Source organism: Mustela putorius, unplaced genomic scaffold, assembly GCF_011764305.1.
Source record: "Mustela putorius furo isolate JIRA1106 unplaced genomic scaffold, ASM1176430v1.1 tig00000596_pilon_pilon_pilon, whole genome shotgun sequence".
Classification (NCBI taxonomy): Eukaryota; Metazoa; Chordata; class Mammalia; order Carnivora; family Mustelidae; genus Mustela; species Mustela putorius.
This window is the reverse complement of record NW_025421428.1, coordinates 5417202-5703841: the sequence shown is the minus strand read 5'-3', so window position 1 is coordinate 5703841 and position 286640 is coordinate 5417202. Positions and strand designations below refer to the sequence as shown.

The 286640-nt window shown below is 46.5% G+C and overlaps 3 protein-coding genes and 1 long non-coding RNA gene across 14 annotated transcripts in view; 3 read left to right on the top strand and 1 right to left on the bottom strand.

The window, feature by feature from the left end:
- DENND1A (DENN domain containing 1A) overlaps positions 1–36430 on the top strand; it is a 494220-nt gene extending 457790 nt beyond the window's left edge. For 3 of the 10 annotated variants that reach the window (XM_045082368.1, XM_004757349.3, XM_045082367.1), the window contains 4 exons: positions 16419–16507; positions 29402–29530; positions 32064–32322; positions 33333–36430. In XM_045082368.1, coding sequence (XP_044938303.1) covers positions 16419–16507; positions 29402–29530; positions 32064–32322; positions 33333–34535 — 1680 coding nt within the window. In that variant the 3' untranslated portion in view covers positions 34536–36430. The other 7 variants (XM_004757352.3, XM_045082369.1, XM_045082372.1 and 4 more) reach the window with 5 other exon arrangements.
- A 517-nt stretch (positions 36431–36947) lies between these two features.
- Positions 36948–59647, bottom strand: CRB2 (crumbs cell polarity complex component 2). The gene is made up of 13 exons (XM_045082366.1): positions 59470–59647; positions 51891–52214; positions 49860–50055; positions 49586–49725; positions 48964–49149; positions 48646–48759; positions 45138–46013; positions 44538–45046; positions 43796–43961; positions 42221–43007; positions 41259–41375; positions 40442–40559; positions 36948–38839 (listed from the first exon to the last, which is right to left on the bottom strand). Exons 1-13 carry the CDS (start codon positions 59564–59566, stop codon positions 38615–38617), a joined length of 3855 nt encoding a protein of 1284 aa, XP_044938301.1. The 5' UTR covers positions 59567–59647; the 3' UTR covers positions 36948–38614.
- A 36362-nt stretch (positions 59648–96009) lies between these two features.
- Positions 96010–132369, top strand: LOC123392779. The gene is made up of 4 exons (XR_006607428.1): positions 96010–96617; positions 102407–102523; positions 121242–121315; positions 132292–132369. It is a non-coding gene; the product is annotated as an uncharacterized LOC123392779 (long non-coding RNA).
- An 8466-nt stretch (positions 132370–140835) lies between these two features.
- LOC101675217 (spermatid perinuclear RNA binding protein) lies at positions 140836–286250 on the top strand. 2 transcript variants are annotated; one of them, XR_006607427.1, is made up of 19 exons: positions 140836–140998; positions 213129–213297; positions 216930–217150; positions 222196–222361; positions 226661–226805; positions 234181–234272; positions 234810–234905; positions 235984–236095; positions 236758–236855; positions 237063–237174; positions 250135–250227; positions 250644–250843; positions 256053–256211; positions 259922–260056; positions 260256–260396; positions 263248–263371; positions 267648–267692; positions 273593–273726; positions 286009–286250. XR_006607427.1 is itself a non-coding variant. In XM_045082365.1 (18 exons), the coding sequence occupies exons 2-18, from the start codon at positions 213295–213297 to the stop codon at positions 270309–270311; spliced, it is 2019 nt and encodes a 672-aa protein (XP_044938300.1). In that variant the 5' UTR covers positions 140836–140998; positions 213129–213294; the 3' UTR covers positions 270312–271205. The 2 variants fall into 2 exon arrangements, 1 of the variants encoding a protein (XP_044938300.1); XM_045082365.1 differs by lacking the exons at positions 273593–273726; positions 286009–286250 and adding an exon at positions 270235–271205.
- The last annotated feature ends 390 nt before the right edge of the window (positions 286251–286640 follow it).

Sequence of the window (286640 nt, the reverse complement as noted above, 5' to 3'; positions counted from 1 at the left end):
AGCCTCGGGTCCGGGTGGGAAATAGACACAGCACTGCCTTTGAGGGGCCTCTGTGTTCCCGGGGGGGATGGAAGAAAGAAGCCTGAGTCTGTCAAGCCAGAAAGAGAGACATGGCTTCCAGGGAAGGGAGAGACCCGAGGGATGGGCAGGACCTGTCGGGTAGGCGAGCACCAGAAGGGCACACAGGACAAGCACGTGATCGCGAACAGCAGTAGCACGTGAGGGACAGGGCAGGCTCTGTATCGGGGTCTGGCCGGAAGGGGCCGCTTGTGGTGGTGCGTTGTGGGGGCAGAGCCGGCCTTGGCTGGCCTGCCACGGGCAGTGTGTGGGACCATGACCAGCTTTCCACGCTGCCGGGGGATGGGGGGCTGGGGCAGGGAGGGCAGCGTGGAGGCTGGCGCGGCATCAGACTCTAACCAGAGGCTGCTGTGCAGTCCTCTCTCTACCACCGCAAAATTAGGAGAAGATTTTTATTTTCATTTGCCAGTGGCGTTCTGCATGGGGTGGACATCGTTCTGGAGATGATAAATTAGCCTCGGTTTTGCTGAGCTGGTCCTGGCCCTTAAATGCACTGAGCAAACCCGCACTGAGGCAGGACACAGCCTGGGAAAATGCAGGTGGCAGCAAAGGTGGGCCCTTGTGTGTGGTCAGAACAGACGTAGCAGGATAAAAAAAAGCTCAAAGTGGTTTCGGGGACAACTCCCTAAGGAGAGGGGAGCACCCTTGGTCTTGAGGGGCTACGTTTCAGCACCTTTTCCTTCTGCTGTGCGTGTATTGGCTGTGATGGAGGGAGCGTGGGCTTCTTGGGGGTCAGACACAGTTGGGCGAGGAGCCAGGCTCTACCATCCATTAGCTGTGAGGCCTGGACTGGATGAGTCACTGAGGATGTAGCCTCAGTTTCTTCATCTGCCAAATGGGGATTTTACCTTCTCTGCAGGGTTGTCAAGGTCATGAGAGACCTTACGTGTAGCGTTCCCAGCAGAGGACCTGGTCCGTAGTAAGTGCCAAAAAACAGTGCTGGTGTGTGAGGGCCTTTTCTCTCCCAACATCTAGAAGCCCCTCCTCCTGTCCCCCACCTCCTGGGAGTGTCACCCAGGCACCCTAGGCAGCACCTCCAGCTTCTGTCTGGGCAGCGATTGGCACATGTCAGCCCAGCTCGCTGCCCAGCCACCGGCCGCCGCCTCTGGTGCCCGACCTCCGGCCGCCAGTGGGTGCCCCCTATTCAACCCCAGCAGCTGCACCTGACGAACAACAAAAGGCTCCCCTCCCCCTCCCCACTTCTGGCCCTCCTCCCTAGGGTCACCCGGCCCCCTCGCAGCCTTCCTCACAGCTGCCTCGCCGCTTTTGTTCAGCATGTGAACTTCCCCAGCAGCCAAGCTCCTTGCACGGGAAGTAATCAGGGACCTTGACAAGGCTTCAAACCACAAATGCCACTACAAATTAACCAGCACCACTACAAAATACTACTCCTGTCAACATCAGGGAGGAACGCCGTGCTCTTCAGGACCAGGCTGAGGTGTCTTTCAGCTCGGCACTCACTCACTGCAGAGAAAGGGCCTAGGACCAGCCTGCCAGAGTGGCCTCGCCAGGTGACTTGTTGAGGGGACCGAATCCTAAGTACACGCTCTCCAGAGACGATGGCTGACAGACCCCGCGGCAGGGGCTGCAGCGTTTCCCGGACGGCCACCATCGGGCCCCTCGCAGATGGTGCCTCCAGGCAGCATGACACAGGGCATGTGGAGACCTTCCTCTGGAGCCCAACAGCCACAGACTGAAGACCAGCGCCACCAGCTTCCTAACTACGTCGTGCGAAGGTCAGCATGGGGCTTCCGGTTCCCCGTCTAGAGAATGGGGGTCATGATAGAGCCTCTCTCCAGAGTCTCAGGACTGACTGGGATATTCGGAGTGACACTGGCCCATCCAGGGCGCTCCAAGATGAGACACCACCCCCACCCCACTCCAGTCCCTCCTTCTCATAAAGAAGCACCTCCTCGTCACCTGCTACGGGCAAGTTGGAAACTTCTTCCTCAACCACAAAAGAGAAGTCCACCCTGGGCCACATCTTGTAAGAAGCATCCCTCTGAGACCATAGCCCCGAGCTTAGAGCTACCTCTGCAGGTGCTTAGGGCCCGAAGATGGCCAGGATCCCGTCTGGGGGCCCCGGCCCCGGCCCCTCCAGTCACCCTCGCTGAAACTCTGTAGCCAAGGCAGGCATTTGATCCTCCCAAAAGCAGGACGGGCTCTCTGAAGGGTGGACGAGAGGCCCGAAGGTAATGACAGTTGCTGGGGGACAGGTAGGAGCCGTGCCCGAGAGAGCTGGTTGGGCATTTCAAAGGAGACACTCCACACAAATATAGCTTCAATACACTCCTTTTTGGAGGCGTATCAAAAAGAAGCCTCTTTTATTTCCATATCTTGCATAATAGTGGCTTTCCGGTCCCAAGGAGGAGAGCAGCCCTGCTCTCAGCCCAGAGGCCATCTGTAAAGCCACGGAAAGCTTTGTCTTCTTCTCCCAGCCAGTGCTGTTTCATGCGTAGGTCAGAGCACTGATATGGCTACTGGCCAGGAAAATTAACCAGGTGAACTCCTCCTTCGTTAAACAGTGACAGAGCTTAATCGTGAATTTTCTCTTCTCTCTTCTGGCAGCCTATCTGATTGGGCCATACCCCTAGAAATGGGTCATACCCCTAGGACAGAGAAATCCCAGGCATCTGTCCAGCCTCCCCTTTGGGGCCACCAGGGCCGCCTCCTTGTAGACTAGATAGAGTCTGATGGGGTAGAGAGAGCTCAGCATCATTCAGACACAGGACCTGAGACCCCCTTTGGGGCCAGCCTCAGAGGCTAGCTCTCCTGCCTCCAGCCCTTGGAAAGGGGAAGTGCGGGGGGGGGGGTGGGGGGGGGCCCTGGCTGCCTCCCTACCCCAAGCTTTGCATACATAGCCTTCTGCCCCAGGCATCTTTGTTCTTCCACATCCTTCCCCTTGCGACCAGGCTCTCATTGGCGTCTGGCCTGTCTCCCCGCTGACTTTGACATTCCACCTTCTGTGTGGCCTTAGGTAGCACCTGTTCCTCCACCGGCTCCCTCTGCCTGCTTTCCCAGAAGCCAAACGGAGTTGCTGATGGTGACCTTGAAGGCATGATCCCAGGTGTGCCTTCCATGGGGACTGAGTAAATCCATGCTTCACTTTCTAAACAGTCAGCCCCTCCCCCGCCCACAATTAACTCGGGATGAGCTCTTTGACCTTATTCCAAAGGGCCCGTCATCCGTCATCCGCTGCTCTCTGTGACCCAGGGAAAGCCTTTGCCTCCCCGCCATCTATGAAATGGGGTAATGACCCTCATTCCCGTCCAGAGGATTCCCCTGGCTAGCGAGTGAGCTGGTTATGCCCCGGCCCAGGCAGGCAGGAGGTGCTTTGGCTCTGCACTCTGTGCAGGCTGGACCTTCCCCAGCCCCTCTCGCACGCGCTGCACACTCTTGCCCCGGGTCGTTGCCGCCAGTCCAGCATTTTCCACCCCGGAGCCCAGTGCAGGGCATCCACTCACCCATGCTGCCCAGGTAATTAAGTTGCTATTCCAACGCGACTTCCCCTCCTGACCTTTTGGAAACAATGTGTTTTGCTGCATCAACAAATTAACTGCAAATCAGATGCTGTCCTCATACATGTGGGTTTCTTATCCAGTGAGCATGCTCACCTGGTCCGCACGGCTGACTGATGCAAATGTCAAGGGCCGGGCAGAGGCCAAAGAGTTCCTCTCCTCTTTGGGACCTCTGTGTCAATCATACCTCCAGGCTTACCCTCTCACGTTTACATCTTGCCTAGTCAGGTGGCCAGAGGTGGTGAGTTCACAACTTGGAGGCTTGGGCAGGGCCCTGTAGCTTGGGGGAGAATATCTGTCCTTAGAAGCCCACCCAGGCTCCTCCCATCCATCTTCTACAACAAGGACACCGAGGCCTCTGATATGTCCCTCCCTGCCTAAATCCCTCCCAGCTGCTCTCCAGAGAAAAGCCACATCTCTTAGCCTGATAGTCAAGGCCCTATTATGGGACCCACCCCTCCTCCACCAACCCATCCAAGGGCCTGGCCTGCCTTGCCCTCATATCCATCCTTGCTCTAATCATGGTGAGCCACATAGTTCCCCTCTACCATGCAATTGAACTTCCTCCCACGCCCATCCAGTAAGCTCCTCCTCTGGACCCCCAGAGACCTCCGCAACCCTCTCTCCTCCCCGCATTGTAACCCCTTCGATCAGAGAGGGAGCCCTTGGAGGACAGGACCATATCTTGCTGACTGATGTGCAGCGTACGTGCCATTTATTAGTTGAATGTTTGTTAGATGAATCCTCTGCCTCCTTTGGAAGGCCATGGAAAGAGCTGCTCAAATAAAGAAGGAAGGGGAAGATGTGAGTCACTCTCTTACCAGCCTTTTCTCTTAAACAGATCTCTAACTACAGATTCCAACTTCAAATGGGTTAGAAAGCTGTATCAGAAAGGATTCCAGACGGCTTTAGAAATTTGGGTTGACAAGGGTAGTGCAGTGTCCTAAGAATACCTGCTTGTTTTAGTTCCTGCCACTAGCTGTGTGACCTCATACTAGTCCCTTAACCTCTCTGGGCCTCCTGATTCCTGCCACCGTAACAGGGACATGATCCTCCTCTAACTTGCCTCACCAGGGGATGTAAGGCTCAAAGGAAAGAAGAGAAGCAGGAACGCTTTGAAAGGAAAACACATCATATAAATAAGAGAGATTATTATTAAAATCCAGTCACCTTCGACAGTGCATCGCTGATAGCACACTTCCTTGGAAGACCAAGGTCTTCACATCCACAGGACTTTTCTGGGAAGATTTGTGAGCCCAACAGAGACAGAGGATTGGCTGGGGTCATCGTCAGGGGCTGGGCCAGAGCCCCCAGCCAGAACTGCAGCCCTACACCGTCCTCTCGCCAGAACCTGCGACTCGGGTGTTATCCCTGTTTTACAGAAGAGCAAACTGGGACTTAGGTTGAAGTAACTCACCCAAGCGGCAGAGCCGGTAGTGGCCTCAGCTAGGAAATGGCGGAGCCACAACATGAACCCACATCTTTCTAATCCAAAGTATATTTCTGTGGTTTCAGCCCAAATACTCTTTGTATCTAAGAGAGATTTTTTTCCGTGATGTGCTTCAAATGCCACCAGACCATACATTTCTTAAGGATAAGAACTTTATTTTATTTTTTTCTGAATCTACGGGCCCTGACTTTGTTCCATAAACACACGCAGGAGGAATCTTTCCACTACTCGGGAATGAAACTTCTTCTCCAATTGGACAGGACCTTCGGGAAAACAGGTGCATGTGTTGATTATCAAAACCTCCAACCCCACCATCGCCCCCCACCCACCCCAGCCCAGCTCAGAAAGTGTGAGATGAATTGTTGAATGGAACTCTTCTTAGCAAGAGATAGCCAAAGGCCCAGCCTTCTGAACTCAGTTAAGAAACAGCAGTCCGTGTAGCCACACTTTGATCCAGCCAGGGAATTAGGGTTCCCATACAACGTGATTTCTGTGCAAAGGGGCCTGGACTTGGCCCTCTCAGTTCTCGGCTCCTTCCAAAGTGAGGCTCTCCTGGGTTTGCTTCCACCTCCTCCAGCAGTGGGAAGAGCACTGGACCCACAGTTGAGGCCTGGGACCCACTCTTGGCACTCCCCCATTACCAGCTGGGGGCCGTGCGCGGGGCGCTTTACCTCTCTGCGGTCTGTTTCCCCGCCCACAGATGGATGTGCTCCTTGCCACTGGGGCCACCGGAAGAGCTGAACAAGCAGGTCTGGGCCCTGGACTGTGGGGTGAGGGGCAGAGAAGAGTGAAAGTCGGTCTGCACCCTCAGGGAGTAGAAATGTGTGGGGGTACCCCTGGCTCACCTGAAAGACTTTCAGGGTGCGCTGGCCAGATCCGCAGCCTCCCCAGGCCCCACTCACACTGTCATAGCCCCACTTTCAGTTAGTCTCGATTCAGCCTCCAACCCTGGGGCCACGTTCTGGAAAAGGATGTGTCGAGTTGATCCTTCCCTGGCTTCTTACTTCACCTTCTCTTCCCACCCAGATCACCACCGGTCACCCCTGTAAACTCTTCTAATTGTCCCCAGGGTACTCCGCTCTCTCCAGCCTGTGTCCCCAACTGTCATCCCAGCCCAGCAGGCTTGGGAAGCTGTCGCAGTGGTGTGTCCTCTGGTGCCTGACCCAGTTTACCCCAGCGGTGAGGCCCTGACAGATGGACCACATTACCCTTTCACAGTGTCTCTAAATCCCCCCAACTTACCCTGCTCGCTTCTAGGTCGGGTGTGATCAAGAGTCTGCTTTCTTCCCATCATTGATAAAGTCAGTTGCAGAAGAACCTGCACTTCCTGGTGACCCTCAAAGGAAAATAAGTTAATTACAAAATCTGGAGAACTTTTTTTGAGTCTCTACACCTGCCAGGGAAGTTTAAGCCAAAAATCATTTGCTGAGCACCTGTTATGGACCAGTGCTGGGCTGGCCCCCAGGGTACACAAGAGAGCTGAGATGAAGAGGCTTAGAAGGACAGCCTGTGTGCTGTGATGACCCGTGGGCCGGGAAGGGTAGGGAGGGCCTCCTGGGGGAGGTGGTGCATGAGCCAGACACCAGAGGATAAACAAGAGGCACCCAGGGTGAGACAAAAGGAAATCGAAAGGTATTTTAGGCTAAAGGACCAGCATGGAACCTCAAGAACATGGGAGGCAACTCGGGGGAGCTGGACGGTGTGTTGGGTCGGCTGCGGGTGGTAGGACCCCAGGGAGATGCGGGGGAAGCCCCAGAGATGAGACTACAGAAGTCTGTAGGTGGGACCCGGCGTCTGGAGGGCTTAGAACACTTCGGGTGGCATTTTTCAGAGGCTGTTAACGGCTAGTATAGGGAAAGCGAGTCTGGGTTCAAATCGATTGAACAAATAGGACGTAGAAGAAGAAACGTTAATAGGGTTTTGCCTGTTTAAGGTGGGGGTTTTTGGTTGCAAGACTTGGTAGCCTTTGCTGTGCTGACTGGCATTGTGAATCTCCAAAAGGAATAAGGCAATAGACAGCATTTCCCAGACTCATCTGGCCCGGGAACCCCCTTCCTTCCTTCATACAGTGCGTCTCCTAGGATGCACTGGGAGAAGCGGGCCTTCCTCTGGCCTTCCACTGGGGTGATTTAAGCTGGTGAGAGACACTAGTGGGCTTGTATTTTTTTTTTAAGTCCCCTCTGGAGCAAGCACGGAGACGGATGGGGAGGGGAGAGACTGGGCGCCGGGAGCCCGCTAACAGTGATAGTTGCCAACGTCCACTGACAGCCCTGTGGGAAGATCGTGGCCAACATGGTGTCTCTGAATCTTCCTGACAGCCTCCTTGGTGGGTGGGGCCGTGACCTGTGTTTGCACCGATGAGGAACGGGAGGCTCAGATAGTTAAATCACGGGTCTGTAGAAACCCAAAGGGTAGGGGGTCAAGTCCAAGACTGTCTGACCCTGGGGGCCACCCCCGGAGCACTCTGCCACCCCCCGCCCCCCAGCAGGGGTGGAAACAGCTTGTTCAGAGGCAATGAGCCTTGAGGACTGTGGACTGGAGCAGAATGGCCAAAAACAAGTGAAGGTGGGGGATCGCGTGACAGTGGGGGAGGCAGGTATGGACGAGGCAGCGGCCTGTGCACCGTGCAGGTGGCTCCCCTCTCCCTGTCCTTTGACGTCCACCTGCTGAGCAGTGTGAGCTGAGGGGCTCTATCCTCTTTTGCCCCATACTTTCCCTGTAAACATGAAGGAGAAGAAATAGGGCTTAGTGGGTTTCCATGCTCATCGCATGGGGTGGCAGCCCCACCCCCAGGAGGCCCCCAGCTGAAGGCAGATCTGTGAGCCTGGTGTGGCCTGCACTGCCAACTAACAGCCCTCGACCTGGAAGCCGTAGTGTACCTCCCACCAGACATGCTCTGCATGTGCTGTGGGGGACCCCAGGACACTACTGAGTCCCTCTGCCGACTCTGCCACTGGCCCCTTGCTGGGCAACAAGGGTCCAGGATGCTTGAGACATGTCCCCTGCTCTCTGGGAGTTGGGTACCGAGAGTGAGTCCCACGGCCGGTCTGGTGTCTGAAGACTGTCTCCAGCCAAGCGAGGCTCTAAAGCACCACCATCCAAGAGAAACGTGGCAGGAGCCTCAGTGCAAGTCACGTATGGAATTCAGAATGTTCTAGTAGCTACATTAGAAAAGTAATAAGAGGGGCACCTGGTGGCTCAGTCTTTAAGAGTCTGTCTTCGGCTCAGGTCGCAGTCCCAGGGTCCTGGGATTGAGCCCCACATCGCACTCCATGCTCAGTGGGGAGCCTGCTTCTCCTCTCCCTCTGCTGCTCCCCCCCTGCTTGTGCATGTGCACATGCTCTCTCTCGCTCACTCGCTCTCTGTCACTGTCTCTGTCAAATAAATAAATAAATGAAATCTTTAAAGAAAATTTTTAAAAAGTAAAAAGAAACATGAAATTAATATTAAACCCCATGGCCAAATTGTTTTTTAATCCTAAGATAGAAAACCAATGTAAAAAAGTTAGAGATGTTTTACGTACTTGTTTCAGACTAAGTCTCAGAAATCCAGTGTATATTTCATACTTAGAGCATATCTTAATTCAGACTCACCACACATGGCCATTGGCTGCCAAAGTGGGCAATACAGGGCTGGACTTTGTCAGATAAAAACGCACCTTTGTGACCGGCGTGGCCAAATGGGAAGGAACCAACCAGAAGCCCCGAGGGGTTTCCCGAGGGTCCGCAGTCTTGGTCTCAAGCGTGTACTCACTTTCCTTACTCTGCCCGTGCATCTCCCACACCTGCTGGGGCATCTACACGGGGCAGGCGGTTGAAAAGACAGGGCTTGACTTTCAAAATAAAGGGTTAGAGGGTAGAGCCAAGAAGCTATGCTCTCTTGGTTTTCATTCAGATCCTAATTTCAAAAGCCGAGTGTTTTGTACGACTTTATTTCTTCATCAGACATTTATTTTGCAAATGTTTTTTTTCTCCCGAGGATTAAGGATGAGCCCTCAAGGAAATGAACATTTGAGAGGAAGTGCAGGGGTCTGGTGGGAGGGAGACACTGGGTGGTAGATGCCATGTAGCAGGGGGCACCGGGCAGGGGGGACATTGAAGGCGGCATCTGACCTACCCTCTTGGATAATAAATGGACATTTACCAGGCCGATGGGGATGGGGTAGGTCATTCCACACTGAAGAGCGGCAGGAAACAAGGCATGAGAACCTGGGGCCACTTGAGGGTCTGCCCAGGTGAGCAAGGAAGAAGGTTGGGAGGCACGACAGAGCCCAGGTCCCCGAGGACTCGGAATGCCAGCCCAGAGTCTGGTTGCGTTGTCACCCGAGGAGGGAGGGGGGCACCGCAGAGGTCTCGAGGCTGGGGTGCAACAGGGTCGGCTCGCATCTTAGAAGCTTCCCCCGGCCTGTACGGAGAATGGCTGGAGGAGGTCCTGCTGGGAGAGGATTACAGAGATCCAGGCCTCAGAAATGCACATGCCGGACCCGGTGACCAGTTGGCGTGGGGGTGAGAGAGCGGGAGGCATCAAGAACGTTCCTCGGGGGTCTGGCTTGGGGGAACCGGATGCTTCCTCTCGTGTGCCAGGTGTGCACATGCATGGGATCACTTCCATGTGTACTGATGTCTTAAGTTTCGCTTTAATGCAGCCACAAAGACTCCGTCCCACCCGCCCGCCGCCGCCCAAGATACAGCGCTCGAGGCCCGTGAGTAGCCGGTGGTTCTGCCCTCCCGCCTAACACTGCCTGAGCCGTTCTCCCCGCCTGACTAAACCTCGGGAGTTTGAATCCAGCTGCCTTGCAACACCAAACCGGGAATTGGGTTTTTCAGCTTCCCTCTCTGTGTGGCATGAACCCGGACTTGCATTTTCTGGGCTTCTCTCTCCTTTGTCCTGAGCCCGTCTGGCACCGTGCCGGTCGGAGCTGTAGGTAGCCGCGAGCCACTGTGTGGTGTGTTTGCCGTGTGCGCATCATTTGAGCCCGTCTCCCAGGCTGAGTCCTATTCTAGCCAATGAGCTTCAAAGTCGAGCTCCAGCCGCCTCTTCCTCACAAAGGAAGCAGAAGTGTGGCAGCAGGGGTCTCGTTCCCGCCAGAGCCGGGTTTGGAAAGGCATTTGATGTCCCTTTTGCGAGGGCAGAGGCTACGCCCAGAGAATCTCGAGCGTCCTCGGGTGGGGACCAGCCTCACATAGAGCCCCACCTTCCCCAGTGAAGTGCCAAGTCAGGGCGGAAAAGCAGGACGACATGCGACAAGCCCCCCAGCACCTGGGAACAGAGTGGGTGAGGCAGAAAGACCCCTCCGAGGTTTTTCAAGACAAATACTGTGGAAAAATCTGGGGTGCAGGGCCCCGTTTTCCTTGGAAGCTCAGACTTTGGCCCTGGCGAGGCATAACCACCGTAACGGGATCCTTTAAAGTGGGGAAACTTGCCAGGACCATTGGGTGAGGGCTGTTTACCAGAAGAGGTGCTCTGCCTCATTCAAAGCAGCCACTGCTCCTGCAGCCCAGCAAAAGAGGTCAGGTTCCCGGCCAGCTGTGACCAGAGTCCCCATAAACCCATGTGCCAGCTCCCGCCCTCCCCCTGACCAAGGCACATGTCCACAGCAATCCTGTGACATGTGGCAGCCAAGGGGTGCAGGTGGTCCTGCCGGACTGTGTCTGTTTTTAATCCACAGCGCACACGCCCAGCATCGCTTGGGTGGCTGCTCTCTGCGTGGATGCTGGAAAGTTCTGTGGCACTGTTTTCCTTCCCTTCCCTCCCGTGTGTGGGAGTTAGAGGGCCCTCGGGGAGGATGGCGGGGTTTAGATACCTTCACCTACGGCAGTCGTGAGTCTGCAGTTCCAACCACGTGTGACGGATCCCTCCCGAACCCAGCCAAACCACGATGAGCCCAAACCCCATCAGCGAGGCTCCGGAGGGGGCGGCTGGAACGTTCCTGCTCACTGTCATTGGGAGGAAGGCACAAACAGCAAAAAGAAGCTGCTTTGTGGAACAGGAAGCCCCTCCTGGGTACAAGCGCGTGTGATTTAGTGGGAGCTGCGGGATGAGGCACTGGCATGATGGTTTGGAGAGTAGAGGGAGCTGAGCTTGGGGACCCAGGCTCTGGGGCTTGTGGGCAAGGACTGAAGCTCTGAGCCTTGCCACACTCTCCCCTGAACGCGCCTTCTGTCTCTCTGACGTGCCCTCATCCACAGACGCTTTGACAGTGAATGGAGATGACAGCCCTAGAGCCTGATGCCCGGCCCGCAACAGTGGTTCTTACTCTTAATGGGTCTTTAAACCTTACAACGTCTAAGGGAGGACTTGGTTTCTTGGTGACTGTTATTTGCCATCGAGTTTTTATAGTCAGCAAGTCATCCCAGCCGAGCCTCCCAGTAATTCTACGAAGTGGGCATCATCTCCACCCATTGTAGAGATGAGAAAACTGATGCTTAACCCAACCCCCTCGGGTGGAGATAAGGGTCACCAGACTCGAGAACCTGTGGTCTTTCCAGCATACCAAGCTCCCAGGGCCCTCTGTCTGCATTTCCCTGGAGTCTGTCATAGCATAAAATCCTGGGGCAGTAGGGCGCCTGGATGGCTCGGTCAGTTAAGTGTCCGACTCGAGACTTCGGCTCTGGTCATCACCTCAGGGTTGTGCGATTGAGGCCCACATAGAGTTCCGTACTGGGCATGGAGCCCGCTTTCCATTCTCTCTCTCCCTTTCCCTCTGCCCTTCCCCCTTCCCTCACTCCCTCCCTCTCTCTGAAAAAAATAATTTCTCTCTCTCTCTCAAAATAAATAAATAAAAATTTTAAAGGGTAGGGTGGGGCGCCCGATGACTCAATCTGTTAAGCATCTGACTCTTGATTTCAGCTCAGATCATGGTCTCGGGGTTAGGAGATCGAGCCCTGCATCTGGCTCCACACTCTGTGGGGAATTTGCTGGAGATTCTGTCTCTCCCTCTGCCCCTCCCCCACTCACACACGCACGCCCACGTGTGCTCACTCGCTCTCTCTCTCTCTCTCTCAAATAAAATCTTTAAATATGATAAATTTTAAAAAGTTGTCTTCTTAAATAATAAAAATAATGATTAGCAGCACCAGCTGGGTTCCTTATGGAATCTCTAGGGCTGTGTCGGGGTTTGGCAAGGATACGGAGGTGAAGAGAATTAGCATTTATTTACTGGGTACTTTTTCTGTGCTTAGGACTGTGCCAGGCACTTGTATAATGAGGGTCTTATTTGTCCCTCCAACAGCCCAGAGGAGACAGAGACTGTTTCTCCAGCTTGCAACCAAAGCCACAGAGATAAGAGGCCAGGCTGGCCTTGGAGCCCAGGCCCGTGTCTGCTTAAGCCCGCCACCCAGAGAATTGCTCTCCAAATCTCCTGTAGAGACCTAGGACCCAAGGCAGGCAGGGGCTCTCTCGCAAAGCATGATCTGGGGCAGGACAGGTATTGGAGACCACTCCCAGGGACTCTGTGCTGTCTCATCCACGTGGGGACCTGTGCAGAGTCGGGGAGACTCCCACTGGCGACTCCAGGCTTGGGAAGGCACACGTGGCCCTGAGAACAGCCCAAGTAGCATTTGCCTCTGCCACTGCGTTGGTGCTGGAGGCTGCTACCCTGTTGCTCGGTGCTGGGCCGGCCCCAGCTTACAGTGTGCTAATGGGGCAGGGGACCTAGCGGAACCAGTTCTCCTGGACTTGGAAGGCAGAGAGGCCTGCCCTGATTGGAATCACGGGTTGGCAATTCCTGGCTGTATGACTTGGGGCAAGACACTTAATTTCTCTCTGAGTCTTAGTTTCATCATCTGTAAAATGGGTTTAGCTGCAGCTGCCTGGTGAGGGTCATGAAGTCACGTGTGTATAGTGCGTAGCACAGTGCCTGACAGGAAGTGGGCACATATACCCTACTACTGTCACCCAGATACCTTGTGCCAAGCAGAGTCACTGTGGAACTAAACTGGGAGTCTTGGAAGGCTTGGGCTTTCTGGGCGCAGCAGGACCCTGTGCCCCAGAATCTGCTCACTCTGCATCCACTCATGTAGGCCTTTCCAGTGGGCACCACTGTTCACTCAGGGTGATCCTGGGAGACATGGGGTATGGAACCCCTCGAGAGCCTTGAAGAGAATGGCCTGACCAGTGCTCATGTCAGGGCCTTTTGGCCCCCAGCCGGGCTTTATCAAGTACTTAGCCACAAACATCTGGGCAGGAGTGGGGCCATTGGCCCAGGGTGGCAGGAACATGGGGGCTAGGCATTCAGCCTTTCTGGAAGGAGCTTTGTAGCCTGGCACCTGTGGCTGGAGTTCAGATGTTACCAGAGGATTTAGATTTTCTTTTTTAAAAGAAGAAAAAGGAAAGAGCAGAAGAAAGCCTTGCCAGTGTCTGGTGGACTAAGGGGAGTGGATGGGGGCGTGCAGGGGAGAGGCGGGCTGTGGTCGGCCACATGTGAAGCGCTTTATAAGCTCGGTATTTATTATTTCTTGCTCACCATTAAAATCAAATGTACTCGGAGCTTTTGTATTCAATACACATTTAACCCTGCCGACTTAGATTTCTCAGGTTTTAAATCCAGTGGGGAATTGGCTGGTTTCCCAACTTTCCCCACAAGTCCCCCTTGAACAGAGCTCAAAATCCCTGTTTAGCATTTTCTCCCCTGGCGCTGCTGGGATCCCAGCACCGGCGGGGCCTGTCGCCGTTATGTGTGTTGTGTGCGTGCGTGCGGTTTCTTACCCCCTCCCCAGCCACCCACCCCTCCCCAGCACCCCCTAAAAGACGGATGTGATTGCTGAAATATGACGGGCCGGTTGTCGGCACCGTCTTACGATTCGGGCTTCATTAGACCATTTTGTCTGTGTGTGTCGGTGCCTGGTTGTGGCTCTGTGTGTGTGTGTGTGTGTGTGTGTGTGATTCGCGCGCATACCCTCGACTCCCGTGCGTGCCTCTGTGAATGTGTAGTTGTGAGACTGCGTGAATGCTGGCGCCTCGAGGCCTCCGTGCATGTCTCGGGATGGCTGCCTGTGAGTATAATTTTGTGTCAGGCTTTGTCCACACTAGTCAGGTGTGTGTGACTCTGGGTGTGTCTGAGCCGTGCAGGTGACTGTCTCTGGGTCTGTTGTGCCTTCCTGTCTCTCCCCTGCCTCACCGCCTCCCTGCTCCCCTCCCCCACCCCCTTCTCCCTGCTCTGTCTGTTTTATCATCCCTAATGAAGCAGTCTTCTCCATCGATCCTGCTGATTGCCAACCCATTCCTTTTGTTTGTTGGCGCTGAGCCATTCGGCGGCACTCTGACAGCTCAGCTCGTCTAATTAGCTCTGTTGTTCTTTTTCCCCATGTTTCACCACGTTGCAAGTTCAGTTGAAGTTGCCACAAACTTAATCCCCCCATTTCAGCCACAAGTTCACATTCCTCACCCGCCTTTATTGTAGCGAGCAGCGGCCATGTGCAAGGACAGGCTGACAGGCCTTCATAGCTGAGCTTTGCCGGAACCCCCACCCCGGGACCCCCGGGGCAGGCAGAACGGCTCTGTTACCCCACACCGCACATCCGCCCTCGTGGTGAAAAGCCTGGGGGAGCATTCCAACCCGGTGATCCTGCGCAGCAGCCTTGAGAGGGAGAGCAGTCTGGCTGTGGTCAGGGAGGCCGGCTTCGAGCTGGAAGGGCTGGGGGATCTAGCCATCCATTCATTCAGCAGTGGTGACCGAATGTCTGTGCTGTAGCAGGCCCCATTCTGACGACACCGATGAGAACAGCAGCATTCTTGGGCACTTCTTAGATTCCAAGCAGCCTCATCCGTTTGTTCCTAAAAGTCTCGCTGGGTGACCACTGCAACGCGAGGCAGCTCTGAGCAGGAGGGTCAGGCCATCTTAGAGATCTTAGATGGCGTCTTCTAATTCAGAGATGCCCCATCCCCGTCTCCTTTCTGTTATTGATAAGGTCACAGAGAAGCCACCATGTACGCCAGCTCCTTGCTGGCACTTTCCCTGTGACATCTCGTTGGACCTTCGTTCAGAGGAACCCCGCGGAAGGAGACCACAGAGGAACGCATTTGGCGGTTACCGCACCTCTGATTTGCCAAACAAGGCTGAGATCATACTGGCCACTCCACAGGAAAAACTCTGGTTAGATCAGACATGCGGAGACCCGAGAGCTTGGTGAAACTCTGCAAAGACTTGTCTTTCATGCAGCCAACTTCTGTAATCTGTGTTCTCCAGCCATTATGCTGGTTGCCCACAAATTGCTAAGGGGGGCCAGAGGGTTCAGGGGAGAGGGCAGGCACTGAATGGGACATGTATGTGCTCTCCTTCCCTGTCTTGTTGGGGAACCTTAACGATTGTGGCATTTAATCTACCTCGGCCCCTTGTCTGCAGAGAGAAAGCAAACCCCTACACTGGGATGTCCAGGCATTTTTATTGGCAACAAAAGTCACAGACAGACTTTCTTGGTTTAGCTCTCCTAGTCCCTCTCTGGCATTGGAAATGCTCAGAGATGATGGTGCCAAATTTAAAGCCATGTAATGTTGATTGGACCATACGAGGATTTTATCCTTGTAAGGGCACCCTCAGATTCTTAGCCTAACTCTCATCACAGGCGATGGTCGCGGGGGGGAGGTGTCTTTTCCTGTAGGCCCCCATCTTGGCTTTCAGATGCAGCGGATCAGGAAGAAAAAAAAAAAAAAACCCACCCCATCTTGTTGCTGTAGCCCAGCTGTGGATTGATTAGGAAACTGTACTTCACTGTGCAGTACACCCGCCGCCGAGCCTCAAGCTGGGTCCCCATGAATGCAGGAGCTCCATGGGGCATGCAGTGTCCAGGCTGAGTCCTGCTCAGGACTGCCCAGAGATGGCCTGGGGAGCAGAAAAAGGATTTTTATCGGCACTCTGTAATGCTACCATTTGCTTTATTCCCCCCACCCGACTCAGAAGAAAATAAGCATTGTAGGATTCCGTCGTAAAAAAGAATGAAGTGAGCATGTGTACTTTAGAGTTCAAGTCCAAGTGAAACCTTTTTGTTCTACCAGACCAGTTTCAGGGTTCTTGAAGAAGTGGGAACTTTTCATAAATGAGGGCCTCTGTGTTCTGGGTCCTGCATGGACAGCATCTTGTTGAACTCCCACGGCAGCCTTGCAAGCAGTCAGGTGGCGCTGTCCCCTATCTGCAGACGAGGAAACCAAGCTCTTCAGAAAAAGCTTTCCCACTTGAGGGGACCACAGAAGTCTGGGTCGTGTGTCTGCTGCAAATTCAGTGGCAACATTCTCGAAATAAGCAGAGCTTTTGAAGCCTGTACCATGCAAAAATGCCTCAGGGTTTATTTGGGGGCTGGGGGATCTAGATCTGCAGAATGTTCCTGAATGGCTTTTCCAACTCACTCCTTGGGGCCTTTCCCCCGTGCCCGTTCTAGGTACGCCCGCCCCGTCCGCACGTCGTGAAGAGACCGAAAAGCAACATCACAGTGGAAGGCCGGAGGACTTCTATCTCAAGCCCTGAGCAGTGAGTACCCGTTGCTCCCCTCCCCTCTGTCTGCCAGAGCCTGAGCCCAGGGGGCCAGGCCTTCGTGCTGCAGCCGTGGCCTTTGAAAGGCTCCCTGGCCTGAGCGGATGTTTCAACAAAGAGGTCAGTTGGGGAGCTGGGCTTGATCTTCCATGTCAGCTTTTGCTAGCAGTTGTCACGCCTGCAGGAGGCCCCAGAGACCAGGTAGCCAGGCCTCTGGGCTGTGTTTTGAGTGGCGACACCCGAAGTGTACTCAGACAGGCTCAGAAGAAAGTTCCAGGCCTGGGTCAGCAGGGGAGAGCTGGGACCTGATCGAGGGGGCAATCTGTTTAACAAGAGGCCACCACTCTCCCAAGCCTGGGGTGCTGGAGGGCTCTGCAGCTTGGATTCAGACCCAGAACTGTCCTGGTCCACCGCCCCATCCCCAGCAGTACCTTTGCTCACCTGGGCCGCCGCATTTGTTTCATTCGGACTTGGCTTTTCTGCTTCCCCTCTGGTCCGGAGGGGCCCGGGCTGGGTGTTCTGCCAGAAACTAGCACAGGGCCCGGTTCGGAGTCCCGTGCAGGATAGATGCTGGAGGGAGGGGGTGAATGACGAGGCAGGTGCACCAGCGATGCCTGGAGATGGAGCGGCGCACAGCCCCAAGTCCAGAACCCTCTGCCCTTTGTTGCCAAGGCCCACGGCCTGGGGCTCTGCCCAGACAACTCAGCAGCTACACACTGGCTTCTTGGGAGGCTTTGAAAAAGTACACGAAATCGTCTCAGTCCGGGGTTTGTTAGGGGAACCGTACAGTTGCCCCAGGGACCCTGAAGTCCCTCGGGTGAGGAGAGGAATGCTCCTCCTGTCTGCTTTACTTGCAGAAAAGTTGTCAGGGAAAGAAGCTAAGGGAAATGGCAGGCCCCAGCCAGGGAAGGAGCCAGAAGGAAGAAACAACTCTGAAAGGTTACGCTGTGGCCTAACCCAGGCTGCAGTGTACTTCAGCTCTTCTAGGGCTCTCTGGCTTACAGCCTGGCCTTGCCTGAGACCACTGTGTTCTTAGAGAGCCAGCCTACCTGGGCCTGCTTACGGCTGCCCGGACAGCGGTAGGAGACTCTGTGTGTGTGTGTGTGTGTGTGTGTGTGTGTGTGTGTGTACGCACATCTTGAAAGATGCTTGATTATGCAAAATTTGGAAGAGAGGACTCCTGAAGTTGGTTGTAGGCATAACTGATCCCCTGCACAATAGGACGGTGGGAACATGAAGGACTAAGTCCCTGGCCACCACTGGCATGGATTATGATTGCCCCCTTGTGGAGAAAATGCCATATAGCTTCAGAGTGCCTTAGACCCCAAAGATTTCTCCTTAGGGAGGGATGAAATGAGTTACTTTTCTTGAAAACCATGTCTTTAAAACTTGGCTAAATCTTTAAGATGCTGTGCGGGGAGACAGGGTCACCGGCCTGTGGATACAGAAATGCAAACCCAGAGTGTCCTTGCTTTGCCCAAGAGCACACCAGACCAGCAACGCTCCACGTTTCACTGAAAAGCATTTCCCATGCTGTGTCCGGGTTACCGAGTAGAGGTCGGAATTCCTAATTATGTTTATTTATGCCATTGCTCACCCAGCCCCATGACAGGGGATGTGTCTTCAGTACAGGCCAGAGAGCCAGTGTCTGGTTGGTAATCTTGTCCCCCTGGGTGTCAGCACATCTGGGCCCATGTCACTTTCCGTTTCTTTTTGCAGTGTGCCTTGTTTGGATGTCTGTTCAGGAAACGTTTGGGGTTGAAACAAACCAGTGGGAACATGGGAGCGAGTTTAGGGGGTTGGCACACTGGCAGCGATCAGAAACAAATGAGAACTTCTCTGTGGCCAGGGCTCCGCAGCCCCAGCCCTCCAGGTGATCAAGGTGCACGTTTGGGGATATGATTCCGAGAGTTTCTGTTCACAGTTTTTAATGGTATGGGGGGGCTGTTCTCCAATAATACCAGTGACATCTCGGTACAACTGGGGTATTTTCCTGCATCTCTTCCCATGCTGCTTCCCCACCCCCACCCCTCACCCCCACCCCCCGGTGTGCTCCTCCATTTCCAAATACCATGTCACAACAGCACTTGGATGTGTTTTTCTCAACTGTCATCAGCTCCAGCTGGCAAGACCAAGTTCTTGAAACACAGGAAGCATCCAGCGGAAAATATTTTAATAAAACAGACTCCTCATAAAATATTGTTCTGCGGGGGAAAGAAACCAGCTCCACCAATCTGTCAGCATTTTGCTGGGAGACACGAGAAGACAAGCCGGCAGGCAGGAGCCAGATCCTAATGGGCCTTTGTTGCGGGTGGTTCCGTGTGGGGCACATGGACTCCGTGCCTGGCCCTTTAATCTGGCCTGGATTTTCTGGACTCACGGATCTTTGTCTCCACTGGGAATATCAAAGTACACGGCAACTTAGAGGGTTTGGCCCGCAGAGAGAGATACGGGATCTTTGAAGTGGCGGGAAGGGTTCAGTCGTCCCGACTTCTGGCCCCAACTCTCACTTCCAAACAGCACATTAAATAATTAACTTTGTGGACAGCAAGACGGAGCTGATTAACAATAAGACGGTCTCCCTGGCCTCCCGCAGCAGCTCAGCGTCTGGAATTCATCAAGGCCTGGTAGCACCAACTGCCAGCTCTGCGGCCGGGCCCTCCGTTGGATCCAGTTTTTTCCTTCCAGATGATGTCCATCTGTCCATTCACGCATCCATTCACTCAGCAGAGAGCTTCCCAAACCGACCAGGTGTGAGCGAGTTGGGATATTTAAAACAAGGCCTTTAAAGACAATCCCCTCGCTGACTCTTTTGTGACTCGCGTTTTCCCGAAACAAAATTTCTCGTATGTCAGATGCCCTTTCCTCATCAAAGGTGGGTGTTCTCGCCCCTTTAAAGCCATCCATAACAACAGGAAGAACGCTTTCAGGGGAAAACATTCCCTCTGTTTTTCAGCTAATACTTGTTAATTAATATTCAGTGACTATTTCTCCTCAAGAAGTACTAGCTACTTGCATTATTATTCAGGACGGGCTGATGGAAGGCCCTGAGGGTTCCCTAGGGTGAGAGCTTGGGCTAGGAGGGGTCAGGCAGCACGGGCTGTGGGTCAGAGGCCGTCCAACAGCAAGTGCAGTTGAGCACCTCTTGTGTTCTAGGCCCTCTTCGACTGGTGTTTGTTTCTTCTTGCACCGAAGGGGAACTCAGCAAATATATGTGCTCCTTGTTCCCGGGTCACCCGGCTAGAAGGTGGCAGAGCCAGGACTCCAGATGCTGCTTGATTCATTTTCTCAGCTACACTCTGCTGCCCGCGGGGGTCCCTTGTCAGTTTGGCTTTGCCTAGAGAGACGGTTCTGGGTCCTGTGTCCTAAGATGACTTTCCCCACATGCCTCTCTTCTCTGGTTCCTCAAAATCAGGAATTGGAGCTGTTCTGTCCACCAGTGTTCCCTGGTGCTTGAGTGTTTCTACCCGGAGAAGGAAAGACAAGCAACACTGACTGAATGTCCTTGGGACTGTGAAGGGGAGGTGGTGGCTTTCCCATCTAACAGGGAAACTGAGGCTTAGTGGGGGACTTTCTAGTAGAACTAGCGCAGGGTCTGCAGGCTAGAAACTGGTAGCATCAGCTGTCTGCTGACACAGACCTCACCCCTCCCTCTCTACCATCCAGCCTTTTTGTTGAGAACCTAAGTAGGACCATGAGCTACTCCGAGTGATGGGGACAGAGGTGGCTGCAGGGGGCGCGATGTGGTCCCCGTCTCCCTCCCGCGAACGGTCGTTTCAGCCGCAGTGTGCGTGGCTGTCAGGCCCCAGTTTACGTTCCCCTCAGGACTGCCCAGCCGTCAGGAACACGCCCAGCATGCAGAGGAGGCCAAAGGCAGGGAATCGCCTGCTGGTCCCCAGGCGCCCCTCTCTGCCAGGCTGCCTGTCATTTGTTCCCCACAGCAGGGGTCAGGCAGTACCCCTCTCAGAGTCGAGGAGGGTGCACAGGATGTGGTCAGCCTCCACCTTGTTTAACCTCAGCAGCCCAGAAGGGGGCAGCTTGCTGTCTTCTGAGCCTTAATGGCCAAGAGGCTGACAGTCAGGGTAGCTCAGAGACGCACCCGGGGCAGACCAGCTGTACATCCTGGACTCGTGACCGCACACCTCTGTCTCCCCTCTGGCGGGTGGGCCTCACAGCACCTTCACGGGGTTCCTGTCTGCGGGCTGGTTATTTGAAGTTTCGTTGTACTGAGTAGGAGTGGTCCAGAGTCAGGCGCCGAGGGCCCACCAGCCACCTTCCGGCTCACCTGGCTGACCGGATTTGTACAAAATCTGCTCTTTTCAAACAATTTCTGTTTGTCTGTAAAAATAACCCGATAACCTTAGAATCCAGGAGTTTGAGAAAAGAGACAAGTTCATTCTGAACCTCACTCCTTGTTAGCAATTCTGCAGCTTCCCCTCCGGGGTTTGTCCTGTAGATCATTTGCAGAGCCGCAGTCTCCTTGCTGTACTCCAGCCACTGGACTCGCCCCGTGTCCTTGTAACCCCCGCTGCTCACAGCTGTGGCAGGATCCCGCTTGGTGTGCGGGCGTGGTCCGCATCACTAGACCCCTCATACTGGTCTGTAGATTGTTCTAGGGTTTCACGAACACGAAACACCAAAATAAATACCCTTGCTCTTAAAGCTTTTCTCATTTGATACCATCTAGGGCATGGAACGATTAACAGCTACCATTAGCCAAGAACTGCCGGCTAAGCACCTTGTGTACGCCATTTCATCTAATCCTCCCAAGAAATCCGGAGGAGTAGGTATCGTTAGCTCGATTTTATAGGAGTAGCTGCGACCCTGAGAGGTTGTCATGGCCCTGTACCACAAGTTCTAGAGGCAGACTTCTGTTCCATGTTGCTAAAGAACTTGCTAAAAAAATTGTACCACTTTATACTTCCACCAAAACTCTGGACTCTCTGCGAATCTGGGTCTGGGGGACCCAGAGGAACATGCATTAGAAATCCTTCTGAGCAAGGAGAAATCCTACGGGTTGCTCTGGCCGGACAGACAGTCTGTGTACCAAACTGCCGGCCCACGCCGCTTAAGGATGGCAGTCTCGTCATCCAACTTGCACCACGTGACCCCAGCACCCAAAGCCCCAGAAGATTAAAATAAGATCAGAAGAAGCTGCCAGAAGCATTTAGTGAGAGCTCTGCCCAAAGACAAGGTCTCAAGAACTCTGCAGCTGTGTCTCTTTGACCAGTGGGCACACAATGGGCTGCTCCCCGCCATCTCAAGACCTGGGCTTGGCACGGCCTCAGTGGTGCTGGCCATGGCTCACACACGGGTAGACCCCCTCTCTCTCCCCGCCAGGCCCAGAGCTGACCCAGGGGTGTGGTTGGTGAGCCACTAGGCTGGTGGGCTGGTGTGTGGGAGGCAGGGGGGACTCTGGCACCCCAAAGCGGCCAGCCAGAGACCCTGGGCAAGACTCTCCCCTCTTTTTTCCAACACAATGACTGTTCACATCCCAAAGAGCACAGTTTGGGAAACTGCCCACAGGAGCCGCCCTAGCATCCTAAGGTGGCTGGTACACTGGTCTCCCCTCCCACAGCGGCCTAATGCTCACCCTGGTGCCTCCCCATGAGCTGGACCTTCCCCTCCCCATGCCCACAATCCCCCCGCTTCCCCAGATACAGCGCCGACCTTCCACGTTGCAGTATTCCCTTTACGTGACACACAGGCGCGTGTGCACACATGCAGCCCGCCCCACCCCCCGCCTCCTTCGCCTGCCCACCACCTGGGGGCCTGGGAGCTCCTCCAGGACAGGGCCCTTTAGCTTTGACTCTTGGGCTCCTGGACCAGAGCCTAGGCCAGACCTCTGCTCCGGGATGTTTCCTGAATGAATGAACAAGGGAATCACTGAAGGCCCTCTGAAGCATATAGGCCAGCACCCTGGACATGGGGAAGGGGTGTCAGTTAACCATAAACATGAAAAGAGCACCTACTACATGCCAGGTGTGATTCGGTTGTGACTCTAAGGCTACCTGCCCCTCTCCCGCCCAGAGCCATTTAAGAGCCAGAAACTGCCACCCGCCCCAGGAGCCAGTCTCCAAGATGCCAGCTGGGCCCTGGGCCCCAGGGGTGGGGACAGCTGTCTAGGTACTACCCACTGGCAGCCTTCCAGGACCTACTCCCTGAGTGGCCAGGAGTCCAAACACCAGAGCAGAAGGTCTCAGACCCAATTAGCAATGTGAGAGGCCCCTGACCCAACTCGGGCCCCCAATTCCCTCTCCAACAGTGGGTTCTGGGCCCTGGAGACAAAGCCATGCCAGGAGCCAGATGTGGGTCTGAGCCCAGACTGAAAAGCAGGAACTGCCATGGAGTCCCCAGGGATGGGCAGCAGCAGGAAAACACAGGTTTCCTTCATCCGCAGCCACTTTTGCCTGACAGCCGAAGGGAAGGACCTCTCCAAGGAGCAGTGGCAACAGGAGTTAGTGCCCCACCCGCAAGACTTGCTGGTTTCAGCCTCCTCCGAAAGCTTTGCCACCTCACCTGCGCCCCTCCCTCTTCCCGGCATCACGGCGCCACGTCTCATCCCTGTCTCAGGCTGGCACTTCCGCATGTCACCTTGGTTAACCTCCCCACACCCCAAAAGTCTTCACAGTGCAGGTGTTTTGGCCTGTTCAGCCATGAAGGAAGCAAGGCTCTAACACAGGTGGAATGACCTACCTTGGATCCAGAATGTGCACCCACGCCCGCGTCCACCGCTCTCTCACCAGACACCCTGCCCTCCGCCACGGCTCCCACGGTCCCCACGAAAGACTCGGGCTCATGGCAGGCAAAGGCCATCTTCGGGGAGAGAGGGGCAGTTGGTTCTCACAATCTATACAGCTTCCTTTCCAGATAGGAAAAGTGTGGAAGGTGGCCCCATCCCCCCAAGGTGTCCCCATCCCCATCTTCCCGCTACTGAGAAGCCCGAAGAGTGACACAGTAGAGTGAAGCCCTTATCCTGCGTTCGGGCCTCCCCACCCGTGTGTGTGTGTTCACCCAGGGGCCCGGGAAGGACTTCTCAGGGTGTCGGGAGGCAGGAGTGAGGACATGTGAAATTGACACTGGTGATTTTTTCAAAGAAGGAATGAATGAGTGTATGATACAGTGACTACAGTGAGGTTGATAAAGTGGTCAAACAGATGGACTCACACAGATCAGAAAGGCAAAGGGCCTAACAAGCCCGAGAGCGAGAGAGATGGAGCCAAGCCAGTAAGGTCCTCTGCTGCCTCCACAGCCCCCACATCACCCCCTGAACCCTCCTGTCATCTCAGTCCTCATGCAGGTTCAAGACCCTCCACCACCTGGTGTCTGCCCACCCTGCCAGCCCCTTTTCTCGAAACCCCCACCCTAACCTCAAGCCCCTTGTGCCCACACCTCCCAGGGACACCTGCCGCCGCCTCCGTACTCATGACTGAAAGCGCAGCTCCCACATCACCTCCCCAAGGGAGCCTCCTCCGAGACCCCCTGAGCCAAGTATACCCCCACCGCTGCCCTCCGGCAGAGCAAGTCCCCAGGGGTGTGAGAAAAACCTGATCTCACAGCCACCTGTCCCCACAAGGCCAGTTCACCTGACAGGCAGAACTGGTGATCGCGACTCATTACAGCAGTGATTCTGTCTTACTGTTTCACAGTAGAGACTCACATACAGCGGCGTGGAAAGACCCAGTGTCCAGCAGGTTCTCTGTCTGTCTCCTCTTTCTCCTTGGGAATGGTCCTAGCCGTTAGCCCAGGTCACACAGAGGATAACGCCAGCGCCGGTCCAGAGCTTCCCCTCCGTGGGTCTCACACTACGCTCGTTTCCCCCAAAGACCACCCTGACTTGCTTCGGAGTCTTGTTCTATTGTTTTCACCTGTGCACATGCACAAGCATGGTCTGGGGTCCCGGCCCCACACTACAGTGATGGGGAGATGGTGTGACCGGATCCCAAGACGGGTTCTGTCCGGTCATTCTGACATGCTGTGATAGGCCAGGCTGGGGACCACTGACCTTGACCAGGAAGGTTTCTGAAGGCAAGAAAATTATATTCATCTTCGAATGCCTAAGGAAGACCCTTCACAGGATGAAAATGCGCAGAATCTATTTGTTGGCAGGTGAACGTGGTCTGTTGGTAGTAATTGAGTATGTACTGTGGTGCGGGGCATGAGGCAAAGCCCTTTATGAATAATCCCATTCAGCTTTTCGAAAACCCCATAAGGAGGGATGTAGGATCCCCATTTTACAGCTAAGAAATTGAGGTGCAGGGAGGTATAAAATGACTTTTGAGCTCATCTGGCTGGGAAGTGGGGGATGGTGGAAAGCGGGACAGACTGGCATCGCTGGGCAGGCAGGACCTGGCCTCGTCCTGGGGCCTGTCCCCACTCATCAGCCCAACCAGAGCCTCGTCATCGGAGGATGCCAGGGTGGCCGAGACATTTACCAAGGAAAGAACCTTTGTGCTGGAGTGAAAGGATCCTTTAAAAATGATCACCAGCTCCCCTCGTTACCTCCGGAGACCAAGTCCTTGCTGATTTTTTTTTTTCCCCTTCTTTATCTCAAGTACATTTAAATGTCAATTAAATTTGAAATATCTACATTTGTCAGCATTTCATTTTGGGCCAGCGTGACGTGCTGCTGATTTGTCCACGCGATGTGACACATGAAAAAAACTCTCAAGATGCAGATCTTCCTCATTAAAAAATAAGCCCGTGCGATCCCGGCGAGGCGGAGAGCCACAGAGCACGTCCCTGCTTCCTGACGCCGTGTCTCTGACATGGTATTTAAAAAGGAACAGCCGCACCTGTCACCACTGTCACACGCGCCCGCTAACCGGCGACACGTTAAACCAAACATTAGAAAGGGTTCGGGAAGTCATCTGCATGGGAACTCCGAGCCGAGATGAGGTGGGCAGAGGCGGGAGCAGCCGTGGGAGGCGATGGGGTCTGAATGGTGATGGACAGCGGGCCTTTCTTTCTTGCCAAGACTCTGGCAGCCCTCGCCGGGTAGCCAAGTTCACCACGACCTGCCTTTTCACAGACAGCTCTTTGTGTGTAAGAAAATCCAGGCGAGTGGTGGGTGGCAGACTGCAGGGTAGTCGCTGAATTGGGTTAATGAGGGAAGAGGTACACTTTTTTTTTCCCCCTCATATTCTGCCTTAAGCTAATAAAAAATTTAAACCTGGACATTTTCAACAATTCGTCCTTTATCTCTGACAAATATCTGGCTGTATGTTTCCTAGGAGGACATGAGCAGCCGAATTTAAATAAGTTTATTTTGAAATCTCACTTTTTATTAAAAGTAGAAGGGGGAGCGCCCTAGCCTTTCTTTCATTGTTTCAGGTCTGCAGGACTGAAGAGGCAGGACCCCAAAGTGGTTTCGAGTCGGGCAGACCCAGATTCCTGGCTCTGCCGAGAGCCGCTGTGTGACAGTGGGCCAGTGACTACGCCTCTCTGAGCTTTGGCTTTTCTGTCCGCAAAGGGAGGATGTGACCAGGAATTAATGAGAAACTGTACAAACAGCATTTAGCCTAACACTTGTAAGTACAGCCCGTCTCCCCACTGTCATCTGTGTGGCCCGGAGCCTGAAAAAAACACCGATCGGACCAAACCACCCCTGGCAAGGTTCTCTGTCACTCTGGAGAGAGAGATGGTGTGTTAAGGAGACACCCCGGGCCTCTTACTGAAGCCACAACCCAACCCAACCCGCCTGGCCTGGCCAGGAGAGCTGACTGGTGAGGGGAAGTGGTTTGTGAGCTGGAAGCTGAGGTTCCCTCTTCTCCCTCTGGCCCCCCCGGGCCCGCTTCGCCACCACACCAGTGTGGGAGGACACGGGATTGGACAGGACCATGAACTCCAGCAGCCTGGCTGGGTGAAGCCACGGTCCAGCCCAGCACAGAGGCTCTCTGCTCGCATGTGAATCCAGACACTCCTGGCAGCTCGTGTGCGGAGCTGCAATCTCGGCTTCCTGGTCAGAGCCAGAGGAGGGGAGCACACTCGGACGGGTGCGCGTCCCCCTCACGCACGTCTGCCACCAGCCTGGCTGACGGGGACGTACCCCAGCGCTCAGCCAGCACTGGGTCTGCTCGCAACAAGCGCTCCGGAAGTACATCTCAGTTGGGTGTGCAGATGGATGGATGGATGGACGGATGGACAGATGGACTAAATGACAGGCTCGTCCTCCATAAAATCAGTGCAGCGAAGCCTTTCCGCTAGGCTGCTGGGAGGGGTGGAAGTCACCCATGGGAAGCCCCTCGATGTCATCGTAAACCTTTTTCCGAGATTCCCGCCTGCTTCTCTACCCCCAAATGTGGTCCCTTTCTACCGTCTCAGCATCTCAGAGGACAGATGAGGACCCCAGGGGACACTTTTCTGCTGTGACCGCAAGCGGATGGAAGGGACGGGTGCTGTTCTGGGGCTCCGGGAAGATGGGGGTTGGGGTGGAGCCTGCCTTGTCTCCCCAGCGCACTGGCTTCCATTCCTGAGATCAGGAACCTCCATTGCACAAACGTGCCGCACATGGGGGTCAAGAGAAGGACAAGCCAGGCCACCGCCCTTGAGGACCTCGACTCAGAAACGGAACTGCGGGAAGTTCAGGGATACCGATAAAGTGCCCCAACACGCAGCCAAGGGGGATGCGAACTCCATCTGGGGGAGGACTCCAGCTGGGAGTTCCAGGAAGGCTTTCGAGAACACCAAGTGAGCCGGGTCTTCAGACCGAAGAGCAGTCAGTGCCCCAGGCAGAGGCGACGGGATTCTGTGGGGTGTGCAGGGGAGGGCAGGAGGAGGCAGCAGAAGTGGACAGGGCTGGGCAGACAGCACGGTGTCTACCCTGCATGGAGCCTGGGCTTGGCCCTGCCTACCCGCAGCCCTCGCCCCTGCCCACCCAGCACATTCCACAATCTCCCCAGTGTGGAGCCTGAGGCCAGGGTACCTGTCTACCCCTCTAGCCCTCCTCACCTGCCCGGGAAAGCCACCCAGTGCTAGAAGTGGGTGCATCCCCCTAACTTTTAAATGGTTGAGTAAACCATTCTGTAAATGTCTGAACCTCATTGTTCCGAACCCTTAACGGGTTTACTCACCACACAACCAACGCGCTCGGCATCGCTACTGGGGCCATGCATGTGCGGGCGTTAAGCTGGAGAGTGACAAGGTTGGGTCTGTGATGCACAGCAGGGTTCCAGGGGCTGCATGGAGTGGCCCTTTTTGCCACACCATGTTTTAGGTCCCAGGGGATGTGGCAGGAGCCGGGCAGCCTTGATTCTGTGGGTCACATCGTCCTGCCCTCTTTCCTGACACCAGAGGAAAACACACGACCTAAGCCAATGCTCTCTCTGGTCCAGGAAGGGCCGCGTCCCTTACCATCCAGGGAGGTGGCCTGGGCAAGGACAGGAGTTCTGTAACCCACCATCTCCCTGTCCCCGTGCGCAACCCTGGACAAGCGGCTTCCCTTCTCTGAGCCTTGGTCTCCGCTTCAGTATGAGGACAAAGCTCTTAGCCTGCCTGACGTGCAGGGATAACACGAGGAGGAAGAGTCAAGGCGGGCACGGGCCGGGGAGCTCTGCGGCGCTGGGGGCCAGCCCTGGTTCTACTTACAGAAGATGAGCGCATCGCTGGGGACAACTGGCTTGGCACCTGACGGCAGGTCATGGCACAGCCCACTCTCCGGGTCCCTCACCCGCCCTCCAGCGTGGTTCCCATTCACTTTTTTGCCACGAAACCCAGAAGGAACTGCGTCAGAAAGCAGAGAAAGGACCTGCTCTGTCCGGGGGGTGGGGGGAGAGGAGACTGCCCCCAGCTCGGTCACCCCTACACTTCCCGCCCCACCCTCTCCCGAACTTCCCCCTGCCCCCGGGGATCCTTGGAGCATGTGCAGGCTGGAGCCGCCTCGGCTGGGGGGTGGGGGGGCCCAGATGGGACCCGAGCTTGCTGGGTCCGGCTCCCCTCTCGCAAGCCGTCCACTCGTGGGCCCGGGTCGGTGTATAATTCATGACGGCCGCGTGGACTTTCTCGGGGCTGCGCCGTGTTTGTGTTTATGGAGGTAGAGCTCACAGGTGGCTGACAAGGGAGATGTATTTTTTATAACAATGAATATTTAATTTCCACATCACAGATGAAAAGACTCTCTGAAGAGGCGTGCCAGAGAGACTCAGGAGAGCAGCCGCTAATCAGGAGGGGGCCCTCTAGCCCGAGCCCCTCCACGTGGCTCACTTTCTTCTGTAACTTTCTGTTTTTATGTTATCCTGCTTACTGAAGTTGATACGCACATTGTAGAAAGTGCAGAAGACACGGAAAAATTAAAGGAGGCGGGGTGGGGGCATGTCACCCCCGAGCCCCCTAGCTTTTGTCGACAGGTACCTACAGCCCTTTCCGGTCTTTTTTCCCTGCCTTTTCTCATAAGCAGGTGAGAGAGAATGTAGTCTAATCACAGTTCTGCATCGTGGTGTGGAGATTTTTCTCTTTCATAAACATTCTGGGTGATGGGTGGCTCCTTTTTGGCCGAGGATACTGGAATTCACCAGCCTCCTCTTGCTGGAAACGTAGGATGTGCCGTGTTTGAAGATGGTGAGCAAAGCGGCAGTGCCCATCTTTGTGCATTGTTCTTTGCTACATTTGGGGTTATCTCAATGGAAGGGGAGGGGGCGAGGTCATAGGAGAGTGGATCACATGCTTGGCAAACACTCGGCTTCTTTCCTGTCTGGGACCAGCTTCCCCGCCTCGGGACCTGTCAGGCCTCCCGGGCCCTCCCCCCAGCCTTCTCCAGGGAGCCTCTACCTCAGGTTGGCAGAGGGAGCCCAGGGCCAGGCGCTGTGCCCAGAGGCCACCCCCTCCCACCCCGCCACGTGGCGTTCCGAGGGTACCTCCTAACCGCCTCTTCTCTCTTGTCTTCCTCTGCCCCAGCCTGGTAAAGCCCTTGCGACACTATGCGGTCTTCCTGTCCGAAGACTCCTCTGACGATGAATGCCAGCGGCAAGAGGGCCCGAGCTCTGGCTTCACCGAAAGCTTTTTCTTCTCCGCCCCCTTTGAATGGTCTCTCCTTTCTTCTTCCATTTCTCTGAGTTCAACTGGGTGACTCTCCTGGGCCGCGTGGGGGAGGGGGGCCCGTGTCGCTTGCCCTTGTGCGGGGGGAGGGCTGTCTGAAGCTGCTGCCTGCCAGTGCCCCCATGCCAGCCCGCGGGGTGAGGGCCCCCTTGTGTGCCCCTGCCCCGCAGGCTCTGTGGTGAGGAGCCAGGGGGCGGGAGCTGAGTCCCTGGCCCTCCCCCAGGAGAATGCACTTGACTGTTAGCAGAAGTGGTTGTGGATGCCTGAGACCTCTTCTTATCTCAGCACATTTCCAAAAACTCTGGAGATGGAGGGTCAGATTTGAAGCTTAGAAAAAAACAAAAAAAACTTACTAATAGGGAATGTGTGTATTATTGCTGACAAAGACAAGTGTCTTACTGATCTTCCTGACTGTAGGATAATTTTTATTGTTTATAACCTGAGCCTCATCTGAGTAAAAAGAAGGTTCACCCACAATCCAGCCATCCCCCAGTGTTAAGCTTTGGCAGTTTCCCTTCCTTCACTAGTTCTCTACCCACAAGTTTTTCAGGGCTGGGATTGAGCAAAGGGACAGTTCTTGTCCGTCTTTAATGGGAGCCTTTCAGGGAAGAGGGCTGCCCTTTGCTGAACACCCCCGGGGCCTTACAGAAGACGGGATTCATCCCTCCGCCCCCCTCCCAGGTCCCTTCCCTTGGGCCAGACCTCTGGGCTCCTCAGGGCACCTGATAAACCCCCAGCTCTGCTCCTACCTCTGCCCCCCGGGGGTCGGAGGGTTCTGGCCCTTTCTGTCACTTGTGAGCACAGGCGTGTCAGTCCCCTCCTGATCCCCTCACGTAGAAAGCGGTGGCCTAGGTCAGGGCTGCCCAAACTCACATGCCACCTTCTCTGTACGTTGAATCTTTCTTTAAAAATTTTCTGTTAAAATTTTAGTAAGTTAACTTTGTCCTGAGCGGTGATATCTGATATCATTGGCCTAAAGTATCAATGATCATTTCTACTATTAGTTGAAATAAAGGCAGAACCACTGGAGTAAGAAATGCTCATCCATGTATCAGCTCAAAATCACCTTGCAGGTAAAAGTGCTCTGCCTGGGTAGCATCCAAGGACTCCCCACCACAGTGGGGTCTCCAGTGGGTCTCCTGTCTTTTTATTCATCGATGCCTTAATTATTTAAATAGTAATAGTGCTCACTTTCTTAGCAGGACCTATGAAAAGTACAGGCTTTTGCACGTGTGGGATTAAAAAGGCAGTGGCCCATATGTTAACTAAAGTTAAATAAATAAAAATAAATTGCACAGGAGAAGAAAAAAAAAGGTACCATCTTAAGTCAAAATAAAATGGTTTTTTCTGGAAGAATACATTTTTTTCCTGAAGTGTTCGGAGCACTTGGACTTTTCTTTATCCCCTTCATTGTGTTCAGACTTGGTTAAAAGGTCTTTAATTCCTTGGTCAGATGCCTTAGAGTGAGTGGGGATTTTGAAGGCTGTCATACTTGGTGTCCATGGCTACCTTTCGCTGTGTAGCATAGGGTGAGTTACTTAGCCTCTCCGAACTTGAGTGAGATCCTGAAGGCTGATGAATCCTTGTGGAGAGATCTAGTATGTTCCCTGAGCCCTCCCCTCCCTGGATGGTCCCTGCCCTGGTTCCTGCAGGGGGGCCTTTGGGCCAGCAGGTGGCGCCCTTCCCCCACTTTACCAGAGCTTTGGGCAGTTTCTGCAGGAATGCAGAGGGCAGAGGCAACTCAGGGTTGATCCAGGCACCCAGATCCAGGCACCCCTTCTCCATGTAGCCAGTGGTTCCCTAGGGCTCAGGCTTGTGAGAAAGCAAAGTAAAAGAAGCTTTCTGTCACCTATACCTGGGTCAAAGGTACAGAATGCTGTGAACAGCCTCTGTTAGTTGGTTCACATAATTACCACCCCCACATGCAAGGGAAGTACATTCTGGAATGGGGAGAGGCCAAAGTTCAGAGAGGTTAAGAACCTTTTCCAAGGTCCCATAGCAAGAGATGTTAAGATCAGAGCTAGAACCCGTCAGCGCAGGCTGAGGCCCACACGGTTCCCTCTGGGCGTCCTGAGCCACCCTGGGTCCTGAGTCGCCCTGGGGACACTTTCCCCAGCTCAGTTCCCTCTGAGCTACAGGGTGATGGGAGAGCAGAGGCCTGGCTCTGGAATGAGCAGGCCCCCTCTTCCCTTTTCAGTCCTGTCCCGTTCCTCCGACCTTGCCCGGATGGCCTGCAAGCCTACTAGCCAGTTATGTGATGCGTCCTGTGGTTTTCGAGGGAATCAGGTGGCTCCCCTAGTGCAAATGAGTCCCACACTGAGCAGCAGACCCAAATGCGGCCCCAGGTCGGGCAGAGCGCCCCTGCACAGACTCCAGCCCTCACAGGGGCCCCAGGACACTCTCCTGGCCCCATGGCTCCCAAGTGTGCCCCACAAGGCCCACAGGTTCCTGGGGATGGGGGCTGCTTGCTCCCCCCATGGAGGCTCTGGGTGGGAGAACCCACTGCTCTGCCCCTTCCCAGGCCTCAGCCCTACCGGACGCTCAAGGAATCAGACAGTGCGGAAGGTGACGAGGGAGAGAGCCCAGAGCAGCGAGCGCGGGAGCCCACAAGCCCTGCCCCGGCTCCGCCTGACCGGGCTGCCAGCATCGACCTTCTGGAAGACGTCTTCAACAACCTGGACATGGAGGTCCCACTGCAGCCACTGGGCCAGGCCAAGAGCTTGGAGGACCTTCGGACCCCCAAAGACCTGAGGGAGCAACCGGGAACCTTCGACTATCAGGTATGCTGCCCGCAGGGACGGGGACCTGCTAGGGTTGTCGCTGTCCCCACAGGAGGCAGGTACCCCCAGGGGACAGGGAAGGAGACCAAGGGAGAAACAGCAACTTTTCCCGGGTCCTCAGCCGATGCTCAGGGCCATTCTGCCTGCAAACCCTGCCAGGCAGGCCAGCAGCCAGGGATGGCTGTAGAAACGTTACTCCTGATGGAAATCAGCCCCTCGAGTCCGTGTGTGCATCGGGCAGAGGTGTGCTGCCGTGCCAGGCCTCCCTCCCCGGACCCCAGCCCCACCAAGTCTCCTTGGAGAGCCTCGGGGTCAGAATTCCTGGGTTTTGCGTGGGACACTGATCGTCCATCATGACTTGCAATCTGTCACACTCTCTCCCTGGGCCTGTTTGCCCACTTGTGAGTGGAGGCTGCTGGCAGAGTCGCTGGGTCTTTGGAATTCCCGAAGCTACCATAGTGAATGCAGCGATCCACACATGCCCTCCCACAGGGAGTTCGTGGTCTCTGCTGCTGACGCCCAGGTAGCGTCACTTGTGAGGGGCAGAGCCGGGACAGGAGCCCAGTCCTGTTTCTCTGCCTACCAAGGAAGACACCTTTGCCCTGGCCCCGTGCCTCGCTTGTCCTCAAGTTCACAGGTGATTAAAAGTGCTCACATGCTTTGAAAAGTGAAGAAGTCCCAGCCAGTAGATGGTCAATAAATGAAGTCATTTTCCTAAAACTTCTTGGCAACACCGATGTCAAAGGACAGGGGCTTTTTCTGGAATCTCTTTGTGCAATGAGGAAAAAAAAAAAAAAGCCCGGCATGGAGTCTGAAAAGTGAGGAAAACAGTGAGGAAAGCCTGGGCTTGGTATCTGGATAGACCCGGGCTCTCTGCTGGTGACCTGGGCCTGGCTCCCCAGCTGCCCTGAGTCTCGGGGGGGCGGGAAGGTCCCGGGGAAGGGGCCCTGCTGCCTTCCAGTCTGTCCAAGTCAGTCTCTGGTCACTGCCTCCCTCGCTCTCTCCCCCAGAGGCTGGACCTGAGCAGGAGTGACAGGAGCCGTGGGATGCCGATGGCCTTGAAGCTCACCCACCCGTACAACAAGCTCTGGAGCCTGGGCCAGGATGACATGGCCATCCCCAGCAAGCCCCCCGCCGCCTCCCCCGAGAAGCCCTCGGTCCTGCTTGGGAACTCCCTGGCTCTGCCCCGCATGCTGCCGACCCGGGACAGCATCCTGAACCCCAGTGACAAGGAGGAGGCACCTGCCCCCACTCCGGGCAGCATCACCATTCCCCGGCCCCAGGGCAGGAAGACCCCAGAGCTGGGCATCGTGCCTCCACCCCCCACCGCCCGCCCGGCCAAACTTCAGGCTGCCAGCGCTGTGCTCGGGGACTTCTCCTCAGAGCGGCTACAGGCTGAGTGGGAAAGGCGAGCTCCCCGGAGCCCAGCCCCGTTCCCTGGGCTCCTCCCCAGTGCTACCCCACAAGGACCCACCGAACTGCTCCAGCCACTCAGTCTGGCCTCCGGGGCCACGGGCTCGGGCAGTGACGCCCTGCTGGCCCTCCTGGACCCACTAAACACAGCCTGGTCAGGCAGCCCTCTTCCGCCACGCCCTCCAGCCCCGAGTGTAGCCCCCTCATTCACTTCCCAGTTCAGCTTCCCACCAGCGGGGACCCCCACCCCGTTTCCACAGCCATCACTCAATCCCTTTATCTCCTCTGTGCCTGCGGCGCTGCCTGCCGTGCCCCTGGTCTCCACTGCGGCCGGGCCTTTTGGGGCCCCTCCTGCTTCCCTGGGGCCCGCTTTTGCCCCCAGCCTCCTGCTGTCCAATTCTGGCTTCTGTGTCCCACACAGATCTCAGCCCAACCTGTCTGCCCTCTCCATGCCTAACCTCTTCGGCCAGATGCCCATGGGTGCCCCCGCCAGTCCCTTGCAGCCCCTGGGCCCCCCAATGGTCGCCCCGTCAAGGATCCGAACGTTGCCCCTGGCCCGCTCAAGCGCCAGGGCTGCCGAGGCCAAGCAGGGGCTGGCCCTGAGGCCCGGAGACCCCCCACTCCTCCCTCCCAGGCCCCCACAGGGCCTGGAGCCAGCACCGCAGCCCTCCGCTCCTCGGGAGGCCAAAGACCCCTTTGAGGATTTGTTACGGAAGACCAGGCAAGATGTGAGCCCGGCCCCGGCCCCGGCCCCGGGCTCCGTAGAGCAGCTCAGGAAGCAGTGGGAGACCTTCGAGTGAGCTGGTCGCTGGGAGAGGGCGAGCAGGGCCCCTGCGCTGCACTGCGGGCCGCTGTGCTCCCAGGCTAGCTGGCCCTGCTTCCCCTGCTGCTCTGGTTCTGCCCAGGTTCTACTGGTGGGAAGGAATGGGACCCCTCTCTGCCGCCCCTCCTCCCCTGCACACCACCCATCTCCGAGGTCTGGCTGCTAGAGAATGGTGCCAGTTCTGGCCTGGGAATGGGCCCAGCCCCTGGGCACCCCCCAACCCTGCCGCCACCCTTCCCCTGGACCCCAATTAGGTTTTGCACTAAAGCGGTCAGCTGGGCGAATGACTGTCCCGGCCCCACCCGCCTGCCCCCTGGACACCAGGAGCCCGAGGCTCCACAAGGCCTCTCCTCCCCAGCTCTGTTGGCCCACCGGCAGCCCGGCCTGCGCACCCCACCAAGACCAGCACAGGAGGCCACGTGGGAGCCTCGCGTGAGCGTGTCTGCACCAGACTCATGTGGTTTGGGAGTTGGGAGTAAGGAGAATCGGCCTTAGGACGGGGCATTTCCAAACCCTCTCTAGCAATACGCACCCTCGCTCTTTCGTCAGTCTTCACCCCAGCCCTCAACCTTCAGTTCGTTCTGGCTTGGTAGGGATTTGGGGCTGAGGGGTCCTTGGGAACCCTCTTGAAAGCCAAACCCAGCCGGGCAGCCGGCCCTGGCTGGGGACTGGGGGCTGGGAGCACCAGCAACTCGGATTTGTAGGAGGAAAAACAGCAGCAGGTAAATCGAGTGCACTAGGAGGAGGCAGGCCACCGTCCTGGACTCTCCCTCCGGCCGCTGGGGTTTCTCCAGCTCTCCAGTGTTGATCAGATGGAGCTCTGCCTCTCGTGCCTGGGACTGTGGGGGGCGGAGCTGAGAAGCAGGCACCCAGATTCCAACTGGGAAGACAAGCTTCATGCCACAGGCTGATGCAGGAGGCCCAGCCGCCCAGGCTCCCTGAGTCAGGAATGGCCAGGGGGCACTGAGCCCTTCTCTAGGCCCTGGTGGGGCGGACAGACGGCTTCTTGCGCAGAGACAGAAGGGCCAGGAGCCACCCCCTCCCCCGCCCACGTAGCATAGAAATTCCTGAGGCCACCGTCACCAAAGCTCAGTTGAAATGTTTTGTTATTGTTTCTTTTATCTATCTTTTCCTTTTTACTTTATTGATTTGATGAATCTTAAAATTGACTAGTTTCAATAAACCGAGTTAAAATACAGCCCAACTATGTAAGAAAACAACCATCTGAGACATGCAGGAAATTGTGAGCATTTTGACCTGATTTCTCATTTCCTATTTGTGAGTGGTCAGACACACAGTCTCAGAGGTGTCTGACAGGGCAAGGGGGCCCCCAGAGGCCCCTCTAGCCCCGGGGAGCTTTGTCCCCATCTGAGGGACCCTGAGGCCTGGAGGGCGGGCCCTGAGGTACTCGGGCATGGGGATGTGAGGAGCTGCTGGCCCAGCACAGTGCCCCTGCCTGAGTCCGACACAGCCCCCTTGGGCAAGTGGCTCTCAGTCCTGGAGGCCTCTCTGGCTGCTGAGGTGGCGTGGGGAGCCGGGGGATGTCTGGGCACGCGGGCACCCCCAGGCCTCTCAGGTGTTTCAAGACAAGTTCCAGATCTGCCCACCCATCCTGGGCAGACCCCTGAGCCCAGCTGGGGAAGGGAAACCTCCCCATCCCACCCCACCCCTGTAGACAGGGAATGGGACCAGAGGTATGGTGGGGCCCCGGGGAAGCAGAGCCCACCCATGGCCTGTCTCCCCGGCTGTGCTGGGGGCTGGTGGCGAGCCCTCCGTGTCCCAGGAGCATTGTCATCTCTTCACTTGCTGGATTGAATTCGCACCCAAGGATGAATGTTGTGTGTGCGTTCAATAAAATCATCTTGGGGAGAAGGTTGGTATCCCTGCGTCCTGAGGAAGCTCTGGGGAAAGGGGAGGGTTTAGAGCAGTCAGAGAAGGATTTGGCCCCTAGCCCACACCCCAGCTTGTTCCATTTGAGCCTGTGAGCCCAGGCCCTTCCCTGTCCCAAGCAGGGCAGCGGGGTGGGGGTGCGGGGGGAGGCGGGGGCAGGAGCTGGTCACAGGCACGTGCAGGCTTGGCGGGTCCGTGGAGCAGGGCTGCCGGTCACCAACGGCGCTGAGTGCTCCCGGACTCCAGGGAACAAGTTCAAGCAAGAGAACAGCAGGAAATTCAGCCCCACAGATCTCTCATTAGTAAGGGCAGAGCTTTAGAACCCGCACCTCTGTGGGGTGTTTGTGTTGGGAGAGCTGGACCAAGCCCCCCAGAGTCGGGGTTCAACACCCCCAGGTGCCCCTCATCAGCCCATCATCTGGCCATGCTCCCCTCCCCTGGCTGCCCTTGAAAAGGACAGATGCCACAGCCCTTAGGAGCAAAAGAGGACAACTAGGGCTCCCCCAAAAGTGGCACTTTTATTTATTGGGGTTTCACGTGCCTTAGAGGAGTCTGCAAGAATACAGGTTTGCCAAATCCCTGATTTAATAAAATAACCAAGGTGCCAGCCTGTGGCTAAGTTGCTGGTACCAGATCATGATGGAGAGAGTTGGGGGAAAGGCACCACCTCTTACAGGATAAGGACGAAGCAAGCCCCTTACCCCAGCGTTCAGGGCACTTGGTCCCAGCCTCGGCAGAACCCCTCGGTCCCGACCACCCGCGTGCTCCCTTAGCCCCCGCCGCCACATGGCTCTACTTCAGGCTTCACGCCTGGGCCTCTGGAAGCTGGTGAGACCCTGAGGGGAGCTGGGGAAAGTCAACTCGAAGTGGAAAGAGGCCTCCTGGCCTTGGCACAGGGGGCACTGGCCTGGGAAACCGGAAGGATGGGAGGGCATGGGACTTCCTGAAAGTAGGAGGAGGCCAGCCACTTGGGCTGGGGGTGCCCCTCTGGGGTCGGTGCGATGGCATTGCCAGGGAAGGGCCGAGAAGCAAAGCGGATTTCTCCTGTGCGTCTGTGTCTGTGTCTGCAGGACCAGCCCAGACCCAGAGGCAGCGCCAACATTTGCTGAGTTCAGCAAACGACTCAGAGGGCTTCTCCGAGTCCTGAATCCCACCCCGCCACCCCCGATACATACACAGCCATGTAGAGAGGTGTCCGGGCTGGAGGAGCAGGGACAAAAGCTTTGCTCCTTCCTCCTCTGGCCTTCTTGCCGCCCCCAGGAAAGCCTCTTCCCCTGCCTTCTCAGCTCCAGGCTGACAGCCTTTCCTGAAACCTCAAAGGGCGACCCAGAGAGCCTGGCAACAGATAAGGCCTGGAGCTCCTGCCCTGTTTGCCGTCACTGAGCCTCACAGCCGCCCAGTGAGGTAGGCCCAGACTCTTCCCCCCCTTAGCCGGCCCCCCAGCGGCAAGGTGCGACAGCTCGGGGCAGCTGGCCCTCCGCTCCTGCAGGTCTGCCCTGCACACGGCCCGGGTTCCCGCGCATCCTGTCTCTGGGGCCACTCGCTCATGACCTCCCCACCCCCACCCAGTTTCCCAGCTGCCTCCAGAATGGGGTCGGCCTCCGGAGCTGGAGAAGCTCCCAGAGCTGGGGCGCTTTGGTCCTTGGGCTAGCTCTGACCAGGCTGCCTTGAGAGCAGGCCCTACGCCTGCCCCGGGGCTGGAGAGGGTAGCCCCCCCCGCCAGCCCAGCCGCCCCTCCACGGGATCACCTGCACCCACGACCCTGTGACAGGCACACCCAGCAGAGACTCGGATGTGCCCACGAGTCCGTTCCAGTTTCTGAAGGTTAGCAGGCCCCGGGGACGTGCTCACATACACTCCCGAACGCACAGTGGGTGCCCCCATGTGCCCCCCTGCACAGCTGTGGGCTTCCCGAGGCAAGAGCCCGCAGGTCCGGCGGGAAGTCCACGGCCTTGCCAGGCCCCCCGTCTGCTTCCCTGAGTGCTCCCCTCTCCTGTCCACAACGGGGCGGAGGCAGGGGCTGCCGGCGAAGGGGACGCTTGGCCACCAGATGTCCTGGGCCCCGCTGCTGCGGGAGGAGGCCGGCCACCGGCCACGGCCACCTGGGGGCCTCGGGTGGAAATCGCCTGGGAGCTCCTGAGTGCCGGAGCCGGCAGCCAGGCAGGCCTAGATGAGTCTCTCCTCCGGCGGCACCTTGAGGACGCTGTCCATCTCCAGCCGGGCTCCAGCCACCTCCTGCTGGCTGGGGCTGTAGGTGCCCTCGGACTGGCGGCGCTTCCTGGCTGCCAGGATCCCTGAGAGGAGGCCCAGGAGGAGGAGGAGGAGGCAGGCGCAGGCCGCGGGCACGGCCACCTCCAGCAGCGGGAACGGCAGGGGCAGCGGCAGGCCCTTCTGCGAGAGACGCGGTAATGAGGGCTGGGGGCGCGGGTCCGGGCTGGTGGGGGAGGGGGGTCCCAAACTTCCTGATGGTCCAGGGAAGGGTGGGGATACGCCCTCACTCCCACGAGGACAGGAACCTCTGCTCTATTCTGTGGGCCGGTGAATTCCAAGCGCCCGCCACAGGTGGGTGGCACAGGGTAAGTCGCAAAGGAGAGAACAGAGGTTTTCCCCAGACCCAGGACCAGCAAGCCAGGACTGGCAGACCCCTCATCTGCCCCCAGGGCCCAGGCCATGCCCAGGCCACCATCCTTCAGCCTTGAATTACAGCTCCAGGCCCTTCCTTTCCTGGCCACAGCGGGCCCTGCCACCCGGCCTCCCCAACCCGCTTCCCCCTCCCTGCCATAAACCCAGCCAGTCTGAGGCACTGGGGACTTGATCCCGCCCCGTCCCAGAAGGTGGTCTGCTTTCTTAGTGTCTGTGGAGACCTTGTTTCATCCCGGGGGAGACGCCTCAGGCAGTATGTAGGAGACGCTCCCCAGCCAGGTGGCCTGTGGCGGGCGGAAGTGGAGGGGGCCCGCCCAGCTGAGGGCAAGCTCAGAACCCGCCAGGGTCTGCCCAGCAAGGGGACCTGAGACCAGGCTTTAGGGAGCCCCCAAACCTCTTCCCCTCTAGGCACAGAACAAGGATGCCCGCATCAAAGGCCTGGACCTTGGAAGCCCCCAAATCACCAAATTCTTAGATTCCAGGGCCCGAGGGTCTCAGACTCTCTGGCCCTCCCTCTGTCCTATGAAGCCTCTCGGCCACTGGGGCCTGGGTCCCAAGTCCCAGGACCCAGCCCTGAAGGAGGAAAGGCACCCAGGTCTGGAGAGCAGAGTTCCGACCAACCCAGAATGGGCCGTCCCCAGCCTCCGTGCACCCCCACCACCCCCGAGAGCTGTAAAGCCATTTCCTCACTTGGCCCCAAGAGGAGGGGAGGTAAGGGCGCCAGAGGCTGTAAAGTTCAACTTGAAAGGAAACATTCCCCAGAAGCAGAGGGGATTTGCGGGTTTATGACCAGGGCTGCCAGAAGCCTGTGGAGATCAAGGCTCTGCCCCTGCCTACCTCTCTCCCATCAGCACCCACGGTGGGCTCGAGGCCCACTGGGCCTGTGGCACCGGTCCCGCCCCTTGGTGGAAAGCGGAGCCAGGGGGAGGTTCAAACTCAAGCTCCCCTCATCAATTGGGCCCCTCCTCAGCTGAGTCTCTGGCTGCTCTGGCTCAGAATCCAGAGCTCTCTAAGTCTTCCTACTCTGGAATCCTGGCACGCAAACCACTGGAGATTACAGGCCCTTGGAGCCACCAACCGAAACCCCAGAATCCTAAGATCCTGTGAGACCTGAGTCCCGGTCCCAGAGAAGATTTGGCAAAGCCCCACTGTTTCACGGCCAGTACCCAAAGGGACGGTGGGGCCTCCCAGGCCCTCCCGGAGTCTCCTTCCCTCCTACTCCTGCCGCAGGACAGCGCTGGTCCAGGCACAGCAGCACGGGCTCTGTAGATGCTCCCCCCACCCCCCGCCCAGACCATCTCACCGAAGTCCAGGACAGGGCCCTTGCCAAGCTCCCCAGGCATCACTCACCACCACTTCGCAGAACCGGCCCGAGAACCTGGCACTGCAGATGCACTCATACAGCCCACCCGCGGCCCGGCACGTGCCGCCGTTCACGCAGGGGTTGACCTTGCAGGGGACCTGACACCTGGAAGGCAAAGAAGGCGGGGGTCGGAGAGCTGCTCCCTCCTGGGGGGCCTCTTGCTCCCCCATCGGCTTCAGCTTCTCAACCCCCCCTCCAAATACACAGGTGTCTACCCGCTGTCGCCATGCACGGTCCCCGCCTGGCAGGGCCCTGCCAGGTGACTGAGGCCAACTGTGACCTCCAGCACCGCCCCCCCCCTGTGTCCCAGCAATCACAACAGAGAACGGCCTGCTGGGGCAGAAGCGTCGGGGAGCCTGTGTGAGGGCAGCGGCCGAGGGAGGCAGACGCCCTCTCTCTGCAACAGGCCCAGAACCTGCCCAGCTGTGTCTCCCTGGGTGGTGCTGAGATGGGCTCAGGGCTCAGGGATGGGCACTAGGGGCCGAGGCTGAGGTTGAGGCTGAGGCTGAGGGCTGAGGCTGAGGTCAAGGGCAGGTGGATAAGGATGAGGGCTGAGGCTGGTGGATGAGGGCTGAGGGCTGAGGCCCTAAGAATCACCACCAGGCCACCACTTCCCCAGCGACAGCCTAACAAAGAATGGCCTTGGAAACTCTGGGAGGAAAGAGCTCAAGCGACAGAGGTGGGCCGTCCGGCACTGTGGGCACTGTGAGGGTTGAGAAGGTGATCAAGGGTCCACACCCCACTCTGTCTGCCCTGTCTGGAGGGGATCCAGGCTCCCCTCCCCTGCCCAGCTCCCAGGCCCACCTCTGGCCACCAAAGCCCTCCTGGCAGCTGCAGTTGGTCCCCTGGGGCCCACCCTCACAGGGGCCACCGTTGAGGCAGGTGAAGTTCAGGCTGCATTCCTCCGGCAAGACAGGTGACCTGGGCAGAAAGCACAGAGACCGCACTGGGTGGGGGCAGCACCCCGGGGACCTGGCCAGGCCCCCAGCCACCTGGCTGGGCCCCCAGCCACCGAGGCTACTACAGGCCACCTGAGCCTCCATGTCCTGAGCTGTAGCGTCCAGGGCCCGCCTAATAGAGACCCGGATACCCGCCACAGAAGTGGTGTCCGAGGTGGAAAGGATGAGGCACGGGGCTGTCCTCCTGCGGCTCTAGTCCCCTCCCCCAACAAGGTGTACAACCTCCAGACGCAGGCTGGGAACATCTCCCTGGGCTTAGAGTCCCTGGAGAAGCTGAGGAACGTCAGAAATCTCCTTGGAACAAAAGCATGTTCCCAAACATAAAACTTGGGTGTGTGTGTGTGTGTGTGACGCCTCTGCCAGACCACCCACCATAAGCTTGGCTCCAAAGGGAGCAGGAAGTCAAAACGAGACTGAAAAGGGGAAGCATCAAAGTCCAACCGGCTCCCTCTGCCCCTGTCATCCTCATAGGACTAACAGGGGTGAACGCGGACAGGTAGGGAAGCCTCCAGGTTTTTTTTCCCAAACCTAGCTCTGGGTTTCCCCCCAGAGCTAGGTTCCCCCCCCCCCCTGCCCCGCCTAGGACAAGAGCGACATTGATCTCAAATTCAAAGTTATCTGGGTTTTACCTGGCAGCTCTAGGGGGCGGCTGTTCCCATTTCACAGATGAGGGCACAGAGGCTCAGAGAAGCGCCCACAGAACCAGAGCTGCGGATGCAGAGCCCGTGGACTTGGGTGCCCCACACCTGCCCCCGCCCGGGGAACCCACAGGGCCCCTCCGGCCCAGGCCGCCCGGGCCATCCGCACCTGCAGCGCGGGCCCACGAAGCCAGGCGGGCAGCGGCACTCGAAGCGGCCGTCAGGGCGCGAATGGCAGCGGCCACGAGCACAGGGTGCCGAGCGACACGGGTCGGCGCGGGCATCGCAGCGCAGGCCCTCCCAGCCCGGGACGCAGGAGCAGGCGAAGGCGTCAAAGAGGTCGCGGCAGCTGCCGCCGTGCAGGCAGGGCGAAGGGACACACACGCGTGCGCCGTGGCAGCCGAGGCGTGGGACCGGTGTCCCGGGCCAGGCTGAGAAGTGCTCTCGGGAGCCGGGGGCTGCGCCGGGTCGCGGGCGCGCCAGGGGCAGCGGGAGGCCGCCGACAGCCACGCGACCCAGGCAGCCGGTGAAGTTCTCCGCGAGCAGCAAGCGGGCGGCACCGGGGCCGCGCAGGAAGCCCAGGTCACCGGCCAGGCCGCGCAGCGCCGCGGGCACGGTCGCCCCGTCCAGCCAGAGCAGCCAGCGCGACGCGGCGGCCCCCGGGCGCTCCATGGCCAGGCGCACGCGGTGCCAGGCGCCGTCGGCCACGCGCGGCCCGGACTCCGGCAGCACTGCCCCGGGCAGGCCTGGGCCGCTGCGCACGCTGGCCGCCAGCGAGCCGTTGCGGATGGCCAGCCAGACGGCTGCGTGGGCGCCCGCGGTGGCGCGCAGCAGCCCGGCCTCGGAGTCGCGTGTGCGAAAGGCCAGCGACAGGCCACTGAGCGACAGCCGTGACGACGCGTTGTGCCCGCTGAAGGTGGCCGCGGGGCCCTCACGGAAGGTGGCTTCACCCACACCTGCGGGGAGAGGGAGTGTTGGGAAGGCCCACGGGCAATGACACACCTGATCCCCAGGGCCCCCGCTCATCTCGAGGGGGCACACCCACACCCCCATCATCCAATCCCAGGAGCCATCGCCCCCACCACCCTGGCTTCCACGGCTCATAATTCCCTACCAGCTTCTGGCAGCGTAGGGAGAGAGCTACCCTACCCCACCACGCCAGGCCCTCTCTACCCTCCAGGTCACACACCAGGCAATAATTCCTCTATCCCTTCCCTCTTCCGTGGAGTCTCAGCACTGAGGCTCACTATTCACTGCAGTCATCTCTTTTAAATGCAGATTTTTAAAATGCTGATCATGCATTTTAATAAAACGCACTCATCTTTCTAAAATGCTGATCACATCCCTCTCCTGTCTAAAACCAACCCGTGGCTCCCCACTTCCCTTAGGAAAAAGTTCTGAGCTGCCTGGTCTAGCTTTTAAGGCCCCTCCTGGCAATATCTGGACCTCAACACCTGTAACTGTGCTTCGGTTGTTCTTATAAACCCTAGGACTTTTGCATATGCTGTTGCCCCACCTGAAAATGTCCCCCCCTCCATGCCTAGTCAGTCTTTCTTGTCCTTGGAAACCTGGTGAGTGCTGTCTTCCTCCAGAAAACCTGCCCCTCTGGATGCAGTAGCCTAACCACACTGGGGGCTGTTGGCACCCTGGTCTACTGCCTATGAGCCCTCAGGGTAAGGGTGGGCTCTAACCCAGCCTGGGTGTCCAGAACCCCGTATGTAGGCTGCCCAGAGCACACACTCACAGACAAAGCCATCGGGGACCTCCTCACAGGTGGCAGGCGGGAGGCAGGGCTGGCCAGGACACCACAGTTGCTGGGCACATGTTGGCCCCGTGAAGTTGACAGGGCAGGTGCAGTGGAAGTCATTCCAGGTGACGAGACAAATGCCACCATTGAGACAGGGGTCAGGCTGCAGAAAAATCAGGGCAGGGATTGGCTCAGGCGTCGGGCTAGCGTCATCCCACCATAACCATCACTGCACGGGCTCTTCACGGAGCACCTACTACAAACACATGAACTCCTCACAAACACATAGAGAGGAAGTCACTATTGTCCCCGTTTTATAGATAAACTGAGGCTCAGAGAGAAGAAGCCACTTGCCTGGCTCATCCAGGCAGGAAATAGGGGAGCCAGAACTCACACTCGGGCCATTCCAATGCCAAGGTTGGTGTTTTGTCCACGGACCCAAGGACATCCCTGTCGTCCGCGCCCCCTCCCCCACAGTTCCCACAGAAAGGCTCAGGCAGCCCTCCGCCTGGGTCAGGGTATCTGTCTCACACCAAGACTGGGGAGGGGCCAGAGCAGAGGCCAGGAGCAGCTGGGCCAGGAGATCAGTGTGAATCCTGCTCTGTCACTCTCTAGCAGAGGAAACGTGGGCACAGCGCTTCACCTCCTGCCAGTCTCCTCACCAGAAGGACATGCTAACCCCCAGAGATGCAGGGTAGATCCCGAGAAAGGGACCCACTCCTTTTCCTGGGGAACTCACACTGCACGTGTCCTCGGAGACGCAGCCCATGGTGAGGTTCCGGGACTGCCTGCTGCCCAGCTCGCTGGGCTGGCTTGAGTTCCCCAGCAGCAGCGGAAAGAACGGGAGGTGGAGGTCATTGAGTCTCAGGTCCTGGAGGCAGCCTCGGAAGGGCCCACCCCAGGGCTGGGCGTCAGCAGGGAGGAGCCTTCCACCCACGTGCACCTGCTGCCCCAAGCCCTGCAGCTGGTCAGGCCCGAAGCTGAGCGTCACCAGGTGGCGGAGCCCATCGTCCCAGCGCCCAGGAAGCACGAGAGTAGGACTGCCCAGCACCTCGGCCTGGATCTGGCCCTCACTGAGGAATACTGTTAGCCCAGCTACTGAGTCGTTGGCAAGTTGGAGCAGCAGGCCAGCGGGTTCCCGAGTACGGAGGAGAAAGGACATGGTGAGGTTGGGGCCTGGCAGCTGGCGGAGCAGGAAGGAGGCAGAGCTCAGGGTGCCCCCCAAGCCAAAGGTGGCAGCAGGAACCTCTGCAGGGAGAGAGGATGTCGAGTGTGAGGCCTGTAGGCCAGGGGAAGGCCCACTCTCTGCCCCGGGGGCCCCACCTGCCTCGCTCCTCACCATCAGCGCAGGTAGGACCGCTATAGGGCCGGGGGCATTTGCAGAGGAAGCGAGTCCACATGTCCACGCAGACCCCTCCGTGGGCACAGGGTGGAGGCTGGCACTGTTCACGGCGCTCACAGCCCAGGAGGACATTCTCGCCAAGGTCCTCGGGCAACAGGAGGTGTCCGTCCACGTACACGTCCTCGAGGCAGCCTTCAAAGGCTGTGCCGCCCAGCTGGGCAGAGCAGAACCTGGCAGGCGTCGGCGCTTCAGAAGTCCCGGGAGCTGGGGCCACAGGACTAGAGGCCACACAGAGCCGGGCAGGGCAGTCCTCGTGCCAGAGCTGCAGCTCCAGGACCCCCAGGCGCAATGAAACCTCCACTTTGTGCCAGTGACCATCATTTAAAGCCAAGTCCGGCAGCTTCAGCGTTAGCGCAGTGGTGTTGCCGTGGCTCCAGAGGGTGGCCTGAAGTGTGCCCCCTGCCAGTGCCAGCTCCAAGCTATCCTGGGCGTCAGTGCGAGCGGCCAAGGCACCCGCAGGTAGTGTGGTGCGAAACCTCAGTGCCAGACCCCGGGGGCCGCCAGCTGGCACGGATGTCTGCACAGGGCTCCCGGCCACCACAGAGAAGGTGGTATTCTGGCCACAGAAAGGTCCGTGAGTACCAGGTGGGCAGTGGCAGGCGTAACTGTGGACCTCGGCCTTGAAGATGGGGATGCAGGTGGCAGCAGGTGGGCAAGTGTGGCCCTGGCAGCCGGTGAGCTGCACGGAACAGTCATGCCCACCCCAGGCCTCTGGGCACCGGCAGACATAGCCTGCCACAGTGTCGTCACACGTCCCGCCATGGAGGCAGGGCTCCGACAGGCATTCGTCCACATCTTCCTGACATGCCAGGCCTTCAGGAGAGACCAGGTCAAGGCTCAGCACTCAAGGCAAGAACCGAGCACTCAAGGCAAAGCTTACATGCCTTGTGGGACGGGGATCTCAGCACCTAGTGACCGAACCAATTCCCAAAGGATTTCTCATGGTCGCCTAAGTCCCTGGAGGCTGGAATCCAAGATACCCCTTCCTTTCCCATGTCTCGTGGATCCCCATGCCCCGTGGATTCAATCCCCTAAACACTCACTGGTCTCGCCTTTTCTCCCACGCCACCTTTCTGACTCACCAGCTCACAGGGCCACAGTCTAATGTCCTCTACTTTGCCTGCCTTCAACCCCCTCTACCATCCATCTCCACAAGGAGTCAGAGGCCTATCTCCAAAGCATCACCTCGCCAGATTCGCCTGCTTAAGGTCCAATCACCTTGGCACTCAATACTCCTTACGGGCCAGGCTCTCCATGGCCCCAAGTCTCAACCCTGCTTCCTCCAAACCTTGAACTGCCTGTTCCTCTAAGCATTTCCTAGAAAATATTTCCCAGGGGCTTTGCTCATAGTGTTTCTCTGCTTGGAATGCCTTCTCCTCACTTACCCAGTCAAACTCCTACTCATCCTGCAAAGCCCAAATTCAAAGGCCCCTAGGAAGCTTCTTAGATTCCCAGTCCCTAGCTCTTGTGTCACTCCCAACTCCTTGCCTAGACACAGCACCCAAGAACCCTGTACTGAAACTATCTGTTTACTCAGCTGAGATCTACGGGGCCTGAATATGCCCAGCAAAGGGCTTGGTCTGGCTTTTGTAGACAAAGTATCAGAATGGGGGAGGAGGGGATGGATGGATGCACCCAGGCTCCATCCCCCAGTCCCTCTGCCCTGAGACCCCAGGCTGACTATGGAGGGGGTCACCTCACCCTCTCCTCCAAGGGCTCCCACACGAAGTACTTTGGCCCCAGCTTGGGTCAAAAGGCCAAAGCCCAACTCCAGCTCAGCCGGAGCCTCCACAAAACAACCAAGGCCAGCCCTTCCCATCATACCCCACCTAGAGGAGCCCAGGCCCAGAAAGGCCGCCAGGATTTGAACCCTCACCCCCGTCAGCCCCCAACCACCATAGCCTCCTTTTGAGGACAGCCAGCCACACCTCATCCTGCCCAAAGCCCCAGCCCTGCATACCTGCCAGGAGCCACAGGCCACCCAGGAAAGTCCACAGAGCCCGCGGCCCCATCGCATTTCCCCATGGATGGCCAAGAGTGCCGGGCGGGTTGTGGGCCAGGGGAGCTAAGCTCCCCGCCTGACCAGCCACCTCCTTCAGAACTGGCTCAGGAATGCCAGGCACTGGCCTCCCCCAGGCCAGCACGACCCAAAGAGAGAATGGGGCTGGACAGTGGCAAGGAGCCCAGCCCTATGGTTGGGGCTCCCCCTCTCGGGCCCTGACCTCGGCTCTGACCTCCCTGTCATCCATCAGCTGAGCTCAGCTGGGAGAGGAGCTGGGCTCTGGCTGACGCTGGCGAACCGCAGGGAACGACACCCCCTCTCTCAAACCTCCGTGACTTCATCTGTAAGAACTCCACCTCGTGGGGGTGTGATGAGGAGGGAACGAAATGCACAGAAATGCTCATCAGGGGTCGCGCCCGCTGTAGTGGGCCTTCCGGGTGCCTGGAAGTCCTGCTTCCAGGCAGGACTTGGGGAGTCTCAGGCTACGGGGGGCAGTTGATGGGCTTCGTGGGTGGCTGTCCTGGGGCAGGGGACACTGAGCCCAGCATCTTTGGGCTGCTGAGTTGGGAGGGAGGGTGGTGATCAGCACCTCCTTGCCCTGAGCGGGGGAGCCAGTGCCCAGGAAACCTGCCAGGGAGAGGAGGCAGTGTGCCCAAGCAGGAATGCGGGCGGGCGCAGGGGAGGTGTCGCACACATTCCAGAGGGGGCAGGGACACCCGAGGAGGATGTGAGCACCTCTTTGGGTTCACCAGTGTCCTGGAAGGGTATCTGCGTGTCTAAGCATCTGCTGTACCCGAGGCAGGGAGAGGCTTTCTGCAACCCAGCTCCTGCCTGATAGGCCCCAGCTCTGCAGAGGTCAAGTTCACCCTTCTATCTGTGATCCCCTCCTTTACTCTTCTGTCCTGTCCCTGCAGGGGCCCTGGGCCTCTGCCCTGCCCTAGGATGTCAGGTGCTTAAGGTTCTCTTTGCCCGTCACTCCACACATTGGCTCCAGCTGCCAGGACTGTTCCCATGAACCCTGGTCACTGGTTCTTCCTGGGCCCGACTTCGGACCACCAGCCCCCATCCTGGCTCCTCCCTGTGGGTGCTCCGCAGACACTTGGACTTGGTCTAGATAAGTATGGACACCCAACCAACATCACCCAGGGCAGAAGCAGCCAGCATCTCTGACCCTTCTCACTCATGCCTAGACTAACCCCCAGGGCCTCCAGAACTCCCCCCCACCCCCAAAATAGTTCTCAACCCACTTAGCTCCCTCCACTTTCGCCTCCAAAGCCCAGGTCCCTGCTCAGCCCTTCTAGCTGTCCCCAGCACATCCACCTTCTTCCTGCTCTCCTTGTCCCCATCAACCCAGCCTCCATGCATCAGCCAGAGGAAGTTTCTCAGCCCAGGCCCCCCGATCTGCCCTTGCCCTGTCCTGGATGCCCACCCTGCCCCCCGCACCTGTGTAGCCATCTGGACAGTGGCACTGGAAGCCGTTGGGCAGGTCCTGGCAGCGGCCACCATGGAGGCATGGCTGTGAGGCACACTCGTCCACATCCACGCCACATTCCTCCCCTGCAAGAGGGCCAGCTGTGGTTCCCACCTGTGCCCTCAGAACCAGAGAGCTGGAAGAGCCCATTTTAGAACTGTGGAGACCCAGGCCCACGGGCTGCACCTGTGTAACCGAGCCAGGCCTCGAGCGGAGCCCTGGCATTCCTCCCCCCCCCCCATCCACACGCCAGCGGGCCCGCTTTCCCGGTAGGGTGGAAGGGGACTCACCCTCAAAGCCGGGAGGGCAGCGGCACAGGAAGCCGGCAGCGTGGCGGAAGCTGAAGGTGCCGGGGAAGGTGGCCTGGGCGCCTCCGTAGAGCGCCGGGTCTGAGCGCTGCAGGCACTGCCCCCCGTGCTGGCAGGGGCCCGACTCGCACTCATCCTCATCCACCTCGCACTGCGGGCCGCTGTAGCCTGGGGGCACACGCGCGTAAGTAGCAGGTCACACGGGATCTCCGGGGAGCACCCCTCCGCTGCTGCCGGCCAACGCGGGGCCAGGCTGGAGCGACTGCTCAGAATACGCTCACCGATGGGGTGAGGGACGGGGACACTGAGGACAGTGGGAACGACCGCGGCAGGCGGTCAGCGTCCTGTTACTATCACTGCTAGTACTACGGAGCCCTTCGCACGTGCCAAGGCTTCACGGGCATTTCACCTCGACCCTCCTGGCGACAATGCTCGGAGCAGCTGCTGCGATTAGCCCGGTTTTGCAGATCCCCGCAGAAGTGACGCTCAGAGAAGCCGCAGTCACAGACACACCGGGAGGGGGGGAAGAGCCCTGGCACACACCTCCCGGGCGCCCACGCGGCGCCACCGGGGCGCGAGCACACGCACGCGCACGCACACGCACCTGGCCAGCAGAGGCAGCGGAAGCTCCCGAGGCCCTCGAGGCAGGACGCGTTGTTCGCGCAGGGCGCCGACTCGCACTCCAGTACCTCCTGCTCGCAGCGCGCGCCCTCGTAGCCCGTGTCCGCACAGTCGCACCGGAACCTGGAGCAGAGCGGGGCGCAGGCCCGGCTGAGCGCGCCCTGAGCCTCCACCCGCCTCCACCTGCCCGGGCTCTGGCGTGCAACCTCCTCCGCCCCCGCGCCACGGGGCCGCGGCCGCCCGCTCCCGCAGCTCACCCGTTGACCAGGTCGTGGCACTCGCCCCCGTGCGCGCACGGCTGGCTCTGGCACTCGTCCAGGTCCAGCTGGCAGCTGGCGCCCCCATAGCCTGGCGCGCACACGCAGCGGTAGGAGCCCACGCCGTCCAGGCACGAGCCGCCGTGCAGACAGGGCGCCGAGGCACACTCGTCCACCTCCTCCTCGCAGGTCACCCCTGGACAGGGCCGGAGACACAGACAGACAGATGGACACCCGGAGGGAGGTCGAACGAGGCCCAGGCAGGCCGACCTGCAAGCAGCTTCAGACAGCTACAAGGAGCGGAAACCTGAAGATCCGGAGAGAATCCGTTGGTCCATTCGTCCGGAGGAGGTATCTCTTGAGCCGGCAACAGCAATGAGGTAGAAACGGGACGGCCGTCCCTGCCTCCCTGAGCTCACAGCCGTGGAGCTGGGGAGACGGGGAAGAGGTCGATAGGACATAGATGCTAATTTTTCACTGTGATAAGCTCAGCAGTGGGAGCATAGTGGATCCCCTAAAAGCAAGACCCAGGGTTCCGGCCTGGACAGCTGGAGTCAGGGAAGGCTTCCTGGAAGAAGAAACTTTTGAATGATGAATAAGAATTCACTGGATTGGGCCGGGGCTGTGCAGGGATTTGGCTTCCAGGCTGGGGAACGGGCCCAGACTAGCTTGGGGCAGAGGCATGATGTCCTCAGAAAGGGGAACAGGGAGGGTTAGGAGCAGAGGACAGAGCAGAGGAGGTCAGGGAGGGCTGGGGGCTGCGGTGGCCTCGGGGGCCCCAATCTGGGCTTATCCTAAAAGTCGGAAGCCACTGAGTTACACGATTCTATCTACACTGTGGAAGGCTCACTCTGCCGGCTTTGAAGAGAGTGTAGAGAGGGGCTCCGTCGGGGAGGGACAGGCCCCAGTGAGAGCTGCTGCAGTGACCAGCTCCTTCTGGTTTCCCCTGCGCCTTCTTGCTTCTAAAACCCCAAACCCAGGAAAGCCCCTCTGCCTGGGCCAAACTGAGACATCTGGGCGGCCCTCAGGGATCAGGAGACGTGTGGAGACGAGGGGAGATAGAATCTCAGGGTTTGGGGATGTACTGCCTGAGTTCATCGGGGGGCCCACATGTCACAGTGGACCCCAGAAGCCCTGCCCCCAACTACAATAGGGTTGGCCCTGGGGGACCAGGGACCCAGCTGGCTCCAGCTGGAACCTTCCACCCCCTTCCCAGCTCAGTGAGCACCAAACACAGCCCCTCCCTCCCGTGACCCCTCACTCCTCCCGCCCCAGTCCCACTCCCACCCTCTGTGCCAGGGGGAGCCAGGCCCCAGCCGCCTGGAATCCCAGCCTCCCCCGCCCGGCTCTGACCGGAGGGAGGAGGAGCGCAGTGAGTCATGGCAGACTCTGCCCCCGCTCGCAGCCACAGCTCACCCAGAGTGTGCTCCCCAGGGCCCCCTGGGCACGTCTGGTGCATGCACCTGCTGGCCCACACACGTCCATGGATGCACTCCGGGAGCCCAGACACCCGCAGACAGAGACACACACAGGCCCCTCACGTGACCTCCCTCACACACGCAAAGCTAACCCTCCACCCAGACTCTCAGACCGTGAGGAGGATACGTGGGACCCATTTCCAGAGTGCGTCCCAAAGTGCCTCACTATAAGCTCCCTCCCCTGGGAGCCGGCCCCCCCAGGGTGCACCCCTTACTCTGAGACGACCTCAAACCACCTTCTCAGAGCAGAGTTGTCTGAATTCGGGGTTGAACTAGAACTGGGAGTGTCTATGCTGCAGGGTCCCCGCTGCCCTGTGCAGAGCCTCTCGCAGACCTGTGCCTAGCTGCTCCCCACTTCCTGGCTTCCGTACAGTCCGTCCATTCTGTGGGAAGCCCCAGAGCAGAATACCCCAGAGTTTCCAGGATGCCTTGGCGGCTGGGGTTGGGGGGGGGGCTCTCTATGCTAAAGTCAAAGCTCAGTGCGTCATTTTACAGCCTGAGCCACCGACAGGATGGACATCACAGACCTCCGTCCAGGACGTGAGGCCATTACCTGCATAGCCAAGGGGACAGCGGCACTCGTAGCGATCAGCCAGGTTGTGGCAGGTGGCCCCGTGGTGACAGGGCCGGGAGGCACACTCATCGATGTCTAGCTCGCAGCGTGGGCCCTGGAACCCGGGCACGCAGTAGCAGCGGAAGCCGTGGGGGTCTGGACCCTGGGGCACGCACAGAGCGCCGTGGTGGCAGGGCTGGGTGGCACAGCCCTGGGGCTCCGTGGGCCCGCAGGTGTAGCTGCCGTTCTCCATAGCCTGGCACGCGGTCCCTGGAGCACACGGGGCTGAGGCACAGACACTTGGGGCCTCCGAAGGCACCATTCCTGTAAAGAGAGAAAAAGGGCTGGGCGGGGTAGACCAGGACGCTCCACTCCCCACTGTCCGGCCCAGCCCAGACCACAGAGCCAGAAAGCAGGAGGGGTCTGTCTGCTTTCAGGAGGCTAGACAGAGGGCCACAGGCTCTACAAGCTGCATCCCCAACGCCCCTGCACAACTACAGCTGGAACTGAGATGGTTCAGGAGGGTCTCTGTGAAGGGGAAGGGACCAGAAGCTTCCACCGCCACCACCCCAGCTCCCCTCCCCCACCGTGCCCCAGCAGGACTAGAGGACAGACGCTCTCTGACCCTGAGAGCTTTGCGCCCTGCTCATCCCCTCCTCGCAGAGCTCCTTTGGGGCAGGCACTGTCATGCCCATTTTACAAGAGAACAAACTGAGGCTCAAGCGAGAGAGGGAAGACCTTTTTAAGATTTATTTATTTATTTCACAGAAAGAGAGCGTGCGCGAGCACAAGCGGGGGGGGGGGGGGGGGGGGGGGAGAAGCAGGCTTCCCGCCGAGCAGGAGTGGGGCTCCATCCCAAATCCCTGAGATCCTGACCTGAGCCAAGGACAGACGCTTACCTGACTGAGCCACCCTGGGGCCCCGAAAGTAAAGACTCTTGCCTGAGCCTCACAGCAAGTTACTAGGACAGCCTAGGAGCCTATCCCAGGTTTCATCACCCCCAACCGCCCAGAGAAGGGGTTTCCTTCCACCGTCCTGTCCACCTCTCCTGCTGGGGGTCTGGCAACTCCATCCCAGGGTGAAACCGGAGATGGAGGACTTCAAAGGCAGGGACTGGGAACTGGGCACCGCCCCCCCCCCAACCCGGGCCCTCCTCCCAGCCTCCACTCGCTCCCTGCTTGGGGGCCTGGAAACCTCTCCAGGGATCCCCAGCCCTCATTCTATTCCCTGCCTCAGCAACCGGCTGACCAGTCCGCCTGGCCAAGGTCACAGGGTGCAGGACAGCTGGGTCAGGCCACTGCTGCCTCCACCACGCCAGAGGGTCACCTGCTAGTCTGGAAGCCAAGCCCCTAGAAGAGTCAGCCCCGTCCCCTCCTGAGAGCCTGCACGGCTGGTGAAGAACTTAGGCTTTGAAGCAGAACTGCCCTGGGTTCAGATCCCCACTCAGTTACCAGCTCTGAGACCCCAGCAGGTCCTTTTTCCTGCTGAGCCTCTGTCTCCCATCAGAGAGGGGATGAACACAGGGCAGGCCTCGAAGCACGGGGGCGGATTCAGAGCCTCAGGTACTGCTGCTGGCCACTCGCAGGAACTCAGTAAGAGCTGGGGGAGGGGAACCGCCATAAAGCAGGAGGCACCCCCGACCTGGGGCTCTGAGAGGCGCCCCTCCCCTGCCCAGGTTGTCATCCAGACACTAACCAGGCCTAGAACAGCTTCAGGCCCTGCACCTCCCTTCCCCCACCTTGGTGAAGACCCCCCAGATAAGGCTCAGCGGCATCCACATTCCACCAGGCAGGGCCTTCCACTGGCCAACCCCCGCCCTTCCCAGCCCCCAGGGCAGGCTAGGGGACAGGGATGTGGAGACACAGACCTTGGCAGCAGAGAGAGAACCTGGCTGGCACTCCCCAGCGCCCAGAGCACCTGGTACAGCTGGGCATGGGCTCACTCACTCCCTAACCGTGGGCCACCAGCGTGCACCCAGGGCTAAGCATGTGGCAAGGGGACAGAGGGGCTGAAACACCGTCAGGCCAAGATGACCGCGTGGGGCTCTAGTGGTGTCCACAGCCCCTCTCTGACCACTGTTTCCTCCCCAGCTCAGGGCATCCATCCCAGCCCTCTCCCCCAAGCCTGGCCATGTAGGTGAGGGCCGGGGCGTCTGGGCCTCTCTTGGAGCAGCTTCTGGGCAGCTCAGCTTTCTTTTCCCCACCGCAGCCGCGGTGGCTGATCTGTTTAGAGCCATGTCCTTTAGGGCTAGATGGGCATCAGACAGGCCTGGCTTCTGCGGTTTGAACAGTGCCACCTCATGCTGTGAGAAACCACAGAGGGGACAAGAGTGAAGGCCTGGCTGCCAGTGAGGATTCATGAAGGGCTGTGGCCATTTTTTTTTTTTTTTTTTATTTTTTTTAAGATTTTATTTATTTATTTGAGAGAGAGAGACAGTGAGAGAGAGCATGAGCGAGGAGAAGGTCAGAGAGAGAAGCAGACTCCCCATAGAGCTGGGAGCCCGATGCAGGACTCGATCCCAGGACTCCGGGATCATGACCTGAGCCGAAGGCAGTCGTCCAACCAACTGAGCCACCCAGGCATCCCGGGCTGTGGCCATTTTGATCAGGCTCTGGATCACCATGGGAGCAGGTGGCCCAGGACCCTATATGCTAGTGCCCCACGGAGTCAGAGTCTAGTGACAGGCAAGGAAGAAGCTCCTCCAGTGAGAGTCAGGCAGAGAGGAAGGAAGCTGCTTATCCCACGGGGCACGTAATAGCACCAAATGCCTGGATGGGAGACACCCCTCTTTCTTGTATACTCCGTTATCTTCCCGTTCCCCGTAGCAGACGCAGAGAGCTGCTATTCCTGTTCTACAGCTGAGGGAAGGGACCTCAAAGACGAAGGGACTGCCCTGTCCCGCAGCCTGTGAGGGGCTGGAATCCAAACCAGGTCCCACTACTCCAGGCCTTCACCCCAGGGCTTCTGAACCTCCGGCCTGTATTAAGGATACAGATTTATGGGGGTGCCTGGGTGGCACGGTCAGTGAACCTCTTGGTTTCAGCTCAGGTCGTGATCTCAGGGTCGTGAAATCGAGCCCTGCATCATCGGGTTCCGTGCTCAGGGGGAGTCTGCTTAAGATTCCTCCTCCCCTCTGAAATAAATAAATAGATCTTTTAAAGACAGAGAGAGAATGAGAAAGAAAGAATACAGATTTCTGGCCCTGTACTCCAGACCTAGAGATTCAGAGCTATTGGGCCTGGGCCCAGAGAATCGGCATTGCCCCCAAGCTCCTTGGGGAACCCTTTGCACATGGAGGCCTTGGAACCGCTGGCCTCAGTCTGGCGGGAGTGACACCAGAAGGCCAGGCCAGCCATGGGCTGGGAGGTGGAGGTGAGGGCAATGGGGCAGAGGGGGGCGGGCCCTGGGCCAGGCTGGGGGCGTGGCCTGTTGCCAGGGTGACGAGGGGCCTGTGCTTATCTTTACAAATCCCTCCTGACCTCTCAGGCTGCCGGGGACAACCGGGCAGGGGAGGGATTAAGGGACTCACGCCCCTCCCCTTCGACCTGCTGCCCTGTCCCCGGGGAAGGCCCAGATCCCACCACCAAGAAGGGAGGACCATTGTCCTATGATAACAGCACCCGTTTGTTGAGTGCGTACTATGGGCCGGGAGCGGGAGCTTAGGTCTGTGACTGCGCGACTACCGTGGATTCCAACCAGGAAGGGCGGGTGCTGTTAAGAATAGTTCTGTTTTCTAACTCGGAGAGGTTATAAACTTGCCTCAAATCTGCCCTCAAAACACTAAGAAGCAGGTTGTCTCCAGACTCCTGAAAGACCCACATCTCCCAAGGCATGTGAAATCCCCACTTTGCACACTCTACATTGCCACCCGTTGTTGTCATCTCAGGGCATCCCAGATCACAGGAAAAAGTCTCTGAAGGTTGGCACAAGGGTGGAGGTCCCCGGATGGGCCTGGGCAGAGCGGTCAGGTTTCCCTCTTTAAGCAGAACCGGGCTGTGGGCAACCCACTGTGCTTCTGTGGGCTCCTTGCTAAGGGCCTACTAACTCCTACTTTATGTGCACTTGTGGCTTGTGTATCATCACTGAACAGGTATCCAAGAGTTAAATTACTCAGGATTTAATTGCAGCAGGATAAACTGAGCTTTTGTATGGCTCAGGTACAACACATTTAGGTGCACTTATAACAGACCTTGTGATAACTCCTGACGGCTGATGGGAAATGTTTACCGAGGGTGAGTTTTGAGAAGCTTCTTGTCTTAACGTGGCAAGAAAGGATATTTCTAAGAAGTGGCCCGAGATCGGGGCATCTGGGTGGCTCAGTGGGTTAAGGCCTCTGCTTTCAGCTTGGGTCATGGTCTCAGGGTCCTGGGATTGAGCCCTGCATCGGGCTCTCTGCTCGGCAGGGAGCCTGCTTCCTCCTCTCTCTCTGCCTGCCTCTCTGCCTACTTGTGATCTCTGTGTGTCAAATAAATAAATAAAATCTTTAAAAAAAAAAAAAAAGAAGTGGCCCGAGATCTTGTAAGATGTGGGAGCTTCTGAGGGGCAGATACTGCTCATCTAATCCCACTAGGCCCCCAGGACAGGAGTGAACCCCCACTGCCCCACAGCCACCAGGAAAGGGCTAAGTTACCCTAACAAGATGGGACAGTTTGAAATACTCTAACACAAAAATGTTTAACACCCCCCCCCGAGGCTAAAAGGGGGGTTCAATATTGATAATTTTGGTTACGATAGTAGGTGACAATAGCTGCCACGATTCACCACCCACCCTGTGCCCGGCACTGCCCTATCCCAGTGTTTCCAGCTTGGGTCTCAGAGCCCAAGTCCATGGAGACACTTTCTCATGGGGCTCTGCCACCCAAGCCAGTCACTTTTATGAGTGGTCTCTGGGCTAACATGTCCTTGGAAACTGCAAGCCAAACTGAGTTGGAGAACCACTGTGTTTTCCCATCAGATCATGCAGAGTTAGCTGGGCGGCCCCCTGAAGGCGTAGAGGAACAGAGAAGGGACAGTGTCTTAAATAGGCAGGTACGGAGCACAGTAGCTGTGCGACTTGAGGCAAGTCCCTAATCCTCTCCCGGCCTCATTTCTTCCTCTATAAACTGGGGGGGTTAGCGCTCTCCTCACACAGCTGGGGGAGATTCTCAGTCTGTCATGTGGGGCCCCCGGCTGGCACTGTCGGTACAGCATGGGACTCTCGATCTCAGGGTGGGATGTTCAAGCCCTGTGTCGGGTACAGGGGTGACTTAAAATTGATAAAGAGATTTTTTAAAATCTTTAGTAGGGGCGCCTGGGTGGCTCAGTGGGTTAAAGCCGCTGCCTTTGGCTCAGGTCATGATCTCAGTCAGGGTCCTTGGGTTGAGCCCCGCATAGGCTCTCTGCTCAGCAGGGAGCCTGCTTCCTCATCTCTCTCTGCCTGCCTCTCTGCTTACTTGCGATCTCTGTCTGTCAAATAAATAAATAAAATCTTAAAAAAAAAATCCTTAGTTAGAAAAACAACAAAAAGACGAAGTCCCTCACGGCAACCCATTAGCATAATATCTCCCAGGGGTGGCCGTCCGGCCGTGCTCTTTATTCACCGACCAACAATCCTTTACTTGGAGCACTCCCGTCACCCGCTGTCCCTGCCTCTCTGCCTCCATCCCACAGCCCCCCCCGCCCCACCCCCAGCACTGGGGGGAGGAGGGGCCAGACGTGGGGACAGGACTGCTGCCCTTTGTCAGCCAGGCTCCCGGGCTGTGAGAGCCCAGCCCGCCCCCATTGTCCTCCAAGATGCTTGGTCCTCTCCACAGAAACCAGCCAGGCTTTTGTGGCAGAGCGGGCCCAGGATGGAGGGGCTCAGCTCAGGGCCTGGCAAGCCTAGGAGGCAGAGCCAGGGGCCCAGGGCTTCCAGAAAGCTCCTCCCCTCAAGGATGGAAATTACTTTCCCAGGGACAGGGTCCCCAGCCCCTCTCTTCCTGGCAGCCAGGCCTCGGGCGCTGGTATCCAGGAATGCTTGTGCCCATGGTGCCCTCACCCCAGCTTTTGGGGATCCCCAGGGAGTGGGCTCCCTGCAAAGAAATCACAGTGAGAACAGCTGCTCCCGGGCACCCTAGCAGGGTTAGACTGGGGTGAGCCTGTCCCTCCGTGGCCACTTTTTCTGCAGCATCCGTCTCCTTTGTGTTCACGCGAACATGTGTCTGAGTGTGAGTGCACATGTCACTGTCCGTACCCTGGTGTGTGCAGGCACCCATCACACACCTGGAGGGCCGTGTGTATTTGTGTGTGAGTGCACGTGGCCCCTGCTCACGTGGTGAGTTGTGCCCTGTCCGTGCCACACCAGCGTGCAGGTGCATGTGTGTGTGTCTGCAGATGTGCATGTGTACATGGTAGGGCAGGAGGCAGAGAGCAGATCCACACGCCAAGGTTCCGTGCCCCTCCTGTGCAGGGAGCCGGCCCTCGGCTCCTCTCCTGAGCCCGGGATCCGGGATCCGAGTCAGGAGGCCCGCTCCTCAGCCCCCGTCCCTGCCTGCGCCTCAGGGTCCTTCCCTACAAAGTGGGGTCCTCATCCTCCCCAGGGGCCCTTCAGAGAGGAGGAGACGACGGTGTTGTGAGTAGGCCCCATGAATGGGGAGGAGGGCCCTAGGTCGGGGCCTGGGGAGGCTTGACCTCCCACCCTGGGAGTCGAGAGAGGTGCCTCTCCGCCCCCGCCCCCCCCCCCCTGCTGTGAAGTCCAGGCCACCGGCCCTGGGTTGGCTCCCTCTGCCAGCCAGCAGCGGAGGCGGGGTCAGGGGACTTCCCAGGCCTGGCCCCGTAGCTATAGTGACCAAGACAAAGCGTCCCCAAGACCCCCCAGGAAGAAGTCCAGGCTGCGGGCAGCACATGTGAATCCTCTCGGACAAAAGCAAAACCGTTTGGCGAACGGGGTCTGGCTTAGGAAGCCCTTTCAGCCAGGTCTGGGAATGCCGGGGAGGGGGCGGCAGGGGACACACGTGCTCCCCAGTGCCTGGCCACCCCCCCAGGGGCCCCAGAGCACCCTCAGGCCCCAGTGCAGGCAAGGGAACACACACGTGGAGGGGATGCAGGTGGACGTGGACGCTGGGCTCCCCTGGCCCCCTTCCCCCTCCCCACCGTGATCCACGGGGCTGGGGTCTGCTGCCCCCGCCCCGGGTCCCCTTGTGGAGAGCTAAGACACAGCTCAACCCACTTGACAACTTATACCCCACAACTTGTGCTCGGTCGCAGCCCACCACACCCAGAAAGCCTCAGACAAGGACTCTCAGCTCCGCCGGGACAGCTCACAACTTCATGCACCCACAGCCCGGCGCACACTCACAACAGACTCGGGGATGAGACACCCACTACCTGAAACCCCCGGCTCCCAGCCTCAGCCCGGGGCTTCCCAGTCCCAACACTGCTCCCAGGCCGCAGCGCCCCAACCCACGGCCCCTTCACAAAGGCCCCCGACCACCCAGCAACCCCCCAAGGCCCAGGACACACACTCCACACAGGCCCGGGGTATCTGCGCTGGGAGACAGAGACAGACCCAGTCCCAGTCCCCCGCCCCCACCGCCACCCCAAGGCTTGTGCCCCAACTCACCACCCAGGAGGGCGAGGGCCGGAGCCAAGAGCAACAGCCACAGCAGGAGAGGGGCCAGGGGCCTGGAGGCCGGGGTCCCAGGCCTGGCCAGCGCCATGGCAGCGCGCTCAGCTCCCGGCTGTGGGAACAGGCGGCCTGGCTGGCTCCGCACCCCCCTCTCCCTCCAACCAGCACTAATGCCGTGGACAGAGGCCCGGCCCCTCCCTCCCTCCCCTCCCGCCTCCTCCCCCACCCCAGGCCCTCCCGGGCTGCTCCACTGGGAACAGATTCTAGAGGAGGGGTCGGACCCACCCCGTCTCCCCAAGCTCCAGGGCTCCAGAGAGACCTCGGGGCCCTGCAGGTCTGACCCGATCCTTGTGCACCCCCCTTCCCCCCTCCTCCCACCTCTCAGGTCCTGCTGCCTCAGCCTCCTGGCTGGGGAGGCTTTCTGTTCTTTTCCCAGATGATGCCCGCTACTCCCAAGTCCTAGGTTATCCCAGCCCACCGGACACGCCCCCATCTCTCCTCAGCCTCCGGCCCCCCTGCCCAGCCCAGGGCTGAGCAGCCAGCAGCCTCCCAGACCTCCTCTTGGCTCAGAAGCCCCAGCCCTTCCCACCCAGCTTGTTCCCTCCCGCTGCTCCCCACCTGAACAGGTACCCCCCAGCCTGCAGCCAAGGCCCCCTTCCCCTCCCCACACTCCGCCCACCAGCCCCTGGTGGCTCTTCCTTCTCACTCTCCTAATCTCACCCCTCTCCTTGACCTATGCTCACAAACCGCCCCTCCCAGTGGGGCCCTCAGGATAAGGCCCCTGGCTCCCTTCATCCTCACCAGCCAAGGTGAACCTTTTCCATTTCTCCCCTTTGGCCTAAATCTTTGCCTCTGCCATTCATAACTCTGGAAACCTCACTGCAATCCAAGGCACCCCATTCTAGTGAATGGCAGTTCCAACTAAGCGAATTTTCCCACTCCCCTGCTGGGAAGTCCTTCTTGTTGTCTAACCTTATAGTCTCCTGCTGCACTTGATGTTTGCTTGCTGCTGGCTGGAAAAGGGAATGTTGCTTGCAGGGGTGGGGTGGGGTGTTCTTTGGGGGACCTGGACTCAGGAATCCCGTGGTGGGCTCTGGGATGTGCCCTGACCTCTGGAGGGCACAGTCTGGAGAGATAGACCTGAGCCGTGAATGAGGGAGCTCAGGCTGTGCTAGCAGGTCCACGGAGGGAGGGAGTGAGAAGGGCAGTGGGCATCACACACTCATGGGTGGCCCAGAGCCACGCTGGTCCTCCAACCCTAGCAAAGTGCTCAGAAAGGGAGCCAAAGACCTGGGTGGACCCCTGGTCCACATCTCACATCATCCCCACCTGGAGTCTTGTTTCCTCTGGGATGGGAGATGCTCCTTGGTTTCTGGGACTCTCCTCAGAGGGTCCCTGCCTCTCACACACCAGGAGCTCCCACCACCCTCAAGACCCTCCTCCACCTTGTGAGAAGAGCGCAGACCCCGCCGCTAAAGAGATCCCAGTTTGAGCACAGCTCTACCACTGATTGGCCGAGTCATCTCAGCACGTGACTTCCTCCCCAGGCCTCAGTTTCCTCATCTGGAAAATGGAAATAACAGTTCCCATCTGGTAAAGCTTTAATGAGCTGAAGCGGCAGTGAAACTTCTGTTCATTCTGTGTCCCAGAGGTTCCTGAGCGTTCCAAGCAGCCCGGGGAGCTGCGCACAGAACGGAAGGGCTCCCCTCCCCCCTCCCCCCATCCACCCCCGGTCCCCCGCCGGCCGCAGACACAGACATGAGGCTTTTACACTGAACCCTGAGGTCAGCAGGACGCCAGTCCCAACGCCCCCCGCGCCCGCCCCTGTCCTGCAGCTGCTGTGCGCCACCGTGTGGCCAGACCTGGGAGTGCCGTGCGAGGTCGGGACGGCACTGGATGGGCGGAGGCGGACGCCGAGGGATGGATGCGGAAACTCAGCGCGCGCGCGGGAGCGGGGTGGGAGCGAGGCGGCGGCGGCTGGGGAGCCACCGCTTGGCAGGAGGCCGAGGTCAGACGGGGGCAGGCCGTCCTGCCGCCCTCCCTGTTCGTGACCGTGGGCCAGCCCCGCCCGACTGGGTAGGAGTGTTTCCCCACCCAGTCCCCCTTGGGGGGCGGCTGTGAAGGTGGAGGGGGGCCTTGTTTTACCCCCTCAACAATACTGCAAGGTCAGCGCTGTCCCCATTTTACAGATGAGGAAACGGAGGCTCGGGAGGGTGGGATTGGCTGCTGGGGGCCCCAGCTGCTCCGTGCAGGGGCGGGATTCCAGCTCGGACACCAGCCCTTTCCACTTCTCGAGTCTTCGCCTCCAGGCTGAGTAAATGCCCTCGAGGATTCGCTCTGCTCGGGAGCTACTTGCTGACTTCCTCCTGGTCGGGGGCGCCCAGCAAGAGGAGCCGAGGGGGATGTGACAGGAAAGCTTCGTGCTGGGTGGCCCCCCCTTTGGCGTCGCCCCACTTTGTAGGAATCCTGAATCTGCTCGGCCCTCAGGCAGGGTTTTGTGGGTCTCTTTTAGTTTTTCGATCCTCGATTCCCCCATGCGGCAGTTGGGATAACAGTATCCATCGCAGTGCTCCGAGTGGGCTGCCGGCCCCGGGCGCGGTCCGGGGGAAGCGGATGCACCGCGCCCAGCCCAGCCGCTGCTCCCCGCTGAGGGGATCTCCAGGAGGGATGCCTCTGGGCCCTTCCAAGTGACGCCTGCCCTGGATCCCCCCCCCCCACCAGGGGCCTGCAACTCCCTTTTCAGGGGACCCTGTTGGTTATTCTGTCTCCCACTCTCCACACCTAGGGGGGAGGGACCCCTCCTCCCCCCATACGGCCCACTGATTCCCAAGGACTTCCGTCCCCTGGCTTCCCGGAAGTGGCCCGTGGTGGCACCGCAGGAGAGAAGAGAGAGGGAAGAGGGGAAAGCCCGGGGTGTTTCCTCCCTCTCTGCCACCCCTCGCGCCCCACCGCCCTCCACCCCACTGCCCCGCGGCGACGCTGCTGAGGACCGCTCCAAGCACAGGCCCCTTTGTTGCTTCAGCTCTCACCAGCGCAGGAACCCAGTTCCCTTTGTGGCCAAGTGGGACCCCCTTTAGCCCTGACCTCCCTGACCTTTCCGAGTTCTTCCCCACTCTCACCCTCTCCCTTCTTCTTAGAACATTCTCCCCTGGCTTCCCTCCTACTTTCCTGGCTATCCCTTGCTCACTCTTTCCTCCCCAAATGTTGGGGTGCGTGGGGATCTGCTCCCAGCCCCCTGCCCTTCTCACACCTCCCTCCCTGGGTGAGCCCGACGATGCTTGTGAGCTCTCTGCCAGCGATTTTTTTTTTAATATTTTATTTATTTTACAAGTACGCAGAGAGAGAGAGAGAGAGAGGAGGAAGCAGGACTCAATCCCAGGACCCTGAGATCATGACCTGAGCTGAAGGCAGAGGCTTAACCCACTGAGCCACCCAGGCACCATGCCAGCGGTTTTTAACCATGTCAGTTCCCCCCTTGATAGGTATCTCCTATCACCCTTTACTCCGCTGCAATGAAATAGCATAGGTATGCATATAATTCCCCAAGGAGATCCATCCCAACGCCTTAACCAAAATATCACAATGAGCCATCATAGGCTAATGGTGAAGTACACAAAAACTGGTTCAAATCCTGGCTTCTGCACTTTCCAACTGTGTGATCTTGGGTAAGTCCCTTACCCTCTCTGTGCCTCAGTTAGCATTCCAGGAAAAAAAAAAAAAAGGTGGAGGGGGGGAGAGGAGGATTTTTTTTTCCCTCGATGTAGTACTTAGCTGCAAAGGGTTATTATGAGGATTAAGTGAGTAATTATTCATGAAGTATTTAGAACAGTGCCCGGCACATGCTAAGAGCTGAGCAAGTTCTGATTAAATTAATAAGGAAAGTAATTTAAGAGGAGGTGTATTTCAAGTTGTAAATACTTTCATTGACTACGCTAGAAAGACATGATAAAATAACAAGACGCCTGTACCTATACATAGAGTCCCCTGAACGTGACAGACCCAAATGCGGACCGGTGAGGGCTTGTCAGGTTGGCAACTCAGATACCACAAGTAGTCTTAACATCAAGTATGTGATTTTCCGGAATGGTGACAACTCTGGGGAAGGTTCTGAACAAGATAAAGAGCACTGTTCCTTCCATTTACATGGAAACCGTATATCTGGCAATTTCAGTGTATGTCAAAATTCAGAGCATTCATACAAAAATGCTCTGTACTTATGAGCAAGACTTGGGCTCTTGCTCAGACACAAACAGGTATTTTTTTCCTCTACTTAGATACCTGGTAGAACATTCCAAAGTCAAAGGGCATATGGGACATTCTTGGTGGTCCGGTCTGTTCTGCACATTGCAGGGTGTCCAGAATCCCGGTCCCCACCACTCAGTGCCAGCCGTGGCCCCTCGTCATCATGAAAACAGCACTCCCTAAGATTCCCCCCAAAAGCATTCAGGAGGCCCCTGGCTTCTACACCAACTGCCAGAATTTTTCAGATCCCAATTGTGTCTCCTTGGCTTCCAGGCCAAGTTCAAATTCCTGAGCCTGATGCCCAAATTCCTCATAATTCAGCTCCCTGCTTACCTTCCCACAGATGCAGATGCAGATGCAGATCATGGGGTTTCACCCTCTCCCCTCCCCCCTATATCCAGTTGCTCTGTGTTCCCCCCAACTCCCAGCTAAACACACATACACACACCAGGGGGTGGTGGGGGGGTGTTTTTCTGGCAAGTCTTCACTCCCAGGGTCTGCTCCCTGGAAAGCTCATTGCTCCTCCCTCCACCTGGTTGAATCCTGTGCTGATCCTTTAAGACCCGGTCTGGCATCCCCTCCTCAGAGCAGCCTCAGTCCCTTTCCCAAGGCTTGACTGGGGTCTCTCCTGTTCTTCCCCAGCCCTGTGGGCTTCCCTGAATGACCTCAGCACTGACCATCCCCTGTTCCTGTTGCCAGTGTCCATCTTAGGATGTCTGTACTATCCTAAAGCAGAACACATAGCAGGTGAGAGCCATTCAGCCCTTGGCTTTCAGAAGCTCACATCTAGTGGAAAGACAGACACATGGACAATTCCAGGAGACACTTGCTTAGAGCCTTGTGGGAGCCCCGAGGACAGAGAGGCCAGCCGCCAGAGGGCAGTTTCCAAGAGGAGGTGGAACCTTGGGTGTGGATAGTTTTCCAGGTAAAGAAGGGGAGACAAAGGCTTAGCTGGCTGAAGACTCAGTGTGTTTCCAAGGTCACTTGTTCCGCTTTCCCATCAGGGACTGCAGGCAGGTGAGCATGGCCTGCGGTCAGGACGGGGAAGGGCTGCAGTCAGAGGTGAGGCTGGTGCACCCGCAGAAAAGAACTCATGCAGAAGGTGCCAAGGAGGTCGGGCTTTGTCCCCGGGGACACTGGGGAGCCATGGGAGGGATTGAAGCCCGGGAATGATACATTCGGTTTGCGTGTTGTGGAGTGCCCTCTGGGAGGAGCGTGGAAGATGCGCTGTAGGAAGGCAGGAGTAGAAATAATCCAGGGAAAGGTCACAAAGCCTAATTAGGACAGGGATGAGGGTCGAGAGAGGGTGGGCATTTGTGGGGCTGACACAACAGAGGTCGATGTTTTCTGGGGCTGAGAAAGAGGGGGGAGGCCAGTGTGTGTCTCAGGTGAAGCATCCCAGCTTGGTGAATGCCCCAGTGATGAGGGTGGAGACAGAAGCAGTCGGGGTGGCTTGGGGAGGGTGGTCCCCACAAACCCCGCCCTCCCCCACCCACCTGCAGGCCCCTCTGGAGCCACTAGAGGGAGCTCCAGGATAGGCCAGGCTCCCCTCTCCCACCCGTTGTGGGCCTCCTCCCCCTCCCTGGGGGGATAGGACCCACCATGCTGCTCAGATGTGGGCTTTGGGGGTCCTGCTGGGACTGGCCCAAGTGCAGCTGCTCACAGAATTGGGCCACCTCGTTCTCCAGCCACTGGGTTTGCCGGGGGCAGGGGGCATTTCTTGAGCTGAGAGCAGGTAGGGGCAGAGGTTGGGGACCGCCAGCAAGCAGCACAGCCAGTCCTGCCTTACCTGGCACCTCACCCTCTACTCCCACCAGGAGACGGGGAGCAACAGGCTCAAGGTCACATCACGGTCAGAGGCGACGCCAGAGCCAGCCAGAACCGCTTTCCGCAGCTGGGGATGGAAATGAACCAGAGCTCCCAAGTCAGAGCAGCTCTTGAATCAGAACCGGGCAAGCAGCCTGGGCGAGCTCCCCTGGCCCTTCCTACAAAAACCTGGGATGGAGGTGAATTTCCTTGAGCCTCCTACCCGGTGACAGCTCTCCAGACCTGGAGGCAGGGAGGCTGGTAGGTTCAAAGGATGGGGCGGAGGGCAGGTTGGCTGCAGCGCTGACCGCTGCTGGGGGGCTGGGGGCGCCATTAGGGAGTCTGGGGGCCACCTGGGGGGCAGGAGGCTTCAGCAGGCCTCCTCCGTATGAGGCAGTGTGCGGAGAGCTCCACGCCTGGACAGCCTGGTGTTTGCAGAGCGTGGCTCCAGCTGCAGAGAGGGGAGAGGCAGGATTACAATTTTTGGAAAAGTGACTGGCCTCTCTACTTGAGTCCAAATGGCACAGTCTTTTACATTTTCATGAAAACAACAAACGAATAACGAACGGAGACCCAGAAAGAAGAAATCCATTTCCTTTTAAATCTGATGGAAAGAGCGCATCCAAACCCCAGAGAATGCCCGCAGGATCGTATGGTAATCAGCTGTGACAAAAGGTGCGATCCCAGCGGAAGTCAGAGCAAGCTGCCTGCTCAGTTGAACCCGAAGCTGAATCCCTTTCAGCTGCGCTGCTCTGGTTGCCTGAGGTTTAGGTGGGGGACAGGGAGTAAGCCAAGGTCATACAGTGAGGCTGGAACTGGAGCAAAGACTCCCGACTCTTAAGCTTGGGTCTCCTCTTTGTGTACGCGCCTACTTGTCTGCACACACTGCACACACACCTACACACACACACATACACATCCCACCCCACACAGGAAATGCTTCCCAAACTCCGATATGCAACAAGATCCCACAAACTCACAGATTTGCTCACACAGACACATGCGTACTTGCCTGGCTAGAAGTGCAGGGACATCCACTCGGTACCCCCCAGGGCACCCAGATACACAGACAAGAATATTTGCATTCACACACGCAGGTGTTCTTACCCGCAAGTGTCTGATCACGCCAAGTCTAGATACTCACATATATCCAGATACCGACACAGGGCACACACGTGCAGATATCTACAGATACAAATGAGATCCAATCCCATCTCTCAGTACACATCTACACACACACCACTCACACAACAGCGCAGACTCCTGAATTTCACGGACACACTCACACGACCAGCATACTGCACAGTCCCGTGAGGCCCACCGGCCAACACTCGGGGCTAAACAGCTGTGTCCTCTGGCTCCCCATCCCCCCTCTCCCCGCCGTGGTGGCACTGAGGTCAGCGAGGAGTGTCCTGGAGACCCTGACTCTGTGGGGGCCTGGGGATCTGAGACGGGCACAAGCAGGAGCCCAAGGACGCTAGGTTCCTGTGCAACGAGCCCAGGCTGATTCATGCAAGTGCCCAGGCAGCTGGGGGGCCTGGAGCGGTCCCCAGACCCACCCTCGCTCAGCCCCACACTCTCCCCTCCCAATAGGCTTGTGTACGTCGGTGGGCTCCAGTGTATGTCTTCTTCTTGGGGGGCCGACAGGGGCAAAGTCAAGATGGGTGAGTTCCGCTACTTTGTGGCTTTAGGATTCCTTCTTTCATTCATTCCTCTGAAACTTATTTACATTTGCAAATATAATTCATTTGTGAATCAGGCAAAACAAAGACAAACAAAGGGCAAGGAGCTGAGCTGCACCTGGGCTGTGGGACTGAGCTGTTCACATTCTCCTCTGAGCCTCGGTTTCCTTCATCTGAGAAATGGGGACCCCTGGAGCTCCCAGACCCCGTGTTGGGTTTGTTGTTAGAATCAGATTTGATGATGGATGTGGCAGTGCCTTCAGAGGGAAAGGGAAAATTTTTTTTTAATTATTTTATTTATTTATTTGATAGACAGAGATCACAAGTAGGCAGAGAGGCAGGCAGAGAAAGAAGGGAAGCAGGCTCCCTGCCGAGCAGAGAGCCCGATGCCGGGCTTGATCCCAGGACCCTGGGATCATGACCTGAGCCAAAGGCAGAGACTTTAACCCACCAAGCCACCCAGGCACCCTGGAAAGGGAAATTTTGAGTAAAATAAGAGTCAGACCTTTCTTCGGCACCATCTGTGGGCCAGATCCATGGTATGGGAATGTGGACAGGTGTGTGGGCCATGGAGTCAGAAGCCGGGCTGGGTTCTAATCACTGCTTTGTCGAGACTGGCTGTGTGAGCTTGAACAAGTTACTTAACCTCTCTGAGCTTCTACTTTCTCATCTGTAATTATGAGTAGAAGCCCCACTGTATGCACGTGCTGTGGGATAGCACACCGAGAAGCTCAGGGCCCGCTTCAGAGCAGGTGTGCAAGCCAGGTGGTCCCATTATTGTCTCTAAGCTTCCAGGCATTCATTCACCAAACACTTGCTGAGCAGCTACTAGGAACTGCCATGATTCTAAGGGCTCTCCAAATTCTGACTCATTTAATCCTTCTAACAACTCTGCTGTGGTCCCTGTCTTACACTCCAGGGAACTGAGGCACGGAGAGGTCCCATCACTTGTTCGAGGTCATGCAGCAGCTAGAAACCAGAGTTGGAATTGGAAGCCAGGCCTGTCGGCCTCCCTAAACCCATCTAGAAGACGTGCACTTCCCCTCTTAGGGTTCAAAGTCCTCCCCTCTCCCCAGGAGCAGACCCTGTTAAATAAATCATCCAGTAACGGTTTCTAATTCCCAGACTTGGTTGCAAATGAATTATTCACATTGTAGGACCTGCGAACGGCTGGCTGGGCCTCATTACCCGAGAAGGGCTGCCCGCCCGCAAGATGCCACTCCCTCCCCTGGGCATGGGTCCTGGTGGGCCAGCCAGAGGCTGCCGGAGTTGGCGGATGCCGGGGCTGCTCCGGGAACTGGGAGGAGGCACTTTCCTCCTCCCATTCCCAGCCTTTGCTTTCTAATAAGCTCACAGCCTGCCATTGTCAAGAGAACATGAGCTCTGGACTCAGCCAGGCCTGGGTTCCAATCCTGGCTCTGCTCTGAGCAGCTGTGTGACCTCAGGTAGGTCGCTTACCCTCTCTGAGTCTCTTGGGAGGCTGACTGGCCCAGCCTACTTCACACTTTCTCTTCTTCCTCCATTTGTGGGCTGAGGCTTGTGCTGCCCAGCCAGGCCCTGTGCTGGAAGCTGGGGACAAAGATCCTGTCCTGGGGGGGACACTCAGTCTCAGGGTCTTTTATCTTCTACTTCCAGCATCTGGCTAAAACCCATGCCTGAGCCAGAGCCCACGGGCTGGTTGTAGGGGATACTGGGTGTTACAGAGCCCCCCTTCGGGGCCAGGTACCCACCCCAGCGCTGGGAATATTGACCGCTGATGGCTTCTAGGCTATGCCCACTGCCACGGGGCAGCAGGACCCAGTGCCCGACCGGTGCAGAGGGGCAGATGCCCAGCACCCTTTCCTCACCTGGAACAACCCCGAAGCGTCTCACAGCCCCAGGGACCCCTGCAGGGGCCTTATCCACAGCCTCACTGCAGCTTAGGCTCTCCCCCTGCCCACTCCTGCCTCCCTGGCTCCTTCCAGGTATACCATTCGAGGGCATGCCCCAACCAGCCTGTGTGTGGTCCTCCAGCTCGGCACGTTTCTAGGAAGCCCATTTAACATACTTGTCACAGACAAGGCCCAGTCTCATCAGTAAAGGAGACCTGTGCAGGTCCCTAGTACTTAATACTGCTTACAGACTGAGCCTACCCCCAGTCCGAGCTGCCCCAGCCCGAGCCCTGCTCCTCCTCCCTGGCTGAGCCCAGTTATCATATGGGAGGCAGACCTAGAGGCTAATCAGTGGGAGGTAGAAGGGAGTTGGAGTCTGGCTTAGCCGGAGAACAGGACCGAAGCCAACCTCATTGGAGAAGATGAACTGATGACCCAGAGCGGCCAGGAGGTCAAGGTCACAGACTCACTTCACAGGGAGGTCTTTTTCGAAAGCAGCTGAACAGGATCTTCTTTATGGAAAAACTAAGTTTGAACCAAGAATGATAAGATTAGTCATAATAGTTGCCATTTCTCGAGCACGGAGGACGTCCGGGCACCGTGCCGTGGGATCGGCTTCATGCCCTTTCTGTCTCCTCAGAACAACCTCATGGGGTTCTCTTCTCTCCCATTTTACAGATGAGGAAGCCGAGGTTCCCAGGGCTGAAATGACTTGTGCCTCAGCCGTGGCAGAACCAGCATTCGAACCCTGGGCCATTCTGTGCTTCTGCAGGATCTAGACTCAAGCACACTCCAGCGTCCTGAAGAAAGGCACCTAAAGAGCTTCCAGGCCCCGGGGATCACCTGAATTAGCTGTTTGCCAAGGGCCTGTGACAGCCCAGGGCAGGAGGGGAGTCAGGAGAAGAGCGGTGAGTCCGTGAGTACGTCCCTGTGACCCAGTCCCAGTTCCAGGCGGGCCACTCTTCCTGTCAGGGCCCTCCAGTTCGTATATTGGATCCCAACCCCCATCTGTGTGCCCCAAAAGAGGAAACTGTGGCTCAGAGAGAGCATACGGCTTGTTCAGGCTTGCAGAGCGGAGACTCAAGAATTCCTGACACTTGGTCTCCTGTCCTCAGCTCAGCATGTGGAAGAACGGAGGCCACTGCTCACCGATCGAAGATTCAGATGTGGAAACCCAGCCCCCAGTGTGATGGGTATTTGGAAGTGGGCCTTTGGGAGGCGATTAGATCGTAAGAGCGGAGGCCTCGTGAATGGAACGAGTGCCGTTTAGGAAGGAGACCCCAGAGAGATCCTCGGCCCCTTCTGCCCTGTGAAGGCATAGCAAAAAGACCAGTGTCTGTGAAGCAGGAAGGGGCTCTCACCAGACACTGCATCAGCTAGAACATCGATCTCCGACTTACCCGCCTCCAGAACTGTGAGAAATAAATTTCTGCTGTTTATACCCAGTCTGTGGCATTTTGGTACAGCAGCCCGAATGGAAACGAAGGCAGCCCCTTCCCCCATCTGTTCCGCACAGTTGATCGTCCTCCCCTCCGTCCATGCAAACCTCCGTCCATGCAAACCTCCGTCCATGCAAGCCTCCGTCCATGCAAACCTCCGTCCATGCAAACCTCCGTCCATGCAAACCTACGTCCATGCAAGCCTCCGTCCATGCAAGCCTCCGTCCATGCAAACCTCCGTCCATGCAAGCCTCCGTCCATGCAAACCTCCGTCCATGCAAGCCTCCATCCATGCAAACCTCTGTCCATGCACAGATCCATGCCTGCTTCCTTCCACGTGTTCGTCTCCCTGTGCGTCCACGCATGTCTCCATCCACAGCTGTGTGGTAAGCATCTCTGCGCACCGGGTCTGGGCTGGGTGTTAGGGACAGAGCAGGCACAGCCTACGCTTGCCGGAGAGCCACGTGTTAAACAAACAGTCCACAAAGCCCAAGTGCATAACATTGTGCAAAGTGCTGGGAAGAGGCAGCTCGGGAGGCCTTGAGTGGGTGTAACAAGGACCGTCTCTCTCGGGAGTCTTCTCTGGGCCCCAGGGAGCTGGTGGGCAAGACACCCGCTGAGACAGCCCCATGGGCTGGGCCTCGGGGGACAAAAGCTAGGAGAAAACCATGAACAATGCCCTAGTGGAGCCAACTGGCTTGGCGAGGCCACAGCCAGCCCACCGGGCCCTTCCAGCCGATGGGCTGCCTTGGCTGCAGCCGGAGGTAAGTCAGGAGGTAAGTGGGGTGGGAGGGGGGCCTTTGTAACTCTCCCTCCAGATTTGCCTTGTGAGCCATCCCAGCTGGAGCCTACAGCATCCAAGAACTGTATCAGAGCTTTAGGAAACACAAGAGAAGTTATTTCAGGAGAAGGGAACAGCATGAGCATACGTGTGGAGGTGGGGATAGTAGACAGACACAGGAAGGTAGAGCGAGGAGAGAAAGGGGAGGAGAAGCTGAGCCCTGGTCGCCAGGGACTTCACCAGCACGCTGGGGGCTCAGCTCCCCCTATACACCAGGGGCAAGAATTGCTTTTGAAGGCTAACTGGGCCCCCAAAGAGGGCTACGTGGGATCCCCATTTCATTCTCATTTCATTGTCATTTCATTTCAATTTCATTTCATTCAGTAAGAGCCTTACTGCTGACCCATTTTACAGACAGAATAACCAAGGTCAGGAGAGGAGGGATCTGTCCCCTGAGAGGACAGAATTAGCAGGTTAAAGGGTCAGAATGAGTTCTCAACACTCCCCCACTGTGCTCAGCAAACAAGGGGAGGAAATCTGGACGCTTCAGGGGCAGTGCCCAGGCTGCTCTGCCGGTGTCTCGTCGGTCCCGCCCACCAAACTGAGAGTTTATCTCCGTCACCGCATGATACTAGGTACAGAGTTGATGCTCAGAAAATTCCATGAATAAAGAACCATCCGAAGAGCAGACACTCATAAACCGTGGGCTCTGCCACCACCACGCTGTGGCCATACTGTTATCATGCCCATTTCACAGGTGGGGAAACTGAGACCCAGCTAGTGAGTGGGAAGGCCTTGATCCACTGGACAGCAAGTATATAACTCAATCAGCAAACTCACTGATAAGATGAGTAATGACAGTAAACGGATGAGAGCAAAGGAGGGGAAATACAGGGTGTGGGGCTGAAGGAGGGACAGAGGGAGCCAAGGTGAGATGTGGATCTCGGCAGAGTGCAGGAGAGGGGAAAGTCATTACACTTGTCTCACCTCCAACTCTCAGGAAAAGGGCTTTTCCTCCTCCCAGGGCGGCTTGACTTCTAGCCAGGCTGTTGCCTAGCAACAGGGCCCTCACCCTGGCCCCGCCCCCCTTGAGCTGGGCACCTGCAGCCAGCGGGGAACAGGGACCCTGGGCTTTCAGGCTGGAGGGAAGAAGGCCAGGGCCAGAGAGGCGGGCCCGGCTGGGCTCCAGCCCTGAGAAAGGAGCCCCAAGACCTGCCTGGGGGAGGGGCTGCTTGGACCAGCCGTTTCTCCCGAAGGCTGTCTGCAGGGCACGGGGGAGGGGAGGCGCTTGCAGCTGCGCAGAGCAGGGGCCACGGGGCCCTGGGTTGGAGAAGATCTTGGATGAGTCACTTTCCTTCCTCAATCCCTTTCCTCATCAGTAGAAGGGAGCGCATGCCCCCTTGCCAGGGGGTCCTTGTGGGGATAGAGCGGGCCCAGGGGACTCTATTCGCGGAACGTGCAGGCTGCTTCTAGAGGAGAAAGATCTGGGGCAAAGGCCTCTCACAGTCCCCTCTAAGAGGGGACATCATGCCCTGGGTGGGAGCACGAGGCCTAGAGGGCTCCCCAAGGAGGTGGCGATGGGACTTCTCTAAGTGGGGTGGCTGGGGAGGAGGAGAATGGGCAGAGGAAGCCAACGTCCGTTCAACAGCCCAGAGGCCGGAGATCGGTGCCCACGTAGCAACAGCGACACTGCCTCCTGCCCGACCCGTTTACATTCAGTCCCCAGTGCAGCTCCGGCGGTGGGCAGCTGTGCTCCCATCTCGTACGAAGTGAGATGTTGGCTCGGAAAGGTACAGAGACTTGCACACAGTCACACAGCTGGCGGGTGGCAGAGCCACGTCCAGCTCCGTTTCCCCCGCTCAGATTGGGGGAGCAAAGAGCAAATGGTATTTGGCAAAAAAATGTCACGGTGGAGTCTGCAGGGGCCCCTCCCGGCACTGCCGGGGGGTATGGGCTTGGTGCAGAGGGCACTGGGGAGCCACTGATGGTTTCTGAGCTGGGACAGAGATGCCCCAGGCTGGGTCCCCAGGTCCCTAGGTGCTGTCCTGGGGCCATCTGTCTCCGCCTCCCACACCTGCCACCCTCTGCCTCCAGCCACCCCCGCCGCTTCTCAACCACACCGAGAAACCATGTGTGACGGAGGAGAATGTAAAAATATATATATGTAACTGAAAAACAACGTGCTGACAGAACACAGCTATAAATACTCTGACGGGTGCAGAACCATTCCTCGGATCCTGCTTCCTGCCGCCTGAGGAGCGGGGACCCGGGGCCTGGCAGGTGGGATGGGAACTCGGGAGGGAAGGAAAGGGGGCAACCACTTGTGGACCGACTTTGTACCAAAAGCTTTACAAGCAGCATGTCTCTGCGTCTTCCCAAAAACCCTCTCAGAGAATCGCTACTGTCGGTTGTCTCCAGTTCGCAAGTAAGGAAGCTCAGATTCAGGGAGGGAAGTCATCCGGTCAAGGTCACACAGCAAGGAGGCAGCGGACAAGCCCTGCGGAGGGGCCGCCGCCATCCAAAGAACAGCAAGTGCGCTCCGGCTCTGCTTTCCTTCCTCATTGTCTGGGGACACAGAGAGCTTCAGGCTTCCAGACCCTGCTCTGCTTCCATGCCTTTCAGGGCTCCCCAGTGCCCTCCAGATAAAGACCAAACTCAGTGAGGCCCTTAAGACCCCTGTGCTCTCGCCTCTGGCTGCCCCCTGAGCCCACCTCCCACCATGTTCCGATCTCTGAGACACAGAGCCCTTCTGTTGGGACCTCTTCAGGACCAAGTGCTCTTGGCCTCCGTAACTACTGTTCCCTTTGCCAGGCATGCTATTCCCCTCTCCTTACTTCCACCTACACTGGGCCTCAGCTTAAGTGCCACTTCTTCCCAGGCCTCCAGCGCCGCTCAGGCCCCCCTCTGCATTCCCTGCAAACGCTGAGGCTCGGCTGTAACCGCGTGGGTCATTACGGGTGGTGGGCCACCGCTGGCCAGGGCAGCCCCAGGGCCGGCTGCCAGCCGCAGGGCCACCCACTGGGTGCCCCCGAGTGCTTGGCTGCTTGGGGGCGGGCTGGCTGTGCCACCTAACTGCTCCTCTCCTGTGCATGGGTGGGGCCGGGTGATGACCGCACCAGGTAAAGCAGCTTTCAGGCTGTCAGAGACACCCCAGGGTGGTGAGAGACGGAGCTGGAAGTGGTGCTGACTCCAGGGCTCCCCGGGGAGAAGGAAGGCAAAGGAGGAGAAAGAGAAGCAAAGGGGCTCCCAGGGCCCCCGCCAAGGGCACAGGACACCCATGGAGGAGTAAGCTGGCCCCACCTCCAAGACCCTCCCTGGACTGGGACGAGCCTTCCGCCTGGGGTCCGAACCTGTGTGCAATCCTGCGTGCGCCTCCAGCCGGCCTGTGGCACAGAGGTAAGGCTGCAGGCGGTTACCTGGTTCGTCCCCAGACCTTCCGCATAGACCAGTGCCGTTCCCTGCAAGTGAAGTGTGAGCCACCTATGGCATTTTTACTTTTCATTTTCTAGTAGCCACTTTAAAGAAAAAAAAAAAAAAAGCAGCAGCTGAAGTTAATTTTAATGTTTTATTTGGCCCCAATATCATCTCATGTAATCCAGATAAAAAAAAAATCATTGAGATTTTTAAAAACTTTTTATTCTTACTGAGTGTTCAAAAATCCCATGTGTCTGATGTATGTAAAACACATCTTGGTTTGGACTAGACACATTTCAGGTGCTACTGTATTGGGCAGCAGCTTTCCAGACTATACTGTGATGAGAGCCAGGACCACGCTTGTATCCACCATTAGCTCCAGGGTTCAGCCTGTGAGGGAGACTCAGGGCGTGTTTGTTGAATGACTGGCTGAGCGACTAGAGGAAGGGAAGAATGAATGCATGAATGCATGAATGAACAAATGATCTAAGACGTTAGATCAAAAGCTAGATTCCCAGCCCAGGCCATGGGAAGAGCCTAGAAATAAATTCTCATTCCACTTCAGCCTTTAAGTCTTTGCCCAACCAGAACTGAGCCCTCAGTTGGGGCCTCAGTTTCCCCATCTGTACAATAGATTGTGGGGTTGGACTGCATGACGTTTCCAGGCTCTCACTGGAGGTTGCCAAGGGGAGCCTGCCCTCCTGTCTGCGGCTCCCTTCTCTAAGTCAGGCCCCCAGGGAAGTCCCCCATGCCCCAACTGCCCCATTCTCCCCTCTCCTGGGTGTGAGACAGGAGGTCTCCACGGAGACCTCCAGGTGACCTTCTGTGCCGGGCACCAGAGGACTCCTCCACACAACAGCCAGCCATGGCACAGGGAACAAAGCCAAGGTGTATCCCCAGGCTTGGCCCTCCTCCTTGGTCACCTCCGTATCTCACATTTGTTCCAAACTCGGAAGCCAGCGGGGGAGAGCCTGTCCCTTTGATTCTGTAGAGGATGAAAAGGGAGGGCCAAGAGAAATGCCAAGTCCAGTCCAAGGCCACACAGTGAGCAGGGCAGAACCCGGCCTCTGCTTTCCTCACCCAAAAAATGGGTGCAAAACCTGCCTCCCTACCCCTCAAACATCAATGCCTCAAATCCAGGTTCTGCTGCTAACAGCCCTGTGACCTCGGGCACCAGGCCTTACCTCGCTGTGCTGATTTGTAAGTAGAGATGGTAACAATACCAGCGTCATCGGTTGCTGTGCCCGTGAAATGTGTTCACCTACGTAAAGCGCTTCTGCAAGTGATAGATATTATTATTAGCCTTCACTAGGGAGCTATTCTGCCATTCAGATGAAGCAAGGGGTGTGACTGGGGTTTACACACCGAAAAGTCCTCTCTTGAGAGGCAAGCGTTTTTTTTTGTTTTGTTTTGTTTTTTTGGCTGCAAAGGAGGTTGCAAACTGTAAGATGCATTGTGACTTGCAAAGTGTTTTGTAAATGTTGCCGCATTAAGGAGGCTATTGTCGATTATTAGCTTTTTATAACCTGAAAGGCACTTCAAAATCATAAATCACTTCAGAAACCAGAGACCGTAGAGCTCTTTCTAAGGGCTTTCTAGACTGTCGAGGGCTGTGCACGTCTGAAACAAGTGGCCTTTCACAGCCACGGGCAAGAAGCAGGGTGGGAGTGGGCAGAGAAAGGGACGAGAAGCAGAGGATCGAAACTGCAGCCCGTTTCCCCGCTGGTCACGGCACCGTCGCCGCCCATGCCCGCCGGCGCGGAGAAATTCCAGAGTATCTGCAGATTCCTGAGCTTCTGCTCTGAGGCCAGGGAGGCCTGCCGGCAGCGCTGACTCAGCCCAACGGGATGAGTTAAGCAGGAATCAGCCCCATCTTCCTTATCTTTTTAATTTTTTTTTTTTTTCTACCACAAAGGCAATAAACCTGACACCATTTAAAGATTTCCCTGTGGGTTTGGGGAGGTGGTGAGCTCCCGGGCTGCCTGATGACCTTGACTTGGGCCTGCTCTGGAGACCCAGCCCGGAGCTCCTGCTGCCCCTGGGTTGACAGGATGGCAGGGGTTCAAGGGCTGGAGGCAGATAGTGCAAAGGCTCCGGTCTGTGAATTTGCAACTCCGGGGTGGGCGGCGAGGGGGGTTCCAATCCTAACTCTGCCTGGTACTTTTTCACCTATGACCTTGGGCCAGTTCCCTTAGGCTGAGTCAGGAGTCCTTCAGCTCTCACAGATTGATAATGCCCATTTGCTTGTAGGCATTAGGTGGCCTAGTGTGCCTGCAAATTCTGTCCCTTCTGGCTCTCCATAGGCCCGGGAGCCTTCCAGTCGGGGAGAAACGGAAGGTGAGGCAGCTTCTAGAGCTTTGGGGTTATGAGCATGGGATTTCAAGTCCTAAAGACCTGGATTCAGATCCTGGCTCGGTGAGATACAGCTGTGTGTCTTTAGGTGAGTCACATCCCCTCTCTGAGCCGCCCTTTCCTCAGCTGTAAAATGGGCCCAGTAATAGTCATTATCTTGCAAAAAACTGGTGAGGATTTGGAGACGCGTCTATGGCACATGTGGCATAAAATCTGACACTTAAGAAGTCACTGATAGTATCTTCGATCTGCCACGCCCTGACCCATTCTGAGGGCCCCGTTGTGCCTTCTGACGCCATGCAATCCCCCTTCCTGGGCCTCTCCACATTTGCAGCTCCTTGATAAAAAGCCTGCCTTATCATGTGACCCAGAGGACAGCTGGGGTCCTGGGCCATCTCCATCCAGCTCGAGCCGCGCCCCACCCCCACTGGAGTTTCTGCAGAAACGTTTTCTCCAGCCCTGTCTCCTTGTGGCCCCTGGGCTGTGTGATGAGGACCCCAAAGTGGAAACTCCTCTGAGCTCCTTACACAAGCCATGTGTGAGCAAAGCGCCTTGGCTGTAGATGTCACAGACAAAGGAGGGTCTGCTGGAATCTGCTCCAGAATCATCTTCCTGCCCTCAGAGCTCATCCCAGGCTTCCCCCCACCGCTGGCATCTGCCTCTCTCCCTCGCCTAACTTTTAGAAGCAAGACATCGACATTTTTTCTTTGGCCTCGTGCAGCATACCTCATTTTTTTCTGAACAAAGCCAGACTCTTCCCAGGGTTGTGATGAAGGCAAGTTGTCTTCATCTAGTTGCATCCCTGGGTTGATGTGACATTTCAGAGCCAGGACTGTGTCCCTGTTCACTCTTCTATGCCCAGCCCCCAGCCCAGGATCCGGGCCCCAGAAGCGGCTGGGAAGTCCGTGGTGAGTGAAGGTACAGGTGAGTAGACGGGGCGGGGGGGGGGCTACTGGGGCAGGGGGACCGGAGAAGCTGTCTTCTGGTTGTCAGTGACCCTCTGGTCTTGGAGGTCAGTTCCGTGGCAAAGGGACTAATTCAGGAAGAGGCTGAAGCTGATGTGTGTCTGTCTCAGGCTCCAGAAACGACCGAGTACTAACACGTTCTTGGCTCCTTTGAGGGCCACGTGAACTTTAACACTTGGGGGTCCTTCTTAGGGTCTGACACCATCAACGACTGCCTCCCTGGAGAGTTAGCAAGGGCAGGGCAGTGGTTCTCAGGACAGGCTCACCTCAGACTCCCCTGGAAAGTATCGAACCCTAGAACCACACAGGCCTCATACCTCCTCCCTCAAGATCCATTCAAACGTCTGATGTAGCATCTGATTATGATTTGTTGAAAACCCTAGTGGATGCCGATATACACCCCTGAGCCAGAGAAAGGGACTGGTTTTTTTGGTTTTAGGTTTTTGAGTTTTTTTAACTAATGTGTCTGTGCTGCCGGTGGGGTTTCCACATGAGGCCCTCTGAGGCGGTCTATAGGCTGGGAGTCTAGGCATAGGGCCTGGCTGGATAGTAGAAAGGAAGGTGTGTGGGCTTGGAAGGCCCTGGAGACTGGGTTTGAATCCCTGTCTTAAGACGTCCCAGCTCTATGGTCTTGGTTAAGTTGCTTCACCCGTCTGTACGTCGTCTCCTCCCCCGTGGACTGGCGATCAGAATTCCTACCGCATGGGGCTGCTGGGGTCCATCCCCTGGCCTGGGGTCCAGCCTAGAGTCGGTGCTCCCCAAAGTATGGTTCTGTTGCCTTCCTGAGCAAGCTGCACAGTGGGAGGGGAGGTCACTGGCCCGGAAGAAAGTTCTAGTTCTGGCCCATCGTGATGTGCAGTCTTGGCCAAGCCACTCCCATCTCTAAGCCTCCGTGTCCCCATTCAGCTCCAACCTGGGAGACAGTTAAGGGCTGACCTATACGGGGGTGGACGGACCTGTTTCAGCCAATTCTTGTGGACAGGTCACTCAGCCTCCCTGAACCTCAGTTTCCTCCTCTGTAAAAATAGACATCCAGCGGTGTGCACATCTCATCACGACTCTGTTTAGTCATGTCACGTCGCTAGCTTGAAATGGGCCACAGTGGGAGTGGCAACACCAAACAAGTTAGCAAACGTTATAAATCAGATTCTCCCCATCTCCCCTTCCATGTCCCCCCCACCCCCGACAGTCAGTTTATCAACACGCCAGCCACCGGGACTCAAGTAAGAAAACTTTCATCGTGGTTGTTGGGAGATTCAGAGAACTATTGCCTATTAAAATTTAGCACAGCACCTGGGACTTAGCACAGCACCCAGGCACTAATATGCGCTAGTTAAACACACTTAACATTTATCGGCCACCACTTTGTCTCTGACCTGGTGTACAGTGATCACACCTGTCATCTCATATAGCTTTAAGAACCCTGGGAAACTTCTAGAAGAGGAAATTCAGGCTCAGACAGGCTTGCTGACTTCAAATGCAATTAAATTTTGCGGGTGTATTATATGTCAAGTTTATTTTTATATACCTATCTCTGTTCAGGCTTGCAACCCCCTTTTCCTCACTCCAGTTGAGGAATCAAAGGCCCCGAGTGGGCAAGTGACCCGTCCCAGCTCCCACGTTGAGCGCGGGGCCGTGTCGTTGGTGTTGAACCTGCGTGTGCTGGCCTCCACTCCCGCCAGACTCCCTCCCCACCACGTCCAGCCGCATCCTCTCCTGGATCAAGGCAGGCTTTGCTGATCTGATCTCTCTGGCGCTCTCCAGCTCTGACATCCTCAGTATTTAAATCAGCACATGAATATTTCACAAGCATCCCCGGCGAAAATAACCCCCCGCCTGGTTATGTCAGGCCGAGGCCCCAGTCGCTGCCGGGCGCTCGGGCTATTTGCGAGGCCTGCAATTCTGCGAGGCCTCCCGGCAGCAGCCAAGGAATCGATAGCCTTTAAATAAGTAATTAGAAGAGCTGAAGATGTCGGCACAGCCAGGAGTGAGCAGGGGAATATAAACTCATAACTCTCCCAGGCTCACTGCGGAGGGCCGCGTTCTGTTTCTTGGTTAGGAGATGTGGTGGGGCCTGGGGTAGGCTGAGACGTGGGGGAAGTGCAGGGAGGGGAAGATCTACACACCCTACTTGGTGTTTGCTGAGCCTCCTCCATGTGCCAGGCTTTCTCTCATCATTGCCATCCCTAATGTTCTCCTAAAGACATTGAGGCTCAGAGAGGGGCAGTCAGTTGCCCAGGGCTACACAGCCAGGAAGTGGCAGAGGCTGTAGGCCTGTCTGACTTCAGCACGCAGTTTCTCAGCTTGGGCATTAGTGACATCTTGTTGGTCGGGTGCTTCTTTGGTTTGGGGGTGGGGGACTGTTCCGGTCATTGTAGGACATTTTCGCCCTTGTCTCTACCCTCTAGAGGCTGGTAGCATGTCCTCCCCACTCGTGATGACCAAAAGTGCCTCTGGATGTTGCCAGATGTCCCCTGGGCTGGGGGCTGGGACAAAATCACCCGGAGTGGCGGGGCTGTTTACTGAGCCATTCCTTCTCTCTGCTGCTGGTGGCTTTTAGGATAAGGATCAAAATCTCTCTCTGACCTAGAGAGATAGCTCTAGAACCAAAGCTGGCCAGGTGAGAACACACCTGCTGTGTGACCTTGGCCAAGTTCTCAAGCATTTAGAGCAGTGCCTGGCCCCCACAGTCCAAGGAGCCGTGAGACCAAGTCCCAGCCCGCGTCTGCAGCTTCACTGGTACTATTCCTCCCCTAAGAATGGAGAGAAGGACCCTAGGCAGGAGCTGGGAAGAAATCATCCCTGACAGCTTCTGCTGTTTCCACCCGCTTCCCCCTCCCACCAGCCCTGAAGCCGGAGAAGCAGCAGCAAGGACAGCCACATAGTCCCACAGGACCACAAGGTGCTAAGAACAGAAGCTGCCACTTCCTCTCCCCTGCGGTGCTGGCTGTGCGGAGAGAGGAGTGCGGAGGACCCGATTTACAACAGCATCCGATTAAAATACAATCCCTTTTATTATCCAGGAAGCCATAAAAATACATATAAACAAACACGTTTTATCCCTGGAGTTGGTCATCGCATTTTACTGGTTGATGGCGTGTGTTTTCGTCTGCTGACGTCTGTTAGAAACAAGGTTCCAGAAGGCTGTCCTCATTTGGGTACTTGGGAGAAGCCGTTTCCGGGAAGGCACTGCAAGGCACCCTTGCAGAAACAGCCCCCAGCTGGCCACAGAAATCCTCCCCGCCACCCCAAGAAGGTCCCTAGAGATTACCTGGTCTAGCCTTGTCCTAGTGGAGGAATCCGAGGCCCAGGACACATAGTGCTTAGTCCAGGAGCCCTGAGCAGCTTGGTTCAGCAACTGTTTTCTGAGTGTATTAGTGACCCCCAGGTGCTGTGATAGATAGGCCCCCGACCTCAGTGACACAGTGGAATTGTCTTTCTCGCTCACATGGCCGGTGTTCTGGAGATGAGCCCTCTCCACGGTGACTCAGGGACCCAGGCCCTTTCCTCGTGGCTGCACCCTTCCCGAGGGCCTCAGAATCGTCTGCTTTCTGCTGGATGGGCAAAGGATTCAGAGGATGGCAGGTCTTTATGGATTTTTACCGAGGTTTTTCTAGGTCAGGCTGGGGAGTGGCCCATGTTGCTTCTGTGCACGTTCCACGGGCCCGTTCTAGAGTCACATTCCAGACTGAGCTGCACGGGGGGTTGGGAGAGGTAGCCTGGCTGTGGGCTCTGGAGGAAAAAGAGACAGGCTGGTGAGCAGCTAGCTGACAGGGTCTCAGGGTCTGGCTCTGGGCTGGAAGCTGCCTGGGTGGGGATGACTAAGAAGGCTGACCTGCGCTCTCTCGGGGCTCATAGCTAGTGGGGAAGGGGAGCAGCAGGTGCAGCTGGCTGATGGTCCCAGCTTGAAATTCAGAATGAGGACTTGTCTTTTTGAGCCCCCCTCCCATTGACCCCTGGAAGTCCATTTACTTCTCTCCAGAGAGACCACCCTCTCCCCCAGATGCCACGATAAATCCAAGACTCCTGGGGTCCTTGGCAGTTTGGCCCAAAAGGAGTCAGCAATCTTTGCTTCTAAAAGGTTGCAGAGGGGGTCCCTGGGTGGCTCAGTCGATTGAGCACCAGAGTCTTAATCTCAGGATCTTGAGTTTAAGCCCTGTGATGGGCTCCACGCGGGGTGTGGAGCCTATTTTAAAAAAAGAGAGAGAGAAAAGTTTGCAGAGAAGACCCTGGAAGGCCTGGTTCACTTCCTGAAAGGCCCTATTCTCTATAGTATTTCCTTCTCGGGGGAGAAAGAGGGGCCTCCCTCCCCAGGAGTACCTGTCCTTCACACTGCCACCTGCCTAGGCTCTCACCAGAACAGGTCTGGAGACATGACGTGGCTTCTCAGTGTACCCGCCCACGGGCGCGCTCGCGTGGATACACGCGGCCCTCAGAACTGACCATCGCAGACAACTGCCGCTTGGGTCAGCTGATATCTACTGGGGGGATCCCAAGGCGGGAGAGGATCTCCCGCTGCAGAAGCTGATTGGGACAGATAGCCTGTGCCCCCAGCAACTCGGCGTCATGCACAAGGCCCGAAGGGTGGTCCAGGGGACACATCCTCCCAGGACTCTGAATCTTTAGGGTGACCCAGGCAGAGGGCCAGTTGGGTTTGAAAGGCCACTGTAGCAGAATGACATCCAGCGACGTGTGATGCATCGTCTCTGTGGCCCGTGGTGCCAGCAGGAGCCTCAGTGACCGTTGGCAGTTGGCCCCATGGGCCGGGCCTGAACTCTGGGTTCCTGTCAAGCCTGTTTCTTCAGTCCCTGTCAATCGCATGCAGCACTTCACACTTTTCCAGACAACTGCTCTGGCTAAACCAGAGCCAGTCTTCAGTAAGGACAGCCGAGGACCCTCCTTCTGTAGCCCGGGCAGCACCCGGACCTCCACCCCACTCCCTCCAGGATGTCCTTTGCTGCCAGACCCACTCGGGGGCCATCCCAGAACCCCTCCCCACCCCCCACCTCCCCACAGGTCTAACAGCTTCTGCCCTCAAGGGAGATGCCAAGGCGGCTCCCGTCTCTTTTCCTCCAGGAGATTCTGAGCAGATCTCTAATTAACCTGTCTGTTCGTACTCCTTCCACATTCGAAGTCCTCGAGAGGGCTGTGGGCAGAACTAACATAATTGGTTTTCTTTGTGATCCTATGCATTTTATGCGTTTAGAGCCATTATTCTGACAAGAGGTCCACTGTCTTCACTTGGTGCTAAGGGGATCCAGGGCACCAAAAAGGTGAGGGTCCCTCTGGGCTGTGGCCTTGGGACTGCCGGTAACAGGATTCCCTCCTCCATGACACACGAGGCCCCTTTGCCTCACGAGACCCTTACTGGTTGGGGAGAGCAGCCCGTCCTCCCCGCCCCATTCCTTCTGGGAGGAGATCCCCACTTCCTTCTGGGACCACCTCCTCTCACCCCTCTGGATAGAGGTAGGTGGTCCCAGAAGAGGTTGCTCTGTCACCTGTGACCTCACTCGCCCGTGTCAGCTGACTGGTTAGGGAGGGGCAGGCTCCTGACCCAAGCCAGGCCAGATGGGTTCTTCTCTGCAGATGCTTTTCTTTTCTTTTTTTTTAAAGAATTTTATTTATTTGACAGAGAGGGATCACAAGCAGGCAGAGAGGCAGGCAGAGAGAGAGGAGGAAGCAGGCTCCCCGCTAAGCAGAGAGCCAGATGCAGGGCTTGATCCCAGGACTCCGAGATCATGACTTGAGCTGCAGGCAGAGGCTTAACCCGCTGAGCCTCCCAGGCACCCTCAGCAGTTGCTTTTCTTTTTTTTTTTAAAATACTTTTATTTATTTATTTGGCAGACAGAGATCACAAGTAGGCAGAGAGGCAGGCAGAGAAAGAGGAGGAAGCAGGCTTCCTGCTGAGCAGAGAGCCCGATGCGGGACTCGATCCCAGGATCCTGGGATCATGACCTGAGCTGAAGGCAGAGGCTTTAACCCACTGAGCCACCCAGGCGCCCCAGCAGTTGCTTTTCTAAATGGGAATCGGGAGGGGGCTTCCAGGTCCTCTCTCCCCCTGTGGGGACTCGGAGCTAAGAGCAGTCACGTTTCCCACAAAGTAGGGGAAGCCAGTTTGAGTAGGACAGGGAAGCTGAAGGGAGAGAGACTGAGACAGGGGTAGAGAGAGGGAGAGAGGAGGAGAGAGGAAGAAAGAGAAGTGGGGGGGGGGGGCGAGGGACAGGAAGGGCCGAGGGAGGGGGGGAGGGGAGGGAGCTGGCTGCATCCTGGCTCCTGGCCCGAGGTCAAGCTGTGCCCCTGCTGGTTTGCTACTCATTTCGCTTTGGTTCTCCATTACTTCCTTAGGTTCCCCACTTGTGACCTCAGCTCGCTGGACATGGAGTCTGTCACGGTCTGACTTATTCCCACTGAGTCTCCAGCATCTGGCCAGAGCCCAGCACATAGTAGGTGCGCAGCCAACATCCATGAATGAATGAAAGAACGGATTACGATTACGCAGGGAGAGGTCAGGAACTGCCGGGGGCGTGGGAGGTGATATTCAAAGTGGGACTTAAAGGGATAATGTGAGTTTTCTGGGGGAAGAGGCTCAAAAAGACAGGGGGGGACTAGGTTGAAAAAGGCTTAACTATCAGACTAAAAATTAGGATTTTTGCAAGGAGTGGCTGATCTGGGTATAAACCCCAAGTGTTCCAGGATGTCCAGGTTCCATCCATGTAAGGGAGTGTGTGGGAGCTCCTGGGCTCCCGTCGTGTCCCAGCTTCCAGAGACCCTGCTGATAGGAAAAGCCGGTCCTCTCCCCACCCCACCCAACACCTTTCCCCAAACTGCCCCCCCAGGGGTCCCCAGTAGGCCTTCGTGCGGCTCCATCCAGCAGGTCCCAATCCTCCCGGACCTCTGGGCAGCCCTTCCCATTCTGTCTCGGGCTCTTTTCCTCTTCCCTGGGCTCACAGCGATTCCCTAAATATCCGTGACCTCCAGGGCCTGTACTGGCTCCTCCCCTCGCCCTGTCTCCAGCCTGAACTGCCCCTTCCTCTCCCGTGGCTTTGGGGACCACTCTGAGCAGCACGTTCCCAGCAGCTCCAGACCCAGACCCAACAGCTATCCAGAGGCTGGACCTTCTCCTCCAGGCCCTCTGGACTCAAACGCATCCCGAATCAGACTCATGGTCTTCACCTCCCGCCCGCCGTTTGCTCCCCTCCCTCCGAGTGCGCATCCCGCCTTCTGTCCTTGCGGCAGGCTTGGAGGAGGCTTGGAGGAGGGCAGGACGGCGCACACAGGGGTCTGCGTGGCTCCAGTCACGTTCTTGATTTGGTCTCCAGGCTGGGGTGGTGTTTCTCACCTCTGACCCCCAGGCCTCCCGGGGCCAGGCCAGTAAACGTTGACCAGATCGATTTCCACCGTGTTGGGAAGTCAGCGGTCAGTTGCTGACCACACTGTCAATTATTCAGGCTCCCTGGGATTCCACCAAGAGCGAAGGTTTAACTAAAGCGTGGCTCCATCGTCCTCACACCCCCAACTTGCCCTCAGAGGCCTGGGCAGGGAGGGCCACCTCCCCACGCAGCCAAGTGGACATCAGGCCCAGCCCCCCCCCCCCAACCCATACATCCCAGGACCCGGGAGCCTCATTGTCCTCAAGTCTCTCGGACATACCTCTGGGCCGAGGGGGGCTGAGGCCTTGAAGGCAGAAATAGGACCAAGGGCCAGAAGTTACCTGAGGCTCGCAGTGTTGGCGGGTCCCAGCAGGTACAAGCCGGTCCGCTGCAGACCGCCATCGGGAGGGACAAGCTATCATGGGGCGAGACCAGGCTGTCAAGGAGAGATAACGATCATCTTCAGTGTGATCTAAATTTGCAGACTCTTCCTGACGTACCTACGTCATCATGTGGCCTCAAGTCTTTTTTTTGGAACTAGGTGATACATAAACAAAAACCCGTTCATTTGTTAGCTGTTTACTGAACAAGCCAGGCACTTTGCTAAGGTGCTGGTGGATGAGGTAAGAATATCAGTTTGGCCCTGACCTTGAGTAATACTAGTACTAACGTTAATAGTAAGGGGAACTGTGACCAGTCAGGGAAGGTTCCAAACACCCGACCTGCTTCAAGGGACACCCCCCCTCATAACAACCCGGTGAGGCGGCGGCTGAGACTGTCTCAGTTTTATAGGCAACACAAGATTTTATAGGTGAGGCACAGAGAGGTACGAAATGTGCCCAAGGTCACATAGCCCATGTAAATGATGGAGCTGGAATTTGAACCCATGCATCTGATTTCCAGTCCCTGCTCTCAGCCTCTCTGATCCAAGTTGTGTGAGGGGGTTCGGCTGAGGTCAGGTAGGTGGTGATCAGCTAAATAATGATCTAATGACAAGAGCTGTGGAGGAGAGATCAGAACTAATCTATCCAGGTTGGGGGGAGGGGGTAACAAGTCAGAGAAGACTTTCTAGAAGTGTCCTCTAAGCCAAGAACTTCTGGAAGAAGTGTCCAACAGGGGAATGGGTCCAGGGAAGGAGGAGCGTTCAGAGAGGGTAGCACAGCCAGCTGGATGGCCCTGCAGCCCCGGGGCTCTCGGAGGACCCCTCTGAGCCCCGGCAGAGAGGAGCAGGGGGGAGGGCCTGTGACTGACTCTCAGCCTCCCCCTCTCTGGGCCCACTTCCTCTCTGTCTGCCGGCTGTATTTTTAGATCTCTTACTTTCTGATGATTGGTGGGCTGGCAGTATCTGGTCCTTCCTTGGGACGTTTATAGTCTCCTACTGCCGGTGGATCCAGCACAGCCCTCCCCCTCGGAGACCTGAGCTGCAGGGCTGATTGGAAGCCCCCCCAATCCCTGGCTGCTTCGCGGATGCCTCCAGGCGGAGGGACCCACACTCAATCGCCAGCTGACAACAGCCACCTCTGTCCCTTCTGTCTGCTTTCTCTCTCTCTTCTTCCCGGTTCAATCCGTGCCACCCCCCGGTCCCTACCTGTACTGGAGTCTGGGCTGGGCACTGACTTAAACAGCTAACCTGAACGCCTTTAGCAGCGTGTGCTAGAGGCAGGGTGGGTGCACATGATTCCGATCCCAAACTGGGCAGCGTGTGAAAGCGAGGGTGCTGTTAACAATTCTGCTGGGAGCACGGTGTCGACCCAAGCAGGGATACAAGTTCAAGTTCACTCCAGCTCAACAGAAGGATGGACAAGTGAGGAGAGACTTGACATAGGGAGGACAGGTAGAAGGGAGTCTTGCCCGGGGTAATGGTATGCGCAAGGACGTGGCACGTTCGGGGTAAGGGGGGAGTTTATGGTGACAATAACCTGGTACCTGGACCATGGAGAAGGGGCGGAAGGAGAGCCCAGGGTGGACTCCAGGCAGGAAAAGTTGGTACGAGTAGAACAGAGTGGCAAAACCTTGCTGTTCTGCCACCCCTGGGCCCAGAGCAGGCATCACTAATGGATCACAGCACTCTCCTTCTCACGGATCCCACCTGCCAGCCCTCAACACAGGGCTGGGGCCAGTCACTTCCAGTTGTCAAGCTGTGCCCTAGAGGAAACCTACTTGTCACCAGGGCCTCAGCAATGGGACAGTGTGTACTTAGCTGGGGAGGAGGCTGAAGTTCCAACGGAGAGAGACCCAGAATGTGGAACTAAGGAGCTGGAATCTTCTCTGGGTGTTAGGAGCCATCAGATGATGTCGCGGGGTGGGATGTACCGAAGACTGACATTTCAGGAGTTTTAGGAAGGTTGCTGCCGTGGCAGGGAAAGCAGTGAGGGGGTGCTGATGTCCAGGTGAGAGAGGAAGGCATGCCCCCTTCACTGACCTGGGAGCACAGAAGGGAGCCTGATGACCAAGCAGATGCTGTGGGTTAGGAAAAGAAGAGGAAGGCATGGAGGCGGCCTCCCAGGCTTCTGGGTGCCTGACCAGGCAGGTGTGCCAACACGGTGGGAGGTCCTGATGGGAATCTTTGCTCTGGAGGTCAGCAAACAATGCAAGATCACCAAGGAGAGGGCCACCCTGGGCCTCAGTGCCCAACCCCCAACCGCACCCCACCCCCCACCCGGGGTGGGGGTGGAGCAAGCTGGTTTGGCAGGTGTTACCAGAGAACCGCAGAGCCTGGAGCAATTTGCCTTTTGAGGGAAATAAACAATTACCAAGATCTCAGAGATCTCATCCAGCCCCCTTCCCCGCCCCCCCCCGCGCCTCCCCCCCCCCCGCCCCCCAGCCCTGCCTTGACCTGATGGAGGGAAAGAGGGGCCTGCAGGGCTTCCCACCCCATCTCTGAGAAACAGGAGCCCCAGGGAGATGCTTGCAATGTTTGGGGGTGACTGCCACGAGGGGAAACTGACATGTCATTCCCCGATTGGATATCTGCTTAGTCCTGGGCTGCTACCCGCCCCTGGGCCACCAGTGTGGGACATGGTTGTCCAGGGCAGGGGTGTGTGTGTGTGTGTGTGCGTGTGTGTGTGTGTGTGTGTGTGTGTGTAACGCCCAATGGGGTCTGGTTTCTGGGAGGCACAGGAATGGCGCCGACTAGAGTCTGCGGAGGGCCCAAGGGAGTGGACGCTGCAGGCTCGCTGGCCCCTTCTCGGCGTGGGGGGCGCGAGTGGCTGAGGTGCAGGCTGAAGCTTAGCTGGCAGGTGCCGCTTTGTCGGAGAGGGACCACCCGTGCCTGGGGGGAGGCCTGGGAATTCAGTCCCTGGTCAGTGGGATCTTTGGGGGCCTCCACCGTTCATCACTAGGCTTTGAGCTACGTCCACCACAGCTGTGGCTCACAAGGGCACCACTGCCCAGCTACGAGTCCCTAGAGGGGCAACTGCTTCCTCTTCTCCAAACCCAACCCTAGGGGTGAGCCCAGAGAGGGGTGTGTGTGCGTGAGTGTGTGTGTGTGTGTGTGTGTGAGACAGAGACCACTCTGCCCTTCTCAGAACTCCCCAAAGTGCATGCATGCACAGGTGTACACACCCACACATACACACACACACACGCACTTCGAGCCCCAAGAGCTCCCAACTTCTCTTACCTTGCGGAGGAAGAAGAAAGTGTGGGGTCAAATCTGAGTTTTAAATGTTTTAAAATGACCAGGGCTAAAGCAGAACGAGAGACTGCTTCTAGAACCAAAATACCTCCAAGTCAGAAACTGGATCAAAGTACCGCGGAAGGTGGGAAGGTGCGCGTCTGCCAACTGCTAGGAGGGTTCCTCGGGGGCCCAGCTGGTGGCCATTATTAGAAAGATAATTGTACCTGTAACCTAAGGAGCAGAAAGTCCTTAATAAGCTGTTGACAAAGGGAACCCAAAAAGGCAAGCGGCTTTGAAAGGATGAAGAGGATTAGAAAGAAGGACGGACTGAGGTGTTGGTGAATGAACTCAGCAGGGGGACCGGGAAGGTCTCACACCTGCCTCTGTGCCTCTGTGCGCTCCCCGCTCCCCACAGGGTCAGGGGGAGCCGGATCTACGGGAAACACGGTTGGGCTTCTGCCCCCCCCCCCGCCCCCCCCCGCCGCCCCCGTTCTGACTCCGAGCCCTCTCTAGGTTGGCTTCCTCCAAGGCGAGACCCAGATCTCAGGATCCCTTCCCGTTAAGTGGGCCAGGTGGGACGGGTCTGAGGCAGCAGGGGTCATGCCAATGACCTTCCAGGGGGCAGTGAGCAGAAGCCTGTCTCACTGGCCCACCACTTCCACAACGTGGCTGCGAAGGTGGCCGAGGCAGAGCAGGGTGGCGCAGAACGAAGAAGAGGACATGAGTACAAGGCTTGGAGACCTCGGGGTCCTCCTGGCGCCCACCTGCTGGATCAGGAAGCCCATTCAGGAAACCTGACTCCTGAGGTCTAGCTCTCTCCCTGGGGCGGGGATAAGGGAAGAGATGGGGAGAAGGAAGGAGCTCTTGCCTCCCCCCCCCCCCCCGCTCCCCACGCCTAGGGCTGCAGAGAGGGGCTCAGCCTAGCTTCTGGATCTGAGGGGCCTGTGGCTTATCCAAGGCAGAAAGATACGAGGTCAGGGGCTCTCTCAAGAGAGAACTAGGGCAGAAGACAGGAATCTGGGAGTCAACAGGACAGAGGGAATGCCACAAACCTTGGTGTCAAAATGAGAGCAGGAGAAGGGAGATTGGGGGAAGCCAACTTTTTGGGAGAAAGAGTGGCAGGAACTCGCAAGAGAGCTTGCGGCTGCCAGATCCTGGCCACCCTCTGGGCCAGAACCCCTCCCGCCGGCCGCTGCCAAGATGCATCTCTCCTGCTCTGGGAAACCTAAGGGCCTGCGTCTGCCCAGGTGGGCAGCGGGACAAGTTCACGTCCCCGCTTCCTGCCCTTCCCCCGCCCCTCCAGCCTGGGCTCCTGCTCTGGGCGGCTGCTGAGCCAGCTCCCCCTGGGCCAGCCCGGGCTGCCCTCCCCCTCGGGCCCTGCGTTCCAGACTTTCTCCTCATCAGTTTACCAGCCTGGTCTCATTCCCTCTCCGGAGCCTCTCGCCAAGTTCTGCCTGGCTCCCTGCCCCTGTCTTCTCCTCTCCTTAGAGCAGGAGCCAGTTGGGGCCCGTCTGCAGATGCAGCCGCGTGCCAGGCCCAGGGACCCCTCCCGCCTCAGGCAGCAGAGCTCATGCTCTCCCCATGACGAGCTTTTCTGTGTCTGTCCTCACACCCAGTTCTGACAAGGGGGTTTATGCTCCGCGTCTGAGACCGAGTCCCGAGGACTGGCCGGTCACGTATGCCTATCCCTGGCCCACACAAACCGGCCTCGGCGTCTTCAAACCCCAGCCCCGCCTGCAGCCACAGGGATGCCGCGGGAGCTGGTCCTCTGTGGCTCTGGGGTCTCTCTAAGCCTCCATCGTTGGCCGTCTGTACACAACCCATTTGTCAGCTGGGGGCCTCCAGTCCCGGAGAGTTTCAAAAATACCAGTTCAAAGCCATATTCCACAGCCTGTGGAAATGCAAAAATATCTTTAATATCCTTTGGAGAGTTCTGGAATGGTTCGCTTTTTCACACTCCCCTCTGCATCAGAGCTGCGGCTTCTGCTAAATCCGTTTAGTGTCTGGATTGGGCCGCTGCCCCGGGCCTGCTGTTTGGTTTTTACACAGCTCTGGCTGACAAGGGGAGTACAGCAGGCACCTTCTACTCTGTCCGCCACACACACACCATGGAAAGTATTTCTGGGTGCGTAATGCAGGCGGGCAGGTGGAGGAGGGTTTAGGGAAGTTGGGGGGGTGGTTTCAAGGGCTACAATGAAATCAACTTCAAACAGCATTAGATATCCTGTTCTTAAAAGTTCTTGGGTCACCACACTGCTGGACAGTTTCAAGGACCCTTTGACCTCACTCAGTTCCCCAGCCTGGTCCTGGCTTTTTATATTCCTTATTTGCATCTCTCTTCCCTGAAAAGCAAAATAGTGCATTGCTTCAGTGCAAGGGCCTGGCCCTGTGAGCTTGCTTCTGCATCTTATCAGCTGTGTGATCAAAGGAGGTTTACTTAACCTCTCTGAACCTCAAGCTTATCTTTTATGAGGATCATATAAGTTGAAGTTAATACGACTTGTGGTGAGGATTTCATAAAGCAGTCTGTGGGAAGCACTTAGCATAGGGTTGGCTCAAGGATGTTAGTTATTACTACTATTACTATTAACCCCTCCAGATTCTCTTCTTATTCTTCTAGGCAGAACAATTCAAACTTCTCGGCATTATCCCAAATACAGCATGTCTTTACATATTTAAGCACAGAAGGGCTTGTTCTTTGAATGGGATTGACCCTCTTTGGAAAGAGGTCAGTTGAGGTTATGAGTGGGTCTAATAGTGACTTCCCATTGGTAAATACCAAACGAATGTATGCCCTTTCTTCCTCTCTCTCTCTCCGTATCCCTCTCTCCATCAGGCTGAAAGCATACAGCCAAGACCAGCAGTGAAAGATCTTGGACCTCATGGGAATCAGCTTGACTTTACTGAATTATTGGGAAACAGGTGCCCCTTTTCAGGGATTCATACACAGCCCGGGGCGGCTCTTTATCCGACCTCATGGGAAAACCCAAGAATGAAGCCAACATAAACAAAAAGCTCCTTGGTGCTGTCACTTGAACTCCTCTGTCCTACCACACGTGGATTCAGTCTGAGTTTTCCAAGTGTGTGAGCCCAGAAATCCCCCTTTTCTTGTTAAAGCTAGTTTGATTTGAGCTTCTGTCATGTAAAATCGCATGAATCTTGACTAAAGATTCTTGAATCTTGAATTTCAACTACACATCGGGTGTATTACAGAACAAGGGAATCCACTGCGGGAAGTATAACCAGAAATCACAGGCCTGGAAAGACTGCTTCTGACTCCATTTCTCTCTCTCTCTCTCTCTCTCAGGCCACACAATCTCCTATTTCTGCTTTTTGTCTGCATATCTGCTTCTTGTTTTTTAGCTTGGCTAACAGGTATTTTTGCTGGCTCCTCTAGCAAAAGGTCCCAGGGCTGACGTTCACTGGTCCCAATTGGGTCATGTGACCGCCCTGACCCGTAAACTGTGATGGGCCAACCAGTGAGCCCATTACCTCTGGATCTGAGCATTAGGATCAGGCCTACGTCCACTAAATAGACTGAGAGGGTCACAAACGGTTAGAAAAAAAAAAAAATCAAAGTACTCTTTTCAGACCAATGGGGAATGAAAGTCAAATACACACACACACACACACACACACACGTGTGTACATACACACAACGCATCTCTAACATGGAGTGAAGCTGTTTCACAAACCAGCCAAACCCTGAATAAACTCAGGGCCAGCCTCTCGCCCCCGAGGAACATCTCTAATGGAAACTTCCAAACTTCCACTAGTGACAGCAGCTTCTGGAGATCTGGTTTGGCTTGGGCTTTCCTTAATCTCTTTTCGGGTCACACCGAGTGCTAGAGGGGAGCTGGTTCTGGCTTTGCCCCCACCCCCATAAGTCCCTTGTATGGCATCATTTGAGTCATAAATGCCCCATTCCATGGAATCATGATGGGGAGCTCCAAGGAGAGAAGCCAGGGAGTAAAGAAGGGATCCCTGAGGCGGGAACCTCTGAATGAGGCCTTCAAGGATGGGCAGTAAGAACTCGGGGCTGTAATCACGAAGACAAATGATCACCAGTGTACATGAAAGTGTGGAAATCCCGGAGCACCCATACACTGCTGATGGGAACGAAAATGGCACAGCCGCTTTGGAAAGCCGTCTGGCGGGGCCACAAAAAACATGGAGCTACTGTGTGACCTGGAGATTCCACTCCTGGCTGTCTACCCAGGAGAAATGAAGACACATGTCTACACAAAAACTTGTACATGAATCTTCATAGGGGCATGAGTCATAATTACCCCAAAGTAGGAACAACCTACACGTCAGATGAATGGATAAATAAAATGTAGTCCATCCATACAGCGGAATATAATTCCACCGTGCGAGAGAATAAAGTCTGGTACCTGCTATCACAGGGCTGAACCTCGAAAATGTTTTCTTTCTTTCTTTCTTTCTTTCTTTTTTTCTCTCTGTCGGTCTGCCTGTCTTTCTTTCTTTCTTCCTTTTTCTTCGTCTTCTTTTTCTTCTTGCAGATCAACAAACCTTCTCTATTTTAAAGCCAGAAGGACTCTTAGGGGTTGGTACACTATGGCCCACAGGCCGAATTGGTCTGTTTCCTATTTTAATAAATTCAGTTTTTTAAGAAATCGATTTTTTTTAAAGTCCCGTATAATTAATGGATAGTGTTACATTTGTTTCAGGTGTACAATTCAGTGATTCAACCATTCTATACACCACTCAGGGCTCATCACAGTAACTGTGCTCTTAATCCCCAAGCCCCCACCCGCCTCCCCTCTGGTAACCAACAATTTGTTTTCTATAGTCAAAAATCTGTGTTTTTTTATTGTTTATCTTTTCTCCCCCCTGTTTTGTTTCTTAAATTCCACATAGGAGTGAAATCATATGGTATTTGTCTTTCTCTGACTTATTTCACTTAGCATAATACCTTCCAGATCTATCCATTTTATTTCAAATGGCAAGATTTCATTTTTTATGGCTGAGTAATATTCCTCTGTGTGTGTGTACACACATACATACCATACCTTTATCCATTTATCTATCAATGGACACTTGAGTTGCTCTCATAGTTTGGCTATTTTAAGTAATGCTGCAACAAACATAGGGGTGCATATATCTTTTCAGATTTGTGTTTTCATATTCTTTGGGTAAATTTCCCTCTGGTGGAGTTATTGGATCATATGGTGATTCTATTTTTAATTTTTTGAGAGACCTCCATATTGTCTTCCATGATGCTGCACCAGTTTGCATTCCCACCAACAGGGCACGAGGGTCTCTTTTTCTCCACATCCTTGCCAACTCTTGTTGTTTCTTGTGTTTTTGATTTTAGCCATTCTGACAGGTGTGAGGTGATAACTTACTGTGGTTTTGATTTGCATTTATCTGATGATGAGTTTTTAGCATCTTATGTGTCTGTTCATCAGAACCTTGAAAAACGAAAGAAGCCAATTATAAACCATCATGTGCTGCATTATTCCACTTGAATGCAATGTCCAGCAGAGGCAAATCTATAGAGACAGAATGCAGAGGAGGGTTGCCTACAGCTGGGGGGATGTGTTAAGGGGAAAAAGGAGTGACGCTGATGGGGACTGGGGGGGAATGTTAAAAAATTGATTGTTGGGAATACACAAAAAACATTGAGTTGTACATTTTATTTATTTATGTATTTATTTATTTTGACAGACAGATCACAAGTAGGCAGAGAGGCAGGCGCAGGGCAGGGGCAGTGGGAAGCAGGTTCCCCACTGAGCAGAGACCCTGACTCGGGGCTTGATCCCAGGACCCTGGGATCATGATCTGAGCTGAATGCAGAGGCTTTAACCCACTGAGCCACCCAGGTGCCCCTGAGTTGTACATTTTAAATGAGTGAATTTGTATGGTATACAAATTATATCTCAGTAAAGCTATTACCAAAAAAAGGAGGTAGGAAAAGAGGGGCGTAAGTTGTAGATCAGCCTGGAAACTCAGAGATAGTAGGGCTGACTGTCTGATAAGCTACCCCCTCCCCACCCTTCATTCCTCGGATTCCACAGTAAGTGAAGGGAATTTGGGGCCTGGGAGTCCAGCCCTGCAGCATAAAGGAAAAAAATGCTCAAATGAAAAAGGGGAGAGAGGAGGGGGCACCTGGGTGGCTCAGTGGGCTAAGCGTTAGCCTTCAGCTCAGGTCATGATCTCAGGGCTCTGGGATCGAGCCCTGCATGGGGCTCCCTGCTCAGCAGGGAGTCTGCTTCTCCCTCCCCTCTGCCCCTCCCCCTGCCTTGTACACTCTCTCTCAAATACATCAAATCTTTAGAAAAGACAAAATATGAATAAAATAAATGAAAAATAAAAGGCGAGAGGGAGGAAAGGCTGTCTCTGAGAACCTGAGGTGGGCAGGAAGCTCCATGAGGAAGCGGGGTGTCTGGGAATGGCTGCCAGCTTGGGTCACTGGGTCAATGGTTGCGGGGCGGCCTAAGACAGCCTCCGATTGCGCCAAGTTTCCTTGGTGTGGAGGACCTGTGATTGGTACCAGTAGTGGTGTCTCCCCCCACTGATGCCCGCTGTCTAGCCTATTCATCTAGAATCCTCATAGAAGCCACATGGCCCGAGGATCCCGCAGCTGGTCCCGGCGTGGACCTCTGGCCCAAGTGAAATCAGTCCATGTCCCATCTCTGGAATTTGGGATCTTGACAGAGGCAGAGGCCTTCTCTCCAAAGGGCCAGAATATGTGAACTTTATGTGGCTTTAAGACAGCCGCACCTCCTCCCCTCAAGTCCCGGTGGGCAGGGCTGAAAAGACTGGGAAGCTGATTCCCCAGCCTGTTGGAATGTTCTCAGCCCTCCGTGGAAGTAGCTCTAAAGTGAAAGCACCTGGGAACCCTTTGGGAGCCTGAAGGAGATCTGGGAGCCCTGAGCCACCAGAGCAACCGCAGGGAAGCAGGGAAGCAGGGAAGGAAGATTCTAGATGAAGCAGCCCTCATGAGAGAAGGCAGACAGGAGCCGGGTGTCCCAGCAACTTCCCCAGAGTGTGGGAATCAAAGCCATGGTCATGGGTAACCACGGCCCTCGGCCTGCAAGTTCCAGGGAAGCAAAACTTCTACAAATAGCGACCTAATGCCTTGTTAATGTCATCAATAATTAATATATTGTGCCAGGACAGCCCATTATACTTTTCAAAAGCACATCCACCTCCACAATCTCACTTGCTCCTTCTCCATTTAAATTGGAGAGATACGTATTGTGCTCTGAGAGTTGCCCTGCCCACTGTCCCTTCTTCTAGAATAAAGCTACCTGTGTGACCCACCCCTTGCACACCAGAATAAGGTTTGCAATTGATATAAATTAGCTGCCCTCCCCCTCCTCCCCCACTCACTGCCTCCCCGCCGCCACCAAGAGCCAGCAGCTTTGGAGGAAGCAGAGCAGGAGACCAGTCTCTCCAGCACAGTCTCTCTCTCTCTCTCTCTCTCTCTCTCTCTCTCGGCTTGAGAGTGGGCCTCCAGAGAGAGGCAGGGCTCTGTTTTTGCAAGGGCAGAAGCCAAGAGACACAGAGAAGGCAGTCAGCAGGAGCCAAGATTCAGGAAGACATGGCGGTGGCCCCCAGAAGATGAGGTGAAGGTACGGAGAGATGTTCGTGGGCAGGGGAAGGCACGGGATGGCTGAGGCCAAGGAGCCAACGGAGGGGCCGCAGGACAGAGAATAGCTTTGGCAGAGGGCACCCCAAATCCTGGACACTGAAACAACACAAGACCCCAAAGCATGTTCCTGTCTCCATGAAACCTAGTCAGGTGGCTTAGGTTCCTGCCTTCCCCCGTCGTCACAGGTATCGTTGATGGGAGCCCTGGACAGGAACCGGTTAGTTCTGTTCCTTAAGGCAGCCATATCCTTCCTTTAGTCCCCCGCCCCCCAGGAGGAGGTCAGCCCATCTCAGCAGGAGCCTCCCTCTTCTTTCGAACCTTCTCTTCCCCAGAGGGGTCCCTATCAGGCGCAGAGTACAGGAAGGACCCTGCTGTGACTTGGTGACATCAGTCAGGATGTCACCTGCCTTCAGCCTGGACAGTTCAGGGATATATCTCATCAGAGGTAACCACGCCCTCGATGGGTGGCTGGCCAAATTCAGTCAAGGTCCCTTCGTTCTTCCCTCCCTCCTTCCCTCTGTTTCCTCAAGCGAACTTGACTCTCAAATGCATCACTTGCTGCCTCGAGCACCCAGCAGAGTCTGACGGGTGTCTGCCCCAATTCTAAATTCAGTCTGGCCCAGTTTGGGTCAGGTGACCACCGGGGAGCCAATCAGCCGTGGCCAACGGAACAGGGTTACGTAGTATTAATCTGGTGGCTGCCGTCTGCCCTCGTGCTGTAGCTTCCCTGGGAGGACAAAGGGAGCACAGTGCAGACTGAGACCTAAACTGTGTGTGCTAAACCAAGCTAAAGCCAGGGGACAGGAATGAACATTTTTAAAAACTGGCATAGTGAGGGCTTCAGAAAAGGTACATATATTTTTTAATCGACTGCAATTCTCACAACTGTGTGAGATAAGCGTTAATAACCTTGTCTTGCAAACGAGGGAAGTTAAGGCACTTACTCAAGACATGGGGTCTAGTCTGCACCTGGATGAGAATCCAGGACTAACTCCCAGGATTATGTTCCTTCCTCTAGCACACTGCCTGGCATCGACTTGAAATGGTGTTTCTGCCCTTGCTTTGCTAAGGGCTCAAACTCCACTCACTCAGCCTTGTGGAAAGGCCTTTGAAGTTTTCTAGGTCACATTCATCAACATATAGATGAGGAAGTAGAGCACAGAGAGGGTTAGTGACCAGCCCATGGTCACACAGGAATTCAAAGGGGACAAGTACCCAGGTCTCCCAAGCCCCAGGCTGGGGCTCTCCCCTGAAAGTCATGCTCCCCTGTAGGTGTCCTGAGAGCCTGCTCCCTGGCTGCTTTCCTCCCTGCAGAATTAAGGGGTGAGGGTACCCTGTGCTGCTTCCTGTTCTACCTCTCTGTCTCTGTTTCCTTCTCTGGTTCTTCTGTTCTTTCCTTGAATGTAACATCGGTCCCTCTCCTCTAAAGTCCCATAGCAGCAGAGTAATTTTGCTCCACAACTGACCCCTTCACTGTGCCCTTGGGACTTTCTCTCCAAGTAGACTGCAAACTCCCTGAGGGGAAAGTCTTCTCTGACATTCTCTAAATTCCTAACCTGTCCCAGCATCCAGGAAGTGCTCCAAAAGGACCGAGATAAGTGTTGAGATAAGATCATTGGATTATGTGTCCCTGAGTGGCCACCGCATCCATCCACCCACGGTCCATCCATCCACCAGTCCGTCCGTCCATCCATTCACCCATCGACCACAATCGTCCATCAAGCCTCGGGTCTGGGCGGACTGGCCTTAGCAGGAAAGCTCTGGGGATGCCAGGCTTTTTCACCCCACCGTGTCTTTATCCGTGCGCTTCTCTCTGGGTGGAATGCCCTTCCCATCTTCCGTCGCCCGACACTCCTCTTCCAGCTATGGCCACGGCAGCATCTCTGCTGAAGAACCTTTCCGGAAGCCCATCCTTGACTAAGAGACCTCTTCTGTGTCCCCAAATGCCTTTTACGCTTATCACATTCTTGACAGGAACAGCTTAAGTAGGATATAATTCACACAGCACAAAATTCACTCTTTTGAAGTATACAGTTCCGTGATCTGTGCAGAGCTGGGCAACCATCACCGCTATCCAATTTCAGACTGTTTTTCAGCCCCTCCCCCGGCAAAGAAAGCCTGTGCCCATTAGCAGCCCCTCACCATTTTCCCTCAGCATCTCTGGCCCCTGCAATCATGAATTTCCTTCCTGTCTCTACAGATTTACTTATGCTGGAGGTTTCATTCAAATGGAATCATACAATATGTGGCCTTTCGTGACTGGCTTCTTTCACTTGGCATTTTTTTTTAAAAGATTGTATTTATTTATTTGACAGAGATCACAACAAGTAGGCAGAGAGGCAGGCAGAGGGAGAGGGAGAAGGAGGCTCCCCACTGAATGGTGAGCCCAACTCGGGGCTTGATCCCAGGACCCTAGGATCATGACCCAAGCCAAAGGCGGATGCCCAACAGACTGAGCCACCCAGGTACCCCCCACTTGGCCTGTTTTAAGGTTCACCCATGCTGTTGCGTGTATCGGGACACTCACCCCATTTGAAACGGATTGTGGAGTCTATGAACCTAGAGCCCCATTTGGTAGCCTAGGTCCTAGGGCGAGCAGAACGAAAAAGAGACAGTCTGAGGGTCCTAGCACTTCTCTAATTCAGATCCAAAGTACTCATCCCAGGAAGATTGTTAAAAACCAAAGACAAAGAACAGAACTTCTCCATTCCAACTGTTCATAATCCCTCCTCCCCAACACTCAGCTCCCCCTCCCAACTGTAACGTTATCTAATGACAGGTGGTATCTGTCCGCTTCCCACTGTATCTTTGCCCTGAGCTCAGAGTTGTTTATCCTGACACAGGTCTATACATTCTACTCACGAATATGAAATAATCCAGACTTCCCATAGATCTTTCTTTCTGGTCCAGGGGCTGTCCCCAGAGTCCCTCCCTCATGTCCATCACCAACAGATAAGGCAATCCCTAGAATCTCTTACATGCTGGATATCAGCCAGTGGGAGAGGAGGCAAAACGCTAAGACACGGGGACAGCAGGTTGTCTTTGGTAAGACTGTTTCATGAACAAGGTGTTGTAAGAGTCCTAGAGAAAAACCAGGTGAAATTATTAGCTAGGGTAGCTTGGATGGCAGGCTATGGGAACTCAGCACTTTCTCTTCCACTAAGAGGCCCCTCAGCTGAAAAGATTTATACCTGTGCTCGTCACCCTACCCACACCCCAAGCTCCCTGTGGTAGGCAGAATAATGGCCTCCAAAGATATTAATGCCCTAATTCTGGAACCAGTGACTATATTAAGTTACATGGCAGAGGAGAGTTGAGGTAGTAGGTGGAATTAAGTTTGCTAATCAACTGATTTTAAGAGAGAGAGAGAACATCCTGGATTATCTGGGTGCACCCAATGGAACCACAAGGATCCTTATAACTGAGCAAAAGAGGTGGAAGAGAGGGTCAAAGTGAAACATAGGAGAAGGACTCAAGAGGCCATTGCTGGCTTTAAAGATGGAGGAAGGAACCACGGGCAGAGGAGTATCCTAGAGGTTGGAGATGAGAAAACAGATTTTCCTCCAGAGCCTCCAAGAAAGAATACGGCCCTGCTGACATCTTTATTTTATTTTATTTTATTTTATTTTAAGATTTTATTTATTTGGCAGAGATCACAAGTGGGCAGAGAAGCAGGCAGGGGTGTGTGTGGGGGGAAGCAGGCTCCCTGCTGAACAGAGAGCCTGATGCGGGGCTCGATCCCAGGACCCTAAGAGCATGACCTGAGCCAAAGGCAGAAGCTTAACCCACTGAGCCACCCAGGTACCCTGACATCTTTATTTTAGCCTACTAAGGTCCAGGGAGGACTCTGACTTCCAGAACTATAAGATAATAAATCTGTATTGTTTTCAGCCACTAAGTTTGTGTTAACTTGTCCCAGCAGCAATAGGAGACTAATGCAGACTCTGGTATCTGAAAGTGGGGTGCAGGACTGTACCTACTCCTTCTCAAAAGTGGAGGCAGGCCCTGCATACAAATTAAGCATTGGGATTCTGCCTCAGATAATCCAGGATTTATATTTCCAGTGTTTGCATGCTGGGTATCTTGAGTGAGTGACTCGTCCTTTCTATAGAATTTCTTCAGCAGTAAAATGGGAATAACTACACTTCCCTCATGAGAGCGTTGTGACGTTTAATGAAGAGTATATGTGTACGTTCTTAGCACAGGGCCAGGCCCATGGTAAGCACTGAATAAATAAATGTTGCCCGATACTATCATTATTGCCATGCATCATTAGCTGTTTTTGGAAGCAACCCAAATCAGAGCTAATTCCTCCTTCCTTTGTGGTATCTAAAAGGACAGCACCCAAAGGGTACTTGGGCTCAATGTGGGCTGGACTCTGTGGCCGAGAACATTCCTAACAGCTGAGGCTCCAGAGACCGACCACATTCTTCATGCAGGTGGCCTTACGTGGTTCTAGATGTTTGTCTGGTTTAGAGTGGGACAATCGCAGTGGCACAAAGTGACGAAGGTGTCTCGATGCATAGGAAGGGGAGGGATGGAACCAGGGGAAGGACGTGGGATGTTAGGGGACAGCAATGTAGTCTAGAGACTAAGATGGGCCGGGATGGTGAAAGATGGACCACAGGGAAGCTGCATGGACTCTTGAACCCAGAATTTACACCAGACCCAACAGTAAATATTAAATGCTCCCCCAACTAGGATGGTTAAAACAACAAAGGCAGAAAATGCCGAGTGTTGAGAATGTGGTGAAATTAGAACCCTCCCACATTGCTGGTGGGAATGTAAAATGCTACAACCACTTTTGAAGTCTGGCATTTCCTGGGATAGTTAAATACACGGTTGCCATATGACTCAGCAATTAGTTACTAGTAGACCCATGTCCGCATGTGTGTCTACACCAAAGCTTGTGCATGAATGTTCACAGAAGCACTTTTCATAATAGCCCCAAAGCAGAAACAACCCAAATGTCCATCAGATGAGGAGTGGACACACAAAATGTGACGTATGGAATCTCATTTGGCAATAAAAAAGGAATGAATAACAGATAACATGCTAGAACACAGATGAACCTTGAAAACATGATGTTAAGGAAGCTGGACATGAAAGACCACCTGTTTTATGATTCCCCTTATGTGAAATGTCCAGAATAGGCAAATCCCATTGGAAAGCCAATCTATGGTTACCATAGATTGGGGGGGGGGCAAGGGGGAGACGGCTGATGGGTAGGGTTTTGGGGGAGGGGTGATGAAAATGTTTTGAAAATAGATAATCGTGATGGTTGCCCAACTCTGAAGAGATCGCCAAATTGTACACTTTAAAGGGATGAATTTTACGGTATGAGAATTACAATCTCGACAAAGCTATTATTAAGAAAATTAAGTACTACTAGGCTTTGAGCGCCTGCCATGCGCCGGCAAGTGAGCGGAGTGCATGCCTAAGCTTAATACCAGGCTGTGGGAACGGGGCTGATCTGCGGTGGTGACCCCGAGTCTGAGCAGGAGCCAGTAGGAATTTTTGGAGGAAGGTGAGGAGGAAAGAGGACAGGTAGCCCAGCTCTGCTCACAGGTGCACCAAGATGGCTACTGGGATCTCTCACTCAAGGGGGTGATGCTGAAATCAGGGGGGTGGAGGTGACCTCAAGACAAGTGAGATAACCTCGGTCAGAGAGCGGGTCTGAAAGTTGTCTCCATCTGTGGCTGTCTGCTGTCGGGCTCAAGAACAGGGAGCCCAGGCATCTTTCACCATACAACCCTCTATCCCCCACAGGAAACCTTTCACTTTAAGCAGAATGACATGCCCCATTTGTGGGAAACCGTATGGGAAGAGGGGAAAGGAGAACCAGACAGACGATGTAGGAGGCTGGAGGCATCATCAGGAAGCGAGGTGAGTGGGAGAGCTTGCACTTCAGTGGGGAGATGGGCAATGTGTCAGAGTTCTCCAGAGAAACAGTACCAACAGGAACTATCTATACCGATATTTCTATCTATATCTGTATCTGTGTGTCTATAGCAAGAGATTTATTCTAAGGAATTAGCTCATGCGGTTATGGTGGCTAAGAAGTCCCGGGGTCTGCGTTTGACAAGCCGGAAACCCAGGAAAGCTAGTGATACGATCCCAGCTTAAGTCCAAAGGCCCGAAGCGCGGGAAAGCCCATGGTGCCAGTTCCAGTTTGAGGGCAGGAAGAATCCAATGTCTCAGCTTAACAGCCAGGAGGGTAAAGTTCCCTCTTCTTCGGTCCTTTTGTTCGACTCAGCTCTTTAATGATTGGATAAGGGCCATCCGCATTAGGGAGAGCAATCTGCTTTACTCTGCCTATTGATTCGAATTTAATCTCATCCAAAAACACTCTCACAGATGCACCAGGAAGAGTATTTGACCAAACGTCTAGCCCCCTTACAGACCGGCAACTGACAGGTGAAATTGACCATCACAGGCAATAAGCAAATAAACACCATACTTATATATGTTCAGGTAGTCCTGAGAAAGTAAGAAAGAAAAAGGAAAGGAAGCAGGACGAGGGACTAGAGAACAGTGGGGACAGAATGACAGGCACGGAGTGTCAAAGATAAATCCTTGTTGCCTGAACGGCCGAATCGTGCACCTCTATCAATGGGACGTTTTTTCTTTCCATCCCAAATTACTTTACCTTCCGTTAGGTTTCAATTGTAGTGAAAGCTATTGTTGCCGGGGACAGGCGTTTTCTATTTCTTAAAAAAGAAGCAGCAGCTTGAAAAATGCCATGTTCACACATTCTTCAGGAATGTCATATTTGATATGGCCGCTGGACACGCTTGACTTCTTTATTTATGATTGCTGGCGCTTTTCCTTTGAGGCCACTCAGAATAGCTTCGGATCCTGCTCACTCACACACAAGGTGAAATCAAATCTTCCTGCGCTAACCCCGTCGTCAGTGCCTTTGCTTACGAAAGCTTCCCCTGCCCTCCATGGGTAACTGGATGGTTAGAACAGGATTCAAATGTGTCTCTCTTCACATAAACTTCCTTGCCTGGTGTACTATGCTTTTGGTTAAGTGCATTTATTTCCAGAAATCTATCCCAATCCATAGAAGTTGGGTGCACCTTTTTGAAGGCCAAGTGTGGGCCATTTGCTGTTCACCAATCTCCTTATACTGTCCTAAATGTTTTTTTGGTCTATCGCTCGGTATAGTCAAATCAATGTTTTCCCTTGTTTATTCTTTGGAAGTCTCATTTATCTCCCTCGGCATCATGCCACATCTGTTTGATTGCTTTTGCTGAATTTCTGCATGCTGGTCACAGCAGTGGGCTTAAACTAATACACCTGTTCAGTATGATGCATTTATGTAGGGACATCTTTGCACGAGTGTGAGTGTGTGTACCCTAACCTTGTTGAAAGAGCTCTGATCTGGACTCAAACACATTCTAGGTTAGAAGGGCAGCTCATTCATGTTCTAGCTAGTAACTTTGGGCAAGTCACCACATGGGGCCTGCATCCATACCTGTAAAAGAAGTGTATAGATGTGCAACCAAGAGAAATGGAACTAGAGGTCCACATAGAAACGTGTCCGTGAATGGTCACAGCGATGTTTTCTTCATACTAGGAAATGAAACCCAAAGGTCCTTCAACGGAGGAGTGAACAATAACATGTGGTATGTTTCTATAGTAGAATCTGTACAGTAGAATATTCTTGGGTCATCAAAAGGGAACCAAGGACCACCTACTACAACATGGAGAAGCCTTGAAAGCACACGAAGTGCAAGAAGATAGTCACAAAAGGCCATGTGTGTGTGTTTGCCTAACACAGGACCACAGACTGGGTTGGTTTGATAACACAAATGTATCGTCTCAGGGTTCTGGAGGCTGGAAGTCCAACATCAAAGTGTCAGCGGCATTGATTTCTTCTTGGGACTGTGAGGGAGAACATGTTGTCTGCCCCTGGCTTCACTTCTGGTTGAAGATTGCTGGCAATCTTTGGCCTTCCTTGGCTTGTAGAAGCACCGCCCTAAATCCTACCATTGTCTTCACATGGTGTTCCCCCGTGTCCAAATTCTCCTTTTTATAAGGACATCAGTCGTGTTGGAGTAAGGCCTACACTAATGACCTCAGCCGAAATGATTGCACTGACAAAGACCCTATTTCCAGGGGCGCCTGGGTGACTCAGTGGGTTAAAGCCTCTGCCTTCGGCTCAGGTCATGATCCCAGGGTCCTGGAATCCAGCCATGCATCAGGCGCTCTGCTCAGCAGGGAGCCTGCTTACCCTTTTCTCTCTCTGCCTGCCTCTCTGCCTACTTGTGATCTCTATCAAGTAAATAAATAAAATCTTAAAAAAAAAAGACCCTGTTTCCAAATAAGGTCACATTCCAAGGGGGTTCAGACTTCAACATATAAATTTTGAGGAGACACAGTTCAACCCATAGCATCACACGTTATAGTGTTCCGTTTATGGGAAATAACTAGAATACATAAATGAATAGAGACAGAAAGTGAATTAGTGGTTGTCAGTGACTGGGGGAAAGAGGGAATTTGGATCGACTGCTAATGGGTACAGGGCTTATTTTCAAAAATGCTCTGGAATTAGAGAGTGGTGATGTTTGTGCAATTCTGTGAGTATACCAATGGATCGTACGCTTTAAAAGGGTGAGCTGTGTGGTATGCGAATCATATCTCCAAAAAGCTATTTTTAAAAGTAAAAAGTGTAAATAAATAAATAGATCGATAAAAGTAAAAAGTGTGATGCTGGCTACCCTTCGGCCAAATGAGGTGATGCAGCTCATGTGCTACAACCGAAATTGAGTGGGTTTGGAAAATTCTGTAAAGACAAGAAACAGTCGCAACTTTCCAGGCTTAATTTTTAAACACCTTTGGATTTTGTTACGTACATGCCACCCTGACTGCAGTGCGGGTTCCCTATTGATCCCAAACCTTTCTAATGTAATAAAGGGAATGCTAGTGTTTCTTAAAAGCTAACTTTGTTGCTCAAAGCTCACTCGTATTACTTGGGAAAATGTCTTCTCTAAACCTGCCCTGTGATTCCCATGAAATGTTCATCCTTTCTAGATGGATGTCTCTTTTACCATTGACTTTACCTCAGTGAAATCTCCAGAAAGCACCGTCAAGCCTTTGCATTTTCAGAGCTGAGTTTTTTTCCCTGCATCTGTGTTTTTGCCCTTGTTAGCTCACAGTGAGTTCCTTCCCCAGAGGCCAAATAAAATCGCACAAAACAGTCAGGATTTTGGTAGCTAACAAAATGATTTCCCGTCCTCTGAGATGCCTTTGTGCGTCTCTGCGCATCCCTTATCCCCAGGGGAATGTGCACAGAGCCTTAGGGACCCCTGAGTTTGTGGCCAGTCCGTGCAGCTACCTCTGGCCACTGGGCCGGTGGGCATAATCATTTCACACGTGACCTTGGCTGGCAACCTCGTGCTGGTGGGTGCCTTGTGTCTGCTGTACAGGGATCTGGGTGAGTTGCGTGTCTCCTGTTCACTGGTCTGAGGGATCTCTGGGTGTGACTGCACGTGGGGCAGTAGCCTGTAGGTGAACAGTGCAGTGTCAGGTCCAACTTGGTGAAACCCAGTCTGCAATCCCTTCAATGCCCTCTTCTGTCTACCTGTTCGACTTTGTGCCTTGGGGCCTAATCATATCGGGTCCCCATCCTCACTCTGCAGTTTCTTGCTGTGTGTCTTTGGCTGAGGTGCTTGACCTCTCTGGGCCTCAGTTTCTTCAATGGTGAAAGGGAAGCAATGATCCTTTTCTCCTAAGGCCGTGATGAGACAGGAGAGAAAGGACTGAGATTTCTCTGGTATGGACCGGGAGCCTGAATTACTGTCCGTGCTCTGCCTCCCTTCCCCTCCCCCACCAGCCACCAAGGAAAGTCTGATCTCCCAAGTCCATCTTGACTGAGATCTAAGGGACCGTGGAAAGAGTGCAGCCTTCAGGGTCAGACACACCTCCTTTGAAGTGCCAGCTCTGTCTATGACCTTGGGCAAAATCATCTAACCCAGCCTCTCCCGTGTCAGTGGGGTTGGGGTGAGGTGAGGAGCGTGTGTGAAGGAAAGATGTTGGAGGCCCAGAGGGGGCTGTGTGGCTGCGAGCTGCATATGTCTGCCGTTGCCCTCTGACCTGTCTCCCTCACAGCCCGAGCCCAGCTGCTCGCTCTTCAGGGGAGCCCCCCCCCCACCCCTCCTCTGCAGTTCCCTCATCCAAGACGCGGTCAGGTTTCCCGGTTCCAGGCCTCTGTGTGTTTTCCTCACTCCCCATCCTCCCAGAAGACTTTTCTTAGTCTGAGGCAACTTCCAGGAGCCCTGGGCCAGCTGCCAGTCTCCAGCCCTGGCCTCGCTCCTGGTGGGTGGTGAGTGGCCAACGGACCGGGGACAGGGCCCCTCCAGCCATTCCTCGCTCAGCTCGTAGAGCTGTGGGGCTTTGGGCAAGTTCCTCAAGTCCTCTGGGCTTTAGGTATCTCCTCTAAGAGACAGTGATGGTTATAGCACGTCCCTCTGGGGTAGGTGGCTGTGGAGACTAAATAAGGCATCCTGAGGGAAGAATTTAGATCAGAGTCTGGCACATAGTGAGCCCTCGGTAACCGTTTGATATTACTGCTGCTTCTTCCCTCAAGGAGTCCCTCACTGCTGGGTACTAGGGACACAGATGCGACCGTGCCCTGGCAGAGTTCCCAGTCCAGAGAGGCAGGCCGGCTGGACCACCGACCATCCCAGAGGGTCGGTGCCGTGGGAGCCGGGAGGGGAGAGACGGTGACTCCTCTGGGTTGGCTCAGAAGAAGCCTCCAGGAGAGAGACCATCTGGCTGGGGCCTGGAGGAGGTGTGGGAGTTCACCCACTTGGGGAGAAGAGGCCTAGAGGGGGGCAGGCCAGGGATGGGAACAGCACAAGCAAAGGCACAGAGGCTGGGAGAGACGGGCCCACATTTGAGATGAAGACTGACAAGGCTGGCAGCCCCTGCGGCTGTCCCCTCCAACCCCTCCCACACGTCTGGAGCCTGTCTGTGGGGCCCTGCTGTGGGCAGCCACGACTCCAGAAGCAGCCCATGGGTGCCCAGAGTAAGCACCCCAGGAAGGGCCCTCACCCCAGACAATTGGAAGATGGCAGGTATCCTTGGCCCTTGGGGTGGAGTAACACGAAGCCGTGTTTCATCCCATTTCCCAGAAGTCCCCAGGGAGACAGAGCCCCAGGTGCTTGGAATGATGCCTGCTCAGAAAAGCACCTTATACTGGTCCATGCCTCCCGAGTGCCCCCTCTGGAACCCAGCGGTTTCCTCAGAATCTGCTTGCATCAAGCTACGTAGGAGCCAGCAAGACAGGTTGATTGTCCAGAATCCTGCTGTCCACTGTGCACTTCTGGTGACTTCTTAGTTCTTGCAGCAATAACTGAGCTTTCGGTCCGTAGCCAGCACTGGGCTAGACCCTGAGGGAGATGCAGAGAAGTGGAGAAAAGAGTCCCTCAAGGGACTATTTGAAGAGGCAAGACGTATCTGAAAAAGAGAAAATACAAGAAGTGGGAATGGCCGAGCTCATTTCAGGAAGAGCAGGAAGCCTGGTGCACTGGGTGGTGGGTGGCGATGCAGAGCAAGGGGGGACTGGGTGGAAGCAGGAAAACACGGAACGCTGGGCCAGCCGGTGGACACAAGCCTAGAAGTCCTTGTACGGATGGGTCTTTAAACCATAGGCAAGGGGAGTCCTAGAAGGGTTTTGAGCAGTGCAGGGATGGGACCATGTGTTAGAAGGATGCCTTGGGCTCAAATGTGGGACGACGGTGAGGGGGTGAGGCGGGAGTCAGGGAGGCCCAGGTAGAGGCCCTGGGAGTCCTCTTGGCTGGACTTGGCTGTGATTCGGACCCCAGCTCAGCAGGCCCGGGATCCTAGGGGCCTCCCCACAAAACTCAGCAGGGCGATCTTTTCCTAAAAGTGCGGAAAACTTCCTGCCTTCCCAGCCTTCCTTTCAGCCCTGCTTCCTGCTTGGGCTCCAAACCTGTTCCCATTCCTCCCACCTTCTCCCATTATCTCTGACTTCAGAATGTTTGCTTTGGCTCCCACTGTCTCCCGTCTGCTCTCTCCTGCGGTTAGTGGTAGATGCTCAGCACAAAAAAAAAAAAAAAAAAAAAAAAAACACCTCTTTCCTGCAAGCCAGCCCAGACTCCCGGGGCAGGGATTGTCTTCTTTCTACTTTAAGTAAACGGAATTGGAGCAACCTTGGCCTTGGAAGACAGACTGTGTCTTCTAGAGACTTTCCTCCAAAACCACAAATGCATTTTGCCTCTATTTGAGGTGGTTCTTGCCTCTGTCTCAGCAACCTCAGGGTGAATGTGAAGCAGCATCTGGCAGCCTTAAGATTTCACAGCGGATGCTGGGCTTTTATGAAAAGTCGGTCTCTCTGCAAACCCGCCGAGAGGGCAAAGATGGCGCCCTGCTCTGTCCATTCAGTAAATGTGTCTGAGCCAGGCCTCGAGCTGGGAGTCAGCAGAGAAGACTTCTGCTCCCCGGGCCCCCACAGACAGCAAGACTGGTCCCGTACAGGGGTACTGAGTGCCCTGTGTGGGCCCTCGCAGGTGGCGCGCGTGTCGGCTGCACTGAACTTGCCCGAGCAGAACGTCGTCGCTGCGTCACTTCCGGCAAGTTACCGACCTGCCTCTGCTTCACTTCCTGCCTACAAGGTGGGGAGAAGAGAGTTCTCCCCTCTTGGTCTTGGTGTGAGGATTAAGTAAAGGAAAACAGGGACCCCTCAGCATAGAGCTGGGAAGAGTGAGCACTGAGTAGATGCTAGCTATTCTTTGTTCTTGTTTCTTTTTTTCTTTTTTTAATTCTCTTACCATACAGTTCTCCCTTTTCCCGTGTACCATTTGGTGGGTTCTAGTATATTCACAAGGTTGGGCACCCACAAGTTCCAAAACATTTTTATCGCTCCAGAGAAACTCGGTGCCCCTGAGTTGTCACTCTCCCCAATTTCCACTGCCCCAGGCAACCCAAAAATCTACTTTCCATCTCTACGGATTTGCCTGTTGTGGACACTTCACAAACACGTAAATATACAGATAGGTGTGGTGGCCTCTTGTGCCTGGCATCTTCACTTAGCATAATGTTTTCCCTATTGTAGCATGGAAGGCTCACTTGGTTCTTTTTATTTTATTTTTTTTTAAAGATTTTATTTATTAATTTGACAGAGAGACAGCGAGAGAAGGAACACAAGCAGGGGGAGTGGGAGAGGGAGAAGCAGGCTTCCCACTGAGCAGGGAGCCCAATGTGGGGCTCAATCCCAGGACCCTGGGATCATGACCTGAGCTGAAGGCGGACGCTTAACGACTGAGCCACCCAGGTGTCCCTTGATTTTTTTTTTAAAGCTAAATTATATTCTTCTCCGGTGAAGAGATTTTGTTCATTCATCAGCGGATGGACATTTGGGTTATTTCCACTTTGGGGGTACTATCAGTATACTATCATGAACATTTGGGTATTGTTTCTGTGTGAACATACATGCTCATTTCTTCTTCTTCTTCTTTTTTTTTTTTTTTTTTTTGAAGATTTTGTTTATTTGATAGAGAACAGGGGGAGGGGCAGAGAGAGAAAGAGAGAGAGAGAGAGAGAAGCAGACTCCCTGCTGAGCAGGAAGCCAGACCCAGGACTCCATCCCAGGACCCTGGGATCATGACCTGAACCGAAGGCAGACTCTTCACCAACTGAGCCACCCAGGTGCCCCACGTGTTCATTTCTTTGGTTCTCTACCTGGGAGTGTCATGGCTGGGTCACGTGGGAACTCTGAGCTTCACTTTCTGAGGAGCCGCCAGACTGTTTTCCAAAGCGGCTGCACTAGCTATTCTTGACTCAAGCTCTCAAAACACTTTCCCACACACATCATTGCCCAGCCCCAAGGGGAGCTATTATCACAGCATCGAGAGGGAAAGTGACATGCCAGAGTCCCAGGGACAGTGAGTGGCAGAACCAGGACCTGAGCCGAGAACTTTAGGGCCCAGAGTCATCGTGTCACCTGAGGCCCCCAGGATCAACCACCTGGGGTTTATGCTGTGCCCCAGATGGATGAGATGAGGTGTGAGGCGTTGCCTCTGCTCACAGCAGCTCCCTTGTAGCAGGTGTACACCAAGAGCCGTGGCTTATTCGACACCCCACCCCAGACACGAGAAGGCCCTGTGCCCCCCCACCTCCGCCCTTCTCAGCAGACACAGCTCCGCCTGGTTCCTGAGCCCCAGGCCTAGGGGAACAGTGGCAGGTATGGTCTAGAAATGGCTGTGCTGTGCCAGACTGGTGGGTGGTGTTTCCGGATGGGAGGGAGCCCTAGGAAGCTTCTGTTCCCAGCTTTCACTTCTCCTGCCTTGACTGGAGCTCAGCGCTAGATCTCTGCTTTCCTGGTGGGGACCCTAGCCCCTTTCCTCACCCACACCGGACTCTTCCCTTTTGCGACCCTCTCATTCATTCAGTGTCTCACCCTGACCATCATCTGCTCACGCCGAGTTCCCAGGCCTCTCTGATCCTCTGCTGAAATGACCTTGAACTATGACTTACCTGTGCCCAAACTCAGTTTTCTCAGCTCTCAGACCTGTTCCAGATGGTGGTGTAGGAGCAGCACAGGATACCGGTTAAGGGGATGAAGTTGGCACCTGGACAAGGGCTTTTAGGCCCCCAATTACCTGCTGTGTAAGCAGCATGATCTATTTAAAGGACCAGGGACTGAACAGTTGCTTTGGAGATGCTGTAAGCTTCCTAGGCTAATGAGCCACATCCCAGCACGCCTTGTCCCATGACACTTGTGTCCCTTGCAAGTGAGACAGAGAGCTGAGTGTGAGCTCGAGAGCCCAGAAGCCCACTGGAATCCTGGCAGACTTCCTGGAGGACCAGGCCTTGCACAATGGGCAGGGTTTTCAGGGCATAGAGAGGACAGGGATCTTCGAGGGAAAGGAACAGGACCACGAGCGCTGCTTCAGGGGAAAGAGCAAGGACACGAGTGTGCTTTTTAAAATGTGATGCACTTTTTCTTTTAAAGATTTATTGGACAGACAGAGATCACAAATAGGCAGAGAGGCAGGCAGAGAGAGGGGGAAGCAGGCTCCCCGCTGAGCAGAGAGCCCGATGCGGGGCTTGATCCCAGGACCCTGAGATCATGACCTGAGCCGAAGGCAGAGGCTTTAACCCACTGAGCCACCCAAGTGCCCCTAAAATGTGATGCATTTTTATTATAAGACATTTAACAAGTTGGGGGCACCTGGGTGTCTCAGTGGGTTAATCCTCTGCCTTCAGCTCAGGTTATGATCTCAGGGTCCTGGGATTGAGCCCTGCATCAGGCTCTCTGCTCACCAGGGAGCCTGCTTCCCCCCCTCTCTCTGCCTGCCTCTCTGCTTATTTGTGATGTCTAGCTCTCTGTCAAAAATAAATAAATAAAATCTTTTAAAAAAGACATTTAACAAGGGGGGAAACTGTAAACATACAATTAAGAGAAGGAGGTAATCTTGGGTATTCTCCCTCCCCAGAGGTAACTACTATTAACGTTTTGCTGTAATCCCCTGCCCCTTTTTATCCTACGCAAATATATTATATACATTCTCTTTTCTTTCCTACAAAAGCAGAAATGGACTCATGTACATACTGTTTGTGACCTACTTTTAAAAATGCATCGTGAACTGTATTCTCTGTCATTAAATATTCGTCTTCAACACTCTTTAATGACTTTACAGTATTCTCTCATATGAATGGAACATAATTTATTTAAGTAATTTTCTATTCTTGGATATTTAAGTGGTTTCCAGTTTTTCAGTATCATAAGCATCTTCTAAACGAACCTCCTCGTGGCTGAAACTCTGTGCATATCCTTAATTATGTCCTTGGGATAAGTTTCTAGTAAAGGAAGTGCTAGGATAAAGGGATGCAGATTTTGAAGAATGCTAATATGTATTATCAAATTGTTCCCCAGAAGATTTGCGTGTCTCTACATTCCTACTAGCAGAAGATAGGGTGCCCGTTTTCTAGTGTTTCCCCTAACATGGGGTATGATTTTCTTCTTGGTGAATCTTATAAATTCAAAACCAGAGGTCATGAATCCAAGTTTCCTGAGAAGTAAATGAAGGTGATAATAGTGGAATCTTTTTTTTTTTTAAGATTTTATTTATTTATTTGAGAGAGAGACAGTGAGAGAGAGCATGAGCGAGGAGAAGGTCAGAGAGCGAAGCAGACTCCCCATGGAGCTGGGAGCCTGATGTGGGACTCGATCCCGGGACTCCGGGATCATGACCTGAGCCGAAGGCAGTCGTCCAACCAACTGAGCCACCCAGGCATCCCGAGAATAGTGGAATCTATCATGGACTGGTGGCCACAATCAAAGCACATGGTGGGTATGGTGTGCTTTAAAACACACACCCGGGGTGCCTGATGGTGCAGTGGGTTGAGCCACTGACTCTTGGTTTCATCTCAGGTCCTGATCTGAGGGTTGTGAGATCGAGCCCTATGTCTGGCTCAGTGCTTAGCTGGCAGTTTGCTAGGGTTTCCCTCTCCCTCTGCTCCATCCCCGACTCAAGCACTCTCTCTCCTTTTCTCACTCTCTCTCAAATAAATAAATAAATCTTTAAAAAGAATTTTTTTAAGATTTTACTTATTTATTCTACAGATAGAGAAAGAACAAACAGGAGGAGCAGCGCAGGGAGAGGGAGAAGCAGACTCCCCACTGAGCAGGGAGCCTGACGCAGGGCTCGATCCCAAGACCCTAGGATCATGACCTGAGCTGAAGGGAGACACTTGGCTGACTGAGCCACCCACGCACCCCAATAAATAAATCTTTATAAGAAATAAAAGAATAGAGGCACCTGGGTGGCTCAGTGGGTTAAGCCTCTGCCTTCAGCCCAGATCATGATCTCAGGGTCCTGGGATTGAGCCCTGCATCAGGCTCTCTGCTCAGCGGGAAGCCTGCTTCCCCCTCTCTCTCTGCCTACTTGTGATTTCTTCCTCCATCAAATAAGTAAATAAAATCTTTAAAAAAAATTTTAAAGAAATAAAAGAATAAAAACACAATTTGGGGCACCTGGCTGGCTCAGTCAGTGGAGCATGCAACTCTTGGTCTTGGGGCCATGGGTTCAAGCCTCATATTGGGTATAGAGATTATTTAGAAAGAAAATCTTAAAACACACTCCCCCCCCACACACACACAATTTACAGTTGCTGGTGATTATTCTAACTTGATCATCCCTGGAATGAGGAAGCCCTGTGAGTCAAGGTTGAAAAGATACATGGAAGCCAGCTTTGTAAGGGGCTTTGTTTATCTTCCTTTTAACTACAACATTAATATATGCTTGTAAAAATGGAAACAACCCACAGCTTTGACAGTGAAAAGTGAAAGTACCCCTTCACCTCCCTACGGGTCTCCCCCAGGAGATTAGATGGGGCATCCTGCTAGATCTTCTCTCCTACCTTTACAAATTGTGTGTGTGTGTGTGTGTGTGTGTGTGTGTGTGTGTATTCTTCCACGTATGAAATGTATTGTTGTTGTTGCTTTATAGACTGGAAACCTGTATAGGATTTTGCTGCCATCTCATAACAAAAAACCTACCTTATTCTTTTGAACATCTGCTTGAATGCTAGGACTGGATAAGTCATAATTTGCTTATTCTTTTCCTAAACAACACAGTAACAACTCATCCTCAGATGCAGACCCTGACAGCATTGCTACAGTTTGGGTTCCTCGCAGTGGGGTGGGAGATCAGAGTGGTTAGACATTGTCATACTGTCAAATCGCTCTCTGAAGGGATTGTACCGATTGAATTCTTCTCCCGCCAACCCTCTGGGAGTGTGTGGAGGGCTGGGCATGCCAGACTCAGGGGAACAAGGACAGCCCTTCCATGACTTGGTCCGGGTTTGGAGCAGCACCTATCTCCCCATAACTCTTTTGTTTTTTTTAAAGATTTTATTTATTTATTTGAGAGAGAGAGAGCAAGCATGAGAGGGGAAAAGATCAGAGGGAGAAGCAGACTCCCCACGGAGCTGGGAGCCCAATGTGGGACCCGATCCTGGGACTCTGGGATCATGACCTGAGCCAAAGGCAGTGGCTTAACCAACTGAGCCACCCAGGTGTCCGCCCTGTAACTCTTTTAACTCTAAAAGGTCTGAGCGCAACCTGAAGCAGGTCAAGATCTGTCTCCAGCAGGAGCTTCTTGCTGTCCTCGGCTGTGAAGCAAACCACAAAGGAACCTTTTTCTTGTTAATTAACTAGGGTTTTATTAAACACCTTAGCAGCAGCTAGCCAACTGCTCTGACCCAGCTGTTCCTAGGAGACATTCTCATGAGAAGTTGTGTTTTAATTTATACATCTTCAATGACGGTTTTTGTGTCAGAGTGTGTGGCCTCTAATCAAATATTAAATTAGCTAAGAGTCATAGCATGAAGCCCTTACTCTCTGCCTGGCACTAGTCTGGGCATCGGGGAGGTAGACGTGAGCACAAAGGTGCAGAGGGGTGTCAGGAGATAGGAGCAACCAGGTAGGAACATTTCATTATGGGGGCATGTTGGGGGAGGGGGAACCAAAGCTCTCTCTTTGGGGAATCAGGAACGTGGACATTCTCTGGATCTCAGAGGCCCAGGAGGTCTTCATTAGTTGAAGAAGGGAGAAACACAGGTATGTATTACAGTATGAGTAATACATCTGTATGGGAAATAGCGGGTTGAAGTCTGGCGTGGCTAAGAGATTAGTTGCAAGGCCAAGGCATTACAGTCTGGGGTATACATAGGAGATAAGGCTGAAAAGGAAGGTTGAGGCAAAACCATGAAGGCCCTCTAATGGCCTGAAGGCCAGGGGGCTTGGTCTTTATCCTCTAGGTGATAGTGAGCCATTGAAAGTTTTAGACAGAGGAGTGACACAACCAGATCTGTGTTTTGGAAAGTTCACTCATGATACACGGAGAGTGACTTGCGAGAAAAGAGGCAGGAAAGACTAGTAGGTTTTTATTATTTATTTATTTAAAAAAATTTATTTATTTGACAGATGGAGATCACAAGTAGGCAGAGAAGCAGCAGAGAGAGAGAGAGGAGGAGGCAGGCTCCCCACTGAGCAGAGAGCCCAATGTGGGGCTCTATCCCAGGACCCTGGGATCATGACCTGAGCCGAAGGCAGAGGCTTTAACCCACTGAGCCACTCAGGTGCCCCAAGACTAGTAGGTTATTTTTTTTTTAAGGTTTTATTTATTTATTTGACAGAGAGAGAGAGAGACAGAGATCACAAGCAGGCAGAGAGGCAGGCAGAGGCAGAGAGAGAAGCAGGCTCCCCGCTGAGCAAGGAGCCCCATGCGGGGCTCGATCCCAGGACCCTGATCATGACCTGAGCCAAAGGCAGCAGCCCAACCCACTGAGCCACCCAGGCGCCCCAAGACTAGTAGGTTTTTAAATAAAACTGTTAATATTACTAAAAGTGTTTTAAAATTCTTTTTTTTTTTTTTAAGATCTTATTTATTTGACAGAGAGAGAGATCAGAAATTGGCAGAGCAGCAGGCAGAGAGAGAGGGAGAAGCAGGCTCCCCACTGAGCAGAGAGGCAGATGCAGGGCTCTATCCTGGGACCCTCAGATCATGACCTGAGCCAAAGGCAGAAGCTTAACCCACTGAATCACTGGTGCCCCTAAAATTCTTTTTTTTTTTTTTTTTAAAGATTTTTATTTATTTATTTGAAAGACAATGAGAGAGAGCATGAGTGGGGAGAGGGTTAGAGGGAGAAGCAGACTTCCCATGGAGCTGGGAGCCCGATGCGGGACTCGATCCCCAGACTCCGGGATCATGACCTGAGCTGAAGCAGATGCTTAATGACTGAATCACCCAGGCATCCCTTTTTTTTTTTTTTTAAGATTTTATTTATTTAGGGGTGCCTGGATGGCTCAGAACATTGGGCATCTGCCTTGGGTTCTGGTTGCGATTTTCTGGTCCTGGGGGTCTGCTTCTCTATCTTCTCCTGCTTGTGCTTTCTTTGTCTCTCTCTCAAATGAATAAATAAAATCTTTTTTTAAAAAGAGCAGTTATTTTTAAGATGTATTTATTTATTTGACAGAGAGTGTGTGTGAGCACAAGAAGGCAGAACGGTCAGGCAGAGAGAGAGGGAGAAGCAGGCTCCCCACTGAGCAAGAGCCCGATGTGGGGCTCCATCCCAGGACCTGGGATCATGACCTGAGCTGAAAGCCGACTCTTTCAATAAAGATTGAGCCATCCAGATGCCCCACCTTGAATTTCTTTCACCAGTGTTTTATAGTTTTCAGAGTACAGGTCTTTTACCTCTTTGGTTATTTTATTGTTTTTGGTGCAATTGTGAATGGGATTGTTTTCTTTTCTTTTTTTGTTTTTTAGATTTTGTTTATTTGAGACACAGAGTGAGGGAGAGAGAATACAAAGCAGGGGCAGAGGGAGAGGGAGAAGCAGACTCCCTTGCAGAGCATGGAGCCCTATGCAGGGCTCAATTCCAGGACCCAGGGATCGTGACATGAGCTGAAGACAGATGTTTTACTGACTGAGACACCCAGGGGCCTCACAGGATTTTTATCTTGATCTCACTTTCTCCTGCTTCATTATCAGTGTATAGAAATTCAACAGATTTCTGAATATTGATTTTGTATCCTACAACTTTACTGAATTCATTTATCAGGTCTAGTATTTTTTTGGTGGAGTCTTTAGGGTTTTCTATAAATAGTATCATGTCATCTGCGAATAGTAAAAGTGTTGCTTCTTCTCTACCAATCTGAATGCATTTTATTTCTTTATGTGGTAGCATTACTGTGGCTAGGACTTCCAGTACTACCTTGAATAAAACTGGTGCCTTGTCTTGTTTCTTGCAGTCTTGTTTCTGATTAAAGAACGAGACTGAAGTTAACAATGATATTATTTCACCTAATATCTTGATACCCAGTTTGGCAAGAGTGTCTGTAAGCAGGCACTGTTTTATATAGTAATGGCAGTGTGCTCTGGACCTGAGCTTGACAATATGTATTAGAAAAACTTTAAACAATCCTTTGTGTCTTTTTATAAAAAATGTATGCTGAAGATAATAAAAAATGGAAAAAAACTCGAGGATATTTATTATTCTTTTATTTATGAAAGTAAAAAAGTGGAAGGAACCAAATATCTAAATTAGGGCAGTAATTAAGTTAATTACTGTATAACTGCATTTTTGCACATATTAAATCATGTTCTTATTTTTTAATTTATTTCATTTCATTTCATTAGAGAAAGAGAGAGAGAGAGTCTTAAGCACCCTTCTTGCCCAGCATGGAACCTGACATGGGGCTCAATCCCATGACCCTGAGATCATGAACTGAGTCAAAATCAGGAATTAGATACCTAACTGACTGAGCCACCCAGAAACCCCTTAATAATGCTTTTATTTTAATTTTAAATTTTTAAAAAAGATCTTATTTATTTACTTGAGAAAGAGAGAAATCGAGAGAGAGCATGAGCTCGGGGAGGGGCAGAAGGAGACTCGCCACTGAGCAGGAAACCTATCAAGGGGCTTGATCCCAGGACTCTGAGATCATGACCTGAGCAGAAGGCAGAAGCTTAACTGGCTGAGCCACCCAGGGTTCCCTAAGTCATGTTTTTAAAATAATACCCAATTACAGGAAAATTACTGCTCTACAATAACATTCAAAAGCAGTATATGATGCTATGCACAACGTGATCCTGTTTTGGTTTTCTAAATATGTGATCTGTTTCTAATCCTCTCTATCCAGAAAAAAAAATCCACGATATGGTTAACTGTGACTATCTGACTAAATTTTACTTTCTTCTTGATATTTATCATTCTCTTAATTGTCTGCAGTGAGGATATAGTGCTTTAATAATTAGAAAAAACAACGAAATTACTTTTGGTGTTAAAAAAAGGCAAAGGAAATCCATGAAAATGGAAGCAAGACAACTAATAAACATGAAAAATGCTCAACCTTGCTAATTATTAAAAATGCAAATTAAAGCAGCACTGTAATCCTATTTTCGTGGACCAACTTTAGAAGAAAAACCTGTTAGTACACAGCATGTATGTATTGGCAACAGTATGAAGAGAAGCACTTGCATACTGCAGATCTGGGTATAATTTGGTTCAGGCTTTTGAAGAACAATTTGGCAATATATCTCAAAATCCTTCAAAATGTGTAATTTCTCTATAAAGTTGTTTTAAAGATCTGTAATTGTATTCCTTGGATATCTTAAAGAAATTATTAAGAAACTGTGTATAGGGGTGCCTGGGTGGCTCAGTCAGTTAAGCATCTGGCTATTAGTTTTTGCTCAGATGGTGATCTTGGGGTTGTGAAATTGAACCTCCCCCCTTCCCCCCCATAGGGCTCCATGTTCAACGTGAAGTCTGCTTCCCCTCTCCCTTTCCCTCTGCTCCTCCCCACCTCAAATGAATAAGTAAATCTTTAAGAAAAAAAGGAATGGTGTACAGGTGTATAAGCAAGAAAGCTTATCACATTTTTTTTTTTGAAACAGTAGTAAAGAGTTGTTTGAAATAATGTTATAGACTATATAGGCAGTGGAAATGTGATGGTATATTTTTAAATTTTAACATATAGCTAAGAACCTGCCCTTGGTGTGATCCCTGTAAGAAAAAAACAAATAGGGGCACCTGGCTGGCTCAGTGGGTTAAAGCCTCTGCCTTCAGCTCAGCTTCATGATCCCAGGGTCCTGGGATCGAGCCCAGAGTCAAGCTCTCTGCTCAGCAGGGAGTCTGCTTCCCTTCCTCTCTCTATGCCTGCCTCTCTGCCTACTTGTGATCTCTGTCAAATAAATAAATAAAAATCTATTTAGGGGGCACCTGGGTGGCTCAGTGGGTTAAGCCGCTGCCTTCGGCTCAGGTCATGATCTCAGGGTCCTGGGATCGAGTCCCACGTCGGGCTCTCTCTCTGCTCAGCGGGGAGCCTGCTTCCTCCTCTCTCTCTCCTGCCTCTCTGCCTACTTGTGATCTCTCTCTGTCAAATAAATAAATAAAATCTTTAAAAAAAAAATAAATAAAAATCTATTTAAAAAAAGAAAAAACAAATAAATATATAAAATATATAGACCGTATATTTATATATAAAGGGTATATAGAATGCCTGGGTGGCTCAGTTGTTTGGACGACTGCTTTCGGCTCAGGTCATGATCCCGGAGTCCTGGAATCGAGTCCCACATCGGGCTCCCAGCTCCACGGGGAGTCAGCTTCTCCCTCTGACCTTCTCCTCGCTCATGCTCTCTCTCAAATAAATAAATAAAATAAAATAAAAAAGAGTATATAAATGTATGTACATATATAATGTATTTATATATAAAGGATCTGGAAGAGGAAGAGTATACATGTAAATGTTAATATTGGTTATATCTGGGGAGGTGCATGGGATTGTGATTATTTTTAAATATCTTCAAAATAATTCTTTTCAAGCCCCATTTAAAAAATCTTTACAGATTTTGAAATACAGAGTAATGTGTATTAAAGCCCAGCCATGAACAGGTGGGCTGAGGGCTCAAAGCCAAGAGCGAGCACTTCCATGGGTTCTACAGGAGAAGGAATCTGCTTGGTCCATGGAAGAAATGCTTCCAGTTCCCCTTCATCCTGGGGACCAGCCTGACCTGCATGGAGCAGGTCTGGGAGGCTGGAGAAGCCCCGACTGCAAGGGTAGGACCCAGCACAGGCTTGCTCTCATCTGATGCCTGGAACTGTTCCTGCCCCTTATGTCTGACTCCGTTACCCGTCTCTCCCCGCCACTGCATCTCAGATTTTCTTTTATTCTCTCACCTGAAGCTTGATTTTTCTTGCCATAGAATTGTAGCTGGAGGGGTCTCTTCTTCCTGAAATAGTTTTTCTTTCCTACTCCTCTGTCACCTGGGCAACTTCCGCTTCACATTTTAGCTTAAAAGTCACTTTCTACTTTTAGAGACGAGAGGTACGTTTATTAGTTTGATTGTGGTGATGGTTTATGGATATAATATATCTCAATAATAATATGCACCAAGTTATATATTTTCTTCTTTTTTTTAAAGATTTTATTGAGAGAGAGAGAGATAGAAAGAAAAAGAATGAGTGTGTGTGTGTGTGTGTGTGTGTGTGTGTATGTATGAGTAGGGGGAGGGGCAGAGGGGCAAGCGGACTCCCCGCTGATCTCTCCAAAATCATGACCTGAGCAGAAGTCAGACCCTTAACTGACTGAGCCACCCAGGCGCCCCTAAATGGTATATGTTCAATATATGTGCAGTTTATTGTATATTAATTATGCTTCAACAAAGCTATAAAAAACCCAAGGACTTCCTCAATGAGACAGGCCTTGAACACCCCCCGCCCATCCCCACTCCGACTCCCCAGGCTGTATTAGCCTTCTTTGGTAGACACAGTGAGTATGAGTAACTGATTCATGATCTGCCCGGTGGCGGATGAATGAGCAAGGGCACAGGTTCAGCCCGTGTTCAGAGGGCATGTTCAGAGGGCAATGGAGTGGCAGGGACTCCAGGAGTGAGGACGGGGCCATTCGGCAGGGAGTCTGGAGGTGGCATCTGAACAAGTCCAGAGAGGTGCTCAGAAGTTGGAGGTCGAGTCAGAAGCTGGGTGGTACTCTGCCTCCGTTTCCCCAGGCTGCAAATTGAAGAGAATAACAATAATATTCATAACTATCCTATTATTTCTGCAGACTATTCTTGTCGAGGATGAAATGAGTTACTCCACCTCCAGGGCTTAGAAAAATGCCCGACTCCACTGGCGGCGGTAAGTGTTCACATCAAGCCTTATTTAATCGGGAACAGCCATCAATAAGGCTGGGAGCCTCTGATACAAACCTTTGATTGATTTGGATTCAGGTTAATGGGGAATGACTTCAGGGGTTGTCTCCTGTCCGTGACAGAACCATCTCCTCCTCTGTCCTCTTTCACCCAGCCACCGGGCTGCCTCCATCTTCTCAGCCTTCCCTGCAGCGCGTGGAAACCCTGTCAGTTTCTCTACCTTATTTTTGCAAAGCTGTGTTTCTGAAGCCTCCTCTTTCCAAACGACAGGGAGGCACACATATGTTGCAGCTTATGCTTCTATTTAGAGTTGGGGATTTGAAAAGAGAAACGCACACACACGTGGACGAGCATTTGTGTGCAAGCTCGTGGGCTTGTAGGTGTGAACATGTGTGTGCCTGTGCATGTGCTTGCACGAACTCCCATGGTTGTGCATTTACCCGTGTTCATGGGCAAGCGAGCTTCTGGATGACTGCCTGAGCACGTAGATGGGTATGTGTTTGGAGGATGTATGCATGCATGTGTGTCCGTGACCGTGTGTGTGTGTGTGTGTGTGTGTGTGTGTGTGTGTGGTAGGGTGTATTTTGTGTGCATCTTGGTTTATGTGCATGTTTGCACATGTGTGTATCTGTGTGCATATAGTGTAAGCTTGCTTCTGCTCATGCCCCAGGAGGCACCCAGGCAAGTGCAAACCACAAGGAACAAAGGAATAATCTGCATAATTTAGCCTTTGATCTCAGGCCACCCCCCTCCCCATCCTCCCTTGCTCTCACTCCAGCTGAGCTGTTTCCCCAGCCCTGTGGAGCCCATCTTTGAGCTTTGTCTTATAGAAGCCTCAGCCTCTCCTTGCCACTGCACTGAGACCAGCAGGGCTAGACAAGGGTCATGATCATTTGCCGAGTACCGATGGTGCCCCAGGCACCTGTACCAGATGCTTCACGTACATGCTCAAATTGGCTCCAGCAATCCCACAAAGTGTAACAATTGTTCCTAATTGTTGTCTGAGGAAGCTGAGGGTCAGGGATGATTAAGCCATGTGTCCTAGGTGGTGGGCTAAAACTTGAACTCAAGACTGTAGGCAAAGAGCCCACACTCTTTCCCCTTCACAAAGTTGTCTTGTGGCAGCCTGTAGTCGGCCAGTACAGAGAGCTCCTGGGCAGGGGTGGGGGGGGCGGGGAGGGAGAGCGGATGGCGGAGGTATCCTGGGAGACACAGACGTGAGGGGAAAGGGAGTGCAAATGGGAATCAGTAGGGAGTACAAAAGGCTTCACTTCCTTAGTCTTCACCAGGAGGGCAGGATGGAGAAATCCCAGGTGTGCAAATGGTCCAAAGATGGAGCGGGGAGAGCAAGGATGGGCCAAGAGCAGAAACAGCAAAGGTGAAAAAGACGCCATCTTTGCCACCCCTAGCTTCATTATCCTCACAGGAAGACATCATATCTCGCCGTTTTCTCAACTGGGAAATATGCCTGAAGAGTGGGTTTTAGAGGATTTTTATAAGCTTTTGCTAAAACTAGCATTTGTTGATCTTCTGTGCTAAGTCACACAACCTCACAACCAACTTGTAGAATAGTTACTATCATTGGTCCCATTTTATAGATAAAGATACCAAGGCTTTGAGAGGCTTGGTATCCTTATCTTGCCCAAGTGGCAGAGCAGGACCCAAACCTGGGGGCTTCCTCTACTACTGTTTTAAAGTTGAAAACAAATATTATATAAAATACCAGAGACATAGTAGGCGCTCAATAGAGGGTAGCTAATAATAACGATAATGATGAAAGAGGACGGGGGTGGGGAGGAGGAAGAAAAAAGAGTGTTTTGCTGAGAGTTGGGGTGGCATTCAACTCCTCAGGCATCAAAATTTCTGGAAAAATCCCCCACCATTAGTGATCATTTTTAGACCAAAAAGTTGCTTTCCTTGGAGAGGGCGGTGATACCTGTTCCTGGACCAGCCCGGCCAGACTCAAAGCACAGCCACCACTTCCCAGCTCTGTGGCCCTGAGTACCCCAATCTCTCTAGCCATTATTTCCTTATCTATAATGTGAGGATAATAATAGCCCCGCCTGGTTCCCCAAAAGGTTAAATGTTAAGTTAGTACATAACTGACCCAGAAATCCCACTCCTAGGTGTTTACCCAAGAGAAAGGAAAACAGATGTCCACACAAAAACTTGTACGCAAATGTTTACGGTGGCTTTATTCATTAACAGCTAAAAAGTGGAAACAGCCCAAATCTCCGTCAGCCGATGAAAGAATAAGCAAAATGTGGTTTACCCATATAGTGGGCTAGTATTTGGCAGTAAAAGGGAGTGAAACACCCATATGACGTTGATCCTTGGAAACAACGCTAAGAGAAAGAAGCCAGTCTCAAAAAACCACATAATGTCTGATTCCCCTTACATGAAATATCCAGAATAGGTAGACCCATAGGGACGGTAAGCAGATAGGGGATCACTAGAGGGAAGATGAAGAATGGCTGTTAATGAGTAATGGGACGTCTTTTTTGGGATGTTGAAAATGTTCTGGAATTGGTGAGTGGTGATGAGTGCACAACTTTGTGAATATACCAGAAAACCCACTGAATCGCGTACTTCAAAAGAATGAGTTTTGGGGCATGTGAATTACATCTCAATAAAAAACATCTTTTTTTTTTTTTTTGGTGACACTTCAATGAGATCATTTAGGTAAATCCCTTAGCACAGAGGCTGCCTTGCAGCAAGCACTCGTTTGATGCTGCATAATTCAAATAAGTACCAGCTACTACGACCATGACCTTCATTACAAGACTAGCTGGTGATTTTAGTTCCTTAGCCTCCTGGAGCTTCAGGCTCCTTACCTGCAAACAGAAGCTATAACACTTTAATTAGTTAAGGTTTCTTAGTCTAAGCAACAGATACTGACTCAGGCTCATTAGTCAAAAAGGAATTTATTGGAAGGCTGCAGTGCTTAGAGGAAAGGACAAAGAACCGGGCTCAGAAAGAAAAGATCCAATAACTGAGAGGCTCTGGACTTCCTGGTGAAGCATGTGTTCCAAAGCCCAGGCTACTGGGGTTCGAACCTAGCTCTGCCCAGAAAGCTATGTGAGGCTTGGCTTTGTTGCCTCGGTCTGTTCATCTGCTAGACGGGTTAGATAGGGAGTGTACTGAGGATGAAATGAATTAATGTCTGTTTGTACACCTATGATAGTGCCTTGTGCTCAAGACTCTCAATATTATTATTATTTTTAACAGGGCCTTGTTGCCAGGATGATTCAATTTGACATTTTCTCTGACAGTGCATGGCTCTGTCCAAGGTTCAAATCCTTATGGAGTAGGATGGGTCTAGCTAGGGTCACTTACCCACTCCCTTACTCCAGAGGAACCTGGAGTATCTTGATTGACAGCACCATGGAGACTAACAAATTATGGGGCAGAGCTGATGCCTAACGGAGAATCTAGCAAAAAGGCGGGAGGGTGCTTCGCAGCAAAACCAACCAGACCTCTTGCAAATACCCTCATGTGAGATCCTTTGGAGAATCAGAGATAAGAAGTGCAAAGTACATGGTGCGCAGTGAGCCCTTAACTATTGGGTTCTTTTTTTTTTCTTTCTTTAAGATTTTATTTATTTATTTGACAGAGAGAGCACAAGTAGGCAGAGAGGCAGGCAGAGAGAGAGGGGGAAGCAGGCTCTCCGCTGAGCAGAGAGACTGATGCAACGATCGATCCCAGGACCCTGAGACCATGACCTGAGCCAAAAGTAGAGGCCCAACCCACTGAGCCAGCCAGGCGCCACACTACTGGGATTCTTCTCAGCTGCTGGCTGTTCTCTACCTGGGTGTTCTGGACTTTTCATTACCATTGCAATATGGATTTGGGATGGATTATAAAAGGCCTTGAATGTCATGTTTAAGTCACCTGTGCTTTATTCTGAGAAACAAACAGGGTACACCATCTCCTGAAAACCCCATGGCATTTTCAGAGTCCATGTGGACAATAGTCCACATTCCCCAAGCATCCCAGTTGTGGGACCATGGGCCTCAGCTTCCCTGTGCATAACACGTGGCCACATTTCAGGTTCTGCAGGACTTAAATGAAATAGTATTTGCAAAGTGCTTAGAACAGTGTCAGGCCCAAGGTGAATGCTCAATAAATTGTGGCAGTTATAATAAATAAAATGAAATTCAAGAGCCCCACCTCCTGATGTCGATAGGAGAATCAATTGGAATCAAAGAGGCTGTAACATTTTGCACACGACATGAGGCTGTGTCCCAGAAAGCAGTGTCCTTGATTGTAATCACCACTGGCAATAAGACAGGCTGAAGCCTTCAGTCTAAGTCTTACTGTGTTTTCTGTGAAATAAAGTAACATAAAGGGTACACATTTAATAATAAGATGGAGGCTGATCTTAGAAGCATTAACATATGAAAAGGGTGTGTCTTCCAATTTGAGGAAATAAAGTATTGATAATTTAATATTTCATGTAATTAAAGAATGTTCTCCTAGAGTCTATTACCAATTTCCCAAAACTTAGAACGCAATATTGCTTACTTAATGCTAAAAGGACACTGGGCATAATTTAATCTTTCCTTGAAGCTTTTGAATTTCCTTGAAGGCAAGATCAGCAATTTCAAAATACACTTTTAGATCCTCCCGCTCAATGGTTCTCAACCCTGACTACACATTAGCATCCCCCGGAGAGCTTTTAAAAAATACTGTTGCCTGGGTCCCATTTCAGACCAATTAAATTTGAGTCTCTGGGGGAGGAGCTTGAGCACTAGAATTTTTGAAGTTCCCCAAGTACTTCTGATGTCCGGAGGGTCTGAGAACAGTTCCTCCCCGCGGCCACCGCAGAGTCCCCGGAGGATGCCGTCTGTATTTGCATATGAGGCTGAAGAGGTCTGCAGAGGCTGGGTCTTGGAGAGTTTCCTACACGGTAACAAAACAGCCCACAAGTCTAGGGGCTTAAAGCAATGATTTTTTTTTTAAGATTTTATTTATTTATTAGAGAGAGAGAGTGCATGAGAGAGAGCAGGGGCAGAGGGAGAGGGAGAAGCAAATTCCTTGTTGGGCAGGGAGCCCTACGTGGGTCCTGATCCCAGGACCTTGGAATCATGACCTGAGTGGAAGGCAGAGGCTTAACCAACTGAGCCACCCAGGCGCCCCAAAGCAATGGTTTCTTATTTCTTCTGATTCTGTGGGTTGGCTGGGCATTTCTTTTGCTGGCCTCACTAGCAAAAGAAGACTCTCAGTCACGCCCCCCACCCCCGAGACCATGACCTGAGCTGAAGGTCCGTGGCATGAAGGGGTCCTGTCCTTCATGCAGCTGCAGTCATTGGGTGGGTTGGCTGGAGGTAGCCTAGCCAGAACAGCTGGACCTCTTTCAGCGTGGTCTTTCATCCTTGATTTCTTGTCTGCATGGTGCTCTTGGAGATGGTGTTCTATAGGGGATGGGGGCAGAAGCTGCCAGGTCTTTTAAGGTCTAGCCTTGGGAGTCATGTAATCTTAGTTCTGCCTCCTTTCATTGGCCAGAGCAATTCACAAGGCCAGCACCGATTTGAGCACCGGGGAAAAAAAGGCTGTGCCTCTTCTAGGAGGCATGGCAAAATCACATTGCAAAGGACTTAGCATTCCATGGGATGAATTTGTGGTCCTATTTTGCAGCACACAGGCTGAAGCCTGGCCTAAGGCAGGGGCAGTAGAAAGAAGTGAATTCATTCATTCACTCAGGTAGTAATTCATTCAATCAATATTTATTGAACACTGCCTGTCTACCAGGTACTTTTCTAGACATTGGGAAGACAGCTGTAACTGACAATGGCAGAGTAGTGCTCTTGTGGAGCTTACAGTCTAGGTAGAGAGGCATACAAAGAACATAAATAATGAGCAATTCAAAAGTGCTATGAAGAAACATAAAGAAGAATAAGGGATTAGGGCTATTCTAGATGGAATGGTTAAGGAAGGCCTCTTTGGAGGGTAAAAGCAGCAGAAACCTGAAAGAAGTGAATCATATAGATGTTTAGAGATTGAGAGGGAAACAATAAGTGCAAAGGCCCTGAGGCAGCTTCATGTTTCATGCTTCATGTTTCATGCTTCATGTTTGAGAAACAGCAAGGAGTCCAGTGTGGCTGGGGCACAGTGGGGGAGGGAGAGGGTGAAAGATGATGAGGTAGGAGAGGCAGGCAGGGCCCAGACTGTGGGGGACTTTGCAGAGAATGATAAGGACTTAGGATTTTTATTTCAACTGTAAAGGAAGAAGCCATTGGGAGATCGTACGCAAGATTGAGCTTTGTTTCAAAAGGCTCATTCTGGCTACTGGGTTGAAAGAGATTGAAAGCAGGGGGTGGGTGGCACGACTAAGAGGTTATTGCTTGGACAGTAGTTGGAGTGGGGAAGGTGGTATATTTTGAAGACACAGCTAGTAGAATTTCCTGAAATATTGTATATGGGTTTGGGAGAAGGAGAAATTAAGAAGTCCAAAGCCATTGGCTTGAGCAACTGGGTGAATTGTGGTGCTCTTCACTGAGATAAGTCCAGATGGATCAAAAGTTTGGTTTTAGATATGTTAAGTCTGAGATGCCTTTTAGGTTTGAGTAGGCAGTTAGCCATTGAGTCCAGAGTCCAGGTTGGAGTTCCAGTTAGAAACCCGATGTTATCGAGAGCTACATCAATCTTGGGACTGGATGGATCACTTAGGGAGACTGTGAGGAGCTCTGAAGACTGAGCCCTGGGGCCCTGTGACATTCAGAGGTTGGGTTAAGGGGGAGAGGCCGGCTCCGAAGAGGCGGAGAAGGAGTGGCCAGTGAGGCAGAAGATAAGGAGGGGGTGTAGAATACCGGAAGCCTGGGAAGAGAATGCTTCTGGAAGAGGGTGGGATCAAGTGTTGAGTGCTGCTGACGAGACAGGTAAACTGAGGCAGAGAAAGAACAAACCATTTGGATTTGGCAACATGGAAGCCGCTGGTGATCTTAAGATTAAATGGAGCAGAGTGGAGGGGGTTGAGCAGGGAATTAGGATAATTGAAAGGGAAGGAGGCTATGTGTGTGTGCATTCAGCTGAATGTACAGAGTATTTTCCTGTTGTGGAAATAATCTACTAGAAAAGGAAAATAATCAATGATGTGGAGAAAGGGCGGATCAAAGGGCGTGTGATCCAGGGGACCCGGGGAGGAGCTGGCCTCAGGGAGCAGGGAGGACTTTTCTCTCATTGTGTCTCGAGGGGAGGTTGAGCGTCCGGGCTCTGGTGCAGGTGGATGGGCAGGCTTGGCAGCGGGGCACGGAGACAGTCAGGAGGCATTTGGAAAGCAGAACAGGAATGAAAACCAGTACCTTTCGGATTTAATGTGGCTCCCAGCAAGACTGTCTCTTATCAACAACCTCTCCCAACACCCCATCTGTGCCAGGCCTGGCGCCAGGTGGAGGGGCTTGGGGATGACTCACCCAGTGCCCCTGCTGCTGAGAAGTTCACAGTTTAAGAAGGGAGGCGGACCTGTAAACTGACAACTTCAATACGGTGTGCTAATAATAAAGTCTCGTACAAAGGGTCTTGAGAACAAAGAGGGTGTGAGTAACTCTGCCTGGAGGGGTCAGAAAAGGCTTCACAGAGGTGACATTTAAATTAGGCTTCCAGGAGGGGGAGGAGGAGAACATGATCAGTCCGGTTGGAAGAGGAAGGTCTTTCAAGGTGGAAAGAATGGCACGAGAAAGCCTCAGAGATGAGAAAGATCCAGTCCCGCTTTTTCTGCTTTTCCACGTGTCTTTTTTCTTCCCGCCGCCTCCCTCCCCACTCCAGGCTGTCGTCTCTCAGGCTCGCTTAGTTCAAGAGGAAATTTTTCTTTTTGGAAAGTTTAATAAACTTCCGCTCAGCCTGTACTGAGTCATGACAAAGGTGTGTTTCACACTTAAACAAACGTCTCAGATGTTATTTTTTGCACTTGAAGAGCAAGCTATTTTTAAAGAAATCCAAACTCACTGCGGCTCAGCAAGGACCAGTTCTGTGACCTGCTTTCAAGAAGTGAGCTTTGCAGAGGCACATAGTGACCAGCAGTGGTAGAAGCAGACGACCTAGCAATTCTTTCCTTTAAGTGAGCCAGTGAGTAATCTCACCTTACGAAGTTGCTCATTTTATCTTGGCTCTCTGGTCTTCCAGAAAGCTCTCAGGGAGCATGCACCAATTTCTCAATAAATAGAATGAGGGAAGATGAGGTCAGCACTCTCTCAGAGGTGGCCTGAGATAGTGGCGGAGAGAGGACAGAGAGCCAAGGGTGGGTTTGAGAGGGGTCTAACCTGTGCAATGAACAAGGGGAAAAGGCATTTCCCCGTGCTCCAGAAGTGTCGCCGTATCCATCTAGGAGCTCGCCTCCTCTGAGGAATGTGCATTGCCTTCCCGCGTTGACTCCATTTCGTACTCTCTTGAATCTGGTCTTTGATGACCTGACCAACTGAATGCAGGGAAAGCGACACGGGACCAGTCCTAGGACTAATCTTTAATAGTCCAGAAGAACTAGTGCCGTGAGAAGCCGGTTATGTACATCATTTCATTTCTCCCAAGCCTGCCCCTCTTTTCAGCTCAGATAGGGAGTCTAGACCACCCAGGCTTTCACCTCGAAACACCTGGCACTGCCTTTGTCCACCCGGTGGAAATGGAAACCACTCGGATCTCAAAGACAGGAGACCTGGAGCTGAGCCCCAGCTCTGCTGTCCAGTTGCTGTTTTACTTCAGGCAAGATCACTTCCCCTCTCTGGGCTTTCATTTCCTTTTCTGAGATAAGGGGACTGGGGTAGAATTGGGCTGTTTCTAAAACCCGAGTAATATATTAATTCCTCCATTTTTAAAAAGATTTTATCTATTTATTTGACAGAGAGAGATCACAAGTAGGCAGAGAGGCAGGCAGAGAGAGAAGGGGAAAGCAGGCTCCCCGCTGAGCAGAGAGCCTGATGCGGGGCTCGATCCTAGGACCCTGGGATCATGACCTGAGCTGAAGGCAGAGGCTTTAAGCCACTGAGCCACCCAGGCACCCCTAACTCCTGCATTTAAAAAAACTTTCTTATAAAAATTTCCAGACATACCCAGATGCAGAGAGCGCAGTGAACCTTCATGTACCCGTCATCTAGTTTCAACATCATTTCCATTTTGCCATACTGTATTTAATTCATGGCCCCACCTTTTTTCCCCCCTTACTGGCACATGACATCATATCATCTCACCCCTAAACTGGGGTTGCCAGACTTAGTAAATGATAACAGAGGACACTCAGTTAAATTGGATAACAATAAATAATTTTTTTTTAGTAAAAATATGTTCATGCCAGGGCGCCTGGGTGGCTCAGTGGGTTAAGCCGCTGCCTTCGGCTCAGGTCATGATCTCAGGGTCCTGGGATCGAGTCCCGCATCGGGCTCTCTGCTCAGCAGGGAGCCTGCTTCCTCCTCTCTCTCTCTGCCTGCCTCTCTGCCTACTTGTGATCTCTCTCTGTCAAATAAATAAATAAAATCTTTTAAAAAAAAAAAAATATATGTTCATGCCATCTTGTATTTTATCTTGCAACCCTACCTTCAATGCTTCGGTTTGCAGTTTTAAAAAGGAAGAATTTATTACACAACTAGAAGGTTATGATAGTACCCAACAATAATTCCTTAATGGCATTTAATAAATAGTATATATTCAAATTTCCCTGTTTGTCTAGAAAATGTCTTTTCACTGGTAGTTTCTTCAAATGGAGATATAAGGGAGGTTCATCATTCTATTTGGTTCTTAAGGCTCTTCTTTTTTTCAAAGTTTTTTATTTTTTATTTTTTTTAAGTCACTACACCCAATGTGGGGCTTGAACTTGCAACCCTAAGATCAACAGTCCTACACTCCACTGACTGAGCCAGCCAGGTGCCCGTTTGTTAAAACTCTCTCTCTCTCTTTTTTATTTATTATTTTTTTTTAAGATTTATTTATTTATTTGACAGTGAGAGAGATCAGAAGTAGGCAGAGAGGCAGGTGGGGGTGGGGTGGGGTGAGGAAGCAGGCTCCCCGCTGAGCAGAGAGCCCAATGTGGGGCTTGATCCCAGGACCCTGAGCTCATGACCTGAGCCAAAGGCAGAGGCTCAACCACTGAGCCACCCAGGCACCCCTGTTAAAACTCTTAAAGTCACTTGTAATCTAGAAAAATTCCTTCTTTCTTCCCTTCCTAACTCCCAGATCTTCTTTTTTCATGTTATTGACTTATTGAAATAACTGGGCTGGTGGTCCTGAGGATGACATGTTCTGAATTTTGCCAGTTGTTTCTTTATGGTGTGTCATTTACTTGTGCCTTTTGCCCCTTACTTTCTGTAGATTAAGTTTTATCTAAAAGTTTCATTGGATTCAGACTAAATATTTTTGGCCCAAATAGAGATGCTGTGTATTTTAGAATGCATCTCACCAGGAGGCACAGAATATATGTTCATGTAACTTTGAGTGATGCTAACATTTATCAGTGGATTCAGGGAGTGACACCCCTTTTTTCTTTCTTTTTTTTTTTAATTTTAATTTTTTATTTTTTAAAAAATATTTTATTTATTTATTTGACAGACAGTGATCACAAGTAGGCAGAGAGGCAGGCAGAGAGAGAGAGGAGGAAGCAGGCTCCCTGCTGAGCAGAGAGCCAGATGTGGGGCTCGATCCCAGGGCTCTGGGATCATGACCTGAGCCAAAGGCAGAGGCTTTAACCCACTGAGATACCCAGGCACCCCTTTTTTCTTCATTGTGATTGCAATTATAATGTTCCCTATCAATCCTTGGCTCAAAAGTTTTACCATCTATTGATGACCATCCCTTAAGCCAGGTATATTATTAGCATTTGCAAAATAGTGATGATCTTATTTTTAGCATTCATTCTGATTTATTAGCTGAAGTTCTTTTGTATAGATCTTTTTCTTATTCTCTGGGGGTATTTGGATACTTGAAATTTAGTCCATAATAAAAGACAGAATAAATGCTCAACTTTTTTTTTTTTTTAAACAGAACCCTCCAGTTTTTATGAAATTTCCTGAAGAGAGTTGAATAGCAATGCTGAGATTTCCAACTGAAATTAAAGATTGTAAGTTTTTTTATTTAACTCCTTTGATATTATATTTGTATCACTTTTGTCCTAAAAATTTTGGATCTTAACATCATTGATATCATTACTAATGTTTTAACCCATGATAGACATATTTTAAAGTAGTGATACTGGGCGCTTGGGTGGCTCGGTTGGTTAAGCGATTGCCTTCGGCTCAGGTCATGATCCTGGAGTCCCAGAATTGAGTGTCGCATCAGGGTCCCAGCTCCAAGGGGGAGTCTGCTTCTCCCTCTGACCTTCTCTCCTCTCGTGCTCTCTCTCTCTCAAATAAATAAATAAAATCTTTTTTAAAAGTTTAGAAATATTTTAAAAAATAAAGTAGCAATACTAATATCATTACTAAGACTATTGAGAGCTTAAGATTTCTTTTTGTTTTTTCCCCTTTATTCCTATCATATATCTCATTAATGACAGATAGTTAAAAACATTTCTTTTTAAGGTCAATTAGAGTGATTCTTTTTTCCTGTGTGATCATGTTATCAACCTGATATAAAGTTATGTTTATATTTTGGCTTGTTTTTCATGTTAGGGATTATTTAAAAATTTATATGATTTAATGATTTAAATATTTACATGAATCATTTATGAGATTTCAAAGTCAAAGGTATCTAACAAGGCTCATTCAGAGAAGCCTTACTTCTAATCTCTTCCCTTCCACTCTGTTCATTTTCTCCCCTATAGAAGCCCATTTAAAGCTTTTTCCAGCCCAGCACTATTGACATTTTGGGCTGATGATCCTTTGGTATGGGTAAGGGTGGTGGTGGTGCTCATCCTCTGTATTTTTCTTTTCAAGATTTTATTTATTCATTGACAGATAGGAGGAGGGAGAGAGAAAGAGCACAAGCAGGGGGTAACGGCAGGCACAGGGAGAGGGAGAAACAGGCTCTTGGCTGAACAGAGAGCCTGATGTGGGGCTCAAACCCAGGACCTCAGGTCATGAGCCCTGAGCTGAAGGCAGACGCTTAACCCACTGAGCCACCCAGGTGTCCGATGATCGTGTGTACTGAAGGATGTTTTGTAGATTTCCTGGTCCCTACTTACTAAACGCCAGTTGTTACTACTGAAAATGTCTCTAGACCTTGCTAAATGTATGTTTGTGTAGGGGCCAAAATTATAGCTCATTGAGAATCACCATTTTAAAGGAGACAATTTCTTGCTGGCTTGAAAATCTGACCCCTGATCTAAGATATCTGCAGTTAACATTAAACTAGTCACTTTAGGCAATCACTTTTGCACCAATATGAGCACTACATTTGGGGTGCCAGGAATTATTTATAAAGTGGCTGTCCCAGTGATCCATAATATACTTATTATTTGTTAATTGTAATTGAAACCAACACACCCATTTAGAAACTTCTCTTATAATTTGGGACCTCTGAAAATTTGTCCATTGAGAGGACCAGGGAAGAACCTCTGTGCTTTCCCTGCTTTGTAAAATTCTGGAGCTAGGTGATTTCTTAGGGCTTTCCTTCTGTCTGAATGCTTTTGTCCTTAAAGCCTAGAGGCTTGCTTTTCCAGATAGGGGTGGACAGGGTAGTAATTGAGATCACGGAGTTGAGGAGTTGAATCCTAGGTCTCTAACTTATCGGCTCTGTGATATATTGCCAGTGCTTACCATCTTGGAGCCTTAGTCCCGCCAATGATAAATGAAGACAATAATTGCATTAGAGACATAATGCATGGAAAGTATTTAATATACTGCCTGGTATATAATAGGTGCTTAATAAATGTTGGCTGTTAGTGTAATTACCATCAGGGCTAGGTGGTGGTGTGCCAGGAAATACTCAGAGCCACAGGACAGATCAGGAGCATCTTCCTGGAGTGTGAATTTCTACTTGAGGAGTTGGAAAACACAGGCTTTGAATTTTCCTCCTAAAGGGAAGTAATCAAAACTTTATTTTCACATATTTAAACAAAAATGGGAATAGAAGGTCAAGTTTGCATGGATTTTAAAGATAACACATGAGGGCGCCTGGGTGGCTCAGTGGGTTAAGCCGCTGCCTTCGGCTCAGGTCATGATCTCAGGGTCCTGGGATCGAGTCCCGCATCGGGCTCTCTGCTCAGCGGGGAGCCTGCTTCCCTCTCTCTCTCTCTGCCTGCCTCTCTGTCTACTGTGATCTCTCTCTGTCGAATAAATAAATAAATAAAATCTTTAAAAAAAAAATAAAGATAACACATGAGACTTCAAAGAAATTTTGTGCTTGAGGCTGATGAATTGGGGCGTCAACCCCAGGCCTTCGGGAAGGCTGTCTCTGTCCTCCCTGCTGTGAGACATCTTTGGTGGGAGAGTTTCAGCAGTAGCTGAACAGCTCTGGGCTGTTGTGTATCTTCGGCTAATGGAAGTATCAGGAGTATTAGAAGAAAGCCTGTAAGAAGTGGGAACTTCCTGACCAGGAATTCCTGCTACCTTCTTGTCTTCTTTGGGGTTTGTTCTTCAATTTGCTGGGTATTCATTCAGTAAATATTTATTAAGTGACTATCCTGTGTCTGGCATGAGTCAAAGGCATACAAGTAGAACAAATCAGTCTGCCTACATGAAACCTTCAGCTTACTGACCATTCAGAATCAGTAGCTACCAGCTATCAGTAGCCTCGATAAAGGAACAGAAATGGGGGACAGTAGGGGCAATGGGTTTGAGGTTTAGGGGAAAGATCTGGCAGTTACAGACAGTTGGGTAGCATGTGAGACATCCAGATAGGGACCCTGTGTAGGCCGTTGCATGAGAATCTAGAGCCACAATTCTCACGTGGGCCTTTTAAACATTTGTGGTGGAGTTTGGGTAGTCATAAGGGCACTTACTGGGGAGAAGCCAGGAATACCAGATGTCCCTCACTGCATGGACAGTACTGTGTGACCTTTGAATGTCGCATTGGACTTTTATGTAGGGGAAAGTCTTCTGTGCAATGATCTGAGCCTAATAACTAACTCCATTTTTCATATAGAGATAAAGAATATTCCAGTGTCATTTTAATACTCCAGGGAGGCAAATACTGTGTAAGGTGAATGAAGATCATACCTTGCTGTGCTCAAGACTCTACCAAGAGTTATTCACCATTTCCGAAAATCAGGTCACCGACAGTGATTCTGCTGTAGTATTCTAGTCTTCAGTTGGTGTCTGTAGCTGTTGATTTTGGGTCAGTCTTCTCAACTGTAAGGTGCATGGGATCACCTGGGAATCTTATTTCCTCCCTCGCTCCCTTTCTTCTTCCCTTAGAATGGAAAGGATTATTTGGGTAATAGAATCTAATCCAGTAGGGAAGGAGAGGCTGACATAACAGAGTGGTGGATTAAAGAGTAAACTGCCTGGGTGTCTGGGTGGCTCAGTCATTAAGTGTCTGCCTTTGGCTCAGGTCATGATTCTAGGGTCCTGGGATTGAGCCCTGCATCAGGCTCCCTGCTCGGCGGGAAGTCTGCTTCCTCTCCCACTCCCCTTGCTTGTGTTTCCTCTCTCACTGTCTCTCTCTCTCTGTCAAATAAATAAAATCTTAAAAAAATAATAAAGAGTAAATTTCCTTAGAGAGTAGGAAGGGGCCTTCAGGCCCAGGAAAAGGATGTGGTCTTTGGTGAGAGGGCTGGTTTTTGTAAAAGGCGGGAAGGAGGGAATGGCTGGAGATGCAGAGGTGGATTTAGAAACAAGGTGACAGGTGGCAGGAAGTTGAAGGATGTCACATCCCGTGTCCTGCCTCTCACCCACAGTGGGACTAGGCATCTTTCTGTCTTCAGCTTCTTTCTGTAGAGCCAGCCTTTGGTAGGGAGAGGGGTAGGGAAATGAAGGATAGGGAGACCAGGCCGACCTCTCTATTCCCAGGGCAACTGCTTTGAAAATAATATACAGTGAAGGTGCTTGGGGTGCCTGGGTGGCTCAGTGGGTTGAGCATCTGACTTCAGCTCAGGAGCCCCCCGTAGGCTCAGTGCTCAGTGGAGAGTCTGCTTGTCCCTTTCCTTCTGCCCTTACTTCGCCCTCTGTTCTCTCTACCCTCCACCTCACCCTCATGCTCTCACTCAAATAAATAAATAAACAAAATCTTCAAAAAAAAAAAATAAAAGTCCCATGCTCTACTGAGGAAGTCAGCCAGGTGCCCCAGGAATGTTTTGCATTGGTGCTGTTCAATATAGTAGCCGCTAGCCACATGTAGCTATAGAGCACTTAAAACATGCTTAATGCAACTGAGGAACTTGATTTTAAATTAATCATTTATTTTAAGTATCCCTCTCCCCATAATGTGCGGCTCAAACTCATAACCCTGAGATCAAGAGTCACATAGTGTACTGACTGAGACAGCCAGGTATCCCTATTTAATTTTAATTTATTTAAATTTAAATAGCCACATGTGGCTAGTATCTTTTGTAGCAGAGAGTACAGTGTTGTGTGTTTTCTGCCTCTATCTCAATGTAGGTCTTCAAAGAGGAATTCATTTTATAGAGCGTAGTATCGTTGGGGACCAAGAGCACTGAGCTGAGAGACAGACCAGAGTTCAATTTCAGCTGTGCACTTTACTGGCTTGGTGACTCTAGGCAATGCACTTCCTTATCGAGGTTTCAATTTCCTCTGCTTTCTTCTCTTTAGTGGGAAGACATGAGGGTCCAGAGAGCTAAGGGTAGTAAGGCACTGGGAACTGGGAAGGGCTGCCCACTGCTCTCACAGGTTACCAATTCACCTCCCTTTACCACTTTTTTTTTTTTTTAATCTTAAAAGATTTTATTTATTTGGCAGAGAGAGAGAGAGAGAGCACAAGCAGTCAGAGCTGTTGGCAGAGGAAGTAGGTTCCCCACTGAGTGGAGAGCCCTACACGGGGCTCTTGATCCCAGGACTCTGAGATCATGACCTGAGCCCAAGGCAGACACTTAACTGCCTGAGCCACCCAGGCGCCCCTACCAAGCACCATTTATAAGAATGGCAGAGTACTGTGCCAAGTGTATGTTCCAAAGATGCCTCTTCAGAGAGCTTTTGAGAAAAGCATCTATCCACCTCTATTGCCTACTTCCTTTTCTTTGAGGCATTCGATGTTATTTGAGTAATGTATATTGGCCTCTAGGGTCACAGAGGTAGGATACTGTAGCTGTTTTCTTTTGTATTGCTTTTGTATCTCTAGGGACTAGCACGTAGTAGGTTCTCAGTAAATATTTGTACATGAATGGATGAAATGACAAGTGCTAGTATTTGAATTTAGGTGTGATTTTAAAGAACTCATCGAGTTCTATAACTTTACAATATCTATTACCTTACCATGTTTATAACTGGAAATGCTGGAAAAAGACCCAAATACCCAACACAGGTGCTTGGTTTAATTAAATGATTCTTAAGATACATTATGCCAGGGAGTATTCAGTGACATAAAAAGAGGTGTATGTACTTTGTATTGTTAAGTGAAAAAAAAAAACACCTGAAGGTATACTATAGTCTCACTTTATAAAAGTTATATATATATTTGTATGCACAGGATAAGTTTAGAACAATAGATATAATTAATATAAATATGATTACTATCACTGGGTGAGATTAAGGGATAAAACACTTTTTTGGGGTGCCTTGGTGACTCAGTCATTAAACATCTGTCTTCGGCTCAGGTCATGATCCCAGGGTCCTGGGATTGAGCCTCGCATCTGGCTCCCTGCTCAGCAGAAAGCCTGCATCTCCCTCCTCCCTTCCCCCTGGTTGTGTTCTCTTTCTCTCTCTCTCTCTTTGCGTGTGTCTTTCTCTGCCAAATAATTAAAATCTTAAAAAAAAAACCCCACTTTTTTCTAAAACATTTATTTCAATTAAAAGAATGTATCTAATATATCCAGAAAAGGCAAAATTATAGAGACAGAGTAGATTAGTAGATGCCTATGGCTGGGAGTGGGAATGGGATTACCAGTAAATGGGTCTGAGGGATTTTATGCGGAAAATGTTCTAAAACTGAAATATTGATGTTGCATCACTTGGTAACATTATTAAAAATCCCTGATCTGTTCTCTTGAAATGCATGAGTTTTAGGATAGGTAAATATACCTCAATAACATTTAAAAATGTGTTATATATACATTTGTTTAATATATATGTGTATGTGTGTGTATATATATGCATACATATGTATATATATATGCTTTCTTAAATAATTAAAGCAATGTAGAAGTATTCAGAATACCCTATCCCCAACCCTAGCTCTACTTTTGAGGCATAACAGTAGTAGTTGGTGTTTAACCCTTTCTAGCCTTTTTCTATGCAAAATCTAAGTAAAAAATACACATAATAGACATGTAATTTTTTTGCAATTTTCTTCTCTCTCTGAACATACACTGTAGGACATGAAAAATGGTAACTGCCCTGGGACCTGGGATTAGGGGTAGAGGGAGTAGAGTGGGGGTGGGAAGGGAGAGGCACACTTGAAATTTTTAGTTTCTTTACTTTTACAGCATTTGCATGCTTTTTTTGGTCAGGAATGTTTGGAGTTATGAACCCAATAAAGAGACCCAAATAAGTGACACCGTTGAATGCTTAATTCTGTGCAGTCCACCTATTTAAAACAATTTAGAAATTGACCTAATGCTGGGCACTAAACTAAGTGCCTGAGATACACTGTCTCACTGAATCCTTGTAGCGATCCTACAAGGTATGCAATATTATGGTCTCAATTGACAGATGAGTTACCTAAGACCTAGAGAGACTGATTTTCCAAGGTCACATAGCTGGTCTGCAGAGAACCCAGACCTTTTATACTGCAGTGGCTCTTTTTCTCCAAGCAGATGCATGTTCTTGGAAAGCCCAGCTTTAATGACCTCATTGCCTGTGCACATGCAGTCCTCCCTAACCCACTCAAGTCCTCCAGGTGCTTACAGTCCAGGGAGGTGACCAACAATTACAAGCTAATGCTGTAAGAACACATGGTTTAATGAGCTGTGTGCAAAGCGGAGGAATTCAGACGATGTGTCTGAAGCAGCCAGTGGGCTTTTGAGAGAATACATTCGGAATTGACTAAGAATCCCACGGAGGCTTCCAGGAGTGTGAAGAAAGTTGAGAGCGATCGGAAGTGGGGGACAAGGTGTAGAAAGGGACTTTTGGGCCTAGCCTGCCTCCCCCCTCAGGTGGCTCAGAAAGTGTTACAGACCCTGGCAACTACAGTACTTAAGTTCAGTGTGGCTGGAGGGTCAAGCTGGCCTGAAGGAGGGGCAAAGGGAAGGGCATTCATCTTGAAACTTAAGGCCAGATCACCCAAACTTGTGAAGTTGAGTTAGAGTATTCATACTTTATCTCTTGAATAAAGCAGAGGCTTTAAAACATTTGAATCTAGCATGTTACAAAGAAGGGAAGAGACCCAGAAGGGGCTGTTATGGAAGATTCCCTCTTGATCCCCAGGTCTCCAAATCCGATTGCTGGGTCGTCAGGTTGTTTCCCACCCTGGGCTGGGAATTCCTTTAGGGCGAGGACCTTGTCTCATTCACTTGTGCTTCCTAACACCCAGCACAGCACCTCGCATGCAGCGGGTACTCAGTAAGGGGCGGAACTGGTAGGCAGAATGCTGTAACCAAAAAAGTGCCCAGGAGTAACTCTGTAAAATACAAAGTAAAACATAATTTCTTCCTTAGCACTGCCCAGACGGGTGTTCAGCCAAAGTCTGACACAACAATAAGGAGGCCAGAGAAGTCCTGGCCTCAAACTGAATTCCCAGGTAGGTCCATTGGGTGAGAAAAGGAGAGATGGTTGCTGACTAAGCAGCCAACTTCTGCTCAGTGCCTGATATGTGATGAGAGAATTCACACCTATTGTCTTTTTCCATCTCTCCAACGGCTTCTAAATCGGAATTATTGTCCTAGTTTCCCTACCATAAAACTGACGATCAGAACGGTTCTCTAATTTGGTCAAGGTCACACAGCTGGTAAGTGTAGCGGGGCGGAGGCTGGGAGAGAACCTCTTACCAAGTCAGAGGCCTCCCGGTCCTCCACCTGGGGAGGCCTTGCGCAGCCTACACTGCTGCTTAGCCTCTGGGGTTGGGGGCGCACTCGCCACTGGCGCGCGGGCCCGGAGAGGCAGGCTCTGAGTGGCATCCGGGAGCAGCTCCCAGATTCGGAAGTTACGAAGTTTCCGTACATTTCGCTAGCTTCTCTGCGCAGCTCGTCCCCGCTCCGCAGTAGTTACGCTGCTAGCGCAGCGGGGCTCAGGTGCTGCAGCGGGCGGGGGCCTGGCGCCTGGAGAAAGGCGGGGACGCAGCTTACGTAAGCGTCCGCTCGCAGGTGCATGCGGCCTCCACCAGCGTGTGGTCCCTGCGCGCTCCCAGGTGCGCAGTTGGCGCAGGCGGCGGCGCGGCACGGCGCCGGCGGGCGCTGGCCGGCTCTCTCAGGTACGGCAGAGTGCGCGTGGAAGGGGAGCGCGGCGAGCGAGGGGGCGGGCTTTCCGTTCCCCAGCAGCCGCGGGCCCGCCCCCCGGATCGGCCAATGGGCGCGCTGGGCGGCGTCACGTGCTCGCCGCCGCCGCCGCCGCCGAAGCGGAGACGGGAGCCGCGAGCGCCACCAGGGCAGCAGCCGCCGCAGCCGCCGCCGCTGGGCTGAGGAGCCAGAGACGCGGACGGACGAGGTGGCGGCGGCGGCGGAGCGGGAGCGGGGACCGGGCGCGGGCAGAGCGCGGCGGCGCGGGTAGGCTGCGGCGGTGGGGTAGGCGCCTGCGCGGCGGGCCGTCCCGGGCGGGCGGCGGTTTAGGCGGCGGTTGAGGCGGTTGGCGGAGCCGGCCCGGGCCCCGCATTGTTTGTTGTGCGTCCTTAGCAGCGGCGGCGCCGGCCGCGGCGGCCCGGGCGGAGAGCAGGGAGCAATCCCGGCCCCCGTGGCTCTGGCATTGTGGCCGCCGCTGCGGTGCCCCGGCCGTTTCGGGCAAGGGCAGCGTGCAGCCTTCCTCACCTTCGTGGGGGACGGGGTCCCGGCCCCGAGTGAGGGGAGGGCGTGGGCAGTGTTGGGGGGGACCCGGCGCCGGGGGTCTCGGTAGGATGGAAGGCGAGGGGCTCTGGGCAGGTGTTGGAGGACATTGGGGGCAGGGGTTGTGAGCGAGGCTTGGGGGGGCTGGCGGAGGGTGTGGGCAGACTTGGGGGAGAATGAAGGGTGGAGGGATCCGGCCCAACGGAGCGGGAGGGCCTTCGAGCAGGTTCGGGCGCCCAGTGGGGCCAGGGGGAGTGCGAGAGGGATGGGGAGGGCATTCAGGCGGGTGGGGGCAGCCTTTGGGGGTTCAGGAGGGTGTGAGGGAGGCTTTGGGGAGGGTAGAGGCTAGCGTGATGGGAATGGAGGGAGGAAATTAGGGACTCGAGGGAGGAGTGGAAGAAGCGGATGTCCCGGTCGGGGCTGCGTGTGAGGGGCAAGGCGTGGGGGCAGATTTATGGAAGGCCACGGGACAAATGGGAAGGGAAATGTGGAGGCAGGTGTGCAGGTAGGGGGAAGTGTGATGGGGAGAGAGGGACGGAGGTGTCTAGGGGTCTCTGGAGTGATGGTGAGGGAAATGGAGGCTTGCAGGGAGGAGGTGTGTGTGAGGGTAGGCCCAGAGGTTTCAGGAGACCGGTGAAGGATGTGAGGTTTGCGTCTGGCCAGGAGGTGTGTAGGGAAGACAAGAAGGAAGCAGGAATAGTGTTGAGACTGGATAGGTGGGACACGCAAAGGGCGGACATGTGGGGCGGGGGAGAAGACAGGTGTCTCACTGGCGAGTGGTGCTCAGGGGAGAACTGTATGGGGGGGGGGGGGGGAGGAGGAAGGTGATTGGAGCAGGGCCAGAGTTGGAGAGAAGTGAGGACAGTGGAGTAGGGTGGTGGCGATGGACAGGAGGTGTGCAGTGTATTTAGCGGATAGCAGACTTGAGTGAAATGAGGAAACTTTGGGGTTGGGGAGACATTGCAGGGGACGGGTGGAGTGGAGTATGTGTGAGGTAGAGGGCCAGAGGTGTAAGGGGTGAGGAAAATATTCTTGGAGTGGCAGCTGAGGTATGAAAACAGATGGAAGGAAATGTTTTGGGGGCAGGAAGTGTGGAGGGGAGTTAGGGAGAAGAAGTGGGGGTGGTACGTGTGTGAAGGGAAATCAGTAGAGGGAGGTAGTAAGGGATGGTTTGGAAGGGGAGGGATGCAGGTCAGGTCTGGGGTACATACAGTATGTAGAGGGATGGAAACATAGCTTGGGGTGCTAGATTTTGTCTGGTGGGGGATAGGCAAGGAAGAGAGGGAAGAATGGGGGAAAACAGGATATTTTTGGGTAGCGGACATAGAATAATGCACAGTATATAACGGGGTAAGAGAAGGGCAAGGTAGGGAGGTGCGTGAATGTGTCTGTGACTAGAAAGGGATAGGTTGTGTATTGGATTGGGGTGATGGTGGAGGAAGCAGGTTGTCCAGGTTTAGCGGCAGGAAATGACTATTCAGGCTGGAGAGAGTTAGGAAAACAGGTTGCTTAAAAGAGAATGGAAGGAGCAGGGTGCTGAAGAGTGGGGTGAGATTGGAAAACTTTGAGTCCCGAGAGATTAAGGGGTTCAAAAGTTTTAGGTCACTGGAAATAAAAGGCAGAGTGCAGAAGTTGAAAAAACAAAAGCCAAAATCAAACTGAAGAGGGGATTATATTCTGGACATAGAAGAACTGAAGAGTGTGTATGGCCAGTGTATGTGGATTCTGGAATGATGCTAATGAAAAACAGAGGACATTAAACCCTGTATATATTTGAAAGTTCATGCCTCTAGGATCAGAAAAATCAAGAAGCCAGATTTTAGTTCCAGAACCCTATGAATGGGGAAGGGACAGGGTAGAGCTGAGTAGTACACACTCCCAAGTTGGAGGAGGTATGTGGTAGAATATTGTCCTATTGCATTGCGCTGACAAGTGTGCATATAGAAGAGCCACACAGGGTTGTGTGGATTGCACCACAAGTGAATAGAAATAGGATTGCAGCAGGTGCAGGGCAGATGCCTTTTTGAAGATACTGCAAGAGAGCTGGGCCCAGTGTCCGTGCCATTCGAGGGCTGTGTATCAGAGAGGAAGGAATACCTTAGTGCAGTGTCTCAGCTACCCTGGTGCTTTCTGGGTAATGGGGCAGTTTTCGGGCTTTGTTTGAGTGATGTAATATCTGAGTCCCATGCTAGAGGCAGACAGAGGTAATGTACATCCAGCTCCTAAAAGTGGCAGGAATGGAGATCTGCGATTCTTTAACTCTCTTTCAGGGTAAAAGTAACTGATCCTGGGTTGTTGGCTTTTTCTCCCAAATAGTTCAGGTAATAATTTGGTCGGAGGCTTTTGGATTTTCTGGTATTTTGATTTGAGTTAGGGAGTGTAGCGTTAACTTTATTGAGGAAGACTTTTGGGGTTGTGAGGACATAACGACCAATCAGCTTGCCAGACACATAGGAAATAACCTTCAGGGGTTTGAGCACATATATTTCAGTGCGGTTCTCATTCAGTGTTCTGTGGCTTGTGTTAGATTCTTTGGGATTTGGAAGGATTAAGGAAACTGCTTTGAGACTGCCGTAGTAAGCAGGGTTTTCTACAATCTTGGGAAACGATTTCCCTTTTGACAGTCAAAAATTCAGTCTTGTCAGATTTTGCAAAAAAATTATTTCATGTTGCAGAAATAGCTTCAATTATCTCTTTGTGGGCTTCATGTAGTGTGTTATGTAGTACCTGTGTGGTTTCAAATAAAAGGTATGCTTTGATACTTTGGGAAGCTTTCTGGTTTGATTTGTTTTCTCCTTTTGTCAATTTAGGAAGTATCTTAATGTGGCCGTTGTAGCTTCAAATAATAAGTTTGAGTGGAAGTGAGAATCTTGCCTAAACATAATGGAGGCTGAGCAGAACAACACATTTTATTTATTTATTTTTAAAGATTTTATTTATTTATTTGACAGACGGAGGTCACAGAGCAGCAGGCGGAGAGAGAGGAGGAAGCAGGCTCCCTGCCGAGCAGAGAGCTTGATGTGGGGCTTGATCCCAGGACCCTGGGATCATGACTTGAGCCAAAGGCAGAGGCTCTAACCCACTGATCCACCCAGGCGCCCCAGAACAACACATTTTAAATAATCTGAATCTGTAAATATAAATATTTAAAAAGTAAACTGGAAGCTGATTTTTAAAATCAAATTTAAAGTGCATCATGAAGGCAACAAAATAATGTTCTGAAGGCATTGCTATAAGATTTTATTTTTGGAGGGAAAGGTTTTTAAAGGACACTATGCCTTTCATTGAAATTCTTTGCAGTATTTTGAGACTTGATATATGTGTAGGATATGATTATAAGGGCATGTTTGGCCCCTTTGGCTCCCTGGCAGAGAATTTGAGCAGTATCATATAAAATGAATAGAGTAACCTTTGAAAATTCTCTCCGATATGGCTATTGTTTCCTCCTTGAATTTTTAAAGTCCATTGTGTTAGTTCATTTTATTGATTTGGGGCAAGCAGTATTTTCTTGCTCAGAAAACTCAATTCTGGGAGTGTTCTGGTTATATGTATTGTTCCGTGAAATTGTATGGTTTGGGATAGTTGGTAGGCACTTGAAAATATTGTCCTAAGTTTATGAACCAAGGAAAGCAGGTTATTTAGACTTTGTAGACTAAATAATTGGGTCTGGTTTTATTTTCACTGGTGACTTGCTAGACAAGATACTTAATCCCTTTGTGCTTGTTTCTCCTCCAAGAAACCTGACTCTGTCTACTTCCCATGAGAATTGAGATGGTTTATATAAAAGAAGTATAAGTCTTTCAGGAAGATTAAAACTATGTAAATATGGAGATAGCTCCTTTTTTCTCTGTCTCGGTCAAATAATAATTGGTGCTTCGGAATTTGGCATTAGGTGAGTTAATTTATAGTGGGAAACTTGGATAGAGATGAAACTTCTCTAAATGTCAGAGGTGTCTGCAAATTGAAGTTTCTTCATTCTTTGCTCTACTGTCTGCTTATCTTTTCTGACTCATTTCTGTAGTTGAGTGTTGGTGCTGATTTGAATTCTTGAGTATGAGCAGAAGATTGTGAGAAACATTCTGCATTGTGGCTGTAGCCTGAGATTACTTATAAGCATGAATTTCCCGAGATGAGTACTTCTCTCACTCAGTGAATTCACTTCCTAAATCAGGAATAATAAATACAATACATTTTCCTGTGTATTTTTCAGAAAATCAACTAATTCTAAGTGACTTGAACAGAAGAATAGAGCTATCCTTCTTCTAGAGGCATTAAACCTCCTCCCTTAGATTATTGAGTATTTTTTCCTTTTTAAAATTTTAGTTCTCATACCCATCCTGTTGACATTTCCAAGCCTGTTGACAGGTTATGCTCTATTTGAGGAAGAATGATGTTGAAATGCTTTTAAAATGTTTATTAGTTGTAGAAAGCCTCTGTATGCTGGTTATGATTGATATTGCAAAAATGTAAATAGTCAGTTGTTTTTTGGGCATTAATTTGCTTGAGCTTGGTAATACCCAGCCCTGATAGTAGTCTTTTGTGCTAGCTGATTTTTTTTTTTTTTAAAGATTTTATTTTATTTTAAAGATTGATTTATTTATTTTGGCAGGGGAGAAAAAGCTAGCAAGTGGAGGGGTGGGCAGAAAGAAAGGGAGAGAGAAGGTCAAACAGAAGACTCCCCACTGAGTGGGAAACCGGACATGTTGATCTCAAGACCCTGAGATCATGACCTGAGCTGAAAGAGTTGGATGTCCAACTGACTGAGCCACTCAGGCGCCCCTTTAGAGATTTTTTTTTAAGATTTTATTTATTTATTTGACAGAGAGAGATATCACAAGCAGAGAGGCAGGCAGAGGGGTGGGGAAGCAGGCTCCCCGCTGAGCAGAGATCCCGATGTGGGGCTTGTCCCAGGATCCTGAGATCATGACCAGAGCGGAAGGCAGAGGCCTTACCCACTGAGCCACCTAGGCACCCCTAAAGATTTGATTTTTAAGTAATCTCCATACCCAATGTGGGGCTCGAACCCACAGCCCTGAGATCAAGAGCCACTTGCTCTACCAGTTGAGTTGACCAGGTTCTGATCTATTCTTAATAGTTTATATTCTCTTGTATAACATGTTTGGACCTCCGTTACCCATCTTATTGCTTTTTTGTTTTCATTTGTTTTTTATAGATTTTATTGGAAAATTGGTTGTTTTAAAAAATTTGTTCAGCTGTAGAAAAACTGTTTCTGACAGGTAATTATGAGAGGCTTCATCCAGTCTAATTTTAGAAACCTTTATTGAGAAATGTAAGTTAAATTTATATGTCAGTTGAAACAGAAAAGAATAAAGTGATGAGGCCAGATTAGTGGTAATATAAATATTTAAATGGTTTAAGCCTGAAAGATCTGCAAGTCTGTAACTTTTAGGTCTTGCACTCAATAATGAGGTAACCACATGACCTGATTTGTCACTTTCATGCCTAATTTAATGTATTTCTTGTTTTAAGGGTCCTTGAAGTACATCCTTTTTGAGAAGTATGGGTATCTGTCTCACAAAAGACATTCCATATATATGTGTTGCTGAGTGAATGAATGCCATCCTAAATTTCAGTTATTTGATATTAAAATTCTCTTCTGAGATAACTAACACTGTGTCGAACATCTGCTTTCTTGAGTTAACTTTAGCACAACTCGAAAGGGTATAGTTGATTATATCAATAAAATCATAGCCTTGCATTGTGTGACTTCATGGTTCATTTCCATTTGAAGAGTGAGTTCTGCAGCAGGTTGTGTAATAAATTCAGAGGCGTTTCTGGGTCATGGATAAGATGTAGTTTCTTACTGCACCTGCAGAATTTCCTGTTCTTTGCAGTTTTCCAGGTACCAGCACTTTTCACAATATCCTATTAGGCAGATCAGCAATTTGTTTATAAATTGAATTTAACCATGTTAATACTATAGACATAAATCAAGTATGAATTTAACCATATTCATACTTGACATAAAGCAAATAGTAATTGTCCTTAAAGACTCTGTTTAGATTTTTTTTTTTTTTAAATTACACTTACCTATTCTACTAGTTTAATTCAGCAAACATGCATTGACTTAGGCTCAAAGGCACATTTTGTGCTGGACCTAAGATTTCTTTTTCTTTTTTTTTTTTTTTTTTTAAAGATTTTATGTATTTATTTATTTATTTGACAGACAGAGATCACAAGTAGGTAGAGAGGCAAGCAGAGAGAGAGGAAGGGAAGCAGGCCTCCAGGTGAGCAGAGAGCCTGATGCGGGGCTTGATCCCAGGATGCTGGGATCATGACCTGAGCCCAAGCCAGAGGCCTTAACCCACTGAGCCACCCAGGTGCCCCAAGACCCAAGATTTCTTAGTAGGGCTCTATAACACTGTTTTGAGTAAAGAATAGATCCTTCCCTTGATAGATTGGCCCTTAATGTATAAATGGAGTCTATAATTTTGGTTACCTAGGTAGTGACCTGGTAAAGAGGTGGTTTGTTTCTAACAGTTAAGATAGAGGCAGTTTATTCTTATGGTAGTTATAATTCCAAGTAAATCTAAAACTCATTAAATATTGCATCTAATCATAGGCTTTTGTACAACTTAGACAACCTACGTTTTTACCTAATGAAGTATAGGGTATTGGGTAGCTCTTGTCTTAACTCTGGACAATTCAGTTTTAGTTAGCAAAGTTAGTGAACTAGAGGGGAAAGGTGTTGCAATCTTGATAATGTAGGTTAGCGGCTGGAGGGAATAATGTTTGGAGCCTTTGGTATGCATACTTTCAGTTGTTTTTGAAGTAAGCTGTAAATAAGCTTTTTTTTTTTTTTTTTTTAACGATTTTATTTACTGAGAGAGAGAGACAGAGAAAATGAGGGGGAGAGGGTCAGAGGGAGAAGCAGACTCCCTGCTGAGGAGGGAGCCCAATGCAGGACACAATCCTGGGACTCCTGGATCATGACCTGAGCCAAAGGCAGTCGCTTAACCAACTGAACCACCGAGGTGCCTCTGTACATAAGCTTTTAATGTCAAGGTTAGTATGGAAGGACAGATATCAAACATATTAGTGATGAGATTTTTAAAAAGATGGTATCTTAAAGATAAATATTAACTGATGCTCTTTGAAATGCCAGCTTTGTGGTAAATGTTGTGGAGTTCTACAAAATTGGCTTTTGAGGGGCACCTGGCTGGCTTAGTGGCTAGAGCAGGTGACTCTTGACATCAGGGTTGTTAAGTTCCAGCCCCATGTTGGGTGTAGAGATTACTTAAAAATAAAATCTTCAAAACTGGCTTTTGGTCAGTATTATTGTTTAGTAGTAGTCTTTATTTCTAGAGTCCACGGTTTGCATACCTGGACTTTGATCCCTCTGGGAGTATAATGTAGGTGAACAGGAGAGCATTACATTTAGAGAAATGGAGGCACGGAGTTGACTCTAGAGCAGAGATAGGCAGACTTTCAGAACACCCCTAAAGAGGTTCCTTTTGGTTCCCAAATTTGGGCAGGAAGGTTGATGTCTGGGCAAATTTGAAATCTGCTTGTTTCAGTCAAGCTTTGAGTGCAAGGCTTTTCAAAGACTGCCTGCAGTAATGCATGGCCTTCATAGGAGATTTGGGGCCCAGGATTATGCAGTAGTAATGAACCTGAAGAAGAGGGCTAGCCCTTGGGTGTACTCTCCTTTTAGGTTATTCCCTGAGATGATCCTGTGTGCAACCCAGACTGCTGTACTGGGTAGTACAATGTTGTTGGCACCAGAAGACTTGGCTTTGACGTCTGATCCTGTTATTTCCTAGTTGTAGATCTCACTCCTTATGTATAAAATTGGAATAAACCCCCTAAATTACAGTTATGGTGAGGATTAAAGAAGAAAAGAAAGCTGTTTGTAAGCTGTGAAACATGGAACAGTTTTTTTTTTTTTGAAGGGAGGATTGAAGAGAAATTAAGGGCATACTTTGAAGTAATGAGAAAAATTTGACTCAGAGGACCTGAATTTTAATTTTTTTTATCATGGCATGTTCAAATGTACATGAAAGAGAACAGTACAATGAACTTTCACGTACCCGTCAACTAGCTTCAGCAGTTACCAGCATTTTGCTGCTTTTGTTTCATCTACCCCTCACTCAGAATTACTTTCTGTTATTTTTGTTGAAATATTTACAGTAAATCTTAGGCATCATATACTTTCATCCATAAATACTTCAGTATTTCTAACAGGTGGGAACCTAAAAAAAGATACAACCACAAAACTTTTAACTGTCTAAATTAACTATAATTCCTTATCTAATGCTCAGGAGGAGCTGGATTTGAAATATAGCTCTACCACTCACTAGCTTTGTGTGTTAATCAAATTACTTGCTCTCTCTGAGCTTCTGGTTCCTTATCTGTAGCATAAAGATAATACCTCATGAAGTTATTTTGAGCTTAAATGAAATAACATACAAAAGGCCTAACATGAATGTTCTCAGTAAATCCTATGGCATGTGAATTAGGATTATGGGCCGCCCTCCTTCCTTCTTTAGTATCACAAAGAATAACAGTGCCCTGAAATGACTGTCCACTAAGCTAGTGAAATTTCTCTTCATTGGGCTGTTTGACTCTTTTAGTGAAATTCTGTCACAGTTGAAATCATGTCTGTTCTCCCCCTCTCTTCTGCTAAATCATTATTCTCCTGCCTAGTGGCTCATTCTAGTCAGCACACACATGCTGTTATTTCATGTATTCTTTTTTTTAAACAATGCTTTCTTGACCACGCTATTTCTTCTAGATGCAACCCAGTTTCTCAACTTCTTGGAAAAGTTGTTTCTACTCATTTTCAGTTCTCCTGTTCTCTCCTGAACCTACAATAAGAGACTTTCAACTTAATTACTGAAACTGCTCTTGTTGAAACCACCAATTTTAATTCTTAACCTGTTAGCAGCATTTGGTGCAGTGGATGTCTCTTTCCTTGAAATACTTTATGCTCTGGTTTCTGGGATACCATATTCTGTTGGTTTCCTCCTGTCTCCTTGGCTTCTCCTTTGTTGGTTCTTCTTCATAACTATACCTCTTAATATTGGACCACCTAGGATCTCTGCTCTTCATTCTCATTCCCCCAGTGATCTCATCCAATCTCCTGGCTTTATTACTGTGTATCTCTGAAACTCCAGACTTGTTTGTCCTACTGCCTATATTGATTGACATCTCCACTTACATATTTTATTGGCATCTCAAACTAAACTTGCCCCAAACCAAACTCCTGATCGTTACCCTGCCCCCTCTTTCATCTGCCCCTCTTGTGGTATTCCATGGGTTTTTTTGTTTTGTTTTGTTTTTCTCTTTTTAAAAAAGATTTTATTTATTTGACAGATCACAAGTAGGCAGAGAGGCAGGCTGAGAGGGAGGGGGAAGCAGGCTCCCTGCTGAGCTGAGAGCCCCTTACAGGGCTTGATCCCAGGACCCTGAGATCATGACCTGAGGTGAAGGCAGAGGCTTAACCCACTGAGCCACCCAGGTACCCCTCCATGTTTTAGTTAATAGCAACTTCCTCCATCTTTTTAGTTGCTCAGGCCAAAAGAGTTGTCTTTGACTCTCTCTCATACACTACATCTGACCCATCAGGAAATCTTGCCAATTCTGCCTTCAAAATACATCCAGACTCTGACCATTTTTCATCATTTCTACTGATTTAAGTTTACATCAGTTCTTGTGAATTATTGCAGTAGCCCTTTTTTGCTCTTTGCCCCTTCATATTCTGTTCTCAATCCCATAGCAAGAATGATCCTTTTAAAAAGGTAAGTTAGGGGGCGCCTGGGTGGCTCAGTGGTTAAAGCCTCTGCCTTCGGCTCAGGTCATGAGCCTCACATCGGGCTCTCTGCTCAGCAAGGAGCCTGCTTCCCTCTCCTTCTCTCTGCCTGCCTCTCTGCCTACTTGTGATCTCTGTCTGTCAAATAAATAAACTAAATCTTAAAAAAAAAAAAAAAAAAGGTAAGTCAGATTTTGTCTCTTTCTGGTCAGAACACTGTCTTGCTCAGAATAAAAAGCTACGTCCTGTTAAGGTCTTTTGTGATCAGATACCCTTTTCTTCTCTGATTTAATCTCCTCCTACTTTTTGGACACAGAAAAGTGTCCTCCTTGCTATTTTTTTTAATGTGACAGGCATGTATTTCTGTCTTAGGTCCTTTGCACTTGCTGTTTGCCCTGTGTAGAATGCTGTTACTCAGATATATGATTGCTCCATCCTTTTTAGGTCTTTTCTGGTGAGGCCTTCCCTTTCTACCCTGTTAAAATGGCAGCTCCTCCATTTCTGGCCCTTCCCAGCCTTTTCCACCTTCCTTTTCTCATTACCATTTAAACAATTTAACTTATATTTTGCTTATTTTGTGTATTGCCCTTTTACCTTTACTAGAGTATAAGCTCCATAAAGGTAAGGATTAATACTGGTTTTGTATTGTGCAGATTCTAAGCACCTAGAACAGTACCTGGGACTAAGGTTGTTGACTATTTGTTGAATGAATATTTTTTTATTAGTTATAGTCTGTTTCTTGGTAAAGATGCTATAGTTGGAATTTCAGTTTTTTCTGTGGAATACTCTGTACCTTGAGGTCTTTATGATGTGTCTTTCTTCTTAATGAGTATTCTTTCAAAGACTGCTGTTGGTTTTATTAATTCATCATAATTTTGAATATTATGCAGTGTGCTAGTTGGATGGGGGGGGATACAAGAATAAAGTATACATAGACCCTGACCTTCAAGAGCTTACATTCTATTGAGATAGATGATGTGTGTGTGTGTGTGCATGCGCGCGTGTGTGTATGTACATGTATGTATGTGTGTGTGTCTGTTTTTTTTTTTTGTTTTTTTTTTTTTTTTTTTTAGGTAAGACCTTAAGAGTTCAGAAGAGCAAGATATTATTTCTAGCTAAGAGGGATAAGAGAGAGACTTCAGAGAGAATGTGATACGTACATCTGTACTGAGCCATGGAAAATGAGTAGGATTAGGTAATGAGAAAATAGGGAAGAGAATTGCATATGGAGGAAATTGCATTAGCAAAATAAGAATGCTCAAGATTTCTTTGAGAAAGAATAAGTGGTTCAGTAGTTAAAGGTGAGAGAATATCAAAGGAAATGGTAAGAATGTTGGAGCCACTGATGATGGAAGGCCTGGAATGCAAAGGTGAGGAACTCCGTTTTTACTCTGTTGACAGTGAGGCTTCAGTGAAAGGTTTTTAAGCAACAGTGGAGGGATGGTATTATTAGGGCTATATTTATGAATTTGGTAACTTTATGTGAAAAGAGAGGCAGAAATGCATACACTGATTAAGATGCTATTGTACTTTGTATTGTATTGTATTGTTTGAAGAAAAAAAGCGATAAAAGTTGTGGAAACAGGAATGGAAGGGATGCCTTGAAACTGAATGTGAGGGCTGAATGACATGTCTACAGGTTTCAAGCCAGGTTGATTGGGCAGCCTTGGTGCCTTGGTTAGGGAATCCGACAGTGGCATCAGGAGGCAAGTTTAGTTTAGTTTTGGTACTGAATTTGCAAGTGTGGTGGTGACATTCAGGTGATGATTGTTTTGATAAAAAGAAAATTAGGAATGTTTAGAAAGGATGTGCATCTGTGGCTTTATGCTTTCATTTTGATACTAACTGCCAGAAAGAGATGTGATTGCTGAATCGGTTACTGAGGTCTGAATCTAGATAATTGATTTGGAAACCTCTGGTAAGGCCCTCCAGACTTTTCTTTGGATTTGTAAATGTCTACACTGTTTCAATAAAGTTTGTTAAATAAGTTGCTCTAGATTGTAAAACATTTTATGTTCTCAGCAGTTTGTTACAACTTAGATGTCATCCTTTGAGCTTTCCTTTATTGCTTCATGGGCTATGGATATCTAACTCTGTCTGTTCCACCCTTTTGGAAACAACTGATGAGGGGTACCTGGGTGGCTCAGTTGGTGAGTGTCTGCTTTTGGCCCAGATCATGATCCCAGGGTCCTGGATCCAGCCCCACATCTGGCTCCCTGCTCACAGGGGAGCCTGCTTCTCCCTCTACTGCTTCCCCCACTCATGTGCTCTCTCTCCCTCTGCTCTCTCAAATAAACAAAATATTAAAAAGCAAAACAACAGATCAGAGTTCCCAACTAGTCCCTTCCGTCACTATGTTGAGATCCGGTTGAGTTATCAGGTTTGAATGCTCATGCCAAACTCCCTCTCCTTCCCCTTAGGATTTAGAAGCACAGTGGAGGAAGACAACCTTCCACCCTAATTAATGGTAGTTAAGGTGTTAGTTGCCAAAACATGTCTTTAACAACCTACACTTAACAAAATACCAGAAGATACCAGAGGATTTAGCTTCTCTTCCAGGCATATTCAAGAACAGAATAAGATTCCTTTAGATTTAAAAACTTTTCAGAGCTGTATAGCAGGAGGAGTTTTTAATCTGAAGGTCATTTATAGGAAAAAAGACATATTTGCAAAATAATGTTGATTAATGTATGTAATTTTATTTATAGGCTGTCTAATGATGCATTATACTTATATTTTTATACTTAAGTTGGATAAAAAGACATCCTTGAGTTTATTAGTTAAAAACTTGTAGTTCACCAACTTGGCTTATAATGGTGACCTTGAGCTTACCTCATTAGTTGTATCTGAATTAAGTCTTTTCCTTTGTCCTTAGATCATAATGTCAGTGAATATGATTTGGGCACTGTCATTATAGAATTGGTTTTTGTTACCAGTAAATAGGAGTCAGTAGGACCCAGTCACCCTGAAATGAGAAAATTTTCTTATGTAGGATAACACATTTTAAGTTCAGTGGACATGTGGTGGCTTTTAATTGGTCAGATTTAGCATATATTGTAGTTAAACTTTTTTTTTTAATCTGGATAATTTTATTTCACATAATTGGTTTGCTAAGAATATAAAGTATAGCATCTTTGAGAAACCTTTTATGTTCCTTTAGCCCCACTTTGTTCTTTGACAGATGAAGAATTCAGGATATATCCTGAGTGGTAAGGGACTTGGCCAGAATCACACACATAACTAGTGGCATAGTTGGGGTGTGAAGTGGATTTCTCCACCTCCAGGCTGTTTTGGAAATGTGGACCAGAAAACCTCAAATAAACTCAGCTTAACTGGTCACATTGCTGGCATCTAATGATGTTCAGTAGGAATAATTATGCTACTTTTTTCCTCATTCCCTCTGAAAATTAATTTTTTTTTAAATTAACCATTTTAAACTGAACAGTTCCGTGGCATTTAGTACATTCACATTGTCTGGCAACCACGACCCTTTCTAGTTCCAAAACGTTTCCATCACTCCAAAGTGAAACCCCTTGACCCATTAAGCAGTTTGAAGATTATTTAAGCAATTAAAAATCTTTAAACAATTAAAATAAAAATCTTTACTCTGACAAGGTTGACTGTAGCAGGTTTGGTACTAGTGGTCACTCTTAGCGCTTTGCTCCCCATCTCTGGTTTGCCAGGGAGAATTAAAGTGAATCCTCTTACACTAATTAGTAGTGGATGCATTACACTTATAATGACAACATAAAAAAGAAAGTGTCAGACATGTAATGATTAACAATACTAAGAGTAGGTATACATTATGCATGTTATGACTAATCTTCACACTAGCCTTTTAAAGTGGTTGCTCTAGTTCAGATAAGAAGATTGGGGCTTGGGGCACCTGGGTGGCTCCATCGGCCGAATGTCTGCCTTCAGCTCGGGTCATAATCCCAGGGTTCTGGGATCGAACCTCATGTTGGGCTCCCAGCTCAGTGGAGATCTTGCTTCTCTTTCTACCCCTCTGCCTGCTTGTGTGCGTGCTCTCTCTTTTTCTCTCTCTCAAATAAAACCTTAAAAAAAAAAAAAGGAAGAAAATGGAGGCTTGTTGAGTAAGTTCAGAATCACTTAATTGGTAAGATGTGAACCTGATATTCAAATCCATGTCTATTTGATTCCAAGAGTTGGGTGTTCTCTTTACTAAATTTGGGAGTAGACAGGCAAAAGCAACAAATGGAAGGGATCATCTTGTATGGGGGACCTGGTACTGTTTTAGCAGGATAGTGTATAAGGGAAGGAGGTTGAGTTTGACGTATCGCCACTTCTCCTAACCCCTTGTGATCTGTATTCCATATGAGAGAAGCAAAATATGAAATAATCTTTGGAACTCTTTAATGAACATGATAAGCAATTAGAAAAAAGTGTGTAGCTTCTGAGATTTTGTTTTTAGAAATTCTTTCTTTCCCTGCTCATTATTTTAAAATCATAAGTTGATTTGCTGAGTAGTTAATGATTAGTCTTAACAGTATTGGAACTCCATTGATTTCCCATTTTAAGATACTTTTAAAAAGCATCTTAGGAGGCACCTGGATGGCTCAGTGGGTTAAGCCTCTGCCTTCGGCTCAGGTCATGATCTTGGGGTCCTGGGATCGAGCTCCGCCATCGGGTTCTGTACTCAGTGTGGAGCCTGCTTCCCCCTCTCTATCTGCCTGCCTCTCTGCCTACTTGTGATCGCTGTCTGTCAAATAAATAAATAAAATATTTTTTTTAAAAAAAGTATCTTAGATAAGATACTTTATTTTCAATGAGGAATAATTCAGATTGTGTGTGTTGAAGGATTTTGTTGTTATACTTTTGCCCCAATGAAGAAAACCCTTTTAGCTTTTTTAAAGTTTGAAAGGACTTTAATAGGCCAGTTTTCAGTCATTCTTTTAAAGTGGCTAGTAAGTCATCTGGTAAACCTTGTCATTTTCCTTTTTTTCTCCTTTTTTAAGATTTTAATTTTTAAGTAATCTCTACACCCAGTCTGGGCCTTGAACCCACAACCCCGAGATTAAGACTCATGCTCCACCGACTAAGCCAGTCAAGCCCTCACCCCCCTTGCCATTTTCTACTGTGTTTTGAATGACGTGACTTCTGGAGTAATTTGGTTCACTGTGTTAGGTTTAGGCTAAAAGAAATGTAAGTAAAAGATAGCTTCCTGGCTACTTAGACAAAGAGATTTTTTTAGGTAATGTGAGCATAGCAGGAATGTAAGCTATAGCAACAGCAGCCACCTGAGATGTCCTGACTTTAAGTGTATTGATAGTTATCCAAAAAAGTATAGATTTTTGGCAGTGACCTTGTGACTTTTGCTAATATCTAAATAGTAGGTACTTCCATAAATGGATTTCAAGCTTTTAAAAACTTTATTTAAAAATTTTAAAATGCCCTTGTATCTTGGCTCAAACATTACACATTATTTTTCTGGTTTGACCTAGAGATGAGGTTTGATTCACTCTGGAACCAGCCAAAATATGTTGTAGAGAACACAGGCCTTGGATTGGTCAGGTTTATTTTCAAATCCTTTCTCTGCCACTTACTATCTGTAAGGCCTTTCACCTTTTAAAATGAATATAATATCTACAATCGTGTAGAATAGGATTAGAGAGCAATATCTCACAGGGGCTCAGCACAGTGTCTGGCACATACTAAATTGTGTTCAGTTTGTAACTGTTGCAGGAAGAAGTCTTAAATTTTGGTAGCCTAGACAAATATTAATGTATGCAAGTAGGGTAAAACCTCATCTCCTAATGTACACTGTCCTGCAATCAATACATTTCTTCTTGGATTTTTTGTTTCTTTGTGTGTGTGTGGAAGTGCCGTGTGTCAGTTTTCACTAGTTCCTGTAGTTTGCCCTTCTTTTCTCAGAAATGCTTGGCAAATATCTCCATTGATTATTGTATAATTTGCCTCAAAGAATAGATGGTGCTTCCTATAGAGGTTAATGATGAGGCATTTGCTTCCCATAGCAATCCTTCAGTTAGGTGTTTCTGTGTTGCATGCTAACAGGTTCTTACCACCTTCAGAGATGTCTGCTGGCAGAATGCCCAAACTTTTGTCAAAGAAGGAAGCTCTGGTTACCTGGAATGAAAGAAGTACAGAGTGCCCACTTAGTGTTTATAGTATATTTTATGATAATTATTAATATTAAAGCATGAAGAGCTATATCCTGGTCTATAAATTTTGCTCATTACTTCCCCATTATTTGTATCGCTTCCCTTAATCTGTTCAGAAAAGGATACAGAGGACCTTTTACTCTAAAACTTTAGGGTTGAAGTTGTGATGAATCATAATCCAAGAATATTAGCTGTGGAGGGGACTTTGGAGATCAGCTAGACTAACCCTCTTGTAGATGAGAAAACTGGCTGAGAGAAAATTGTGACTTGCTCAAGGACACAGAATAAGCGACGGGACTAATTTCCAATCTGGGGTTATGAAGCTAACCTGGTAGAGTGGAGAGAGCACTGGACTTTAGAGTCACACAGTCCTGGTTCTGAGTCCCTGTTCCACCATTTATTAACTGTGTGACCTTTGACAAGTGCATCTGAGTCTGTTTGCTGCTCTGTTGTATGTTGTTTGCAGGATTGTAAGGATTTGAGATAATAGAAGTAAAGTATAGTGTATAGTGCCTGACATATGTTATGGCCTCAATAAATGCTGTCTGTTATGTTGTACTGTTTTTCTTGATTACTTAAAACAGGTCATATGGCTAAGTGATTTTTCTTTATGAAATGGGAATCAATGAGAATGGTTGATGTTTTTGCCAAATCCTTTCACTGAAAATCTAAGTAGTTGCTCATTGTAGGAGGACTGCTTATTGCAAAACAAGTGCAAAACATGCATCAAGAGCTTAGAGAATAGTGCTCCAAGTTGTACAGTTGTTGTCATAGTTCTTTTCTGGGAAATCTTTGCATTTCTCAAATGAAATGGAGCTAGTGTGAGGAACACCCAAATCAGTGTACATTTAGTTAGGCAAGCCTAACTCTGTAGTTTTAAACTCAGTAGTACTCTGCACTCTTCAGAGATTATTGAGGATGCCAAAGATCCCTGTTTATGTGTTATAGCTGTTGATATTTGGGTTATTAGAAATTATATCAGATAATATTTACATATGTATTCATTTAAAATAGTAACCATTGGGGGCGCCTGGGTGGCTCAGTGGGTTAAGCTGCTGCCTTCGGCTCAGGTCATGATCTCAGGGTCCTGGGATTGAGTCCCGCATCGGGCTCTCTGCTCTGCAGAGAGCCTGCTTCCCTCTCTCTCTCTGCCTGCCTCTCCATCTACTTGTGATTTCTCTCTGTCAAATAAATACATAAAATCTTTAAAAAAAAATAGTAACCATTGTATGTTAATACAAATTATGTACAAATATGTATATAAATATATATTTTAAGATCTTAGTTTTCTAATTTTTTGTTTCAAATTACAAAAGTAGTACATGTACAGTTAAATAATATAGAATCAAAAAATGAAATTATTTCATTCCTGTCATATACTCATTCCACCCCTGCAGTCAAAGGTTTAGCATGTATTCTTCTATAACTATTTTTCTTTTTTTTTTCTTCTTCTTTTTTTTTTTTTTTTTTTTTTAAGATTTTATTTATTTTTTGACAGACAGAGATCACAAGTAAGCAGAGAGGCAGGCAGAGAGAGAGAGAGGAGGAAGCAGGCTCCCTGCTGAGCAGAGAGCCTGATGTGGGGCTCGATCCCAGGACCCTGAGATCACGACCCGAGCCGAAAGCAGAGGCTTTAACCCACTGAGCCACCCAGGCGCCCCTCTTCTATAACTATTTTTATATGATTATAAATTCTTTCTCTCTTTCATACAGTAGATGTTGTTTGATGACCTCCTTTTTAAAAAAATTTGTATATATTTTGGAGGTACAACATAATGTTTTGATAAACACACTTAGAGAATGGTTACAACAGTTAGCCTAATTAACATCTCTCTCTCTCATAGTTATGTGTGTGGGGAGTGGGGGGCAGTGAGAGCACCTAAAATCTACTCTGATCAAATTTCCAGTATCCAAAACAGTATTATTAACTGTAGCTATCATGTTTTACATTAGATATCTAGACTTACTCATCCACATAAGTACAACTTTGTATCCATTGACCAGTATCTACCCATTTCACTCACCTTCTACAAATGATAGGTTTTTAATGTAAAAGAATTTCGACAACAAAAAAATTTAGTGAGATGAGTGACATTGCTTTACATTTTTGCAAATCTCATTAATATGTAGCTTAATAGAAGACACCTGGGTTCTGATAGCTGTTGCTGCCTTTAGCCTATTGTGTTATGTTATTCTGATTGAAGTATATAAAGAAGAAAATTAGGCTTCACAAGATTTGAAATTGGAAAAGGGGAGGAGTATTTTAATAGCCTTTTCAGATAATTGTGGATATTCTTTGATACTACACCAGAACTTGACAAATGATAGTTTCTTGAAGGAATCTGAAGCCAGATCGGTGCACTTTCATATTCTGTTAAGTCAAAGTGCAGTAGTTTGTTGCATTTTGAAAGTGAATCTTTTATCCCTGCATGATTTCATAATATCATATGTTGGTCATTTGGAAGGTGTTGGTTCACTGAATTATGTTGAGCTTCCAAATGTGACACATTTCATTATATATCTCCACACATTATGTAGTCTCTGGAAAGCTACGTTCATGAGAGGGACTTCAAAAGGCACATAATGCCTTGCTACTACTTTGAAAATACTTCTGGCTTTGTATACCCCTGAAGGAATCCTGAATACCCCTAGAGGTCCTGGATCACGATTAGAGAACCAGGGAGTTAGATTAACTAAAGGTTAACTAACTAAAGGTAGTGACCAGGCTTGCAGACTGTATGTAGCTTTAATAACGGATTATCTGGTAATTATAATGGAATGGATTGTTGTACAAGCCCTAGGCTTAGAAACCATCTTACTCTTTGAAATAAAACATAGCCTAATTTTGAAATGCAGTGAGTTGGTCATTGAACATTTGAGTGCTTTTTATAGACAAGATACTGTGTTGAGGTGCTACCAAAGATATGCATTATGAAAAAGGCTTCCTTTTCAGTAGTTTACAGTCTAGCCGGAGAGGTAAGACATAATTTTATGAAAAAATAATTAATACAGTGTTCTCTGGTAACAAGTGTGACATACAGTGCTGGGTAAAGTGTATTTTAAATAGGTGGAGAGAGGAGGCCATTGTCTTTATGAAAGAAAACTGCAATGCTTGTTCAGAAAGTCATTATGTCAGTTAGGCTAGACTGGAAAATTCATATAGAATAATTAATCTAGGCTTGCAAAATAAAGTTGCACTTTATATTTTTATTTTTACATTGTTGTCCTGTTTTGTAGGATTGTATGGTTTCTAGTATTTTTAATAGATTCTTACTTGCTTTTTTTTTAGGCTAATTCATTGTGTTGTGTGTAGGATAGATCTGTCAAACATCTTACCAAAACACTGTCACTATTTGGTAGATAAGAAAACAAGATTAAGTAAAATCTGCCCAGAACACATACATATGAGTAATATGTTACTTGTACATATTAGAAAATATGTATACATGCTCAAAATAGAATATAAAATACTCAGATCCTTTTTCTTTAGGGAAAAATATATACAAATATAGTTATATACAGAGTGTAAATATCTCCACTCAAGACTTTGTAGAAATATTTTAATGCTTCCTAAAGTACCTGTGTATACCTTGTGCTTGGTTATTTCCTTATTGGATTGTTTTTTTTTTTTTTTTTTTTTTTTTTTTTTTTTTTTTTTTTTTTTTTTTTTTTTTTTTTTAAAGATTTTTATTTATTTGTTAGAGAGAGAGATACAGAGCGCAAGCACAGGCAGACAGAGTGGCAGGCTAGAGGCAGAGGGAGAAGCAGGCTCCCTGCCAAGCAAGGAGCCCGATGTGGGACTCGATCCCAGGACGCTGGGATCATGACCTGAGCCGAAGGCAGCCGCTTAACCAACTGAGCCACCCAGGCGTCCCTCCTTATTGGATTGTTATAAAGATTTTTTTCTAAAGATCTTATTTATTTGAGAGAGAGCACAAGCAGAGGGATTGGCAGAGGGAGAGGAAGAAGCAGGCTCCCTGGCCCGATGTGGGTCTCAATTCCAGGACCCTGGGATCGTGACCTGAGCCACAAGCAAATGCCCGACCAATGGAGCCACCCAGGCACCCTTGTTTTAAAGATTTTTTTTTTTAGTTTATAAAGTGCCTTGTGCTAGAAGGCACTCGTAGTAGCTATTATTATTGTTGTTGCTGTTGTTACAGTCTATTTAACTCGGATTTATCTCTCATGTACAAGTTTGATAAGACATTTAACTTAGTCCATTTCTGACGTTCATTTGTTGAGTGGTAGTTATTCAGCTGTTTTGGTCTCTGTGTGTGGAATCCTTTTTATTGTGTTTCAGGCACTGTGCTAGGTGCTTTACATGCATTGCCTCTTTAGATCTTTGTAAGTCTCACTATGAGTTGAGAATTGGTGTTTCCATTTTATAATGGGAAAAATGAGGCTGGCAATGGTTAGCTGCTCAAGGTTCTTACTAGTTAAGTTGTATAGCTGGGATTTGAATCCTTATCTGTCTCCAAGGTGTTATCTTCTACTTTTCCATTTGGGCAGTAAGTTGAAGAAAATATTTTTGGGATATAGTGGGGATTTAGCTACTTTTCAAAGAACAGGTTTGTGTGTATTTGTGTGTGTGTGTGTGTGTGTGTGCGCGTGCATGTGTCACTGAGGGGAGTTGGATGGTGATTATTCTCCCTTTTTACATGTATTTGGTTTGTGTTTGGATTCCATGGTTTTTTTTTTTTTAATGAGTTAGTCATTTGATTACTTAATTGCTTGATGAAATCATGGTAAAATAGAAATAAATTAAAATTTTCAAGATCTCGGGCGCCTGGGTGGCTCAGTGGGTTAGGCCGCTGCCTTCGGCTCGGGTCATGATCTCAGGGTCCTGGGATCGAGTCCCGCATCGGGCTCTCTGCTCAGCAGAGCCTGCTTCCTCCTCTCTCTCTGCCTGCCTCTCTGCCTACTTGTGTTCTCTCTCTGTCAAATAAATAAATAAAATCTTTAAAAAAAAAAAAAATTTCAAGATCTCTTTTTTTTCCAAGGTGACATTGTATTTTATTGGTGAAGAACAGTTTGTGGGCTTTTACAGCTTGTTTTAGGCCAAGAATTGACCTACCTTTACTGTCTGATACATTACTCTCTGCTTGAATAATATGGTTATAGTCACTTTTGAAAGAGTATTGTGGCTTACAAAGCTTGTGTGAGAAAAATAATTCATTTGTACTGGCAGTTAGCCAGTATTTTATAAGCTACAATTTTCTTTTGAATAGCTGGTGGTTTGTAGCACCATAATTTGTGGTTCTTCTGAACTTGTAAAAAGATTACACATATTTAAAAATGACCTTATCACTTTAATGTTTTAAGCAACTAACAACTGTCGAATTCTCTTCAGTTATAGTGTCCATGTTTTCTTAATTTTTCTGGGCTGAGAATATTGTGAATTAATAATTTATATAGTATAATTACCTTCCCTCCTCTAAATAAACCTCCAAACAAACCTAAAACCAAAAACTACTTTGGTAATGTTAACAGGCATGGTTAAAGACAAAGAAAATATGAATCTTTTCACATCGGTCTGCCAAATCTTTGCAGTATCCTGTTATTCTATTTCTTAGCCATGGCTGTCCAGATACGTTGAATTATGTGGTATGTGGGTTTGTTTGGGTGTGTTTAGTGTTCCTGCATGACATTTAGTTTTAAAACCAGTTTTTATGCTGTTGCCACTGCTGCGGCTTCACATCCAGGTAGGAAAGCACTTCATTTGAAATGCTTCATGTTTTCTACCTTGTTCTCATGGTTTATGTGGAGGTAATTAAATTCTTGAAAGTCGTGAGATTATTTTATAAACTTCCTTTTGATTTTAGGTTAAATCCAAAGGAATATGGTAAACTTCTGGTTTGAAAGATTTTAGAAAGCCAGATTAATTAGTTCCATTTTTATAGTTAGAGAAATTTCACAGATAAAAACGAAGCTAGTATTCAACTTCTGACTTAAATAATGTTTCTACTTGACAATGGAGTTTAACTGTTGTAAACTGTTGTCTTTCTTGAGTTGATTTTTTGACGCTTATTTCTGGAAGGTGGGTGAGATTTGAGTTAAAGTTTCCATTTATCAGAGAAATGATTTTCGTAGCTAATATTTTAGCAAATGGTTAATGGCCAAATCGTTAATGCTTCTTAATAATCTTGGCATGTTCATCAACAGGTTGCCTTTAAAAAGACTCTTGCAGGGTGCCTGGGTGGCTTAGTCACTTAGGCGGCTGCCTTCGGCTCAGGTCATGATCTCAAGCTCCTGGGATCGAGCCCCGCATCTGGCTCCCTGCTCAGTGGAGAGCCTGCTTCTCTCTGTCCCTCTCCCTGCTGCTCTGCCTACTCATGCTCTCTGTCTCTCTGTCAAATCAATAAACAAAATCTTTAAAAAAATAAAAAGAATCTTGCTCTGGAGGATACTGATTCTCAGTCTTGATTGTACATTGTAACTATCTGAGAGCCTAAAAAATACAGATGCCTGGGTTTCACCTGGAGGGGCTCTAGTTGAGTTGGTTTAGGATGCTTCCTAAACATGAGGGTTTTTAGAGGTGATTCTTAGTGTGTATTTGAAGCTGAGACCCTACTGCTTTGCAAGATTTGTCTGCCCACCCAAGGGGAAATTCTTGACTTTGAAGGGTAATTATATCTTTATCTTTGGAGCTTAAAAAACTTATTTTGAAATAATTGTAGGATCACTTGCTATTGTAAGAAATATCCAATAATAATTTCTCTATAATTTTGTCATTTCAAGAATGTCATAAATGGAATCATATAATATGTAAACTTTTAAGATTGGCTTTTTCCTCTTAGCATAATTCCATGGAGATATCCAAGTTGTTGCATGTATCAATAGCTTTTTTTCTTTTTATAGCCAAATAGTATTTCATGGTAGGTAGGTGTGTCACAGTTTGTTTCATCTGTTGAAGGATATTTGGATTGTTTTCAGTTTTTGGCTATTATCAATAAAGCTGATTTGAACATTAGCATACAGGCTTTTGTGTGGTCATAAATTTTCCTGTTTCTGGGATTAATGCCCAACAGTGCAATTGCTTGATTGAATGGTAAATGCCAGTTTAATTTTCTAAGTCACTGCTGTACTTTTTCAGAGAGGCTGCAGCACTTTACATCCCACACAGCGATGTATGAGTGGTTCAGTTTCTCCGTATCTTCACCAGCATTTGATGTTATCACTGTTCTTTAAGAAAAAATAATAAGCTTTTTTATTTAGAGTAGTTTCAGATTTATAGAAAGTTGAACAGATAATACAGAGTTCCCATAAAGACCTTTCTCCTTCACTTTCCCCTTTTATTAACATCTTGTGTTAGTATGGTAAATTTGTTAAAATTGATGGATCAGTATTGGTACATTATAATTTGCTAAAGTCTATAGGTTTCACTCTGTGTTGTACATTCTGTGGGTTTTGACAAGTGTGTTTGTATCCACTGTTGCATGATCGTATATAATAGTTTCACTGTCCTAAAAAAAATCTCCTGTACCCTACCTATTCATCGCACCCCAGCCCCTGGCAACCAGTCATCTTTTTCTGAATGTCATATAATTGGAATTATATGCATGTAGCCTTTTCAGGTAGGCTTCCTTCACTGCATTTAAAGTTCCTCCATGTCTTTTGGTTGTTTGATGGCTCTTTTTGTTTTTTTTGATGTCTCATTTTAAAAATTGCTGAATAATATTTCACTGTATGGATGGATATATTGTAGTTTATTCACTTAACGAAAGGCATCTTGGTTGCTTTCAGTTTTGGGAAATTAAGAATAAAACTGCGCTAAACATTTGTGTGCAGGTATCATGTGTAGGTATTTGTGTAGACATAAGTTTTCAACTCATTTGGGTAAATACCTAGTACGATAAGACTGTGCTTAGCTTTGTGAGAAACTGCCCGATGGTTTTCTTAAGTACTATTTTTCATTCCCTTCAGCAATGAATTATTTTTTATTTTAGCCATTTAGATTAATATATAGTGATTTTTCATTGTGGTTTTAATTTGTATTTCTCTGATGGCCAGTGATACTGAATATCTTTTTCATGTGCTTGTCTTCTGTATGTCCTTTACAGTGAAGTGTTTGCATCTTTTGCCCACTTTCTAATTGGATCACTTATTTTACTGTTGATTTTTGAGAGTACTTTATCCTAGATATAAGTCTTACTGGATATTTGACTTACAGATATTTTCTCCCAGTCTTTAGTTTCTCCCTTTTTCTCCTTCTTCTTCTTTTTAAAAAGATTTATTTATTTCAGAAAGAGGGAGAGAGTGTGCGAGCGGGGAAAGTGGCGAGGGAGTGGGAGAGAGAGAAATCTCAAGCAGACTCCCTGCTGAGCACAAAGCCCAACACGGGGCTTGATCTCACAACCCTGGTGTATGAACTAAGCTGAAATCAAGAGTCAGACCCTTAAGCGAATGAGCCACCTAGGACCCCTAGCTTATCCCTTTATCTTCTTAATTGGGTGTTTCATAGATTAAAAGTTTTAATTTTGATGAGGTCTAGTTGATCAAATTTTCCTTTTATGGATGTTACTCTTCATGTCAACTCCAAGACATTTTGACCTAGCTCTATGTCCTGAAGATTTTCTCCTGTGATTTTTTTCTTGAAAGTTTTTATAGTTTTAAGTCCGTGATCCATTTTGACTCAGGTTTTTTTTTTGTTGTTGTTGTTTCGTTTTGTTTTGTTTTGTATAACATGTGAGGTTTAGATCACAGTTCTTTCTTTTCTTTTGGCCTTTGGATGTCCAGTTCCTGCAGCGTCATTTGTTGTAAAGGCTATCCTTCCTCCTTTGAGTTGCTTTCTCTGTTGAATTGTTTTTGCACCTTTGTCAAAACCCAATTGGACATGTTTGTATGGATCTGTTTCTGGATTTTCTACTCTGTTCCATTGATCTATGTGTATTACTATAGCTTATAAGAAGTCTTTAAATTGGTTGGAGTGACTCCTCCCCTCTTACTCTTTTTCAAAATTGTTTTAGCAATTCTAGGTCTTGTGCTTTTCCATATTCTAGAATAGTCCAAATCTTGGAGTAAGTTTGTCTCTAAAAATAACCTTGATAGGAATTTCATTAAATCTGTGGATCAGTTTGGGGAGAATTGATAGCTTTACTATGGTTATCTTTACTGTGGATTTCAGTAGATTGGAATGAGATTAGAGAGAAATAGTTCTATAGAGAAAGTATACAAACTCCTTAAATCAGGCAGAGATTTGTTTATAACTAATAAAGTGTTAATTTTTTATGTCCCACTCCCCTTTTGGTGCTATAAAAACACCATTAACAGAGCAAAGGAAGTGGAAGTAGTTGTTCATTGATGCTGTTATATATTCACTCAGCATTCTTTGAGTTATCTAGTGTAGGCTAGGTAGTTCTAGACATTGGAGTACAGTGGTAAATGAGACAGACAAGGTCCCTACTGTCATTGACTTTATGTTCCTGTGGGGAAATGGTAAGCAAGTAATCAAGAAATACATCAGTTAAGTGCTATGTGGAGAATTAAAATGGACTGATGGTGGTAGGGTGACTACTTGACTGGATGATCAGGGAAAGCCTCTGAAGAGATGTCACTTATGGTTAGATGTGAATGTTAAGAAAGAGTTGGCCTTAGGAAGAAAAGGGGGAGAAGACTACTCTGGTCAGTGCAAACAGCTTAGTGCAGTCCAAGGACATAACTGGTATGTGGGAGGAACTAAAAAGAGCGATTGGAGTGTAATGAGCAAGAGGGAAAGAGAAGAGGGTGGGTGGAGAGAGAGGGAGAGGTACAGTTTCAGAGGAATTCGGTGAAGTAGGCAGGGCCAGATCACCTAGTACTTTATAAGTCAGGGTGAGGAGTATGATTTTTTTCTGAGAATGATGACAAAACGTTGGAAGATTTTGAATAGGGGAGTGAAAAGGGTTGATGTTTTCAATGATGACTCAGTTGTATGGAGAAAGGATTGTATATAGGGGCCAGAATAAAAGTAGGAAGATGAATTAGGAGGTTATTTCATTTTAGATGAAAGATAATGTTGGGAAGGGATTCAGGATGTATTTTAGAGGCACAGTGGTAGGATATGTTTACAGTCTGTATGGCAGGACTATACACATATGTATATATGTGTATAAAAGCATATACTTGCATGTGTTGTGATGAGCACTGGGTGTTACAAGCAACTAATGAATTGTTGAACACTATGGCAACAACTAATGATGTACTGTGTGTTGGCTGACTGAATATAATAATTTAAAAAAAGGATATACATGGTAAGCAGTTGAGTAACTACTTGGGTCTAGCATAATGCTAAAATTGGGGGTGACAACAAAAGAAGTGTGACATGTAGATCATACTTTCATTGTACTGTGATGGAAAGAGGCGAAAAAGAATACTAATGGGTAAGTGACAGTAGCAGAGGAGGATTTCTTGGAGGAGTTGGGGCTTGAAGAATAAGTAGGACTTAAGTAGGCAGGGGAGAAGAACAAATCCAGGTAACAGAATAAGGTGTGATAGAAAGGCAATGAGCTTTTTACTCAGAAGACCTGGTTTGAATGTGGGCTCTGTCACTTAATCGCCTTGTAAACTTGGTTGAGTCCCTTTGAACCTGTATCCACTCTGCTTGCCTCTTAAGGCTGCTATAAAGATGAAGACTTGGGTTGCTTCAACTCTAATGACAATATACTCATTCTTATATGAGATGGCTAATACTCATTTATTGCAGATACTCATTTTAATAACATGGTTCATAAATTCAAATGTCTCATTTAGTAATTTGTATTTATCACATATTTCACAAGTTTCCATTACAAATTATTTATGCATAGTGTCTAGTTTCCTAGACATTATTGACATTACTGAATGTGAGGCATTCAGTAAATTGTAGGTGATAATCATTATTATTACCCTGCTCTGGCTAAAGAATAGCATAGACATTACTGAATGTGAGGCATTCAGTAAATTGTAGGTGATAATCATTATTATTACCCTGCTCCTGCTAAAGAATAGCATAGCAAAAGGCGATGACAGTCTTTTCCCTTCTGGAGTTTTGCTCTTGGTGATAAGTCATCCTCATAGGAATGTAAGACAGAGACCAAAAGTCTCTGCCCTGGTACCTTAATTTGTTATGCACATGCAAATAAAGATGACAGGCAAGGCATCTTCACTGGGCCTCATTGTGACAATGAGACTAAATGTGGCCCAGAAGAAAAGGTAAGATTTTGGATAGTCAGGGAGGGCAGTCTATGCATTCCATTCTAAGAGGGCTTTTATTTATTTTTTTATTTTTTAAAATTTATTTTACTTTATGTACAGCTTATTTTTAGGGGTAGCAAAACATAAATGTTACTGCCACTGCTGAGGAAATCATTAGTAACACCTAAAAGATCCTCATTCTGGAACTTCTGTAATGTTACAATGAAATTTACTTTTTTCCCTGTACAATTTATTGAACTCGTGCCTGCTCTCCAGATGGCATTATAGAGTAAAATTTATTTTTGGAATGTTTTTTTTTTTTAAATATGGGATTGCTTTTATGATATACCTAGGTCTAATATCTGTTAAGGGGGTTTCTTTTTTATGTGTATAGATAACAAAGCCCTCTCTGTTTTATGCAGTAAGATTTATTGTTACAAAGGCAGGGCAAATTTCTGAAATTTCCTTAGGTAATCTCTCTGCATGTTTTTAGATTATTTGGATCTAAACAGTTTATAAATTCATCTGCATATGTGGGATGCTAGGATGACTCTTTTTGTTTTGGAAAACAGTGCCATCAGAGTCCCCGTACAGCCTGTGCTGAAATTGGGTTGAGTTAATACAATGCACTGTTCTCTCTTGGTCACTGTAATGGTTTGTAAATAGCCCGACCCTAGGTCATGCTTCTTTTTATGCAGCTGTCTTTCTTGGTTACTGGAAGTTAGATGCTCTTAATTTGTCTTTAAGGGAATCTAGGTTTAATTGCATATCTACTTGAGTGCTTTGTACCACCAACTAGGCTACAGAGAATTTTTGATAGCATTCCAAAAGCTTTTCTTATTGATACATGATCAGCAATAGCTTGATGAATTTTTATAATTTTAATAATAAAGCTGACATTTACTTAGTGCACTTAAGCCATGCACTCTGCCAGACAGATTTAAAATTGCTTATAGAATATTTTTCATTTAAACATCACAGCAACTCAGGTGAATATTGCTTTTATTCCCACTTTAAGTGTGAGACAGAGGTTAATTTTCTGTCCCAAGGTTACACACTTAGTAAGTAATAGAGCAGGGATTTGAACCCAGGCAGACTGATTTCAGGGCCTGTTTTCTTACCCACTGTGCTTTACAGTCTTCTCAGATAATGTCTTCCTGGGAAACTGTCATATTAGGAATTTAATTTTATCTTTTATGTGTTACTTTGTGTGAGGGCATTGTAAGCTTGTTACTAAGTTACTGTTAGGGATTTTATAGTTGTACCCATCACCTTATATGAGAGATTGGTCATTGTCTTAGTTAAGTAACCCTAGCTGCTGATTTAGAGCCCTGAAATACATTGCCTAAAACCTGAAAATACAGTGCATAATAGTCCAGAGCAGGTGTCCACATCAGCATGTGGCTTTCCTTTGTATAACATTTAGGGGCCTTTGGGCATTAGGGCCAGTGGGGATTCTGACATCTTCAATGCATGGCTTCCAAGGTGGCTTTTAGAAGTATAGGGCAGGAGATTTTCTCTTGAGCAGCTGAGGTGAATTCAAGCAAGTACAGTTTCTGCTCACTTCCATTGCTAACGGCTTAGTCTCATTGTATTGTCTAGTTGCCGGATGGATTTGGAAATGTGATGTCCTTTCCCCTCGCTTATCCTAGGAGATTAGGTGCCATTCTTTAGTGTTTTGAGTATTTCATCATTGTTGAAGTAGTCTTGGTGAAGTACATTTTCATTGGCAGAGTTTGTGGTAATTTGATTTAGGGATTGGAAACTATGGAGTATGGCAGAATGTTAATGTATTTGTACAGATGGGTTATTAATCAGAAAGTAAGAGACATCTACACATTCCCATTTTAGTATAACAAAGGCAGCAAGCTCATTCTGGTTGACTTATTTTTCTTGGAACTCTGTCTTTATTCCTAAATTATCTCAGAAGAGGTGACTTTAGAACAGAATGAATTTTAATAGTTGAAAGTAGCATGATCTAAGTTTATTTCCCATGTCACAAACTACCCTTTGGACATTCCTTACAGCTTTAATTTTGCCATGATTGGGACAAAGATCAGACAAAGAAACACCATTCTCTTTGCTTTTGGTTGGTGATCCATACCTCTGTGGGATGACAGTGTATTTTGCTGGAGTTTTACCTTAAATGATTTAGTCTTTTCTTAGATTTTCAGTTGTGTGACAGAATATCAATAAAAATGTAGTGGTTGTCTCATAAATTCACTGAAGCCTAATTGAGTTCCTTATACAATAAGACTAGCATTCTTTGAGTGCTTTTGTAATAAAAACACACTTATGCAGATCTTCTATAATCCTTTATTTTAACATATACACTCTAAATAAAAAGTCTAAAAATAGACTGAATTTTTAAAAAAGTTCATTCTCCAGCTTTTATAGCTTTGAGTTACGCACTTTTTGGAAAAGTACATGTAAACTTTTGACCTTCTACCACAGACAAAGAATGCAGGCATGTGTACTGCTAAAATTCTTTCAGGGCTTCTTTATTTGCCTAAAATGGGACAGGACTTTCAGGACATTTTAATGTTCAGTTACAGTGAATTTTAAGGTATGTCATTTGAATTCTGGTTGTAATGTGATTCTTATATTTATAACCTGAATGTCTAGTTCAAAAAAGATTAAACCAGTAGGACAAATGTAAAATATTTAAGCTGAGATAAGGCATTTCATGTGACACTACTCTTTTTTTTTTTTTTAAAGATTTTATTTATTTATTTGACAGATGGAGATCACAGAGAAGCAGGCAGAGAGAGAGGAGGAAGCAGGCTCCCTGCTGAGCAGAGAGCCCAATGTGGGGCTCGATCCCAGGACCCTGGGATCATGACCTGAGCTGAAGGCAGAGGCTTTAACCCACTGAGCCACCGAGGCGCCCCTAATAAAAGGGTCTAAAACTGAAAGGAGGATGGAAAGAGCACTGGACTTTTGGTAATGAGTCCAGGGTTTGATTGAGTCTGAGCCTTGCTAAAAAGTTGTTTGGTGACTTTGGGCAAGGGTCTTAGTTTTCTCTTTGAGAAGTAAGGGTCTTGTATTGTTAGTCTTTTTGACCAGTTTTAGCAGTCTGTGATTCTGATTATCTCGTAATTCTCCAATTCCCCGTGTGTGTGTGTGTGTGTGTGTGTGTGTGTGTGTGTTGTCTTTTGACGAGAAAGTTAACAATATAAAGCCACCAATTGTTTTTCTTTTGTCTTGGTGAAAAGTATTGATAATAGAAAACATGATTTGAGTTATCCCTACTTTAATATGTTTTCTAAAATTTGTTTTCAAGGAGGCACAAAATTAGAAGTATTTTGTTAAACATTTTAGAAGTCCACTCTCTTGTGCATTGCACCACAGGGCCAGCTTGGTTATACATTTTAATTGTGTCTCACTGCTGTCGGTGTAAAACAAGCATGTGAACTGGAAAGACAGTCAAAACACTTTGAAAACCTTCTAAAAGGTATCTCATATACTTAGTAAAGTCTTTTGAGTTTCCATTTTTTAGGCATAGGGCAATAAAATCGGTTAATATGAGTACTTGTATGGAACTTTGCCATATAAATTAGTACAAATGTATTGCTATCACATTTTTCTGTAAGTATTTTATTAGAAAAGTTTAAACGTGCAAAAAAGTTGAAAGTTGCAGTGAACACCTGTATATTCTATAATTAGCTCAACTTCAACAATTAACATTTTCTTTTATTTGCTTTATCACTTATTATTTATTCCACTACCCATCTATCAATCCATCTTATTTTTTTTAAGATTAAAAAAAAATTTTTTTTAAATTTATTTATTGGGGTGCGTGGGCTGCTCAGCCAGTTAAGTGTTTGACTTAGGCTCAGGTCATGATATCAGGGTCCTGGGATCGAGCCCGGTGTTGGGCTCTGTGCTCAGCAGGGAATCTGCTTTTCCCTCTCCCTAAACCCCTTACCCCCCCCCTGCACTTTTGCACTTGTGCTTTCTCTCTCAAGTAAATAAAATGCTAAAAAGTTTATTTATTTTGGGGGGGCATGCTAGTGGGGGAGGGGCAGAGGGAGAGAATCTTAAAGTAGACTCCCTGCTGAGTATGGAGCCCAAGAGGGGGCTTGATCCCATGACCCATGAGATAATAATCTGAGCTGCAGCCAAGAGTCTGATGCAATTGACTGGGCCACCCAGATGCCCCTTAAGTTTTTATTTTTAAGTAATCTCTACACTCAACATAGGGCTTGAGCCTACAGCCCCGAGATCAAGAGTCATATGCTCTACTGACTGAGCTAGCCTGGTGCCCCAAGTCCATCTTATTTTTGTTGTATTTCAAAATGAGTTGCAGACATCCTTAGCATTTGTCACTAAACTCTTGGATATGCATATAATTAGCTAGCATTCAATAGTTGTTTATACTTTTTAAGCTAAAATTTACATATGTAAAAATATACAACTCTTAAATGTGCCATGGATGTCAGTTATTAATTGAGCACCTGACCTATTAATTGAGCATCTAGGGTCTGTGCTAGTCTGGGAAATAGATGAAGAAGACACAGCTTCTGCTTTTATGGTGCTAGTAGGATAAATAGGGGAAAGCTATGTAAAAATAAACTCAGTATTCTACTGAATTGAAAGATACTTTCAGAAGAATTCAGGGGCATTTGGAGGGACTGAAACCAAGACCTGGCTGACCCACACGGCTGTCTTGTCTTAACCTCTATTTCACTTTCCCCATCTGTTCATTCTTTTCTTTTTGAAGATCGGCTTTCTCCTCTTTTTAGTACCTATGGTAGAATATGCCTGCCCCCACAGCCTTTCTTTTAAAATGAACACTTCTCAGCCACACAGAGACACCAATTTTCTATTTTTTTTTTTAAAGATTTTATTTATTTTATTTGACAGAGAGAGAGATCACAAGTAGGCAGAGAGGCAGGCAGAGACAGAGGGGGAAGCAGGCTCCCTGCTGAGCAGAGAGCCCGATGCGGGGCTCGATCCCAGGACTCTGAGATCATGACCTGAGCCGAAGGCAGCGGCTTAATCCACTGAGCCACCCAGGCGCCCCACCAATTTTCTATTTTAATTTCAATTTTAAATTCCTGGGAGGTAGAATCTAACTGGCTGAGTTCTGCTTTGACTTTGGCTGATGGCAGGGTTTTGAAGTACTTATCTCCTATTGGAATTCTCCCTTTGTGGATGGAGTGAAGTAGAGGAAAGAGAAGCGACCCTTCTCAGAGCAAGTAGGGAACTATTATAAGTGAGGATGCTGACACTGAAAAATGCTTCTAACTACAAATGTGATAGATAATCCTACAGACGAGAACAGGGTACAGAAATAGCATAGAGGGTGAACGAATCACTGTTTAGGGATGGAGTGGGGTCAAGGACAGCTTCCTGGAGGAATTGGTGGCTGAGTTGGGTTTTGAAAGATAATCAAGTACAGCAGTGGGAAGGAAGGATCTGCTCTACAGAAGAGCAGCAATAGAAAGATAACAGATGGCATAGTGTGTTTTGGTAGTTGTAAGCATGTTACTGGTATAATTTTTGAAGTGGGGCAGGTTTGTTGGTGGCTGGAGAGCACGAGACCAGACCCAGTTCATGGAGAAACCTATCTTGCTAAGATAAAGAAACCCACAAAGAGTAGGTGACGGTCAGGTTTGTTTCCTTATGAGATCATTCCACTGGATGAACTGGAGGCTGGTTCATCCTCTTGAGAACCTGGGCTAAGAGAGTGGCAGTAAAAAAGAAGAGGGGAGATACTGGGGCATCTGGGTGACTCATTCGGTTAAGCTTCCGACTCTTTCTATTCAGGTCATGATTTCAGGGTTGTGGAATTGAGCCCCACATCTGGCTCTGCGTTCTGTAGAGAGTCTGCTTGAGATTCTCCCTCTCCCTCTGCTCCTCCCCCTGTTCACACACGCCCCCCTCTCTCTAAATAAATAAATAGAATCTTTAAAGATTTTTAGGCAGTAAAATCTTCAGTACTTGGGGTTTATTAGATGTAGGGGGAGAAGGATAATTCTCTTTTTTTTGTAAAGATTTTCTTTAGGGGCGGCACCTGGGTGCCCTTATTTGTTAAGTGTCTGCTTTGGACTCAGGTCATGATCCCAGCCAGGGTCCTGGGATTGAGCCACTCATCTGGCTCCCTGCTCAGCGGGAAGCCTACTTCTCCCTCTCCCACTCCCCCTACTTGTATTCCTTCTTTTGCTGTGTCTCTGTCAAATAAATAAATAATCTTAAAAAAAAAAAAGATTTAATTAATTAATTTATTTGAGAGAGAGGGAGTGCACGCATGAGTTGGGGGAGGGGCAGAGGGGGAAGGAGAAGCAGACTCTCCGCTGAGCAGGGAGCCTGATGTGGGGCTCCATCCCAGGACCCTGGAGTGGTAACCTGAGCTGAAAGCAAACATTTAACTGACTAAGCCACTCAGGCACCCCAAGAAGGATAATTCTTAAGATGATGCCCCCTTGGGGCGCCTGGGTGGCTCAGTGGGTTAAGCCGCTGCCTTCGGCTCAGGTCATGGTCTCGGAGTCCTGGGATCGAGTCCCGCATCGGGCTCTCTGCTCAGCAGAAAGCCTGCTTCTCTCTCTCTCTGCTAGCCTCTCTACCTACCTGTGATCTCTCTCTGTCAAATAAATAAATAAAATATTAAAAAAAAAAAAAAAGATGATGCCCCCTGATCTTCTGATCTGGGTGACTAGATGAATTGGGATACCATCTAAGATAAGAGATAGGAGACTGAGGTGCTGTTGGTGGTATATCCTTGATCTGACTGATAATTATAAGGGCACTTTAAATAGTGCTTATATATTTTATGCATTTTTCTCTAAGTTATATTTCACAATCTAAAATGTTGAACAGCAGCAAAAAAAAAGTAGAAAATACATTTGGGGGAAAAGATGCTGACTTTAGGGTTGCAATTTGCATTTGGGGTGTCCATGTGACCCTCCCAGTGGAGGTATATATTTTATTTCATTGTTTTTTTTAGTGGAGCTATTTAGAAAGCAGTTGGATTTGAAATCTGAAGTCCAGAATTACGGACTGCTGCTGATAGAGATGAAAGGATTAGTTTAGATTAGGTCTGTAGTTCTCAAGCCTGGCTGTATATTACAATCTTCTGGAGAGTTTAAAAAAGTACTGATAACCTAGATCCACCCCAGTCTGATTAAGTTGGTTTTTGGGGGTATGAGGGCACAACATCTAGCTGAAATAGCTTCTTGAGCTTCTAATGCACAGAGATGAGAACGGCTGGGTTATAGAAAGATCACTTATTCCCTACATTCTGTGCCAGAGAGAGAGTTGTGCAAAGAGGATTTTGTAATTGTTTTAGAACTCAGTATAGGTTTATTGTTTTTTTGGGACATAATTCATATGCCTTGTGCTTTTCCCCTATTAATGCTGGAGATTTAAAAAGTATGCTTTTTGTTAAAACAGTGATGCACATGTGTTCTTAAAAACCATATGTGGAAGATACAGCTATTTTAGATAAAATAGTTTTAAAACAAAAGCTTTCCATTATTGATATGGCAGTGTCTGGGGCGCCTGGGTGGCTCAGTGGGTTAAAGCCTCTGCCTTCAGCTCAGGTCATGATCCCAGGGTCCTGGGATCGAGCCCCACATTGGGCTCTCTGCTCAGCAGGGTGCCTGCTTCCCCCCCCCCCAACCCCCGCCTGCCTCTCTGCTGACTTGTGATCTCTGTCAAATAAATAAATAAAATCTTTAAAAAAAAAAAAAAGAAGAAATGACTGTGTCTTCTCTAATTTCAATTACTAATAGCGTATAGTCTTTGCAGCCAAACTTAGAAAATTGCTTCATCAGCTGCAGTGTCTTTGAATAGTAAATACGAAGGACAATGATTGGTAAATGAATTGTGTGTGTAATGTAGTCTGAAAGGCAGACAGCTGTAAATGGTGAGAGATTTTCTCTGATATTTGTGGGGTACAGAAAGGACAGTTGCTCACTCATCATTCTTTCATTCCCTCCCTACATGGCTTTATAACTCAGCAGGGTCCTGTATCCATCAATATGTAATAATAGCACCTGGAGTATGCCCAGGAGTATATTAGGAAATTTATGTATGTTACTAAATAAATAAAATAAAAATGCACGGGACTTGCAGTAGGCATGCCAGTTTGAGTTGAGGAGGGTGTGTAAATGACAGTTGTATGCAAAATTATTTGGTAATGATAAGAATCCAGAAACTAGAATGATTTATTGGGCTTGAGCATTTAGGGATGACTTACACGTGGATTATTCTTCTAACACACGGGCCTCTGGTTCCTTGATCTCTTCTTCTCTAGTGATCTTGTTTTCCATGGATATCAGTCAGATGATGGACTTCAGATCCATTGATCTTACCATTGTTTCATTGTCTTTTATCTTCTTGATGTTCACACTTCCTTCCTCAGCCAGCTTAGATTCCATATTAATACAAACTTATATATCCTCCACTCCCATGCTCTTCTTGCTTTATTACTCACTTGGCAAAACATACAACCCTGGCTAACCTGACTCTCCTACTCAGTATGTGCACTCATGCATTAAGTGCACTCACACACTCCCACAGCCATGCCAACTGATAGTATTTTTAAAATTATTACCTTGGACCTTGAGTGGGTCCTTAATGCTGCCAGGCAATCATATGTCCGTAGTCCATTCATTTTGTCACTCTCCTAGACAGCTCTTTTATACCATTCACTTTCACTTTAAGCCCGTAACACCTCCCGTTCCAGCAAGATGACCTTGCCTTCTGCTTCACTAAGAAAACTGAAGCACTCTATATTTATGCATTCTTCCTTCATTCCTATTACCATAGATGAACTGTCTGTGTATCTCTATCAGTCTCTTTTACTAGTCTGCTAGATAGCAGCCCCTCTCAACTACTCAAAGATATTGCTCCAAGAATCCCCCCCCTCCAGTTTTCCCACATCACTATTTTCATTTCTGTTGGATCATTCATAGCATGTAAACATGTTATTTTTCCCACTTTAAAAATACTCTCTTAATCCCACTTTCATTGCCAGGTACTGTCCCATTTATTTGCCCTCCTTTGTAACAAAACTTCTAGAAAGAGTTCTCTCCTCAACTCTTTTGAATTTCTTTCTTCCTATTTTCTCTCTCTTTTCTTCTATTATTTTTTATTGAGATATAATTCGCATACCATAAAATTTATCATTTTGAGTGTATAATTAATTGGTTTTTAGTACACTCATAAAGTTGTGTGTCCATCACCATTAATTCCAGAACATTTTCATCGTCCCCACAAGAAACATTATTCTTAGTAGTCTCACTGTTTCTTTTTTGCCGGCAATCTTTGGCAACTTCTAATCTACTTTATGTCTCTATGGATCTGCCTATCCTGGATATTTCATATAAATAGGATCATACAATATGTGACCATTTGTGTCTGGCTTCTTGGTAATGTTTTCAAGGTTCACCCATGTTGTGACATCTATCCGTGCTTCATTCCTATTCGTGGATGAATAATACTCCATTTTATGGATGTGTACCTACACATTTTGTTTATCCATCTGTTGGTGGACATTTGGGTTATTTCCACCTACTGGCTGTTCCACTTACTGGCTGTTATGAAATAACACTACTATGAACTTTCATATTCAGGTTTTTTTTTTTTAATTTTTATTTATTTATTTTTTAAGATTTTATTTATTTATTTGACAGAGAGAGATCACAGGTAGGAAGAGAGGCAGGCAGAGAGAGAGGGGAGGAAGCAGGCTCCCTGCTGAGCAGAGAGCCTGATGTGGGACTCGATCCCAGGACCCTGAGATCATGACCCGAGCCGAAGGCAGCGGCTTAACCCACTGAACCACCCAGTTGCCCTCATATTCAGGTTCTTATGTGAATGTGTATTTTCAGCCCTCTTGGGTGCCTATCTTAGAGTTGAATTGCTGGGTCACGTTAGCAACCTTATGTTTAACACTTTGAGGAACTATTAAACTTGTATAAAAGAATTGCATTTTACATTACCATCAGCAGTGTGTGTAAATTCCAGTTTCCCCATCTCACTCTTTCACAAGCCAACTTTAATCAGACCTTTTTCCTGCTTCTCAGTTGAAACTGCCCTTGACAGGTCATTAGTAACACCAGAGTACCTAAATTCACTGTCAATTCTCAGTGCTCATTGTGTTTGACCTATAAACAGCATTTGACATAGTTGATTACTCATTCCTCCATTCTTCACTTTTGGCTTTCAGAACACCACACATTTTTGCCTCTTCCCCCCATTTTATTGATCTGTTTTTATCAATCTCTTTTGTTGTTTCTTCCTTTAAAATTGGAGTTCTCATTGGGGATCTTATGTATACTTACACATCTTTTAATACCATTTGTATGCTGGCTCCCAAGCTGATACCTCTGAGATCTCTTTTTTTTTTACAGTTCAGAGCCATATATTCAACTGTCTGCCTATTTAACAGCCTCACCAGAATGTCTGATAGACATCTTGAATTGAAAATGTCTAAAACTAAAATCCTTTTCTTCTCTCCATATGTTCGACTCACAGGTCTCCCCATCTCTAATGAAGAGAATTTCATCCTCTAGTTGTTCAGGCGAAAAACAGTGTTAACTTTCACTCCTTTCTCACATCCCATATCCAGTCTTCTAAGAAGTCCTGGTGCCTTTATCTTGAAAGTATACAGTCAGATTGCTCGCTTCTCACCACCTCTGCCTTTGCTGTCATCTTGGTCTGGTCATCATCTTTCACCTGGATTTTTGTAAAAAAAAATTCCTAGTTAAATCCCCTGCTAAGGCACCTTTGCCTCTAGCAGTAGCATAATACAATAACTGGAATAGCCCTTGAGGAGTATGTCATATCCTATTCATTTTCTGCTCAAACTCTGGATTGGCTTTCCATTTCACTCAGTAACAGCCAAAGAACATCGTATTTCATTTGACTGTATTACTTTTCTGACCTTATCTACCATTATGCTTCCAGGTTTACTCCTTTGACCTCCTTCCTATTTTTCTTTTCTTTCTTTCCTTTTTTAAAAGATCTATTTATTTAATGTAGAGAACGCATGCGTGTGTGCATGCATGAATTGGGGGAGGGGCAGAGGGAGAAATTTTCAAGCGGACTCCTCGATGAGTGCAGAGCCCCATACAGGGCTGGATCCCCTGACCCATGAGATCACCACCTGAGCCCAAACCAAGAGCCCACCACCTACCTGCTCGAACCACCCAGGTGCCCCACCCCTTGTTATTTTTCAAACAGGTCAGGCATGCTTTAGATTCAGGGCCTTCGCATTTGCTGTTCCTTTTGCTTGAAATTTTCTTCACCTCTTTAAAATCTATTCTAAACTTGTGAATTAAGCTTACTCAAATTTTTAATTCTACAACTTAACTTTTTTCCATACTTGGTTCCTCTTACTCTGCTCTTTTTTACATAACACTTGAGTTACTGATTGGTTGCATTGTTGACTTGTTCATGTATTGCTTTCCCTCCAAACCCCTCTGCAAGGCTGAAGCTCCGAGGGCTGGGACATTTGTTTCGTTTACTGGTGTGTCTTAAATGTTTAGGGGCAGTGATGGTACATATTAGCCATTCAACAGATATTTGTGGAATGAACAAATAAATGGGATAGCTATGTGGGAGAGGTGGGGTCTGAGGCAGATCTTGAAATCTTTTGATAAGCAAAAATTTTCAGGAGAAAAGAGCAGTTTGGAATCTTATTTTCCTACTCCTCTCTCTGCCTTTCACAAAATCACCTATCCTTCAAGGCATGGGCATATGAATTAGGATGGAGTTTGAATCTGCTTCTTATTGTGTATATGGTCCTGAGCAAGATTTGTGGCCACTCTTTGAGTCATTGTTATTTATTTATTTATTTATTTAAAAACTTAGGAAGCTTGCTTTTTTTCCTTCCTTCCTTCCTTTTTTTTTTTTTTTTAAATTTTTGAGAGAGAGGGGTGGGGGTGCAAGCACGCACATGTGAGAGGGAGCAGGGGGAGAGGAAGTGTGAGAGAGAGAAGCCCAGTGCGGAGCCTGACACCGGGCTCAGTCTCACGACCCTGAGATTGTGACCTGAGCCAAAATCAAGACTTAGATGCTTAACTGACTGAGCCACCTAGGCACTCCAAAAAAGTAATTTTTATTAAGGTATATACTTTACATCTAATAGAGTTCACCCTTTTTGGGCATACAGTTGTTTGAAGTTTGATTTTCTCAATTATGTAACAGCCACAATCAAGATACAAAATATTTCCGTCACTTCAAGAAGGTCCTTTGGGTCCCTTTGTAGTCAGTTACCTCCCTTTATCTCCCATCCCTGGCAACCACTGATCTAATTCCTTTCTCTATAGTTCTGCTTTCTCTAGCATGTCATACACATGTAGCCACTAGGTGTGACTCATTTTGAGTCAGGTCTCTTTCATTTAGCCTAATGCTTTTGAGATTCATACATGTTATTGCATGTATTCGGAGTTGATATCTTTTTATTGCTGAGTAGAATTCCAGTGTATGGATATAATAACAATTTGTTTTTTCATTTACCAGTTGATAGATTTTTGGGTTGTTCTTAGTTTTTAACACTTACGGGTAAAGGTGTTATACATTTTTATGTATCATATATACATTAAAAATATTTTTTGGAGGGTAGACATACGTTTTCATTTCTCATGGGTAAATACCGAGGAGTGGGATTGTATGGTAAGTAATTTTCACTTTATAAAAAACTGTCAAACTGTTCTTCAGAGTGATGAGTCTTTTTTCACATTTATCAAATGGGCTGTTAGTTAGGACTCTTAGTTGCAAGTAACGAAAATGAGCTGTGGCAAGGGAACTTAGGAATGAGATATTTGGTGGCTCACAGAATCCCTTGGAGGGCTGGAGAGAGAGGCTCAATTATGTATCTAGGAACATTATCCTAGGCACAGACACTAGAGTTGGAACTGCCAACACCATCGGGGGCACAGACACTGTAAGTAGAACTGCTGTCTCTGGAAACCTGATAAAGCTTCAGTGCTGCTAGCATTGGCCAGAATCCATTCTCTGAAGCCTAGCTCTTTTGAGTCATTACTTTTGAATCGCTTTTTGGAGGTGATTTCGTAAGGCAGGGGGTTCCCCAAAGGTAGAAAAGGGGGTTCAGATGTAGGGCTACTAAAGGAAGTGGGCTGTATGTATCACAAATATCTACCTCCAGGCGTGGTTGTAATTAGATAAAGTAATTTCTATGTAATGTTTAGAACTTATTAGGTCCTTTCTCCTTAATAGGATGTAAATGCTTGTTTACTTAGCTGTCTACTTCTTTGTCGTCTTTTTAAAGTAAATTTCATTGAAGTATAATGAAATAGTGCATAAATCTCAAGTATATACAGCTTGGTGGATTTTCATGAAGTTCATACTTTTAACCAGTACCCAAAAGAAGAAATAGAGTATTACAAACGTCACAGAAGCCTCTCTCATATCCCCTCCTAGAAACTCCCCACTTTCTTTTCCACTAGGTAACAGCTATCTCGACATGAGTAATTTTGCCTCTTACCAACTTATATATCAAAGCTGTAAGTTTGGTGTGTATGATTTCTTTCCACACTCAAGCTCATCTGTGAGCTTCATCTATGTTCTTGTTCTTGTGTGTGACAAGAGTTGATTTTATATTCTGTTGTATGAATATAACACCATCTATTCTATTGATTGAAGTATGGATTATTTCTCATTTTGACTAATACAAGTACGTGCTGTTATGAATATGCTTGCATGTCTTTTCATGTGTATGTATGTGTATATATACACACACACACATACATATATATACACATACCTACATACACACATTTCTGTGGGTATATAACATGGAGTGGAATTGCTGGGTCATGGATTCTGTGTATCTGTAGCTTTAGGAGAGAATGCCAAAAAGTTTTCTAAATTAGTTTTTCCATTTTATACTCCCATCAGTAATACATGTGGGTTCTGGTTTGTTACATCTTTTTAAACGTCTTTATCCTTTCAGTAAGACTTTGTTCCCAGGATAATACTTGCTTGATTCTACCTGATGAGTTCCATGTGTCTATTATATTAAGACTTTGATGGGAGATTTCATTTTTTTAAAAAAATCTTTGTTTTTTTAGTATTAAGTACAGAATATAAGATGTATATAGTAAATAAGTGCTCAGTGGAAGTCGCATGAAAAAATAAAGACTGTGTAGGCTGGGATAATCTTGGCATTTTTTTGGGAGAGAGAACTTTGTGATCTGACTGAATTAGAAGTGAATGGTATGTTGGAAACAATGATAGGGTTGAATTCAGTCAGATGGAATCTGATTGGATTCTGTAGGTAATAGATAGCTCTTTTTTGTTTTAGGAACTGGGAGAGAGTTCATGAAACCTATTTTGTTCTGAAGAATTACATTTTTGTTTAAAAGTGTGCCTAGCTCTTAGGAAGATTTGGGCCGATGATTGGATACAGGTTAGACAAAGCATGGGCTGGTGTCTCTTTGGTCAGCTTTATCTTTTCTTAGTTTCACATCTCTCTTGTCAAGATTAGAACTAATATAAAAATGTGAGTAGATTTTTTTCTTTTTCTCGGTAGATTTTATTCTATGGCAGTCCAAGATTCAGAACTTTAAAATGTATGTTGCCAAGTATAATTTGTGAAAGAACGGAAGTTCAGCTTCTTCCAGTGCCAATCCTTGTGGAATTTTGTCTAGCTAACTGTAGTATTTCCAGAGTGGCTTGCCTACATTCTCTTGTGCTTTGTTTTTTTTTTTTTTGTTTGTTTTTTTCTACTCTAGCAACTTTGTTCTGTTTGTTTCAGTAATCAAAAATAAAACTTTTTTTTTTTTAAATAAAACTTTTATAAAGTGGCATGAAGTTTCTTGCCTCTGAGGACTTATATCACAAATAGATGTCAGATTTCATTTCATGATTTTTGTTAATTAAAAAGCACATAAATATAGGGGCGTGGGTGGCTCGGTTGGCCAAGCTTTTGCCTTCCGCCCAGGTCATGATCCCAGGGTCCTGGATCTAGCCCTGTATTGGGCTCCCTGCTCAGTGGGGAGCCTGGTTACCTATCCCTCTACCTGCTGCTCTCCCTGCTTGTGTGATCTCTTGCTCTCAAATAAACAAAATCTTTAAAACAACAACCACACATAAATGTTTTTTAGAATTAGATTTCTAGTGGGAGAAAATGGTTAAGAAGAAAAACTTGTAATATTAAATCTGAGTTGGAAATCTCAATTTAAACAATAAATATATTTACTTGTCTGATCCACTGAAAGGACCTAGTAGCAATGACATCCAGAGGAGAAGAGAATATCTAGTGCCCAGATAATTTAATTTTCAGTACCATTTCCCACTAATAGGAACCTTGGAGAAATGTTCCTTGGATCTGGTTCCACATGTGGGGCAGGAAAAGTGCTAGCTGAGTCTGATACATCTTATGTCAAAAAGCAAGGGAGCTGGGGTGCTTGGGTAGCTTAGCTGGTTAAGTATCTGACTCCTGGTTTTGGTTCAGGTCATGATCTCATGGGTCAGGGGATCTGGCCCAGCATCAGACTTTTGCACTCAGCAGGGAGTCTGCTTGAAGATGCTCTTCTTCCGTCCCTCCCGCCAGTCACTCACTCACAGGCTCTCTCTCTCAAATAAATACATCTTTAAAAAAAGAAAAAAGCCAAGGAGCTGTCAAAGATGAACAGTTCATGTCCAAAGGACACAGGAACTCACTTGTAAAGCCTACCATTGGCCAAATTTGAGACAACTTGGGTATGAATGACAAAGAACAATGGCAGCAGACATTGGATTTTAAGAATAGTCTATTAGTTCATAATGTGTTGGGGGAGGGGAGAGGGAAGAAACCGGTTTGGAGAGAAAGGTAGAGCTTTTCTTTGCAATAAGATCACCAGAAAATAAGTGCAAAAGGAATGATAAAAGTAGAAAATCACCCTTTTGTATACCCCACTGTATTAGTTCTGGCCGGGATCATTGGTGGATGCTAAAATTTTTAAGTTGCTAGGAAAAAGGATATTCACAGAGTATTAAATATCTTACTGCTTACAAAAGGGAAAATAGTTTCATAATGTGGAGATCTAGCATTTACCACCTTAACCAAGTGATTAAGCTTAGGATCACCAAGCTGACATCAAGTACTCCCTGACTTGATGTAGTAAAGCTGTGTAACACTTCTGGTTGTATTATTGCCAGAAATGAGGAAATAATCAGAGAAATCATAATGTGGATCATTCCATATGTCAGTTAGCCTGTACTCCTAAAAAAGTCACTGTTATGAAAACAGACAAACAAAGGTAAGGAGACAGAGGTATTTTTTAAATAAACTTTTTCTCCTTGATTACTTTGGAAGCTACATAGTCTTTTTCAGTTCTTTTGATGTTTTTTTTTTTTTAAGCAAATTTGTCATGCATCTTTGACTTACTAGAGTCTATTTTTATTTGTTACTGTTACCCTTTATCTTGACTGTGTATGCATCTTTGAACACTTTAACTTCCTTTGCCCTCATCTCAAATTATAAATTGTTACAGTTGTGTACTTTATATATTTGCACCCACAAGTCAAGTCACAATTCAATATTGTCAGTTTTGTCAAGTCAATATTGTTATTTTTTGGTAACATTTTTAATATTAATTTGGATGTATCTGTTCACAGTTGACTCTTGAACAACACAGGTTTGAACTGCATGGGTCCACTTGTATGTGAATTTTTTCCATATAATATAGTACTGTAAATGTATTCTCCTTATGATTTTCTTTCTTTCTTTCTTTTTTTAAAAGATTTTATTTATTTGAGAGAGAGTGAGAGCAAGAGAGAGAAAGCACACAGACAGGGAGAGAAGAGAAAAGCAGACTCCTTACTGAGCCTGAAGCTTGATTCGGGACTTGATCCTGGGAGTCTGAACTGAAGGCAGGCCCTTAACCAACTGAGCCACCAAGGCACCCCTTATGATTTTCTTAATACATTTTCTCCAGCATGTATTATTATTACTATGTTATTAACATATAATATATCATTTGTTTCAGGGGTACAGGTCTGTGATTCATCTGTCTTACACAATTCATAGCATTCACCATAGCACATACCTTTTCCATTGTCTAGGATACATTATTGTTAAAAGAGTATAGTATATATTACCTATAACATACAAAATATGTGTTGATTGTTTATGTTATCAGTGAGGTTTCAGGGCAACAGTAGGCTATCAATAGTTAAGTTTTGGTGGAGTCAGAAGTTTTTTTTTTTTTTAAGATTTTATTTATTTATTGATAGAGAGATCACAAGTAGGCAGAGGGGCAGGCAGAGAGAGAGGAGGAAGAAGGCTCCCTGCTGAGTAGAGAGCCCCAGGACCCTGAGATCATGACCTGAGCCAAAGGCAGAGACTTAACCCACTGAGCCACCCAGGCACCCCAAAGTCAAAAGTTTTATGCAGATTTTCTGCACGGGGAGGTGTCAGCACCCCTAACTCCTTGTGTTGTTCAAGAGTCAACTGTATTTATCACTTTCTTTGCTCTTCTTCTGTCTGAACTCTGGTCTTTGACCTGTGATAATTTTCTTTCTGTTGGAAGAGCAGCCGTTAGAATTTCTTTTAGTATAGGTCTTCTGGTGCCGAACACTCTCTGTTTTCTTTCTCTCCCCCTGAAATTTCATTCATTCCTGCAGGATATGTTCCCTGGATACAGAATTCTGTAATGCAAGTTACTTTCTTTAAGTGATTGAAGATAACCATTCCTCCATTTCCTGGCTTCCATTGTAAATATTGAGAGTTGTCAGTCTGCCTCTCCTTTGAAGGTATTTTGTCTTTTTGTTCTCACTTACATTTTAAAACAATCCTTTGGGATGTAGGTTTTATTTTTGTTTGTGCAGGTGCAAATAGAAACTCAGGACAACTTGCCAAAGAGTTAGCAAATGGTAGATTAAAATCCAGGTCTGTTGGACATCAACACCTATACCTTCCCCCCTTGCCTTACTATCTCTCACTAAAGGAGACTGTATATTCATCTCTTCAACAGTATTTATCCAGCTCCCATTATATGTATAATACTGCTACAGACTACACATTTTGAAATATAATTCTGACCCCCAATTTTATAGTTTAGAGAAAAGCGTGCTAAAAACATTAAAGTTGAAATGAGGCGATATATGGCTAATAGCTAAAATCGTGATAGCTTGTTATAATTACTTGAAGGAATTTATGCAAAGAGAATGTCACATTTGACTGAAAGTGTCGAAGATTGCCCTGAAAGGAGGAGGAATGTTGTCTGAACTCCAGGCAGATTTGTTGAGGGTGGAGATTGTAGAAGCTGTTTTAGGAGCAAATCACGGGAAGAAAGGGACAGAGGACTTGATGGATTCCAGGCATGGCAGCGTTTGATTTGGCTCTAGCTGAAAGTTGTAAATGTTGTTGGGGATAAGATTGTATGCGAGGGGGTGCCTCATTCTTTTAGGTGGCAGGAAGTCCTTGAAGAGTTGTTTGGGGTGGGGTGATGCGGTGAAAGCAGAAAGTATTACTTGGAGGGTAAGAGCTTGTCCTGATTCCATATTCCAACCTAAATTTCAATTATGGCAGTGTCACTTCCTCATTAATACTCTGAGTTAACTTTTCAAAGCTTCAGTTTCCTCATTTGTGAATTTGAAATAATTATAGTACTTACCTCATAGTTGTTATGAGCATTAAATAAGTTAATATAGGCAGTGTTCTTAGAACAATGACTGGAACAGAGTAAGCACAATTTAAGTATTTGGCATCATTTTATTATTATTACTAAATGAGATGATGCATATTAGTAACCAGTGTCTGGTACATGGTTAATCACAATAATGGTTACCAAGAGCATATGTATAGGGTGAATATTATTAACCAAGTTATCTTTTCATACCACTGCACCTGGGTATAGGGAATGTAAAACCTTTGAAGTTGTATAATGTATGGATACGCTATGTGATTTACTTAAGTCATTTCCCCATTGCATCATTTTGTGATTACATATTACATACCATTCCTAATCTGCACCTCAGTTAATTCAATTTATCAGTAAAAATAATAGTGAAGAAAACATCCCATGTTATGAATCTGTTGTTAGGGGGTGCCTAGATGGCACAGTCAGTGAAGTGTCCTGACTCTTGGTTTCAGCTCAGGTCTGGGCTCCACACTCAGTGCAGACTCTGCTAAAGTTTCTCTCTCCCTCTCCCTTAGCTCTCTGTTCCCCCCCACCCTACCTCCTCTCCTTGCCCTTCCCGGCATGCTTATTCATGCTCTGTCTCTCAAATAAGCAAGTAAATAAATAAATAAAATTAACTCTTTAATTTTAAAAAAAAGTATCTATAGTCAGAAGAGAGGGAAGGAGGTAGTTAAATCTGTGATGAAACAGTGTATCATAGGAGGAAGCTGTAAATATGCCACAGGAAAGATGTAGGAATTGTGCTGGTTGCTGAATTTAGAATCATTATATCTGGGTTCTGTTTAGTATGGTCTCTTCAGGAAGCAGCGTGTAACCGGAGGATGCTAACTAAGCTGCCATAGGTATGAAGAATAAAAAAATGCTTTCTCTGTTAACATTTTTTTCCAAGGGAAATTGTATAAAGCCATTGAAGCATCAGGACTGACGGAGTAGGAATGCATTTAAGTGAGGGCTCATTAATCTTTTAAGAAGTAGAAAAGCAAACATATGTCAGAGAAGCATTGTGGATTTACAGTATTAAAATGGCAGTGTCTTCAAATATTGTCACAAAGGAGAATGGGAAATGATTTAAGAATGGACACCACTTATGTATTTCTTTTAAGGTTGAATAGTTCAGCATAAAACCAGATGCCTTTATTGACAATACACAACAAGCAGCTAATTGTAATTTTAAGTGAGGTATAACTTATTTAACTTATTGGAATGATTTTGCTAGACAAATTGCCTTTTAGGGAACATACTCTTAAGTCTAGAGGAACTAAACACATGGTGCTATTTTTTATATTGTATTTCAGATATTCTGTGGTCTCTAATTACTAATGATTTGGACATTTTTGTTTTAATTGGCAGCTTTTTTTTTTTTAAAGAAGAAAATTCCTATAAATACTTTCACAGTTTTAAAATTTTCTATATTCTTTGTTTTCTAAAATTAGAAAGGGAAGAACTTTGCATATGGTCTGTTTTTATTGGAATAAGAGATTTTTTTTTCTGGTTTTCCTCTCTTTCTGATCTGCTTTCCTAACCTCTAACCACCCTGTTAACAGATGATCAATTTATCCTTATATTCATCATTTTGATTAACTATTTTTTAAAAAGCTCAACTTGTAACAGTGATGTAAGTTTTCTCATGACAGCAACATTTAGGATTGTATAACTTATTTCATTATGACAGTTTTGATTCTTGAAATTCCTTTTATCTTTTGAATTGAGTTTGTATCTGTATAATGCTGAATGCAAAGCCTAACCTTACCTTTTAAGTTACTGCGTTATTGTTTCTTTCTGACCCTTGGCTGAATTTTCAGTTGATTGACCATACTTTATAAAGCAGATAGGGCAGATGTCTTTTGCTTGAAGGTACTTTAGTGTAGAGACCCACAGGTTTTGGCACCGAAAAGATTTGGGTTCAAATTGTACATTTGCCTTTGTGGTGAGTCTCAGTTCCTCAAATGAGGAGCCTTAAAATGGAGACTGATCATGAGCTGATGGAAGCATTAAGTTAGATGATTAATGTAAAGTGTTTTGTATACACTGTGGAACATGGGGGATCAAAAATGAAGTAACTGCCAAGGTGATCATTTTACAAGATTGGTCATGTAATTGTGTATGATGTGGTAGTAGTGTTTGCTGTTTATATGAGCAGTTTATTCAAATGAATTATCTGGGAATAAAGCACCTTTAGAATGAATTGCAGTCAGTGTCTTATAAACTTTCATTTGCTCCCCAGCAAGCAAAGGGTGCACAGTAACTGTGCTCATAGCTCCTGCTTGTCTACAGCCTAGTAGAGATATGGCCATTAGGGCAAGATTGTCTAAGTTATGAGTCTAGCTGTGTTATAGCTGTGGAGAATGATGGGGAGGTCTCATATGCCCTGCACAAAAATACCAGAACAGGGGCACCTGGGTGGCACATTTGGTTAAGCATCCAACTTGATTTTGGCTCAGGTTATGATTTCAGGGTCGGGAGATCAAGCCCTGCTTGGGCTCAGGGCTGGGCATGGGACCTGCTTAAGATTTTCTCTCTCCCTCTCCCTGTCCCCTGTTCACACAGATACTTGCTTGCTCTTTTTCTCTCTGACACTCTTTCAAAAAAAGTACCAAGACAGAGCCATAATTGGGTTGTCATTTATTCATTTGTTTATTCATTTGACAAATATTTGAGCTTACTATGGAGGTACTGTGTTACATACAAGGAATATAGCAGAGAATGAAATGTAGTATCTTCCTTTAAGGAGCATGTAGTTATAGAACTGGTAAGTGGTGCAACATAAGGCAAAGCTAGTGCAGTGGCAGCATATGGGAAGGCTAATTTATTCAATCCTGGCTGGGAAGGGGCAGAGGGAGAGGTCAGTGCATGGGGGAAGGTGCTGTCTAAGCTGAGGGCAAAATGAAGATAAAGGGTTCAAGAAGTTAATGGTGGTATTTTGAAATTTTTATTCTAAGAGTCGAGCATCTTATTTCTGAGGATAGGTTACTGAGTAAGCATGCTTGAGTCTAATTTCCAGCGGAAGTGGGGAATCAGATTTTAGAAATCCGTTCTTTTTCTCTTTGTTATTGGGGATAGGGAGGGGTAGGCCTAACTTTGTGCCCTGGACAAACTAGAGTTGGGGGGCGCCTGGGTGGCTCAGTGGGTTAAGCCGCTGCCTTCGGCTCAGGTCATGATCTCAAGGTCCTGAGATCGAGTCCCACATCGGGCTCTCTGCTCAGCAGGGAGCCTGCTTCCCTCTCTCTCTCTCTCTCTCTCTTTCTGCCTGCCTCTCTGCCTAACTGTGATCTCTCTCTGTCAAATAAATAAATAAAATCTTTAAAAAAAAAAAAAAAACTAGAGTTGGGGATCTCACTTGGAAGCTGGAGTTTTAAACATTACTTGTATTTATTTAAATAATGTATCTATTTAGTTTCAGTAATTTTGTTACAATAAATATTTGTTGACTCAATTGCCAAAGGTATTGGCATGGTTCTGGTCCCTGTCCCACCTCCATCCTTCAAAAGTAAGATCTGAGAGGCTAAATGGTTGGGTGAGCAGTGTAGAGAGTACTGAGAACACTGGGCCTTGGAATCAGGCAGCTGATCTAATACATGAATCAAAAATAAACATAAATGACATGAATACATAAATAAACATGAATTCGTACCTTGGCTCTGTCACTCACCCTATGGTACTGGGCAAATAACTTAATGTCCCTGTTAAGAATGTTTGAAGATGATGTTTAGTTTCAAAATGGGTTTTGTTGATGTAGATGGTTTTTCAGGAACGAGGAGTCCAAGACTCAGGTTAGTTACATGCTTACTCTTCTGTACACATATATGCGTGTATATATGTGTTTGTTCTTGTGCATGTATGTGTGTGTGTGTGTGTGTGTGTGTCAAGATTCATAATGTTAATAGATTTTATGTTTGTTCTTCTGTAACTGTGTAAGATAGGTAGAGATGAAATGGAATGGTGCTTTGAAGTGAAAATGGTTTTAGACTTGGGTTGGGATGAAGGAAGGGTTCCTGGAGAGGTAGACTTTGAGAGATGAGTGGGCTTTTTTTTGGGCAGATGCTTTATAGCAGAGTGAGTCATGAGGAGATCTGGTTCTGTAGACAGGTTATCTTGTTTGAATCCTGGCTTTGCCGTTGACTAGCTGTTTGATCTCAGTTAAGTTAGTCTTCTAGACTATTGTTTCCTCTGTAAAATTGATATAATCACATCTCCCACAGAGGGTTTTTGAGGATTAAATGAAATAATGCATGTAAAGTGCTTACCCAAGTGCTTGGCATATAGCAAACATTGCTATTACTACGGTGGCATCATCATTATTACTGATAGGGATTGGGGAGGCCTTTTTATAGGCAAGAGAGATTGTATTCTGTTCTGTCTTGATAAACTATCAGTTTTTTTTCTTTTAAGATTTTATTTATTTGAAAGCGCGTATGTGCGCACACACAAGCAGGAGGAGCGGGAGAGGGAGAAGCAGGCTCCCCCTCTGAGCAGAGAGCCTGATGCAGGGCTCGATCCCAGGATCCTGGGATCGTGACCTGAGCGGAAGGCAGATGTCCAACGAGTGAGCCACCCAGGGGCTATCAAGTTTTGATAATAATCTAGTAGTTGTATTTTTCCGTTTATGAGTCACACACTGAATAATTGAGATTTAGTCCAGATTCTTCTTGAACTGCAGAATTTGTTGCAGACTGAAAAAAACACCAGTCACAAGCTCATGGTATTGTGTTGCTGTCCCTTGAGTTCAGGACTCGCTGTCATTGGTTGGGTTGGAAGGGTCATCTTCCTTGCTTATAAAACTGTGCTTTCTAAAATACTTGCCCAACTGTTACTCCATGATCCTCACAGTAGCCTCGTGAAGCACATAGGCTGGGAAGTCTTATTCTTCTGGAAGTGGAATCCACAGGGCCAGCTGTTAGTGGCCATTCCAACAGTATAGAGCCCTGGTCTTCTGTCTTACATTCCATTTTTTTTTTCTTTAGTTTTTTTTTTTGTGAATAGAAGTCTGTCAGTCAACCTGAGTTTGCATTTAGTTGCTGCCATTTACTAGTTGAGTGATCTTGTAACAGTTCTTTGATTTCAGAGTCTGTTTTTGCATCTGTCAGATGATGAGACTTTGAATCACCAGGGTTGTCTGTGATGCTGAATTTACATTGTGTAATGCTATGTAAGAATTGCTTTGTATAATGTTGTAGGGTCGTGTGTATTAAGACACATGCTTATTAATTGGTGTCCTATCAGCCTAATGATAATGCAGGGAGGAAATATTCCTATTTCAGTATTGCCTCTAATGTTTTTATCCTGCTTATTTGAGGGTAAGATCTTGGATAATGATGTGAAGACTCTGTCTTGGGAAAACTTAGGTGATCTGGGAGTGTTTGACAGGTGAATAATAACACTTCCACAAAATAACAATCTACTTTTCACATCATTACTTGCATTGCTTGGTCTTTCCCCTTTGTCTTTCTCTTCCTCTCTCTGTTTTTTTGGTTTAGTATTTCCCAGATGGTTAAACAACTTAAAGCTTTCAAGCTAATAAATACATTATTTTAGAAGCTCAAAGTTTCTTTCCCATGGGATATTCAGACAAGGGGATTTCTTTTAAATATGAAGATCATTTTTTATTGTGTTTATCAGTTATTTATTGTTTTCCTCATGAACCTCTGTCAGAGGCAGGTGAATATATAGTCCTATAAATACCATATTAATTGGAAATTATAAAATGTTTAAATTGAGTAAAACGAATTGCTTGTATAGACTTATTTTTTCTTGAGTGTTAAATATATACATGGGTAGTTATTTATTAAATGGTTGAGTTAGTTGTTGTGAAAATCCTAATTTTAAGTTTTCTAATAACTGAGAAAATCTACGTTAAGGAAGAATTTTTGCATTTTACTTGTTCCTTTTCTGAACAGAGATTGTGATAAAATACTGAGATTGACTTGAAAGTGTCATTTATGAATTATGAGACTCTTGAGTTGGCATCTGTATTTTAAGGGTTGGGCGAGAAACAAGTTGTCTTGTAAAATACAAGGATATTATCTATGGACATGGACGTTTTTGTTCCCTTTCCAGTATGTAGTAAGTATGAAATTGCAGTTTCATAAATACTGTTGTGTTGAGTGTGCCAGGATTCCAATCATAATATGTGACTTAGACAAAATAACTGGCCTAATAACTTAGGCCATTTTAGCAATTCATATTTTTAAAGTTATCCACATTCGAAAAAATACTGTAATAACAGTTCATAGTTGAGTAGATTGACTTTAATTTAAAAAGTTATATTCCAGTCAAGAAGACCAAAACTCAGTTTAGTTAGCATAGGCTTTAGTTAACATAGGCTTGGGAGCCTTTAAAAAAAAAATTTGGTATAGGGACACCTGAGTGGCTCAGTCCTGGAGTCCTCCACTGGGCACCCTACTCAGCAGGGGGTCTGCTTCTCCCTCTCCATCTGCCTATTGTTCCCCCTGCTTGTGCTCTCTCTCTGATAAATCTTTTAAAAAAATTAGATATAATGTGGATGGAGTTGGATAATAGATTAACTGTAATCCTGGTTTAGGGCATGCTCTCATTGGTTTGCACATAGCCTTGTTTTTGTTTTATTTATTTTAAAAGATTATTTGTTTTAGAGAGATTGAGTGTGCATGTGGCTGGGGGCTGTGCAGAGGGAAAGAATCTCAAGCAGACTCCGCACTGAGTGCAGAGCCTGATGCTGGGCTCCATCCCAGGACCCTGAGATCATAATGAACCAAAATCAAGGGTGGGACACTCAACCGACTGAGCCTCCCAGGATTACTGTCTTTTTAAGAAATTAAGAAGGCCCTGTGAACCCACCACCAGAGCAAAAGGATAGTCCTTAATAATCTGCGTCTGACTTTTTTTTTTTAGGTTCTCTCACCCTTATGCCTCTCCCCTCCCCCCACAATCTACAATCTGAATTCTGTGTTTTTATTCTCTAGTTTTCTGGTTTCATATAGTTTCATCACATCTTTAGGGATTCTTAGAAAATGTATCTTTTTGTTTTGGCTTTAATTTTACAAAAAAAGGCATTCTATATGTAGTCATTTGGGACTTAGTATTTTTGTTTAATATTGTATTGCTAAGATTTATTCATTTTGCTTCATGTCATTGTAGTTCCTTCACTTTGCTGAGTAATAATCCATTATATTAAAGTAACATAGTTTGTTCATTCATTCTCCTGTGTATGGGCATTTTCCATGTTTTCTAGGTTTTTGCTACTGTGAACAATTTTGCTATGATCATTTTAATAATGATCTTTCGTACAAGTAAGTTTCTCTTACTTGTAAAACCCCTGGGTAATAGAGAGTGGGATTATTCAATTTGTGAAAATTATGACAGACATGTTTTCCCACTATCAATCTATAAAAGACCCTGTGGACATACCCTTTCTAACGCTTGGAATTGTCATACTAAATTTGTGTTACTTGAATGGGTATAAATGGTATTACATTTTTACTGGTCTTGTGTTTTTTGTTTTTTTTTTTTCCTGTGAGATGTTTGTGACCTTTGTTCTGGTTTTATTATTTTTTTTTATCCTTCCACTTGGGTTGTTTGTGCTTTTCTTTTGGATTTTAAGTCATCTTTATATAGTTTTGGTACTTTTGTTGGATGTATATATTCCCAAAGTCTTTTCAGTTTGTGACTTTCCATGTTTTTTAGGGTGTTTTTGATGACCAAAAGTTAGTGATTTTAATACACTTGAATTTATTTTATAGCCAACACTTCTGTATCTTGAAGGAATTGTTTTTCTTTTTCTTATTTTATGTGCCAGTATCTGTTAACAGTGCACATGACATTTATTTCAAAGCCTGAGATTGCAGTGGTAGGACAATAGAGAAGGTGCAATGTAGCTTAAGATGTGAATAACACTCATTGCTCATCCCTAACCCCCAGTAGAAAATAAACCCTTGTTAAAAACTGGTTTCACATTTGTGCTTTAATCCTGAGTGGAGGTCACTGGTCTGCTGTCATGATTTTTTTCCCCTAACTTCTTACCATCCTGTATGTCTCTTGAATGATTTACCCTTTCTCTGGACATATGGTTCAAAAATATTTTTTTAATAATGACTGTTGGTGAGAAAATGAATATGATCTTCCTGATTCATTTAGATGAACATTAAAAGGATGTTACATGGATATATTATTTATATTAGAAGTTATTTTTATTCTTGAATTTTAAAATAGTTGGAATAAAGCTTAAAGAAATTTGTATTAGGGCATTCTGCAATAAAACATTTTCGGAAGTTATTTTTCTCTACTTTGGTCTTAAGTTTCTAAAAAGGACTTCAATTAAAGGCTGTTCTGCTATTCATGCAGCTTGTCACACGCATATTTATATGACAGGAACCCCTATCTCCTGTCACTTCTATATATTACATACTTTGTTCTCTGGCAGATTTGAATTCAGAAATCTCCTCTCCTCCGAGCATGAGTGCACATACATGTGCACACACGCATACCTTGCTCTTCCAGAGCCATCCTTGTACGTGTTTCTGCTGTTGGGAAAGTGTACAGAGAGAACTTCTTATGTTTCATTAATAAGGGTATCATTGTTGCCATCACATAAATAACAAGAATTTGTGTAGGGCTTTATCAAGTGCTTTTATATGCATTTCCTCCCCTTTAATCCTTACCTAAAACGTGGGTGATTGACAGGGCAACTTATAGTCCTACTTTAGACTGGTAATACTGAGGTTTGAAGACATAAAGTCAGCATGTTCCTGGTACATTAAGATACTTTGTATTTGTTGGATGGGTGGATGAGTGAATGAGGAAATAGTTAGTTATGCTCACCCTGATCCCCTTTGGATTATACCATTGCTTCAGATTTAGCTATGCCCCAGCAGAGGTCTTGATATATAGTAGAAACTAGAATGTTTATTGACTACAACTTCTGCTTCTGACTATGATGGAGTAACTGGTTCTGGACTAGCCTTTCTGCTGTTAAAAAACATGAAACTGGACAAAATATATGAGGCAGATCTTACAGGCTTTGGATGATAGGCCTGTGATCTTGAAATTCATGAAATGAGCCTCGGGATTACCCCTGTTTTCTGCCCGAGAACAATTTCCTGAGCTGGAATCTAAGTAGAGCATGGTGGCCTAACTGTATTGAGTCAGAATTTAGGGCAGCTAAAATGGCTAGAATCTTCAGGGCAGGACACCCGAGAAGAGGAAGCACTAAGAAAGGGGTTCCCAAATGTTTCTGTGTGGATTCCTCATGAATTATTGGTGAAGGGTAGAGCTGTCTATAGGGGAGAAAGGCTGGAAGGTTTATCAGAGTGGCTGCTCCAGAGTTGGGAATGGAACAGAGATGCTAGAGGTTGTATAGCTGTGGGATATTGGAGCTCTGGCCCAGGCATAGAAAGACTATGAGGTAAAGCAAGGATTGGTAAACTCTGTCAATAAAATTTTATTAAAACACAACCACACCCACTTATTTTCATTCTGCAGTGTCAGAGTTCAATACTGCCACCAGGACTGTAGGTTTGCAGGCCTCCAGTGTTAATTCACTGCATGTCTCTGTAAGAAAAGATTTTCTGACTTTTCCTAGAGTAAAGCCTAGTCTACTACATAACATACATAACAAAGCCTGCAATCAAATCCTGACAAAATCTTCAGAGGAGACAGAACTTGGTAGTTGAGTTCTGCCAGGTTATGGAGACTTGGGAAACATTTTAGGCTTTCCATAGTTTTGCCCTAACGAAAGTACTACTTGATCTTTATTTAGAATTAGAGTGTCTCTAAGCATTTTTACCCCCTGTATTGTTTTGGGATCTTCAAACAGTGACAGTGACTCTAGCCTATATTCTGTAATACTTTGAAAGTCTTTGGTTATTCACCTGGATAAATCTATGTAGGAATATATCTCATTCCATTAAAGAGACACACACACACACACACACACACAAACTTTTAGTCTTCTTTGATGGGGGAACTTTCTTGTATCTTCTATCCAACATCAGTATTTAGTTTAAATAGAAAAATTTGGTAATCCCCAAGAATTAGCTTAAGAACTAAAATAATTTTCTGACTAAGAGGACCAAGGTTTGGGGCACCTGGGTGGCTGAGCTGTTAAGGGTGGCTGAGCTGTTAAGCGCGTCTGCCTTTGGCTCAGGCCATGATTGCAGTGTCCTGGGATTGAGCCCTGCATCAGGCTCCCTGCTCAGGGGGGAGCCTGCTTCTCCTTCCCCAGCTCCCTGCTGCTTGTGTTTCTCTCTCTTGCCATCTCTCTCTGTCAAATAAATAAGTAAAATCTAAAAAGAAAAAAAAAAAAGTTTCCTTTTTCTTTCTGAATATTTTATAGATGTGGGTATAATTGTAAAAACACTTGGAAATTTTGAATTGTTTTGGGCATATAGGCAAAATAGAATATAATAATATGTACTCCCCACACACAACATTTTCACAAGCTAGCATTTTGCCAAATTTGCTTTTTCTTAGGAAGTAGTACTCACATATGTACCATGTGTGTATCCCTCCTTGATGCTGTTCTATTCCTTTTTTTCCCCGTGATAACCACTCCTGAATTTTGTGTCATTACCTCGAATGATTTTTACACTAAAAATTTATCTATAAATTATATATAACATTATCTTACGCATTTTCAAGCTCTGTATAAAAGGAATCACTTTATATGCATTATTCTACAACTAGCTTTGCCACCCAACATTTTTGTGGGTTTAGAAATGATGAAAGGTATCACTGTAATTCATTAACTGTACAATTTATAACTTCATTCTCTTGTTGATGGACATTTAGGTTTCCAGTGTTTTGTGATTATAAAAAAGTGCTGCTGTGAACATTGATTTTAACCTATCTTACTGTGTTTTTGTTGGAGTTTCTATACATAATATAACCAGAAATAGTATTGTTGCTGTAGGATATCCACACCTTTGCTTATTAGTTATTACTAAATTGCTCCCTAAGATAGTTTTATAGTTTTGGTTTTGTGCAGTTAGTATAATGGATTCCCTAAAGCCCACATGTTGTGCTGAAGGAAATATGACATGAAAATCTCATTTTTCTACAGGTAAATTGAAAATTGTCTGTTTAGATTCTTGGTAAATTTGTTCCTGATTAAACCTTCTTATGGAAATATTTAAACATATACAAGTAGAGAGAGCGCCTGTGAACCATGGAGAACCCCTATGAGTTTGCAATAATTATCAACATAAATCCATTCTTATTTCACTATCCTATAACCCCCCCCCAACTACATTATTTTAAAGGAAATCTCGGATTTTCAAATAGTATCATCTGTAAATACTGTGTATCTCTCAAATTAGATATCAACATCCCCACCAAGAGAAACTCACACAATATCGTTCTCACCCTCTTGAGATAATTCTATAATGTCATTATTCTGTATTCAAATTTTCCAAGGTATCGAGTTTTTAGTTTTATCTACAGTATTTATATTACATTTAAAAACAGATAATTTCAAGGTTTAAGTTTAATATGTCTCCTATAAAATGTACTTGTAGATTTCTGATTTATTACAGAATCATGTTTAAACATAGTACCAAGGGCGCCTTGGTGGCTCAGTTGTTAGGCTTCTGCCTTCTGCTGAATCAGGTCATGATCCTAGAGTCCTGGGATTGAGGCCCCGCATCAGAGGCATCAGGCTTCCTGCCAGGCAGGAAGCCTGCTTCTCCCTCTCCCACTCCACCTGCTTGTGTTCCCTCTCTCTCTGTCAAATAAATAAATCTTTAAAAATAAAAAATAAACAAAATAAACATAGTACCTAAAAAGTGATCTGGATATAGTCTAACCCTTTTACTTTATAAACAAAAGAATTGAGCCTCAGAGAGGTTGAGATTTGTTCAAAATTGGCTAGTTCATTTGTAGTAGGGCTGGAATTAGAAGGCAGATCTTCTGACCCTGAACGCTTTGTTCTTAACACAAATTACATTGTATTGGCTGCCTTGTATACTTTAGTCCATTACCTCTATCAATTTTTTTTAAAGTTTTCTTATTTATTTTTTAGTAATCTGTATCCCCAAAGTGGAGCTCAAACGCATGACCTGTATCAGTTTTGTAAATCTAGCATGTGTTCCCCTCCCCCCCAGTGGCTTTTCTTAAATATTAGACTACTGTGCTGTCTGTGAAGTACTAATCTTGTGATTTACATCATAGTGTATTTTTAAAGGAATTTGTGAAAGGATTGAATTATAATATCAACACTTGTGCCAAAGATATTGAGCTGTTCTGAAAAGCTACTTGTCTTTTCTGACCTAGATACACAGTTTCCAACTGTGGCAGAGGATGCCAGAAACAGGAGAATGAGTGTTGGCAAGAGTCTGGAAATTAAATTATTTTATTACTGAAGGATCTAATCTGACTCTTAATATTTAGTATTGTTATATATGAAAAATTTTTCTGTATCAACATAATACTTAGTGAATTTATGCATTTTTAGAGTCAAAACCAGTTATTTGTTTTGCCAAGGTGAAGAGTAACTTCTGTTTGTTTTAAAATTCATGATTTTTAACATTATTGCTTGTTTATAACTAGATTGCAGGTTCTGAGGTTGTTTTGCAAACAGCTAATTAAGAAAAATTATCATGTCCATTCTCTCCAGATACAGTTTCTTTGCCATGCTCTGTTCTGTAGAATGGCAACAAAAAGTCTTTTGAGAACCAGAGACACCCTTTGAAGCTTGTTTACCAAGGTGCTGGTTTACCCTCCAGTGTTAAGTGTGCTGCAGTGGGCACAGGAAGACAGAGAATACTTGAATACTTAACTGTTTCTTGGCACATTCATTCCTGCTTTTTCCTTTTGACTGAAATTGTCACAAGATCTGTAAATTCAAAGATAGTCTGATGCCCTCTATCAGAGCCTTTTAGTGAAAAGAAAATAACTACTGAGGCATGTACAGTTCAGGTGTTACTTCATGTTTGATTGTGATATAAAGGACTAGATTTCACGTTGAGCTGTTAGAGATCACTGTGTAAAATTACATACACACCTGGTCTTTGATTTACTCATGGGCACAGTGATGTGAATTGGAAAAGATGCTAGAGACCCAACCCTAGTTCTAAGGATGGCTCTGCTGATGTGTGATCATAGATCATTTAACATTTTTGTGTATTTGTACTTTCATATTTTAAAAGATTATAAAATGTATACCATTTATTCCATTGTTTACTACTTTTCAGGGGGCTGTAAACATTGAATGTAATGCTTTATGAGAAAATATTTTGAGAAATTCATTTGAATTTCTCTTTTGTGCCAAACACTGTTCTAGCTGTGCAAAACAAAGACTACACAAAGATAACATGCCAGTGGTAAATCCTATGGAGATGTAAACCAGTCAGAGATGTGCTGGAGCAGGGCTTGCTAGTTTATATGAGATGATCAAGGATAGGCTCATGATAAGGACATTTGAGAAGACAGCCTGAAAAAGTAGGGGAAGGAGGTTTTTGGGTATCTGTGACAATAAATAGCAAATGTAAAGTCTTCAAGGAGGGGAAGATGTGAGTTAGGGGCAATCAGGTTGATTTATAGGCCATTATATGAGGTGTTTACTAGGAGACCAGAAGCCATTGGAGGGGTTTGAGCAAAGAATTGACATGACCTCTCAACAATAGCCAAATTATGGAAAGAGTTCATCATCAAATGTCCATCGACTGATGAATGGAAAAGAAGATGTGGTACACAAACACACAGAAGTATTACTCAGCCGTCAAAAAGAATGGAATCTTGCCATTTGCAATGATGTGAATGGAGCGTGACTGTATTATGCTAAGTGAGATAAGTCAGTAAGAGGAAGACAAATACCATAGGATTTCATTCCTATGTGGAATTTAAGAAACAAAAGAGATGAACATAAGAGAAAGGGGAAAAAAAGAGAGAGGGAGGCAAACCATAAAAGACTCTTAAAACTACAGAGGACAAACTGAGGGTTGCTGGAGGGGAGTTTGGTGGGGAATGGGCTAAGTGGGTGATGGGCATTAAGGAGGGCACTTGTCATGAGCGTTGGTTGTTGTATGTAAGTGATGAATCACTAAATTCTACTCCTGAAACTGATATTACACTATATGTTAACAGAATTAAAAAAAAGAATAACACAACCTAATTTAAATTTTAAAAAGAACACTCTGGATGCTGTTGTGCCAGGTAAAGAGAACAGGGTAAAAGTGAAAGATTTGGTGATGGAGTAGATGTGGGTTATGATTGGAAGAGAGCTGTCAAAGATGACTTTCTGTCATAAGCTATTGGAGGAAAGGAGTAGTTGCCTTTTCTTGAGTGAGAGAATTGGAAGGAGCAAAGTTTTGTGTGGGGGGGTGGGACACATTTTAAGATGTTTATTAAATATCCTTGATTATGTATTTGAGTGTGAATCTGGAATTCAAGGTGATACAAATTTGGTGGTCCTTGGTGTATAGATGGTATTTAAAGCCTCAAGCCTGAGTGAGGTTGTCAAGTGAGTACATATACAATGGTGAAGGGATTCAGCGTGAGGGCTGAGTCCGAGGCATTCCTGCATTTAGAGGCTCTGAAGATAAGAAAGAAAGGAGCCAGCAGAGTAATTTATGAAGTAGGAATAGAACTAAGAGTGGAGTTCTGGATGGATGCCAAGGGAAGTAAAATGTTTCAAGTAGGGAGCAGTCAACTGTGTCACCTGTTAGTGAGAGAGCTCAACTAAGGTGAGGACTGAGAATTGTTCATAGTATTTAAACATCATGGGAGTCATAGGAGACCTTGACAAGAGCTGTTCCAGTAGAGCATTGGGGTGAGAGGCTGATGGGGGTGAATTTAAGAAAATGGGAGGAGAGGAAATGGAAACCAAAAATGTAAACTCAAAGAGTTATGCTCTAAAAGGGGCAGAGAATTAGGGATGGAGAGCTAGAGGTTAAGGAAAGTTATGCAAGAGAGAGAGAGCGTGCAAAGGGAGTGATTACTGGAGTCGTATTCTTGAGTAGGCAAAAGGGGATGGGATTTAGTAGGGTTTGAGTTCAGTGCTGTCCACAAATAGGAATAGGAACAATTCATTCATAGTGAAAAGGAGGAAGAATATGTGGGAAAAGATGCAGAGGGTTGGTATTTTGATGAAATAGAAATCAGGATGAGCAGTCAATTGTGAGACTATGGGATGGAGGCATAGATGTTTGAAAAAAGACAAGGTGTAAAATAATCGTTAAGAAGGTGAATGCTTTCTCCTACCCACTTAAGCCCCCATGTTGCATCACCACTTCCTCATATCAGGGAGATCATATGATAGTTGTCTTTCTCTGCTTGACTTATTTCCCTAAGCATGATACGCTCTAGTTCCATCTATGTTGTCGCAAATGGCAAGATTTCATTTCTTTTGATGGCTGCATAGTATTCCATTGTGTATATATACCACATCTTCTTGATCCATTCATCTGTTGATGGACATCTAGGTTCTTTCCATAGTTTGGCTATTGTGGACATTGCTGCTATGGGATGGGGAGGGAGACAAACCATAAGGGACTCTTAATCTTATAAAACAAACTGAGGGTTGCTGGGGGGAGGGGGGTTGGGAGAAGGGGGGGTGGGGTTATGGACATTGGGGAGGGTATGTGCTTTGGTGAGTGCTGATTCACAGACCTGTACCCCTGGGGATAAAAATACATGTTTATAAAAAATAAAAAATTAAAAAAAAACCAAGGTGAATGCTTTCTTCTTTCTCTCTCTCTCTTTTTAAAAGACTTTGAGAGAGATAGAGAGCTCATGTGCATGAGCACAGGAAGGACAGAGGGAAAGGGACAAGCAGACTCCCCACTGAGTGGGGAGCCTGGCAAGAGCTGACATGGGGCTGACACGGGGCTTGATCCAAGGACCCTGAGATCATGACCTGAGCTGAAGTGAGGTGCTTAACCCACAGAGCTACCCGGGTGCCCCTGAATTTCTATCCACCACCACCCCCAACCGCCTCCCCACCAATGGAGCTTCTTGGACATTGAAGGATGTTTAGCATCCTGGGATACCAAATACTAGGATTACTCACTAGTCATTATGACATCCAAGAAACTCTGCCTCACATTTTCAAATCTTCCAGGGTTGCAGTACTGTTTGAGAACTATTGATTGTTGGACCTTTTGAGGATAGATCATGAATTTAGAAAAAAGACCAATAAGCATAGTTATGTGATTTTTTTTTTTTCTCAGTCACATCCAGCTGTCCAGGGTTATTGGTGTGGCATAGCGAAGGTTGGATTTAAGCAGGTGTGGAATTTTGCCAGGAGGGGTTAACAGAGGGAGTTGCTGGTGTAAATGAGTGACAGATGATGGATTGTATAATTTCAGTCAGGTAAGGACAGAGTGAGGGTGTGAAAAGGGTGGGGGATTATGAAAGGTGTGTTGGACCGGGGGATTAGGAGCCTTGGTGGGGAGTGGGTGCCTAAAGTAGGAAAGAAGATGAGAACATCGGAGGAAAGGAATATAAGGAATGGAAAGCCCAGAATTTTAAAAGAATCATCTCTGATATTACTGAAATTGCTAAGAATTAGGCTAGGAGTAGAAAGTGAGTGTGTTTGAGTGAGTTAAGTGGTAAAGTCCTGAAAGAATGGGAGAGGGTTTGAGGGATTAATCCAAGATGGGTGAAATAAGTCAAATAAATAATGGAATTTCTGTTTATGGAGGAAGAGTCAGAAATTCCCTGTAAGTCACTGTATTGATGACTGCCATGGAAATATATGGGAAGAGCTGGTGACCTTTCAGATGGAACCTTCTTGAATTCTGCAATTAGGTGCTCTCTAAGGATTGAATTCAGAATTTTATTGAGCCTCCCTGAGTGTAGGTCATTGTAGGCGGTGCTGTGGAGGTAGAGTAAGTTACTTCAGTAAGGAGCTTATGATAAAAATAACTGAAAGGAAGTTGAAAAAATGCTGGATGTCTTAAAGAAGGGAATTATATCAATCTCAAGTACTAGGTAAAGCTTCATGGAGAGGTAGACTTGAGATGGACGGTTAAAGGATAGAATAATGACAGATCATGGTAGAGTAGAGGTTATAGTCCAAGTAAGGGAAAGGTTTAATTTTAAAAGCTTAGCAGTAGGGGCACCTGGGTGGCTCAATTGGTTAAGTGTCTGCCTTTGGCTCAGGTCATGATCCTGGGGTCCTGGGATCAAGCCCCACATCAGGCTCCCTGCTCAGTGGGGAGCCTGCTTCTCCTTCTCCCTCTGCCCTTCCCCCTGTTTGGACGTGCGCATGCACGCGCACGTGCGCGCACACACACACACACACACACTCACTCTCTCTATATAAGTAAGTTAAAAATTTTTTTTTTAAAAGATTTATTTGACAGATCACAAATAGGCAGAGAGGCAGGCAGGGAAAGAGGGGGAAGCAGGCTCCCAGCTTAACAGAGAGCCCAATGCGGGCCTTGGTCCCAGGACCCTGAGATCATGACCTGAGCTGAAGGCAGAGGCTTAACCCACTGAGCCACCCAGTGGCTAAAGTCCAGGCGCCCTAAAGTTTAAAAAATTATAAATAAAACTTAGTAGTAGTGCATTGCAAGATGTTCTGGGGAGGAGTCATTATACTTGTTTTGGCTGGAACTACAGTGATGAGAGGAAGGACAGGGAAAGGATTACATTAGTGTTGTATTATGGAGGACCTTGGTGCCACACAGAGTGGATGAATGGAACGCTGGTTGAATATGTAATGATTAGTCATTGAAGTTTTTGAAGGGGAACTTGACATTCTCAAGGTTAAGTTTCCCCCAAAGAAGGGCTGGAGTGGGGAGAGAATAGTGTAGGCTAGGGTGAAGTTCCTCTAAATGGTAAAACATGGGGTACCTAGGTGGCTCAGTTGGTTAAGTGTCTGCTTTTGGCTCAGGTCAGTGTCCTGGGATGGAGTCCCTCATGGGGCTCCTTGATTAACCGGGAGCCTGGTTCTCCTTCTGCCTCTGTCCCTCCCCAGCTTGCTTCTCCCTCTGCCTCTGCCCCTCTGCATTTGTGCTCTCATTTTCTCTCTGTCAAAATAAATAAAGAAAATCTATTAAAAATATAGTAAAACACGGCAAAGCTAGACATTGTAGTGTATAAGATTTCAAAATATAGGTATCTTTGATTTGGAAACATCTTTGGTATACCAGTAAAGCGAGGATCAAAACTCAGGATTTCCATTCTCATGCTATGTCCCTTTTCTTGTTTTTAATTCAAGGAGCTTGCCTTATTTATAAGTTTTCTATACTTGGCTTTCAGAACAGCACAGTCTTAGGCCATCCCTTCTCTGACTGTAGTTGTGCCTCTTCTGCTTTCTCCCATTCATTAGTGTACTTACCTACTCCTTTGGTGATCTTGTGGCTTTATATGCTAGCTTGATGCCCAAAAATACCAACTGTATATCCTAATCCAGACCTCTCTTCTAAACTATAGGTTCATATCCAGTTGCCTACTTAAGACATCAGTATCTGGAATTCAGCATGTACAGCGGTGAATTCCTAATCTTAATCCCCCAAACCTGCTCTCCTTTGACCTTTCCTAACTCATCTGCTCAAGCCAAAAACCTTGAAGTTACTCATGCTTTCAGCTCACTCATACTCACACATCCATTTTGCTGGAAAGTCCGGTCCTCTTTCCTTTCAGAAAATATACATAATCTGATCACTAAACCTCCCAGTGGTCTCCTTCCTTCCACTCTTGGCTTCTCTGTTATATATTCCAACATGGCAATCATAGTGACCTTTTAGAAATATGAGTCTGATATTATCACTTCTCTGCTTAAAACCCTTCAAGGGCTCTCTCCATCTCACTCAGAGTGAAAGCCACAGTGTTTAAAGTGACTGGAAAGTCTTCCAGTATTAAGAATTGACAAACTTTGGTCCATGAACCAAATATGGCCCACTGCCTGTTTTTGTATGACCTGCCAGCTAAGAATGGTTTTTATGTTTTAAAATGGTTAAAAAAATTAAAAAATTGATATTTTGGGATATGAACATTATATGAAATCAAGATTTCTGTGCCTCTAAATAAAGTTTTATTGGGATATATCCACTCCCATTTGTTCACATCTTGTCTATGGCTCCATTTGTACAATAAAGGCAGAGTAGAGTAGTTATGACCTCATGGCTTGAAAAGCTATTTAATACCTAGTGCTTTAGAGAAAAAATTTGCTCATCTCTGCCCTTAGTAATCTGGCCCTTCACTATCACCCTTCTGTCCTTGCTGCCCTTTCCTTCCTTCCTTCCTTCCTTTCTTTCTTTCTTTCTTTCTTTCTTTCTTTCTTTCTTTCTTTCTTTCTTTCTTTCCTTCCTTCCTTCCTTCCTTCCTTCCTTCCTTCCTTTTTCTTTTCTTTTTTTAAAAAGATTTTTATTTATTTATTTGAGAGAGAAAGAAAGAGCATGGGCACACAAACCGGCGGGATCGGGGAGGGAGGGTAGCAGAGAGGGGGAAAGAGAAGCAGTCTTTCCGCTGAGCAGGGAGCCTGATGTGGGACTTGATCCCAGCACGCCAGGTTCATGACCCTAGCTGAAGGCATGTGCCCAACTGACCGAGCCACCCAGGTGCCCCCTTGCTATCCTTTTCTTCTTCTCCTCACCCTTCTCTTGCTATCCAGCCACAGTGGCCTCCTTGTTCGTCCACTTCGTAAAGGAATGCTCATTCTGCAGATACCTGCGTGGTTAACTCCCCTACCTCATCAGTTCTTTGCTTGGGTGTCATCTTCTCAGTAAGGGCTGACCATCTGTGTAAAATTGCATTCCTCTCCGAATACTGCCTCAGCTGTACTTTGACTGCCCCTCTTCTCTTTCTTTTCCATACCACTTCACACCTTCTAACATACTGTTTACTTACTTTTGCATTTATGGCTTCATTGTTTTTCCCTCTCTGTTCTTAAACAACAAAGGCGGGGATTTTTGTCTGTCTCGCTCACTGATGCATCATAGTGGCTGGATATTAGAGGTGCTCAGTAAGGACTTGTTGAAATGAATTGAATTATTGGTTCTTTAACCAAATGGGCCATCTAACAGGGTGGTACAGTTTTATCATGTAACTATTCTGTCAAGGACTAGGAAGGACTGGTGTCTGTTTATTTTAGTGAGGAAATACATTTTCCTATGACAATTTCCTTCGATGGGTTACTTGCTAATATCTTTTCCATCTTGCTCAGGGACAGTCAGTATGCATTCAGAAAGTGTTCTGGTTCAACTTTAGCTGGCTCCAACAGCCCATTCTATGTTAGGATTATAGCCATGGGTATATCACTCTTGTTTAACTGTTAATTGATAAAGGGCCTTTTGACCTGATTTGCAGTATTGCAAGGCTTCAAATGATATGGTGGGATTGAACTTTTCCTTCTTCTGGGTGTTTGGGGTAGGGATGAATAGCTAGATTTTTGGAGTAGGTGTATGTGATTTATAGGTTTTTCAGTTTAGCTTTCCCCTGTGTGCCTTAGGAAATTTCCAGAGGAAAATACTGAAATTCTATGTTCTTCTCATGTGAATATTATACATAAACTCAATGACACCATGCAGAGACAGTTTATTTGAATGGTTTTTGGGAAGGAGTATTTATCCTTTGTGTGTCTGAGTTGATTCATCCCCTGTTTGTATTCCCTGTACTACCAACCATAGTGCCAGGTACACAATAGACAATTAATTAGTGTGTATTTGGTCGTAAATCTCATATAATTTATCTTAAAGTAATATTCTTGGAGTATCAGTGAGGTCTTTTTCTAATTTTATCTTGCCCATCTTTAATATAGTGGACATGTGAATGTTTTATAATGAAGAAGTAGAACCCAGATATTTTATTTATACATAGCCTCTTTGGAGAGGTTACATATATTAGTATTAACAAAAAATAGCCTCTTTGGAGAGGTTACATATATTAGTATTAACAAAAAATAAAGTTTTCTACTCTACTACTATTTTGAGAGTAGTAAGTAATTTCCTGGATTCTTTATATCATAGTGTTTGCAAGACATTACTTGGAATTTCTTAAGAAAGTAAGTGTATTGTAATAATTATTTGCCTTAATATTTAGTGTTTTCTCTTAATTGCTTTTCAGAAAAATGCCTAAATATTTGATTAGTTTTATAGTATAAATATAGAGAGCATAGTCATTCTTCAGTTTTGAGGTTTGCTTGTAGGAAAAGGGTCTAATATTCATACCTATAAAAACCTAGCTTTGTGGGCTGGTAGTCTCACCTTTAAAGGTCAGTTAAAACAAAGATACCACCACTAAGAGGATGACCCATGGAAGAAAATGTTGATAAGTTGGACTTCATACAATTAAAAACTTCTGCTCAATGAAACTGTAAAGGTGATGAAAAGAGAAGTCACAGGGAGAAAATCTTTGCAAAACACATATCTGACAAAGGATTGCTACCAGAATATATAAGAAGTCTTAAAACTAAACACCAAGAAAACAGACAACCCCATCAAAAAATGGGTAGAAGATCTGGACACCTCACCAAAGATGATGTACAGATGACAAATGAGTATATGTAAAGATACACAACATCATGTTATCATGGGATTCCAAATTAAGCAAAAGTAAGATACTACTACATAGCTATTAGAATGGCTCGAATCCAAAATCTTGACAACACCGTATACTGATGAGGATATGGTACAGCAGGGACCTCATTTATTGCTGATGGGAATGTAAAATGGTACAGCCATGCTGGATGAAGGAGTCTGGAAGTTTCTTTCCTTCTTCTGTCCTTCCTTCCTTCCAGATTTTGTTTATTTATTTGAGAAAGAGTTAGAAGGGACAAGCATGAGTAGGGGAGGGTCAGAGAGGGAGAAGCAGACTGCCTATTGAGCAGGGATCCCAACTAGGGGTCTGATCCCAGGACCCCAAGACCACAACCTGAGCTGAAGGCAAACACCCAACTTACTGAGCCACGCAGGCGCTCCTGGAAGTTTCTTACAACGCTAAATTAAACGTTGTCTTACCGCATGATCCCATTATTGTGTTCCTTGGTATTTACCCAAATAGCTTGAAAACTTATATCCACACAAAATCCTGCACATGAATATTTTTGGCAGTTTTATTCATAATTACTAAAACTAGAAAGCAACCAAGATGTCTTAAAGTGGGTGAATGAATAAACTGGTGCATCCAGACATTGGAATACTATTCAGCAATAAAAAGAATTGTCATGGAGTAATCTTAAATGTGTATTGCTAAATGAAAAAGGCCAATCTGAAAAGACTTTATACTGTATGGTTTTAACTATATGATATTTGGAAGAGGGAGGGTTGAGTAGGTGGAGCATGGGATTTTTAGGGCAGTGAAGCTGTCCTATATAATTCTGTAATGGTGGATATGTGTCATTATACATTTGTCAAAACTCACAGAATGTACAACACAGAACCCTAATGTAAACTGTGGACTTTAGTTAATAATTGGTTGTTCATCAGTTGTAACAATGTACCACACTGATGTAAGATGTTAATAGTAGGGAAAACCCTGTAGTAGGGAGAAAGGGGTATACAGGATTTTCTCTACTTTCCACTCAGTTGTTTCTGTAAACATAAAACTGATAAAAAGAAGTCATTAATTGAAAAAGCAGTGCTTGATTGAAAAAGTGCTATACATTCACATATGTGCCTACATTCTACCTGTTGCATAAAGCTACTCTTATTTATTAATAAGTAGAGTACATCTAATATTTTCCTAGGCTCTGTTTTTTTAAAGATTTTTAAAAAAAATTTATTTGACAGAGATCACACGTAGGCAGAGAGGCAGGCAGAGAGAGAGAGGAGGAAGCAGGCTCCCCTCTGAGCAGAGAGCCCGATGTGGGGCTCGATCCCAGGACCCTGGGATTATGACTTGAGCTGAAGGCAGAGGCTTTAACCCATGGAGCCACCCAGGCGCCCCTAGGCTCTGTTTTTAAAGGTGAACATATTGTTTGCTATTTCAGGTTTTTTCCCCCCCTTCTGAAGTCATTTATTGAGTGTATACTTTTTGTCAGAAACTTTCAGGTATTTTGCATTTAGTTTGAAGTAGATACTATTTACCCCATTGCCCAGATGAAAAAGCTGTGACTCAGAGAAATGAAGTGGCAAGGCTCGTGCTTGAATCTAGGCCTGTTTGGCTCTAAAACCACAATTTTGGCTTTACTGCCTACTTCTGTCTTATGTTTTTAATAAGGTTGTATTACCTCTTTATGCTCTAGTTTCCTTATGTGTTGAATGGAGGTAGGAATTGAAATTGTGAGGATTAAATGAGTTAATGTATGAAAAGCTTTTAGAACAGTGCCTGGTACAGAATATGAGTTACATAAATACTAGCTATTAATTAGTAGTGGAACATTTCCTTATATCATAGATAAAAGAAACTGAGAACCGAAGAAATTAAATGATTCTCTGAGTCTTAAACTTTCTAAAGTCACATAGCTATTAAATGGCAAAGTTGAGTTTTTTTTTTTAATTTCAAGGCCAGAATTTTATCTACTGTTAATGGGTTTTACTGTTTTTGTTGTTGTTGTTTTTTAAGATAAACTCTAAAAATGTGTTGCAGTTTCTATCTGCTTACAGTACACCAAATATAATTAAAAAAATTTTTTTTTTGTCACTCAGGTTGATATAGTAGGGGAAAAGCATTGGGCTGTAACTTAGGTTCTGGATCAAGAGGCCTGAGTCCCTGGGTTAGTTGTGTGACTTTAATATCTCTTTAGCTCATTTGTAAATCGAAGGGTGGATGAAGTTGGGCCAGATGATTTTCAAGTTGCTTTTATAGCACAAATAATGTGATCTTGAGATACACTGCTTTTATCATGGATTATTGCACTATACTATAATACTCTGAAGTACCCAAAGCTGCTTGATTTATGTGTAGAGTGGTTCTCTCTGTGCTAAATGACTGAAGAATGCTGTATTTTGGTATTGGCGATCCACAATTTCTCCACTACATCCACTTTTTCTTAGCTTCTTCCCTTTTTTTCTTTTTCCTTTCATTTCTTTTTAAAATTTTATTTATTTTATTTGAGGAGCAGGGACAGGGAGAGAGAAGCAGACTCCCCACCAAGCAAGGAGCATGACATGGGGCTGGATCCCAGGATCCTGGGATCGTAACCTGAGCCAAAGGCAGTTAACTGATTGGGCTACCCAGGCACCCCTCTTTCCTGCCTTCAATTTACTTTGTTAATACAGCTGAATTTTTGGCTTTACCTTTTTACAGAGTGAAGCACATGAACTTTGCTGCCAGTTCTCAAATGAACACATAGCAGTCTTTTTTGGCTGCTGTATTCACAGCTAATATTGAATGGCTGAATCCCCTAGAATGGTGAAGTGGGGTTGGGAATGGGAAATGCTGAAGACTTCTTTGTGTAGTACGATCTTTATACAAAAGGATCTTTGAGATGTGTCTTACCATGGGATCATGTTTTAGATTGTTTGACTTTGTTGTATGAAAAGACCCTGTGAATTGCAGCATGTCTGTGTTCCCACCCTACCTTCGTGTGATATGTATAATAAAGTAAGTCTGATTGATTAATTTAGTTCCATGTTTTTTTTTTTTTTTTTTAATCAAGTTTTGCCAGCTTATTTCAGGTGGATTTTGTAGAGTCAGGGAAGTTGATGACCAGATAGGAATAGTTTTGCATGTAGGTCACAGCTGAGTATCATTTGTGGGTCTCTTTTTTCATTGCAGTATTGGGGAGCCTTAAATGTAACTTTCTTGGTTTCAAAAACTCAAAAAGGACTTAAACAACTTTTTTTAGATTTATTTATTTGAGAGAGCGAGCATGTGAGCAGGGAGGGCGAGGGGCACAGGGAGAGAGTCTTAGTGGCTCTCTATTTTCCAACCGTGAGATCATGACCTTGGTGGACACCAAGACCCAGATGCTTAACTGACTGTGCCACCCAGGCGCCCCAAGGATTTTTTTCTTTAAGAGAGCAGCTGATAGTATTAGGAAACTTACAGACAGAAGTATAGGGGGTTTCCTTATTTAAAGGAAATTTAAAGGAAAGATATTGAGATGAAGAGGAAGCTACTTTTTTTTTTTTAAAGATTTTATTTATTTATTTGATAGATAGTGAGAGAGAGTATGAAAGGGAAGAAGGTCAGAGGGAGAAGCCCACTCCCTGCAGCTCTAGTAGCCTGATGTAAGACTCGATCCCGGGACTCCAGGATCATGACCTCAGCTGACGGCAGTTGCTTAACCACCCAGGCGCCTGAGGAAGCTATTTTTTTTTTTGTGAGTTTATACATACTGTGGTGTGTAAATAACTTCTGATAGCCATACAGCTAAGCATGTATTCTCATTGAATGGTTGCTGTCTACTTTTGTTTGTTTTTTTAACATCTTGGCTTATAATTTTATAAGGATTTCATCAGTGCTCAGAAGAGTTTCCTTTTACCCTACCTGGAATAAAACTTCATAAAGATGGAATAAAGGAGTAATAGAATAGTGATAGACCTCTGAGCTGATATACACAGTGGGGTTTTGGTGAGAGTCATCCATGGGTAATGAAGTCAGGATCTAGTGAAGATTCAGGAGTTTGTGATAACAGCACTTACAGGTTGAAGTCAGGAGGCAGGGCAGGGTTTCTCAGGAGTTAGGGGAACAGAGCCAAAAAAGCATTCTAAATTTTAGGCCTAAAAATGATTAAGGAAGAAACATTGTGCCAGCATATGCTGGCAATTTCAAGTGGAAAAGCTTCATGGTCTCAGTCAATGGTGGTGTATTTTCAGGTATATTATCTGCTCTTTGGATAGGTCTGGATAATGCCAGTTTCTAATAGAAAATCTTATGGTTAACTGCAGTGTTGTTACCATGGATAGTAGTATTACTTTTTCAGGTAATACTTCTTTGCTGAATCTGTGCCTATTTATTTATTTCATTGAATGCAAGTCAGCCAGCTGCCACATTTTGACAACCAGGAGTGTTACTTTTTTGGCCATATCACTTAGGCTCTTGGCCTCAGGCCTTCAAAAGATACTGTAGCTTATTTTGTTTGAAATGAGGTCATTTTCCTCTATAAAGATTATTTCTTTTTTAATTTTTTAACTTTTAAAATTTATTTGACAGATAGCAAGAGAGGGTTGGGGGGAGAGGGAGAGGGTTTGGGAGATGGAGAAGCAGGCTTCCCGCCAAGCTCCATCCCAGGGTCCTGGGATCATAACCTGAGCCAAAGGCAAGTGACTCAGCCACTCAGGTGCTCCAAGATTATTTCTTTTTAGTCAATAACATGTTTATGGGCTCCACACTCAGATATGAAGCTAATTGTAAATAATCATTTTTGAAAAGTTGTTTTTCTTTTTCTCTTGCAGGTGTATTCTAGAGAATAAGTCTTCAAACATCTTTGCCATATTGACTCTGAGTTGCCAGGGGACTCAGGCTTATGAGGAGGTACTGTTACACAAAACAGTGTCTAGTGAAGACGACAAGAAAGTGGGGAAAGGATTGGAAAAAGAAGCTAAAACGCTATAGAAAATCATGGTAGGTATTATTTGTGTTTCCTTCATTTATTTATAAAAGATTCCAGTAGTTTAAAATTGAAAATTTAATAGTGAAGGCAAGTGAAAGACAATGGTGTTAATTTTTGGCTCTAGTGTATCAGATAAAGATGGCACTCTACTATTTAAGCAAAGCCAATGAGTTCAGATTTATTATGAGCCCTTTAAACCACAAGATGAAGCCCCATGAGCCCTCAGGCCATAAATTATTAAATACAAAGGAAGGAAGGCTCATAAATAATATTTTCTAATAAAACTGACATTAGCAAACTGATACAAGGATGGCTTAGGTGACCTTGAACTTGAAATTGTATAATTTTTCTCTAGTCTTCTACCTGAAGTTCAGTTTTTTCCCATGGACATAAAAAATCTGAAATTAATGCTTTAATGAGTGATACGGATGGTACAGAATTTTATGAAATGTTCGAGTATTGAACTCAAAAGTTACCTTTTCCACATGCTTTTAAAATAACAGGGTTAAGTGTTTAGTATTGGGGGGCATTGAACTTAACCTCAAGTAAATCTTGCTTTTTTGTGGAAAGTTCATACTCAAATTAGATGAGATGTTAGATGAGATCATAATCTCTGGTGCCTAGTGTTTCAGCTGGTAAAATGTGTTGATTTTTTTTCTTCTAGTATTTTGGTTCTGGAGGATGTTGTGTGAATTTTTTCCCTAAGTATAAGTGAGAAAAGACTTAAAAAAGATGTTATAAGTGGGAGAAAAAGCACAAAAATATTAATCATCAGTATGTTTGAAATATGTTGTTTAGCAAGTCTGATGGTATTTCTTTAAGTGTTGATTTTTTAAAAAATTTGTTCTAAGGATTATAATTTAGTTGACTTGCTCTTAGAGAAGAAATTCCCCAAATATTTTAATTCTGGATGGTGGGGAGAAATGTTAGTTAACTTGGGATTTTCTCTGTCATTTCGTTTTAGGTGAGGTTTAAGAAAGGATACTGTGACTTCCATTTCTTCAAATTTATTTATTATAGTCTTGATTTTCTTACACTTTAATTGCTTTTTACTGTCATTTGTTATAGTTGATAAAAATTCCTTTCCTAGTTTATTCATTTTAAATTTAGTTTAGATTTCCTGGTGTTTACATAATTTTGTGTTTTTAAAATTTAATTGGTTGGTAGGTGTTTTCCAGTTTTTCCTATTGCTTTACACCTTAGATCTTAGGGCTGAATGACAACTTTCTGTTTCTGCATATTATTTCTAATTTAATTTTTTAAATCTTTAAGGGGCGCCTGGGTGGCTCAGTGGGTTAAGCCTCTGCCTTTGGCTAAGGTCATGATCTCAGGGTCCTGGAATTGAACCCCGCATCTGTCCTCTGCTCAGTGGGGAGCCTGCTTCCCCCCTCTCTCTGCCTGCCTCTATGCCTACTTGTGATCTCTCTGTCAAATAAATAAATAAAATCTTAAAAAACAAAATCTTTAAGTCCATTTGGAACTTGTTGGGGTAAATAAGACCACCCTCCCATTTTTTTGGTCTTTTTTTTTTTTTGTAATACTGCTTATTCTTCCTTTGACCATTGTTTCATGGTGCTTATCCTGTCACAAACAGTAGAGTCTTGGATTTAATATTCTTGGATTTAACATTGGCAGGGTGTTATTTGTGAGAGAAACACCAAAGCTTTGTGGTATGTCACAGTATGTCATTTTGTTAAGGGAAGGCCAGTGTGCAGGGCTGAGTAATTTAGCTAACTAAATAAATTAGTAACTCACCATAAAACTAAATGACAGAGACGATCCCAAGTTAACAGTTTTTTTCTCCACCATTCAGAACTAAAAAATTAGTAAATTTCTTCTTCTCTAAAGAGAAGTCAAATAATTTAATAATTTTTCTCTAGAACAACCTTGCATCTCCAATTTGTCATATGGCTTTTTTGTTTTCTTGTTACTTATTTTGGGATATGTGAGTAATTTCAAGAAGTGATTAAAAAGTTGGTTTCTTTGCGGCAAAAGATTCTAGTTAGAAAACTGGTTGGACTGTGAGCAAGGCAGAAATCTAGACAGAAATGGGTTGTATCTAGAAAAAAAGGAAAGCTCTGTGATTGATTTGAGTCCTTATAATAATTGAAGGTTTCAAAGGTTTACTTACCTTTTTAGCTATAGTGTGCTTCATTTTATAGGGGACGGTAATACTGTAGTATTAATTAACTAGTGTTCAAACTAGTGTGATTTTTAAACATTAATATTCAAATAAAACAAGAGGCAGGACTGATAAGGACTTGAGAATATTTTAGTTTGTGGTAGACTTTAGAATAAAATATTTACCATCTACTGGCATATTAGTTCATTTAAGTAAAGACGCTGTAGCCATCCTTTAAGTGGAATACTTTGGGCTTTATGGAAACTCACCAACTTATCCCCGTTCAGTTTGCGGTGTACTGGTACAAGTGTCCTCATGGTATTTGTAAATTTGGAAATATTCAAAAGTTTCTGGAAGTGTGACTCATGAGTGTGAAGGATCTGCTCTATTAAATTTTCATGAAATTCATTCTATTTCTAGGTTTTAATCTGCTCCACTGATTTCTGGGCTAGCGTGTCATTTTAATTACTGCTTTTTTTTTTTTTTAAAGATTTATTTATTTATTTGACAGAGAGAAATCACAAGTAGATGGAGAGGCAGGCAGAGAGAGAGAGAGGGAAGCAGGCTCTCTGCTGAGCAGAGAGCCCGATCCAGGACTCTGAGATCATGACCTGAGCCGAAGGCAGCGGCTTAACCCACTGAGCCACCCAGGCGCCCTTAATTACTGCTTTTTAAATTTTTGGTATTTTGTTTTAGTATAATGGTACCACTCATCCATCTTTGTAGAATATTTCTTGATATTTTCATTGATTTTTTTTTCTCCAAATGAGCTTTAAAATGATTTTTGTTGAATATTAAGTAAAGCTATCTTGAGAGGATTTGATTGAGAACGTAATACATTCATAAATTACTTTGGGGAGTTGATTCTTTTGTAGTATGTATTTTCCCCATTTTGGAGTTTGGGATGTTTTCTGCTAATCTGTTTTAAAAATTAAGGCCTTGCACCAAGGGTGTGAATGCCAAATAGTAAATAGAGTTCTGATGTTACCCACAGTTTTTCTATAGTGTTGACACATATCTTTGTATTTTATATTATTACTGTATTATGAAATCTCAATTTTTCAAGTTGCATAATTCTTTAGCAGTTTGGAAAGGAGTGACTGGCTATCACAAGTCACCATCATGGTTCCTAGATACTTTGTCAAAGCTAGGAAGTATCTTTTTCTTGCAGACGATGTGTGATACAGATGACCTTTTTCAAAGATCGTCTGTATGTATTGGTATTCAAAATACTAGATTCAGCTAAAAGGTAGCATGTACATGATGCGGAAAGTGACCTGGGTGAATCTTAGCAAAATAAGAATGAAAAATCGCTAATTTTCTAATGTGGAGTTCAGTAGAATGATGATTTATTTTCTATTCTGTGCAATTTTTTGTTGTCTCAACATTAATTGTTTCTGCAGTGGTTTGACAATGCTATGACTTGACTGAAATACATATATGTATTTTAATATATTTGTATATCATGCTTTTCAGGTAACATTACTTTTATTGAAGTAATTGTTTTCTTTCTTTTGACAGAGATCTATTAGATCTTTTGCCAATGATGATCGCCATGTTATGGTGAAACATTCAACAATCTATCCATCTCCAGAGGAACTTGAAGCTGTTCAGAATATGGTGTCTACTGTTGAATGTGCTCTTAAACATGTGTCAGATTGGCTCGATGAAACAAATAAAGGCACAAAAACAGAGGGTGAGACAGAAGTGAAGAAGGATGAGGCCGTAGACACCTATTCCAAGTGAGTGTGGCCTAACCTTTGTGGAGCTGTACTGCAGTGCTCAGAAAAGCTGAGTCCTCTCCCACTGGGTTTCGTTTGGTATATGGTGTTCTTTAGGTTTTCTCATTTATACGACTGTAAACAAGGAAGTAAATGTTTGTGGAATTTTTCCAAGTTACATTTGAAAGGAAGTCAAGAAAGAAACAATGATTAGACCAGGAAAAGAAGATGGACTTGTTCAGGATGCCTTTTGAGAGTGCACCAAGCCCTTTGAAGTTGTCATTTTGGAGATTATGAAATGTCACTTTTTTCATGTGTTGGTTCAGCCTTCTGAATTCAGAAATAGGTCTTTGGGGAAATCATAAAATGTCATTTTTTTTTTTTAGGTATTTAAAAATCTTGGTGGAGAGGAAAATGTGTTCTAAATGTGTTTTTGACCATACCTACCTTGTTGAGTCCCAGGATTCAACACAGTGTGTGGCATGTAGTAAATGCTCACTGGATATTTGTGGAATGAATGAAGGACTAACAGGAGCCAGAACCTTCAGCAGTTAGGGCAGAGTATTCTCAGTGCTATAACAACAGTAAGAGATGAGTGAGATGAAGCTTCATGATAACTGAAGTTAGATCAAGAAACTCTGTATGACGTAGTAAGCTTACTGTTTTGAGCAGTGACACTATAATTGGAATAAATATGATTTACTTAGAAAGAAGAAGCTCATTTAATTGTACTGTATTTATAGGATTAAGAGCATTACTTTGGCTATATCAAAGATACAGGTTATAGAATTTTTTTTTTCAGCTTACAATTTAAATTGTGATAAATAAAGAATAGTGGGGAAGTTTTGATAAATCGATTTTCTTCTGTGAAATATAGTGTAACTTTTTCATCTTTACATGCAAGATAATCAGTATCAGTTTTCAGCTGAAGAACATAATTCCTTGAATTTGTTAGCTGTTTACAGGTAATATCTACATTGTGTATAGTACTAGCCTTGTCAGCTTGGACGTTCTTGGCAGTAATTCAGTTTTTCTTGAATGTGATGGCTTTAAAATAGATACTGTCAAATTTTGAGGTTTATGTTAATTAGTAGTATCCAGTAATCTAGCTCTATATATCTCAGTCCCTGTGCAAATTAAATAGTTTTGCACTTCATATTTAAATTTGTACTATGGAATGTGTTTATGCCCTTTCAAAAACTTCTTAAAAATTTTTGATAAAATGTGTATAACATAAAATTTACCATTTTTTAAAAATTTATTTTTTATTTATTTTCAGCATAACAGTATTCATTATTTTTGTACCACACCCAGTGCTCCATGCAATCCGTGCCCTCTATAATACCCACCACCTGGTACCCCGACCTCCCACCCAAAATTTACCTTTTTTTTTTTTTTTTTAAAGATTTTATTTATTTGACGGAGAGAGAGGAATCACAAGTAGGCAGAGAGAGAGGGGAGGAAGCAGGCTTCCCACGGAGCAGAGAGCCCAACGCGGGGCTCGTTCCCAGGACCCTGGGATCATGACTTGAGCCGAAGGCAGAGGCTTTAACCCACTGAGCCACCCAGGTGCCCCCCAAATTTACCATTTTTAAGTGGAGTTTCATTTACTGTTGGAATTTAGACTCTCTCAGTACTATTTCTGTTGTTTGTTTTTTCAAGGCTGCGCAGACTTTTGAAAAGTGCTCCAGCAGACTTTTGCTTAACTGGATCAGGTCACTGTATTTTGAAGATTTTTAAAAAATAATGTGCTCCACACTTTCATTTGGACTTGTAAATATAGCTCTGTGTGTGGGTGCTCTAGACTGTCTTTGTGAACATTTCTAGGTTGAACACTTGTCTTGATTCCTCCCATGTGTCAGAACTCAAGGAGGGCACAATGTTTGGGTCCTTATTTTGTGTAAAACAGAGGCAGGCACATCTGAGAACAGAGCTCTTTTCTAGTAATAGACATGGGTTGAGCTCCTGATGTATGCTAAGTACTACAGAAGGCACCAAGATGGGTGAGGGCTATGTTCTATTTATTAAGCACCTTCTGCTGCCAGGCACTGTTAGGCAGCTTTTACCTGTGTTCTCTTTATTTTACCTTTTTACAAGCTGACTCAGAGAAACCTTCCACTATTTATATTATTAGGAATATTAGGGTTCTGTTCTTAATTTTAAGTAATTCCCTATATTTGGGTGTTTGCTTTATGGTATCTCCTGTATTTAAATTATTTAAATTCAGGGCTGTAGTAGGAGTTCCTTTCTCAGTTCTGTCATGCTGTCATCTGCGTAGGATCAAGTATATCTGAATTATGACATAGAATTTAATAAGCAAGTAGTAATGGATAGTTAATAATAGCTAAACACTTACTGAGTGCCAGTTACTCTAGCCAACTGTTTTTCACATTACGTTACAACAAACCTGCTGGTATGGGTTATTATCATTCTCCTCCTTTGCCCCCATCTTACCTATGAAATTTCTGTTGCTTCAAATTTGCATATGAAAAGAGTGACTTGGAATCATTAACAAACTTTAACTTGCTTGAGGTCAGTGAATGAGTATGTGTGGTGGGCCAGGATTCATTTTCATCTGTTGGGACTCCAAATCTGATTTTCTTAGCACATTCGCCTCAAATTCCTGTGACTAAAATGTGAAAGTGTAGAGCAGGGAGAGTTTATATGCTGGTTCTGGGGATCAGAAAAAACTTTATGAAGGAAGTGGCATTTGCAGTAGGCTCAGAGTCCGGGAAGGCTTTTGGCAGGCAGTTAAAAGTGGAAGAAAACATAAATCTCAGCAAAGTTCTAGGTGTGAGAAAGCTTATGGACCATTTAGGGATTAATAGCATTGTTTATTGCGCTGTTAATGTATGCCAGCATCTGCACTAAAGTTCATTACTTACATGATGTTCTTAAGGACTACTCTGTAAAAAAGGCATTTTTTTCTTTTTCTTTCTTTCTTTCTTTTTTTTTTTTCCCCACAAATGAGAAGGTAAGCTCAAAAGAGTCAGGTAATTTGTAATTTATCCAATGTCACAGTACTGAGTGGCAGTGCCAGAATTTGAATGACAAAGTCATGTTGTCTTCTCAGTTGGCTCCCAGTGTGCTAAGTGCCTGAGTGTTCAGTGGGACACTAAGAAAGTACAGGCAGAGTGTCGTCTTTGGACTGCTTTTGGAAGGTTACTCTGGTAATGGTCGTATACAGTGGATCAGAATGGCAGAAGTTACTCATTAAAGCCAGTGAAGCTATGGTTATTGAGCGTAGTCTAGGTAAGACGTAGTAAGAGCCTGAACAGAAACTAGTTTGAAGGCATTTGTTCGAGGGTGATCCTGGAGGGAAAATTTATCAACTGTTACTAGATTTGGGAGAATGAGGAGAGGACAGGGATACAGGAGAAGAATCAAAGGCGATGGAATCTCTTCTTAATATCAAATAATTTCCTGTTTGGATCACTTGCTTTAAAACCCCTTTTCTTTCTATACTTATTTATTTCTTTCTATACTTAAATCACCCTTTATAGTTTTTCATTGATTTAATATTAATTGAATCTCTAAGGAATGCCAGCCACTTAGCCAGTGTCTGGATTATTTATAATTTCTTGTCTTATTTCTACTGCCACAATATTTCTCTCCCTTATCCTTTCTCTAGTTCATTCTCCACTCTGCTGATTCTTTGCCCCAGCTACAATGACCTTTTTTCTCTCTAACCTTATCAAAGTCTGAAGTCAGACCTCTCTAATTTTGACCTCTCTTTCTTCTGAACTTGGAAAGCAACCCTAATAATGTAAAAAGCCTGAGCATTGTGATCACACCAACTCGAGTTTGAATTCAGGCTGTGTTTGACTCTCTATGTGAACTTGAACAATTAATTAGCCTTTCTGAGATTGACATTACTTGTCTTTTAAATGCAAGCTTGTTGTGAGATTTATTTTTTATTTTTATTTTTTTAAAGGTTTATTTTTGAGAGAGAGAGCATGTGTGCATATACAGGAATGGGGTGGGAGTGGGGGAGGGGGAGAGAGGCAGAGGGAGAAGCAGACACCCCGTTGAGCAGGGAACCGTATGTTGGACTCCATCCCTGAACCCCAGGATCGTGACCTGAGCTGAAGGCAGATGCTTAACTGACTGAGCCACCGAGGGTGCCCTTGCTGTAAGGTTTAATGAGAGTCGGTGGCATGCAGTTTGTTCTCAGATGTTACTTTCTTTTCCCCTTTTAAAAAGCAGGTTACTTTTTATACTTTGCTATAGGGTGAGCCTCGGGAACAGGAGAGATGGGATCTTTAGTATACTTTCTGTACTCAGACATTTGCTTACTGGCTGCATGACTGCTAAGATCAGTTACATTTCAGTTAAGATTTCCCTGGTGATGAGGGAAATGAACCTATAAGAAATTTTTAGTATTAAAATTAAGGGTAGATGTTAACATTATTTTTATGTACCATTCCTTACTTGATGTTCTTTGTTCTTTTAGCCACAGCTGGATTTAGAATGCATATACTGGCAGGTTATCTTTGGTCTCTTCCTTCTTTCTTCAGCTCTCTAGTTTTATCACATTGTTCTGCTTTCCCCATAAACTTTTGTAGATTCCTAGAATGATACAGCTAGAAGGGATGAGCTACGGCTCATGCAGCTAATGGCCGTTTTGCAGTTACGGGTACTGAGCCAGCAGGCACCCGTAAGAGTAGAGTTCAGGTCTTTTAGATTTCCACCCTGATGCTCTTTTTCAGTATACTTTTGGTGTTCAGGTTTCTCACAAATTTCTTTAATCACCAATAAAAAGATAAAAGATAAAAGAAGTTTAAAAATATTTTTAAAAATGTGTAAGGGGATATAGTACATATAGACCCTCGGAACAAACACATAGATGTAATAAAGAATTAAAAGATTTTTAATAAAGAATTAAAAGGAAGACGCTCCCTGTTCATTCCTTGGGGAAGACAGATACTTTATTAGTCTTAAAACTGAGACTTAATTTTTGATGTCTGAATTTATATACTTCTTATATACCCAGGAAGCCAAGTGATGATTAAGTTATAGTTTGGGAAATAGGTTGTAAAAGTAATCATTTAGACTTTTATTTTTAGGGATCAAGGTGGTCGGACATTGTGTGGTGTAATGAGGATTGGCCTGGTTGCAAAAGGCTTGCTGATTAAAGATGATATGGACTTGGAGCTGGTTTTAATGTGCAAAGACAAACCCACAGAGACCCTGTTAAATACAGTCAAAGATAATCTTCCTATTCAGATTCAGGTGAGTACAGTTTAATTGAACCTCTAGGAGAATTTGTAAAAAGGTGAAAGTAGGTAGCGACCTTGATGAAATTAATAATAAGGAATTGGTAATAGTAAAGGGTAGGTGCAGAAAAAGGGGAATACTGCTACTCTGCGTCAGTGAACATCCATCACATCTAAAACAAACTTCTGATGATTAGTGCTCAGGATATATTTACTAGATGGCTTTTTTCCCTTTTTTTTTTTTTTTTAAAGATTTTATTTATGTATTTGGCAGAGAGACAGACATCGAGAGAGGGAACACAGCAGGGGTAGTGGGAGAGGGAGAAACAGGCTTCTCGGTAAACAGGGAGCCCAACATGGGACTCAGTCCCAGGATACTGGGATCATCATGACCTGAGCCCAAGGCAAACACTTAACGACTGAGCCACCCAGGCACCCCGAAGATGGCTCTTAAGGTATAGTCTTCAATTTTCAGGTATATCTTGTTGAGAGGCTTCATGTTTTTCAGACTAGGTCTCTCAGTTTTAAAAACTTCTGGAAGGGTTGGTATAATGCAAGAAAGATCAGAAGGAGCATAGACAACTAGAGACTTTCATAGGTGATAATAAAATTGAAAACTAAGTTAACAGTAACCCTTTCATCCTGTTCATAGAAAGTCACTAAAATTCCTTGTTCCAAACCTTTTTCCAATGGATGGTTTTAGAAAAATTTGATGTTGGCATGCTTTTTGGAGAATCCTGTGAAGGTGGATGGCTCTCCAGGGCTGAAGACAATGGTTTGGTCTGGGGCTGTGGCCGCCCCAGGACCTGGTCTGCCAGTCTGCTCCAAGGGCCAGCTGCATCACTAATTGGAAAGCTGTGATCACCTTCCAGTTTCACATGTGTTGTCTGTGGTATAATCAGATTGTAGCTTTTTGATGATTTCATATTGGTTAGTCCTTATATCCATGTCACATGAATCAGCCCTCAGGTGCCTACGAAGTTCTTTGAGTTGAATGTTCTCTTTTGTTGAATTTGTTTCTTTTATTTGTATTTCTTCTAAAAAAGCCCCCCCCCCCACCAAATTATATGAATTCTAAATTTGTTTTTAGCTTTGTTATTGGATACTTTGCTTTCACATTTACAAGTTGATCTTCAAAACCATCTTCCTTTTTTAATCTATTGACACTCAGATTTGTCTTACTTGTTGACACATTTCCCTATATTGGTTTTTGGAGCGTTATATTTTCATTTTGCCTTAGATCTCAAGATATGGTTTTGTTAGTGACTGAACATACATTTGGCATTTCCATTTTTAGTTCATGAATGAAGAAATGTTTTTGGTTCTTCATAGGGTTAAATTGATTTCTCCTAAAAAATTATTTCAAGTCCTTTTGTTATCATTTGGGGAGGGAGAGTGGTGAGGAACATGGGATATAATAATAGAGCTTTTTTTTTAGAGACAGTGTTGGGGGGGGTGAGGAGTGAGGGTGAGGGGAAGGGGAAGAGTGAGGGAGAGAAATCTTAAGCACAGGGGTCAGTGTGGGGCTCGATACCACAACTCTGAGATCATGACCTGAGCCAAAATTAAGATTTGGATGCTTAACCGACTAAGCTACCCAATCCCTCCAATAGAGCTTTTAAAAAACAGCTCAATAACAGGACTTTCTGGCTAGCTATACTCTCTGTTATTAGAATGTTAATAAAATTCCTTCTTTCTTTTTTTTTTTTTTTTAAAGATTTTTATTTATTTATTTGACAGAGAAATCACAAGTAGACACATGTAAGCAGAGAGGCAGGCAGAGAGAGAGGGAGAAGCAGGCTCACGACTGAGCAGAGAGCCCGATGTGGGATTTGATGCCAGGACCCTGGGATCATGACCCAAGCTGAAGGCAGAGGCTTAACCCACTGAGCCACCCAGGCACCCCCTCATTTCTGTTTTTTATATTGTTTTAAAATGTAATTTGTATTCCTGCTTTTATTACAATGAACACTGTTACTCTTAAATCTAGGGTAAAGTAATCCATGGAGGCTTTTCAACCATCTCACCCCTGTTTCTGCTCCCTGTAGTGAGTCCTGTTTCTTATCAGAGTGGTCCTATTCCTTACCTGTGTCAGGGTAGAAAAGGAGTTGAGAGCCAGGGCTATAAATAACAGAAGTTCTTATTCTGAAAATATATCACATTTCTCAAGTATTGATATGGGAGATTGGGCCAAATTTCAGTCTGCATTAATAGATCTTTCTCTGTGGAGATCAGAACTGTATAAACTCTGTCTACAGTTTTGTCTCCTTGGTGAGGGTCTTTATTTCAGGCCCCACGATTTTAAAATGTTCTTGTTGAGTTAGCAAGTAAGTGTTCAAGGGAAAGGACCCAAAAGAAAGTGCAATCTTTGTAAACCATTTTAAATTGGAAGAGACTGGGGCTTTTTAGGCAAGAGAAGACAAAAAAAGACACATATTTTTTGGTCTTTGAAGGGCTTCTTATAGAAGTTAAAAGAAGCCTGGGCTCTTAAGACCAGTGGTAGACATTAAAAGTATTTCACTTTATCATAGCCAATAGTTATCCAACCCTGAAACCAGTTGCTTTGTGTGATGGTTAGATCCATTGCTGTAAGTATTTCAGAAGAGGTATCCAAGTAAAATGGGGACATAATTGTATACCCATTTCAGATTAAGTTGTAAACATGTACACATATATGCCCTTATACATACACACATTATTATTACTATTAATATTTCAGAAAAATCTTTTTTTTTTTTAAAGATTTTATTCATTTGTCAGAGAGAGAGAGAGCACACTAGCAGGCAGAGGTGGAGATAGAAGCAGGCTCCCTGCTGAGCAAGGAGCCTGATGTGGGACTTGATCCCAGGAACCTGGGATCATGACCTGAGCCAAAGGCAGCGGCTGAACCGACTGAGCCACCCAGAAAAATCATTTTAAGCGTGATTTCTACCTTTATTCCCTGCCTCTCTATTGTTTTCTTGGTGTTTGTATGGAAAACCGGTTTCTGATATGATACTATTTTATTTTCTTGTGAATTAATCTTTTCCTGAGCACTTACCATAGCAAAACTTCCAGTAATCTAAGTATCTTATTTAATTGCTGTTGTACCATACCTTTTCTCTACACACTCTTTTCTAGATCAATTTTAGAACTTCCTTGAGCAAGCAATAAGGGTGACCAAAACCAAGAATCACTTCTAATTAGCCCAGAACTCATATCTGGTGATCTGCATACATAGTTGAAGATTTAGTCTGACTAATTCTCTGCTGGCATCTTTAATGTTACTATAGTGTCAATGTAAACAGGTTTCTTCATTTTCTCTATATTCTAGTTCTGGTTTTTTCAGTGACTGTGTGTGTGGCCTTTTCCCTTCCCTGGTTTTCTTTATTCAAAATTAGGATAATGAATTTTCTATTTTGCTATATTTTTTGATATAAATGTTTAATGGTAAAATGCTATTTTTATGAAAAGGGCATTGAGTTCTTTTAATGCACACTGATATGCAAAGACCTAGTAGTGTTTCCATTCTATGTCAGGTAATAAATATAGATTTCACCACCAAGAAAGATCTGTGTGACTTACTAAACTAAATATTCAATGTATAATAATATTAAATATAGCTTAATATGTGATTCTAATTGGTGATTATTTTGTGGAAGGCCCTTAAATTATATATGTGTAATTATATGCTTAAAGAAGTACTGTATGTTTCCCTGTGGAGGTCAGGTGACTTGTCCCATGATGATAGGTCTCACTGGAGTGATCTCTGAGATCTACCTTTCCTTTGAGAAAGGAAGTTACTTGTTTATACTAATTTTTGAAATCCTTTCTCATTCTTTCTTACTTGATGCTCTTTAAAAATCTACATAATCTTATGTAAAAACCTATTAATCTTATATTTGGAAGTCCTTCACAAGTAGGAGTTCCTTTTGAGATAGTCTGGTCAAAAAGGAATTTGAGAGTATTCTCAGCAATTCATTATTTTACAGTAGCTCTCTGTAAGAATTTTAAGAACAGAATTTCACCCATTATCACATAATGATGCTGTTGGTATTTTACTTTCAAATATTAGAAAGAATGGTTTTAAAGATTGTTTAATAATTGTATAGAGAGTTGACATTATGGTTGCATTTTGAAGTGTGGAGAAAGATTTGTTCTGGTAAGTTGGGAGGAGAGAGAAATGTTATCCTTAAACTAAACTAGTTAAGGACTTTACTCTTTCAGCCTAGTATTATTAATAGTTAATAACATTTGAAAACTAAGCGACAGTCATTCATTTTTTGAGATTTTAAAATAATTAACTGGTTGTTTTTGAAATCTTGGTGACTTTCAGAAACTCACAGAAGAGAAATACCAAGTGGAACAATGTGTAGATGAGGCTTCTATTATAATTCGGAATACAAAAGAGCCCACGCTAACTTTGAAGGTGATACTTACTTCCCCTCTAATTAGGGACGAATTGGAGAAGAAGGATGGAGGTACACATGTATATATTTTTGTTTTGTTCGCATAAGACCTCTCTTGAATGCTGTGTTAAGTGTACTTAATGGATTTAAGAAATGGTTCTGTCTTCATTCGTTTTTTACCACTCATAGTATTTTAAAAAGCTTTATTTCTACATGATTGCCATATTTTGCAAAAATGTATACATTTAAAATATATGTTAATTCAGAAACCTGTTGATTATCATGTTGGTCTTAACTCTGCTTTAATTTTTATACTATTATGGTGTTCTATTTTAATCTTTGTCTGTTATTACGCTGTTATTGGTATCAGCCGACTTATTCTGCGTAGTTTGGCTTTTAGGTCTGATTTTAGGATTAAATGTGGTCCAGAAGAATACTGTTTTCATATTTGCTCACTCGTTGTTTCAAGTTACTCATTTGTACCTTGCTCTTGACTTCTAATAACTATTACAACTTTGTAAGATTTATGCTTTACCTAATTGCCCATGTATAAATATGTTTTATAATGTAACAGATATAATTAGGGGATTGTTTTCTAAAAATTAATCTTCAGTAAATTTTTTTCTAGGAGGTTTGTGATCCTGTTAACATTTTGTATATTATATATATGGGAATTATGCTTTAAACTAACTTACTACTGAAGTTAAAAAGAATTCTTGTTTGGCAGTGTCATCCTCATAAAAGTAGAGTGAAAAATCTGTATTCAGTTTTGAGAAAGAATGATGGAGCTGAACTTCTTTATCTGGTGTTTTTATCCTGTTAAGTTAGCTTGTTTCTGCCTCTCAGTCCTATCCCTAGAAACACTTGCCACATGATATTTGTCCTGTGTCAGACCTTTGACCAACTGGCCCTTCTCTGTCATGACAATTTAGAGGCAGTGTGGCTTATCTGGGCCAGTGGGGACTCCCTGTTGCTGTTTTTTCATCACTAGACATTCAGCAAGTCCCATTGCTCACTCCCCTACCTGAAATACCAGTGCAGTAAGAAATATTGGCCAGTTTCTTCATTTATGTCAAATTGATGATAAAGGTGTAGTAAGAGACACATTAGTAATGTTAAGATTGAGAAATTTAGAGTTTGGCAGACGTGTCTCATAGAATCTTTTAAAGTAAAAGTGATACACTCCTTTACAGAAAAGTTTTTTGGAATAACTAAAATTAGCTCTACCATACCCAACAGATACAAAGTAGACACATTATGAGTCAAATTTTAAAGTTAAAGAGCATCCATCTGTAATTGGGCTAATGCCAGTATGGGTTGTTTTTTTTTTTTTGGGGGGGGGGCTGTGTATCATATCTCTAATACCTCTGAAGAACCAATCCTAAGCAGCTTAATTTTTTTTAACAGCTTTATAGTTCACCATTAACTATAGAACTATAAAATAATTTCTGAAGTGTCAAGATAATTCTGTTAATTCTGATAAGCTGTGTTCTACTTGACTCTCTCTTTAGTGTAAAGTCAGCAACTTCCTAGACTAGTTACAATTATGGGAATTATTAACAATTATTTGAGTATAGAGAGATGAGAAAAAGACTGAAATCACCAAAGCCTAGACTAATTCTACATCTGTTTGTAGCTGTAGGCATCTCTTCTGTTATTTCTTTGAAAATAGTGAGAGGACATCAGGCTTCTTTTTTCCTGTGGTTTTGTATGCTTATGTGGGATTAGGTAATAGTTTTCTGTGATATCCTTAAGCTTGGTCTGTTGCCTCTGTAACTTTAATTTCTGCTCATAGAAGTTGGAAACAGAGACTGCACTGCACTCTTACTACTAGAAGACTAGTTACTGTAAAATACTCTCTGTTCAAGGTGTTTGTATTACTCAAGGATCCCAAGACCCCTTTTTTGAGCTGTAACCTCCCAGCCCTGTTGAGTCACTGTTATCTTTTACAATCTGTGCATTTTGTCTAACCTAGGCTTTTTCAAAATGCTTTTTGATCTGCACTGCCATTTTTGTGTATTCCTGAGCAACTTTTATGATCCAGCATGACTGAGCATTTGAGACCTAGGCTTGTGATTCTGTAGGACTTGTTTCTTCCTACCGGACAATTCCTCTCACTTTGATGCGGTTATTTTCAGCTGCATGGGTGAAAGTACGGGATTCATTTGGGTTCCAGGAATTTCTAAGACTGGGAGATATCCCTCTTTTCAAAATCTCCACTCCCTTTCTTTCTCAGTATTTAAAAAATATGCATTGTAACTCTCTTTGAGGATACACTTTCCTATTGAACCGCAACAGCTCCCCTCCCTGCAAAACAAACCAACTTTTCACAGTACATATACACTTACATCTTTCTCTTCCCTTTCTTCACTTGGTGCATATTTGGGTAAAATCTAAAAAAGGGGAAAAAGCGTGGTTGCAAGCAGGGAGAACCAGAGGACTGGGGCAGCTGAGAACATCAAACTTAACCCCTAAGGGTTGTCTCTGCAGAAGTAGGTCTAACTTGTCATTCAGACTGCTACTTAAATTTTCAGTGGCCAGAGTATATAGTGAATCTCTTTAGTATTGCTTACTCTTTCACAGGTAAAATCCCTCCCGTGCTGTCAGTTGTCTTGCCATATTCCAAACCTTTACTTCAAGGCCCTGTAAAATACCCGTTCCCCATCACTATATGCTTCCTGTTAAAGAAGGGATAGGAGATTAATTGGGGCGCCTGGGTGGCTCAGTGGGTTAAGCCGCTGCCTTCGGCTCAGGTCATGATCTCAGGGTCCTGGGATTGAGTCCCGCATCGGGTTCTCTGCTCAGCAGGGAGCCTGCTTCCCTCTCTCTCTCTCTCTCTCTCTCTCTCTGCCTGCCTATCTACCTCCTTGTGATCTTTGCCTGTCAAATAAATAAATAAAATCTTTAGAAAAAAAAAACAAAAAAAAGAAGGGATAGGAGAAGAAGCACTTAGCGCCTGGCAGTTAGGAGTTCGATTCTTAACTCCATTAGGTACTCATGCTGTGTGATCTTGACAGGTTTCTTCATTTTAAACTGTGGATAAGAAATACTTTAGAAAGGTGTTTGAGGTCAAATGACAGAATTTATATAATGTGACCTGTACTATACCTAATTTGCTCAATTAATAGTGGTAGTGATAGTTACATTTACTCAGCTTATACTAAAAAGACTCCCAGTGCAAAGTCATGTACTAAAACTGCCTTCACTTCATAACAAGAATAATGAGTGCTTGGTAGATCTGAGGCACTGAACCTAAACACAGATAAATTATTCAACATCCACTGAAATGTAGTATTAGAATCAGTATACTGTATTTGCTGCAGTGCTAATAATGAGCTAATTTGTTATATACTTTATGATTCATCAAGAGGTGGGTATGTTTTTCCCTACCCACGTCCTTTATCCCTAGGGCCTAGAATGGTACCTAATACACTGTGGGTGTGCTGCACCCCTGCAAAAAAAAAAAAAAAAAAAAAAAGTCTGTTAAATGAATTTTTGTAGCCAGCACATTACCTGATTAAATAGGACTGTGTGGTGTGTAAGAAGCTTTAACAATGGGCATCTTGATACTCAAGCAATGTATATTGAGGATTTAGCTGTGTTAAAGTATTTTATAACTTACTATGTTAGAAGCATTTTCTTATACATGATTTAACCTTCACAGCAGCCCTATGAGGTGGCTATCTGCCTTGCTTGATAAATGAGGAACATCTCAGGTTTTACCGAGCTCCTCCCACTCTGAAGTCCAATGTGCTGTCTGCTCCCATTTCTCTCTAGGACGAGTGGAGGAGCCTCTTAGCTGATAGAGTTATTCTCAGCCTCACAGGGTCTCAGCTTCTTTCAGTGCTTGTGATTTTAAGAAGTATGTTTGCTACGAGGGTGGTAAGTTAGCTATTATATTTACAATGCAATTCGAAACCAGGTGGATAGGGAACCTACAACAAGTCTTATGGCTTAGGCTAAGTAAGATGAACCTCTGTCCTAAGTACTGAGGTAGATTTTTAGGGGTTCACAGAGAATCTGCTCAAAAGTCCCGTTTCACATACTGGTGCCAGTATGAACTTCCGGTGTGTCTTGGCCATTCACTAGCATGAGTTCTGCAAAATGGAAGTTCTCACAGTCCAGAGATCACAACTGGGATTATAACGATGCTGTAGGCTTTATTTTCCTGTCTTTCCCAGCTGCTAGACCCGCACTATCCAGTGCAAATCTTTAGCCATTATCTTTCCAGTGGCTGGCTGCCTGCTGAAGCATTGAAGAAAAGTCATATCGAGTGGTGTTTCTACCATAAATTAGGAAAACAGTGCTCTCTGTTTTACCTAAGTGCTGCATTTACCTGTCTGCGTTATTGTGGCCTAATGTTTTGCATGGACAGTGGCTTGGTGCCTAGTATCTGCTCTTCACAAAGCCTCAAAGGAATTGAGAGAAAGGGCTGCCAGGATATCTTCAGGCTTACTAGAAAATTCTGTCAGCATGAATTCAGTGGCTCAGCTACGTGCAGATTGTCAAGGAGGCCATTATGATAACCCAGCTCAACTATTTTACCTTTGGAGAATCCCGGTTCCTCACAAATAACTTTCATTTAACACAGTCATGTTCTGGCTTTCCCCCACCCCATCTCTAGACTAGCAGTTTGTTAACAGAGAGCTAGCTTGCAGGTAAAGGGATTGAGAGAAACTGACCAACATTTCCTGCAGTACCGTATATTTCAGGTGGATTTCTGGTCACTGATCTAACCTCTAATCAAATAAGCAAAGTTAGGCATAGTAGACTTGTGTTCTAGTGCTTCCATTGTTCAGAATGTTTCATGTGCCTTCATGCCCTGATACCAGGTTCCTGAGCAATAAATTTTTAAAAGCTGTTTTTCTTTGCTTTTGGCATTTTTGTCACTTCTCAAGCCCCTCCCCTCAGCTGTTTCTCATCTGTTTTACTGGACACTGTAGGAAAATGAAATGGCTCACAGTTTCATTGTTTTTAATTTGAAGACTCCAAATTCAGAAAAGTTTTGCTTCTCCACAAAATTGAAACCCCTTTGTTAAAGTTCACACAGAATGTTAAGCTTGAGATTTTACTATGAAAAGCAGCATTGTTTTTCCACCAAATGCCCCATAAAACTATTATTTTTATGTAAAGCAAATAGGCAAGCAGGGCTTGCAAGCAAGCATTGCAGTGCCATATGAATTTATATTGTTTTAAAATAAGTAACTTTGAAGATAAAATGAGATGAGTTATTATATTTCTTCTGCTGTTTCCCACCTCATGAATATTGAAACATTCTGGATCTTTGGACTTTTTGACTACGAGAGCATGAAGAAACATGGCCATTCTGGTAGTGATGTAAAGGGAGTCCAGGGCAAGCCTTCTGTTCACTGCCTGTGCCTTTCATCTCTTTTTAGCAGAATCTATTGCCTCCAAATGTTGACTGTCTGTAACAAGATGATACCTATTTTTTTTTTTTTAATAAGAGTTTGTGATGAAAATCTGACCTTAGGAATGAAAGAAGTTACCTAAATATTTTTACTGTTGTCCCCCTTTAAAAATATCTGTGTTGCAGTGGGCATTATTTGCAAGCTGTGACCACTGGACAAAAATACCAGAAAGGTCGAAAAGACCTTTGGTTTGCCTTGTCTTTTCCTATGCAAATTTCCTCTGACTCACTCCTGTCTTCCATTGCCCCCTTTTCTAACACTCCTGCTAAGATGACTGAATAAAACTTATCTTGCCTTACTTTTAACTTGAAGTTTAAAGTCTCAAAAAATAAGTACATTCCATGTTTTTTCTTGAGATTACATTACTTAGCAGTCAGTCAACCTTTGTCATATCTAACTTTTAGGAGATTCTAATCATTTATAGGAGTTTGTTTTATCTGGTACATGAGCTTTACAAAGATGCTTGTATTGACCATAGTTCTATTAAAATGAGTTAATTGTATGTTTTACGTTATTAGAAACAGAGTTAAGCAAATCCGGGAACTAGATCCTCTCTGAAGTAAATACCCATAGGATATGGCTACATATTCATAATATATCTATGTTTATAAATTACATTAATAGGTTTTTTTGGTTTGTTTGTTTGTTTTGAGGGTTCACGTTTTATGAGTAAAATGGGGCAGTGAAATGAGATCCTGTGTCATGAACTTGTGGGCAGAGGTTAGAATGTGAAGCAATGCAAGTATCTGCTGTAGAGCTCACCTGGTCAGAAAATAAGTGTGTAGCACTTCAGCCTTTAGAACATTGCAGCCAGGGGAGAGAGCCACGGTTTGTTCTTTCATCGATCTGTTTTCTGTTGGGCATTATGCCTTTGGTTTCAGTTAATAGAATTCTGTCAATTAGAATATGAGGAATCCAAAAAGTGTCAGTGGTCTTGTATCCCATTTAAAAATATTTGCAGTGTATCAGTTGGCCCACACAAACCCTTCTGTGACTGTTAGGATTATACTAGGAAGAAGTGTTGGATGGGCTTTCCTACATCTAAGAGTTCTTACAAGGAAATGGCGAATCTGACTTAAATGGATTAGACAAAGAATTATCCCTCAGGAAATATTTGTATGTTATACATTATAAATAATTGTACCAATTTTGCTTAAAAGCCTAGGAGTTTAGAGGAGATATAAATTTGATGATCCATACTTGGATTTAGTTTCCTGTGACATCTTCTCAGATGGGGATATTTATCATTAATCACATGTTTGAATTCTTTTACTGCTCTGGGCCATCTAATCCAACTTTAAAATGTTAAGGCAAGTCAGATAATTGTAATTAGATAGTATTCTTTGTTGCCTTTTCTTTCTTTTTTTTTTTTTAAAGGTAGATAAAACTTGAAATATTCCAATGTACTTCATTTTTGTAGTTGTAACAATTTTGTTTTAGGAAAGAAATAATGAGAGAATTTAAGGTGACATTTGAAGAGTTCTCATCAGTGGAGCAAAGTATGAGTTTATTTAGTTGTAAAAAAATTAGATTCAGTGTATTCTTAGTAAGTCTCAAGTTATTTACATGAAAGTCCCCAGTTTCTCTGAAGAACCTGACCAGCACTTCCTCTGTAAAGGAAAGTCGTTATTGCTCCTGGTCCCAGATTTGTGCTCTTTGTGCCCCACCAAAGGCAAAAGTGCTATGTACCTATTTTGTGCCTCTGTAATGTTATACACATGCTTAATAAGATCCCAGATTCTATGTAGCAGTGGTTATGTATTTGTTTACTGAATGAATGCTTTCGTGCTCCTGCCCTACTTGTGCACAGAACGGCTCTGATGACTGTTTACTTAAGGAATCATTGTGCACGTAATTTAAGAAGAAAGCAACAAAACAAAGTTAAATCATGAAATCTTCTGGGAGTCTTATTAGTTCACTCGGATGCTGCTCTTCTTTTTATTTTTACTGTTTGGTAATTTGACAGGAACCCCTTGGTCAAATTGTATCTGTCTTTCTTTATTCCATTTTCCTATTAGAAAAGGTTGCGATGAAAGATCCTCCGGACTTATTGGACAGGCAGAAATGCCTGAACGCCTTGGCGTCTCTTCGACATGCCAAATGGTTTCAGGTTGGCTTTTTGTTATTATTTTATTGTTATTGTAGCCTTGTGCAGGTTTCATTTAGAACACCTGCCGCTTAATAATGGTTTCTGTGCACGTAATGTATAAAATGGGGTGCTTTCTACCTGGTAGCATTATTGTAGGAGTAAATGAGTTAATTTAGGTAAGGTGCAGAGTATAGCTTCTACTACAGTTAATGATGTTTAATTATCATATATCTTTTTTGGCTTAGTACTCTGAATTTCAAATGATGACTTATAAAATACAAATAGGGATAAGAAAAGATAAGATAGATGGTTGCCCAGAATGGGATTGCCATGAGGCTATAAAAGCTCTTTCGTAATATGCTTCCTTTACTTTAAAATCTGCCTTTCTAGACTACAGTTCTTCTGCTTTTAATAACTTAATTTTTTGGTTTGCTTGACAACTGATGACTGAGTGGCTGATTAGTATTCACTTTAAAGAACGTATCCATGATCCGTGTACTTAAAAACCAGAAGATTGGTTTTTCAACAGGGATATTGGAATCATTTTGTTTGTTTTAGGCAAGGGCAAACGGATTAAAATCATGTGTAATTGTCCTCCGCATTCTGCGTGATTTGTGCAACAGAGTTCCCACATGGGCACCATTAAAAGGATGGGTAAGTACTTATGGTTAAAAGCAAATTCTGTAGCCGTAGTTAGAGGAAATTACATGTAGAAATTACATGTTACTGTAGAATGGCTGCATTCTGAGTTAGGTGTGCATTATCTTTTCTCTAGAAAAATAAGTACATCTTTTTAATATACTTTTTTTACACATATAACCTGTCTCTTCTACCTCATTATATTCATATTGACCAAAAGGTTCTATACCTTTTAGAAGTGACTCTGTACTGATGGCTGATTACTATTCACCTACTGCCTGTGAAAGCCTCCTTGACTGGCACATTTCTCTCTCAGGGCTACTTCCATTTAAAATAAAAATTACCTGATATGCCAGGATATGGCTCCCATATCTCTTTTTCTTTCTCTTTGAGTGTAGACCCTTAAATATAAGTTTGTTTTAGTAAGTAGAGTTGGGCAAATAGTACACTTAATACAATTGTGGATGTGTTTATAATGTATATTGCAAAACTTATTTCATTTGGAAATTATTATGCTTGGCCCAGTCAAGACCACAGTGAAGAATGTTATAAAACAAAGCTATAAAGGATCATTTTAGATTAATCTAGCCATTATTTGGTATAGTACATGAGTTTTTAGTTTATTAGCTATAGAGATTTGGTCTTTTGTTTATTCTAATAGTACTTGGGGCAGGCTGTCTGAAGTGAAGTTGTAGGTGGTTTGAGTGCTTCCTAGGTTAAGTAGGAGATAGGTGGGTTGGGTTTGAACATTGATTAGTTATTAGCTATTACTAACTTAGATGAAAGCTTGTTAAATATTTGTTAAATTAACTAAGTGATCACAGTTTCTTAATTGATCCTTTTAGGTTAACCAGAAACAAAGTTTTGGTAACAAAATGTCCTCTGAATATGTTATCTCAAAAATGATTGATTTAAAAACTGTGGCTGGAATGAAAGTTGATAATCAAGCAGGAGAAGTTTAACTGGGCCTTAGATATTAAATTGACTTTCACCTTTTTTGGCCTCCATTGTAGATAGAAATGTCAGCTCACATTTAACTGGAATCCTTTTAACACTTGGTGCATGTACTAATTTGTAATTTAATATCTTCTAGCCACTAGAGCTTATATGTGAAAAGTCTATAGGTACTTGTAATAGACCTTTGGGCGCTGGGGAGGCCTTGAGACGAGTAATGGAGTGTTTGGCATCTGGAATACTACTTCCTGGTAAGGGTTTCAAACTCTGGAGGCAGAAGAATCAGAAACATTTCATTTTAGTTTATTTTTTTAAAATATGTGCTAAATTTGTCCTCTGCACAGGAAAATGATGTGTAGGTGGTGTTTTGCTTGGAATGTTAGCAACTAGAATGTTTGAATGTTAGAAAAGTGCTATAAAACTCCTTCAATAACTGTAATTTATGTTTTATATGTACTAACATAAAAGGTACTAATAAGATATTGTGTCTGCTATGAATTTGCTTTACCTAGAGCTCTGAATTTGACAATGTAGATGTTTGGTTAAAGTGTTTGAAGTTCATTCTGTTTGCGGTCTGGTGTTTAATTTTGAAAAATTAAATTTGGTCTTATTTTACATACATAATCCCTTTAAAGATCTGGGATGGTTCATCATGCTGTTTCTAAATTCTCAGAGTAAGACCCAATTTTGTCCTTAGATATGCAAGTGATTTCCAGTAAAATAAGGACATTTAAGTGTTAACATATTGAAAATGAGTGTCCTTTTTATTCCATTTAATTGAGCAGACTTTTAACCTAGTTCCTCAGTTTTTTTTTCTTTTTCTCACCATTCTTTTTTCTCTTTTGTGTTAGTTCATGGAATTCTAAACTCAGTTCTAAGTGGTGCTTGTGTCTTTCTTTTGCCTTTGCCAAAGGGGGTCCTGGTCTACATGATCCTTGTGAGCGAGACCCAACAGATGCTCTCAGCTATATGACCGTCCAGCAAAAGGAAGATATTACCCACAGTGCACAGGTAGAAGATGGGGCATGTCACGGTGATATGTTAGAGTGAGAGATCATAACTTTATTTTCTGAATCATTTAAACACTTTTTTCTTGGCTGTTATTAGGGCTTTTGTCATCATAAGGATAACATTTAATGAGTGTCTTTTTAGTTATGTGTACTAAAGACTTTATGAATGGCCACTGAAATTTGAATAAATATAATCTTTTGTCTTTAGCATGCACTCAGACTATCAGCCTTTGGCCAGATTTATAAAGTGCTGGAGATGGACCCCCTTCCATCTAGTAAGCCTTTTCAGAAATATTCCTGGTCAGTTACTGATAAAGAAGGTGAGTGTTTTATTGGGAGTGGGTGTGGTCAGTGGTGGAAATGGTCATGGACTGCATCTGTTGTTAGAGTGGAGGGAACTTTATTGTTAATCCAAGTTGTGTATTGCTTTTCTTGCGGACTTTCTTTGCTTTTCTCCCATCTAACATCTAAGAGCTTTTCTCCCATCTAACAGCTTAATACAATTTATTCTTAGTAGTGACAAACTCACTTAGCTATGTTGCCCAGATTCAGGTCTCTCCAGTTTATGTTGGTTGAAGGGGAAAAGATGAGCCATTAGCCGAGAGAAGATGTTATCATGGTCCCTGACCAGTTAGATCTTTGTCATGCTTGGAAGTGTTATGTAACTAAGAAAGAGAAAGATCTAGAAGAGGAGAAAATTATACTGGAAAATTCAGAACTATTCCATTTGACCTAGTCTGTCTGAACTCGCAGTTTCAACAGAGTATCATAGGCCTTGGGGTCTGTATGACCTTGGTTGGTTCCAATCAAAGCTCTACTACTTACTAGGTTTAGGCCTTGAGCAATGGGTTCATCTCTCTCTGGGGATATTACCCCCACTTCATTGGCTGATGTCACATTAAAATGCCCAACTCAGTGCCTGGACTACAGTAGATACTGAGACGTGAATCACTTACTCACCTCATTGTGCACAATACACGTCCCCTTACCCTTCCCTTATTCTTGTTATGCTAGAAAGTGGGATGTTTAACACAAGTTACTCTTTACCTGGGACTCAGCCCATCTCCCATAGTAGATATTATTCTAATAATTTTTATATGACAAAAGTAGTGCAGTGGCTTACTCTATCTATTTAGGCAACAGAATTCTGGTGGGTTGTAGGTTAAAATACTTTCCAGGGAGTCCACAAAACCAAAACTGTTTCTTGATAATAGTAAGTCTTCTTCCTCTTTTTTTTTTTTTGTCTTTTCCATTCTTTGTCTCATGAGTGTGCACAAGTTTCTAGAGGCTGCATGTGACGTGTGATAGCATCATCACTCTGGCGAATGGAATGCTTTTTTGTGTAATCCTATGTTGAAATTGTTTTAATTTTGAATATGCTAAATATTGATAGATATTACCCAAAAAACAAAGCTCTTCGAGTGTTCAGTAATTTTTTAAGAGGATAAAATGATCCTGAGATTAAGAATTTGAGAATCACTGCCTAATGCTGTAAACTTCTCAGGGGTAATGAATTCTCCAGATGCTACTACGTAGCTTAAAAACCTATGCTCAGTAAGTATTTGTGGAATGAAAGCTACTTTCTTCCAGAGGGTGCTCACACAGCAGCAAAGATTTTTTTTTTGGCGTGGTGGGGGGCAGGGATGGAGGGGGCAAAGATTTTTTTGAAAATGATACACATAGCCATGTGACATTAAGCACTGTCTGTGATTGAGTAAAATTTTCAAATATTTATAGAGATTCTTGTGATTGGTGTAGAAAATTTTGTTTGAATCATTGAGTTCATAATAGCTCTTTTGGTTTTGTGTTTTTTCTTTCATTAGATAGTAAAAATATATCTACTGTTGCGTGGCTTAGGTTTTTTGTTGTTGTTGTTTTGTTTTAACTTTAAAGGTCTTTTTCAAAAGTTAGGAAACTGCTGATCTGTCAATTTATAGCTTAAAATAGAACCAGACTGTCAGTGTTTGTATTCAAGCAGTATCAACTACTGAAAGCCATGAGCTGGGCAAGTCACTGACCACTCTTGCCTTAGCTATAGGAGGAGGGGACCATGTCCATTGCCTCCAAACTTTATGGCATTGTTCCTTATATCTTCATGTTTTTAGTATCTCGCTTCCTAACATTGGCATTTAAACTTTATTCTTGTAATTCTTGGTGATTTCACTATGCACTCAAATGATTTTTTTTCCTAAAATTTTGACTTCTTAGTTCCCTGGTTTCCTCTTCGACAAATATGTTGTCTTCTATCCTACCTCAGTTACTCATACTGTGGACATACCCTAGACCTATCCTCAGTAACTCTACCCTCTCCATAATCTTATTTTTAAAAATACCACTTCTAACTGCCTCTTGTCATCATCATTCTCTCTAGAACCCTTACTCCAGTTCTCGAGCCTTCCTGCTGATTCTGTTACCTTTTCATAGTTTCTCAACTTCCTTGTGTTCCCTCTTCTGTCCCTTCTCTGCTTATATTCCATGGTCCATCATTATGATGACTTCCTAGCACATGCGTTCACTTTCTCGAGCTTCTCTTCCTGGCACAGTTCTGACTCTGGGGAAATCTAACTCTTTGCCTGGATCAGGATGTTGAACATTGTTGGAGGAAAAATACAGTCATCTTGACTTTTCCCTTTAGGTCTCAGGTGTAAATAACCTTAAGTAGACCGTTTGTGTTGTCCACCAATCCTCCTGTAAGTTCTGGAATTCTCCAGTTTTCCGAGATAACTGTTTTACACCTTTTCTCATTCCATACTTCTCTTCCAGCACTTCACTCTCATCCGATGATCTTGTTTGCTCAAAGGACTAATATATTTGGATAAGGTCCCTTGACTGTGATAGACTATCCAGGCTCTTAAGACCAATCTTTCTACTTCTCTATACATGGACATTATTCCAGCAGTTCTCTCTTTTCTCACCAGCATCAACTCTTCCCTTTCTGGTGGATCATTCAGTATAAAAACCCACTGTAATGCCTCCTGTTTGAAAGATGTAACTAAGGGCGCTTGAGTGGCTCAGTTGGTTAAATGTCTGCCTTCAGCTCAGGTCATGATCCCAGGGTCCTGGGATTGAGCCCTACATCAGACTCTTTGCTCAGCAGCAGTCTGCTTCTCCTTCTCCCCAGCCCCTGGCTCGTGCGCTCTACCCTGCTCCAAATAAATAAATAAAATCTTTTTAAAAATTTAAACATGAAACCAAACTCCTCCCATCCCCCCATTTTGTAGTTTCCTCCAACCGAGTCCCATTCTCTGCTTCCCTTTATAACCAGAATTTTTGGAAAGAGTAGCGTATTCTTTCTCCTTCCCTTCACTCACTCCGTTCCTTCACTAATCAGGCTTTCTTCCTCACCACTCTATCAAAGTCTTTGTTGTGACCTTCATGTTACTGGCACTCAGCAGTTAGTTTTCATCTTAGCTGACTTTTTAGCCACATTTGATGCAGATGAACACTTTTTTTCCTCCCCAATTTTGTTACGATATAGTATGTATACAGAAAAGTATAAAACGTATCATTTAGAAAATAATGATTAAGGGGCATGTGGGTGGCTCAGTCTTTAAGTGTCTGCTTCAGCTCAGGTCATGATCCCAGGGAGCCCTGCATTGGGCTCCCTGCTCAGCGGGAGGCCTGCCTCTCCCTCTCCCAATCTCCCTCCCTGTATTTCCTCTCACTGTGTTGGTCTCTGTCAAATAAAGAAAATCTTTAAAAAAAGATAAAAAAAATCACATGCAGTCACCAGCCTTGTTAAGAAACAACATTGTTAGCTTCTCAGAAAGTATCTTCTTGTCTCTCTGTATCACCTCCCTGCCCCTGAACTAGTAACCATTCCTGACTTTTTGATAATCATTTCCTTGATTTTCTTTATAGCTTTTCCACCTGTGTATGCTTTCCTAAACAGTTTGATATTGCCTACAATTTTATAGAAAGGGGCTCAAACTAAGTTTAATCTTCTATGATTGGCTTCTTTCTCTTCCGTATTGTTTGAGATACATTCATGTTGCTGCATGGAGCTAATGTTTGTTCATTATAGTAACTGCACAGTATCCATTATGATTGTACCACAACTAATCCATCTACTTTTGCAGGACATTTGGATTCTTTTAATTTTTTGGCATCCACCTGCAATATTGCTTTGAGCATTTTTATATGTGCCTCTTGGGGTGGATATCCAGGATTTACTGTAGGCTAGCATATGGTTTAATAAATAGTTATATATATATATATATATATATACCTTGACCAGCAGTGTGTGAAAATTCCTGGTGCCCTATATCCTCAGCAGCATTTAACATTGTCATACACTTTTTCTGACATGAAATACTACTACTCATTTGACTTCTAGGTCATTATTTTCTCTTGGTTTTGTTTGTTTGTTTGTTTTTAGCCACAGAACCATTTCCTCAGCTTTGTTGGCTTTCCCCCATCTTCCTGATTTCTGAATATTTGAGTGTCGCAGAGTGCAGTCCTCAGAGTATTTATCTTTATTTACACCTGATTTTCAGGTGACCTCATCTAGTCCCTTGTCATGAAATATATATGTATCTCTACTACCAGCCGTAGCCACCAGCCTCTGACTGTAGACCCAGATATCCAGAGGCCTCTGCAGTATCTCCACATGGATGTCCAAGAGACATCTCATAGGTGTCTAAAATCAAAATTCCTGTCCTTAACCCTGCCTCTGATCTGCTCTTTCCATAGTTATCCCTGTCCCAGTCATTAGAAACTGTGTGCTTAGGTCAGACACCTTCACCCTTAAATCCTCTTTTTCACTCTGTCCAGATCAGTGGCAAATCCTTTCTATTTTCCTATTTTCAAAATATGTCCAGAATTCAGCTGTTTCTTTAGCTCCTTCACTGCTCGTCATCATCTCTTTCCGAATTATTGCAATTATCTTTCCTATCTGGTCTTCCATCTTCTGCCCTTGCCCTTGTTGTCTGTTCTCAGCAAAGCTGTAGGTCTTTTTTTTTTTGTCCCCCTTCTTAACATTTTATTTGGAAATACTTACAGATTCACAGGAGGTTGCAGACGGTACAGAGAGGTCACCATGTTCCCGTCACCCAGTTTTTCCCAGGTTATATCTTATGTGACTAGAGTACACTATCAAAACCAAGAAATTGATACTGATATATTTTATGCATTTTTATCACATGTGTAGATTTGTGTAATCAGCGTCACAGTCAAGATGCAGAACTATTTCACTACCACCCTGATCTCTCTCATTTTGCTTCCTTGTAGCCACACTCAACTCCTCTCCTTAAGCTGTCCCCAAGCCCTGGAGACCATGCATTTTTCTCAATCCCTATGATTTTGTTATTTCAAAGATTTTATATAAATGAAGTTATACCACATGTGATCTTTTGAGAGTGCTGCATGCCCACCCCCACTCCAGCCCCAGCCTAATTTCCTTATAGTCCATCCAGGTTATTGTGTGTATCAGTTAATTCCTTTTTATTCTTCAGTAGTATTCTATGACATGGATGAGCCAGAGTTCGTTTAACCACACACCTGTTTTGGACACCTTGTTTGCATCCAGTTTTGGGCTGTTACAAATAAAGCTGCTACAAACGATCTCTTGTAGATTTTTGTGAACAGTTCACAAAAACATAATTTTTGTTTCTTAGATTGGCCAGCAGTTTTCCTTTGTTGTAATGTTTTGTCAAGTTTTGGCTCTAAGATTATGCTGGCCTATAAAGTGAACTGGGAAGTGTCCATTCTTTTTCTATTCCTTGGAAGAATTTGTTGAAAATCTATGTTATTTATTCCTTAAATGTTTAGAAGAATTTATCATTTGTGAGAAGGTTTTATTTTTATTTTTTTAAAAGATTGTATTTATTTGACAGACAGAGATCACAAATAGGCAGAGAGGCAGGCAGAGAGAGAGAGGGAAGCAGGCTCCCCACTGAGCAGAGAGCCCGATGATGGATTTGATCCCAGGACCCTGGGATCATGACCTGAGCCAAAGGCAGAGGCTTTAACCCACTGAGCCACCCATGCGCCCCTGTGGGTAGGTTTTAAATTATGCATCTAGTTTCCTTAATAAGGAAAGGGCTGTTACCTTCTTCACAGAATTTTGGTAAATTATGTTTTTCTAGGAATTTGTCCATTCTACCCAAATTTAAAGTTTATAATATAGTTTATATGATTTTATTTTTTTTATTGTCTGCAGTATCTTTAGTGATGTGCTCTTGTGTACATTTTACACCTCCTCTCTTTCCTGATCACACTCACTAGAGGTTTATCAGTTTTATCTTAAAAAAAAAAAAAAATCAACTTTGGGGATGCCTGGGTAGCTCATTTGGTTGAGCATCTGACTCCTGGTTTGGGCTCAGGTTGTGAGATCAAGCCCCAGTCAGGCTCTGTGCTCAGCAGGGTTTCTGCTTAAGATTCTCTCCCTCTCCCTCTGTCCACCCCTCTTCCGCCCCTCCCTCTGCTTGCACTCGTATACTATCTCTAAAATAAATAAATAAATCTTTTAAAAAAATCAGCTTTGGCTTTGTTGGTTATCTTCTGGTATATGCTTAAATTCTATTTCATTCATCTGTGCTCTTATTCTTTGATTTTCCTCACTACCTTCTTTGTTTTTTGTTTGTTTTTTTGTTTTGTTTTGTTTTCTTTAGCTTTTTGAGATAGCTGAATACATTATTAATCTCTTGGTCTTTCATTATATGTACTACTAAGGCCATAAATTTTCCATTATAAGTCCAGATTTATGTGCATTACATTTTTTTTTTTTTTAAGATTTATTTTAGAATGTAGGGGGAGGGGCAAAGGAAGAGGGGGAGAGAATCTGAAGCAGACTGAGCGCAGAGCAGATGGAGGGCTTGATCTCAAGAATGAGATGTTGACCTGAGCTGAAATCAAAAGTTGGATGCTTAACTGACGGAGCCACCCAGGCACCCCGTGTTACACTCATTTTAAAAAAAGATTATTTATTTATTATAATATTATTAAAATAAATTATATTTATAATTTATTATTATATAATACTATATAATAATTATTATATTTATTATAATATATAATTTATTATATATTTATAATTATAAATTATATTTATAATTTATTATAATATTACTTATTATTTAAAGAGAGTGAGGGCAAGAGGGAGCACAGAGGGAGAAGGAGAAGCGGACTCCCTACTGAGCATGGATCCTGATGTGGGGTTCAATGTGGGGCTCCATCCTAGGACCCCAAGATTATGACCTGAGCCAAGGGCAGATGCCCCACTGACTAAGCCATCCACATGCCCCTACACTCCTTTGACATGAGTATTTTCTTTTTTCTTTTTTTTTTTTAAGATTTTATTTATTTATCAGAGAGAGAGAGGGGGGGGGAGAGAGCAAGCACAGGCAGACAGAATGGCAGGCAGAGGAAGAGGGAGAAGCAGGCTCCCTGCTGAGCAAGGAGCCCGATGTGGGACTCGATCCCAGGACGCTGGGATCATGACCTGAGCTGAAGGCAGCTGCTTAACCAACTGAGCCACTCAGGCGTCCCAACATGAGTATTTTCATTCTTAGTTAGAACTATTTTTTGTTTTCCCTTGTTATCAGCTCTTTGACACATGAGCCATTTAGATGCAATCGTTTCATTTCCAGACAAATGAGGATTTTCAAGTTATCTCTTTTTGTGTACTTGCTTATTCTGCCACCTGAGAACATACTTTTTATGATTTCTGTCCTTTGATATTTCTCTCTCTCTCTTTTTTTTTTAAAAGATTTTACTTATTTATTAGAGCGTGCAGCAGAGGGAGAGGGAGAAGCAGGCTTCATGCCGAGCAGGGAGCCCAATGAGGGTCTTGATCTCAGGACCCTGGGATCATTTACCTAAGCCAAAGACAGATGCTTACTGACTGAGCCACCCAGGTGCCCCTAATCATTCTTCTTCATAAAGTGCGTTTTTGAGAACTCAATCATTTGGGTCCCCTTTGGGTCTGTTTCTGTTGTCTGCTCTGTCCCTTGATTTTTGATCACATTATCTTGTCTTCTCATTTACTTAGTTATTGTGAGTGCTGGAGACTTTAAATGAGCAGTTGTAGAGAATTTAAAAGCTAGAATAACGATATTTTGGAGGATTTACATTTGTTTCTGGGTGATGGCTAGTGGAATTGGTGATCCTGGATCATTTGAATGAAATTAGGGATTAAGATGGGCTTGAGTCCATGTGTGATGCAGACTATTTTCTATTTTATTTACTTCCAGTGTAGTATGATATTGCAGAGGCCCAGTCCCCAGTGTGGGGGATTCAGCGGGCCTTCTTTGCTTGGTGAACTTCAGTTTTTGACCCCTGTGTCCTGAGTGCCTGCTGAAAGTTACTTGGTCCAGTTCCTATTAGTGGCTTCTTCTGGATTTGGAGAATGCACCTAGGGGAAATACGGCCTCTAGTGCCCAGTTTCCTTTATCTTGCAGATCTTGACTGCACAGTTCTTTAGTGTCCAGGAGTAGCTTGTTTTTTCTCCTACATTTTGTAGGAATTTCTTTTTTGTTTTTCCCAGGAAGGCTTTTTTTTTTTTTTTAAAGATTTATTCATTTGAAAGACAGATCACAAGTAGGCAGAGAGGCAGGCAGAGAGAGAGGAGGAAGCAGGCTCCCCCCTGTGCAGAGAGCCCTATGTGGGGCTCGATCCCAGGACCCTGAGATCATGACCTGAGCTGAAGGCAGAGGCTTTAACCCACTGAGCCACCCAGGCGCCCCCCCAGGAAGGCTTTTTGAATTTACTTACTTCTCATACTGGTAAGTGGAACTTAAGTATTTTGTAAAAGTTCCTTTAGTGAATTGGTGGTAGCTAGGTTGATCGTTACTGCTCCTCCTTGTCTTCTGTAATCGTCCCCTTCTTTTTTAGGCTACTCCAACCACTCAGTCCTTTATGGTATTTTTCAGTATGTTCCTATCTTAACACCTTTGTATTTGCTGTTTTCTTTGCCTGGGGTTCTTCCCCAAATTGCTGAATGGCTCACTCTGTTATTTTCAATAGGTCTTCATCAGAGGGTCACCGTATCAGTGATGAGCACCACGTACAAAATAGCAACACCTCCACCCCATCAAGTCTCATCTTTTTCTCCCATTTGCTGTCCATCGTATGACATGGAGTTAGTTTCCACCTCTGTGCCTAAACTCCAGGAGACATCGTTTTGTTCTGTTACATGTCCAGCACCTAAAATTGTCCTCAGTTAGGGGCATCTAAGTGGCTTAGTCAATTCAGTATCTGACTCTCAATTTTGACTCAGGTCATGAGGTCTGGGTCATGAGATCAAGCTCCCTTGTCAGGCTCTGCGCTGGGAGTGGAACTTGCTTAAGATTCTCTCTGCGCCCCCCCCTTCTTTAAAAAGGAAAAAAGAAAGGAAATGCTCAATTAATATTTATTGTTGAATGAATATAAGAATGAAATTATGATTAAAGCATGGGCTTCATAGGTGCTTGTGAGGATTAAATAAGTTAATCCATTTAAGTGACGACATTTACAGTTAAGGTATTAAGCACAGTGCCAGGCATATGGTAAGTTCATATATTATTTTTCTTTCTTTTTTTTTTTTTTTTTTAATTTACTTTAATTTTTTTTTCCAGTGTTCCAAAATGCATTGTTTATGCACCATATCCAATGCTCCATGCAATATATGCCCTCCTTAATATCCACCACCGGGCTTACCCGTACATACTATTTTTCAAAACTGTTGCCTCTCAAATGATCACTTCTCATTTCTAGACATTATAGAGACTGAAAACTTCTTGGCTTTTTGTAAAGCAAGCCTATTTTTTTGCTCACATTACTATTATGATTAACACCAGATTTTACAACCCTGGGGCTGGGATGGTAGAATGAAGCTTATTAATCTGTGGAACTCTCTTTATGTAACTGCAGGATTTAGAGAATAGATCTGTGTGTTTAAGCCAGTTTGTGATTTCCAGGCAATCAGGAAGCAGTTTTTAATGTAGCTTAATGAGTAAGAGTGATCGAATAGACATCATTCCTTTTTTAACTTTTATCTCATAAGAACTCCATTCTGGGAGACTGGCATGCTCACAGTTTTATGTAACAGAAGTGAAATATGATACTAAGCAGTTACAAGCAAATATTGTTCTTTTTTTTTTTTTTAATATTTTATTTATTTATTTGACAGAGAGAGAGAGAGAGAGAGAGATCACAAGTAGGCAGAGAGGCAGACAGAGAGGGGGAAGCAGGCTCCCCGCTGAGCAGAGAGCCCAACATGGGACTCGATCCCAGGACCCTGAGACCATGACCTGAGCCAAAGGCAGAGGCTTAAGCCACTGAGCCACCCAGGTGCCCCGCAAATATTGTTCTTATTGAGGAGAACATCAAGATTGATTGACCCTGAGTGATAAGTATTGACTCAAGCAAATGCTGGGTCAGTGTTTACCACAAGGGACAGTAAATCTTGATGATCAGAGAATATATAGTTAATCTCAGTATAATTACAGAGTTTCACTAGAAGTATCTGGAAATCTTGTGGAATGAATCTCTTGAGTATAACTTACCTTTTGGAAAAGTCCAGCAACGACCTTTTAAGTTGAAGACACAGAGTTCTTTAAAGTCCTTACACATACTGATGAGCTTTTCCTTGATTGTTTTGAACTTCGACAGCCAGGTTCCTCCCTTATGCCTGACAGTGGGATCAGCTAGCTGCTTTGTTCACGAAATTGGTAATCAGTTCAGTTAGTTTTCTTTTCCACACCCATTATATCATTTATAAGTCCTCATGTTAGTTTATGAAATAGAAGAGAAGGAGAAAGTATCTTTGATGTTCACCAAGTGTAGTGGAAATACATCTCTGTATTTGACGTAGGCAATGGCACAAGACTGCATGTCACACGGTTTCTTTCTTTTTGTTTTTTTTGACACTGTTTCTGATAACTTAGAAATTGTTTTAAAAGGTTGAGATGAGAGGAAAGTTGAAGATGGACTGTAAATAAAATCTTTTTTTTGAAGTTTTTATTTTAATTCTAGTTAGTTAATTTACAGTGTTATATTTTAGGTATAAAATATAATGATTCAGCAGTTCTATACATTACCCGGTACTTGTCATGGCAAGTGCACTCCTTAGTCCCCTTCATCCGTTTACTCAACCCTCACCCCACCTCCCTCTGTTAACCATCACTTTGTTCTCTATAATTAAGAGTCTGTTTCTTAATCTCTCTCTCTCTCTCTCTCCTTTTTCCCCTTTGCTCATTTGTTTTGTTTCTTAAATTCCATGTGTGAATGAAATCACATGGTGTTTGCTTTTTCTGACTGACTTATCGCTTAGCATTATACTTTCTAGCTCTACCCGTGTCATTGCAAATGACAAGATTTCATTCCTTTTTTTAATGACTGAATAATATTCCAGGGTGTGTGTGTATATAAAATAAAGAATGAGATATATACTGTATGTTTATCTTCACACACACACACACACACACACACCACATCTTTACCCATTCATCTGTTGGTGGACACTTGAGTTGCTTCCATGTCTTTTAGCTGTTGTGAATCGGGCTGCTGTAAACATCGGGGCGCTTCTATCCCTTTGAATTAGTGTTTCTGTATTCTTTGGGTAACCTGGTAGCATGATTGCTGGGTCAGAGAGTAGTTTTAGATTTATCACTTTTTGAAGAACCTCCATACTGTTTTCCGTGGCGGCTGCACGAGTTTGCCTTCCCACCAGTGGTGCAGAGGGTTCCTTTTTCTCCACATCCTCACCAACACTTGTTGTTTCTTGTGTTTTTTTATTTTAGCCATACTGTATGGTGGTAGCTCATCGTAGCTTTGATTTGCATTTCCCCAATGACTGGTGCTGTTGAGCATCTTTTCATGTGTTTGTTAGCCATCTGTATGTGTTCTTTGGAGAAATGCCTTCTGTCCACTGTTGGTTTTTGTTTTTTTGTTTTTTTATTTTTTAAGAGTAATCTCTAAACCCACTGTGGCGCTTGGACTCACAGCTCTGAGATTGAGTCACATGCTCCACGGACTGAACCAATCAGGCAGCCCTGTCCATTTTTAAATTGGATTGTTTGGTTTTTGAGTGTTGAATTTTGTTAATTCTTTATGTATTTTTCAATACTAACCCTTTATTGGATAGGTCATTTGCAAATATCTTCTCCCATTCCATAGGTTGCCTTTTCGTTTTGTTGTTTCTTTTGCTGTGCAGAAGCTTTTTATTTTAATGTAATCCCAGTAGTTCATTTTTGTTTTTGTTTCCCTTGTCTCAGAAGACATATCTAGGAGAAAGTTGCTGTGGCCAGTGTCAAAGAGGTTATTGTCTGTGTTCTCTTCTAGGGTTTTATGGTTTAAGGTCTCACATTTATGTCTTTAATCCATTTTGAATTTTGTTTTTATGTATCGTGTAAAAAAGTGGTCCAGTTTCTTTTTTTTGGTGTGGCTGTTCGGTTTTCCCAACACGATTTGTTGAAGAAACTGTCCTTTTCCCATTCTGTATTCTTTCCTGCTTTGTTGAAGATTAATTGAGCATATAGGTGTAGGTTTATTTCTGGGTTTTCTTTCAATTTTGTTCCATTGATCTGTGTGTTTATTTTTGTGCCAGTACCACATTACTTTGATTATGTAAATAAAATCTTGAGTAGGATTTGAGTAGGCAGACAAAAGGATGGTTTGTAGTATGAGAATTAGAGTCCCCAAAGAATAAGATGTTAATATGTGGGCTTAAAAATTTATACAAATAATAAATTACAGACATATCTGAAAAGACATAAATAAAAATAAGTCCTTTCCCCGAGATAACTGCCTTTAACATTTTGATATATATCTTTCTAGATTTTTTCCTGTTCATGCATATACAGGTGTAAAAAATCCAAAGATATTTGTGCAAATGTTTATCAGTACATGTGAATAAATAGGAAAATAAATACTGATATAAAGGGATAGTATTAAATTATTTCATAGAGATTCATTTAAGAATTTTTGCTATTATAGGGGCGCCTGGGTGGCTCAGTGGGTTAAGCTGCTGCCTTCGGCTCAGGTCATGAACTCTGAGTCCTGGGATCGAGCCCCGAATCGTGCTCTCTGCTCAGCAGGGAGCCTGCTTCCTCCTCTCTCTCTGCCTGCCTCTCTACCTGCTTGTGATCTCTCTCAATAAATCTCTCTCAAATAAATAAATAAAATCTTTTAAAAAAAAAAAGAATTTTTGCTATTATAAAATTATATATGTGGTAATTTATCAGTGAAAATACTGTGGTGTTTGTTTATTCCTAAGATTTTCCTTCCTGAACATATTAGCTACATTTGGCAGAGTAAGTACACACATTGTTTTGACTGATAATCTCTCATAATTTTTTTAGGTGCTGGGTCTTCAGCTCTGAAGAGGCCATTTGAAGATGGATTAGGGGATGATAAAGATCCCAATAAGAAGATGAAACGAAACTTACGGAAAAGTACATAAAACCTTTCTTCTTAGAGAACTGAAAAGATCTGTAGTCTCAGATAGAAAGATAAAAATTCCAAAGTGACAAATTTGATTTGAATTGGAGTTTTAAGACTATATCTTACCTGAGAGATTGATGATTAGATAACTTTATTTTCTTTTCAGGCTTCATTGCTTCAGATATATTAGTATTGACAAACGAAAATTGATGCTATAGTAGTTCATATCACGTGTACAATGAAATGTTAGTATAATTAACGTGATTTTACAATTACTTATGAAGTGAAAATAATTTATGTATGTGTTTTCAAATTCTTGTTTTTTAAAGCCTGGTGAGTTTGTAGTGGTCACTTAGAATCTACAGATGCAAAGATTAAAATCAAAATGGTTTAATTTCTTACCTTATTTTTGTTTTGTTTTAAACAGTTCTGGATAGTAAAGCAATAGACCTTATGAACGCACTAATGAGACTAAATCAGATCAGGCCTGGGCTTCAGTATAAGCTCTTGTCTCAGTCTGGCCCTGTCCACGCCCCAGTCTTCACAATGTCTGTAGATGTGGACGGTACAACATACGAAGCCTCAGGACCATCCAAGAAAACAGCAAAACTTCATGTAGCAGTGAAGGTACAGTATTGCTTTTATTTAGCAGGGTTTTGTTATCTTATGTTGTAAATAAGGTGCTTACTTTTCGAAAATAACAGAATTTTTAAAGATTTTAATGATAATGATTTGAAGATTTTTGTCACCTCTAGATTATAAAAAATTTTTTTGGTTATGAAATAATATGTATTGATTATATAGAATTTGGGAAATGCAGAGAAAAGTAAAGACAAAAACCATGGGGCAGATCATTAATATTTACATATAGGATGTTTGTTTAGGTTGAGCTGACAGTGTATATAATTTATCCTCTGATTTTTTTTTCATTTACTGTGACATCAGTGTTTTCTTATATTATTAGAATCTTCACAAATAATTTTTAATGGCTGTATGATTAACCTGATATGGATATACTATTATTTGTTTAGACATTTTACTATTTATTGAATATTTTGCTGTTTGCAGACTTTTCTGGTCGTAAATAAATTTAATTATTATCTTCATGCATTTGGTGCTTTTACTGTATTTCAGAGTATTTCTATAGGGAATGCAGTCCCGGATTAAACCAGCCAATCATGGTTGTTTATAGGTTTGTAGAAAGTCCCTAAATCCTGGAATTTTTAGTATACTTGCTCTCTTACAGACAGATATAGAAATGTCAAAGATCAATTTTAATTTAAGAAAAGTTCTGTTATGTAACAGTATAGCATAAGATAGAATTGGTCTGTTTTCATGATCATTCCATTTTATAAGGATTATTAACATAGATGTAAACATTATCCTAGATTCTAAGGATACAGTAGTGAATAAAACAAACCCCTTGGCCTTCTAGAGCCTGCATTCTAGTGTGGAAAGGATTGGAGACAGACAACAAATATACAAATGAATAAATGATAAGGCAGGTAGTAATAAGTGCACAGTGTAGGAAAATAATAACTAATCTGTAAACATATAAAACAACATACTCTTTATGTTGTGTCTTGTTTATAAAAGGGGCGCTTCAAGTATGATGAAATAGTATGAGTTTAAAATGAGGCAGAAAAAATGAATCCAGGAATAAAGCTAAAAATACAGTTCAATAACTTAGCTGTAATGTATGCTGAGACTGAGTCACAAATTCAAATCTCAGTTCTCTAGGATCTGACTCAAAAAGCTTGTGAAATATCCCTTCACAGTGGCATAAGAACAGACATAAGAATAGTTGATTATAAGAATCATAGTTGTTTTGGTGTAGAGATCAAGTGGGTTTTCTCCTTGAGTGGGTCTTCATAAAAGAGGATTGCAGTGACATCCTTTAACATCATATGTGATGCAGTGACAATTTGTGGGTTATTGCCTTTAATGTAAGCTGGTGGCCTCACATCAACTTGCAATTCAGTAAAATTTGGGAACTAAGAATAGCAGATTTTGTAATATGACAGGACTTAGATGCTATTTGTTCTCATAACTACTATTAACATTTTGGCATGTATTTTTTCCAAGCACCCCCACCTTTTTTAATCTGCAGTTCCAAAACCCAGAATGTGCTGAAAATGAAAAATAATTTCCGAGGTTTGATGAAAACTCACTTGATGGGAAAATCTGACCCGAATTGATGTAGAACGACCTTTAGTCTTCATTATTCCATTTAGTGTGAATATTTTATATGTTCCTTTGCACAAACATGGGATAGCATCTGAACTCAACTAGGGATTCAGAAAATATATAGTAAATATTTTGTATTAGCTTTCTAAACTCTGAAAAACTATGAATTCCCAAAACAGTCTGGCCCCAAGACTTTTAGATAAGGAGTGGTGGGACCTACGTAGTGTGTATACAAAATATATAATTAAAACAAATATTATTTTTGTTCATCTAAGAATATGAGTTTTTAAAATAGTTATCGCAAAGTTTGTTCTCCTTTTTAGTGATGGCCTGATGTTTATTTTCAATCTACTGTAATGTAACTGATGATTTTAGATTTAGATGCTTCCAGTTGGTGCTTTATATCTTTAAATTTAAACTAGTCTAATTATCCCTTAAGATATATTCTAGGAGCACCTGGCTGGCTCTATTGGTAGAACATGCGACTAGTGATCATGGGGTTGTGAGTTCAAGCCCCATGTTGGGTGTAGAGTTTACGTTAAAAAAACAAAAGAAACAATTAAGGATACATTCCAGAATGAAATTTCTAGATTAAAGGTCATATTTGAATGATCCATTAATTCACTAAAAAGGTATTGGGCTTTCTATTATATATAATATAATATATATATTATATATAATATATATATTTTATATATATATATACATACACACACACATATATGTCAGGCATATATGTATATTGCCAACTTGCCATTTATATACAAGTTTCAAGCTCTCTTTTACAAATGAATTTGAGAGTGTTTTATATCTAATATGTGTTTATCAAAGTAGATCCTGCTAGATAAAAATCCTTAGATTTCTTACTACTAAGTAAGCTTGGTAGGAATCTGTACCTGTCATGACAAATCACCCCGGAGAATCAAATGAAAACAAAATACGAAAAAGTGGTTCCTGTCATAGGAGCCTGGCCCGCCAGCTGCAGACACCCTGAAGTGATGGAGATCTGTTGCCAATCTTTGATTTCCTCTTCCAGTGTTTTTTTCCAATAGTCCCTCACAAAGAACATAATCAGCCATATTCCATGAAAAGAATCGTAGTCATTGTGGAGAAAAGGTCAGCTAGAAGAGGGCAGGGAGTGGAGGCTCTTTGGGAGAGGTTCCTGCAGCCCTCAGCTCTCCACCATCCAGGAACTCTAGGACTTTCTTTTGAGTGGAGAGCCATAGAGTACAGTTTGTTTTCATTTCACTTTTGTCCTGTAGTCTTTGAGGTTATCAGCTTTCCCAGCCTTAACCACCTTCTAGGGGGGAAAAAGAGGTATTGTTAACTGATTTCCCAGTCACCTTGTTTCCAGGAATAATCTTGTGATTTTTCAGCCCAATTGATTTATTAGATTTGATTTTTTCACCAGACACGTGAAGCTCACTTTATTCATGTATCAATTTGTTGACTTCAGTATTGATTCCAAGCAAACTTCGGTTTTAGAGGTCTGAGAACTCATTACTTTTATTATTATTTTTTAAAACGTTTGTAGCATATACTAGCTAATAATAGAAAAATGATGTAATTTGACATATTTTGTTAGTTGGTCAGTATTGCAAATACACTGTATCCCTTGAGATTATCCCATCAGTTTTATAAATTATAGTGTAGTGAAGTATGTTGCTACAATAACAAATAAATGAATATGATACGTGAGAAAAGCCCAGGGAGAAGTGGTGTTAAGTAAGTCACCTTAAACTAATTGTAACTCTCTATGTTAAATTTGGAAAAGCTGCATGTCTTTCATTTTTATTGGAATAAACAAATCAAATTTATTTGTGACTCTTGACTTTTAGCCTGTATTAGCTAGTGTTCATTCCAAACTGATAACTGTTCTTTCAGAGATGGGGTTTTGCAGGGAGAGCATATTTACAGGACTCATACAGTGGAGGTGTTTTCTTCATAAAATATTGATGAGGATAAGCCGAATGATATTGATATACTTAGTTTTATAGTACTACTGAGAACTTCTAAAACTTAAGATATTGAAAAGAGGTTCTTGGCTTTCTTCCAAGTGATTACAAAGAATTGACTTATGATTTGAAATGTTCAACAGAATGCCAGAGTTTCCTTATGAATTGGGTGAATTAATTTCAAATTCTCTTGGTTCAAAGTTCTACTTATGTCCGTTTTTTTACTAATGTACTATTTTATTTATATTGGCAGAATCCATTCTAGAAGATGCCATTGCATATGAAAGTTTTGGTTGCCTGGTCTCTCATTTGTGGGACTATCATAACTGTTTTTTGAGACACTAAGTATAGTTGGAATAGTAAAGAAATATGATATTGCTTTTATACTCTAGCATGTAAAACATTAGTCAAAAGCTGAAAACAAATACAGAGATGTTTAGGAACCTATCCATATGTTTTGATATAAACCTTTAAATTAGTAACTGACAGTGCAATATTAGCCTATTTGAAAGAGGCTTTTAAAAATGCTAGAATGTATTTTCTTGTAAACCTCTAAAAAGCTGTATAACCTGGCAGGAGATACTAAAAGCCATGCTTACATGTGTGTTTGCGCATGGGCACGTGCATGCTCCCAGACACACACACACACACACACACACACACACACACACAAACACTCTTCAGAAAACTTTATTTAAAAAAAATAAGAAATGCCAGGCATTAAATGGTAATATAAGAAGAATGGACATTAGGATGCCTGGGTGGCTCAAGTGGGGTAAGCCGCTGCCTTCAGCTCAGGTCATGATCTCAGGGTCCTGGGATTGAGCCCCGCATTGGGCTCTGCTCAGCAGGGAGCCTGCTTTCCCCTCTCTCTTTGCCTGCCTCTCTGTGTACTTGTGATCTCTCTCTCGCGCGCGCTCTCTGCCAAATAAATAAATAAATAAATCTTAAAAAAAAAAAAAGAAGAAGAAGAAGGATGGACATTGGAGGAAGCCATAATGTACCTAGGCCTTGAGGGGCAGGGTTGGAAATACAAGCCTAATATTGTTCCTGGTTCACCTAGTATAGCAAATAAATATCGAGACTGAATCCTTTCTTTCAAATATTGATTATGGTTTAAACTGAAAGCAAGGAGGTCAGTAGTAGAAAGCTTCAGATATTATATAATTAACAGGCAAACTGGTTCCAATATGAAGACTTCTTGATTCCCTTTCTGTGCTGATTTCCCCTTGTGGATCGAATCATAGAATTTAGAGGTCAGCTAATCAGTCTTCCTGCTTCCCAGATTGGAAAATTAAGGACCAGAGGAGAAATGCAGGATTAGACTGCCAGGTCTTTTCCTTTATAGTCCATTGTACGTTTTCATTATGTTATTTTACTTTTCCCCTCACCTCCTTGGTTGAAAGTGGCTATTCTGTTTCTCTATCCCCAGCCTTCAAATTAAATGACCCAGTAGTAGCCTCAGGTTTGCATTTCTTTAATCCTTTACTTAAACCTTATTACTCTGAGGATGTTTTCCCATTCTCTGTGGTGAACCTTCAGTAGGTAAACTTAGTTTACAAGGATTTGTAGGTTTAGCACCCCTCGCTCTTGCATTCAGATGTTATGGATTTGAAACTTATATTCAGTATTTCATCCCTTCTCTGTGGTTTCTGATGTTTGAGTAAAACTGAGTCTTACTGTAATTTGTACAGGTGTTACAAGCAATGGGATACCCAACGGGCTTTGACGCAGATATTGAATGTATGAGTTCCGATGAAAAATCAGATAATGAAGGCAAAAATGAAACAGTGTCTTCAAACTCAAGCAATAATACTGGAAATTCTACAACTGAAACCTCCAGTACCTTAGAGGTATATTTATATGTATTTTTTTCCTTAGAAAAAAATGGAGTGTATTTAGATTGTAGGAAATTAGAGATGTGGAAAAGTATAAAGAAGAAAATCAAAAGCATATATAGATGTATATATTTCCAGAGACAGCCATTATTAATATTTTGATTTATTTTTATCTAGCCTTTTTTTGGGGGGGGGCAGTCATGCAGTTTTACATCTTTTTTTTTTTTTCCACTTAACTTTAAAAAACCTGTTAACATAACTGTATAGTACACAACACATGAATGTATTTAACTAGCATTTTCCTTTTGCTGGCCATGGAAGTTCCTTCCAGTATTTATTTCACAGTTAAAATGTATCAACAGGGACGCCTGGGTGGCTCAGTTGGTTAAGCAGCTGCCTTCGGCTCAGGTCATGATCCCAGCGTCCTGGAATCAAGTCCCACATCGGGCTCCTTGCTCAGCAGGGAGCCTGCTTCTCCCTCTGCCTCTGCCTGCCATTCTGTCTGCCTGTGCTCACTCTCCCCCCCACCCAATAAATAAATCTTTTAAAAAAAAATGTATCAACAATAGCTAAACAGTGAAAAACCAGAAGGTCTAGCAGAGGGAATTTAGGATTATTTGAAGTTTGTGCCGAGCTCTGGGAGGCAGTGGGTCCTCATGGAGCCGATCTAGCCTTGAGGAAGGCATAGCCTGATCTAGGATGTTCCTCAGACTCTGAGTAAGTTCTAACAAATGAGCTTATTGCCACAGATAATAGAATGGGGCAGAAATCTAAGTACTGACTAGACGGCAGTTCTGGGAATTCGTGGAGCCCGTATTTACCGCATTCTGCTCTAAAGTAACAGCAAGAGGTTACATTAAATTAAAAAATTTTCTTTTTCATTTGTGGGAATGAGTATTTATCAAACGCTTAGTGGGCCATAATATTTTCAGTCTATAAACCTTTTGTAGTGCCTGCTACTGCCAGATGCTGCAGAAATTGCGTCCAGAGCCTTAAAACGTTCTCAGGCTGGAAGCACAACGGAGATCTCCATAACTAATTATAATGTAATGTGATAAGTACTGTGATGGCAAAGTGAACATAATAATGTAAAAATCTCAAAAGAAGAATTGATCAGGAAACCCAGACACTTGTAAATCAAAGGGAGTAAAATGTGAGTCAAGTTTGAGGTGATGTGTAGGATTTTGCTATGCGGAAAAGAGGTGGAAAGAAGGCATTTGGGGTCAAAGGAATAGGAGGTCTGATGACCTGAGACTGTGAAAGTACAGGTTTGAGAGGTGCCAGGTGGGCCAGTGTGTGGGGAAAGATGGAGGCTGAGGCCTATGGAAGCCTCGTCTGACTTTTTTTTTTTTTTTTAAAGATTTTATTTATTTATTTATTCAGAGAGAGTGATCACAAGTAGGCAGAGAGGCAGGCAGAGAGAGAGGGGGAAGCAGGCTCCCTGCTGAGCAGAGAGCCCAATGTGGGGCTCGATCCTGGACCCTGAGATCATGTCCTGAGCAGAAGGTAGAGGCTCAACCCACTGAGCCACCCAGATGCCCTCGTCTGACTTTTCATGGGATACTGTGGAGGAGCCCTGGCACCTGGCTTTTCAGGTGGCTTTTCACCAGTCATTCACAGGTGATAGTCACAGGCAGGGCAAGATATTTTTCTGGCAGTGTTACAAATACTTAGAGAAGAAAGAGCTCATTAATTATGAGCTGAGACTGTTAAGTTCAGGGGAATTAGGGAGAGAGAGAGAGCAGTGTAGGCGGCACTGATAGCAGCCACGTGCATGTCTGGTGCCTTTGGTAGGAATACATGTATGCTTCGTTTCTAGGTAATGTAGTAATGGCATGGAGGTTGGGGGAAAGAAACCCCTTATTCTTCATTTAAAATTAAAATATTAAAATGCAAATGTTTGTATGTCTTGACTCATTTTTATAAAAGTGATTTCAGATTTGGAAAGCAGAGAGTAATTACCATAGACCTAGTTTCACAAATTACTCATTACATTTTAAAGATGAAGACTAGAAATTTGCTTTGAAATTTAAAAAAATGTAGATTACAATAACTCTTCAAGAAGTGAGTTTTTTTTTTAATTGCAGAAGACCTAGGCATGTTTATTAAATTTGTCTTGCAAAGTTGTCCAGTGTTTCATTTCTTTTTCTACAGCATTAACCACTTATCAAATTAGCATTAGAATAGTTTAAGAGAATCTTGCTGTCCATTGGGTTTGTATACATAATAATTGTTTGGGACATTCATTTCTTTTTTTTTTTTTTTTTTTTTAAGATTTTATTTATTTATTTGAGGGCGAGAGAGATAGAGCATGGGCACGGGGAGAGGGGCAGAGGGAGAGGGAGACTTCCAGCTGAGCGGGGAGCTCCATCCCAGGACTCTGGGATCAGGACTAGAGCTGAAGGCAGCCACTTAACCACTGACTGAGCCACCCAGGTGCCCCTAGGGCATTCATTTCTTTGTACGACATTTCTTGAGCAATTGCTATGGTAGAATTAAAAACATGATCTCTGACCTTAAAAAGTGCTCAGTCTTTGGGTCTCTCCTTTCTCCAAATTATAGGTGCAGTATTTTGTGGTTTGTTTTTATTTTTGGTGCTGCACTCTCTCGTCATTTGAGGGAGGCTTCACACTCTCAGATGAATTCCTTTTTTTTTTTCCGTTACTGTAGTCTTAATCCTTCTTCTAGTCAGTTCTTTCTGCCACTCCTGTCATGACTTTTCTATAACACAAATCTAACCCTGAATTTTCTAGATTAAAGTCCCTCTGTGGCTTCCCATAATTCATACAAAGGCAAAGCTCATTTGCATGGCATGCAAAGTCCTTTATGAATTGGCACCATCAAGGGCATTTCTAGACAGGTCCTACCTTCCTGTGCTCACTCCTTTATACAGCCAAACTGTGCTTCTTGCCATTGCCCAAACAGATGTTCTTTTCTTCTGTTGGGCCTTTCCATGGCTGTTTCTTCTGTCAAGATTGCCCTTCTCCTTAGTTTCCACCTCTTTAAGGTTTAAGCTCAGATTTGAATGTCACTTCCAGGAAAACTATCCTGATTGCCCTAGAAAATGAGTGCTGCTTCTCTGTTTCCATAACATACATCTGTTCTATAAAATACACTGTTTTACAGTGATTATGTCTGTCCCTCCCACTATACTTTAGCTCCTTTGAGCAAGGAGTGACTGTTTTTATTCTTATTTTTAAATTTCAGAGTCCAGAGTCTGTAGCCTACTGTTTTTACCTTAGGTGCCCGTAAGTCTCTTTTGAGAGAACTGAGAGCTGTGTAGGAACATTTTCTTCCCATTTCCCAAACTGAGTTATTTCTTCATAACCCTCAAGATGAAAATCAGTGAATACTCAGGTGTCAGGTGAATCTCAACTGTTTGTCCACTTTGTTAGTCATTTAAAGTTTTATTCTTAGATCATGAACACCACGGAGCAGATCCTAGAGTACCATGTAATGGCGAGGCCACATTGCTCTTGAACAGTGTTGAGACCGCCCGGCTTTAGGGGCAGGCTGGCTGGATGACTGACTGCCATGTTTGTTGCTTACGGAGTTTCTATACCTTTAACGATATTTTGTCATTTTGTATGTAGAGGTGATCACATCCTAATCTATAAATGCTTTAAAGTGTAATTTTTGAGCCTCTTTTCAAGCAAAACATAGTATAATTATATCAATAAGAAATTTAATACTTTAAAATCTTACTTGGTTGAACCTCCTTTTAGGTCAGAACTCAGGGCCCTATCCTCACAGCAAGTGGCAAAAATCCTGTCATGGAGCTCAATGAAAAAAGAAGAGGTCTTAAGTATGAACTCATCTCGGAGACTGGTGGAAGCCATGACAAACGCTTTGTAATGGAGGTGTGTATCTGCATTCAAGCCCACCATGCTTTCCCTCACAGACATAGGCTGTCCTTGGTTATATGTAAAAAAGTTTGAGTCTGAGTTAATTCTTGTGGCACTATTTGACTTTTGGTGTTTCTGTGTTGTGGTACATTTAAATTAAAACTACACAGAGGAATTGCATGGGATAATTGCAGAGTGTTGTTCTTGATTTTAGGTAGAAGTAGATGGACAGAAATTCAGAGGTGCAGGTCCAAATAAGAAAGTGGCAAAGGCAAGTGCAGCTTTAGCTGCCCTGGAGAAGCTGTTTTCTGGACCCAATGCAGCAAATAATAAGAAAAAGAAGATTATCCCTCAGGTATGAGTTACCAAAATTAAATTTCCTTTTCTGTTCTTGGTGCCACTTTAGCTTTTCCTGAAGTTGTTTCTTTTTCTTGCATTTGGCCTTTTCTTTGGGTTTGGTTCTAGTAGACATGAGCTTGATTTGTGTGGACTCACTCTGCTCCCACCAGATTGTTACTTCCTGACTACTTTGGGTTTCTTTGGGTTAGATCATGAATACTGTAATATTCCCTGTTCTGTGGTCTTCATAGGCAAATTATATATTAAAAAGAAGGTATTAGCATTATTTGGGGCCTTCCGGTCACTCTTGGTCAGGTCGAGCCTTGAGGGATCTGGACTTGTAATGAGGTGTTAGCATCCTTTTAGGGAAATTGCCGAGAGTGTAGGGGCTCACTTTCATCAGAGTCTGAAGATGCACTTCCATTTCCTTTCCAGTTTTGTCCTTTTGCATTATTTATTTTGTGTTTTTCTTTGGAGGTGCCACAGTAAAACTTTGCCTGATACAGCTTCTGTTCATTCCTGACATGGACATGTCAGTCCTGATGAAGGCCCAGGACTGTAGAAAGTCTTTAGGAAAGATGGGCTCCTAATTACGTACTTTTGGACAACAGAGTCTTCATTCATTTATGCATTCAAAAATATTTTCTAGTCCTATACTATGTGCTTGATTATGAGGGCAAAAGAGATACATTGTTAAATATAAGATAGTTCTCTCCCCGGTGGAGAGTGCTGGGGCAGTAATGTCTGAATGGAGGATGTGGGGGAAACGAGTGGGTTAAAAATGTTTAGACTAATGGAGGAAGATTACTTAAGATTCTGAATGAAACTGTTTGTTTAGTTTCTTTTACATAAGCTGAGTGCAACTCTGGCTAGAGTTGATCTTGTTTTATAGATGAGGAAATGAGGCCTGAAGAGATGCAGACGCCGCCCTTAGGGCCACAGCTAACTGGTTCTTCTCCTTCCAAAGACCGTGGGCATTTTGTTGCGTATTATAGCCATCTTAGACATTTGTCTTGCCTTGTACTTATTGTAATAAACATTGCTTACATTCTAGGATTCAAAATATAACCAAGGATAACTTTTATTGAGATGAAATACAAATAAAGCGTTTAAATTGCCCTGATACACATTCGGAGAGAGAAGAATTGGTTTATTTCCCTAAAACCTTCCAGGAAATGTGCTAAATTAGTAGAAAGATAATTGTTGCCTTGTTTGTTTTAGTGTTTTTTACCATGAGTTACATCTTGTATTGGGTCAGTTAATGTTAGAGTTTAGAAAGTAAGTGCAAATACTTACTCGGTACTAGTTAAGTTTGGTTCTAGTAGACATGAGTTTGATTTGTGTGAAGTCACTCTGCTCCCACCAGATTGTTACTTCCTGACTACTTGGACTAAACTGTGTTTAAAAAAAAAAGTTTTCTACATGAGGTTCACCCATTTTTAGAAATTTTCCATACTAGAAGCTCTAAAACTCTTGTGTTCAATATGCTTGACAGCCAGGAGGCAGTCTATTTTGGATGTGTGGGTTGCATTTTCTCCCCCCAGCCAAACAGAAAAATGGCTGTTCCCTGTGCATGATCCATTTGACCTTGAAACTGTCTTCTCCCCAGTTATGCTGGTGGTAGAGGTGTTCTCATGAGAAATAAAAGATGATGGCTTTTCAGCACGAGATAAATGTGTATATGCTCTGAATGTTAAAGCTGTTCGGGATACTGTTGACTTTATTCCACTGGGAGCTCTGAGGCTCTGCACCTTGGTTATAGGAGGGAATTGTGGTCGTTTTTTGAGTTTTTGTTGTATCTTTTATTTTTTTTTTTTAAGATTTTGTTTATTTTTTTGACAGAGAGAGACAGACAATGAAAGAGGGAACACAAGCAAAGGGACAGTGGGAGAGGGAGAAGCAGGCTTCCCGCAGAGTGGGGAGCCCACTACGGGGCTCGATCCCAAGACCCTGGGATCATGACCTGAGCCGAAGGCAGACACTTCATGACTGAGCCACCCACATGCCCGTGTTGTGTCTTTATATTAAAAAAATAAATATAACATTTCATTGAAAACTAGGTGTTCTTGGTTTTCTTAAAATTTCAGTTTTGGAAAGGGATGTTTTAGCAGCCCTCTGTTCCGTTTATCCTTATCCAGTCTGCTTTTCAGAGTTTGCTGTTTTCTCAATGGCCTTTTCTCCTCTGAAGTAAAACAAAGAGGATATCATTATCCTCATTGTATAATTAGTGGTAGACTGATCGACATAGAGATTTAGGATTTTACCAGAGTCCCATGGCATTTTAGAGCAGGAGGGCACGTTAGAGGCGGTGTTTATCTAACGATTGGTACAGGTAAATACACATACGCACATACACGTAGAGCAGAAGATGTAGACACAAATCACATGACTTTTCCTGGAGTTTTCATTTTTGGTCTTCCTTCATAGTTCTGTTTTTTTTTAAACTCCACTCAGGTTCACAGATAATTCTTGGTGGTTGGTTGTGTAGTTTTTGTCTCTGGGAGGAGAATTCAGTGGATTTTAGACCTGGGTATCAAGTGTCTGTGATTACTTTAGTTAGGCCTGAAATACAACAGATGTAATTTGACTACTGAAATTTGTGTGTAGAAAATGAACTCTTTCTGAGTAACCCTTAAGTGAAAGGAGAAGTTATTTGCATACTTTTATGTGCCCGAATGTTCTTCAGAACAGCTCTGTAAAGTAGGTGTCATTTTTATTTTACAGATGATAAATTAAAGGTTCAAGGTCATAGATGACTCACTGACTCATCTACAGGCTCAGGTTTCTCATATAGGTTGTGCATTAGAGGGATGGTGGGATGTTAGTTCTTATTTCTCTCAGTAATGAAAATCTGTTATTTTTAACAGGCAAAGGGTGTTGTGAATACAGCTGTATCTGCAGCAGTCCAAGCTGTTCGGGGCAGAGGAAGAGGAACTCTAACAAGGGGAGCTTTTGTTGGGGCTACAGCTGCTCCTGGCTACATAGCTCCAGGTAGAGTATAGCCTGTAAGAGGTCTGCCTCCTCGTCGGGGCCAGACTTCGAAGAACAGCATGTATTTTCTTCTCCAGGGTTAACGCGATCCCTGGAAACATAACATAGGTGTAAGATGGGTGTGCATGGACATTCAGAAGAAGAGAAGCTACAGAATATCACAGAGTCCAGGTTTTCTCCTGGAATCTGCTCAGTGACTGGAGGCATCCTGGAGGGAGGTGACAGAGGAGGAATATTACATTTGGTTGAGGGGACGTATTTTGACAATGAGGAAGCTAATAAATACTCCGCAGATTGAGGAGTGCACACGTGCGAGCGGGGTGCGTTCAGCGGGAGGTGGAGGGTGGGAGGGTGTGACAGGAGAGGAAGAAGGCTGCGGAGAGACTCCCTCACTGGGGCGTCCCTAGCCGCAACAGCGTTTCTTGAACTCGGTGTGTGGGATCCAGCGAGGGTCTACAGAAGTGTAAAAAGAGAAAAAGGGAAACTTATTTATCCAGAGCTTACGGTACAACAGATACTTTGGCGTGTATGATTTCACTTACTTGTTTTCTAATCTTCACAGTGTTTCCTCAAGTAGAAGTGCTTTCCATTTCCTAGGTGAGGGAACTAAGGTTTAATGAGAGAAGGCAACTAGCTCGGTCTGAGACATAGCAACAGCAGAGCAGAGATTTGAATGTAGGTGTTTGCAGTTCTAGAGCTTATATTCTTTCCATTTCACCACATGGCTTGAGGGAGATGGGAAAAGATGCCCTCCTTCTGCCTGCTGTTCTGGTACTGACGTCCTGGCAGCAGTAGGCGTAGAGCTGTCTCATTCAAGTCAGGTCGTCTGCCCTATTGAACGTATGGAACTTTTCACTTAGCAGGTAGACTGCTTATAATTGTTGATCGGGACGAAATTCTTTGAAGGATTGGATCTTATCCCATCATTATTTTTTTATGTAACATTGCTAAGAAGTTCACTTAGATTGTGCATGTGTTTTCCTCTTCCTCCCTCCCTCCCTCCCTCTCTTTCTTTCTTTAAGAAAGAGAATAGGCTCTTCGGGAAGTTCTGTGGGTTATATGGTTTGGGGATTATACTGGTAGGAGTTGATCCCTCAAAGATGTGTCCTATAATGAATATATTTGCTCACTGAAGTAACATGTGCCTGCTTCGGGATTTTACTGTTGTGCAGCTTATGATCTTAAGGTGAGACAGGCTGATCATATAGTCCCAATGATCAACTGAGAAAGTTGTGATGAAGGACAAGGGTATGTTCTGTGAGAGAATTTAACAAGAGAAACTGGGTCTAGGCTTTGGGGCCTGAAGGCCTCCCCCAAAGAAGTGTCACCTGACCTGAGCTTTAGAGAAGGAGGCGGCATTAACCTGGAGAAGACTAGGCTGGACAAGTGTTGTACACAGAGGAAGCACACTGCTGGGCCAGGGAACTTGACGGGTGAGAAGGATTAGAGGAATGTCTTCTAGTGTGTGCTTTGGGTGGGGGCTGGTGAGGAGAGGAACGACAGGGACAGGGAGTGATTCGAGCTGAAGCTAGACACTCAGCCCAGTCCTAGAGGCCAAGGTGTGGGTTTTGGCCTTAGAATGCTAAGTGTAGTGGAAAGTCGTGAAGGGTTCTAAGGGGAGAGATGACAACATCAGACTTTCCTGTAAAGATCCTCGTCAGTAGTGTGAAGAATGGATTGTAGGTACAGAAGTAGATGTGAGAAGCCAAGTTAGAAGGTTCTGATAAACTCATAGCTCAGGCCAGAGACCGTGCAGGCATCCCCAGGTGTGCGGGGAAGCAGATGGGCGGCAAGAAGCGACCACATTAAGGACAGACTGAGAAGCACAATTAATGTAATGGATTATGGATTTCATGTGGAGAATGAAGACGAGGGAGGTTTCAAGGATTTCTCCCAGCTTTTTCAGCCAGAGGAACTGGGTCAGTGACTGTGCCGTGTAAGCAGAGGCGAATGCTGAAGGACGAGGAGGTGGGAGGGGGATGGCAGAGGAGGACGTTCAGCGTGGTGGGTTCTGTTGATAGGTCCCAAATTAAGACACTCTTCTGGGCATCTCACTGTTTCTACTGATAATGAATATTCTTTTGCCTCGTTCGATCATTATTTCAAGAAAGCAGCTTGTATTAATAATAGGCAAGTTATCGAGATGAACTTGCTTGCCTTTGATTACATGTTCCGCGGGGGCTTCCTCTGTCTGAGAGCACCGGCAGTCACCTGGTCATGGATGCTTACCTCCCAGCCATCATCTAGGGGCAGTCATTGGGAAAGGCTGTGTGTGTGTGTGTGTGTCTGCGTGTCTGCGCGCGTGGATGCTTGTCTATAGTAGCTTTTCTCTTTTGTCATCACATTGACCTCTGTGAAAGGCCTATCTCGTGAAGCTTTTAAAAATGAAGTTCTTTTGTAGCCCAGAGAAGATTCAGGTTAGGTCAATTAGATTATGAATAGGTTATATGCCATTTGCGGAGTGTATTCTGTGCAGCAGGGACTGTAGTAAGTATTTTTACATACATTATTTAATTACATTCCCCTGCCAACTCAGTTACAGAGTGGTGACATAGCAGGCACAAAGTCACCTTGCCTAGTGATAGTGAAGTCGGGGTTCAAACCATACAGCCTGATCAGTGACCAGCTTAGTGGTTGTAGTTTTCTCTCTCTTTAAGGAGGTTTTGGTTAAACCTTTAAAACTGTAACCTTAGTCATCCAGCTGGCTACGTTTTCCTGGAATAGATGTGATATGCAAACTTTTTAAAGTATTAATTTCTCTCTTGGCCTCAGTTCCTACTGCATATTTCCTGCTGCTTCTTTTAGCTGCATCGTATCCTCTTGAAATCTAGGGTTCAGGGAGCGCTAAAGACTCCAATGAAGACTAAAGACTAAGGCTACATTGTATTATGCCCAGTTTTATGTGACTTAAGTATAGACTAAAAAGTGAAAATTTCCATCTCTCAGGAAATGTTTCTCTTAGTCCCTGAAAGCAATTTACTTATTCAGCATACATTTGAGTGTTTTGCTTCAAGCAAGAGATTTGGGCCTGGGCATTTGAAGGTGACTAGCATGTGCCCTGCTGAATGCTTGGCAAGTCATATGGGGTAGGAACGAACGTTTGCATCCACACTGTGCGCTGTGACGCGAGCTGTGACACTGCGGAGAGAGGCGCAAAGGAGCAGACCGCAAACCCAGGAGACTTCGCAGAGGAGCTGATACTTGGTCCTGCTCTACAGGACGTGTTGCAGTTGGGCAGCTAGAGAAGAAGAAAAAAGTCCTTGCAAGCAGCAGAAAGGATTATAGGAAAAGGGCTTGTAATGTTAAAAAGGCTTGATTTGTTTTAGGTACAGTGTGAAGGGCCCATGTAGATTTCGTTCTGTTTTAGAACCCAATTTTCTCTAAAGTTTTACCCAAGCAAGTTAGTATTTATATTTTTAAAGTTGTTTTATTGGAAGATTAAACATTATGGCTTCTATTAGCACTGTATTTCTAATCCCTACAACACTAGAGAAAGTAGCTTAGAAGAGTTTTCATTTTACAGGCATGCAAAGGCAACTCAGAAATTACATGTTTAAGGACATATAAGAAACCAGTTCCAGAACAGATTGGCTCAAAAGCTTCACTGTTCTTCAGATGGATAATATGAGCCTTTCTCATAGGCACCAGAGGTTAATGTCAGTTTGGTCAATTTTACTGAGAGACTGAGCTGGGATCAGGAAGTCAGATACCAGGAGACATGGACCTTGTCCCTAAGCCCACAACCCGATCCACATGCCCGTTCAGCAGCACTTGAGGCCTCAGCCTGTCCTGTCACTATTTTCTGAAGAGACCTGGGAAGTTCTGCTTTCCAGCTTTAAAGAAATTGGTTAACTTGAGTGATTGTAAGTTCAGGGAGAGGAGACAACTTTGTTCAACAGATTATATTTAGTGAGTGGTTAGTATGTGCCAGACCTTCTGCTAAGTTGACGTAAAAAAAATGTCTAAGACTTGGTGTCTGTCACTCGAGTAGGGACACAGACAAGGAGTCGATAATTATAACACAGTGTCATAAGTGCAAAGAGAAAGACAGGGTATTCTGGTACGTCAGGAGAACCTTGTAGGTTATGGGGGAAAGCTTCCATGTTAAGCAGGAATGGAGGGTTTGGCCATTCTGGGAATAGTTCTCATTCAACCAACATCTGGAAGAAGTCCTCAGGGCGCAAGGTGCTGGGCCAGGCAGTACTGGTGAATGGGGCCAGTACCGATTGGTTGTCCTTTGCTCTGAACTGATCTGCTTTCTTCTTCTTTGCACTAGGCTATGGAGCACCGTATGGTTACAGCACAGCTGCCCCTGCCTATGGTATGTACGCCATCTTTCTTCTTTCTCCTCTTAGCAATGCTGTCACAGCAATCTAAAGCACAGTTTGTGTCCAGGGTTTCTTTAAATGAATCGGAGGATCTCAGACCTGTTCATTCTAGTGACCCAACTTAAATTCCCTTTGAAAACGCCACAACCTTGTGGTTCTTGGTTTGGTTGGAGTTGCTCTTCTCTCTGCTTTGCCTGATTGAAGGACTGCTTGTTCTAATTGCCTGTTTCTGACCATATTGAAATTAAATATTTTAAGTAGTTCTTCTTACAGCCAACTGATACTCCATTCAAAGGCTACTGAAGGGCCATACCCGGTTTCCAGCTTGACTGCTCGCCGGTTACATGGCTGCATTGAAGTTTCTGGCTTGAAACCGTCTGGTGACTTGAGTTAGGGTTAGGAAATACTCACTTCAAATTTGTAGCCATTGTCCTTTTCCATAAATTTTGCTTTAGATGTGGTATAAATGGGCCCTAGCCTGGTGACGCGTGTCACCGGCAGTGTCACTGAAGTGCTTCCCGCCCAGAGTCGGTGGTACATGTTACAAAATCATAGGAGTGTCTCCTCTCCCTCCAAAAATAAAAAATGAAAGCATATGCAGAAATGAATCTCAGTGGCCCTTTGGATAACTTTTGAATGAGGTTTATGTGGCAATGGAGGCAGTAGGTTTGGAGTCAGTGATATGCCCTTTTAGACATTTTCTCTAACTCAGGCGCTACATGTTCCAGGTCAGCCATCTGCAGGATGTTTGCCATTGAGAGAAGAACAGAGAGTGTGTGTGCGCACGAGCGTGAGTGTGTGCTTGTGCATGTGTGAGTGCGTATCGGTGCGACCCTGGGCTCGGCGTGCACGTGCACTTTGGGGAAGGACCTTGAATGTCCCACTCCTTGTGGTGTTAGTCCTCCACACAAGCCTCAGGACCCTTCATAATGCTTTCTCTCTTCATGCATCAGCTTTTCCCTTTTTGTTCAGATGAAAAGGTTGGGTCGCTTCATTTGATTTCATAACTGTAAAAATAAAGAGAAAAGGAACAGTTTGACCACTTTCCCCATTAGGATAGTCTGGGAAAATGTGGGGAAGCTGCAAGGGTCAAACATTTGGGGTGAGTCTTCGCTATGGCAAAATGCCAAGTCTGGGGTTTCATCCTTCACCTGAATGTCTCCTCTGGAACGCTCAGGTTTGGTCCCCAGGTCCCCAGATGTGGGGTGACTAGGAATTGAGAACTCCTTGAGAAAATGTTTTTACCCAGAATTTCCTCTAAATTCAAATTCTCCAGCTCCTTTTGGTTTGGCCATTTGCTTTTACCATGCAGCCGACTTCTGGGTGCCCTGACCACCTCCTCCCTCCCATGAATTAGGTCTGGGCAGTTGATCCGAATACATTTTGGCTCACTGGTCCCATTGTGGTGTGTCTCGTGTGCGCGCCAGTGCACCTGCCTGCTAGGGCCGGTTGTCAATTCCGTGTCTTCCGTCCAGACATCGTAAATCTCACGTTCTTTAGTACAGTTTACTAGGGCTGAATTTTTTCTCTTTAAAACATGGGTATGTCTGGGCTTTAAGCTGCATTCATGTCTTTCCTCGGTCTTTTTAATTTTTCTCTCTTGTTCCTCCCTTTCCTCTAACATTGTACTTTCACCCTGCGGCCTCTGAGCCCCCACTTCAGAAGGCTCCTCCCTTCCATGTGCCATATAACTGACTTCCAAAGCTGGTGAAATTTGATGCCCCCATTTTTCACATAAAAGATTTGGTTTTTAAATGTTACTGTGATGCCAACCTACTAAAACAATGCTTTATTTTGGCTGTAAGGTAAATATGTCTTTTGGCCTTTGTAAAGCTGTTGCATGTGGGGTAATTTCCCTCTGATCATCTGGTGCTCTTGAATACCTGCTGTTGCTGCTTTGTGATTTCTCCGTAGGTTAAAGACTAGACTAGAGACAGGAGCAGATTTCAAATCATGCTTGAGTATGCAGAAGTTTGTGAGGCCACAAGAACTCGTTTATTACAAAATTAAGAAAGTAGTTAATCTTTCCAGATTTGCCATGCCAATACCCGCGGCAGCCATTAAGAACATAAAACACCCGGTCGCGACTCCAGTTGGAGCTGTGTTTCCGGGGAGTGGAGGCCTGCACAGAAAGCTGTGCTTTGAGTCTTGACAGTCATCCCTGTTTCTCCTACAATGTGTGATGCGCCAAATTGAGAACGATTACGGATTTCTGGAGTCCCGTTAGAATATGTATCAAGAGCGAGCACTGCTTTTGGTATTGAGAATTCATGGCCGCTCACACAAATGAAATTGCTTTCTGAATATCATTCTTCCTGCGACATAGCCATCTTAATTTCGAGTGGAAAATACTAATTATCAAAATATTAGCAATTTCAAAACAGGAGAGGTTTGTGGGTCTCCTCCAAAATGGTTCATGTTGACTGACTAATCTGGAAAAGGTTAATGATCATTACTGTAAGATTTTTTTTTCCTGAAATTTTTTTTTGGATTATTAAACTTATTTGGAGTCCTCTCCGTTTCTTCTCTCTGTAGGTTTACCCAAGAGAATGGTTCTGTTGCCCGTTATGAAATTCCCAACATATCCTGTTCCCCACTACTCATTCTTTTAGCAAATGACAGAAGCTAATTCCTATTGAACAACAAACCCAGTACAATACAGAATGTTAGAGAAAAAGCCTTTTTATCCTGCTTTCTTTGAACACATACTTGATCAAAATTATTTGTAAAGAACATCTTTCCTACTTTTTGATTTTAACAAATGCAAATTTAGTTCTCTAAAACTTGAAAACAAACAAAAAAGAAACTAGTTCTGTGAAACGGTACCTCATTTCCGGAAAATAACTTATACCAGCCCTTCTGTTCTAGGGAAATAAGTCTAGCAGTTCAAAGTTTAAGTTTTAAGAGGAGTATCAGATTATGTAAAATTAAATTTGTGAAGGATGTATAGAGTCTCAAACACTGATCACAAATAAACTGCTTTGTTGTAACACAGAGTACTGCCTGGTTCCTGATGCAGTCACTGATTCTTAGCTCTGATCGATATGTATTTGCCCCAGGGCACTTGAATTCGGGCTGTAGTTATTTTTTTTAATACAATAGAGACTTTTCATTTAAACTTTAACTTTGTAAATACTGAAGTGTGTAATTAAAGCCAATAAAATATGGGTTTGAATATTGTTTTAGCTTATTATTTTTGATATGTTTTGGTATCAAATTACAAGGAATTGAAAACTAATAATAATGTAGCCCTAGAAACCCATTCATTTGTAAGGAAACTGCTAAAACAAAGCAAAGGCAATTTGTTAGTCTGAGCCAATCTACTCACTTTGTAAGCCCTTTGTACTGCTGGACAAGGGCATCCCCGTGATAAAGGTATATTCTGTTATCCAAGCATTGCTTCTTAAAATGATGGCACTACCCAGAGATGGGGAAGGAGGAATGTGATTATTTTAGTTTCCTAATTTCCAAGTTTTAAAAGAGAATAAATTAATCGACCAATCACCCTCTCTTGTTCTTGTGGCCTTCTTCACTCTGTAAGATACTGTGTTCACTTCCCTGGCTTTTTTCATGCAGATAGAAGATTAGCGATTTTTCTGGGATTCATTGAAAGGTCTCTTTTCCTCTTCAATTACATCAGAATCTAAAGCAGCAACAGGGTCCCCATAAAACTTGCTCTTCGATCGTCCCAGTTCTTGTTGAGTGCTGCTGTGAAAAGTGACAGGTTTCAGCCATGGGTCAGCATTTATTTTTAAGTTTTTCTTAAAATTTATCTGATTAAGCTGGTGAAATATGATCAGTCAGTAACATTGTGCTGTCCTATAAAGGGTGCAGACCTGAGCCTTCCCCTGCATTCTCGCCTTGTTTGGAGAGCCGATGATGTTACTAGAAGGTAATGGTTTCATTAAGGTACTCACCCCCATGAAGGCACCAGTGTGGTCCCATGTCGAGATTTCTAAGTTGCTGTGTCTTCAAAATGTCTGTTCTTAGTATGAATTAGCTTCCCTCTTCCCTCTTAAATTCTGTTTCTCAGAGCCCAGTAGTGGCCGTCAGTGAGAAGGGGCTTCGCAAAATACAGCAAATTTATGTACCAGATTTCTTTCGGACCACTAAATGAGAATGAGACGGGCAATTTAAAATAAAAGTTAGTGTCACTTCTCAGATGTGGATTTATTACACAGTGGCTTGTTACTTCTGCTCCTTGACCTTTAGTCTTTATTAGTGGTGGGTGATACTTTAATAAAACCTCATCACTTGCTAGAAATAGCTGTGAACTTACCATTCTCATCCTGTGCATTAGTGGCTAGACATAAACCTGAGGGCCCATTGCAGCTGGGATTTTCATGTTTCATTGATTCATTTTGCTGACCTATGGATGAAACAGAGCCATCACTGAGAAGAAAAAGCATGGCTGGTAGTGTCCAGTTTTTATTAATTCAATATTTACAATAGTCCTCTCTGTGTTTGGAATATTATTAATTGGCAGCCGCAGCCGGATTGTTACTTGAAATTGATTGTCAAATTTGCATTCCAAGTTGGAATCTCTCTGGAGATTTCTCTTTAGAAAATTCTTTTGAAGTAGCTGACTCAGCTTCATAATTTAACCCCTCTATGGTGGTGCAAAGGGAGCTGTGCTGTTTTCCAACATGATGGCAGTCATTTCAAATGGTTTCTACCAAGTCTTTTTTTTTTTTTTTTTTAAATTTTGTTGTTTGTTGGAAGTTACTAACCATGTTGTAAACCTGCCCAGTTGCTGCAAACTTTTACATTTCTCTGCTTTACTTAAAATAATTGAGCTGTCAGTCCTTTGTTAGAAGTGGTAACCATGCAAGTTCAACTGTTGAAATTTTGTAATGAATTAAGTGTCCCCCTCCCCCCCTTCTGCCCTCCCCACCCCTCCATTTTGTAATGAAAATTCCACTTACAGCTGAAAGAGCAGAGAAATATAAATGAAGCTCTTGGCTTCACCCAATTCTGTGACATTAACACCAAGTGTTGCTTCTCTGCTCTTTTCTCCACTGTAGGCGGTCTTTTCATTGACAGCCCCTATTGCCAGCCTCTGAGCGTCGCGCCACTTATTATTCACTTGGGCCCTCAAGATTTCTTCTCTGACTTCTAGAACCATCAGGTTGTCTGGCTTGAAATGGCAATTTCTGTCTTGGTCTTAAGAGCATTGTGACCCCCTGAGGCTTTCCAGCTTTCAGATACACCACTCTGACACCTTCTTTTGGAAAGCAATGACTGAGCATTTTAAAGAAGAGCAATACTTTATTCAAAGCCACGGTGTCTGTTTTAAAACTTTTCCTTTGGGAACCTAGCAATATGTACTTAACCCCTCCTAGAGTAGTCTCTTGTCAGGGAGTTTACAGACCAATGTAGAACTTCGACTCCGTGTGTGAGCTGTGCTATCTCCCGACAGTTTTTAGACTTTTGTAGCACATAAATTGGGTAGTTGCATTCCTGACTGCGTCAGTTAGCGCTATTATAATTTCTCAGAGATAGGGGTCCTCCTTGAAGCCATATTCTTTGCATGGGGGCCGGCGCCCAGCCAGGGCTGTGGCCTGCAGCCCCGGTCTCTTCCGGCTGCAGGACCACCTCCTCTCTTGTGCAAGGTAATTGGTCTAGTAGATTCCCAACATACCTCATGCTGACTAGATGCAGTGCATGGTGCGTGCAGCAAGGGGTCCCGAGTCGTTTGTAGTCTCTCTGAAACCGTTAACCTGGGAACAAACCACTGATAGATTTTTCTGCTATTAGCCTTTCCTTCTTTTTTTAAAATTCGGGTGAATGTTTGAAAATCATGAATCAGTCAGTCACCGTTATTAATTGAAGAGCTGGGAATACCTCGTTAATGTATTTTTAAAACTGGTGTTGGACCCTCTGTGTATTTCAGGTTAATACTTTTAAGCAGTTTTCAGCACGTTTATCTCACTTTATTCTCGTTCTCCTCGGACCTTCGTAGCCATATCACTTGTATAAAATAGGCTGAGATCTAGTGACTGTAAGCTGTGGTCTCAGTAAACAAAGGTAAGCTCTTTTATTTTCTGATTAAAGAGAAAAATAACTAAAAGTCAATGAACACAACGTGCATATATGACAATCATACAGGATGTATTTGATCTCTTAGGTCTTCTGTCATCATATTACCTTTAAAATTTTTATGATCTAAATGTAAAATAGTTATTTTCAGCATTTGTTTTAATACCCTTGTAATTACTTTTTATTCAAGAGAGACATTTCACTTTTACGAGTTAAATGTGTATATGTGTGTAGAAACTTACGATATTACATGTATGTGAATTACACACATGGAGCTGTTTAAATAAAAGAATTTGGTGGTGGGAAGAGTTCACCTAAGAAGACTTGAACGTCAGGGCACTCTTTTGGCCAAAGTGCTGGAATTTTATAAGCCGCGAGGTTGGTAACATTGCTGGTAGGACCCATTTATGCGTAGCTGTTACACAAACGGAGGATCAAAGTGCCAATTTCTCAAGGAGAGAAATTTTTCTGAGAAATGAAAATCTCTGATCTGTGTTGTATGCCCTATACAACAGTAGCAAGAAGCCATAAAAAGAAAAAGCAATAGAAAACAATCAAAAAAACCAAAATATTAAGGTAACTATGGAAGAATATGTAACTAACTGAGTTAAGCTATTTGCAGAACCAACTTTTGGCAAGACTCAGAATGGTAAATACCCAGTTTGCAGAGACCAAATAGACGGAAGGCAGTTCTTCTATCTGCCTCTTCCAGGTTAGGCAGCTAGACGATTGGTTTCCCACCTGACTCAGCCATCGTGGGGTTCATTTAAAAGATGGGAGGGTTAGGCCAAATATTTTAGTAAGGGTCTGCTTCATTTAGTGTGTCCCACAAATACATTTCACATGTGCTAGATGTTCTTTGCTGAGGCCATATTTGATATATAGAGATTAAAATGAATTTCATGTTTTATATGTCTCTAAGTAGCAGTTTTCTTGTTAATACTAACTTTGAAGGTTGCTGGAACATTGTTTTCCCCGTACAAAATCTGTCTTACGTCGAATGTGGTTTTGGCATCTATAGACGGTTGTATGAGGTCTAGCTGACTAGTACTACATACATTCCAGTCCTTATCGAGCAGCCGAGGTGCCCATGATGTGCCAGGTCCTTCTCTGGGTACTAGCGAAACAGTGTCTCTGCCCAGTGAAAACATTTCAAGTTTGAGAGTCGTCTTGTTGGTGGAATTGGGCCGATTATAAACTTCCTAGGTTGGGAGACAAATGATGCATTAGCAGTGTCAAAAGATAATTAACTTGGTTAGTAGTTTATAAATTATTTAATAATGTAGGCCCTCTGATATCACTAAACTGGTCATCATTTGGAAATCTCATTTTAAATATTTCCCTGGCAGTTTTGAGAGCCTGAAACCAACTCTGGTTTATGTTCATGGACCTCTCTCCGAGTAAGTGAATGGAATGAAATGAAGAGCAAATATTCCAGTCCTTTAAAGCAGTTTTATTTATTTATTTGATAGACAGAGATCACAAGTAGGCAGAGAGGCAGGCAGAGAGAGAGGGGGAAGCAGGCTCTCCGCTGAGCAGAGAGCCCGATGTGGGGCTCGATCCCAGGACGCTGAGATCATGACCTGAGCCGAAGGCAGAGGCTTAACCCACAAAACCACCCAGGCGCCCTATTCCAGTCCTTTAAAGCAGTGTTTATAGTATAGCAGAGACCAGAGTGGTTGCTTTAAACGCTGACACCATTTTTTCGATGACAAGTGAGGGGAATTTTACCCTTATAATCATCATTCATTATAACTTACCTGTTTGTGAGATTTCTTTAATAACTGCAGTGGAGGCAGATCTTCAGTAGGGAGGGGAATGAACTAAGATTTGCAGATGCGCCCCCCCCCCATGCCCCCCAGCAGTTAGATTTCTAGCAATCCAGAGCCAGAGGAACTAGGGACATTAGGAGCAGTTAAAGCTGAAAACGAGCTGCTCTGTGAATGGTCCTCCTGTACCTCCCATTCAGCACAGGCCTGTGCGTCCTGGGGGTGGTGGGGTTAGGGGGAGCAGGGGGCAGGGTCTCTTTGAAGTCCTCAGAGCAAGAAATGTCCTGCTGTATTTGTACTTGCAAACGATAAGGATCTGATGCCCTGCAGTGACCAGAGCTTTCTCAGTGTTACCAGGAGGCCTGGAAGGGAGACAGGGAGCCAGCGAGTACCGGCCAGAGTCCAGTACTGCCTCCTGCGGGGACGCGGTGCCCCCAGCGGGAGCGCACGCAGCGCAGGGACGCAGCGCAGGGAGCGCGTCCGTCCGCAGGAAGCTTTCTCCTCCCCTCCTCATCCCCATCCTCCAGAACGGAAGTTGAGTTCGCTGAAAGAATAGATGTCCTTTCCCACATTATCATTTTAGGTGGGAGCTAACAGCTTCCATTGATACTTGATGCAGTGATCCTTGGAGATTTTTAAAAAATAGCTCCATACTGCAAATTAGGTTATGTAAGCTTTACAGCATAGCTAGAAAGAGGGGGTAGAAACCGTGTGGGAATCTGGGCCAAAGCATTTCTCTCCCTCCAGCAAATTCCCATGAGGCTTGGGGATTAGATGAGTTAATTCACGTAAGTGAATTAGTGGCATAGTACCTGGTGCACAGTAAGTACTCAGGAAATGTTGACAGTTCCTATCACGGTTGGCTGAAGGGACAGAAGGTCCATGAGGGAGGCAGCAAGACTGTGCCGGCAGGTAGGGGAGAAGCCAGTGCGTGGCCTGCTCAGGGGGAGCGGCCTTGGTTCCTTGGTATTTATAGGTTTGGGGTGCTCCCACACTTTGAGAGAGGACTCCTGGCATCTGGGGACTAAACAGGAAGCATAAAGCAAACACTTAGCGGGAGAGGTAGTGTGGGGAGGTCGCTGCAGATCTGTGCTGACTGAAAATGCTCGCGTTTCTGTGGTGGTGGTGAAATCACTGGCCGGTCTCCTGCCAGGGAGTTGGAAATACTTGCTTGGGGCTGTAAGTGTGCTTAGAACTTCAAAAGGGCTGAGCTTAGAATATCAACCTGCTGATTCCAGCTTTCTTCCCAGTGCATTAATAAGAACAAGGGGTGTGTGATTGCAGCGAGCATGGGAAGCCAACATCCAGAGCTCGCCAGTGTTTGGCAGGTAGAAAGCAAGTTGTTATAAACCACAGAAAGAGGAGCCTGGGTGGCATGCCTTGAAGGCCACTGACTTCTCTAGAAGTCAGTCTGGCAGGCCGATGCTTCTCTGCACAGCATTCCTGCAGCCTCTCTCTCCCAGTCTGCTTTAGCGCTTTGGAACAAATTGGCACTCGTCACCACATGAGGCCTCCCGTGTGTGTGAATCTTAGAAAAAACACGTCTGCCTGTCCATCCATCTCTTTCTCTTTTTGGAAAAGGAAAGACGCGTAGATGGTCAGACGGGCGCCATCGGTTATACAGCTCCCGGTCTCTCCGTGCAGGCTTTGGTTGCCCCGAGGGTGGGAGCGTGCGGCCCTGTCCCTGAGCAGGTGGTACTGAACGCTGGGTGGGGATTACACAATGAGTTCTCTTTTTTTTTTTTAGGTTGAATTCTGTGACGCTCTAAGTTTATAAAAACTGTATAGACAGGGACTGAGCATTACCTTTAAAGGTAAATAAGATAGACTTGCATGATAGTCAAGAGGGTTTTTTTTTTCTTCTAATTGTACCAAAGGCATTTATTGTTTGCAATGGTAAGTGAAAGAGGAGGGGCCTCAGCAGCCCCCAGCTCCAGGGGAAACTCCAGAGACCTACTCTCTCACTGTAGCCCCAAAGCGGAAGGCTTTTCTTGAACCCAAGAGATACTCCTAACTAATGTCCTGGCAGAAGCCACCGCGTTCCACAGCTGTGGCTGTTTTGGAGGAATCACTGCCTCACTGAGCCAAGGTTGAGGGAGGGCCTTTCTTTTCTATTTTCTTTCCCCCTCTCCCCTGCCACCACCCCTTCCGCCTTGACCAGTCAGTTTTAACTTGGTCCTTCTAAGGAGGGTCTTGGTCTTTACTTGGCAGAACTTTGCCTTTTCTGCAAACTGTGCTGCCTTTGCTGGGGCGGGGGATTGGGGGGAGTCATCTGCCCAGGCAGCTTAAGGGAGACTGGTTAGCGCGTCCCAGCGGGAGATGTATGAAGGTACCTCCTTGGCTGCTTCTGGTCCACAGGAGGTAACATTAGCCTGGCTGCGGAGCGGGCGTTCTCTTAGCACTGCCTCAGGGCCCAGGCTCTCAGTCTTGGTCTGATTTCACCTGCCTGGATCCTGCGGAAGGTTGGGATGAATGGTCTCCACCTAATGTTTTATAATCTCCACGCTAAATGTTTTCAGGGAATGAAGCCAATAATAGCCTTCCGTTTAAGTTATTTTGGGCTGGGGGCAGCGGTAGATTGAAGGAACAGAAGAAAGAAAAGGAAGAAATGCTCAAATACTCTCTTGTGTGGGCCAGGCACTCGGACATTCTTCTCCAACAAGCTTCTTGGAGGTAGGATTCTTATTTTACAGCAGAAGAGACCGAGGCTCAGAGTTAAGCACTAGAGTTAGGAATGAAGCCCCACTGTGTTCGATGCTAAAGCCACTTTCCATCACACCATGCACGCAGCGGGCGCGGTCTGGACGAAGGCGAGGGCAGCACTGTGTGGCAGGAAGGGGGTGCGCGGCCAGTGGGCCGGGCCGATCGGGGCCTCTGGGTGCTGAAGCCAGGCTCTCTGACTTGAGGTTGTTCTGGACCAGATATCCTGGGCTTTTAGGGCTATTTTCTGTTAGACCAATTGGATAAGGTTGTTTAATAAACTGGAAAGATAGGCTAGAAGACTAAGGTGTGGCTGCATTTTAAACAAAGGAAGCTGTTGTACTTCAAGCTTGTTTTTCTGTTTGAATATCAATGAGCACTTGAGGTCTTTGCTTGCATTTAGCTAATGGTTTATTACCATAGGATTGCTTAGAAGATTTGAGCCTGGTGAGGTTTTGAGTTATGGGGTAAAAGGAAGAGGAGCCCAGGTGCTGGCAGCCCAGGTTTGAGGGGTCCTGGGAGAGTGGCAGGTGGCAGTGGCCTGTCCTGATCAGCCGGACTTTCCCAGTCAAGGCTTCAGGTCAGGCTGCCAGCCTGAAAGTCGCAGGCGGCCCCCCCCACAACCCCAGCTGGGCCGTGATTGGTGATCCCCACTGGGGTGGCTTGGAGGTCTTGTGAGCCACTCGGCCGCCCTGTCCCTTCTCCCATTGCTACACACCCGGCTGCTGGCTCCTTTGCTGATGATGGCCACTTGGGTCTCTGCCTGGGGATGGAGACCGAATCCTCTCCGGGGCAGAACAGTTCTCCCTCACCACAGGGCATGGTCCTTGGCAGTAGGCCGTTTCTCTGTGCTGTCTGCCATGATGCTGGAGGGGAGCAGGAAGAAGGAACAGTTTTAAACCCAGGTTGCCTGAGTTCCAGAACAGTGACTTGTGTGTGAGCAGGGTGAGCACCTGTGCCATCGCTCCCTTAGCAGTTCTTTCCCAGGGGCCACGCCGCGTCCTGTGCCACTCCTGCGGTTTGGAGAAGCTGCAGCGCGGGCTGTCGTTTCCACCACGCGGACCAGGATGCGGAAGCCCACAGACCTCGCCAAGCCACCCAGCTTGTCTGTGGCAAAACCCTGTGGCTCCTAATAAGTGAGTTTTTAACCACACAGAAGAAATAACATGTCTTCCACTGTTTTTGGAGTTAACAGAAGCCCTTTCTTAGAGATGAGATTTAAATGACACCACAATTCTGGGACCCAGAAATGATCTCCTTTTACAGAGGAGGAAATGGAGGCTTAGCCACAATGACCTGCCCCAAATTACACAGCCCTGCCACCAGCCCAGCTCGGCTCCCTGGCCTGAGAGCACTCACCGTGCGCAGTACTGGTGCTTTGTGTCCCTGCGGGGCGCTGCTGCCCGCCCCAGTAAACCCGCGGGGCTGCCGGTTCCCCTCGGTGCTGTGATGCATTCCACGGACCTCCCTTCCAGCTCCTGGAGTAGATCCCTTGTGGTTGGAAACAAAATAAGCAGAAACCTACGCTCCCCCTCCTTCTCATACCCCCTGCCATGTGGGGAGAAAAGGATCCCGACTTCAGGCTTACTGGTCTGGTTCCCTTGGAGAACTGTTCCTGAGCTCGCCCCGGGCCAGGGGACGGACAGGTTAGCCTCAGCTCCATCTGTTTCGCACCATCTTTTTTGCTCTGTAACTGGACTCTGCAACCATGTGCAAGTCAGTGATGGCTGTTGGAGACCCCCCAGGGGCCGGTGGGGGGGGAGGTCCGGGGTGCGGTTAGGGTTGTACTTTGTGTATTCAGCTTCACCGGCATTTTGGCTGTCATCTGTCCCTGCCTAGGCCTTCAGTGTCTGTTCCGACCACAGGAGTCCCCCTCACAGTGACACGTGCCCAAGTGCTCTGATGCTGGGATCTTGTTGGACCCTTCCATTATGGAGATGGTCTTAGAAGTTGCTCAGCTTTCTAACACCCTCATGTCCCTAGAGGCTACATAAGGAAAATATTGTGGACATCTAGGACGTGAGAAACCTCTGGAAAGTGGCACCTGGGGAACTCTGGAAAGCTGAAAGCCCCTCAAAATGAGATTCACTAAGGTTGAGGAAGGGGAGGACTTACCCCTTTGCTATTTTAAAGGGTTCTGTTTACTTGTATGTGGCTCTAGAAGGGTAAGGATGGTTATAGAAAGCCAGTTGGGCATTTTGGGCTAACGTGTGCTTCCCATGATGACCGGGCTGCCCTGGGAGATTACGTATGGTGAGAAATGGAGCCCATGGTACCAGGAACATTTAAGCAAGCTGTTGGCATAGTGCAGAGGAATTCCTTCCATGGGATATCAGGTTTGGAAGGAACACTGATGCCTATGGGGACACTTTCGAGAGCACTTCTCCCCTCTTGGACATACGGATTTGTTGAGAAATCTTCACTGTCTCCTGCTGCTGCGTACCAGGCTCTGTGGTGGGGCAGAAGGAACAGCTGGAGAACATGGGAGGGTTTTCGGCTCAGACAGCAGAGAAGAAGGTGAGCGTGCTGCCCGAGAGGAGTCCATGGGAAGAGAGAGGCGTTGCCCGGGCGTCTGAACAGATCGGAGCCGTCTTCTGTGGTTGGCAAAACCTCTGGCGGGCCTTCCGCTCAGTGCAGGAGCCAGGCCTGTGAGGGCTGAGGACCTGAGCGGCTCTGACTGGAGTGCCAGAGTCTCCCCACCCCAGGATGGCCACCCGAGCTGGGTGGGAGTCCGCCAGGAGGGTCGTGAGGAGAGCTTTGAAGAAAGGGCTGGTGTGGCAGAGCGGGGGCTGGGGGGGTGGCAGCCCATGGTGTGCGCGGAAAGGGCATGGCCTGGAGCAGCATGAAGTTACTTCCTCATGGGAACTAGGATGGTCAGAAGGGTGGTGACAGATGAGATGTGTAATTTGGAGTCAGTTGGGGGAAGGTCCTGCGTACTGTGCCCTTCAGTGATCATCCTCTTCTAAAATGGTGAGAGAATTCTGGAGGGTTGATTCGGACAGTTGGATGAGGAAGGACCGGAGGTGGGAGGCAGAGGCCGCCACAGATGCAAGAATGGGGTCTCTGCACAGGCCGGGCTCCTCGCCCCCACTGAGTGGGAGGATGGACGTGGTGGCACCCAGGAGGGGGCCAGGGCACCACAGTGTCCTAAGGGTAGTGGGGGGGGGCACTGCCCAAGCACTTCTCCTGGGCTTCTCTTCAGTAGGTCACTGAGAGGACAGTGGTACTTGGGGCCAAGATGGCGAAGGTGGGGGAGGGAAGAAGGTGCTGGCAGGGCAGGGAGTTGACAGGAGAGGGGTGGCAGTGTGGCAAAGGCCATCTCCTTTGAGCTGGGGAGTGGGAGTTCGGTCGGCCCCAGTCCTCGCTGGGTGAGGCGTAAGGCCTCCTGTGCCCTCTGGCAGTAGACAGGCAGGGTTGCACGCGGCCGGTCAGCATCTTTCCCTTTCCTCAAGCGTTCCCACACGTCTGCCCTGCCGGGTTCGCCAGTCAGAGGGAGTGACAAATACGGGGTGTTCATTCGAGCAGAGGCCTTCTGTTTTGTGTGTGTGTTTTTTAAAGCAATGTTTTGGTTTCTTTACCTGGGCAAGGTCTGGAGCTTGGGTTCTTGGCCGCTGAGTCTGGATTTAGCATCTGTGGAACATGGTCTGTAGCTGGTGGGACTGGCTTTACGGAGGACTTTACAGAGGGGAAGAACAGCACGTGTGACGTCAGCTCAGGCCTGCCACCTGGGGCTTGTCCCGGACGGGTGACACGCAGGACCGCGGCGTCAGGTGGGTCTCTGCACCTGTGACTTCTGCAGCTCTGCTGGGGATTAAGGTTAAAGAGGCAGCTGCAGTTTTGAACCTTCAGGGCAGAGCTATGAAAGGTTGCAGGTGCTCAGAGACGCAGACCCCTGCAGCCTTTGGGGTGGCCAGGACCCCAGGGCCCAGTGTCTCTTAACGACAAGCGGCCTGGCTTTCTGTCCCAGCAGGCCACCTTAGTATCACCTGTGTGCATCCTAATAAGGCTGTGGGAGCACAAGAGCAGCCAGAGACGGTGCTACACACAGCGTAGTTGTGACCCCACCAACTGTACTTAAACAAACCAGCGCAACGCGTAGTGGGCCGTGTTTTGCCAGCCTGTCTTAGACTGTGGAGACCGACTGCTCACCCCTTGGCTTATTCATGATTGGGAACTTCCTTCCTTCTGCTGCCTGGCCTGTCCACGTTCCCGCCAGGGCTTCCTGAGAGCGTCTGTCCTGTGTGAGCGCTGAGGAGGAAGGTGCGGTCCTGGCCCAGAAGGATCACGGGTTTTGAGTGTGTGTGTCGGCGGGAGTGGCAGGGGCGGCGGGTGCATTGACAGGTGACAGCTAAATACAGAGCAGAATGGCGCTCAGGGAAGTCCAAGGTGACAGGGGCCCCGAGGAGAGAAAGGGTAAGGTAAGGGTGAATCAGGAGAGCCATAGGAAGGAAGCTGCTCTGGAGAGGAGAGGGTGTGTGTGTGGAACACCAGGAACCGCGCTGTCACGCGGGCACATGGGGCCCAGCCTGGGAAGGGCCCTGAGTGCCGGGCCAAAGAGCGTGGGACCTCGTTCTCCGGGCGCTCGGGAGCCAGGGAGAGGTTGTGTGCAAGATGGTAAACTCATCACAGATGCCTTTTAGATCCATCACTCTTGTCGCGGAATACCAGATCTGTGGTCACAAATGGTATCTGTATTTCGTCTGGGCTTTTTGGGCAAGAGTTTGGTTAGAGTTGGTATTCAAGTGGGAATGAGAGGACAAGAGACTTGGGTCTTTCTGGCCATTGGCTTTAGGGGGCAGGGAGTACCCCCACTTTGGGCAGGGCTTGATAAAATCCTCCACATCCAGGCTTTTTCGCTCTTGCTGTCCTAAAGACCATTGGCCAGGGCAAGACAAACTGAACATTCGGTCTCAAGCCAGAATTAGAGTTTGGCCTGGGGCCTTGGTGTGTGAGGGTAAAAATGAGCTCCCTCCCTCTGCAGAATTGAGTTCGGGGCAGGAGGGCTTCTAGGCAGGACTCTCTTCCTGTCTGCGTGCAGCCAGCCCACGTGACGGGACTCTCAAGAAGCCCGCACACTCCTGAGGCAAGATGTATGTGTGTCACAGGCTAAAGCCAGCCCTGCCGGGTGTATCACAGGCTGCCTGAGGCCAGGCCTTCCACTGGGTATGGGGGACAGTGCAGGGAGTCACTCGTGGTGCCTGCCCCAAGGTGCTCGATGTAGTTGGGGCAATGAAAACGACTATAATGTATGTAGTGCTTTCTGCTTTCCAGATCCCCCTCCCGCCCCGAAGTTTCTGGGCAGGGGAAGGGAGCTGCTGTAGTGGAGCATCGGAGAGGTGCTAAGTCCGGGGGCTGGAAGCCGCCCTCATCCTCCTTTGGGGAGGAGGGGGCTGTGTGCTTCCCGTGCAGTGACAGGAGCTGCCGTGGCAGGGCCTGACCCGCGTGCCCGCACACGCGCCCTCACCGAGCCCCCAGCAGGCCTGTGGCGGTAGGCGAGGCTCCCCGGCAGCTCTCAGAAGGGAAGGCACCCGCCGGAGGCCCCGAAGCTGCAGGTGCTTTTTTGCACATGGTCTGCCCGCACCCTGGTCCTCTGGAGCCCCAGACTGGAGGTGAGGAGTTGGGTGCTACCCTGGGCAGGTGGTGCTAGGAAACCCCTGGAAACCTACGAACACCGCATGCTGCCTGTGGAGTGAAGCTTTGTCTCGTCAGTGCTGGGAACCAGGGGAAGGTTATGGAAGGAAGTTATGATCAAAGCTGTGCCTCCAAGGCCTGTTGGAAGCTGGCCTGGGGCTGGTCAGGCTCCCTTGGTCAGGCTCCCTTTCGTGGAGGCCGTGCCTTTTAGACTTTGGACCTGGTCTTGTCTCTTTTTGGGGCTTGGGGGAGGGGGCGATCGTGTTCTGATAGTAGGTGGGTAACTTTTCTGAGGAGCAGAAAATGCTTTTTCCAGAAGCATTTCTGGGCTCATGGAAAGGAAAGGACAAACGTGGGCCTGGCTGTGATGCCAGGTGTTGGCCTTTCCTCAGGCAGCTCAGGCCTCAGAGGGAGCGCGTGTCAGTCAGGCACCACAGTCCCCTCTGGAGCTGGAGCCTGGCCCAGGCGCTTGCCCTCTCCTAGCCCCACGAGCGCAGGCTTGATGCCATTTTCCCGCTTAGGGACACAGATGGTCAGAAGGCTTTTCTTCTTTTTTTGGACTCTAACCTAAATATTTCCGCTGTTCTGTAAAGTCAGATTTTTGTTGTTGCTCATGGAAATTAGGGGTAGGGACAGATAGGAGTTTTAGATCACTCAGAAGACCCTTAAAGAGGTCCGTTCTCCACATGTGACTTCTTGTGTCCAGCCTCTTCCCCCGTCTTCTCTGGGCTCAGCACTGCTCCCCACCTCCGGCGTGGGAATTTGTGTGTCAGGGGCGAGACGCGTTGCTCCAGGCGGGCTCCTTCTGTGAGACGTGTCACTGTGCTGGCCTCGCGGAGTACATCGTCCGTGGCACTGAGCCCTGGGGTCCTGAGGACACCCACACGAGCTGTAACTGGAATGCCGCCGGGCAAGCCGATTCCCCAAATACCTCTTCTCCCCTGTCGTGTCAGAAGTGCCGCCATTAGATGCGTCCCTTTCCCTGCCCAGGACAGCGTCTCGTGCTCAGACCAGCCCTGTGCAGTCAGGCGGGGTTCACACTGCACCCCTCCTCCGTCGAGGGAGCACTCCGAGCTCACTGGTTGCCGTGGTTTCTCAGCGGCGGGGCCAGTCATTTCTTGCTCCCTTTCTCGGAGACGAAGCTCTCCAGACAGCCTGTGTCTAGAAACCCCGCTGGGGAGACCACTGACAGGCAACCTCAGGGCCCCCGAGTCCAGGGCAGGTGGCTCTGGCTGGCTCCTGTGCCGTCTCCCACCCTCGGATGCACTTCCTTCCCAGGGGCTATGGGAAGCAAAGTGAACGCGGACTTGAGGTGGGCGTCCTCTGCCTTTGTGCCCCCCCCCCCCCCCCCGGCTTCGGGTGAGTTTCTAGTAAGGCACGAGCCACCTTTGTCGGGCAGGTCTCATCTGCTTCAGCCCTTGGCGGGGCTTGCCTTGCTTTCGTAGCCCGAAGTGTTTCTGAGCTCAGGCCTTTCCCCCGGGCGCGGTCTGCTGGCCAGAGTGGCCAGTGGGGCCCCAGCCACACCTTCGAGAGGACGGGACAGGACGGGCTCTGTCCTAATGAGGGTGAGGGCACTTCTAGGAGCAGTGAGGCTGATGGGCCCGGCTCAGCCTGTTCGCTCCACAGCCCCACACGCTGGTCTGCGCGCCGCGTAGCATTCGCGGAGGGGCCTGTATGACTCGTTACCACTCCAAGCAGAGTAGGAAGGGTAGCCTGGTCTGGGGAGGAAGCGGCCAGTTCCAGACTGAGGACCAGGACTGTTCGAGAAGGGGCTTCCCTCATGCAGGAGTAAGGTGGCCCTGCTCAGCCTCAGCCCGGGGTGGGGAAAGGCAGGAGGCATGGAGAAGGCCGAGTGTAGTTGTGGGTAGAAAACTTTTCTTTTCCCACTGCACGGTTACACACATGACATTGGACTCCTGGCTGTAGCTTACTGTCACTCTGGTCTGGTGATGGCCAAGGTAGTTTTTAGGTAACAATTTAAAATACCTATCTATTTACTGTTTTTTCTGAATACGCAAGTGTAAATAGTATAATTTGCAGTGCAAAGTTCTTGGCAATAACTTTATGTTGTATATTATGTTGAGAAACATTGGCAAACACGGCCGCCACGGATTGTCCTTCCCCTCTGGGGCAATGATGACACGTAGGACTCTGAACTTTAAACCTGCAGCGTGGTTGAAGCAGCAGCCCGCATGTGTGGACTGTCACCAGTGCCTCGCCCAGAGATGCCTGGCCTTCATCCAAAGGGACTCTGTGCCACCCCAGCGCCCACACTGTGGCTCCTCGCACTGACTGTCGGACTCTGCCGTAGACTCACCCTCTCATCTGGCTGCTGCGGTTCGTCTGTAATGCCCTGACATGTTGCATTCTCTCCACTTGGATGAATACAAATAAAAGCTTCTGTCTTAAAACCGCCGTGGACCCGCTCTGGCTCAGTGAAGCGGCCGCTCCAAGGAGACGGTCAAGCGCAGACTGTTCTCCTGGCCCTTCCTTACGACTCTCTGCTGCTTCTCTGCTAGCGGTGCAGAAAGTTTCCTGAACCTGAAACTTCTAGCCCGGCCCTCTGACCCCGCAGGTGGTGCGCTGGGGGTGCCAAGCGAGGGCCGAATTCTAAACCTTAGAATTTACTGGGCACTTTGCACACATCCCACTCCTCCTGCTCATATCTGCTCCCCAGGGCTGGCAGTGCCCGCACATGGCACATGAGGACACTAAAGCTCACAGATAAAAATACAGACCTTCTAAACGGCAGCTACCATCTGCCTAGCTCTTCCCCCTCGTGAGGGTCCCACCGGGGAGCTG

Coding starts and splice junctions, on each gene's coding strand:
- CRB2 (XM_045082366.1), bottom strand. CDS start 59,566: ATGGCGCTGGCCAGGCCTGGGACCCCGGCCTCCAGGCCCCTGGCCCCT. Junction 50,056..51,890: donor CTGTCCCCTTGGCTATGCAG/GTAATGGCCTCA, acceptor GGCCCTGTCCAG/GGGTGACCTGCGAGGAGGAG. Junction 38,840..40,441: donor GCCGGTTCTGCGAAGTGGTG/GTGAGTGATGCC, acceptor CGTCTCTCGCAG/AAGGGCCTGCCGCTGCCCCT.
- LOC101675217 (XM_045082365.1), top strand. Junction 260,057..260,255: donor ACAAACGCTTTGTAATGGAG/GTGTGTATCTGC, acceptor TCTTGATTTTAG/GTAGAAGTAGATGGACAGAA. Junction 267,693..270,234: donor CACAGCTGCCCCTGCCTATG/GTATGTACGCCA, acceptor TTCTCTCTGTAG/GTTTACCCAAGAGAATGGTT.